Source organism: Dryobates pubescens, chromosome 4 (genome assembly GCF_014839835.1).
Source record: "Dryobates pubescens isolate bDryPub1 chromosome 4, bDryPub1.pri, whole genome shotgun sequence".
Taxonomy (NCBI): Eukaryota; Metazoa; Chordata; class Aves; order Piciformes; family Picidae; genus Dryobates; species Dryobates pubescens.
The window spans coordinates 7,279,445-7,521,518 of record NC_071615.1 but is presented as its reverse complement, the minus strand read 5'-3'; the positions used below and the strand labels follow the sequence as shown (position 1 = coordinate 7,521,518).

General features: G+C 40.8%; 14 protein-coding genes and 1 long non-coding RNA gene across 17 annotated transcripts; 7 read left to right on the top strand and 8 right to left on the bottom strand.

Moving 5' to 3' along the window:
• Positions 1–8,155: 8,155 nt before the first annotated feature.
• On the top strand, positions 8,156–20,785 carry KDELR2 (KDEL endoplasmic reticulum protein retention receptor 2). The gene is made up of 5 exons (XM_009899376.2): positions 8,156–8,356; positions 15,044–15,144; positions 17,927–18,085; positions 19,221–19,473; positions 20,287–20,785. The coding sequence occupies exons 1-5, from the start codon at positions 8,266–8,268 to the stop codon at positions 20,319–20,321; spliced, it is 639 nt and encodes a 212-aa protein (XP_009897678.2). The 5' UTR covers positions 8,156–8,265; the 3' UTR covers positions 20,322–20,785.
• Positions 20,786–22,352: 1,567 nt separating this feature from the next.
• On the top strand, positions 22,353–34,265 carry DAGLB (diacylglycerol lipase beta). The gene is made up of 15 exons (XM_054180401.1): positions 22,353–22,558; positions 23,196–23,347; positions 25,438–25,612; positions 26,249–26,510; positions 27,364–27,489; positions 28,319–28,446; positions 29,458–29,584; positions 29,853–29,936; positions 30,300–30,377; positions 30,768–30,848; positions 30,940–31,067; positions 31,524–31,592; positions 31,682–31,754; positions 31,963–32,216; positions 33,487–34,265. The coding sequence occupies exons 1-15, from the start codon at positions 22,464–22,466 to the stop codon at positions 33,677–33,679; spliced, it is 2,025 nt and encodes a 674-aa protein (XP_054036376.1). The 5' UTR covers positions 22,353–22,463; the 3' UTR covers positions 33,680–34,265.
• Positions 34,266–35,246: 981 nt separating this feature from the next.
• On the bottom strand, positions 35,247–50,486 carry RAC1 (Rac family small GTPase 1). The gene is made up of 6 exons (XM_054180400.1): positions 50,230–50,486; positions 43,348–43,419; positions 41,865–41,982; positions 37,905–37,967; positions 37,006–37,165; positions 35,247–36,855 (listed from the first exon to the last, which is right to left on the bottom strand). The coding sequence occupies exons 1-6, from the start codon at positions 50,262–50,264 to the stop codon at positions 36,725–36,727; spliced, it is 579 nt and encodes a 192-aa protein (XP_054036375.1). The 5' UTR covers positions 50,265–50,486; the 3' UTR covers positions 35,247–36,724.
• Positions 50,487–59,305: 8,819 nt separating this feature from the next.
• On the top strand, positions 59,306–63,204 carry LOC104299663 (small integral membrane protein 10-like protein 2A). Its single transcript, XM_009899847.2, has 2 exons — positions 59,306–59,578; positions 61,160–63,204. The coding sequence occupies exons 1-2, from the start codon at positions 59,393–59,395 to the stop codon at positions 61,178–61,180; spliced, it is 207 nt and encodes a 68-aa protein (XP_009898149.1). The 5' UTR covers positions 59,306–59,392; the 3' UTR covers positions 61,181–63,204.
• Positions 59,585–80,127, bottom strand: LOC128899980 (uncharacterized). The gene is made up of 3 exons (XR_008463191.1): positions 79,794–80,127; positions 68,901–69,024; positions 59,585–60,022 (listed from the first exon to the last, which is right to left on the bottom strand). It is a non-coding gene; the product is annotated as an uncharacterized LOC128899980 (long non-coding RNA).
• A 189-nt stretch (positions 80,128–80,316) lies between these two features.
• On the top strand, positions 80,317–128,088 carry CYTH3 (cytohesin 3). Its single transcript, XM_054180398.1, has 13 exons — positions 80,317–80,932; positions 106,850–106,932; positions 107,446–107,510; positions 107,931–107,997; positions 111,730–111,848; positions 114,361–114,441; positions 116,472–116,584; positions 116,775–116,923; positions 117,837–117,948; positions 125,864–125,940; positions 126,022–126,093; positions 126,232–126,386; positions 127,027–128,088. The coding sequence occupies exons 1-13, from the start codon at positions 80,902–80,904 to the stop codon at positions 127,097–127,099; spliced, it is 1,197 nt and encodes a 398-aa protein (XP_054036373.1). The 5' UTR covers positions 80,317–80,901; the 3' UTR covers positions 127,100–128,088.
• A 4,520-nt stretch (positions 128,089–132,608) lies between these two features.
• USP42 (ubiquitin specific peptidase 42) lies at positions 132,609–149,208 on the bottom strand. The gene is made up of 17 exons (XM_054180396.1): positions 149,118–149,208; positions 145,216–145,450; positions 144,296–144,496; positions 142,992–143,102; positions 142,729–142,831; positions 142,517–142,584; positions 142,294–142,364; positions 141,573–141,655; positions 141,207–141,318; positions 140,681–140,821; positions 140,375–140,475; positions 139,808–139,946; positions 138,344–139,084; positions 137,939–138,027; positions 135,793–137,259; positions 135,021–135,310; positions 132,609–133,187 (listed from the first exon to the last, which is right to left on the bottom strand). Exons 2-17 carry the CDS (start codon positions 145,439–145,441, stop codon positions 133,147–133,149), a joined length of 3,984 nt encoding a protein of 1,327 aa, XP_054036371.1. The 5' UTR covers positions 145,442–145,450; positions 149,118–149,208; the 3' UTR covers positions 132,609–133,146.
• Positions 149,121–162,062, top strand: EIF2AK1 (eukaryotic translation initiation factor 2 alpha kinase 1). The gene is given in 16 exon segments (XM_054180397.1): positions 149,121–149,458; positions 149,564–149,880; positions 150,348–150,506; positions 152,308–152,444; positions 153,168–153,199; positions 153,911–154,010; positions 154,793–154,873; positions 155,267–155,366; positions 156,901–156,955; positions 157,627–157,993; positions 158,807–158,918; positions 159,575–159,681; positions 160,557–160,677; positions 160,801–160,880; positions 161,255–161,488; positions 161,896–162,062. Coding segments are annotated over 16 exon segments (2,364 nt in total). The 5' UTR covers positions 149,121–149,219; the 3' UTR covers positions 162,019–162,062.
• A 184-nt stretch (positions 162,063–162,246) lies between these two features.
• AIMP2 (aminoacyl tRNA synthetase complex interacting multifunctional protein 2) lies at positions 162,247–165,148 on the bottom strand. The gene is made up of 4 exons (XM_054161320.1): positions 164,982–165,148; positions 163,700–163,906; positions 162,981–163,212; positions 162,247–162,877 (listed from the first exon to the last, which is right to left on the bottom strand). Exons 1-4 carry the CDS (start codon positions 165,111–165,113, stop codon positions 162,492–162,494), a joined length of 957 nt encoding a protein of 318 aa, XP_054017295.1. The 5' UTR covers positions 165,114–165,148; the 3' UTR covers positions 162,247–162,491.
• A 291-nt stretch (positions 165,149–165,439) lies between these two features.
• On the top strand, positions 165,440–176,813 carry PMS2 (PMS1 homolog 2, mismatch repair system component). The gene is given in 19 exon segments (XM_009899388.2): positions 165,440–165,513; positions 165,900–166,039; positions 166,591–166,677; positions 167,752–167,854; positions 168,545–168,733; positions 169,211–169,257; positions 169,260–169,378; positions 170,016–170,113; positions 170,863–170,962; positions 171,238–171,322; positions 171,798–171,950; positions 172,944–173,847; positions 174,535–174,557; positions 174,560–174,603; positions 174,605–174,702; positions 175,160–175,260; positions 175,404–175,573; positions 175,957–176,100; positions 176,710–176,813. Coding segments are annotated over 18 exon segments (2,625 nt in total). The 5' UTR covers positions 165,440–165,493; the 3' UTR covers positions 176,710–176,813.
• A 1,402-nt stretch (positions 176,814–178,215) lies between these two features.
• Positions 178,216–199,376, top strand: LOC104299714 (radial spoke head 10 homolog B). The gene is made up of 19 exons (XM_009899903.2): positions 178,216–178,499; positions 179,088–179,163; positions 179,395–179,463; positions 179,666–179,839; positions 180,898–180,983; positions 181,618–181,738; positions 182,562–182,738; positions 183,423–183,561; positions 184,040–184,161; positions 184,591–184,780; positions 185,198–185,309; positions 185,400–185,479; positions 185,584–185,732; positions 186,713–186,820; positions 187,902–188,057; positions 188,427–188,478; positions 191,225–191,417; positions 191,840–192,063; positions 199,335–199,376. Exons 1-18 carry the CDS (start codon positions 178,255–178,257, stop codon positions 192,030–192,032), a joined length of 2,442 nt encoding a protein of 813 aa, XP_009898205.2. The 5' UTR covers positions 178,216–178,254; the 3' UTR covers positions 192,033–192,063; positions 199,335–199,376.
• On the bottom strand, positions 192,317–207,244 carry CCZ1 (CCZ1 homolog, vacuolar protein trafficking and biogenesis associated). Its single transcript, XM_009899398.2, has 15 exons — positions 207,039–207,244; positions 205,139–205,236; positions 204,929–205,022; positions 204,757–204,831; positions 203,804–203,851; positions 203,100–203,183; positions 200,843–201,018; positions 200,147–200,228; positions 199,465–199,526; positions 198,509–198,620; positions 197,905–197,938; positions 197,447–197,564; positions 195,182–195,340; positions 194,002–194,129; positions 192,317–192,897 (listed from the first exon to the last, which is right to left on the bottom strand). Exons 1-15 carry the CDS (start codon positions 207,141–207,143, stop codon positions 192,842–192,844), a joined length of 1,431 nt encoding a protein of 476 aa, XP_009897700.1. The 5' UTR covers positions 207,144–207,244; the 3' UTR covers positions 192,317–192,841.
• A 5,550-nt stretch (positions 207,245–212,794) lies between these two features.
• On the bottom strand, positions 212,795–216,240 carry LOC104299255 (parvalbumin, thymic CPV3). Of its 3 annotated transcripts, none has more exons than XM_009899409.2 (5): positions 216,174–216,240; positions 215,435–215,502; positions 214,948–215,080; positions 214,417–214,526; positions 212,795–212,983 (listed from the first exon to the last, which is right to left on the bottom strand). In XM_009899409.2, exons 2-5 carry the CDS (start codon positions 215,493–215,495, stop codon positions 212,958–212,960), a joined length of 330 nt encoding a protein of 109 aa, XP_009897711.1. In that variant the 5' UTR covers positions 215,496–215,502; positions 216,174–216,240; the 3' UTR covers positions 212,795–212,957. The 3 variants fall into 3 exon arrangements, with proteins under 3 accessions (XP_009897711.1, XP_054017293.1, XP_054017294.1); XM_054161318.1 differs by having other exon boundaries at positions 216,117–216,226; XM_054161319.1 differs by lacking the exon at positions 216,174–216,240 and having other exon boundaries at positions 214,948–215,045.
• A 6,840-nt stretch (positions 216,241–223,080) lies between these two features.
• On the bottom strand, positions 223,081–225,271 carry LOC128897177 (parvalbumin beta-like). Its single transcript, XM_054161317.1, has 4 exons — positions 225,193–225,271; positions 224,410–224,542; positions 223,567–223,676; positions 223,081–223,106 (listed from the first exon to the last, which is right to left on the bottom strand). The coding sequence occupies exons 1-4, from the start codon at positions 225,251–225,253 to the stop codon at positions 223,081–223,083; spliced, it is 330 nt and encodes a 109-aa protein (XP_054017292.1). The 5' UTR covers positions 225,254–225,271.
• A 6,633-nt stretch (positions 225,272–231,904) lies between these two features.
• On the bottom strand, positions 231,905–237,549 carry LOC104299271 (parvalbumin, thymic). Its single transcript, XM_009899426.2, is given in 7 exon segments — positions 231,905–232,228; positions 234,091–234,200; positions 234,599–234,731; positions 235,506–235,573; positions 237,362–237,396; positions 237,398–237,443; positions 237,445–237,549. Coding segments are annotated over 7 exon segments (447 nt in total). The 5' UTR covers positions 237,474–237,549; the 3' UTR covers positions 231,905–232,202.
• Between the last annotated feature and the right edge of the window lie 4,525 nt (positions 237,550–242,074).

Here is a 242,074-nt window from a genome sequence, read left to right as displayed (position 1 = left end):
CAGTGGTTTACCATTTTACTTCCCCATATTGCAGTTTGTACTATGCATGTTACACTGGCAAATATATCAATGGACATTTTGCACATGGTCCAGCCAGCATTAAGAACTTATTTCTATCAGAGAGCAAATATTTTTGCTTCCATTGAGACCAGAGAGACATAAGATATTGAAGAAGTGAGAGGGATATTGAGATGCTAAATCAGGAGCAAGGGGAGCTAAATTGCTATGATGCCCTTTCTGGAATTAGAGCAGAACTTCCCAGAAGCCACCTGAGTGGTGCTCTCAGCCTAGCTCCCTCGTGGGTGTCACCTGTTCCCTCTGCAGATATGCCAGAGGAGGAGTTTCCTGGGTAAGGATCACCTGTGTTCTTCTTTTTCGTTGTTTCTGTCTCTGAGCACCACCCCTATGAAATGCTTCTTTTAAGAGCTGCATCTGTTAAACTGGAAATTACTATTCTGATGGGTGGCATCTTTTGAGCAGATGAATGTGATGATTCAAATGTTGGAATTTGCTGTGCTGCTTTGAGGTGGTGCAGGTAAGACCGTACTGAACCTGAACTGTATTGTGACACAAAGACATAATGGTTTCTGTTTTTCAGGTGTTCCTTGCTTGAGTGGCTTTGGCATCTGTTTGTGTACTGCCTTTATGCTGCACCTGCTTTTCTGAATCCATGATTGTTAAGATTGAGTAAGTTATAATTTCAGTATGCATTATAACAGAAGCATAGTTCACCTGTAACAGTGGTACCTTAGCAGGAGCAACACAAGGTGAAGAACTGTGACACCTTCTGCCTGTTTTGAATATAGAGATAATAATTTCTGAACAATTTTTCTGCATTACCAAGGTATATTGTGGCTCTGTTAGACTATCTCAGAATCTAACCAAAGGGAAAGCACTTTATCTTTACTGTAAAGCCAACCTTATCTAAAGTGTGTTTAAAATTCCATGTAACACCAGTCCATTGCTGCATTGTTATTTGGAACACATTGGTGTTAATCTGTATTTTGCCTATTCCAGTCTATTGATAAGATTTTATTCCACAACCACTTTGATAATCTCCACTTCAAAGAATTCCACTGACTGTTATTGGATGTTACCATCTTGACAGGCTAAAATTTAATGAGAGTGCTGGTGGGCTTAAGGTATAAATTCTAATTAAGCAAACTAAATGTTTAAGTTTAGGATTGCAAATCAAGGTATGTCAAAAGACTTCATCTCCTTCTTTGCTTTTTGATTTTCAGAGTCCTGGAGCTTGCAAAGGAGATGCTAAAGGCATATAACTCTGCTTGAATCAAGGCTCTGAGCTGCCTGAGCACAAAATGGTTAATTTCTTTAAAGGAACACCTCCATCTGCCATCATGATGTGAAGTATTCCCCTTCCCTACTTTTACCATTAACAACTAGCACAGGATCCCTCCAAATCCTTCAAACAAATGTTAAAAGTGGAAATGGCTTATCTGTCTCAAGAGAAAAATCACTGGAAGATATGCTTATATGTTAAGAGACCTAGGGGACAGGTGGCAGGTATTCAGAGGTTGCTGCATTGTCCCTAGTGCTTTTTACACTGGCTGATTGGGTCACACTGTTGTATCCATCTGGTGGCTTTTCTTCTTAAACTTTGAGTGTACATTCTTCTGGACAGGGGCTTTCCTTCTGTAGGAGGTAGTAGAAACCAGGCTAAAAGCTACTGCTGTTGCAATAAAATAACTTCACCTCTGGACTTCTAGTTTAAATCCTGCTCAGATAAGTAGTGACGTGTTTTTATAATTTAAGCAGCTGTACACAGTGCAGTTCCCCGTGGCTGTATGTATTCAACACAGAACTGTTGGCACTGGAAACCTGCTTATGTTCATCAAGAGATCACTTCACTTTGGACAGGGTTTAAGTGTACATCTGGGAATAGCAAGGGAAAACTGGTTACTGGGTCTACCTACTACTAGGACTGTCAATCCAGTACTTCCCACAAGCTCCATATGAATTATAAACCACAAATACTGTCATGTGTTCTATCAGTGCATGGCTTATGTGTCTCATGGTTTTCATGCCATACCTCAGGATTTTAAACAACACAAAAAAACCCCAGATATTAAAAATCTGCTGCATGTGAACTTACATTTTGATGTAATTCAACATGATTTTATGCTGTGAACACATGATACAGTTTTCCATGTTGCCACTGCAGAAGTCTTTAAAAAGGCAATGCCTTGGTTTAAAAGTTTAGCTTTTTCATTCAGGTCTGTATTCAGGTCTGTGGCAAGTGCCTTTCAAACTTTTATTTCTACTTCTTCCTGGTAAACATTGCATCTGGCTTCTCAGCACTGGAAGCACTGAAAATTTGTTGCGTGTGGGGAAGCAATAGGAGTGGGACTGAGAGGGAGAGCTGAAGGGAAGAGGCTTGCTGCTGGGGAAGGGTGAATGTTAGCTGTTGCTTCTGCTGGGAATAACAGCTCCCATCACAGTCTCATATAAACTGTGATTCCTGCAACAGCAGGAGCCAACCTGATTTTCAGGGCTTTGTTATTGGTAAAGTGAGCAATGAGAGCATAGCTATTCTTCACACCCTGCTGTTCCCTTTACCCCTTTAGCAATCTGCTGCTCAAGGAACTGCCTTTGCCTATAACTAACCTTGGCAAGTGTGACGTGATGTTACGGATAATCCTACATGCTTTACTTTTGCATTTTATGAGCAAAGAACTACTGCTGCAAACTGCCTTGCACCTTTCTCTCTCGTGCTAACAATAAGATACCTGGTCTTGCCTCTATTTCCTTCTCTGCATGCAAACAGTAGATTGCAACATTTATTTAAATAGAAATAGATGTGGTTTATGAATCCCAGCAAATAGATGCAAAAGCCCACTAAAGCAAGAAAAAAAAGCTCCAATGAGTCAAATACATCACCTGGTTTTTCACAGTAAAGTTTGTCTTTCATTTAGATGTGAAAGTACTAAAAGCTTATTTGACTTCTAGAAATTGCCTGACTTGAATATTATGTGCACTTCAGTGAAGATGAAGATGCAGGAGAGTATTTTCATAGTCAAGAAGACTGTTAGCATTTCCAGTTCATCTCTTCAAGTCAGATACGTGACTTAGCTATACTGAGCACTTCAAAAATCTGTATGAGCTGAAAATTATCTTCTGTCAAGGTACCTGGGAAGGATTCTGTCTGCAATTATGTGAGTCAGAGTGTAGCTTTTAATTGGAGCAGGAGCAAGCTCTTTGTTTTATGCCATCTGTGCTGTAATTTCTTTCAAGCACAAGTGCTTTTAAATAGCTAAACTCCTTGATTATTTATTTATTTTATTAAATTAATAATTATGTTAATAACTTTGGCATTGCATTTACATTTGGTCAAAGACAGCTGTATTTCTTACACAAATAGTGCAGGAAGGGTAAATGTGGAGCACCCACTTAGTGTTGTGCTTACTCCACAGTGAGATTACAAATCCTGTTTGGTTTGTAAGATGGTGTGAGCATCTTGGGTGGTGAGTGTTGTAGGAAAGCAATTTTACTCCTGCCAGTGTACCTTTTGTAAAGTTCACCAATGGATAAACCCATTCTACAAAAACTGTGATTCATGTGGGAAGAATAGATGGGAAGTAGAGGAAGAGATGGTGAGCATTAGTCTGCATGGTATATAATTCATGTATGTAATCTGCTGGCCATTCACAATCTCACATATTTCCGCTGCTAAGAGGAAATTACTCCTCCTTTTTCAGTCCTGTGAAACAAACCCCTTAACACAGGCATCCATGCCATAGGATACAGACGGTCATAGGGATCTCTCCTCTGTGCATATGCATATTACATCCAAAATTCACATGATCGCTTTCACTGGAATGCACTCATGGGACAAATGTCTCGCTGTCCCTCTCTTTTCATACCATCAGGATTTTGGGGAAGAATAAACCACAGAGAAAAGAGTTCTTTGATACTTAACAAACTGTTGATGTAGATGTGGGTAACATTTGTTTAAAACAAGCTTATTTTTTCCTGTATCCTTTCAATTCTAACACTTACATGTGAGAATGAAAAAAAAAATCAGATTAATGCATAAATCTGCTATTGAATATATATCATGACAATCATTTTCTTATCTGCATATTGTGAGAATTGCAGCTTTCCTCTCCACTTGTGAATACTCTGATGGTTGCTAGGCACTGGTGTACATACAGCAGGATACATGTTGGACTGTTGACAGCCTGGTGTAATTTGGTGTAGGCCTTGCTCTTCTGAGTGTTGTGAACCTTGTGGCAGGTGACCTTGTCCAGCTGTGTGCATGAGCAGGTATTTCATTTAATTCATTTGATTGGATGTAGGACTCTTAAGGGGCTAACAGATGGGAAGAAAGACTTTGTTGTTGGATTCTTATTTCAGTGCCTGAGACACCTTTATATTCAGAATTGTGTTTAGAAAAGAGAAAGGCACTACTGGTTCTGGATCACCAATAGAGAAGATAAACCTACACCTGGTACCGAGAAAATGCTATATTTGTGGTTCTTTAAATCTCTGAAGAAAACCACTACCCACCCCCAGTGTCTGAAAACTGTTAAAGCTGGCATTATGGTTGTTGTCAGGTTTTGTACAGTGCATGGAATGTTTGACTCCCAGCGATCTCAATCTGTCACATCACGGCTAACCAGCGCCTGTCAGTGTGAGGCTCTAAAGTCATACCTCTTTAATTCCAAGAAGCCCTTTATGCCTCTGTATAATCTGCTCAAATATTCCAGAGGCAATTATGTACTGCATTATGGTAGATTTACCTTATCACTTGAGTGCTGCACCTACCTTACAATGATCACCACCTGATTTATTTTCCCATAACACAGATTGCAGCCCCATTCATATTACATTAACACCTTATTAGAGTCCTATTGTCTGTCCATGTAGAAGCAGATGTAAGATATGCCTCCCAGGTGAGCCAGCCAAGCACCATGAACCTGAGGTTGTAGGAGAGGTCTAACTCAAATGACACTCACAAATAAGCAAGGGATCAAATAGTCACCTGGAATGTGTCACTTGAGCTGGTAATCCTGTATCATTTGCCATAGTGCACTTGCTGCTGTTCTAGCTCTTACTGTGTTGTGGTTATAGATACCTCATGCTGCTCCCAAGTGTGCACACAGCCAGTTAAAGCCGGCATTCCTATCAGTTGAGGAATGGTAACTCACTACATGGAGGTACCTCAGTCCCTTGTCATAGGCCATCTTACTTAGAAGCAGAAATCAGATTTCAAATAATCTCTTTTTCATTTTCCCATTAAAAAAAGGCTGATACTCTGTGTTGCTACACAACTTTAAGCAATGTGGTCTCTTTGTCTCAGTGAAAATTATGTGTGTGAGTTTTTTGAAAGGAAAATCTATAGATGCATGCACCTAAGGAGGGTTAAGAACCTTATTTTAGTTCCTTACAGTACTGATTTAAAATACTCTCTTCTGTGTCATATGACGTGGGACGGCCTTATGGACTGCTTACTCCACTGCTGTTGAGGTGAGGGATCAGACTTTCCTTTCCAGTAAGGCAGGAGGAAACTGGATAGAAAAGACAGATCTGCAAAGAGTAAACCCAAACTCCAATGTAAGTCAAATATTGGTACCCAGAACATCTGAAATTGATCCTCAGAAACAGTACTTTGTGCAATTATACAGCATACTTTTCAAAGGGCAGATAAATGTCAAACTTTTCAAGGGACAAAATAAATTTGTGTATCATCCAGGTATCCAGAACTTCCTATTTTAGTAGTGTCTGATGCATTATCAGACTCTTCTTTCCATATCTATCTACTCATTTCCTAAACAGAGAAATTGTGGGACTAGCTCATACACCCCACCTGACCTTGTCTGGTATCAGGACCTGTAGCAATTTTATGCCATAGGATATTTTTATCAAAAATCACGTAAGGTTCTTTAATTGTACCCAGAAATAGATAATCTAGCAATGCATTACATTTTTTCTGCAGTGAGTAGCAAGCATCCAACGTCCATCTGTCTCTTCCCGCCTCTTCAGCATCAGTCTGCTTTTCCAATCCGGATTAATGAGAGGATTTTCTTGCCCTCATGATGCAGGAACACAAGGCATGGTCAGAGCTTACAATCCAAGTGACTATACATTGGAATATTAAATGGAGGAACTGTGATTGCTGGATTTCTTGCTTCACTGACAACAGGGTAACATTTATCTTCTAACATTTTAGAAGATTATTAATTAGCCTTTAAAATATTTAACAGCTCACTTATCTGTGATCTTCTCTTTGGGGGACAAGGATTAAATGCCTAGAGGAGAAGTATGAAAATAGTGGAAAAAATACCAATCTGTCACAAACACAGCAGGGTAGTATTTTCTGGTATGCCTTTCCCCAGCAATTTGTAACCATTGTATAGAAAAGAATTGTATTGATTTATCAAAGAATAGCCGTTGCTTTAGTTAAAATCATGTGTTGGTTTGATGCATAAGCTAAAGTTGCCCTCAGTCATCCTTAACTGGGGGCTGACAAATGTCTATATTTAGTCTGATGTCAGAAAACAATTCAGATCACAAACAAGTTCTGAATACATCCAGTATGGACTGAGGAGGGGATTGAGAGAGGGGATGTCTGTTCTCTGCCTTTAATACATCAATTAAAATAGATTCCAGATAGGCATCTGTCAGTGTTTTTATTAGCTACTTCTGTTTCAGCATTCATCCTTTTAGGAGTGTTTACGTGTAACATAGTAAATGTACAAATCTAAGTCAAGCTTGTGTCAGCTAATCTGGCTAGTTCAGCTGGTGCTGAGACAGACACTGCAGTTGTTACACCTGTACACAGTGACAGAAGTGCCACAGCACAGCAGAGGCTGTATTTCTGTAGCAGCACTTTCTCCTGCACTGCTGTGGTCTACATCATAGACCTGGGGAGTTCTGTCAAACACTCTTCCAGACAAGTTCCCCACATACTGGACGTGTGTTCCTAACATGTGCCCTCAAGGAGGCAACTTACTGATAATAGCATCAAATATCATTTGATGCTGAAATTTATGAATATGTTTAGAATAATTAGTCTCTTAGAGTTAAAATCTGTTACACACTTAAACATTTAACCTCTTTTCATAGGGCATTACAAGTGTAGGGAAAGAGATAGCATGGAGCTTGTCAAGGACTTGTGTTGCTGTACTTGTAAACAGTGACTTAAGAGGACGGGCTTTGATTTCTAATCTCTGAAAATAAGTGAACTTCTTTCTGTCCCACTGTGGGTACATACTAAAAAAATAAGCTTGCTATCTTTTCTTTCAGGGAAGATGTAAGCCCTTTACAAGATTTTAATGTCATTGCTGTGTGGCTATGCCTGGTTTTGTGTGTCATTGATTGTTGGGGTTTTTTTACAGTGAACCTTGGAGAGTTATTAGAGAGTTACCTAAGAGGAAGTATCTCTTTGAACTGAGGGACTGATGGTGATGTCCTCCTTCAGGTTTAGGGATTCAGGGCTGCAGAGGCAACATGCTAACTCGTGAAGCCTTGTTTGTTGGAAGGAATAATTACTGTTTTATTCCTTGGAAGATCCGCATACACTCTTGCACTACTAAACACGAATCAAGTCAATTGTTCGCTTTCACAAAACATGACAATAGCTATTAAATATCAACCGCTGCACTTGCCAAACGCCTGATGGCTGAATTACACGGCAGCTTCTCGCTCCCGTTCATTCCGGGTACTCGTTCTGCTGACAGGCAGCCACTGGGCGCCTGGGGCCGGGAGGTGCTGCCGGAGCCGCTCGTGGCTGCACAGCTCCGCTGCTTTCTGCCAGATAACAAAGAATCTCCATTTTATTCACATGAAAGGGCTTCTGAAGAGTTCGGGTCAAAAAAAAGGGAGCGTGGCCTGCTCCGCTCTCAGTAACGGCCACCACCCTGGCGGGACCCCATCCTCCGACCTCGCTGCTCAGGGAGGGGTGGGACTGAGGCCCCACCGATACTGGGCCCACCCCTGCAGGGCCCGGGCCGGGCCGCTCCCCTCAGCGCCTCGGGTAGGAGGGCTGAGGGCGACCGGAGGATCATCGGTGCGAGTTCCCTACCCAGGCGGACGGGACGCAGCGCGCCCCGGCGTTAACGGCTCCGTCGCCCCGTCGGGCGGGGGCGCGGGCAGAGGGGCGGGGCCGCTCCCTCCGGTTTCCCAGGGTGCACCGGGCGCGGTGGCTGTCTGGCCACGTCCCCGGGCCACGTCGCTCGGTGCCCGCTGAGCTTGCGCCATCTTCGCTCCCCGGCTCCGGGCTGCGCTGCTGCCTCTGCCGCCGCCATGAACATCTTCCGTCTCACCGGGGACTTGTCCCACCTGGCGGCTATCATCATCTTGCTGCTCAAAATCTGGAAGAGCCGCTCCTGCGCGGGTGCGTGCGGAAGGCCGCTGGGCGGGAGAGGGGAGGGTGGCGGGACCAGCCGGGCAGCTTTGGGCCGCGGTGCTAGAAGGGAGCCTCGCTGGGGGCTGGGCGAGATCGCCGCATTCTCGCCGCGACGAGGGGGTGCTGCGGTCTCGTCTGCCGCCCTTTAGGGACTGCTCCGTGAGGAGAGCTCGACTGCGTCAGTGGGGGGGCACGGGGTAGTGCGGCGGGGTCTCGCCTGCCCCGCTTGGCCCAAGGGGCGGCCGTGGTGGAGAGAGATGGGGAAAGGGGGATTGTGCCCTCTGAAGCACCCTCTGAAGAGCCCCGGGGCGAGAAAGCAGAGCTCGTCCCGGGCAGGTGAAAAGGCACGATCGCTCGCTGTAGAGAAGAGGGGAGTCAGCTCTTGTCCTGACCGACCTCCCTCTTAAGTCGGCCTCCCCCAGAGCCAGGGTGTGGGGAAACGGGCGGGCAGCCGGGAGGAGGAAAGGGGAGCCGCATCCCTCTCACCGAGGCTGGGGGTGTAGTCGTGGGAGCCGCGATTCCATTAAAGGTTGCATTATTTGTACTTCGATCCCCGAGCACCGCCACCTCGGCTGTCCCCGGGAGGGTCGCCCCTTCCTTATGTAACTGCCCGGTGGCGAGCGAATGAATGGGGAGGCAGGTTTGGAGAAGGGGAGGAGGAAGGAATGCATCCCCCGCGGGGCGGGCAGCCTCCCTCCCTTCCCCGCGCCGGGCCGCTATCGGGAAAGGAGATGGAGCTTGTTTTCTCGCCTTCCCTGACAGCGCACAGCCTTCCGTCTGCCTGTTTGCATGGCAGCTTTAAGCGCCGTTTTGGTGCAGCGTTGGGAGTACTGACTTGCAGTTTGCAGATCCTGAAGTTTCCCTCGTTCCCTCCCTTTTCCCTCCGCGCACTGGTTTGCATTTGCGGCCGACTAAGTGGCCTGCTTCTTGCCTTTTGTTTTCTGCTTTCGCTGAGGTAAGAATTAAACTGTGGTTCATGCCGGTTTTGAGGTTTCAGTGCTGTTTTCCTCTTGGCATGACCAGCTGCAGTAGGAAGCTGTAGCAGAGCGATTCCAAGCCGGGGTGAATAGGCTTTCAGTCGAGATCCTGGCCTGGTCTGACGTGGCAGCGGGAGAGGTGTGGCGGGGTGGGAGCTGGGTCCCGGCCGCCCTCCAGGCTGAGCGCCGGGAGAAACCCCCCTCCTGCGGCTCCTCTGCCAGCTCGGGTGGGAAACGCTGCTGCTTCCTCCCATGTTCTGTGCGCGCTTGCTCGAATTCCGTGTGGTGTGGTTTGCCTTTTCTCTCCTAATATACGGTGTGGTGGTTGGAGGGAATTGCAAGCAGTTCTTATAACTGCAGCATGGCTGGTTTCTTTCATAAAACTAGGAGCTGCTGTAATTCAAAACCGGTGTGTCAGTGCTCTGGGTATGACCTCGATCCAGGGCATCTACACTGGAAATATAAATTTTTTTCTGTGGACTGGGGTTTGACTCTGAGTTTGGCTTTGCCTTCTCTCTAGTGATCTTCTTCATTAGTAGAAATCTGCTTCGTTAGCTGAAATCAGCTTGCCACGTGTTGACATGAACTTCATCATTCAAATACTGTGTTAATGCTGTTGATTAGGTGTATCTGTAAATTACTCAGTTAAGAGTGTGAAGAATTAGTTTTAAGCTGTGATCTGAAAGAACTGAGAAAGGGGAAACAAAAGAGATTTGCACTACAGGTAAGAGGAAGCACAGGTTTTGCATGTTTCACGTCTGGTTGCTTTTTGCTAATCACAAAATAAAGTAAATTAATAGTTTTGGGTTTAAGCACACATAAACTAAAAACTGTTCTTCACAAAAGAGTTCAAGCAAATGACTCCATGGTCTGAATGCAGTGGTAGCACAGAACTATTGTTTCTGAGGTCATGAAGCATAAGAACTCCTTCCTCATGAACCTTCCTGGCTCAAAGTCTAGTGCATCAAGAATTCTGTCTGGATCTGGGAGGAGAGCTATTCTGTAGAGTTCTGTCCTCTTGTCTTACTTGAGAAGTGCAGTCAAGATTACCAACAAAACAGAGTTTATGATCTAAAAACCAAGTATCTCATGCTGTCTGAAGAGAAAATGAGGAATTCTAGTACAAGGCTAAAATTCAAGTAGGATTTTAGACAAGAGATTCTTAAGTGACCTTTGGACATGTACAATGTAATCCAGTCCCATCTTTCTGCTTAAAAAGTGATCTGATGTTATTTTCCTCAAGTGAGGATCCCTGTTATTAGGGATTTATTCATAAGAAAGTATATCAGAATAGGGATTTATTAATAAGAAATTATACCAATAGTTGTCTTTGGTACTGCCTTCTCCAACACAGAAGGGTAAATGGGCCACTATTATCTAAGGCACTGAGCTCTTCTCTTCACCTAATTGGCCAGTGTCCCTGAGCACAAATATACACATTCATGGACTCTGTCAGTAGAAAATCTCTCTTTAATTTGCCAGAGGGGAAAAAACCCCCTGAAATAGGAATGTGTTTCTCTAAGATTGTTCTTCAGTGTCTTCCAGTGCTGCCTGAGTCCTTAGGAGTAAATACAGATCCATTTTACCTCTGTGAGATGGGTGTCTGAGACCTGACAAGTTTGTCTAGAATGAGAAGAGCATCTCAGAGCATGAAATTTTATTTCTGGGGCTCGATCCTCTTCCTTGTAGTGGTTTGTTGTCATTGGCTGTGGTTTCTCCTAATAAAACTTCATAAATACGTAGTGGCACAAAGTATGTTTGTAATGCCATACACAGTAATAACCACCCCATAAGAGTTACCAGTTGAGCAGCTGCTAAATGCCTGCCGTTGTTGGGCCTTCTGTGATTCCTCTATATTGGATGTTAGAGCAGTTAATATGTTAAACAAACACATGTACCTCATGCTTATTGGTGACTAAAGAAATGCGGGCAAGCCAGACAGCTGCTGCTCTTAACTGCACTTCTGAAGCAGTAGCTTAGAAAATAAATAAAGGCTTCTAACCGATTGCTGAGCTGTAGGCTGTGATCCATGACGAGCTGGCAAACCACATGGTGCCGACTCCTCTCTTCTGGTTGCATCTGTGTGTGTCTGAGGCCTTTGTTCCAAGAGGAGCTCAGAGGCCTGTAAAAACAGCTGAAAGGAGAGGGAGACAGCTTGTGTACCTCTGCTGCAACCTGCTGTTTTCTGAAGACACATCAGTCCCTGCTATTTTTTTTTCCTTAGGAAGTCACTCCTGTAACTGAGGAAAATAGGTGAGGCTAGGATAATCTGCATTATGAAGCACTCTGTGTTTTCAGTGTTTGACAAACTTCCCCCCCCTTTAATTTAGTCAATATGTTAAAAAGAGAACAAGGGGAAAGCAAATCAAGGCATGACTTCAGAGCTGGCAGGGAAGCAATTTTTTGCATGACTAGTTTGAGTTTCCAGAGTTTGGCAAAATGTTTGTCACTCCAAATAACAGCTCAAAAATAATTACTAGGAGCTGTGGAGAATATAGCAGGTAAGTCCATTATTGACTTTGTGTCATAATTAGGAAATTCATGAGACCTGAAGAATCTCGTGCTTTCCAACGCTGTCATGTTCAGACTGCATTTTCTAATGCATTCCAAGTCAAATTAGATTGTTCACACTGTGAATTACTGCCTGAAAATTGATTTGCTTTTCGTAATGTCATTTGTCAAGGGATAAAGGTGACCTGCAGTTGCAGGGCTGTCAAATTATACGCTTAATACTCTAAAAAAAAAAGTAGCATGGATAGTAAATATGTAATACTTTTGCTCAGGAACGTAGTTTGTCTCTTACAGTTTTGTTTATGTATCTGCTATGGACCTGATCATATGCTGTGTTGAAGACTTTAGGCCATACTTTGGCAGAGATTGTTGCCAATTTGTATTTCCTCAAAAAATGCTGCTTTAGGTAGCCTTGGAATTTCTTCTCTCACTCTTTGGAGGAGAATTTTGCCTTTCTCAGTTGATAAATAAAATCAGCCCAGCTCTAAACACAAACTTATTTATTTTTGGTTGTAAGTACAGAATTTGTATTGCTAGTACTTCAGTGGCAGAACTAAAGAAGTTGTGGGTCTCTGGCTGATGTGGACTTCATACTGTACAAAACTACTTTTTTTGAAGTCTATGAAGTTTCCATGACAAAGTATGGACTGATGTTTTTTTTCCTTTGGAAAACTTCTGTTTGTAGATGTTATGGTTAGGACATGCAGTTCACAGTAAGTAGTGCACATGCTTCACAGTCAGGCTAGCTGCTGCTGCCTATTGCTCTTCCCCTAGCTCTGAATAGCACAAGTAAGTTAGATGAGAAAGTATTATGATTTCAGCTCTGCTGACCTCCTTGGCTCTGAAAATCAGCTGAGCTTTTGAATTAACGTTTCATGCTCTTGCTTTTAACCAAGCTAAGTGCAGAAGTTGAAGGAGTCTTTCCATGAATAGGAATGAAACAAAAATGAGATATTTGACTCCTTGAAACTTGAACCCAGAGCCTGGGAAAAAGAAATAGAAAATGTGTTTATGCAGATCAAGAGCTAAGTAATGTTTGTGGGAGTAAAAGGAGAGGGAGAAGGATGAGAATGAGAGCAGTCTCGGTTTACTGCAGTTCCTAACCGCAAGGCGAGTGCTGTGGCAGTATTTATGCCTTTCCTAAAGTACTGAAATGTGTCACATTTACACAGCAGTGTTTACCTGGTTCCTGCCCCTGGTTTTGGTGTGGTATGGATCTTGCTTTCTCCTAGTTTTCCTGTTTCTCTGTAGGTCTTTGGATTAAATTTTGCTAATCTTAGCCTCCTTAATGTGAGCATTAGTTTAAACATGGCTTTAGGGTGCATTTCAAGAGCATTTGACTGTTCTGAAAATCAATAATTGGGTGTAAATGCTGAAAGTTGTAGTAAAAACTACAGCTTTTGAGTTGTGGAGGGAAGGTGAACCTGGCAATGGCTCAGAGGAATTTGTCAAGTATATTACTTGTATTTATGTGATGATACTCTCAGATCCAAATTCATAGCCATTACCAATAATTAGTGTTCACAGTTACTTCCTAAAACATAAGATAATGCTAAATAATTTAATGCAGTTATATCCTGTGGTGTGATGCTGGACTGTAATCTGTGCAGGTAGATTTCTTTGTCCTGTGGGTTCTGACCTTAGGACAGTGTTTCTTGCTGGGAGCTTTTATTGGCCTGAGAGAGGTGTAATGTCAGCAAGCACACCAGGGATGCAGCTGAGAGCTGCTGCTGCTGCACTTGCAATGTACTCCAAGAAGTGTCAAATAATGTTGTTTGGTTTTTTCCCCTAATCTTTGGGAAGTGTTTTGCTTTTGTTTTGGGGGGAGTGTGAGGTGTTGGTGGTGGCATGGCTTTTTTTTTAATACATGCAGGTTTTTAATACATGCAGTTTTACAGTCTGTATTACTGTAGGGTTTGAGGCATTTGCTATTTCCTGTACTGCAGGTGGGTTGTTCTGCAGGTGGTGCTTTAGACTCACCTTGTAGACATTTCACTCATGAAAGCTGCAAACAAAAACCCTTTTTTATTGTTTCAGCCATTCCTATACTGCCCCAGATGAAGGGACTTTATACATACTCAGTGTGTTTCTTAAGCCAGAGTGACAAGGCAGCTGGTAGCCATAGCAGATAGCCTTCCCTCTAATTGCTTTATGGCACTGTTAATAAAAGCCTTTCTCGGCAATATCTCTGTGTAAAGGGACAAGGATTTTCAGCCTTCCATCTTAACCCTGTCATAGATGAATCCCCCTCCTCCCCCCGCCCTGATTTTTGAACCTTATTTCCATGCTTAGCTGAACAGATTCAAATATTTTCACCCTGGATGACTGAAAACAAAAATAATTGGAATAACAAGAGAGAGGCACAGGCTAGGTTGTTTTGTCCCCCCACTGTGACACACCACCACATCAGTATTACAGAGCAATGTTTCACCTCAGTTTTCAGAAGCTTTTAGTCACTGATTGTGCAAAGCTTTTATGCTTCTAACTCTACTGTAGTGGCTGAAGTTAAATACAAATGTTTTGATGTTGGGACTTCAGCCTAAAATCAGAAGTTACTTTGAAAATGCAATGTAGCTGTCTGTCATTTTAGCTCGCTTCTCTCCTTTTGAATTTTGTTACAGTACATAGTAGTATCTGGTTTTGTCTGTTCAACATTTTTTTCTTTCCCCCACCATGATGTCAGTTAAGTTTCTGAATTGAATTGCCTTACATTTTGAAATCCATTTATTCCTCTAAAATCATGTTGTAGGTGCTGCATACTTTGTGGTTGTCACTGGATCTGTAGTATCTATTGCCCTTGTACCTTTCCAGCTGTTCAGCACCTAAAGAATGTAGTGAGGCATGTGACAGCACTCTTCAGAATTGAAAGCTAATGCAGCCTTGCTGCAGAGTGCCTAATGATAATGTAGAACATACAGTGTAATCTGCAAAAATACCACCACTAGCTATGTTCTATGAGTAATTCCTGAATCTTGTGTAGTGCTAACACTTGGCAATGCAGGGGTACTTCACTACTACTGAGATACATGGACTTACATGGACTCCTTGTACAGCTTGGATTTTTGTTCTGATTTTGTCATCAGCTTGCTTAGAAATTAAGGATATGGCCTTTCTCATCCTTAGCATCAAGTGTTTTGAAGCACATCATCACTTTTTGAATAATTAATTATTTCCTTTATCACTTTAGGTATTTCTGGGAAAAGCCAGCTTCTGTTTGCAGTGGTCTTCACTACCCGTTATCTGGACCTCTTCACTTCATTCATTTCATTGTATAACACATCTATGAAGGTAGAGTATGCTGCTGAGTTAGAAAAGCCAGTAATGTTGCATGCAGAGTGGGTAATCTAATTAATAAAAGCCTCTTTAAATGGCTCACTGCACAGTTATTGCAGAATAAATTCTAGACAGGTTTTGGATAAAGAGTGTGGAAAATGGACTTAAAGCCTTACCTTTTTTTCCTTACATTTTACATGCAGGGTTGAAAAACTGCTTGCATGGTGACACTGACATTTAGAACAAATGCCATTTTGGTTACTGAAAATAAAAGCTTTGGGGGAAAATGGTTGAAATACATTTTGTTTCTCAACTGAGACATTAGAGCTTAAGTAAATCTCTTTTTATCCACTACAAGGTAAATTAGTATTCAGAATGCTTTGCCAGAATGGCAGCTAGCGTCTGGTCAGAGGCTGATCGAAAGTTGACAGGAGAACACTTTCAGGAATGTAGATTCCATCAGATTATACCCCATTCACTGCCCACCCAATGTCAGCAAGCCCAAACTTGGTTTCCTTGTTTCTTAATCCTGCAATTTCTGGTGCTGAGTACAAGAAGATAAAGCAGTAGACTGGAAGAGTGCAGTATGTTTGTGGCACCAGTACGAATTAATGCACTTGTGGCACTGGAGCAGACACCTGTTTAATCCAGCTCTTTTTTTCTTGGATTTTCTTGATGCTCTTCAATTTTATTTTGAAGGGTAGTGGTATATCTTTGCCAAGAGGAAAGACCAGATAATCAACACTGCAAAACTTACTGAAGAAGAATACTGTCAAAATGGAATTGCAGCTCTTCAACCCACTCGCGCTATTGTCTTTTACCAAGTCAAACATGCATGTTTAATATATTAACAGTCTAGATAATCTGTGCATTAAGTAGCATATTCTTGAATCACAAGCTTCTTTTAGTTCTGAGAATATTGGCATTCTTGGTTGGATGCACTGAAGGAGCAGCTAGAGATTTTTGCAGTTTATTCATTGGTTGTGGTTCAAGGTCTGCTCTGCAGCCCTCCTACCCAAAGAAGGAATGAATATGGGAAATGACACTTGTGATCCTCAGTTACATACTAAACTGTCCCGTGTTGAAGGAGTGGTCCTCTGTTCAAATCCAGTATTTGCTTGCAAAATGGAAGCCTGTTATAAGGTTTAAAGGTTACTGCATAGAGAGACTGTTAGATATAGTTGTCTTATCAGTCCTGTATAATAACACAAATGATCTTACTGAGAGCATAGCTGCATAAACTTCCTAATCTGAGAAAAATGCTGTAATTGGTAGCAAAACCCTGTTAATTTCTTTAGAGTTAATATTTTCTTCTATATTTTTAAAGAAATACTAAATTGCAGTTGCCAACACTGTGTTTGGTGGTGATCATCAATTATTGGGAAAAATGAGTTTCTCCTGTGTTCCAGGAATATATACAGAAGGACACACACAGACACTGTCCACCTTTCTTAAAGAGCTGCAGACAGCAATTTTTGTGATTTGTAGCATTCTGTATCTTGGTTTCTTTTTCATGGTACCTGTATGTAAGTATTGGATGCATTTCTGCTCTGCAGTCATTTTTCTGCCATTGTTTTATTTTGGTATCTTTAAAAGTTAAAAGTTTTTGAGTGTCCAGAACCACACTGTAATTCTTTACTAAGGAGATGGAGCTTAGTCACACTTTCTTAGCATCTTCTATGACCATACCAGTTGGAATTTAGACTTGTAGTAGGATTTCCCTCTATGGGATATACCATCCTGTGGTGCTTTCTCCTGCTAGTGTAGTGGAGAGTCTTTGGTTTCTGAGCTCCTGAATATAGTATTTGCAGCATTATTTTATCTGTGAGCAGTACTTCTAATGATGAGTACCATCTGCAAACAGTGGGGTTTTAGTCTGTTACTTTTCAGTTGTAACGAAGCTACGTTTAGTGCTGTAAGTGGTTTGCAGTATTTAATCCTTATGATGAAACTGAGGCAGAAGCTGAACTATTTGTCTAGTCTCTACTGTACTGTGTTGTCTCCAGGACAATGTGAGCTCTGTCCTGATGATGGTGGACTGACCTTTACAAAGTCACGTTTTCTCTCCGATTCTGTTTTCTCATCTGCAAAATAAGGCTATTTGCCTATTCTAATTGTTAGGGCACAGTAGATTCCATACCTGTTCCCCATGGAAGTGATAATGTTAGAAATAAGGTGAAATAGAAACTGAGTTCTGGCTGAGTGCTTCTAGCAGTCTGCTAGTTCTGCAGTTTCTATGGTTGGAGGGGAACATTGGCCACTTGCCACTTCTCATATTTTAGAGATGTTTAAAGGTCGAAATCAGATTGGCTTATTTGTGGTATGTTAAATGACTGAGTCAGGATGGGGCTTATTGAATAGGGGTTTAATTGCTACATGAGCCATAACACTCCCAGGCTTTTTGAATGTTAGCAGACTCCTTCCATCACTATTGCATGTATGCACTTGCACATTTTTCAGGTAAATGATTTAGGCCAGTGCTTCCCCTGCAGTAGCAGAAGGGCTTAGTCCTTCTCCAGACTTTGGACAGTCACTTCAACCTGAGGCAAGGTGATGCTTTTAAAGTAACAAAACCAGTAGAGCCCAGAGTCACTGTTTTTGAATTACTACTCTTCTGAGAAGTTAAATACCACCATGTAGCCTGGAATTGCACAAGCATGTGAGCAAACAGTGCAAACAACTAAAAAAAGACAGTGCTTGTTCCCCTTAGCACTGTGTGGGAGTGTTTGTTTGGTGAGTTTGAGCTAATCCTGTAACCTCTGTCCTTTGTTTTGTGTTTTCATTCTTTGCTCTTTAGCTTATCTACATTGCTTGCTCGTATGCCACTGTGTACCTGATCTACATGAAATTTAAGGCCACCTATGATGGAAACCATGACACATTCAGAGTGGAGTTTCTGATAGTTCCTGTTGGTGGACTCTCATTTCTTGTCAATCATGACTTCTCTCCCCTGGAGGTGAGTTGATTGTGGACAGAAGGTTATATACTTCTTTCTCTGAAATATTTAGAACATGAAGATAAGCATTTAAGGCTGATTGAAGGATGCTTAAGATGTCTGTGTTTAGTAGGTTCAAGCTAATCCTGTTTGTGCATCTTTACAGGGTAGACTTCTATGCAAATTTAAGGCATTTCAGGAGACTAGCATTATTATCAGCATTGATTGTTTTATCAAGCAGAAGGCTGTCTCTTTCCCAGCATACCCTGATGGTTGTATTAATTCAGAAGTGTCCTTCCTTTTGTGCTTGTTAAAATGTCCCAGAATGCAATTTGTGAATAGCTGGTGCCACCTGGTGAAAACAAAAGGGAATGAAAATACTTCTTAAGTTTACAGAATGGCAGAGGACCTGTAGTGTGTTAGAAAGAATGGCATGGTAGTTGAAATGCAGCTTTGTGTTTTCCTATCAGAAGGAAAAATAATAACATTTAATTGTAGAGAGTTCAGCCAGGTAATTTTCCCACAAAATAAAGAATAACTTTAGATGCTTACTTGAAGTGTACTGAACTTTTTATACGGTTTTATAGTTCAGTTTTATATTTGGGTTTTAAAGTTTTTTTTTAATTAGAGTGGGAAAGAATTTTAATTGCAGCACTTTGAGGCATTATTCTAAATTTTGTTCTGCTTTAAGCCAAAAAGTTGGAGTAACATGGAAAGGAAGGATTTCATCTTACCTGCACCTTTTCACAGCACCATTTCTGCTAGGTGTATTTCATGCTGAAGGTGTATTCATCCTGAACTGATGGAGGCACATGAGATTACTCAGGAGTAAACATGCCAGCTCAGCAGATAGCTGGTTTGGAGAGCCTGTTCTCTGCCAAGAGTTCCCTCCTACCATCTTGTGGTTGATTATGAAGCTTACACTTAGTTTTTCCTGTCGGATGAGGCCTGGAGCAGCAGAGTCTAGTTGTGAGGCATCCCTGCCCTTGGCAGGGAGGTTGGAGGAGATGATCTCTAAGGTCCCTTCCAACCTAAGCCATTCTGTGATTCGTAATGTTTTAGAGTGAAAAGTCAAGGCAAATGCCTTATGTGCTTCTGTTACCAGTAAGACAGCTGAATATACCTGTGGGTTTTTTTGTCTGTTCTTTCCTTTCAGATACTGTGGACCTTCTCCATCTATCTTGAATCGGTTGCTATTCTCCCTCAACTTTTTATGATCAGCAAAACTGGGGAAGCAGAGACCATCACTACTCACTATCTTTTCTTTTTGGGTCTGTACCGTGCCTTGTACTTAGTCAACTGGATTTGGCGCTACTATTTTGAGGGATTTTTTGACCTCATAGCTGTCGTTGCTGGTGTGGTCCAGACTGTTCTTTACTGTGACTTCTTCTATTTGTATGTTACAAAAGGTAAGTAACATCGTAACTTCCAGCTTCATGTTGGGGAATGTAGCAGCTAATGCCTGTTACATTGATGTTACCAGGTGGTTAATTCGGTGTGCAGATTGTCACTGGAATCTGCTTGATAAATCCATGGAGTACACTTCCTGCTAGTGCAGGGCATTTCTGAGGGCTGGTTTTGAGCGTGGATAGCCTATAAGTGCATAAGTTACCTGATTAACTTAATTGACGTTTAAAATAAATATGGTAAATAGGTGTTGCTGTCGACTTCCATTGATGAGTATGATCCTAGTGCGTCTCCTGACAGCACACATGGTTTTGTGTGGATTCCATGCTTACAGACACCTTACTCAGTGTTTTAAATAGCTTAAAAGTCCAAAGGACTTTGGGCGCTGTGGTGGGTTGAAATTCCCCCTCTCAACATTAACTTTGCCAGACCATAGGTGTTTACATAGCTCATTGCTGATGAGTGCATTAGCAGTTCTGCCCTTACTCACATTGCAGCTTCCATCATGTAACTACAAGGGTCATTGCTCTGTAAGAAACTGTAGTCATAGGCTGGAATGATCTGTGGGGATGAAAAGTGAGAATTCAGGGTGCCACAAGAGGGCGGGATTGGAATGGTTGTCAAATCATGTCTGTTTTACCCAGGATGTGTGGAAGAGAGGGAGAGGGGCAAGCTTGAAAGGGTTGTCTGCAGGGCACCCGTTTTGTAACAAAGTGACTGCATGACAGATTTTGGTCCCTTTGAAGTATGAAGTCTGTGCTTTTAGCTCACATCTTTGTTTTGCTAACTGTTTTCTTTCCTCCTTTTCCTTACAGTACTCAAGGGAAAGAAGCTCAGTTTGCCAGCGTAAGTGCCAAAAAAAACCATCACCAGCATCTGTCCTTTGGGATGCTTGGACAGAACAATCCTTATCACAAGCAAAGGCGAAGATGCTTGAGACAGAAAGTCAGAAACACAGCTCTTTATAGCGCAGGTAGTCATCAGCGGCTCTGTAAGAACGGAGGAAAAACAACCAGCAGATTTCTGTTTGATGCATCTTGCCTTTATCTTTTTTATTACTATGTATAAAGATTTTTTACATGAAAGAAACTTATACTGTATTAATAAATTCAGTGTATGGTTTCAATTGGAATAGTTCCAAAAGTGAGATTTTTGTGAGATTGTTTATGACCAGGAACAAGTGCAAACTTTTTGGTTTTTTTATTTTATTTTCAAGAATTTCTTTGAAATGACTGATATTTTTTTTTTTTCCAAGTGCACAGATATGTGCATCCTTGATGGATGGTAGTCATCTGTTCTTTCCCTTTTTTTTTTTTTATTCAGTTTTCATTCCACTATATTTATTTTATTGTTTTTTTTCCAAAAGGTGAATATATGTCAACTCTAAATCTGAAACCACCGTTGTTTGATGTGTTGTGCTGGTACCCAGTCTTTGTGCCATCTGCTGACATGGAGTTCCTTATTTACAACATGTACGTTGGTGCCAGGAGGGGAACGGTCGCGTTCTGTGGTTGTTCCCCTTCTCAAACAGGCTGACAGCAAGCACACAGTAAGGAAATCTCTTGAGGCTGCAAGGATGGGCCCTTTCCTATTTTGGCATGGTGTTTGGGAAGGTTATCCCAATAACGAAAGCACTTGGCAGTGCAGGTCGTGAAGGGGAATGGGGACGCGTTTGTGGTGCTCCATGGTGAATGTTTGTGGCTGTATTATTTTTTTTTTCCTTCGGGAAAAGAAGGTTAAATATCTTGGATGTACAGCCCTGCTGCCCATTGCAGAAATGGGAAGCTTGCGAGTTGTTGATTACAGTAATCTGTAGGTGATCGTTTTAAACAATATTTACTTTTCCTTTTTAATGACTGCTTTATAAGCAACATCCATGTTCAGCTTCAAGTGGTTTTTGATGTCACTTTTGGACAATTAATTTTTTTTTTTTTTATAAACTTCTCAATCAACAGCACCAGTTACCATTCTTTATCCTTTAAATGATTCCCTTTTTTTACTGAGCTGTTGCATGATTTATCCTGTGTTACCATCCTCAATAAACACTTTATGAAATGGTGAAAATGTTGGGCTTTCCTTTTTTTCACGAATTAAAGCTTTCTGGTAGCCTGAGACCAGCTGCAAAGTTGTAGTAAGGATGAATTGCTTAGTGTCGTTGTTTGCTGTATTGAAATATGAAGTTTTTAAGGCTGTAAGGGGCATTTATCACCGAGTGAAGCAATGGTGACTTAGTTCTGCTTGTTTTCCAAGAGCTCAGCCTCCAGCCTAGTGCTGGTGCAGGTTTGGTGCTTTGTTAGTGGTTATAGCTCTTGGGGATCTGGGTAGGTTGTTTGCTTTCCTGTTGTCAGCTTTTTCTTCAGTACAGCTGCAAGGTGTCCCTATAGGCTGCGCTGTCCTGCTGCGTAGGAGCGCAGGGGCCTGTGGGAGAAGGCAGGAGGGCTGCCGTAGCGCCGCCCAGTTCCAGCGTGCTAACTGCCCATGTGTTGCCGCACCTATTAGCAGCTTTCTGGTACCCGCTGGTGACCTCTGAGGGCTGAAATGGTTGGTATCCCTCAGCATACCAAGAGCAGGCCGGATGGGGCGTTGGGACATGCAGGCGCTTTGAACTGGGTTTGTTCTTTACGCCTGAACCGCCTTCTGCTCACCGCTCCGCACTGGGAGCGCCACGGGGTCAGGGGAGGTGTGACGTCCGCTCTGCGCATGCGCCCCGGGCGGGGCGGGCTTCTCGTGCCGGGGTGATTAGCCCTGTCCCGCCGTCTGCGGGCGGGCGGGGAGGGGCGGGGCCACTCTGCGCGGGTGCGGCTCAGAGGAGTCGCGGAGGAAATGTCCGCGGGGCTCCGTGGGGCGCCGCGTTTACGTCATGACGCGCCGGCGCCGTGACGTGGCGCGGTGCGTGGCCGCAGGCGGGCGCTGTGGCCTGCGGCAGCGGAAGAGTGGCGCGCAGGTGCTCGGGCGCCCGTGACGGAGCGGCCGCAGCGGCGCGGCCCGCAGGATGCCGGGGCTGGTGGTGTTCGGCAGGCGCTGGGCTATCGGCAGCGACGACTTCGTCCTCCCGGGGGCTTTTGAGCTCTTCGTCAGGCTGGTGTGGTAAGGCGTCCCGGGGGGCCGAAACCTCCGCGTCTGTGGGGACGGGGCAGCCCGATGCTGCCGCTTGACTTGGGGGTCGTTTCCTGACACGGCTACGGCTGGCCGCCGGCTTCTGCGGCTGGCAGGTGAAATGTACGGTCCGCCGGCGGCCGGCTGGCATGCCTGGCGGCGGCATTCCCTTGGCTGGCAGCGCGGCGTTGCCGCTTTCGTCTGAGGCGTTGCATGGCTGGGGAGAAAAGCGGCAGGTTTGTAATTAGAACCCCTTGAGTTACATAATCACACGGCGGAATGTTCCTGCGCTGTCTCCTTTACGCACGGAACCATAATCACCTGCTTGTGTTTAATCGCTGGCTGATGGCTCCTTTGTTTAGATCAGCCAAGGTTCTTTGGGATCTGTGAATTGAGTAGCATCACAGAGGGAGTCCGTGGCTCGGTCTGCGAACGAGTTTACGCTGATTACTGCTGTGTCACTTCATTCTGACGGATTCTTTATGTGACAACTCCCTTTGTAGTAATCTTTGTGGGATACTTTCATTAAGATGAAAACTCAGCCACTCTGACAGGAATTTAGGTGATGACTTTGCATTATGCACTTTTCCCTTCCAACTATAACTTTTCTTATCTCGCTTTCCTGTAGGTGGATTGGAATTCTTGCCCTTTACACAGTTCACAAGGGGCAGTTTAACTGTCCTGGGGGAGGATTACTGCACAGCTACTTGCTTGTCCTCCTCATTCTCCTGGCTTCTATAATATGTGCGTTATCTGCTCTTGTATATGTCAGTATGCAAGGTAAATGCTGAATATGTTAATATTTTATATCTGTCTAGTAATATTTTAATGTGTGTGTTCATTTAATCTGGAGTTGACAGTAAAAAGAATGCAGAAAAATTCAAGTGCTTTACTGGTCGTCAAATCCAAGAAACTGTCAGCATTAACACATTTGCTTTAAGAGAATTACTTCAGTTAGCCAGGAATCTAAGATGATAAATGGGCACTGTAGCTTAATGCAGCTGATGGTGACATGCCAATTGCCATCAGAGCATCTTGAAAACTTCCTCCTGTGTTCAACATTCATACCTGACCTCGTGGAACTCCACTCAGCCACTCTGACAGGAATTTAGGGGAATTCATCCAAAATCAATTTCCCATCTAAAAAATCACAGAATTGTCAGGATTGGAAGGGACCTCAAAGATCATCCAGTTCCAACCCCTCTGCCATGGGCAGGGACACCTCACACTCGATCAGATTGCTCAGAGCCCCATACAGCCTGGCCTTGAAAACTTCCAGGCATGAGGCTTCCATCACCTCCCTGGGCAACCTGTTCCACCACCCTCATGGTGAAGAACTTTTTTCTAACATCCATTCTGAATCTACCCATATCTAGTTTTGCTCCATTCCCCCTAGTCCTATCACTACCCGACACCCTAAAAAGTCCCTCCACAGCTTTCTTGTAGGCCCCCATCAGAGACTGGAAGGCCACAATAAAGTCTCCTTTGAGCCATGTTAGCTTTGTTTTGCATAGGCAAATTTTGTCCTGTCTTTTTGGAAGTTCTTCAGCTGCAGTGGGTTGTTTGGGAAGAAACACACATAGGATCCATATAAATGTCATAGCAAAACTAATGCAGTAAGTACTGTTACACAGGGCAGGACTTGCAGCTTGTAGTGAATGGCTAAAGAGAAATAAGGACACCAACTCCTAATCACTTGTTGAAAGGGTTCACTTTGGATTAAAAATGCTAGGAAAGCTTTATTTCTGGTGAGGCATCTCTACTACCTGAAGGGTGGTTGTCGCCAGGAGGGGGTTGGTCTCTTCTCCCAGGCAACCAGCAACAGAACAAGAGGACACAGTCTCAAGCTGCACCAGGGGAAGTTTAGGCTCGAGATGAGGAGAAAGTTCTTCACAGAGAGAGTCATTAGCCATTGGAATGGGCTGCCCAGGGAGGTGGTGGAGTCACCATCCCAGTTGCCAGTGGTGAATCTCACTGAAGAACTCATACACTGGCTTGTGGTGCTGGAAGAGGAAAGGAGTTGTTCTCAGGAACCACAGTTCCACCTGGTTGTGTCTGTGCTAGCAGCCATGCTGCTGCAGTGTATGCTGGATCTTGGGAATGGGAGTAAGGGACCAGCAGATCAAGGGCTTTCTAAGGAGCTCTGTCACTGGGTGCAAACCATAGCTTTGTAGCTGGGGCAAAGCTTCCAAAGTTGTTTTTCCTTCTTCAGTGTCTTTACAAATCATCCTTGCTACGCATGAGCACACACACCTCACTACCTCATTGCACTGCCGTCAACAAACTGGCTTAAGGAGCCGAGCTGGCCAAACATTACTCCTCTTTATTGCCTCAGAGTGCTAAATGGAAGGGATTATTAGTGAGCTACAATACAGGAAATAGTCTGGGAAGTATTTGTCCTGGTGATGGTTGTTCTTTCTTTATCCTATATAAAAATGTGAATTAATTTATTATTTAGTGAGTCCATCCTTCATTGTAGCCCAGCAAAGTAGCATCTAAAAATGAAATACACAGCCACCTAAAAGCTAAAGAGAATGGTAATAAAAGCAGGCACCAAGAGTCATAGGGAACTGTAGGAGAGCCAGTGCTCAGGTATGCCAGTTTGGCTTGTGCTGGGCACAGCGCTTCTGCCTCCAGTTCACTGCCTCTGACTAAAGGATGATTTTGGGTATTAGGAGCGTAGAGTCTAAGACTGACAGCTATAAACCTATTGTGGTTTCAGTGATAGCTTTCTATGAAAATGCTTTATAGTTTCAATGTAGTTCTCTATTTTCTGTAAAGCTCAGAAGTTTGTGTATCCAGGTAGGATTTTGTGTACTTAAGATGCATTCATAAACAGTTCTTGGTTTAAATTTTCCCTGTAATTTCAGGAACAATTTCTAATCCAGGCCCAAGAAAATCACTTCCCAAGCTCCTTTATACTCGCCTACTTCTCTGTTTGCCTGAATTCATCTGGGCTGTGGTAGGAGCTGTGTGGGTGTCAGACAGCAGTGTGCACTGCGAGAAGGCTGTGGTAAATGCCATTACTGTGACTGTCATTGCAAGGTAAAGAAGCTTTCCCTCACATCTGCACTTGCTAGTGTACACGACATGGAAAGTACTGCTGACTGGCTTTGGTTTGATTATTGAAAGCTTTTCCAGCAGTTAGAGACTTTGATGCTTCTTAGAAACGACTGTGACTCCTCACAGAAGGGTTTGCATTGTGAAAGGATAGGAGTTTTTAATCTAGCTAGCTAGAATGAGTTGATAACCTTTCCTAAACAAGCCTTAGCTGTTGCCTTGAGACAGCTCATGCTGGAATGAGGGATGGGAAATGAACATCGGATGTGCCAGGAGGGATAGATGGGAATGTAGTCAATTTGATAAATGTGAAGAGGGTAGTAACTAGATTACTTCAGTGCTAGTGCAAAAGGGATCCTTCACACCTCTGGGTTGCTGTTTCAAAGCACAAGGGTTGGTGGTTTTGAGTTGGCCCTGTGTGAAATGAGCTGACAGCCTTGTTCATCTGCCTAGTGGGTTGAAAGCCCCGTAAGAAAACATGCACCCTTAAGACAGTGACAGATGGTGTTCATGTCTGACTTTGTTTTCTGTCTGTCAAGTTCTATAGTTGTGTTTTCTTGCATGCTTGTCAGAAGTATCTAGTCTCATGGCCTGTTTATCCCCCTTCCACCTGTTTTGCAGCTGGGTTATCATCATCTTTACCATCATTGGAGTTGTGATCGTCTTTGATCCACTTGGGGGGAAAAAGACCTTTTACTTCACCGATGGTGTAAATCGGAACCTGGAAAGCAGTCAGTCAGGGCAGTTGCTGTATAATGTGAAGAGCACTGCCACCAGAGTCTGGGAGAAAAGGATCAGGTTACTTTGTTGCTGTATTGTGCAAGACGATGACCATCGAGTGGCGTTCACAAGTATCGCGGAGCTTTTCCGCGCCTACTTTTCAGTAAGATGGAAAGATTTCCTTATCTTTTATTTTGTCTAGCTCTGAACTTGCAGATATTGCAGCACACATGCACAGCCAGAGGGCCCTGCCAGCCCATCCCTTGAAATCAGGTTTTAAATATGCCAATTTCAAAATTAAAGGTGATTCTCATGCAAGGTGTGCAACACTGATGTTCTATTCCCTTTAACAGAGATTTCTCTCCCTTCACAAGTGTGAAGGGCTGTGAGAAAGCAGTATTCTTAGGTGAGTGTCTGTTCAGGAGTACAAGGATGGGTTTCTTATCCTCACTATGTGAAGACAGAGGCATGTTTCCTCCTGAAGATGAGTAAGGAGTCACACCCATAGCAAAGACTCGGGCTTCTTTCTGACAATTAAAGAACCAGTCCCTGCAGTACATGAAGGCAGCCTGCCTGTTCTGAGCCACTCCTGAGCACGTGCCAGCCTGGAGCCTGCACAGGCAGGAAGCTGCTGTTTGGAAACAGTCAGTGTCTGCCACGTCAGAGTCTGTGTCACTTGCTGCTTGGGCAATCCTAGTTCAATGCTGACTTTGAAATCTGTTCAAGACTAGTTCTCATTTATCAAGTGTTACCTAGGTATGCTGACTTCCAGCTACAGCCTCCTCAGTGGTGTGTAGAGTAGAGGATGTCAGTCATGCAGAGAGCTGACTGCCCCAGATAATTCAGTAAAATCTTTTCATGCCTCTGCTGTGTAAAATCCCTTTTTGTTGCTCTCAATACAGAGGACTCTTTGCACAGAGCTTTTCACATAGTTGTGCAGAACAGTGATAAGATAGTCTTGCTATGGTGAGGTGTGGGATGGTTTTAAGTGGTTTTTGTTTCATTTCTTTGTACAGGACACTGATCTGGTGCCAAGTGACATAGCAGCTGGCTTGACTCTGCTCCATCAAGAGCAAGATAAAATGGAAAGTTGCCCAAAAGACCCTGAAGAAGTCTTGTGTCATTCTCCATCATCTGTTGTGGTAAGATAGGGTTGTTGCAGTCTCTGTTGCAGTTAGTCTAGGTAGTGCCAGATCCAACTGAAGTGCACAAAGGTTTTGGGGTTTGTTGTTTGGGGTTTTTTTTTAACAAGATTTAAATACTTACTTAAAGATTCACAACAGCTGAAATTATTAATGCATGCAGTGAAAAATGTCTTGGTGAGTTAAAACCTCTGTCTGCTTCTGCTTAAGTAAAACTATGAATGGGAAATTAAGTACAAAAAGGACCCATATAGGACATTTGATCATTATTGAAGACTTGGGAGAGAAAGAACAGAGAGAAAATGAGTATTTAGTACTATTTGCATAGAACTGAAAAGTTAGTCTTTGGTATTGTGGGCTGTTTAAATTGTCTACAGCAGATACCCAGGTGATAGTTTGCTGGTTGGTTTTTAGCAGTCCTCTGGTAAAATGTCTTTGTAAATGATTTTACCTTCTTTTGATCTGTGTTTTATGTAAGTATTTAGTTCTGTTTCAACCAATTTCTTCAAATTCCTTTGAATCCAGCCAACATGATGGGGAGAGACTCTAGCTATTCCTTTGGCAGCCTTAAGTAACATATTTGGACTGAATGTTGTTTTCAGCATTGAGCTTATCAGTGCATACATATTGGAAGAAACTAATGAGAGCTTTTCAAGATTCTTGAGCTGTGTAAGCTGAGCTCTTAAACCTTCAGGTTTTGGTTTTGAACAGAGCCTGTTTCATTGTGCCTTGGTTTTCACTAGTCTGTGTTCAGGTTTTATTTTGCCACTGCCTTACACACCTTCCTTCCTCTCACTCTTCATTCTTTTCTCTCCCTGTGTGCCTTCAGACAGATGATTTGGATATCGAACTGGAGAATGCTGCTCACTATATGCTGTTTGCTGCAGCTGCGTATGGCTGGCCCTACTACATATACACCAACCCCTTTACTGCACTCTGTAAGCTCAATGGTGACTGGTAGGTTGAATCAAGAGCTTAAAACCACATAGCTTCTTTTTATTTAACTAATGTTAGCAGAAATAAAATCCTTTCAGTAGCAGTATTTTTGCTGCATTAAATGATTTTGCTTTAGAGTGTACATGAGCTTGACTGGTAGAACTGTCTTTCACAAATTCAAATATCAAAACCAGCAGCAGAATTCCAACATTTCTTCCACCCTCAGGTTAGCTTTTCTTTCTTAAGAGAAGTTATTGATAGAAAGAAAGCTCATTTAGCAAAATGGCAAAGGAGGAATTGGAATTAAGGCAAACGTGTTTTAAAATGAGGCTCTTTTGGGCACATGTAGAACAGGAAATTATTTAACCTACTGCAATATGCATGACTTGGAAAACAGCCCAGACATGTAATACAATGGATAAACATGAGATCAGCCTGCTGTACAGAAGTTGAATTGCCTTTTTCACTTGTGTGTATTTTCTGTCATTGGCCTGTAGTCTTAAAAGTTCTTTCCTTCCTGCCTTGTTTGCTCTGCTGATACTCCTGTGGCAGTGGTGTAGCAGGCAGTCCCTGAACTGAAAGTGTATGGCACACTGGGCAGAGGGTAACAACATCTCATGTCATACTGCTGCTACTATTGGTTAAAAACAATAAACCAGAAAAAGAGGATTTGGTTCCTCTGCAAATGTAACTGAGGTAACAACATCTCATGTCAAACTGCTGCTACTATTGGTTGAAAACAATAAACCAGAAAAAGAGGATTTGGTTCCTTTGCAAATATAACTGAGGTAACAACATCTCATGTCAAACTGCTGCTACTAATGGTTAAAAACAATAAACCAGAAAAAGAGCATTTGGTTCCTTTGCAAATATAACTGAGGTAACAACATCTCACGTCAAACTGCTGCTACTAATGGTTGAAAACAATAAACCAGAAAAAGAGGATTTGGTTCCTCTGCAAATGTAACTGAGTTTGATTTGTTGAAAGGAAACCTGAAAAAATGTGAACATTTTTCTCCTCTTGTTTGTCAGTTGCAGAAGTAGGCCAACAGATTCTGATATAACTGGCAGTGACCGTCATAACTTTCACTTCGGCTCCATCCTAAGAATAACGGGACTGCAGTACAGAGACTTCATTCATATCAGTTTCCATAACAAGGTAAGCAATCAGCAAAAAAACATAGTGATGAATTCACTGAAGGCAAGGGGTGAAGTTTCCACTTTGCCTTCAGCATTTATCATGTGCAATAAGCAAACAGGCCCCGAAACATTCACTTTTGTCCCAGTATTGCAGTAAAGGCACTTAAAATAACTTGATAAGAAAATAATTCATTTTTTCCCCATAACATAATAAAGAGAGCCTGAGTAAGGGCTTTCAGGAGGTGAGAAAAGATGGTGGCTTCACTGATTACTTGTTTTTCTTGCAGATTTATGAGATTCCATTTTATGTTGCTTTGGATCACAAAAAAGAAGCTATTGTGGTGGCAGTGAGAGGAACCTTGTCTTTTGAGGTATCATTAGCTCTACAGAAATGGGTGAAGTCCTTGTATTTAGAGGAAATTGTGTTAGGTTGGCACACATCGCAAACAATGGCTGACAGGTATGGGTCTTACCAGGCCTAAGGCCTCCTGTCCTTGGATGGCCTCTGAAAGAGAGCAGAGGGTGGGCAGTGGTAATTCCTTTTCAATCTGAGTGCAGGTACATGCTGTGGTGTTTGTGATTGCACTTGGAAATAGTTGCTGAAAGCAGAGTCGATTGCTCTGTATATTTGCTTGGGTGGTGGTTTATGGTGGGTAGTGTTTGCTTGGAAGTCAGCTTGGTGATCTTGGTGATGGCCCTGCAGAGAGGCCTGACAAAAGCTGTCTTGTTTACAGGACATTCTCACTGACCTGTCAGCAGATTGTGAAGACTTGACACTGGAGGATGTTCTAGAGAATGGCTTTGTGCATAAGGTGTGTGCAGTCTGTAGCTGTTTGTCAGTCATCTCGGCAGTCAGAGAGTTACAGGTACCTGGGATCCTTTAGCTAAACAGAACAGTGCTGTGCTTGTGAGATGGGTAGTACAGTTATTTCAGTGACTGGGTTATTGCATCAAATACTGTCTCTGGACCTGCAAGGTAAAATTTGTAGCCCTCTTGTCAGAATTTATGTCCTTATTAAATACCAAAACACCCTTTTTCACCATTACATACAAGACCACTTGGTTACAACTAGACCAGGATGAGAATAGCAGCTTTGCAGAGAGAAAATTGTTCTGTGGTGGTGTTGTATTTAAGGTGTGCAGGTGTCACACTTCAGATTTAGATGCACCCTTCTCTTCTAACTTGAAATGCTGTCTTCCAGGGAATTACTCAAGCTGCAAATTACATCTATCGAAAGCTGATAAACGATGGCATTTTAAACCAGGCTTTCACAATTGCTCCAGTAAGTTGCCTTCCACATCACTCATTTTGCCAGGAAGATTACACAAAGCTGTTTCTGTGTCACTGTTTCAGTCTTCTCTTCCTGTCTGTAGGAATATAAACTTGTGATAGTTGGTCACAGTTTGGGTGGTGGAACAGCATCGATACTGGCAATCATGCTCAGGAACTCTTTCCCAACATTAAGGTGTTATGCCTTTTCTCCTCCAGGAGGACTGCTAAGGTGAGAGCCTTCTGCCTTTGTCTGAGATACAAAAATCTTCAATTAATGTTAGATGGTAACTCTGGGCTGTGTTGAGAGATGCTTTATGTATTTTCCACTATAATTAATTTGCTCCATCTCAAGTTGCACTCAAGTTCTTGGAGGAATGTTACAGAATGAATACATCTAGTCAGTTCTATCAGGTACTATTATTAGGGATTAAAATGTTTTGGGGAATAAAATGCTCACCTCTCCTGGTGCAGCTTGGCCTCTTCAATATCTGCACACACCACTACGGTCAGCATTGAAGTTGCTCCCTCACCTGGAGCAGATCTGAAAGTCTGCTGAAGAGCTGACTGCAAATACTGCTGCTGGTGCCACCTATTTGTGCTTTTATTGAAGGAGAACAATCATAAAACTGAAGCTGGGCATCTCTTTAGTGTATCTAAAGGGCGTCTCTTCTCTTTTTCTGTTAAGCAAATCACTTGCAGATTACACAAAGCACTTCATCGTTTCAGTCATTGTTGGGAAGGACCTTGTTGCAAGGTGAGATGAAATGGTTTTGAATTGTTCCTTCTGGGATGCATTAGACTTCAGAGATAGGAGACTGCACTTTGTCCTGTGTGTTTCAACAGGTTGAGTATGCCCAACATGGAGGATTTGAAGAGGAGAATAGTGAGAATTGTAGCAAACTGCAACCGACCCAAGGTAACTAACTGCAGTTCTTGGTTAAAAATCAGTGGAATCGGTACATGGGTTAAGCCCCAGCTTTGATGAGTGACAGCTGGTGCCTGTATTTCTGATCCTTACAACATTTCCTGCTTGTAGTTTCCAAGGATGTGCATGCAAGCATACAACTAGAATAAGTTCCTTGGAGATGCCGGGCCTCAGTTTGACTTTTTCTTTCTGAATTCAGTACCAGATTTTGCTGCGTGGGTGTTGGTATGAAGTATTTGGAGGAGATCCAGATAACTTCCCAACTGAGCTGGATGGTAGAAACCAAGATGCCCTCAGCCAGCCACTCCTAGCTGAGGAGAGTTTAATGGTGCATCGGTCACCTTCATACCATGCCCTTGAGGATGAATCTCACTTAAATTCACCACCTCAGTATCCTCGTCTGTATCTTCCTGGAAAGATCATCCACATTGTAGAAGAATCCAGCTCTAGGAGGTGAGTAGAATGGCAAATGCCACTGCCCTGTTTTCTTACAATCTGCTTCAAGCTGCTTCCCACTTTCAAAGCATGTTTCCAGCTCTGCATCTCCAGTACCCCTCTTGGGTTATTACACCATCAGCCAGCCCTTCAGTTTTTATTCCGAGCCTCCCTGCTTCTTTCTGTGAGCCCTAGAGATGCACTCTCTTGCTGCCTGCGTCCCCCATTCCACCCATGTGTGCTCAGGGGATGATTTCAATTTTAAAGCTGAGGTTTGGCAAGCTGTGGTTCCTGAGACTGCAGTCTTGCAGTCTTGTGTCCTGGTAGCAAAGAAGTGATAACCAAATACCCAGTTACTGAGTGGTCACACGAATAATGGTGATGAGAAGGAGGCAAAATACTGCCTGGAATACCAGCCCAGCCAGGCTGGAGGCCCAGTAGCCAGAGTGCCCCTGCAGCCTCTAGTGTCCTGTCCTTTGCTCGTTTTGTGGGCCCAGGGAAGTGAGACACAAAGACAAGAGAAACACTGAAACTGGAGGAGGGGTGAGGATTATAGCTTTGGGGGGGCAGAGTTGTTGTGTTTAGGGCATTTTTTGTTTTGTTTGTATTTTGTTGGTGTTGGATTATTTGTTTTGGGGACAAAAACACCTGAAACAAGCCACAAGCAGGGTAGTCCTTGATACCCTCTTCCATTCTGTAATATAAATAGGAGTACCTGTAAGGTGCACAAGACCCTCTTACAAAAGTAAAATCTATACCTTACAGAAGAGGAAAGAAAAGGGATGGAGAAGGAATGGACTTTTTTTCCCTCCCATGCAGTAGATTCCTATTTCATTTAAGCTTCACATTTTTAACAATTTTAATCCTGGCTTTACAAGTGAGCTGCTTTAAACACCTGTGACCTGGCAAGCTCTCTCCATGGCTACTCTTACTTTACTTTTGTTACTTCTTTTCCTTGATTTACTCCCCAGCACAGCAATTAATCGAGTTTTTTAATTAGCTGAACTAGCACGAGTCCCCTTCAGGTTCTATAAAAAAATGATCTTAAATACATCACAGTTGCTGATTTTTCTACTGGTAGCAGTGACTTATTCCCCAAGTTTGATGGGAATGGGCAATGCTAAACCCTGCCCCCCCCTGCTTTGCTCAGACTGTTCTGTGCATTATTTGACAGGTTGAGAAAGTTCCAGTTTCTCCCCAAGCAAGGGTTGAAGGCTGTTCCAGGCTCGGTGTCAAGCACCAGTGTTGACAGCCTAAGCCATTGTATTTGTGGTGTTTTCTTTCCTAGGTTGTGCTCTTCAGATATTAAATATTCGGCCCGCTGGTCAAACGAAACAACCTTCAGCAGCATTTTAATAAGTCCCAAGATGATAACAGACCACATGCCAGATGTTGTGCTCAAAGCTCTGAACAGTTTGTCTCAGGAACATGAATCATGTATTTCTTGTCAAACACGAGAATGTAACACCAACGTGGTGTAAGCAGTGCTGGGAGAGGAGCTGTGGGGGTTTTACTGCAGGTCTCAAGCATTCAGCACCCACTCTGCTTTCATGCCGAAGTGGGTTTCAGTACTTCATGCATTGTGTAAAATAAAGGGGGGCCTCAGTGCCCTTGCTCTGCAGCGACCCAAGTCACATTCTGCTGGTCAAAGCACAGATCCTGCGTTGCTGCTGAAGGCTGAGCTTTTGCACAATGAACAGTGTGACACCTTCTAGCTAAGCCTGTGGACACTGGCACACAGGAGCCGAGGTGTCAGCTGAGTACTTGACCAGAGTGGGGGTGCGTGTGAGGACAGTGTGGCCTACACCTTACAGCAGAGCTCTGTCAGACCTTACCAATGGAACATGAAGTCCAGTTCTGCTTCAGAGTCACTTCACGCAGTTGTCTTAATGCCCTTCGACCAACCCTTGCAGAGCCTGGGGAGCATCATAGGAATGGAAGGCTCCGAAAGCAACACCTTGCAGGGGTGAGTGGCTGAAGCGGGGTAAGTGAGCAGGGCTGCAGCAGTGCACTGGCAGCACTGCACGGGGCTGTCATGGGGTGGTTCTGAGCCACTGCACTATTACAGACTGGTAGTATCCTGGGGGTGTTGTGGTTAAATGCTGCTTGGGTACACATGTGCAATATTCTTTCCTGGACCTGTCTTTTCTAGTTGCCGATCCACATGACTACTTTTATTGATTTTAAGCTGAACTAATATTGTTAACTACTTCATGAGAGGAAAAAAAGAAATGCATTCATGCCCTCCCATCATCTGAATCACCAGCTCTAGCTCTGAGAGCACCAATCCAGTTCTATCAGAAGCGTACAACCAGTTGTGATGATTTTAAAAAGTGGGTTCCTTCTTTCCAGTGTGCAGCTGATTTTAACTTCTGGCTTTTCAAGGCTCAGCAGCATTTGTTAAGAAACAAAATTAGCAGACAAAGTTCTCTGATGTGTTTGAGAGTAACTGTTTGGATGTTGTTGCTGTGATAATATGGAGACAAAATAAAATGCACTCTCAAAACCTGCTGTCTTCTGTTCAGGTGTGCTGGGTGCAAGACAACAGTTACTGGCTGCTGGCTGTTCAGAGCTAGATGCTGTGCAGTGAGGAAAGTCAACACCAAAGGCATAACAGGTGCTTCCTCTTCAAGGAGGCAGCAAGGGTGAGACAGGAGCGCTGACAAGCATACAGCACAGCTGCAACATTAAAAGGTTAAAATCTGAGACATTTTAGCTCAAATAATACTGCACCAGAGCCATCATTTACCAACCATTAAAGCAGTAACAATTTTGTTTGCACAGAATGAAACAGGTATTGTTCTTTTCCTCCCTGGTTGGCAGTAGCAGGAGCTAGTAATGACTCAAATGATAATGTGAGGGCTCTGAAGAAATGTTGCCAAGTTCCCTATTGTGTGGTGGTTCTTAACATCAGGGCACCACTGAAAGGCTGTGGTCAGCACACACACACCCCCCTGCAGCAGACAAGTGCCCCATGCTGCTGTTGGCAGCAGCAGCAGAACACTTCATCCAGAGTGGTACCAGAAAGAGAACGCTTGCTCAGAAACTCAAAGATGACCACCACCCGTGTGATTCAAGGATTTATTAAGTCATACATGCAAAACATACTGCTAATTGCATTAGCAAAAGATCAATGTAAAAACTTCACAATTTTGCAACTTTTCTTTTTCAATTCTGCTGTAGTGGTTGGAAGGGTGTAGTCCAACATTGTATTCCTGCCAGTTTAGGTGTACAGAACATTAGCACTAATTTACAGAACCTCACAGACCCAAGTTACCATTACTCAATCTATGCTGCACATGTACATGTAGTGACATCGAGAACACTTGTCTGCATTAGTAATGTTACAGTGGTGGGGACATCTGGCAAAGAGTGACAGTTGAGAGGGTTCAGAGTTTATAGAGGTTTAAAATAGGAAAAAAAAACCCAACCCTAAAATGTGTAAAGCTGCTTCACATGATTTTTACACCTAGTTAATAGACTAAAAGCTCCTCAGAAAGCATATAACTTACTGGGTCAGAAGTAACAGGAAAATTAGGAGAATATGCTTGAACACGCTACTCTACAAAAGAAAAAAGCAAGTCTCTATCATCAGAAAGGTTTCAAAAATACAAGTTATATTGCTCAGGAAGAAGAGATCCTACACAAAAAGCATTTACTACACAACAGCTGTGGGAATGACTGCTTCGGAACTGTACCTAAATGAATGCCCTGCTCGAAAGTCAAAGGAATTCGCGGATGAACGCCAGCCTCTCCTCCACTACTGCACCTCGAGGAAAATGGTCCCTGATTTTAACCTGCAACAAGAGTCAATTCAGTTTCAGCTACTCTGGCAGTGTAGTGTAAGTCAGCTGTACAGTGTAAAAATACTGTCTGGCACTATCATTGATGCGAGTTTCAGTTACCCATCACGAGAGAATGCTGTCAAAAGGACTAGATACACTTCAGTAAGAACAGGTATTTATTGTGTTTAAATCACAGCAGCAAGAACTAGATTGCAACCAAGCCCTCACCAAGGATAAAGCATTTTACACTGTGACTCAAGGGTGTCAGTCATCGTCAAAGATTTAGGGTCATTACACAACACTATGCAAGGACTGTGGGTTGTAATCAAACACGCTGGAGTGCAGTGTCTTGCTAATTACACGGTAGTTACTGTGAAAAACTAGAAAGGTTTTGCATTTCCTACCAGAAATTAGAGTCGTCTTCAAGAAAAATCTTTAAAAAACGGTTTAGTGCTTAGTGTTGGTAGCACAACAATGCAACTTAGTTCAGCAGATAGTTTGGCAACACTTAATTGAGCAAGAACAGGATTTTAAAAATAAGGCTTTACATAGGTTTGTCTTTTCAGGAGTTTGAGAAGAATGCAAGGTAACTCTGAACAAATGAAACCATGAAATTGTTGACTGGTTCAAGAATTTATGGAAGAGAACTAATTTAAAACAGAGAAACTTGGCATTAAGTGTGAATGCTCCATTGTTCTGAGCAAAGCACAAGGTTGGGACTGGGCTGGGGGAGGGTAACATTTACAGCAGCAGACATTTTCTCTTCCTCTTCTTTACGGGAGGGGGGCACAGAACTGCTCGGATAGCTTCATCAAACACTGTCTTGAGGCCTCGCTGCGTAAGCGCGGAGCACTCGAGGTATTTCACTGCACCTGTGGAAGGCAAAGAGGCAATCACAAAGCAGTTCTCCTCAGTTCCAGCAGCACTGCTCCGAGCAACTCCGCAACAGAAGCCAGGCATTTATTTTAATTAAGATACAACATCTTCACAAATTTAGAACAATAACCCCACTGCCATCATACCAATCTCTTTTGCCATGGCAAGGCCCTGTGGGTAGGTGATAGGAGTCAGTTTCTTCTCCTTCAGCTTCTCAATAGTGTCCTTATCATCCCGGAGATCGAGTTTGGTACCCACTAAAATGATGGGGGTGTTGGGGCAATGGTGCCGCACCTCAGGATACCACTGCAAGAAACCAGCATAGGTTGTGTGGGGGCAGATTTCCACAGAGGCTCTCTAACATTAAGACTGAAAGGCTCAGAGTCCATGACACTTTCAAGAGTCAAAGAGTAAGGGGAGCTCATAAGACCCCATTAAGGCTGTATTAGAAAAGAACATACAACTGCAAGACATTTCCATTGAAGCCAGCTGGTATTTCTGTAGAACTTAAAAGTTCACCCCAATAAGGGATGTATTTTTCCCACAAGTGAGAAAAAAACCCTGACCTACACTTCCCCCACCCATGGAGACCACCTCTTATTTGTGAAGTCTCCACAAAGCCATCATACAGCTGAGATGTCCAAGGAGATGAAAGAGTGCAGCAGTAGCAAACCATGTACTAGAATGCTGGCTGATGCAAGAAACAAGTGCTATGAACCTAATTTTTACATACACTTGAGGTTTAATTTTTCCTTTGCCTTGCACTGAAAGGAAAACTCCTATTTGTGATCTTAGTACCTCACTGGTTGAAAACTCTTACATTTCTGTTACCCTATCAATTGAAAGGAACAATTCATACTTAAGTGTTCTATGAACACTAACTTTCGGTGACTGAAGTTAGGCAAATGGGTTTCTGCCTTTTCAAACCACATTTCACACTGCTTGCAAAAAAGAAAATAAACCCCACCTAATGCATTTCCAGCCACTGATGCAAGGGGAGGCCTATGCTGAACCCTTAGACAAAGTGCTACCAGCTTGTACTTACCTTAGCACGGACATTTTCAAAGGAAGCAGGACTGACAAGGGAAAAGCAGATTAAGAAGACATCCTACAAAACAAGTTGACAGATGTTAGCCCAGCAGAGCAACCACTGCAGAATCTCTCAACTCTGAACAGGCCAGTGTCACAGCACCTGTATCACACTTGCAAAAAGTAAGGGGGATAATACAGCTGCACATAACAATTAAAGGTACTCTTCCCAATGGGAAATCCATTCCTAGGCAGCTACAAGCAGCTACAAAGGGCAGGGGCAACCAACAACTAGATTGTAGTCAAATTGATATCGTCAGCTATTGCAGTAGCCAGCAACTAAAACCACTAAAGCCAGCAACTAAAACCACCACTACACTGCAAGCTTTTACTTCATAATGTCATTCCTTCTCCCTCACCAACAGGGGAAAAAAAAAAAGAAGAAAAAAAACCACACCAAAGCAAACCAACACTTCAGATCCTGGACAAACAGCAGCAAAGATGAATCATCAGACTGGCTTCTAAACCCAGGCTGGATGCTCCCTGCAGGCCTCTAAGTGATTCAAGCCTTGAAAGACACGTATCAGCACAGGATGCTGCAAAGTGTTAGCTGTTGGCACCAAATGTTAAGATATATTAACATACTGTTAATATAGTCCCCTCAATGAGTCTTACATTGCAAAGGCAAAGCACACAGTGTGCAACCAAAAAAAAAAGTAAAAAATCAAATCTGAACTTCTGCAAGATTCTCCTGATTGGGGCATAGAGGCAATAATTGTAGAACTGCCACTGCTATTGAATGCCAGTATAAAACATTTCAGAACTGCTTCCTTCTTCCCTTTCTAAATGATACATATCTCACTTGTCAATTGAAGGCAAAAGAAAGGTTGCAAGAGCAAGTAAAATCATTTTAGAGCACAGTACACTGCAGACCTTAAAGAGCAAGGAGCTTCACACCATAGTCTGTAAGTGTTCAGAATAACCACAATTGATGTTTCTTGACCTAAACCGGTGCAGACTGTAATCCTGCTGTGTGACCTACTACTGAAACAAGCCCAACTTTCCCCAACCTACCTCTGCATCCGCACTTACTCAGTGTCAACTGTGTTACAGAATCAGGCATTTCAGATTGTTAGTTGATTGTGCTGCATTTCACGGCATTTTGTTAGGTCAGCAGCTGACATCTGCACTGCTAAGCACTTGCAACCCAGTTGTTCATGCATCACCCCAACAAGTTTCCGTAGCAGCGTCCCAGAAGAAGAAAGAAACAACATCAAATAGTGTGATACTATGGCCACTACTTCTGTTCTCCAATTCTGCAGCTTTGTGGTGACTGAAGTGCTGCACATTAGGCAGACTCTTTCCTTTGCTAGCTCCAGAGAGCAGAAAAATTCAGTGTAACCATAAGGAATTGCATGGAGATTTCAGGTGTCTTGCACACTACCAATCTTAACAATTAGGAGGAAAAGCTACTGATTTGCAAGAGAACTTTCAGTCTTTGCAACTTGTATAGAGATTTGGTACCAGAGTTCTCAATTGGCTAGTTCCAAGAAAGCAGTTGTTTATAAAATAGGGGCCAATTTATCACTATGGTAAGCAAGACAAGATGGCAGAACTTGGAACTGGAGTTAACGTGTTACATACGGCAATAGGTTGATCTGTCAGACTGGAAGATTTACTCTTACCATTGGTTCCTCCAACCTAGTAACAGTAGGAGATAAAGTTACTCCTAAAATGGCTTTAAGGGAAAATGTCCTCTCGGTCAGATTTGTGCTCACAAATATACACAACGCGACTTTCCTTCTTAAGAGAGAGACGCCGCCCTGTAATTCCACACAACCAACTGCCTGCACCCAGAACAGACCCCCAGACTTCCCCAAAGCCTGTAAATGTCTGGCTGCATTGTCAGAAGAGAGTGGCAAGAGCAAACTTCTCGTGACAGGCATCCTCCTCACACAATTTTATTTTTGGATTGGTTGCCTGAGGAAACAATTTAACCACCTGCTCTGGGCCAACTTCTTCCTTCCCCAGACATTTCAAAATAAGGGTAGATTTCAAAGACATTCAACAGACCCTACCAAATTCCTGTACATTTCAATGAAAAAAACATAAGGGGCAAAGATACAAATTAATGCCTCAGCTACAGCAAAGTCCTTACTCTGAAGAGCTGCTGAACTGCTGGGTGGCGAATGGAGATACACTCAGTGGCCAAGCAATCAGCAGTACCTGCTGTCACCTTGCCCAAAAGCTCAGGTGCACACACTGGGAAACAGGGCCACAAGAACTTGCCAGGGGTGAGTTTTAAAGAGCACAGGGAAGGAAGCAGGATGCTGAATGCCGATACTTAAAAAGTCAGGCTTCATCAGCTCCATTTTCTCCTTCTCTGTGCTTTTTTGTTAGTTTTGTGGGTACCCTTAAGTGATGCTTCTTACATATTGCACAAGGCTAAAATCTGAAGACCACTTCCAGAAGAAGTTCAAGACTGACCACCCTGTTTGATTTTCTGCTGTACATAAAACCTTTATGTAAGAGATGTACAACAGAAGAGATTATTTTCCCCCAAAGTATGCTTAGATGGAATTCTTTTGCAGTCTGAAAGCCAAAGTTATTTTAGCAGGCTGAAGACATGCACATGCATTCTGTCCCTCTGCCATAGAAGAGGAATGATACACTCCCTTACAACTCTGCTTTCTCACACTATTAAGTGATCTTTCAACATACCTTTTTCTACCCTGGGTTACTTCATGAAATCTTAAGTTCTTAGTATCCCATAAATATTAGATAAAACCAGCTTTCCATTATCTCTCTCCCTAGAAAGGCAGATAGTGCTGGCATTGCTGCTGCATTTCTACTTGCAGTTGCCTGCAACTGGCAAGTTCACATCCATCTTGGGTATGGGAATCAATGGGAAAGCCTAATTGTATAAGTCAGTGAGTAGTGAATTAAAGAAAATTGTGAATTAAAAACAGTTTACTAAAAGGAGCACCAGAATTCATTAAATAAGATTTACATTATTCTGCTATGAATGGAAATAAGATTTACATTATTCTGCTATGAATGGCACCACTTTGCCTTTTACATTGTTAGCACTGAATTTGGCAGTTAACAACAATAGCAATCGACACCAAAAAGCCCTGCAAATGACCTCCATCCTTTACTTACAGCAGAGTTCCACCCGACAAAAGTAACTGCTCTAAAGAGACTAGAAAACCAGCCTCTACAGAGGTAACTGCAGCTGAAGTTGCACTGGAAAAAGCACAGCAGATTACTTCAGCATTTTCCTTGCACAAGGAAAGATGCAGCCTGCAAACAGGACTTAGGCGGTTGCAAGCACGGAAGACAGAAGCACATTTGTATTGACGTTACAGTACAAACTACAGCAAGTAATAAAATAGCCACAGCCTTAAGTACATTAGAAAGCTCCAAGGCAGCCTCTGTCAATACCAATAATATCTTCATTCAGAACTGCCTCTTGCATTTAGAACATCTTCACAGAGACTAAACAATTATCAAGTGCTTAGCAGTGACAGTTTCAGGTTGCAGCCAAACAGCACGCCTGGAAACAAAAACAAGCCCTGCTTTTGGCAAGCAGCTAACCTGAAAATCAATGGACCAGCTGAGGGGACTATTCACGAAGGGGTTTTTGGTTTTGTTTTGGGGTGGGTTTTGTTTGTGTTTTTTATCTTGTTTTAAATCAAGCATTCTAGTTGATTCCGAGGCTGCAGTTAAAGAAAAGGCAACAAGTATGGGTGCAGGCAAATACACCAGCATGAAAATGTTAACGTTTGTACAACAGCACGCACATCAAAGACCATACTATTACAGCTACAGCATGTAGGATGAAGGAAGGTGGCTTGCATGAATCACTGTTCCTAAGAGACACAGCTCCAAGTACGACATCAACCTTCTGTTCAAAAACTAAAAACCTTTGACAAAGCTGCACAGATTCTTTTTAGTTTTACACTGTAGTTCTTACTGTTTGTGGATAGGAGAGTGGACGTAGTCTGTCATAGTCCTCTTGACCAGCTGTGTCCCACAAGCCCAGGTTGACTGGTTTTCCATCAACCATTACATTAGCAGAGTAGTTGTCAAAACTAAAAAAAACAAAGGATGAATGAGCTTTGTAAGCTTGCACTAAAACAGAGAGCCCAAGGACTTGGCTAGAGTCCTCATTGGGAACACTATGAAAGGAAACATTTTTATTGCATCCTTCTGTCCCCCAGAAACGGTAACATTCTCCTTTAACTACTGAGCTCAGCCTCGGGTAATGGAAGGAGAAAAGCAACAAGCACAACAGACTTGGTCCAGTCTGAGCATTAGTAATCTTTTTCATGGCTCCTCCAAAGGAAGTATTAATCTCAGTAAGCACAGGAAAGCAGGTGACGTGCTTAGCAAGCACTTTCCAGTCTTAGTGGGATACTCAGCAAGCTAATCTGTCTTGTTTTGTAAGATTTAGAATAGAAGATACATAAGCAACAACCCAGGAATCCTTAATGGCAGCAGCAGGTTAGAAAAATACCCCACCACAACCTATTAGCCCTGCTAATGAAACACAAACTTTAAAAAATCCTCCAATGAAATATCAGAAGTTAATAACCAGGGGACAGTAGAGGCATAATTTTTATCTTATCACTACAGTATGCACAAAGGTTGTGATGACTTGTTAAGAGTAAACCACATTCACTGGAAACACAAGCACACTGGAATGCAAAAACCTGAATTTTAGACCAGAGAAAGAAATAGGAACAATTAAGACAACAAGGCCTTGAAAGTTTACTGAAGCCATCCATAAACACTGTTATCTGAGAAACTCACTAATACTTACAGAGAAGACATAAAAAGAGAAATATCTGAAAAGGGCAAAAAGCTGCTTGTGTCTAAGACACCTCCCTCCAACAGGCCCTCAAAAGGGAACTACACTAACACCGATACTGACAAATTCTTACATGCAAGAAAACAGGAAGCACCAAAATAAATGAGTCCCCACAGCCTTGTCTGAGGAGGTAGAGAGCTGTGGCTGGCTCAGAGGACAGGCTGCAGCACAAAATGTGGAAGGAACAAATGAAAAACAAAACCCTCTAGTTGCATAAACTGACTATTTCTGATTCAGATATGACATTTTACAAGCTCTTCAGCCTGCTTATGAATGACATTAAAGATAGAAATAATACATTATTTTAGAAGAGAACAGCACTGATAAAATGTTAGTAAATGGTAGTCCCTAATAAACTAGGCCTAGAGGGCAGGCAGAGGCTAAGCTGACAGAGCATGAACAAGCACAGGTACGACTGTGCCATGAAGTAAAAGCCCAAAATGCTTCTCCTTGCACACACCTAGATACTCAGTTAAACATTTAAGAGGAAACCAAGAGCTGCTTGCAGCTAATTCAAACAACTCCAACACGGAATCTGGAATGGCAACAAGCACAAATGAGTTTTGAGCATTTCAGAAGTACTTACACAGTGGGTATATATTCTCCAGGAAATGCATTGGTTGTGTAACTGATGAGTAGGCATGTTTTACCTACAGCACTGTAAAAAGAAAAAGTTCACATGTGAAACACATTCATCTTGAAAACTGGGAAAGAATATTTGTTCTAGGGAAGAAGATTGATTACCTCCAGTCATCTAAAGAACAATTGAGTGTCAGTAGTCACTGTTGTGTGAGAAAACAGCTAACACACTATAGCTTTACGATTACTGGTAATTAAAACACACCTAATACAACCACCCATTATGTGAAGTGTTAAATTAACATATTTTGTTAATCTTTAGACCCCCAGTCCGTCCCCTCCCCCCCCAAATCCACCAATATTAATAAGACTACTAACATCTGCTATGCTCACGACTGGATACTGATCGTGACAGCCTTACTCCAAATCCCTGAAGTTAAAAAACCTGAAAAGCATTTCCAGATACCCTCTACCCAACTCCAAAACTGTTCTCTCTTCCACAAAATGGTAAACTCCCACACAAGACTGAAAAGTGTATTCTCAGAACATTGTTACTTTGGAATATTTGAGGAACAAGTACAAATTATAATCCTCACAACATCTGTTGCCATTGCAAAATTACTCCCCACATGCCTTTGTCAACTATTCAAACATTTCATAAGCTGATTTATAGATAGACTACATTCCAATATTGGAGAACCTGAAACACTGAACCATTTCCCACCAATCTCATTCTGAACAGCTTCAAATGGGAGCAGGGCAAGGTTCTATTTCAGGTTTCTTTCAAAACTCTGGCAGTAAGCTCCTTCCCTCTCCACCCTCCTCCTCATACCTTATCTAGAGTCAAACACTAGATGAACAGCACCACTGAACTTTTGTTACTGTTTCAATTAAAGGGTTGGAAAACCTGAAATTGGAGCATATTTCTTTTTAAACAGAAGACACTGCAAAGAGTGTTTCTGGCACTGCAGGATTGGTTCCCATGCTGGTTTCTCACTTTAAGTGCATAATCCTTTAACAGTGTGAGAGATTCCAGAGGTGAGTGTGCAACTAGTTGATCAAAAGCAATAATGCCCAGACAGGCTTGCAATTCTTCCCCATCACTCTTCTCAGACAGATAAACTCCCATGCAAGGAAAACTGCATTGCCTTGCAGATGCTTTATCACTACAACCATCTGCACAAAGCACGTCCGCAGTAACTTTGAAACCTTACTGCACTGAAAGGTACAATCTTCCTTGCCATTACTATTAGGTTTGACTTAATGAGCCTTCTGAACTGAAGCTCTCTCCAGCTGAAGGGAATTACTAAAGTTTGAGTCTAGAACTGCAGTTAATATTAAAAAAAGAAAACCAAACCCACAAACAAACCCAACCCAAGAATCAAATGCTATGACTAAAAATATGCTATTGTCTGTTAGCTCCTGCAGAAAAAAACCACCAACCAACCTCACAGAAACAAGCTTTAGTGAAGGGCTTATTTAGCTCTCAAGCTGCAAATATTGTGAGGCATTCATATATGAATTTCACTTAACCTATGAAATTCACCTATGAATTTCACTTTATCTTTCACTTAACTGACTGCATTTCATCTCTCTGGCAGCATGTGTACTGTTCCCTAACTTATCAAAGGCCATCTTCCAAACATCATTTAAAATTACTTAATGCTCAACATTTACCAGCCAGCCTTACCTACTGACTCACAATTAAGGCAGGCTAAGTAAATCTGGAGCTTATTCACAATCATAAGTGACCGTTTTATGCTGTAGCTCAATCTGCAACAAGTCTCTCAATTAAACTTTAGGCAGTTCCACACTGCATTAGCCCATTATTTGATAGCAGCATGACATTACCTCAAACACTTGAGCTGTGAAAGAGTTGCTTCAGTGTACAAATGCACCTAGGATTTTATCCTACACACCCATTTTTTAATTGTAATGTTATGTTTCTGACCTGACACCCAGTATAACATCCCACCTGCTGTAACTCACTCTGACCATACCAGCAGTTTTCCACACTACTTTTCACACCTGCTTCTAAGGAAACAAGATGCCAGCTCCTTGCACAGTCAGGTTAATTTTTTTCCTTTCAGCATGCACTCTTTTACCAAGCTATAACAACAATAAACAGGGCACTTATTCTGTTCTTTAGAAGTATAAGTGCTGAACATTTTCCTGTAGTAACAAGCTTGAGATATACTTGTGCTGAAAAACAGGAGGGGGATTTAGCCTTCAGAAACTTCTGTGGGACAGAATCAGGGAGCAGTATGACAACACAGCTAGCTAATGTTAACAGCTGTCAGAAGAGCAGATCCCATCTTATCTCCTGCACTAGCATGCACTGCCTCTGTAACAAGCCAGAACAAGGAGTTAAGGGAAGCTATTACGCTGCTTCCCCCACTAGGACAACAATTTCAGCTCCCTGAGCTATCAGTTAGATCAGCTTCAATATACTGCTGAACTGCACTCACAGCACTACAAAGCAGGCTACACCGGTCCAGTTTAAAAAGGACAAATGTTAAAACCTTTAAAATACTAAGCCACTTTCTTTGGAAAACTTCCTGAAGTGCATGGGCTACGTGTTCTCATGCTTCTAGAACCTGTTTGGTCTAATTACACAGAATTTAAGCTTCTAACAAATTAAGGTTAAACTTAACATTTTCAGCAGTGGATAAAGAATTTTTTTCTGCAGCCAGGCTCCTTCACTTGCCTTGTACTGAAACTGGTGAGTCTGCTCTGGCTAATCAAAACAGCATAGGAAGGAGGTAGTGAGAGATTCATTCCAGGCCTAGAAGTGCCTGTAGAGTGTTTCTGCAGCACCAATCCGCCAGAGTCATTTTAACAAGAAAAAACACGTTCAACAACCCTGTTTCAGACTTGCTCCATCTAGGTTTCCTGCTCTCCTTGCCTTTTGGCTCACTGCCCTAAGAATCAGATCATTATGGTCACAAGTCTTAAAAACAAACACTAAAGCCTACCTTTATAGATAAGGCACAACCTTTATCAACTTACATTACCAGCTTTTTTAGACTTCTGTATTAAAGAACTCTCCTAAAGAGAATTCTGTTTGGCAACACATAAATCCTTGTACATAAAGGCTGAGACTAGGAAACTAAAGCTGAACCAAGATTAGTCAGAGCAAGATTTCTAGCAACGACTTAATCATAGCTCTGTCCACCCACTATTACATAAATGAAACTAGTAACATTTGACTGTCATTTAAAATATGGCCTACAGAAAGATGGTGTTTTAACCAGCAAGTGAAAGACTTGGAAAAGACAGCACTGGATCCCCTATTGCTTCCAGGTACCATCCAGGAATTGATGTATTTATATAACCACACAGGTATTAATTCCTGACAACAAAACACGCCATCTCTGTCCTGGACTTAGTTACATGTTTTATGAAGCTTCCCCATTGTGTTAGAGCTGCTTGGAGCCATCTTATGTGACATGCACTGGAAATGCTGTTGGAAGACCTGCACCATCTCTTCCATTTTAAAAGTGCCGGAGTTGTGTAGATGGCTGAGAGTTTTCTGTTTTGCTGCAACTAAAAACCATGGCTGAGAATTCCATTCCCATTTACAGCTATGGAGATAGAGGCCAGCTGAAGTACTTGCTGGGTTAAGGCCCGAAACACCCGTATCTGCAAACAGGTGGCAGCCTTCATGAAAAGCTTCGACTACCTCCTTTCTTTCTCTTATCCACATGAACTACTTCCCTAGTAGACATGATGCACAAGAGCCCAGGTTTTCCCTCAAGCATTAAAGAGCAGCTGAGATTTCTCTAGCATCATCCTCAAATCAAAAGTTCAGTACTTTTGCTATGGCTCTGACAGATAAGCTGCTTTTACTCGCTGTCACACACCCTCTCCCCGACACACTGCACGGTACCTACAATACTGCTGCATTTTGTAAACTTTAAGAGTTTGGTGACACAACTCACCACATTCTCTACAGATTGCATTGGAGGCACCCAAGGTGTTCAGTATCCTACACCAACACTGCACTACACAGTAAGATGCCAATTACCCTACAAACCCTCTCTCAATAAGCAATCAAATGAAATTTAGCATAGCTTTAGCAGATGTACAAATTAAGCAGAATTCCAGACAGAGACTCTTAATTCACTGCTCTTGTTCTTACAGTATTTCTACAATTAAAAAATGCCTACAAAAGAGCATGAAGTGTGACCATTTCTGCTGCATGTAAGTAATCATTTTTCCAATATGCAGAACTTCCCCTAACATTACACAACCTCACTGGAGATTTCATACCACTTAACAGCTGCCTTCTTAGAGTGCAAACAAAAGCTGCTAAAAATAACTCAGACCAATGCTTTTTCTCAAGTGTCAATCAACAGCAGTTCCTGCAGTTACTCAAGGGGAGTGCTCCTCATCTGTCCTGCACATTCCTACCGCTCTGTATCATCAAGAAGTCAAAGCAACAGTTGCCATTTCTCCCCACAGTGAATGAACAACAGGACAAAATACGGCAGCACAGCAAGCACAAATGCCGTATTTTCCAAGTCAAATTTACTTACATGAACAGACACTAGTCGAAGCACTAAGAACATGGGTTACATATGAGAAAGTCTACTCATTTACAGCTTAAAAAAATAATCACCACAGAGATACTTCTACACCTTTGCTTATTTGGTTCCTAGCAGATCTTTGTGGAGGGCACATGATACCTAAGTTTTATAATACAAAAGCAAATCTTTGGCTTGCGTTGTTTCATAGAAACAAAAAAGCTTTAGCCTTACCTAAAGCAAACATCACACATTTCCTAGAATACATCTAAAGCCTGAACTTTTGAAGCAGCAACAGCACAGAGGAACACCTTTAGTTAAATGTTTTTTAAAAACCATTAAATGGAGAATGATACAAACCTACCAAAAATGAGCAATTCTACCTCAACAGAACCTTAAGAGAGACTTGTTTCCGATTTGCTCTTCTTGGAAACCAAATTCACCTCCTGCATTTTGTTCACACGTTACGTACAACATTCAGGTAGAATTACACCACTTTCCAAGACAAGGCACAACAAACATGCTAGGAAGCAGAACAGTTTACAGAGCAACTGACAATAAAGAACTGCTTTGTTGAATCAATTACTCAACATGATAGTTTGTGCTGAGTTCTCAGATCTAATGGAGGAAGCAGACTGATCTTTTTTCCCCACCCAAACGTGATGCATCACATTTACAGCACTGTCACAGATAACAATTTAGGTGATTTAAGAAATTATAATAGAAAAACAAATCTGTTGGGTTTAAAATCAATTCAACTGAAAGTCCACAGTTATCCTAACAAAGAATCACATTGCTATGACAAGTCTTAATTTGTCAGAATACCACTTTCATTGAAGTTCATATTGCTCAAAATCTTGCACAGCAAGTCAAAAATCTATTTGTTACACAAAGTAAATTTATCTTTCAACCATACTCAGCTGCATTTTTAAAGATCCAACATCTTTACAAAACCCAAAAACCAACAAAACCACACAAATAACTTGAAGATTAAACCACCCCCTATGAAACTACAGACAGTAGTGTAACTACTTAGCTACACTTCACTCCTGTCATCTACACAAGTTTGCTGTGAAACCAATTATCATCAGCCTACACTGTGATTTTTCTTTCTCCTATGGAAAACCAAACCTTTCAAACTGCATAAGGTAAGTCTTGTTCTCCAGCCAGCCTGTGATGCTCCCCTGAGCTCTAACATTTAGCCAAAGAAAGAATGCCTCAGTATTGATGGGAATAGCATCATTGAGGATATTCTAAAGCAGCAAACACAAACTTCCCTCATCACAATTTCAGCATTTCTCACACTGAAATCCAACAGCTAACCTTAAAGAGTTAACCTAATTCTAAAAAGCATTCTCAAGTTGTTTCACTTATGACTAATACCATATTAGAATGCTGTAGGCGTAGCAGCTCTTTACCAACAACTGTATCATTAATGATTTTCATTTCGTGCTTTATCAGTCTCCTTTAGATAAGTACTTTTACAAGACTAGATGCACACATGCAGAAAAACTGTGTTCACAAGCATTCAGGATCTGTTTAGAGTTTTGTGTATTTCACTTAGTTTTACAGCAAGAATCAGACCTCAAAAATCAAGCTATAAACTGTAATAAGTTTGTTACTGCCACAACAGGTATTTCAAATCAACACTGAATTCCTCATATCATTAAAAGCATTGTTTGTGGGTTTGTTTTTTGGTTTTTTTAAATGCATTTTGAATACTTCGGTGTGCCTAGTGATACATGAAACACCAAAAACTAAGAGGCAGCTCCCCGGGTGAGCTGACAGAAGCGGCCCACCCCTGCCACAACAAACCCGAAGCGCACGCCCTCCTGTACCAAGGCAGGCAAAAGCCACTTCTGTCAGCACCCGTATGAATTATTCAGAAACCACTACAGCACCTATCCCAGTAGCACCTTCCCCAAGAGCGATCCAGGGCTCGGGGAGGAGGCCAGCGCTGGAGACACCCACCGCTTACTAACACCCCTGCAGAAATCTCGCTCTCCCGCTCCCGACGCAGCCACCATTTGCTCGCAGCATTCACAGCTTTGCCCCACGCTTCCCTCCCCTCCCCCGCCACCAGCAGGAAGCCGCGGCCACCACCCACCCCCTACCCACCCGCCGCCTCGCCACGGCCACCCTCGGCCACGGCCACCCCCGGCCACGGGCAGCCCCCGCACCCCCCAGAGGCGGCAAGGCCGCGCCCGGGCTCCGCGGCCAGAGCGCCCATAACTTGCGGCGGGGCCCGAGCGGCCCGCGCCCCTCCCCGCCCAAAGGGCGGACACCCTCCTCCCTCACCCCCACCCGAGGCCGGCAGCGCTCTCCAAGGCCAGGGCCCGACGGAGGGCTCCCCTCAGACTTACCCGTCACCCACCACCACACACTTGATGGCCTGCATTGGGGCTGCGCCTCGGCGGCGGGTCCTGCTGCTGAGCGGTGCGTGGAAGGCCGCGCGAGAAGGGAGTCGGCGACAGTCTCCGCACCAGGTCGCAGCCGCCTCCGCCCTGTGCCTGGAAGCCGGGACGAGGCAGCGGCCACCACCCAAGGCGGGGAGAGGGAGGACTGCGGGGAAACAGGAAGCGGCCGCTCCACTCACATCCGGCCGGGCTGCGCTCGGTCCCCGCGGCCCCGCCTTCGGGCCCGCTTCGGCGACACCCCGCCCTCACGGGGAGCCGAGTCGGCGCCGCCGCTTCGGGCCCCTTCGCCCAGGCGGCGCACAGCGCCGAGCGGGCTGCGAACCACTTCGTCAGAGTTCGGGTTTCTCCGTATTGCCGGGAGGGCTTCGGGTGCGATCGGCATCTGTCGGCACCGCCGAGCGGGAGCGGCCGCCATGCTTGTGCTACTAACCCAGTCAGGGAGCGAGACGGCCGCTGGACCGGGGAGGCCCCCAGGGTGATCTCGTTTTTGCCCTTTAATCATTCAGAGCCTTACTGAAATGTGATATCATTCACTGGCACTGCTGAGGCAAGCAGACAGCCTGGTGGTGCAAGCAAGGCTGGCAGCTATACGCAGACTGTGGGGAGGCTGCCTCGCCGTCTCCAGCCAGCATCCTATCATGGACACGAGTGGGGGTATCATCCCACACTCTCTCTGCCCACCACATCACTGGTGATGTACCGACCTGGCAGCCACGCCATAACAAACCCGTCAAAGCAAAAGCTGCCTTCTGACACCACTTTGGATCCTGTCTTTCATTCCTGACACAGACTAACACGATCCAGCACCTGTTCGCTATCAGGACTTCACGTACCAATCTAATTCGCATCTCATGAAGCATGCTAACGTGACGTCATGTTTACCCTACAGATGTACCGTGTGAATGTAACTTCAGTTACCAGACAACTTCAGACTTCCTGATGCAGATGTGGATAGATGCCTGTTTTCTCCTGACAGACCCCCTGACAGTCTTCCTCAGCATGCCGGCACAGTGCAGAGCCAGAACATTTCCCTTCATCAATGGATCGTCTCACCACTCTGAGTTCTCCTGATGTGCTATGGCATTAGTTAACTCTGCTGGCAAGTCTGTCTCCTATTTCTCTTCTGCTGAGCAAAGATACTTTTCAGATATTTCACATCAGTGAGGAAAATATCATAAATATCACTGTGAACTGGAAGGCTATTTTTGCAATACTTGTATGTCCATGTTCCCTCATACAAATGGAATCTGAAATGACTTGTCATTTAAGCTGAATATCCTTAAAGCCAAGACTCTGCTGCTGCCAATGACCTGGCAACTGTTCCCTACTCAGCAGCCAGGAGCTGCGGAAGAGAGGTGTGGGCAGTAATGCAGCGCTCCTGCTGTTCTTGGCTGCTGCAACAGACTTTGGGGACTCTGAGATAAGGCACAGAAATAGAGCAGACATGAAGACTGGAGAGACCCAGAACAGAGGAAGATGCAAGGAACATGTAAAACTGCTTCTGATTTTCCCACTCCCTACCTATTCCTCCACTGGTACTTATTATCTAGTGTTAAAATGGATGATTCGAGTTTTTCACATAAAAAAAAAAGGTACAACAGAATTTACAGTATATTTATAAAATAGCATACAAAGAAGGAATTGCTTTTATGATCCTGCCATAAGACAAGCAATATCTTTTAAAATACAACCTTTTCAGTGCTTCTCCATCCTATTATTTAGGGATCAATTGTTTTTCATTGTCAAAATAATACTCAAGGTAAAACACAGGCTATGCTTTGCATATGTCTACAAACTGACAATTTTATATCCAATTGGGGATATAATTGCCAGCACTAGAAAATACCATACAGTTTGAATAGGCTGTGACAATAACAGAACTATAATTTCCTCCCCCCCCCCCCCCCCCCCCCATTTTCTGATTTCCTGAAGTGCATTACAAAGAATCCTTTTGGAATTGTTCACAATTGTGTGTTGTAAATCATAGTTGCTATTTCTCTCAAGGTAACTTACTTTTTTTGTCTTGGAAGATAAATTGTAAATTGTGTGTACATTCCTTAGAATCCATTATGTGTTAATTATTCTATTATTAAACTTCACAATCTTTTAGCTGCATTTTACTCTATTCTTGCATCTTTCTTTGTTTAATTAGTATGTAGTGTATTAGCTTTTAAAGAGAAACAAGTAACATGGTGCTACAAATGGTTACCACTCTTTGCTGGCATGTGGTTTTTTTTCCCTGAGAGTGAGAGATGAGCACAGGAAACTTAAGAGAACAGTATGAAAGACGGGGCAATGAAGTGAGAAGTTAACAACAGCCATCACAGAAAAATTATCAGTTTGACAGATACAGCTGCAGTGCTGAGCTGTATATAAAATAGTTCCAAATGAGTTACACAGAGTATGTAAAAAGAAAATAATGAATGGCAGTAACAGTAACCAGTTATAACTCTTCCCATAATTCCGATCAGGTCATAAATCATAAAGTTGAGGTTTAGGTCAGTCCTATTCCACACACTATCACCTTATCTTCTCTCATCCGGTGCAATTGTTGTTGAAAGTCTTTTTCTTAGAAGTGAAGAGGAGATCATTATTTAAAATTAGTTTGGATACTGTCTGAATATGCACATTGTGTGTGTGCTGGCAGTGATGGAGAATTATTCTTTGTGGATGGGGAGTGGCAGGGTAATCATGCTGATGCAATACTGGAAAGTTCTGCTCACCCTGACACAGACCAGCAGCATTACAGAGACAATAATTATTTGCATCTTTATAGTATCTTTCATCCCAAACTATAACTGTGTTCTTTCACATATTAGTTCATTAATAGAGTCGCGAACAAATGCACAGAGAAATTAAGAACTATCAGTATACACACTACACATCCACTGAAACATTTCAGTGCAGCCAACAGAACACCTAAGAGTGACTCATAGGTGTATTCTTTTACTCCTAGATGACACTTCCTGCTGACACCAGTTCTGTTCATTTGAAAGGAAACAGCATTCTGCAATATATGGGTGAAAAGTAAAAGCCTGTCCAACGGTGTAAAATGTGTTTTAGGGCTGAAAAGCTGCCATTGTAATTCACACCCACTTCAAACTGGGGGTTGGACTGAAATGCAAGAGCCAATCTGACATGAAGAAAATGTGTTATCACCAAGTGTTAGAGGGCAGAATAAGGTTTTCAGCATATTGCACTCTACTCTCTTTAGATATTTGTATTAAAACCAGAAGGAAAAAGAGTTGGTGGTACAAGTCAGGTAATTAATGATGTAGTATTAGGGATATAGTAACTTGTAGAAAGAAATGCTTTCCTGGAGTCATTTTACCTGTGGTATCTGCCTTAGTGGCTCTTCCACTGACAAATCAAGACAGCAGCACTATTTAAGCTGTTTGGATAGCGGCAAAAGTCTTAAAGAGTAACACCTAGCGGTGCCTGAGATTCTGAAGGGTTTTGCTTAATGATCTTTGAATTCCTTAGTTATGTGCCTTTATCAAGCTAATAGAGCACACAGTTTTAATTAGGCAAGTGCCACTGTGGCTGTGAAGGAAATTCAGAGTATCTTTATGGAAGCTAGGGAGATACTGTGACATAAAATTAATCTTAGAATGAATATAATCCACAAGTAACAGTCTACAATTGCTAGCTACTTCAGACAGACATTTTTTGGCATGATTAGTGACTTGAATGTTGAAAAAACCCTGTACTAGCATGTGATATGTACACTTGTCAAATATAGTACTCAGTCTGCTCTGGAGGAACTCAAGCCAGCAATAAAAAAGGAATCACAACTTTCATATGTCAGCATTTGCTGCACCAGAGAGAACAGATTAAGGCAGCATTAAAAAAAAAAGTTAGTATATAAATCTCCACATTGATAATAAAGCATTTAAAATAAATGCATCACATTCATGTGATACCAGCACAGATGATTTAGCTGGTATATGTACAAGAGAAACGAGTCCTGTATTTTCTTTAGGTAGCTTATGATAAATATCTCTTCTGTCAAGAGTTTCAGTTATAAAAAACACATGAGGCTTTGCATTCACTTATGTCTGCCCTCAGGTTTAGCAAGCAGTAACGGACAGCGCTTACTACAGTGAGAACTGCTGTTGAAGGCAGTGGGTCTCTATACAGTAATCCCTGTATATGGCTGTAAGTTTTATGGAATAAAGACATCATTATACATTTATAAATAAGGACTTGAGATTTCTCTGTGCCTCCCTCAGCAGAAATACAGGAGTAAGCCTTTTTACAACTGTAAGCATCACATCAGTGAGGTGAGGCACTGCTGAAGTACGCAGATGTGCAAGCTGCAAGTTCCCCTCAACTGCTACCTATCCGGATGTCAAACATTTCACAGATATGAGCCTCAAAATATTAAGAAAAAGTATAAAGGCTCAACTTTAGCATAAGCCCTTTCAGTTTTTCTGCCTTCCACTGTCCAATCATTTTTCACATGAATAAATCCCAAAGGCTGCAAGTTTTGTCCTGGCCACTTGTTTTACTTTGAGAGCTTTAGTATTCATTTTGCTCCAGGCTTGCAGACATGCTTATGGACTTCAGCAGAGCTTAGTCCTAAAAGGACCAAGTGTTCTGTGGCCAGTTTACCTGAGGACAGATGAGGTGATAAGCTTATTTCCCTGTCATGGTGTACAGCTGTAACTCATATGTCAGATAACTTCTCCTGAAGTGGAAAGCCAGGCAATAACCAGACAGCTTCAAAAACCACATTAGATCAAAGCCAGCAACTCAAATCAGTGGTTCCTCATATAGCATGGTCAGCATTTGGGAACACAAAACAAAACAAAACAAGTACATTTATACAGAAATAAGACAACTGTCAAAAATTGATGGCATATTCTGCAATCTATTCCTCAATGCAACCATTTCTAGACATCCTGATGAATTTATAAGAGGAATAAATATCATAAATAAGTAAAATAACTTATCGTACCACAAATAGAATTGGACATTGTATTACACAGAATCACAGAATGGTTTAGGTTGGAAAGGACCTCAAAGATCATCTAGTTCCAACCTCCCTGCCACGGGCAGGGACACCTTCCACCAGACCAGGTTGCTCAAGGCCTCATCAGCCTGGCCTTTTTTTGTGGGATCATTCAGGATTAAAAATTAATTAATTATTTTCCACTGCCAGTGACTGCATACTGACAAGCTGCTGAGTAACATTTTCAGTGAAGAGGAAGACTTCCCAGAATAAGATGTTTAATTTCATAAACATAAAAATTACAAAAGTGTCCTGTTTGCAGGTCAATCAAAGTCTTTCTGGTTTACCAATAAATGCAGTTGAGTGACTGATACTTCTGCTTATTTCTGGCAGTTAGGTATTTTGATTTAATGTTAGATTGTGCCTTTATTAGACTGATGGAACATACCTGCTCCAGTAAGGTCTTGTCCTTTTTAATACTGCCTGTTTTGGAGTACCAATGCTTCTCAGTGCAAGTTGTGTACAACACTGTGTTATAACACAACAGCTTCCGCGGGAGCTGTTTATACTGCCAGTAGCCTTCTGTGTGTCAAACTGTAACTTGCCAACATAGTGCTGGCAGAATCCACAGTGTGTTGTACACTTAAGTTTCTGAAAGGTTTTGGAGGGAGTGGGCTCTGAACTCAACATCATCACAAACTAAAAGACTGGACTGAACGTTTTTGTCAGCAGGAAAAATAAACTCTCCGAGGGGCACCTGGGATTCCAAAGTGGCAGATAGTAGATAGATTCTGGGGAAGGAAACAAGGCATCAGCAGACAGGCTACCAGAGATGGTGACAAGTTTCCTTGCAGTCAAAAAACCCACTCACAAGAAGGGGTTTGTTAAGAACCATCTGGCTTTTTTAAAACTGAAATTTCAGTCAAAAGAAGGATGGAAGATGACAGGAACTACACAGAACAAAATGCTTTTTTGTTTAAAATACTTCACATTAACCTTTTCCAAGTTTCTGTTACGATCTTGGTCTTTTGCAATCATTTTACCAATCATTTAATGCAAAGGTGGTCTCTCCTAAGGACAGGGAAGTGAGTTAAACAGGAGAATGCAGTTAGATAATATTGGTCTCTGTAGTGTGCACATCAAGAGCCTAATTCTTTAATTTTTTGGAAATACAGTAACTTAAGAGCTTTGGGGGAGAATAATCCCTGCATAAATCTACAAGGAGCTACTTCTAAATATAATATGTTGAGAAAAGCATAAGAAAACATTTTGAAAATGTGAAAAGTCAGTAATGTTGACTAACAACATTTTTTTTTAATTTGAACAAAGGAATATTTGAATACCCGAGAAGAAATTTTAGGCAAAATCAAATAAAACATTCAAATACCTGAAAATACAGGAATGTGCTTGTGTGATGCAACAGAGAAACCAAGTTGGGGTTAGGAAGCAAAAAATGGCATGAAAGTGATGGAAAATGATCTCTGCAGCCATCAGCCACAAATTGCCCTTCTGCATATTAAAGTAATCAGAGTTCCAGATGAGTTGAAAATTCTTTTACCACCATGACAGAGCTGAAAACAGAGGAGGAAGTGTGGGATAGTTTTGAGGTTTGTTTTCACTGCCAAAATGATTAGCTAATTTCCAAATCTCTATGTGACAAAATCTGCTGAATCTCTTCAATTGGTTTTCAGCTGCATTATGCACTAATTTCTTTGTTGGAGAGCTAAAGAGTGTTTTATCAATCTCACTGTTTAATTAAAGAATTAGATCCAAATCGATACTGATACTAGCTTGTTATTGTGACCTAACTTACTAGTTACATTGCCTGTTTTAGTGTGAAAAGTAATTTACAGTTAATCAAGATTTTAAAATTGATACTGCATCACATCTGTTTTGATGTGCAACATGAGCCAGAACTAATGAGAATCTGGCAGATATTTATGGATAAATATAAAAGTTAATCAGCTTCCTGATTTAACCTTTGCGTATCACACTGCATTCCAGTTTAATCACGGAAAGCTCCTAAATGTCCTGTGGCAGCTAAATCATGGTCTCAGGATACATAATGGAGAAAGGAATGGAGACAATAGGGAATTTGAATGACCTTGGAATTCCAGTGTAGGGCCTGGACACATTTCAGTTCCTGTGCCTCCAGTGCCTCTTAAAGGGTTATTAAAAACTTCAGATGAGGAGGAAACAAGATACACCACTGTATTCACAAACCAGACATAGAAGGGAGGAGGATGGGGACACCACACACCACACCAAGGTAAAAGCACTGCTGTGTACATCACTTTCCTGCTTTCAGAAGCACAATACCTGGGGCTTTGGAAAACTGGCAGAGGTTAAGACACTGTGGAACTGGAAGCTGTTGCATTAACTTTATGGACAATGTGCATATCTTCTGGCTCCTGCCTTCTTTTTCTTGCATAGCTAGATGTAATAATAATAACCTGAGGGATACTTTTTGAATGAACTCATGGGGAGAGTGAGAGCTATTATTTCAGGTTCTTCAAAATGAAAACAGTGCAGATTAAGTCTTTTGAAATTTTAACTCTCTGGAATTGTATAGACAGGCTCAGGACCACCAAGCACATGGGAAATATAAGATCATAGACAGATCAATTCTGGCCTCAGAGGGGATCATTCATTTTTTATTAAAGCACTGACAGAAATATATGGCTAAAGAAGGATCTAAAGATCTTTGAATCTGCTAGGATGCCTTGTGCAAGATGGACAAGCTCCTGGAAAAGGATAATCTTAACTCTGAGACAACATTCCATTCCACAGCCCGGAATTCAGTCAAATCTACTTAGAAGACAGCAGTGATCTATGGCTGTATGAAGTTGGAGAATGGGGTATAGGTCAGGGATTTTCGTGCTAAGAAGGAGCTATCTAAAAGCCTGAGAATCCACAGGGGTTCCTTCAGGTCTGTTCAGAAGCTGGCTGGTGTTAAAATTGCGCTAAGGGCAGCTTCACTCCCTGGTTCTGCCATTTAAAATCATGCCCTACCACAGCAGCCACAGGCCAGGCTGGAGGGGCCTGCACAGTCCCATTCCTGAGAGCACAAGCCAGCGCCTGCGGTTCCCTTAATTGAGCTGTTTAGAAACATGGGAGTTTCTGCTCTATTATGCAATTAATGGATTACAGACAAAGGGATTGCAGATAAACCCGGGAAGATGTCAATTTTTGACGTGGAATTAGTCTTTCTCTGTACCCTGCAATGATTCTGTGGCAATAAAATAGTGCTTTAGAAGGAGTTTAGATCAATATATTGATTTTCCTGTTTCACTTTAGAGTTATTGGAAGTTGATTGAATGGAAACTGCACGGAGCAGTTCTGGTGGGGCAAAAAAGGGGCCACCTTCATAAAGTGTATTGGTTACCTGTTAATCTTTTGGGGCATTTTTCCCTTCCCACAAAGCAAATGTCATGATGATCGCTTATCTCAAAAAACCCTCCTAAGAAATGTGTGCAAAATGTTTGTCAGTCTTAGATGTAACTCATACTTGAGTGCTGTATTTCACATTCAATGTAAGAACGCAAGTATAGATTCTAAACCGGTAGCAACTCTTGCCGTGTGAAAACAGCTGGCTCGCAGAACTGATCCTCTGATTGCACAAAAACCCCACCCGCACCCAGAAATGATAATCAATATCGATGAATTGAGAAGGTTAATGTGCACGCCTGGGTGAAGCCTTCAAGCCTCTCCTTCCCAGCCAGAGGGGCTAGGCAAGCTGGAGACAGATCTTAGAAATCTCAACAACCCCCCGTGGACTCCCTGTATGCTTTCCACACCCGCGGGACCTACCGAGCAGCAGAGCAGAGGCGGTGAGGGCAGGCGGCCCCGCCTGGCGGCCCCGCTTCCCGCCCCTGCCGCCGCAGCCCTCGCCGCGGCCCGCGCGCCGCCCTCAGGCCAACCTTGCCCCGCGCTCCGCTTCTCCGTGAGCACGCGCAGTAGGAAGAGCCAGTGGCCTCGCGCATCGGCGCGCCGCAGCACGACCGCGGGCACCGTCCCGACGCGCGACGTCACCATTACGCACGTCCGCGCGTCGCCGGCGGACGGCTCCTCCCCGCTGGCGACACCCACCGCCGGGCGCGGGGAGGGGGCGGTTGCGGGGCCCGGGCGGCGCGGCACGGCCGCTGCAGCGGGTATATGGCGACGGTTCTGTCCGCCCTCGCTGCCAGGCTCTCCCAGTCAGCCGCGGCCAGGTCCTACGGGGTGTTCTGCAAGGGGCTGACTAGGACCCTGCTCATCTTCTTCGACCTGGCCTGGAAGCTTCGCATTAACTTCCCCTACCTCTACATTGTCGCCTCCATGATGCTTAACGTGCGGCTGCAGGTGGGCGGCGGCGGCGCGGACAGTGGGGGGTGCTATCTGGGCTCGAGGTGGGGTTCATGTCCTATGTTTTAGCCCGGTGCTGGGCAGAGGGGGCCGTTCGTTCCTAGAGGCAGCGGCTTCGTAGTCCTTGTCGTTTCACCCCGACTAGCCATAAAGTGCCGTTGGCCCTGTTCCTTGCCCTTAGCAGGGCCGCGGGGGGCATTGCACTCCCTTGTGTCAGCAACGGAAATGTCGCTTGGATTTTGCACGGATGTAGTCAGCTGCAGAGACCTGCTTTTGCCGGTGTTCAGGTGCAAGTACCCCATCATGCTGCTTGTTCTGGATGTTGGCAGCAAACGTGCTGCCTTCTCCTCTCAAGTTTGTCCATGTTACTAAGTCATAGTTCCCTTAAAGACAGACGATAGATGGCGAATATGTGCACTTCGGTAGTACGTTGCTGATAATCTGTAAAGAGATAAAATAATTTCTTTCAGGTGTCGTGGTTTATTTTTTGTTTTGCTTGTGGTTGGTGATTGTGGTTTTTTGTTTGTTGTTTATTCAAGAACGATCGCAGCGGGGAAGGAGGAGAGAGAATTTTAAATGATAATGTCATTGCATGAAAACGAGAGTTCACGTTCGAATTATTGTCCAAAAGTCCCTAAAAGAGGTTTGACCCAAAGAGGCGCTCCCACTCTTTGTAGAGTTCAAGTTTCATTGGTTTTCTGATGAAATGAAAACTGTGCTTTTAACTGGCAACAGAATCAAGCTGTGGACTATCGCAACAAACATCTGTCCTTCAGATACTTTTAGATGCTTTTTTATTACCTCATAAACATAGCTGTAATGAGAGATTTGACACCTGGCTAATAGCCAGGTGCTGACAGACAAGTCTGGTTGTAGCTTGTGTCCTGTGCAAGGTAAATTGAAGTGGGATCTCGTATTTTTATTTTTGGGACTACAGTTCCAAAGCTTGAAATTGAGCCATGCTGCCAGGAGTTGTACACATAGCTGACTAACCTTGGTGGCTAAAAATGCCTTGCCTTTGCCTGTTATCTCTGTTGGTACATGATAGTGCTCTTGTAACAACATCAGCTTGTCGTTTGACAACATTGTAGCTAATACCCTCTTAACCACACTGGTTTAGCCAGTCTGACCGGTTCCTTTTGGGAAGCTGTGTGTAGTAGATTTTTCATTTCCAGTGTTGCGTGTCTCATTTCAACATGTGCTTCTGTTTATATGAAGAGTAATATTTGCTTTTGGTATTAAGCTACTAATCAGTTACAATTTCTATTTCTAATGGTTAAGGAAAGTGGTAATTATGCAGGGAATCTCTAGCTGCTCATTTGCTGATAGACTTTGATGCTTGTTATCAAAAGAATTTGTAGCAGATTAAACTGAAACTACAGAAGAAAATTTATGTTTGGGTATATTTCCTTCCCCTTTGGATGTGTTAAGCAACCTGTAGGGAGACTTGTCTGCTGGGGCTAATGTTACACTTTGCAGTTGGGCTATTCTTTGGATTTTAGATTTTTTTTTTCTGTATACAGGGCACCAAAATACTGGCATTTTAATGCAATAACTTTCTGCATTCCTTCCTTTTAGGTCCATATTGAGATCCACTGACTTGTGACTTGGTGTGCTGCAACTAGAGTCGATCACAGTCTTCAAATTCAGCCTGCTGTGAAACAGCAAAACTATGCTTGTCTTCTCTAGGACTACAAAGAAACCAGGATGTGACTGTGGCCCAGATCATCACAAGGCAGCAGCTCACCTGACACACATGCATTCCGTGTTGAACAATTCTCAAAATCCTAGTAGCAGTTTACAAGAACTATTTTATTTTAACATCAGGAACTGTTCGCTCTTTAATACTATACCTCTGCCTTCTACTGGCAAGGAAATGCCTCTGAGTTTCAGTGAATCAGCAGGGAGGAACTCAAGTGCAGCTGCTCTGTGGAAGGATTCATTTCATCTGCACTTTTCTTTTGGTAAAGACAGTCTTGCAGCGATAAACCCTATCATTAGTAGCATTTCAGTAATGGGCTGGCTGGAGAAAGCTTGTAGTTTTGCTGGAGACTTTAGCTCATGCTGTCCAGGAGGTACCTTTGTATGTTTTGCACACTTCTGGCTGGGAAATTTGCAGGATAATAAAATCCTGCAGTTTCTGGAATTAGAAACGAGTGGTAGCAGAGAGACCAGATCACATATTACATTTCTTAAAGAGCTGGAGCTCGGTGGACTTCCTGATCTTGATTCTATTCTGATTGCCTCACTGAAAGAATACGCTCTGGGACCCTTGAACAACCAGACACCATGTTTTTTTCTTTGTTACTTAATCCTTGTATCTTCAGAGCAAACACTTGGATGCAAGCAAATGCATTCACATCTACAATATGTAACTAATAATTTTCACATCATACAGCTAGTAATTTCTGTGCTAGCTCTTGCACTAGCAGGTCTCTGGTATGCAGTAGTGAAGGTAAAAAGAATACTAAGATTTTAATAATTGCTATTTTTAACATTAATAGGAATGTACCTGAATAACAGACAAGGTTACAGTTCAGGTTTTAGGGAGAAGGAGACAGCTAAGTAAACGTATTTGTGTAATTGCTAGTAAAACTGGCTGTTGGAAGAATAGCAACTTTTTTTTTTTTGTCAAGGAGTATCTACATCTGAAAGAACTTCTTAATCTCAAAACTCTTTGTGACTTTTGCAGGTCTGCCATTAACACTAGACTGGAACCCAATTTGATTGTTTCGCACAGGTCCTCTGTTTTCTTTAGGGTTTCTATTAGCAGAGAGTTCTGGCTACTATTTACAACCATTGCAAATGAAATTGTTTCTTGCAGAATTGAATTCCTTCTCTGAATCCAACAGTAAGGAAAGTATCAGTCCTCAGAACACTTTGAACTGGAAAGCTGTTGGGAGAATGGTCTTCAATACAGCATAATTCTCAGCAGTGTTCCTTTTCAGGGGTGGTACTGCTCTAATCTCTACAGTATCTCATGAACTTTATTGTGCTACAATAGACACCACAAACAGTTTTCTAAAAGAATGTTGCCTTTCCTTGAGGAAAAGTGATTGTTATCACTGAAACCTGGTAATCACTTCTGGGCCTGTTGACTTTGGCTTTGTGACAGACTTTTGACAGCGAGGTTTGGCAAAGAATGGAGCAAGAATGTTGGAAGCAATAGAGCTGTTTGTGAATAAGAATTTGCAGGAATAGGCTCTCATGGGCACCTACATGGAGAAACTCATTGTGCAGTAGGTCAAAGTTTGAACTCTGCGTCCAAAATTCTCAGCAGGGAGTTGGTGTAGGTGGGATAAATGTGCTCTAGGGACTTGCCTAAAGAGTGAGGTATTGATACAGTCAGGTTGCATTCTCAGCTCACCCTTTACTCTCAGTTAAAAGTGAGGACTTAAAGCAGAGTTATGTCATGCCAGTGATTTGCACACGCAGTATCCTTTTTGCTAGCTATCTCACTTCAGTTTGGAAAGAGACTGAGTGGTGTTGCATTTAGTCTGAACTAAATTACTCTGGAAAGCCAGTGGAGTTTCTAATGTGTTTGTTGGGGTGTTAGCACACCTGTGTGAAGTCCTTGATTGTGAAGATGAGATACTGGTTATCAGTGTTACAGGGAGAATTGTTGTATTAATCTTTGAGTGCTGAAAGTAAGATATACTACTTTTTATGTTGAATGTTACAATATGTTTTTATTTTCTCCATTGGTTGGCTATTTCTTCAGGATGTTACTTTAATTTAGAAAATATTTTTCCCCTGATGTGTAGTTTTATTAAACTTCTAGACTTTTGACAACACGGATAACATGTCACAAAATTACCAAAGCCCCTCAAATTATTAATGGATTTTGTATTGTAAGTAATTGACAGCAAATTTCCTCTTAGTCCAGCCAGTCACACTACTCCTTCCCAGCTGCACTGCTGCAATTTATCACCCTTGCAGTGGTATTAACACAAGTGTTTGTGGATCAAGATGGCTACAGCAATGTGGACCTGAAACCCCAAAATGCCAGAAGTGAAGACACTTCTCCAGAAGTCTGTGGCTTATTTGAATTACGGTGTTAAGCTGTTGTCTGCGTACATCTTGACCCAAAAAACACTTGGCAGAGCTGAGGGTAGAGGAATGAAGGTGGGGAGGGAGTGGAGCCTGTTTAAGCTGGCTTGGGTGCTGAAGAAAATATTGTGCAACTAGATATTAAGGTGCAGAACTAGCTCTATAGGTGAAGAAATGCCCTTTTCCTGTAGGCTGAGTTGGTTGGTGGTGGTTTGGGGTGGGCTTTGGGGTTGGGTTTTTTTTTGGCTTTTTATTCCTTCTTTTTTTTTTTTTTTCCTTCTAAGTTGCATCCACAATTGAGTGCTTGAACTTCCTGTATCAAGAATTGATTGGCATATAGTTGTATCTGTACTTGCTGCTTGAGACCTTTTGTGTACAGCTTGAAGGGTTTGGCCTGGAAGATTCTCTACAACATAATTTAGGAACCACAGTCATATACAGCAACAATTTGGAGGTGATATTGTTAGGGTAATAGCAAGAGGAGTAGCTAAAGGCATAAAAAGCATTGATCTATTTTTTTTAACACACCTGTTCTTCATGGTCATTTTCATGTGGAGAGGTAGAAGGGGACACAAAAACATGAGAAATTGCCTGTAAATGAGAATTTAAATAGGTGTTCAGCAGGGTGCCCATGGGTTGGTTGTTTCTTGATGACAAGCCTCTGCAGGAGGGGATCTTGGAATGTTGAATCATATTGTGTATCACAGTCTAGCTAATACAGTCCTGTTTTAAGCAAAATTTGCTTTTGACTGAGTGGCCTTTAATCACCTTACTACAGAATCACTTTAAATACAGATACCATACAGTTAAGCAAAATTACTGATTTTTTTTTGGAGTGTATTATATGTATATAGAACATAAGATATACAGAATATGTCTTAATGGAGTGGATTTAATCCATTTTAAGATAGTTTATGTACTTTGCCTTGGATTTTACTGTTTAAAACCTAAAAGGTAACTTTCTAACTTGAACATTCCTTCTGAAATTCAAATAAAGGACAGTTTGGTATGTTAAAATCTCATGTTATGTACTGCACTTTAAGCTAGGAGGCCATAAATGGAAAGCGCTGTTCTTGCACTAATAGAATTGTTTGACTGGTGGCGACAACACTCAAATGGCTTTTACTGTCTGGGGGAGAATAGTGAACCAGAAGGACTGCAGTCCTTTGGAACTACAGAGGAACCAAACACTATGTGATTTAGGCCACTGTTCTCTTCCTCCAAATGTTTTTAGATTAATTCATCTCAAAAGATGGAAGGTGTGTCAGCTAAGAACCAGCTTGTATGGAGTTGTCTGGCTTCAGTAAGTCTGATTTGGAATGCTTTTTCTGAGTAAATGTGTTGTGAGGGCTGAGACTGTGTCTTGGATGATTATTATAGTACAGAAGAGTAACATTTTTAGTAGGGACAAGGGACCTTTATACTGAACCAGGAGTTGCCTTCTTATTTCCAGTTCCTCTCATCTTTCTCTTCTGTTGCTGAGGGAAAAAGGTATTTCGAAGCAAAATGTCAGGGTTCTACTAAAGAACTCATGTTTTCTAGAATTTCATTCACCAGTGTCCTGATCCTTCCTGCACTACATAGCAGAGTTCTATTTCTGCCATTAGAAAACAAATTAAGAAAATACTCAGTATTTAGAAAATTGCCTAGTAGTTTCCCATAAATGTACACTGGAGTGGAAATTTACTATATGGTGTACTGCTTTAAAAAAGAAACTGGACTTTTAAATGTGTGCACACAGAGCTCTGCATGTAGATGATAAGTGTTTTATCATGGTGTGATGTTGGAATGCTTGTGCAAATGCTTATTTACTTTCTGACATGACAATGCAAAATGCAGTAGAGATGGTGTTGTACTTCTCAGTGTGGTAGTAGCTAGTGCAATCTTGGAAATCGTGTGTGCATCATCATGCACCATGAGGCAGTTTTATCTCTAGACAGTTTTTAGCCTTTTGCCTTTTCAGTGTTGGGTTTTGTTTGTGGTTTTTTTGTTGTGGTTTTTTTTGTGTGTGTTTTTTTGTTTGTTGGTTTGGTTTTGGGTTGTTTTGCATTTTTCTTGTGTTTTCTAGGACTGTGAAGACTGCACTTTCTTAAACTTTACCAAAGTTTGCTTTCTTTCTCCTTTTCTCCTCACTTGCCCTTCTTTTTAAGTGTACACACTCAATTTTTGGAAGAAGCAAGCCTGTACATACTCTGCTAATATATCACATTATTGTCAAGTTGTTCTTATCGGTTTCCTTCTCTTCCTTCACCATCACGTGTCATCATAAGCATATGCTGATATTCCATTCCATTTCAGAAACACTCCTCTGTAGTTATATGTAACAAACTGACAGAAACCATGTAGAGATGTCAGCATCCATACTCTGTCATTAGGGTGTACCTGACAGAATAGGTTTTCAATGTAACACATTTCTGCTTTTCCCCCTAAAAACAGCTGCTTTGATTAAAATCTGGTATTTAATTTGAATTTGTAGTACCTCTGTCAGCTAAGAACTGCAGCTGGAATTTGGGGGGTATCAAATACACTGATGTCAAAACATAAGAAACAGGCTAGCTTAAATACTCTTTAGGTTTTTAAGTTATTAGTATAACTTTCTGAACAATTCAAGTGAATGTACTCCTAGTATTTTTGAAAACCTTTTTTTTTCCCCTCAGAGTGCATAGACTAAAATGTGTTCTGACACTTGTTTCTGTGATACACAGTCAATAACTGGGGTGGGGGGATGGACCTGAAGGATTAAAAAAATAATGAATCTCTTGGGTATCTCAGACAACAAACCCTCTAATCCTCAAGGAAGAGCTGGATTCCATAGAACTTTCAAATAACTTGCTGCTAATTGAAATACTAATTTAGGATCAGCTTGCATACTTAAATACAAGGACATTTAGGTATCAGTCTGCCAATGGTGTGAAGATGTGAATAATATGGAAGTGCTGGAATAATGCTATCCTTTACCACCCTGCACTAAGGAAGTCCTGTTGGTGTGTGCTTTGAGATTAATCCTGTATGACACTCCAAAATCTCAGTTATCTTAGTCTTCTTGCAGTTGGTGATAAAAGATGGCCTAGGAGACTTCTAGAAAGAAAACATGCCTTGAAAAGATTCGGTTTATTTCTGTGATCTCAATATATTTATAGTGTTTTTGCAAATCTCTTCTTTGTGGAAGGTCTGTAGAAACCTGGTAGCAAAAATGGCTAAAATGCAAACTTGTAAAGTATTTGTGTTCTTTTTCTGTTTGCAGTTAATGTTACCTATAAGCAAACACAAAAATACCTAGATGTAATTTCAGCTTTTGTTCTTAAAAGTAGGTAAATCTAATGCTTAGTGCCTGATTAATCACTTGGAAGTCTAGTGTTCCATGAACTTTCTTGAAAATGGACTCTGCTACATGCTGGTGACTAACTTTAAATGCTGACAGTACTTCCTGTAAACTGTGATGTTATCCACACAGAACAATCTTAGTCTTTGGCCCTAATGTTTTGGTTGGTTTATGTTTTTTTGGGTTTTCTAATTGCAATGTGGGAGACGGAGAAGGCTGGCACAAACCATTGCTGTTTGTCCCAGAGAAAGATGTTTACAACTTTGTATATATTTCAGAAATTCATTGTAACACTTTTTAACTTGAGAGGAGTTTCTGTAGTAAACTTGAAATCTGTTGTTTTTATGAGGTGAATACACTTTTGAATGAGAGCATTTAAGCTTCCAGAAGCTGTTGACCATGATGCTGCTCGCTTACACCACAGGAGGGAGTTAAACATCAGTCTTTTAAAAATTTCTAGTTAAGGCATCTTTTTTTTTTTTTTCCCCTTAGCACAGTACATTTCAGTTTATAAATATGCTGACTTTGAGTTGTACAAAATCAATACATGGTGGTGATGTATTGTAACTGTTTACAATTGAACTCTTCAGTATCAGTTGATGGGTTTTATCAAGCTATTTAAAAACAAATAAAAACCTTTTTAAAAACAGTCTTTTGTCTGTGTTCAACTGAAGAGCTGGTCTTAGTCTCATACCAATTTTTCACTGCAGAAATTGTACAGATGTACTTAGAAGGGGTCATGTTTCTGACAATGCAGTCAGATAGTGAATGGCGTTTTCAGAGACAAAGTTTGAGGTGTGTGGACTGAATACCAAACACATTTCAAAATCTTTGTGAGAATAAAAGGGCTTAAATGCCTTACACGTTTCCTTGGAAGCTTGCTATATGAGCTCTAGGCTAGCATAAGCATGTTAGCCACCAAAATGCATTTAGGGTTAAAATCACTGTAGTGTTAAAGACCTATGTTAGTCTTCCTGGTTTTGTTGAATACAATATTCACATTAAAGGAGTGAAATAAACATGTACCTTCTGCTTAATGGTGGTGGTTTAAAAAAATGAGAAAAACCCAAAACAACAGAAACCCCTCAGTTTTCAGATATCACTTTTGAGGGCTGCTATCAGCTGATTTTTTTGACTCCAGACTCAAAAGGCTTAACTGAGAGTTTTTGTTTGACTTCAGGGTCCCTCAATGCCACAAGTGATACATTTTGAGAGAGGATGTTACTATGTGCTGTATTTTTTCTGAAAAGAATGGGTGTTGACAACCCTAGGCATACTATTTATCTTTATTCTCATAATTTAAAAAAAAAAAACACCCAACCCTCAGCAACCCTTTAAAGTCACACACATTTTGATACTCTTTCAAGTGTTAAAATATCCCCAAGGACAAAGGACCGGAACCAGTACAGAAGTCACATGCTTACCTCTTGCTCCTTGAAAACACACACACATACACAAAAAGCCAGCAGCAATGACAAGCAGAGTTTTCAATGCCTTTTTTTTCCCCCCCTTCTCTAGTGACTCAAGCCTTTCATCATTTAGCTGGACATTTTTCACAAATAACCCTTCTGAACTCAGTAATCCTGTCTTGTTTTATCTAATAAAATATTTTCTACAGCAGGGAGTGCTAAATTGCCCTTTGGGACTTGGCCTTGCATTCCAAGTGTTGCACACTGACTGCATGCATGGATAACCTGCTCCAGAGTTAGAATAGTTACTGCTTTTCCAATTTCTGGTCTTTGTCCCTCTTCAATATAAAAGGACTTAAAATTAAAAAACAAAAGTATTTTTGTGATACTCTGTAGCACCTTTCTAAGGGCTTGCTTGTACACCTTCAGGTGTCTGTCATTTAAAGCCACAACTGTAGGTGACTCTTCTATCAGGCTGAAAATCAGAGACTAACACACAAATGAGATTTACTTGTCAAGACAGAATGAAAATGCAAACCTTTCTCAAAGCTGGGCAGCCTTTTATCTTCTGTTCCCTCTAGCTGCTTTCTGAATGAGAACCTCTGTACAGACTAAAGCAGGTTTCAAGTCCTTCACTTTGATAGATGGTATGTTCCAACAAGCTGTTGGTTTAGAAACAAAAAAAGAAAAGGCAGTGTATCTAGTCTCTGTTGTCACTGGCAAATATAGTTTTCAGATCTCTTCCTCACATTTTCTTAATGGTTTATAATAATTAATTTGCAGATGATAACTATCTTCTGTTTCCCTTCTGTTTAGCTAAACTACTTACTCACCAATGCCAACAAACTAGGAGTCTGCAGATTTTCATCACTGGATGTTTTGTTATGGTTCCTCAAGCTTCTTTGCTACTTGCTCAGTTTACAGTTAATTCTAATATATTAAGTATCCATAAAGCATTGTAGCTGTTCCTGAATGCATTATTTAGCTGTTTCTCTTCCCTCACATAGGAAGTGTTTCATCTGAAGGCCTCTATTGAAACAACATTGTCCAAAGGTTTGGTTCCATTTTGGATGCTGCTAGTGTTACTATAGTTGGTATAAAAGAATGCTTTTATCAGTGAAAATGCCTCTGGTAAATCTTTGTTACTCGCATGTGCTTGTTAAATCCAGCAACTGATGTGCCTGGGAGGGAACCATACTAGCAGATATTCTAGCTGTGATAGATAATGACATACACAGGATGGCTCTTGTCAACCTAACACACAAAACCAGAGGGATAACGAAGAAACTCAGCAGGAGTGTAGGGGGAGAAACCAACCATGAAAAAAATAGTGCTTTGAACATATTATTTGTTTAATTGTGGTAAGTCCTTTTGCCAGAAATACAGGATGAAAAGATGTGAATTACAACTTGAGACAAAGAGCAACACAGATATGATCTGATTTTCCTTTATAACAGGAACTCTGTCAAATAGTTCAGATTCCATAGAGGGGGTGGAGTTAAGTAAAGACTGGAAATGGGCTCAGAAGAAATAAAAAAACACACAAGTATTTTACATCTCCTTTACTGAAAATTACATTTTTACTGTTTTTCCCCAAGAGTTAGTTCTATTGTCCTTCCTGACCTACATACACCTTATGATAATGCAGAGCTAGAAGATGAAGTAGTCCATGAAAAAGACTGGAGAAAGCAAGCAAAGTTTGGAGATTGATGGAGGGTTTTTTGCATTTCAGAAAGTGTAATCAATAAGAAATCTGATAGTAGGATTTATCTGTCTAAGCAACTTAAAGTGGTTTTAGTAGGACAAATCACTGCTTCAATCCTGTAATCCAATCACACAGGATCAGTATTCATGTCTTGCCTTGCTGACTTAATGAGAGCTCTGTATGCATGAGGATCTCCCTATGTGAGCCAAACGACAAGGTCTGGACTTGTGTATTTTATGGGAATATCAATTTAAGCCAGGTTAAAAATCCAGGTATGCTGAAAGCCAATGTGAATCTTCCCAGCAGCTCAAAATGAGACAATACCATGTTCCTGAAGTGCTTTGAAATTCATTGCATACTTCCCAAGTATCATACTCCTCATGGAAAAACAAGCTAAACTATAGGTATATTATTGATCAACTGAAAACTACAAATATAAAACACACACTGTCCAAAGTTACACCTTTGCTTGTTTAGCTCAAGAATATATTTCTGGTCAAGTGCATTCCTAAATTATAAAAAGTCCAGCAGCAAAGAATAGAAACACATCCCTAAGTGCTACATTAAGCATAGTCAAAACATACCTTTCTTTTCTATTAGTCTAGAATTAATATAGATCTTCCAGAATCCCAGTGTGATAAAGATACTGCTTTACTCATTCCTATTGCCTATGGCTGGCATTCTGGAATAACATACTTAATTGAATAGCAATTTAGATTTCTGAGAAGATTGCTTTATCTGCATTTATCTGTCATTGCCTCCACTTTCATAATCTAGTAAGAACAGTAGTATCTCCTTTCTAATAGTTTCAAGACAGCTTTTAATTATTTTAGCTGAAGAATATGAACTCTTTTCTGTATAACTCACCTTTACTAAAACAGAATGAAATATAACATGCATAGAAAGGAGAGCTCTCTACAAATGATGCAGATGGTTCAGAGCATTTCAGGAAGGAACAGTTAGAAAAACACTGCCAGGCTACTCTTCTTCACAAAAAGTGCAACTGGAAGTTCCATACAAGTAATCAGGACACTGAAGATGCCACTATAAAAAAAGGTCTACAAAATACCTGCTGGAATGATTTAATCTATGAAGGAGATAACCATTCTCATCAACAGATCAAAAAAAGTCTTCACTGTGAGAGAACAAGACATTATTTAAGAACAGTGCTGAGATAACAGTCTATTTATCTTGCAAATGTGATGAAGATGTTGGAAAGAATGATGTTTGTTGTAGTTGGAGTTATCTACCATCTTGTTTTTCAGGTTTGGAGCCTTCCATGCATGCAGAGTTCTGGAAAAGCTTTCCAGACGGGCATAAAGAGCAAGGGCATAATTTTGTTAGTCTGCTCTTGTGTATCCCTCTTCTTCTGAAATGTTTTTTCTTCCAGCTTGAATACCAGAATGCGATAGGCCTTTACAGGCCAGAGAGGAGAAAACATCCTTGCAGTAGAGTGTATCTGTTTTCAGCTGGTACAACAGAAATAAACATCCTAGTTTTTGAGGTGTTCTCAGTCAACATCAGGTTTCAGACACTTCTGTGTAAGAAGTCTTTAAGGTATAAATCTGCTTTTAATTCCTAATGCTTTCATTTGTCTCCCACAAATATATAAGCAAATGGAGGAGATACCTGCTTTCAAAAAATAATTCTTTATCCAGTGTAAAAATGTTGAGCAGTGCATGTTTACCTGAGTAGCTCTGTGGATTAAAATTGTGCATCAGCTATTTTAAACATGTAAATGATTTTTTCTGTAAAACATGCTTTGTTTCATGTTGGCTATTTTGTGCATTTTCTACACCCTGCTGAATGGCACATCTGATGCACACATCCTCAGAGCTGAGAGCCTGCATCTGGACAACTGAGATTTCTCCTATCTGAAAACAGAATGAAGCTTTTAAAGATAACACATAAGAAAATGGGCAATTGAATTACTTTGTGGGACATTAATTTTTCAAATGTGTCTATTGTATTTTGTACACTAAGTGATTTCTTCTTTTCACATTACATCGCTTGTTTTATCTGAAGCAGGCAATTTGCCAACCTTAGCTTTTAGTGATAAATTCTGCTATACAAAGCAAAAATTTTTATATCTGAGGCCACTTCCTTCTGCTATTTTATCATCTTCCTGGTTTTGTCTGTTTTCAATAAAAGCCTTTGTATTTTCACATCTTTTATATGCATGTATACATAGATCCTTTCCTCCATATTAAAACTAATAGCTGCAAGTTGGTAAGGATGAAAAAGACAGACTGTTGACTTCAATTTCATTGAACTAATATACTATATGGTTGCTTTTATATTACAGTATATAAAAAAAATCTTAACATACTGATATTATTTCCTGATTTTTCTGTTTCATAACAAGGTTTTAAAATGGAAATCATCTCTGGGTACAGCTATATTTGAGTACTATACAGATTGACACACGGAGGCTGGGTTCTCGCTGTGAAAATGTGTTATTTTAAAGCATCTCAAATTTAAGCATGTTTTAATTTAAAATCTAAAAAAAATTATGAGGGAGGCCAAACATTTCTGCTTTATCTATCCTAAGAAGTTGAATATTTTGACCTGAGGAGAAAAATCTAGAAAATTCAGCATTAGAGAGAAGCCACAGAGATCCCTGCACCCATAGTGAAACCCAAAGAAACTCGAGGGGAAAGGAGAACTGAATTAGGGGTGGTCAGGGCAGAAGAATGAGACTGAAGGAAAAAAAAGTTGCAACGAAGCAAACTGGAGAAAAGCTTTTGGAACCCATGAGAAGCTGCCCCTGATGTCACTGCCCATTTTAGCACTCTGTCATGAATTCCTCTTTCCCACACAAAACTTGTTACTAAGGATGTAAGCTGCAAATCATCATGTACTAATCTTTTAATGAAGCTGGTTTTGTTGTTGCGCTGTAGACTTATTGTTCTTTTACAATTATATTAACAGACTGAAAATAACAAAGGCAGTTCCATCAGTTAAGAAACAATTTTGTTTCTTAAGAATGATTATTTTATACTGTGCTGGTTGAGATCACAGCAATCCTTTTCTGACCACAGAGGTATAAATTCATCCTTCATTTAACTGCACTAAGGTAAATGGAGTTACATAAGGAATTAATTTGACCTGTCTCCTCCATTTCCTTGGAAAAATTCTTTGTTTTAGTGCTTGCCAAGTTTTAACTTTGTCTCTCCCTTACTTAACATCTTCTTGTACTTAGAGACAGTTTTTCTTTCTTTAAGACTATAAAAAGAAATACAGCAGGGGAAAGATATTAATTTTTTCAAGTTGGAAGTACACTTCCATTGTGGTAAGAAAATACTAAACCCTTTTTGTTCTGGTATGGAAGTGTATGGGATTATTCTCACACCCATGAGAATATGAAAGGAATAAAATAGTAGTATGAATAGCCATGACAGGGAAAGGATTGAGGTGATGTTTTTTGCCTCAGTCCCCATGTGTTTGCTTCTAACTGCAGCAGCTGGAATAAACAGGGACCCTTCTTGGCCAGAGACAATAAGAATTTAAAATACTACATGCTACCTTTTAGAAAGAGTCATGTCCCTTGTTCATCTGGACTCAACAGGAGCTATCTATCAAAAAATAACTTACAAGAGAAGCTAAAGGCATACTCCATACTCCTGCCAGTATATAACTAATTTCACAATACAATAAATTCAGGTTTTGGATGGTGACAGGGCACAAAACTCTTTGTGCAAGTTCAACCCACCAGTACAAGGTTATTTAAAAACCACAACCCTTGCAGAACAAGATATGGAGAGTGGTTTTACTCCTGGTGATTTTACATTAGAGTTGGTATTCTCTATCTTCCTGCTGCTGAGCCAGGATAAAGCTTGGTCTAAACACTGTAATGTAACTCACATCTGGATAATCTTAACAAGAATGCAATTATGTGCTCATATTTAACCTTGATCAATTTATTACCATTAGATGATCTAGTACTGCACAGAACAGACATTAACAAGTCTGAGGCGCAGTCTGAGAAGGGCTAAGCATAAAGGATTGGAAAGTGAAACTGATGGAGATATTCTGTGGTTGAGAATAAGGTAAGAATTCTGCAGGGTTATTGTCCACAAAATAATTATCCAGCAGCTTGCCTTCTTTTCACCTGTGTGAATGCTGCAATTGTGCCAATGCAACTGTTCTGGGACCAGAGTGTGAACTTACCAATGGAATAATTCTGGTTAAAAATTATTAGTTTAGACAGCACTCTTAAAATCTGGATTGAGTGATCTGATTTACAGTGTGGCTTTAAAAACATTTGCATTAATAGCTGAGAGAGCACTAAAAGTCACAATCAGTAGTTGCCAGTTCCTGCTCCTGTCAAAATTTATGGTTCCATGTTTATTAAACCCAGATTTGCGCGCTGTGGACTAGCCAGCAGCAAACTTCGAGCCAGCTCACGTGGAGATATGCAATTGCATTTCAGATGCTCACTGATGAACCAACGAGAGCACCTGGTCTAATGCTCTAACACTGAATGTCGTGTGTGAGTCCAACTTGTAACTTGGCTGCCATATGTACCACGAGATGCCAGCCCTGTTACACTGTGGAGCTGTTTAAGACGGCTTCTGTGGCTGAGGAGGAGGAAGGAGCTGTGGGGGCCTCCACTGTTTCCAGCACTACTACAGTAAATCCCTCAACTGTTGCCATGTGCATGCAGCCAAAGCAGAACTCTTGTGGTCTGCACCCAGTGTAGGACAACACAGGAATTTTGAATTCCCAGGTGCTGGTGAGACTGAAGAGTGGTATGTGATGACACACTTAACCATTCTAAACTGGAGATAGCCAGGGGAGGTGAATTCACAGATATGGCTACTTCCCAGGGGGCAAACAGTCTGGCCTTAATCCTTTGACAATTACTTTATATCAAGCTCTATGTAATTTTCCTGAGATAGAAAAACCCTCTCAAGCTTCATGCAAAATTCCACTCATGATCTGTTTCAGCCCACATCCTTTGAATCCAGCTCCTCTTTTTCTGTTATTTTAGGCCCAGCTTTCATGCTAGAAAGCATCCCATTTGTGTATATGCATAATTAATACAGGTAGAACAAGTTCTAATGCAAAGTACATTTCAGATCATAACCATCACAGACTTGGTGGACCTCCACCACTTTCAATGCATTTAGTTTTCCTGACTGGGACATTCTGGTGTTCTTTACTCAATGACTCACCAGTAGTCCTATCAGTGTTACACAATGGAAATAAGCACTGACTTCCCAAACCAGTAACATTTGATGCTAAGAGTAGATTAAATTCAGTAGAAGGCTTTAAAAACAACCTCAAAAATACACCAAGAAGCTGCAAATAAAGTTCAGGCTATGATTTAAAAGACTCATGCAAAGTTCTTAAAGAGAGGCATCTTTTAACTTTAGGAGTTTTGGCTATTTTAACAGAGTGACCTTCCTATCCACACAGAAAAGCATTGATAAAAGATATTTGACTTGTTAAGCTTCAGCTTTGATGTTTCCCAAAGCAATATAAAATGCTTCCACGTCGTTTTCTTTTTGCACTAAATGAAAGGTGCAAGCACTTTTGAAACCGTTAGGACAACCAGCAAACAGGATTTTCTGTGAATGTGTTTTTCCAGCTGAGCCAAATATGATATGTATGACAGTATAAACATTTTAAGAAACAATACATGACTACAAACTGTCTGCCAGACAGAGGAAGTCAAAGAGTTTGCCTTAAGGGTTTAAGATTATTCAAGAACTGATAAATAATTGAAAAAAAAAAAAATAGGGAAAAGGAAGATATGATGATGGACTAAGACCTTCCTGCCTGGAAGCTGTTAGGCAGTGCTTCTTGAAAAACAAAATTTGCTTGATCGTTTAGATTAGAAACAAAAAATCCTCTTTACAAAGGCTGAGTATTGATGACAGTGATTCTATCAAGAAAGTATTGTCTTAGGAAGTGCAAAGCTTGCACCATTTTTCTAAAAATGTAAGCATCTAAGTGAGCAAGTGGCAAAAGCAATCAAATAATGGTAGTTTACAAACTGTTGCACAAAGTCTATATTCTTTAAGATGTATCTACACTCTTTTGAGACGTATGCCTTCTTTAAGAATGTGTTCTTAAAACTACAGATGTTCTTGTCTCTAAGATTAACTCTTCTCTTTAAGGGTAGCTACAGAATACTTCTTAGCAAATCTAACAAAAGTCACAAGCCAGACTTGCAAATTAGTGGCCTGAACACATGAAATGGGAAAGCCTGCATGCAGGATGACTACTCCCTTAAATACAATTCCAAAGAGTCTTTCTCCCTTCTAACAGCAAGACGACCTTCTGAGGTCCCTTCCAACCTAGACCATTCTATGATTCTGTGATCTCCCTGTGTGTGACACTGATGGCTAGTCTGATGGCACAACAGCACTTACTTTATTTCTGCACTGAGAAAATTCAGAATTGCCTTTGTCTTTGAATATAATATCACCACAGCTTGTGTTTTTGATTAGAAATACAAAGTTTACAAATCTATCATCATAAAGTGGAATTTTACATCATGGAAGCATTTACTTTTGTGAAAAAGAGAACTTAGCAAAGTAAGATTAAGCTTATTTCTTTGTAGAAGTAAAATGAAGACGAATACTGAAGACATTGTTTCAGAATGTCCACTAATCAATAAAAAGCAATCTAGAAAAAAGGGAACCCACTCTTGCTGAGGAAGGGTTCTGATAACCAGCAGGGTTTTCCTACACTTGAATTTTTCATTAAAAAAAAAAAAAAAGGTGGGGGGAGGGAGTGGGGGTAAAGAGTAACTTTAATTCGCTGCTGCTTGGAATCTGGTTCAAATTGAAGTGCACAGAAATGGCTTAATATTTAATCAGCCTTGTAGACCACAAAAATGTGATGCAAGGGATTCAGTTGTCTTCACTGACTCTCTGTGTAGGGACAAAGGTCATAACAGAGGTGCTCCTGACCCATCAAAATGGAAAACTACATGATGAATTACTACCTAGTGGAAACTGAATCAAAACAGATACTAAACTGTCCAAAGAGGGGAAAAAAAGATAAAATGTATTACCTGAAAATTCAGCAAATAACCATATTTATCATTAAGGAATCAACCCTGCCAAAAGCAGTTTCTGGAGAAAGCCCAATTTTCTCCTAAAAATAATTCCAACAGATCAGCTATTAGACTATTATTTACATGACTGACAGACTACGTAGTTCTTTCAACACAGAAGGTTAGACTTGTGGACATACAACTGGCAAAACATACTTGTGGTAAAAATAGAGTTCTGACTACAGAAGGGACTGCAAGAAAGGCAAAAAAAGATCTAGTAATCTTCAGAAAAATGTTGATTGAAACCCTTATTAATATGGTGTGGCAGTTTAGGCTGGGTGCCTCCTGTTGCTGCTACATAAGCTACACCTCCAGTATCCTGAGTGTCCAGCCCAGTAGGTGGGACACAGGAAATGGTGTATTTCATACCTATAATGTCCTGTGCCCTATAATTCTATCTGCAAAGTCTTTCACTTCCTCTTTCTTCCCTCTCTGCTCCCGTGAGAGATGCTCCCTATTGGGTAACAGTGGGGGGTTATCTCAGGGCCTCTTAGACCTGGCTAGGCCTAATGCCAGGAGAAGAGGGAGGGGCAGTCCCAGACCTTGGCCAGCCTGAGACTAGCCTAGCAAGAGGCTGGGGAAGAAAGAGCCCTGGGGGTCTTGGGTATACCCTCTGATGAGGAGAACAGAAATGTCGGGAGGCTTGTGGGTGTGCCATAAGGGACTCTGTATGTCTTGGGTTTCTTTTGTCACTATGCTTCTAGCTTCTGTACAACACTTACTGCTTTCCATTTAAACTTTCCATTACTTTGCAATCCATTTGTATGAGTGTCATTCTTTTGCCCCTTTCAAGGGCAAGAGAGGATCTGCCTGGCCTCAAACCAGGACATATGGGGAGAAAAAAATAAAATTCATATGTATTTAAAAATGTAAGAATGCTAAGCACCAGATAAGATCCAGAAAATAAAGTAGATGCAAGGAAATCATTCAGATGACTAGGAAATAGTTTACTGGAATGTGTCCTAAAATTTGCTGAGATTGTAACCTGCCTTGCTGCCTGACATCTATGTTGGTAAGGAAGCACCCAATATTCAATGACAGTGCTATTGTTACTGTTGAATTACCAAAAACTATATAGAGTAGTTCTGCTACAGTAGAACTACCATGGCTACAATGCAGAACTATGACTGTAAACCTTTAGTTGATTTTGTGTGCTTTCAAAATATCTATTCCTGACTTAGTTAGGTTTATAGCCAGACATGAGACTTATTTTATACACAGGAAAATGAGACAAAATAAAAGGCTTAATCTTAAAAGTTTCTATCACACATCTCACCTAAAGATCAAACAGCTTTGTCCAGTAAGTGCCTTGTACACAGAACGGTTTTAGAATACCTGTAGGAATGGGCCCACGAGAAAGTCTTTTAAAAATATACACAGGATGTATGAAAATGACATGTTTTAAGGAATAGCTGTCATTGTTTCAGAGACATACAGCCTTCAAGAAGCCACTATAATTTCAATAGTCTTTTGTACTATGTATCATTAATAAGTCAATCGACTAAAAAGGGACTGGAAAGAAGAGTTTCCTTGAGAGGGTGCTGAATGACATATATGTCAAAGTTTCCACAGAGTAAGGTAAAATAATGCAAAATACTAAAAATTTAGCTGTTTGCTCGAGTTAGTAATGAAGTTAGAATAAAGAACATTTTGCTTCTCTCCCAAGTTTGCAATTGTCAGATGTTACCATAAAGTTTATGTAAGTATCCCAATGGAGCACTTTTAGCTAGGACCGATGGACTTTCTTTTCATATTCTGTTTGCATCAGGAAATATTTATCTTTGCTCTTCATTTGGAGAATTTTAAAACCTAGTAGTGCTTCCATAAAGTCAACAGGAATTTTGCACTGAACTGGTAAACTGCTCTCCACAGCTCACTCTTCTCTGGTATTAGAATTAGCGACTCAGCGTGCTTTTGTTTTGCACTGGAATTTTCCTCATAACAAAAGGGAGGGAGGAATGAAGGTGACAAGAAGAACAAAAGTAAGGTTTAAAACAACACAAATAAAAGGAAAGCAAACAATCTGTGATCAATTAGAAAATTATAATTTTTCTCATAAGCCCTCTTATGTAAATTGTTTGCTCAGAGTGCAAAAATATTCAGAGCCCACTGCCACTTCATCTGCTTTCAAACCTATCTTAAAACCATCCTAATATTGCACTGCATTGACACACATTTCAAAATAAATCTCTTACCAAGGTAAAGCTTCTGGTTTATGTTATATTATATCCTTCTTATACACTAACTTACTAAATTATAACAATGTTTGATTTAAAATATGAAATACAGGGAAGTATTTTAAAGGTTTGTGATATTTATGCTTTGTAGATGAGGTAAAATGCTTTATTGTCAGAGCAGCTGTCAGAGGCAAACCTCAGCTCTCTGCAAAATATGCTGTAATAACCACCGATTAGCCGCGGTGTCTAGAGGTGAGCGCTCTCGACACAGCATCCTGGACTGTGTGCTGTCCCATGACAGCTGACAAGAGGAAAATGAAAAAAACGATATTTTCCTGTTGGCTGACCCTTTCCTCCCGCAGCTTCCTTTATAAATAAAATTTTGACACCAAAGGCTTTTGAAAAATAAAGAGGGGTGGTGCCAAGAAAGGAAGGAAGGAAGGAAGGAAAAGTGGTCTGTGCCAGCACACTTCTGCTTACCTTTACAGACTTTGGGGGATGCTGTATCTCGACTCCTGAGGTATCTCACTGAAGACCTTTACTGAGGAGTTAAGAAATCCCACAGATACATTGACTCCCAGGGCAGTAAGCAGGTGGATCCTTTCCGTTACCAATGCAGAGAAAATACACCAAAGCAAAAGCCACTGCTGCATAGAGGGTACAGTCCCATTTACATGCAAGGTTCTTTATGACCCCCGTGTCAGCGGAAGCACCCAGCACTCCTGCCCTGGACCGGACCCAAGGGCAAGGAGCAAGCAAGAATCAACAGAAAACACACTGAAACATCACATGCCTCAGGCTCCTTTTTGGAAACTTCAACCCACCTCATGCCCTTCTTCAGGAAGCTGCTTCAGAACAGCTCGGCCCTCGCCTTCCTGTCACCTCCCCCCCCTATTCTTCCTCCCCTCTTTAGACTCCTCGAAAAGAGTCACTGGTGCTGCACTTTCTGGCTACCCCAAGGGTCAACCCCAAATGACATAAACCCAAGTGATTCGATGGCTCCCCTCGACCCCTCTTACCACAGCCCTCAAGCTGCTCCCCATCGGGTGCCCTGCAAGCCAGGCTCTTCCCGCTCCCGATCGCTGCCCTCGACCCCGTCCCGCCATGTCCTCTGACAACCCACGGGAAAGTCAGTTTACGGCCCTCAACGCTGCCAGGCCGCGCCGCGCGGAACCTGCTGGGGCGGGAACACGGAAAAGGAGAGGCGGGAGGCTCCTCGCTTCGGCCTCTCTTCGCCGCAGGGCTGCCGCCCCCTGAGGGGCGGAGGCAGTGCGGCGGTGGCCGACGACCCTGTGGCGGCGGGGGTGGTGGCACAGGGCCGGCCGGGCCTGCCTTCCCCCTCCGCCCCTACACGGGTCACATGAGAGGGGCGGGCGGCTGGGCCGAGGCGGCGGCTGCTGCCGGGGCTGAGGCAGGGGTGGGCGGAGAGGGACTGGGCAGAGGAGCTCAGCGGCACAGCGCGGCGGAGGTGGAGGAGAAGGGGCCTCGAGGCGCGGGGCGCCGCGAAGGAGGCGCCGAACGAGTGGAGTGAGTCCGGGGCCTCTCTCAGCCGCGGCCGTCGCGGGAGCGTCCTGCCTGCGGCCCCAACATGGACGAAGAAGGCGGTGGAGGTGGCGGCGGTGAGTGCCGGGACTTGCGCGGGAGGGGACGCGGCCCTTACCTGGCCGCCGAGGGCGTGAGGAGGGCGCGCCTGCCGTCGGGGCGCCCTGCTCCCCGGCCTCTGAGGCCGTGACATTTGCTGGTGCTGCCGCCGCGGCCCCGCTGCGCCCTTCCTCTCGTCGCGGAGCTGCCCGCCGGTACTGTGCCCTCGTCCTGCTTGGCGTTCCCCCGAGAGCCGAGAGGCCAACCCGAGCAGACCGACTGTAGCAGCGAGTGCAGACCAGCTCCTGGGAGCGGGGAAGCGGCGCGGGCTGGCCCCTTAGCCGGCGGCCACAATGGGGCTCTGTGCCCCGCGGCGGCCGCCCCCGCTCCCGGGAAGGGTCAGGCGTGGGGCGGGGGGACACGGGTTTGAGCCGGCATGGCGAGTTCAGGCACAAAAGGGGATGGCAGGGCCTGGCAGGGCAGGCGAGTCTCCGTCCCTTCTCCGCGGTGACAGCCCCGCTACATTGCTGCGCTCCCTGCGTGCAGCTGCGCTTCTGATGGGAGAGGGGAAGGGGAGAAAAAGTATGTCTTGCAGTGAAGAGAATAATTACGCTTTGCGAGGGCTCTCTGTGTGTGATCTTAATGGAGGCTCGGTGATAATCACACGGGGTGGTTGATCCAGTTTAAACAAGGCGAATTGTTTCTCAAGGCAGCAGCGTTGATGTTGCCAGTTTCTACTTTTGGAGAATCCGGACTTGCGTCTTCGGAAGCTTTGAGTTTTAATTTTTATCTGTTGGAGGCCGGTTTGCTCACTGTCCCAGTTTAAGGCGCTGCAGACTTGCAACACGTTCCCCTCCTTTAATTTATAATGTGTTTTGTGAGTGCGTGTGTAAAGCTGCTGCCTGAAATAACCAGTTCTTGTGTATCATCAGCGATAATGGTGGCTGCGGAGTAGCTGCTGATTCTGCCTTGGGGCAGAGGGATCGACTGAATGGGCTGCCCTATATTCGCAGTGCCTGTGACTGTGTCGATGGTGCTGGTACAGATTGAAGTGATGATGACAGATCTTAAAGAAAAGGCTAAGCAGACTGCGTTTAAATGCACTGGCTGATTTCTAAATAGGTAAAGTAAGGGCTAAGCCTTGTATGATTAATAGTTGCACGGTGCTTGCTAATTCTAGATATAATTACCCAGAACTCGGAAATCAAGTGGGTGTGGTGTTTGTTTTGACAACTTGGGGAAAAAAATACTATGATGAATCAGAAAAATAATTCTTCAAGCAGTTGTCTGAAAATGTGGCCACTTCTCAGCAGGCATTTCTGCTCATTTTGTCAGTGATAGACTTAACTCTTAAAAAAAATTCTGAAGAAGGGACACAAAAGCCAGTTCTGAAAAGTTATTATTCAAAACAGCTGAACGCTGTAATTGTAAAGAACAGAAAGCTCATTCAACTCAAAATATGTTATTTTCACAGTATTATGGACTTGCATCTGTAGTTAAGGGAGATTAGCAGGCTTGTTATTGGCACTGACCCCGTGTAATATAGTACTTAATAACATTCAAGTTGTCAACTAGAAAGTGGATGTATTTCTGAATCAGTCTTTCATAAGGTGTTAAACATTTCAAAGCTGGATTTTCATGGGAGGAAAAATACTCAAGACCACTGAGGGAGACAGTCTGTGTTTAGCTAAAGACTGGTTCTATGGGTAAAGTCAGACTTTTACCTAGCATGCAAGTGGAACTGTTATTTATAGCTTCATATCACATTAATAACCATGTGGCTTTCTTTGGGTCGAATGAGAATATAATTTATGTTCCTATGTTCACTGTAAAAAAAAAAATAAAAATTGTAGACTAACAAGACTGGATTCCCCCCCCCCCATTAATGTCTTTGACATTTTACACAGGCTTTCTGTGAGTATTGCACTTCTTCCTTAAAGAGAGATCTATTATGGCTTTTTCTTAGGCACCACTTTCAATTTGGAACAGTAGGATTAGTTATGTCCTGTTCAGCTGGTGAATCATTATTTTGAACTGAAAGGGATTTTCTTTCCTTTTTTATAGTAGAAAACATCTAGAAAGTGTGGATTTGATAGCCAATTTTAAAATCCTTTCTTGCTGTTGAGTAGTAAGGCTCTTAAGGTACCAGGGGAGATTGACCAGGGCAGTCCAGTATTTTGAACCTCTGCAGAACATGTGCAATCCTGAAAAAGTTTACCTTATTGAGTGGGAAACTCATAGAGATAAGCATATCACTGTGCACAAGTACTTTAGGAAGTATGCAAAATTATTTGAGGACTGCACACAATCACCCTAATTAGAGACTTGAACTAGATAATCATCTAAATATCTAGGACATTAAACTGTGATTCAGAAGGTAAGCTGCTATTCCCAGTTCACTTCTGCCTGCTGCCCTGCTCTTCAGTTTAATTTGCATCCTATGCTTCAGTTCCTTTCTTTGTCAAATGGGGTCAGTTGTTTTACTGTCTTTGAAAAAAAAAACAAAACAAAACTGTGAATGAAATCAGAACTGTTTAAAGTTAGGATTAATTTTTTTAGAAGCATTTGATGGTAGAGAAATGTTAATTAAGGGAATTGTTCTTAGCACTGCTTTCTCTTTTGTATGTGGAGCTCTAAATAGGGGCATGCGTTTATATTATACAATCCACTTACACACAAGCCTCTCATTGATTTCAGCAGAGGCTCTGTGCATGGATTATTGATGTGATATGATCCGAGTCAGTTGGTGTTTGTCTCAACCTTCTTTTGTGTTCTGATTAAAATATCTCTGTGGTTCACTTAATCCAGGAAATCTCTCCTCCTCCTTCTCCTCACTTGGTTTAAAACCACATCTTTTGCGATATGACTGAGGCTTTTCTTAAGTGCTTACTGTTATGTGGTGGTGGTGGTAGCAGTGAACTGAGCTCCTCACATTGTTGGCAGCAGGTGGTATGGTTGAGTACTGCTAAACAGTAAGTGATCTTCTGTGTAATGTTGAAAGTAAAACAGTCAGTGCTGGAGGCTCAGAATAGTGCTTTATTTTTCTGAATTTGAGTCCAGTTATGCAGCAGCTTTGTTATCCCCAAAATTCAACTCAGTGCTCTTGGAAAAGACTGCAAGACTGGGTACTTGCTAACTATGTATTTATGTTTGTTTTAAGCTGCCTTTTGAAGGACTCTAAACAGACGTGCCAAGAGGTTAAAATCCTGCTTCTGCTTGACAAGTAGATCAGATTAATAGCACTAATTACAGCATTTAGGTTTCCATACTGTTTTATTTCCGAATTTTGAAGCTTTTTTTGGGGAGAGAGCAGTTCAGTTGCCAAGCTCTGTTAGTTGTTGGCTGTAGCTGCCAGTGATGGTGCCAGGTAGCAAGCTGATTGTGTTATGTAGACAGCCGTTGACAAGGAACTAGACCAAGAGACAAGGTCATCTCAGAGAGGACTCAAAAGAATGGATTTGCTGCCAAACCAGATTTAGCAAGATGACTTCTGTTCATCTAGAGGGCAAAGCAGTTACCCATTTATAGGTAAAAGCTGTTAAACATAACGAAACCCTCAGATTTTTCTTAGGGAAAAAAATGTTTCAAATTTTCCTGAGTGCGTATCCTCCTCTCACTTTGAGACACGAGCAGCCTAATTGCTTCCGTTCTTTTCACATTGTGGTGCCTTTCAAAGTTAGACATTAAAGATAGAAGAGTCCATGTGGCCTCCTTATGGTTATAGACGTTTGCTCTGCATTTAAGACTAAATCTGTGTGTTTTGTTTATAATAAAAGAGGCTTGTAAAATGGTATGTATATTTTAATGCAGAAGAACATTAATCGTGTTTCACTCCCTACTTGTCAAGGTGGGTAACTTGTGCCAATAGTTTTAAAACATTGTCCCAAAAGTCCTTCAAAGGGGGTGTTTGTAGTTTTAAATGGCACTGTAGGGAAATGCCAATATAAAACTGTACCTGAGTGGTAGACTGACCACACAATTCGATTCTAGGGAGAGAAAAAAAGCAGATAGAGACAGAGCACAAAAAATCTCAATGACGTAAATAGGACTTTTGTCAGCCAGTGGAGCTTCATGCACTCTCTTTATGCTAGATAAATATTTCTGCAAGCTAAACTAATCTCATATTTGTGCAGATTACCTGTCAGATCAGTAATGTTTTAATTCTTAGCCCCAAACCCATTTAATCTGTTACCACTCTAATAAAAGCTGCTGTAATAAAATATTAATAATTAGGTTGTAAATATTAGTTGCTTGTGATGTCAGAGGATGGGCTTGTTAATTGCAGTAACATTAAGCTTTTTCTTAGCCTAATGTTCAATATTTTTAGCTGTGACTTGGAAGAACACACATTTGGGGTTTTTTTTTATACGATTCCTAGAGGTTGCCAAACTTACTCTATTATATAATGACATTTAGTGACTTGTGCTCAGCAATGTAAGCAGGCCATGGATTTAGGAGAACATTATGCCTATAGCGTAGCATCTCTGTGTGCTGTTAACAGCTAGAAATGAAAGCTGTAGGATTTACTTAGTGGAACAGAGTGTACACTGCAAAAGGATGTCTGGGAATCCCAGGAATAGCTACCTGACAGTGGGCTCCTCATGTACTGTTGCTGAGTGGATATTGCATATCTTTTATTTTTTTAGCTCTAAGTAGCTGAGGGAATGTGGATCTTAAGGCAGAACAGTTTTCCAAGATACATTCTGCAATTCACATTGAATTTCTCAATCTCATCATATTTATTCCCTCCCCTTCTTTCTTTGTAGAGTTTTGAATGCTTTTTTAACAGGGAAACAAATGAAACGCACTGTGGGTTTGGGGTTTTTTTGGGGTTTATTTTGCTTGCTGTCTTTCTATCCTGCAAGTCTTTCCTAGTACAACAGAAAGGTTTTAAAAGCTTTAAATTGTTTTCCTGCTATCTTCTGCTCCCTTCCTTTCCCTCCCAATGTGAACAGGTTTTATTCTATTTCTTTTTACAATCCATCTTTGGCCCCATTTACATTTTGAACTACTGCTCCATTTCCTTTTAATGTTGAAAGTCATTGGATGAGCTGTTGGCTGTCACTGCCTGAAGCGTATCTCCTCCAGGTTCGTCCTAGGTCCTATCCACACTTGTCCTGACCCCTTGTACTCAGTACATTCCCTTCCTTCTCTTTGTCCTGCCAGCTGCCTCTAGTACTGTTTACTATACTTTTTGAAATCTTGCTCTTTTTTGACTATTCTTGTTCTTCTATCTTGTTAATTGCATTTTCATGTGGAAGATGATCGTTCTGCTTCCAGCGTTTTTGTGAAGATTTGCAGGACCCTGCACTTGGTTTAATGCTCTCTTCCTCTCTACATCTTGTTTCAGGAGAATCAGATTTGCAAATATAATGGAACTATCGTATTTAAACTGATGACTCACAGCATGTATTGTGTGCTCTGGATCTAGTACCATCTGTCCCCACTAATGTCGGCTTGTTTGACATCTTAAGGTTGTGTAATTGTCATCTTAAGCTTAATGAGTCTAAACAAGAGCTCTTATTTCCACCCACCTCTTTTTTTGTTGTTGTTTTTGTTTTTCTATATAGTGGTGGAGGCACACTGACCTCCCAATTGGTTATTGATAAGTAAATAGTGAGATGTTATAATTTGTTTTTAAAATGGTCTGTAGAAAAGTTGTAATAAAAAGGGCAATGCAAAAGTATTGGAACACTTTTGCAATCTCAAAGTTATGAAACAAGTTATGTTCTCCTGTGCAATATTAATTTTCCTGCACAAGTAGATTTAATCTGGGTATGGGATCATAAGCTTCTGCATGGAACTAGCCAGCATGTGGGATAGTGTTTTGTAATGATTTAATGAACTTACATGATTATTTTCCCCCCTCCCCCATCTCTTTGAAGTAAAGTGTTAGTTAATGATGTCTGCTTTACTTTGTGTCCTGTAGTTCATGAGTACTTAAGCACATATGGAAGGATTGCACTTGTTTTAGTGAAGAGTTTGGACACATGGACCATATTCTTCATTCACAGAGAATAAAAAGACAAGAGTACTTAACAGCTGTTTTGTTAGTAAAACCTGACAACTTACAGAAGTGTAAGGCAGGAATCCCATGGAGATGAAGAACATGTGAGTTTTACTTTCAGATTTACAGAAGCAAAGGAAAGGCTGTGTGAACAGACCTAATGCTGGCCTTTCTGACTTCACTGTGCGTTCTTTTAGAGCAGTATGGTGAAGGTATTTGACTTGGGTAGTAAAAGTGCACTTAATGATGCCATTTGTGTAATTTTGACATCTAGCAAATTGGTTTTAATTGCATACGACTTCCTTCTTCTAATTCCAACAATTTCATGGGAAAACTTAGTATTGCAGATTTTTTTGGACAGCAGCATTTCCTCTTGGTGGGATAGACACACAAAATCCACTAGAAAACCATGTGTTTTGTGGTCCTCTGAGACTTGCCTGAAGAAGGAAATGGCTTGACCTATTTGGTTGCTATGAACTAAAAACATTTTTTTTAAGGGTTTTTTTTTTGGTTTTGTGAACATCTGTGTCACATTTATTTCATGACTTTCTGAGGTTCTTTAAACCCATTATTTGGCAATATTAAGTTTTACTCAAAAAATAAACTGATGCGTAAATGCCTCCACGATTTCATTGAAGTTAGGATATTTTCTTCTACGTATTTAGTATATAATTGAGTAGGTTTTCCCATAAAAGTTGACAGGTTAAAAGGCAAACACAAGTATTATGTAGTGTTTCCTAGCAAAAAAAGTGAAAAATTCAGTAGGATTTCACGGAGTTAACAGGGAATGTTGCATGCTGGAAGCTTGTGAAATCGAAATCAGAATCTCATCTAGGATACGGAGTACTGAAGAACTTTGATCTAATTTTTCAACAGGTTGGACTTCTTGGTGTGGTTTTACTAATTACCCTTCATTTTCCAGATGTTGTGTTTATTATAAAAAGAAATAGTTACCTTATGCCAGGTATGTGGAAGAAATGTGATTTAGCCATCCCATGGAAATGGTACCAACAAGGACAGATCTTACTGCAAGAATATTAGCTAATAATTCTTCTGAATTCCATAAGAAAATTCTTCAACGAGAACTGAAGATCAATTCATTTGTGAAAGCTGAATTTGAATTCAGATCTGGCTTTCACTATCATGTCCAAGGACTCAGTTTGATTTTGAGGAGCTGCTGCTGTGCTTTGCAGATGTGGGTCCTTAATACAAAAGGAGAAACTGTTTTTAGGATAAAATGCTCTGAGTTTCTTAACAGAGAAGCTGTGTGAAAACAATGAAACACAAGTCTGCTGATTCTCAGGGTATGGAAGAGACTGAACAGTAACTGTGGGAATTAATTTTAGTGTCTCTTCTACTCAGCTACCAGTTCTCACGCAGCTTGAAGGAATATCTACTCCTCAGTCAAATCAGATTGAAATTGAGTGCTATGCTAGTTCTTCTTTGGCAGAAGGAGTTGGTGGGTAAGAAATGTGTCTAGTCTGTTGTGCTCACTTGTTCTCACATGTGTGCACACATGAGAAAAGGCTGAGAAAATTGGCATGTGCAAGTAAGGGGATTGCCTCTTGCAGTTTTATCTAAGAGGCACTGTGAGATGTTATAATTTAATGAGTCACCTCTACATTTTTATACAGCTGCCTCACTGTAATACTTGGAGTTACTCCTAGCATGGAGAGGTGTATTTTTTTTATTTTTCCAATCCAATTCATGTTGCAAAATGTCATTCAGGTTGTTTTCTTGCTTAATTCCAAGCATTCAAGAGTCTTTATTTGCTGTTACATTTTTGCTTTCATGTGCTGTAGATAACCATGTTCCTTAATAAGATCCTTGTTTAACTCAGAAGCAGTGTTGCCTGTAAGGTCACATAAACAGACCCTATTGCTTTACTACAAGAGAGAGGGGATTGTGAAAAGGGACATTTCTAATTGCATTGATATTATAAAATAGGGAATTATATTCAGTAGTCAGATTCCAAGTAAGTTTTTTTTCTTTCTTGCTCATCTAAGTTTGGACTAATGAACTTCCTGCCTAGTCATTCTAATACACTGAGGAGGAATTTTCCCACCAGTCTGTGTTCTCTGTCTGAGTACAGCTTTGACCACTTGCAAATGCAATTTTTGAATTTGTAAAGCTGCTGCATGTTTTTGTTTCAGTATTTTCCCAGGAAGTGGAGGTTAAATGAAGTGGTTGTGAGAAGTGATGGTGGTTCTGTTATGGAGAAACTCCATTCCTTGGGAAGGACCTTGCAAGTTGCATGCATTCTTTGATCTTGAATCTCTTAATGTACACTGGACAGGGACTTGGTTCTCCATAGGACTGTTTTGAGTCCTTCTTGAGAAGAGCAAATGGACCTGTCCCCTTCATTGTACATGTAAAGTGCTCAGCTGTTTCTGATTGCTCACACGGGAGCTACTGTGTACAAACTGTGCAGGCTGATGATCCATTATGATAGATCTATGGACTTTGTTGCACGGGGTAGGTGAGTGTGGGTCTGTATTTTGTGGTTCTTTTGTTGTTGTTGTGCTTTTTTTCTCTCATTTTTTGGTTCTTTGGTGTTTGTTTCTCCCCGACCCCCTTGTAAATGAAAAAGGTTCTGCTTGGGACTCACCCACAACAAACACTATTTCAGGAGTATGTCTCCAAGAGTCTCTATCAGAGTGAAGAAGTCATTGATTTATCTTGCATTTTGTAACCCTAGTATGTAGTAATTGGAGAAAACTAATTCTGTGTGTGGCATCTGTCACGTAGCTGCCTAAGTGGTAGTCTGTATTATGGAAATATATCTTTATGGTCTTGAAAGTAACTTTTTTATTTTATAGAACTTTATTATTATTTAACTTGCTCTTCTACAAGTCACTTTTGATCTCATGTACTACTCTTTTTGTTATGAAAATTGCCATATCACATACTTGCAACATTTTAAAGCAGCATCTAATATTCGTCTAGGGACAAGAATATCTGTGCTTGTTTTCCCACCATCCCTTATCATTGGTGCTGCTATTCCTGAATTGCAGTTTGTATAGAAACTGTGTCCTAAGCAGAAACTGATAGCCAAGGTCTGTCAGGGGCAAAGTTTAGAGAAATGGCTGTTGCCTGTGAAAACATTTGGAGTGACAGAATGGAGAGAATAAAAGGTTTCACGTTTGTGACTAGTTTGTTCTTCATGTAGGTGTTGCTGGTTACTTCTGTTGCTTGGGCATCTCAGACTGGGTCTTAAACCAAGTTTCTATGTATTACATGAGGTCAACCTTTGTAGGCAGCTTGTGACATTTCAGTTTGCTGTAGATATTTTAGCAGGGACAGATAAATGAAGCATATGGAGCTGATTATTTTTTTTGGCTATAGGATGTGGATTTTTGTGCATTAAATATAGTAACGTTTTAAATATCTGAGAGGAAGCTTCCCCTCCTGTGATTCTTTTTTTTTTAAGTCAAAATACATGTAACACTCCTCACTCTCATTTTGTGCAATAGAAGTGGGAAAGACTGCAATATTTAGTCTTGGTCTTGTACCAATAAATGATGTAGTATCACATGAATGTTTTAAAAGATTAGGTGATATTTTCTAAGAGAAGACCAGCTATTTCATAAAAAAGAAGACCAGTTTAAGTCCTCCTGCTATGAATTTACTGGTATCCAAAGTAAAAAAGATTACACAGTATGTTATTGTTTTTATTTGGCTGAGAACTTGCTTTCCTTTTGTATATTCTACCTGTATTGTAAGCCTGCAAAAGCAATGTGTTATGAAGGGGAAAGGTTGGGTGAAATTGGTAATCCAAATGAAATACAAATAATACTCTACGGTTTATGGAGCCTGTGGGTGGGTGGACTTGGCAGATAGACCCATTGTGGTATGTTAGACTTGAAAGACCATATGGAGATGATTATTTTCTGGCATTTTGTAGTAAAGGTTTTTCAACAAGGAATTTTATTTTTTTTTTTTTATGAAAGGGATGGAAAAAAAAAAAAAGGATAACTTCAGTTTGCATTGCGCAGTAAAGTAGTTTGTTGTAGTAGCATATGGGAAACCAATATATTCAAAGGTAAACTGCTAAAAGAAGTTTTCCTACTGTTTTCCTATTGGCTCTCTTGTTTTCTGAAGGCAGCCCAAGATCCTGTGCAGCTGGGACTAATACAGGATCCAGCTGTAACTTTTTTATTGTTGTTCAGATGTCCGGTGATGGTCAAATCTAAGTTATTGTGTGGAAATTCAGCAAAGGAAAAGGGTAGGGTGGGAAAAAAGTGACTCTCTATAAAAATATTCCAGTAAAAGCAACAGGAACTAGGAGTATCCATTTCAGAATTCTGCCATAAATCCCATCCTGAAATACTTAAACGCCTTCAGATTTTGCTGTAGACTTGAAGTCATCTAAGAGTTCTTGGTTTATTTTTTAAACAGAAATGAAGTTAGCTGGTTGGAGTGTGAAGGTGGCTGTTCCTCTAGATCACTTGTGGAAGAAGATAGCAGTTTCTCGTTCATAATACAAGGTTTCGGTTAAAATTCTTCACTCTCTTTAAAGTGTTGGTACAATACGTAATGCTACAACATGAAGTATATCAAACAGTTCTGATTTTGTACTGTGTATTGCTAGTCTTTGGTTTAGAGACCTTAAGTATGTAGGGAGAGGAGAAGCCTAGTATCTTCCTGCAGTTTGGTTCACCCTGGTTACATTTGGTGCTTTCATTCCAAGGCATCATCAGAGTTTGGATTAAACAAAAAGGGTGAACCAAACAGGTATATGGAACAGTGAGAATGCTTGATGATGATCAACATAATACATCATTTTTTCTTTCAAAACTTTTGCTATATTTGCTTTTGGGATTTGTTTGTTTGATTTGGTTTTCTTTGGGGTGTGTAGGGTTTTTTTTTGGTCTCTTCTTGTTTAAAAAGATCATATTTTGCAAGTTTCTTTATAATTGTAGCCAGTTATCCTGTTTGTTAGTTGTTTGAGGCTGTTGATGCCAGTATTGAAATGCACTGTCTTTCAGGTTTCTGCTTCTTTCCCAAATCTTCCTTCCAAACTTAACTTGCCTATGGAGTCCATCAAATGGCTACCTGGATTTCAGAATTCTTCTGTTCCAAGTGTTGTTACTCGGTCAGTTTGTAATTATGCTAGTCTAATTTAATAAGTTTAGTAACAATAGTATACAATTGTAAGTCCTAAATGCCTGGAAGAGCTAGCTTGAAATACTGCAAGTTGTTTCCATTACCAGTGACAGTGAAAGGAATTGGAAAACAACTCCTATCTCAAGCATAATTGTGGACAGTATTCATGCATGCCTTTCCATGTGCCTTAATTGGTTGGTGATACTAATTTTTGTGTAGGGGAGGGAGGAGGTGGGGGGAGGGGGGGAAAAGGACAAGCTGAGAAAGATTGGTGGTTGGTCTGTTGCCTACTGGACAGCCTGGCGTTTTGCCCCACAGTACTAGAACATAACAGCAACAACAATTTTATTTTCCTTCCTGAGCTAGTAGGAGCTCATCTGTGACTTCAAAGTGGAAGAGAAATGTGGACAACAAACTGCTTTGCAGGCAGAACTCTTCTTACACAAATCAGCTGCAATGCAGAAATACCTATGGTGTCCATACAGCAAGGTCAAATGTAATAATTTTGGGAATTCTTGAATGTGCTCACCAGTACCAGCTGTAAAAATTCAGAGGTTTTGTTTCGGTGGCGGGACTGCTGCAGTCTATGCACGAGTGACAAAACCAGTCAATGCTATTTGTCTGGTGACTGAATTAATTCACTGTCAATGTGTTCTGTAAACCTGCAACCAAATCTGTTTAGTTTGGTTGTTTTTTTAATTGATGAGCATTTCTTCTTCTGTTTAATTAAGCACATAGTGATGCTTCTGTTGCTCTACTACTGCATTGAGTGATGTATCCTGTGTACTTCTGTTTGGGCTTTGGTCACATTGTTTCCTCTCCCAAACACTTTTGTATTTTATCTTTTATTTCCTTTTTAATAGAATTATATAAATTAATACAAGACAAATAATTTGCTCTCACTCTCCCTCCCCCCAGTAGTGGCTAAATAAGCAGTGCTAATTTTGTTTTATAAAGTGTTGAGAAAATGGTAGTCAAAATTATTTTCTCCAAGTTTTTTTAAAGCTATGATCTTTATTTGAATCGTGATAAGCCTGAAAGAATCTCTCACTTCAATGATTTTCTTGAAGTGCAGGTCAGCTTACAGTACATCTTGAAAATGGGTTGTGTGTAGACTCTGCCCATGTCACAGACCATTAAAATACAGCAACTAGAATAAGAAAGTTTGTTTCCAACATGCTCTCTGTATCCATCATATATTTCAAGGACAATTCAGAAAAAGTTTGTGGCTGAAGAGTAAAGTCTGCCAGCTAAATTGAAGAAAGTAGCATGATCATGTCTTTCATCCTGGAGACTGTAACTGCATTGTATTTAGAGCTCAGATGGATTTAGGAGATTATTTTCTGATGTGACAAGAGAACATCAAAAGGTCCTTTTCGGGGTTGAGAAACAGTAGTATGACAATTTAGCAAAGTCTTAGCTTTTCACTACCTCATTTTACATTTTGAAGAAAAGGTTTCCTGCTGAACAAACACATGTTAGCCTGATAGCATTTCCTGTGTTTGAATTGTGAACAGTCAAATGACTCAAAAAAATTTATGTTATAGTAGATACAGGGTTTCAACATGGAATATGTGCATACAATAAATCTATTCAACTAATCAGTCTGCTTCCTTTCCCTCCCACTCCCTTGCAGCTGGAAGTTCATCAGCTTCTGCTACTATATCTAGCTTCCTCTTGAGACTTTCTGGGATAGAGTTAACACTGGTGGCAGGCATTGATGAACAATATCATGATTATATTCTGTGTGTCAGTATATGTTGTCATTTTCCATTGCTACTATTTCTTATAGAAGCTATGTCATCCATTTAGTACAAGCATATCATGTATGCCACGCAGCGTTGCGTGCTGCAGTATTTAGTGAAAGCATGTACATCATCATTAAATCAGTAGAAAATATTTCCAGTGACCAACCTGACATTTAAGATGGAAAACTTTTATTTTCATAAGGTTGTTAGCTAGGATGATGTAAGATGATTTGACTTCCATTCGTAGTTTGTAATTAATGATGCTTTGAGGTTCTTTGGCATACGATAAGACTATTTTTTTAATGGTACATCTGTGGAAGAATTCAGGAAAGAGAAAGAATAGATGCTTCCATTTGTCTTAGCAGTTGTAAGCTTTCATGATAATATCCTTGCTGTCAGGTCTAATGAAATCTAACAGCCTGATTAAAAACCCAATTTGTATAACTCGATTTTTGGTGACCTTTTTTATTTAAAGGATCAAAACATTATCTTTCACAACTAGCTTCTGGACATTTAGAGGCACTGGCTGAACATCTGCAGCTTCAGTGCAGGTGTTCTCATTGTGTTTCAAATACTTCAACAATGTTTTAAGGTCTAATTTATTAACACATTGAAAAGATGATAGGACAAATCTTGTAATTGAGTAATCTTTTAGAGCTGGTTTTTGTATAATTTTGACATGGGCTGTAGACTGCTGCCTGTCTAGATGTATGCTGTCAGGATTAGATGATTGACAAAAAAAATCTATGCTTAAGCACTTTTATTACCAACCAGTGATCAAAAAATACAGCAGTAAAGAGCTTATCTGTGAGTGGTATTCTCCAGATGTTTTGTATTCACTGCTGTATCATCTGTGTTGGTGGAATAGGAACTGCATTAACAAGTTTTCTCACTGCATGTACCAGAAGTTACAGCTTGGTATTTCTGGTTGCCCTAAGGCAAATTTAGAAGGATTGCAAGTGTACTAATGTGAGTCAGATCTTTTTCAGCTTTATACAAAGTTTGCCTTTGTATAGTGAAAGCTTATGCCAGGGAAGAGCACTGCTCCAAAGAGTAGACCTCCTCTCTGGAAATGTGCTTAGCTGAAGCTCCATATAATCACACAGTCTATGAAGCTGGTGTCTCCAGGTAAAAGATTCGTAATTTGCTGTAGGTTTTACTCATGTAGGAAGTGGTATCTCTTCTTTTTACCTTTTCTATCATGTTAAGGGCTAGCAAACTAAAGCATTTGGTCCCACTCAATTGTTTCCCAGTGAACAAAACTGTTTCCTATTTGAGCATGGCAGAATGAAGTGGAAATCTGAGAAAGAATGTTTATTAATAGGAGCAGCAGGAGCTGGTGGCTTTAAAAAGCGGTTGAGTGTTGTAATGCCTGTTACTTGCTTCAAGTTTTTAAATCTTTATTAATTTTCAGGGAAAAAGCTGAATTTTGTATGCTGTAAATCAGAGACATTGAGAGTAATAAAGCTAAATTGCTTAGAGCTTTGAAGTTGAAAGGATTTTTTTTTTTTAAGTACTTAGCTGAGAAAAAGTTATTATTTGAAAACAAAGTACAAAAGATTTTATGTTCAGATTATTTTTCACTGATCTCTGGAAGGAATGTCATGATTTTGCCAGTATCAGGCAGAGAAAACAGATTAGAAAGGGCAATGTAGTATTTTAGCAGATCTGGCTGAAACTGAGGAAGAGTTTAAATAGGAGAAATGTGGTTTTTTTTCAAATGAGTTTTTGATCAGAATGCTAGAAGGTCTGCTTGGAGTATGAAAAAAGTCTTTCTTTTTGTAACATAGGACTCATACTTGCACTTACAAGGATTCAGACATATGCTGAATGTGCTCTGTTTTGGAAGCACAGTGAGCCAGATGTGGTATGAACTGCTGAGATTTTCAGCCAAGCAAAGAATGGGAGACCAGGGGTTTGACCTTATGGTAAGAGGATCCATCCAGCAAACTTATCAGTGGACTGTATGAAAAACTCTTTTATATCTGGATTAGTGACCTGTCAAACTAATTGTTTCATGGTGTGATGGCAACCAACAATTCACAATGGCTAAATATACTCTTTTCTGTGGAATCTGAAAATGCTTTATAGTCTTAAACTAAGCCTTACTATTCCTTCACTAATAAATCTATGAATAAATTCCTGACCTCTCTTTGTGTCCTCTTGGGCTGCAGAGCATGTGACCAATGGGTCTGTTGATGCAGTAGCAAAAACGTGGAGCAATTCAAGTTAAGATGGCCAAGAAACAAAACCCTATTACCTGTAGGGTGTTTCTTTGCAAGTACTACAGCTCAGTGTTTTCTATAGCAGGTATCTGGCTTAATTTTTTTGGAGGAGACTGCAGGAATTTCTAAGGCTTACACAGCATCAGGCATTTGTCTTATTTGGGAGAAGGGTAAATGCTGCTTGAGCAGTTATTTGATAGGGGAGCAGTCCTGCGTGTCACTATGGAGCTGCCTTTTGGAGGCTTTCTTCAGTGAATGGAGATTGTTTTTAAATCTGGCAGTTGGTTCACCTCCTCCAGTGTGCAACTGATCTTGGAAAATGAATACATAGAAAGCTTCTGCAATAAATACTGCGTCTGAAATCTAATTCCAGAGCTGTATCAAGTAGGGATGGGGGAAGGGGAAAGATGAACTTTGCCTTGCTTTCTGAAAATTGGATTTCTGTGCCTTAGAGACATCTAAGTAACTGGCTAATGCAGTCTGCCTAATGAGTGAAGTACAGTGAGCACCTTTCTTATTGCCAAGAGTAGATGTTACTGGAAATTTGTGACAAAGACTGTCTGAGCCCCAAATGTCTTGTTGGAAACATGGTAGGTCTGATGAGCTGTGCCTGGATCTTGAGCAGGATTCAAGGATATTGCGGGCGGGCAGACGCAGGGCCTGGGCTCCAGGACCCCCCTGCAGCTGCTCAGCGACATTCCTGTCAATTTTCCATGCTGCTACTCGAAATGGATCTGACAGGAATGTCTGCTCCTACTCTGATGTGTTTGCTTTTTGCCTTTTTTTTTTTTTCCAGGGTCTATCCTAGGAAAAAATGTAGGTACATGGCAGCCAACCATTTCCTCTTCCCAGGCACTGAAGGTGCTGTGGGTAGCACTGGTTGTGTAAGGGCACAGCTGAAACACATTGCTACGATTATGTATTTTGTTTTTTTTTCTTTTCTCTTTCCTTCTCATAACATTTCAAAAGCTGAAAGGTTCAGTGTGTTCTTGTTTGCCTCTTCTTCACCCAAGAGATGATGAAGTAATCTCTGCTTTCAGAAGGAGTTGTCCCACTCTTGGATCCTGGAGCCGAAAGCAATCTAGATTGGCAGCAGGACATTTGTGGTTAGTCCAGGTTTTCACAGTGACTACTGGGAACTGTGTGCCAGTGGGAGGTGAAATAGCCCTGCTTTCCTTTTCATCCATACATACATCTTGGGACTGCTGGGAGAGAAAAAAAGTGTCTTGTCCTGACTGACAAGGAAAAGGAGGGGAGGATTTGCTCTCCTGTCAGTAGCTTAAACTTTGCCTAAAACTCCCCAGAGTTTCTAGGAATCACCCCAAACCCTCACAAGCAAAGACAGAACCAAATCTTGGTCAATGGCAGCAGTTCAGGCTATGCCACTTTCCAGCCTATATGGGCTTCCACATCTTCAAACTGTTTTCCATTAACAGTCAGTGCTGATCACTCTGCCCTGCTGGCCAGCTGAAGAGTGTGTCCATGGCCACCTTCACTCCCTTAGAGGAGAGCAACTTTAGTGATGGTTGATGTGCTGGAGGTAGTCCAGTGCTAAGCATGTTCCATTTCACATGATGAGGTAGATTATCTTTGCCAGCTTTCTGATCTGGATTTAAACTAGATCGTCTCTTCAGATTGTACATCATGATGTCAACGTGCTGCAGGCTTTGTGGAAATTTCTTGTAGCTTCCTTACCTGAAAACTTGTCATCTTAGAATTGTTTGAAACTGAAATTTTTTTAATTACTGGCAACATGGCCTGTATGCTGGGCTCAGTCTGACATGAACTGCACTGGGCTGTGAAGTCTTGGACTGTCCACTCCCTTTCCGTCTCATTCTGTGTATAATTCTGTATAGTAATGCACTATTTTTCTGTTGGGCAAAATCATAAATGCCCCAAGTTAAGAGATACATGCTGCTTCTATTCTATGGATTAAAAGGTGTGGCCAATACATCTATGCTTCTTAATTTCAGAATTCTTTCCTTTCTCTGGCAGGCATGCAAAATCCACTGCTCTTCTACTGCCCTTTCTTTGCACAGTACTGAAGGAAGGATTTCAATTAAATGCATGATATCTATAATGTGTCACTCAGCTATGCTGTGCATACTTGGCATGGTGATCTGTTCCTTTCACCTCCAAGATAATGCTTAGAGGGAACCCTGATTTCCTTCCCAAGCCTCCCACTTAAAAGATACCTTTGCTGTCAGCTGTTACCCATGGTTTCCCTCAGCATTATTGCTGGATCATTCTCACTCTGAGGTACTAAAGTTACCTGTGACTTGGGTCTTGCTATGAAAGTGAACAAAGGAAATCCAGAATTTAAAGGCCTTTACTCTTTATAGAGTAAATTTTGTGTAAGCACAGGCTCTAAAATGCAAGCATCAGATGTATTAAGTAACCTACCTGTTTGTTTCTCCAGCTCTGTATATATGAGTGCTCCATAAGGAGAAAATTAGTACTGAGTTCTCCCAAAATTATTTAGCTGTGAGACTCTGCCTTGCAGGATACATTTTGTAGTCCAGGGGCAAAATAATTTGATTTGTTTGACAGTGTTTTGTTGATCTCTAACTCAGTGCAAAGAAAAGGCTTGAGACTTCTTATTTTTGGAAAGGCAATATCTTTATTATACTGGTAGTGCTACTGCACAAAGCTGATTCTGATCACCCCATTATTTACTGGAGGGAAAAGAAATTGGATGCAGTCATTTTGTTCAAAAGCTGAAAGCTGAGTAAGAAAATCTTAAGGTAACATAAATGCACCACTGTTCCTAAAACAGCAAGACAGTGCAGGACTGAGCATTTCTTACTCACGGTGCTCGGCACCGTATTGCATTTGTCCCACATTATTTTGATGTCACTGTTTTCCCTGTGGAAGGAGGACTGTAGTGTTAAGATGATGGTGTGACAGTGTATAGCTGTGCCACTGTAAGCAGAGTGGCAATTCACCAGATTCCTTGAACAGTAATGGGTAACTGATGCTAATGAAGGCATGTGTTATCTTGGGTGGCATTTCCTGTATCTGTGCTAATCTGTTCATAGCCCTCCCCAAAACACAAACCATTATGGTGTGGGCACCCTCTCCCCTTAGAATTTCCACATTAGTGAGCATCAGTTTTTTTCTGTGCTCCTTAAATATGCTGGCCATGCATATTTTAACACTTTATATTATTAATGCAAGTATTAATGTGTTTGTGTGAAATCCAGCTTTCTTTTCATATTCAGTTATTTGTATTTACATATTTTAGAAAGAAGAGTTGACCTAGAAGCATCTTCTGATCTTGAAGCAAGAGTAGAGCGACTTCAAAAGAAAAAGTGCTCCTAAAAGGAAATCCACACTTATCCATTTTTAATATCAGGTTGAACTACTTTTAGGATTTTGAGAATACAGCCTGTAAGGATAGGGGTTTGGGGCTGAGATTAGCTGATTTTTGGGCTGGCTGATGTCAAGGGGGTTGCTGTCCCCTGCACCTCTCTTGCTGCCAGGGCTTTCTGCTGTGCCTGTTGTGTTGCCATGTGCAAATCTGTGGTCTCTCAGTGGAACCATTTGGCCTGCTGAACTGGCAAAAGACAAACGCAGAAGAAGCAGGATCATATATCTGGGAGCAGCAGCTGGCAGAGTAATGCAGGAACATAGGGGAGCCAGTACCAACTTGCTACGTGTGAAATTTCACTCGAGCTGGTGCCTGTGTGGTTTTTCTTCTTTCTCCCCAAGTGATGCTCCTTGGTGCATAGAAGTGGTTCTTCTATGTTGTTGCAAAGCACTTGGCTTCCTAATGGCAATAGATCAAAATGCTGACATAATATACATTATTGAGTATAAGCTGTAAAGGAGGTAAACAGAAAATAATTGTGGCCTTCACTGCTGCCTGTTCATGTTCATAAAAATAACATCGTGGACTGAAAAAGGAAATACTCATTAACTTAAACACATACTGCTTTCAGATGGCAAATACCTGTGTCAGTGGTATAATTAGGAACTCAAAAGCAAGGTAGGTGTCTCTCCAGTTCTTTCAATGGGTATTTTTATACAGCAAGGTGAAGATCTGAGAGCTGTTGTAAAGTACCTGTTTGTGCTTAGTGCCATTAAGAAGGGCAACTGATAGCAGATCATGTGAGCTATGAAAAGCCTTCATAGTCTTTTCTTCCACTTGGCAGCTGTTGTTATCTACACACACACAGTTTGTAAAGATACACATACTGCAGTGTTTCCTGCAAACTCCTGTTCCATCAAGTTCAAGAAACACATTTACTGTGGTTTACACAGTATAGGCAGAAGCATATTTGCCGATACTGTGGTGAGGCAATGTTCTTTCTGTGTGTGACAGCTGAAAGCAGATGTTTTTGGGGTGGCAGGTAAAATGTATGGGTTGGATTAAAACATAACACACCTTTTTTTCTCCCTTTCCAAATCCGTGTTGTCTGGACCCCATTCTGCAGCACTTTGGAACTGTCTACTTTCTGCTTGACTGGGGACGTTGATGCTACTTAAAATCTACATGGATATTTCTGACCAGGACAAAAACATGATCTTGTCTTTTTGGAAGTAATTCTTACAGATTATAATAAACAATGTTTATTCTGTGCAAGAAATCACCTCACACTTGGCAGTGCAGTTACTCAGCTGGATCTTTCTGTATAGAATAAAAATGTATTTCATACTTCTGATTTGTCATGCTTTTGTTTGTTCTTAAAAAAAAGTAATTGTGACTCACTGGTGTAATTAAACCTACCTTGCAGTGGAAGTAAAAAAACAAAAAAAGATGTTAGAGATTTAGTGGGTCATATTGGAAGGAAACTCTCTACATTCCTGAAAGTATATTTTTATGTAGGAGTAAGATTAATATCTCTACACTACCCCCCACCCCGGCCATATTATGAGCCCAATTACAACTTGCCTGTAAAGTATTTCTTTATTCTACAGGGAAACATTTTTTTCAGGAACATCTTGTAATGGTGTGATTTCCAGCAGCTAAACAATGAGGATGATGGATGTGAGTTTGAGGTTCTTCTCTGGGTTTGGACACTAATGTGCTTTCTGGCCACAGTGTCCCTCATGACTGAAAACTCTCAAAATAACTCTGTAAGCCATGGACTCGATCCTAAATTCTTCATACCACTGGCTGGTAATTGGTTTTTTGTATGTGAAAAGATAGTGTGTACAGGGTTGTTTCCCCTCTTAGTGGTGGCTTCTGTGCTAGAACATACTCAGAACTGACTAAATAGGAAAGATTAATACATTAAGATAGTTAAAAGAAGGAAGCAACCAAATCCATCTAGTTTTACTGATTGACTTTAATGCAGATATAGTTTGGTTTTGCACTGTGAAGTAAGTGTGTTCAGGAAGATGTCCTCCTAGAAAAGCTTCTGTGGAATTTTTAATAGCCACAAGTGGTCACAGCTTTGTTTATACATCTTGTTTGAAAGCTGGAATATGTTCCTATAATTAAGTTTAGAAAAAGGGAGCATGTAGGGGGAAAGGGAAGAGAAAATAGCCTGAGAATATCCGTTGAGGCAAATGTCCTGAGACAATCAGATTTGTTCTCAGAGATGAATGTGTATTATTTTAAAGGACAGAAGAAACATGTCTACCCGTTCTGTGCACCAGTGAGGATAGGTTTGTTTATAGCCTTGCATTGTGTAAATATCTTTACACTTGCAAGATGTTTCTGTAGTTGCAGAATTGAATTCCATCCAATTGTGCTTTGCTTGGAATGGAAATACTTAAGACCACCAAATGGGGCTGACATGGAAGAAGAAAAATATTTGTCTGTGTGAAACCAAAAAGTTAGTTGAACACTAAGTGAGGGAGTTGTGTTGCTTCCTAAGTGAGGTTTCAGGATTAGCATTTCATCTGTTGTTAGATGTTTGCTTTCTGCTGTCTGTTCATTATTTTACTGTGTCCCCTTGAGACAGAACTCTGAAATGAGATGGAAGTGGTGGGCTGAGATCGTTTGACACCTTAACTGGTGACTGCTGATCAAAAGGCTGGTAAACTGTTCAAAAAAAGGTAAAACTCAGGGGTTTTGGTTCATATAATACCATTTGAGAGCTGGAAATAATTTAATTTTTGCTACTGAAAACCAGGATTACAAAATACTTCTGGGCTGGAAGGAACCTTTAAAGGTTAGCTAGGCCAACCCTTTGACAGTGAGCAGAGATGTCTTTAGATGAGGTTGTTCAAAGTCCAACCTGACCTGGAATGTTTCCAAAAGGCATCAGAGGTGTGGATTTACAAAGATTAGATTTCTGTCTTTATTATGGGATTTGCTCCTAGCTGTCACTAGCTTGTGGCACTTTCTTTGCAAGCCAATCTGATGCGATTCTTTCTTAATGTGGAAAAGACCTTTCTTCGGTGCCTTCTTGCTCAAAAGTACTTATATTTCATAAAAGAGTTCTGGACTAATGCTTTTGTTTGTGTACTGAACTTGGGTTTTCAGTAGTAGAGAATTATTTAACAAAGTGCCATCACAACTGGATGGACAAGACAGGACACTGGTTTCTGTAGCAAACCTACAGAGTTTGCCACAGAAGTTAAACACTGTTTGGTTTTTGTTTGGGTTTTGTGTTTGGTTCTTCCTCTAAAGTAGAGTAGGCAAACCTGTATTAAAAGTGTGTATTCCAGTAAGTGTGTGTTTCCAGGAAATTCAGGTCAGTGCATTTAAACCAGTTACAGTAGGAAGGCAAAGTTGGAATATATGAATTTTCTTTCGTTATTCTTAGTTGTTTGTTTCCTGTTGGTGCTTTGTTTTCATCTGGCTACTTGGCCAAGAGTAGAATTTGTACTTTCAACGGTTTTGTTGCTCTTAAACATCAGTAGGTGTATTGACTTTTCATTCTGTAATAGCTGAAAGTCTGAAGTTTTAGAAGGAGGAAGCTCTCTGTGTAAGCTTTAAGGTTTTCACACATTACTTACACTAGATTAGAAGCCAGCATGAAAGCATGCTGCAGCTGTGGTTTGTTCACTACACTGAAATGCTTTTGTTCTGTTTCGGTATTTAAGTGTTCATGCTAACTCCTCCCATCCTGTCTGCTTTGTGTTTAGATTGGTGAAAGACAAAAATCTTGGAAATGACTCAGAGAGGTCGGCTAGAAAATTTGTCTTCAGAACAAATATGTAATACGTGCTCGATGAGCTCTTGAGCACTGAGGGAGGCTTATGTGAACACAAGGTTAGAAAAACCAGAAGTGTTCTAGCTGCTGAAGTAAAAAAGATGGATTATGGAAGGGGTCTTGCCAGGGCAAATCATCACTTGTCATTTATCTGCAGTATTTGCTTAGGACTGTGAAGATGTTTTAATGCCCTCCTGTTAATCGGCCAGTTTTGATCCCCTGCTTGCTTGCCAGGAGTCTAATGCCATCCTTGACACCAAACATTGCAACTGTGGTTTTCATGGGTTTTTAATAAAAATATTTCCAAAGTGGAAATAGTCAAATTACTTTCTAGGAACACCTGGGCACAACAGCTTTACAGGTTTGCTTTCTGAAGAGAATTATTTTCAGGCTCTCACTGTGGTCCCTGCATTGCAGGTTGCATAAGGCACATTGTGCTTGAGCTAGAAGGACTAATTGCCATTTAAGCCTGCCACTGAGGAGACATTTTATCTATTTAGAAGTAGGATGTAGGGTTTTTAATATTTTCTAGATGTTTTTGAATCATTAGGGATCAATAGCAAGCAGAGGATAATTGATACAAAAACTGAGTAGATCATTACTTATTTGTGAGGAACAAGTCTGTCTAATAGTGGGTGCCCTTTTGTGTAAGTGGGGATTTTGTTTGTTTGTTTTTAGTTGCAGGTGAGTTTCTTCTACTCTTTCTTTCCTTTCAGGTACAGCCTCCAGTATTAATATTCCAAAAGCTTTCACTGAAATACAGAAACAGTGTTTTGTTTTCAGACAAAATGGAAACAACAGAGACAGTAGATACAAAGTCAGATAGCCTCCTAGAGCGGACACCTTCAGCCTCCGAAGTTGCAGGCAGTAAGGTCACTTAAGAACCTTTATTTTGGTGAGTTTTCACAATGATAGAACAGCAACACTGGAGAAGTGAGATAGTGATTATATACATCTAATAGAAGGATGAGAATAAGGCAAACATCTGCAACACCTTGCACACATGCCAGTGTATGGGGACAATAGGACTTAGGAGTCATGCAGACAAATCAATATATGTGCTGGTAGTTTGGAAGTAAAATATTGACTATACCAATACTTTCTAGAATCTGAGCAGTACTGTAACTCTTTCTTATCAAAAGATACTGGAATCTTTTGGCTCTGATATTAGTACCATTTTTTAAAGATGTTGCATTAATGTGCTGTGTTCACTTAAGTGGTGTCTTCTAAGTGCTCTCCAAATGCAGAATCTTCTTTTCTGGCAGGCTTTTTTCTTGTCTTGCATCTGGCAGATAGATACTGGATATTATTTCCTAATGGAGAAGGCAGTCTGACTCCATTTTGTTTATTTCCTTTCTGTCTAACAGCCTCATTAATTATATTGTGAGGGTTGTCTCTCTGCTGTAGCTGTGATCAGAGGAAAGGAAAAAACACAGCCATCAGTCTTTGGGTGTTGTAGGAAGAGGATTGAGGTGTTTAATGTCTTTTCTTTGCTGGATTGCTTGCACAGAGAAAACTGTCACAATTTCTGTTGATTCCAAATAGCAATTTCACTGGTTCTAGGCATTCCAGAAATGTCCCAAGGAACTTTTACTGCATGGTAATGTAAGGAGGAAGAAACTGCACTCATCAAACTTTCATGGAAGAGTTTGTGTTAGCATGCAGTCCGGAGATTTTGTAACTCACCTTGAAAAACAAACTAGGCACCATCTATGGAGTCCATATATTTAATGCTTAAAGAGTATTTTCTGTTGGGGTTCTGATTTAGTATTTCCAGTGGTCAGCAAAGGTGGGAGTTACCAAAATGCTTGCTGTGGCAAAAAGGTGAAAAATGAAGAACTCTTACAAATACTGGTACTGCAAAATTTTAATGTAATTTCATCTACCAATGTAATAACTGCAAAAATCCTTTAAGGATCCTTGAACACCCTAGCTAAAAAAGTGATTGATTATACACAGTTTACCAGCATTGAGTAACAGTCTTCTTTTGTTTAATTGTCAGTCCTTAGTTAACTAATTGGAATGTTTGTGGTATGTGTATGTACAGAGTGTTTGTATAACCATCAAATCCCCAGAGTTTTGGTGGTTTAAGATCTTAGAGTGCAGATGTGAGACAAAGATAAGATGTAGGCACGTGTATTTATAAGATGTGATGTGGAAAGTATCTTACTGGTATTTGCATGCAAGGAATTTTTAGGAGTGTGTGGGTTTCTGATGAGATGAAGGGAAAAAGCAGGTTCAATGTAGGGAAGCCTGGTATTTGTTCAAGAGAAGACTGTCATTTCCTAAACTGGAAGTAATTTAATCATGTTTGTATCTGGAGTAGTTAAATGAGATCATTTGCCATAATTACTTCATGTCTAACAAGGTCTGCTGCCATTTGGGTTTTATGTTCAATTTTATGTTATGATTAGAATCTGCAAAGAGAGGAGCTTAACCAGGGGATGTTCAAAATAATATATTGCTTTATTAAGATTTGAACAGGGTGCTTCAAATGTGTCTTTAAAAATCTCTTGAGCTGAAGCTTTGCTGATGATCCTGTTGCTTACAGCATATTGCATGTGCATGTTACATAAAGCAACAGCTTTGGCCATCTCAAATGCCTGTGTTGGTGTCGTGTGTTGCTTTTGGGACAGAACCATTTAAATCTCTTGATAATGGTTTTTATTGTTCATTTTGCTAAGCTAGAAGGAAAAGCTGTTCTACAATTAAGGAACTATTTCCAAGAAAGTGGGTAGCATTAAAACTGTTATTACAGGAACTTTGCAGAGGAAGTGAATATTTGTGGTTGATGTCTAGTGATGTACAAGTGAGAGTAATCTCTGTCCAAAGAAGTTTCTTGCTAGAAAAAAATGTAGTTGCTCAAGAAAAGCAGAAGTTTGTGTGAACAAGTTCTCACGTTTGCTGGCTTGCTTGTCAGGCAGAGACTACAGGGTGAGGGGCTGCTGCTAGAAGGTGTGACAGCCATAGCCATTTCTGTGTACATTTCTGTACACAGAAATGTGTTCAGGAACACATTTCTATCTTCAGTAGCAGCTGATTTTTATCAACAGAGTAATTGTTAAGGGGAGACCTAAAGCTGACTTAAATACTCCAGACTAAATTAAATAATACTACACAAAACCTTAAGTTTGTAATACAGTGTTAAAAGAACTGATTTTGACTGGGTGTTTATTTGTATATCTTACTGAGGGAAATGATGTGCTGTTAAGGGTGATGCTGTTAAGGGTATTGTGGTTACCTGCTTCTCTGCTCTACAAACCAGATGAAGGAGTGGTACGAAGATTGTGATGTATTGTCTGAAATCAACACTGGGATACACATTTTGTTAATGACTTGTATATAGCTTTGGCTTTGTTCCCTGGAAGATAGTCATGTCTTCTGAACCATAATTCATTTACATGGAGGATTTTAGTCTGTAGCTGAAGTAATTTGAATGATATCAGACTTCAAGTCAGCAATTAAGCTGCAGAGCCAAATCTTACCACATACATGCTAACAAGTTCCCTTTGAATGTCTAGCTGTCTTTTGATAGCCATTTATTTGATTACCTTACTTAAGATATTACAAAATAGAATTCCAATAGATAAGGTTGGGACTTCAGTTTGGTTTCAGTTTTTTTTCCCCCTGGAAATGTTCCTAGCTAAAAAAAAATAACCCAAACCCTGATGTTTCCTGTAAACTTACTTTTAAAAATCAGTTTTATGTTCTCTGTGAGATATTTTTACAAATGCTAAAAGACTACTTTGCTCTATTCTAGTGCCTGATGACCTCTCCATAGAAGAAAGAGAAGAGCTTTTAAATATTCGTCGCAGAAAAAAAGAGCTGATTGATGATATCGAGGTAATTGATTTAGCTGTAGAAATCCTTAGAAGACTACTTCAATGGATTAAGTTACAGTAAACTGCATGTCTAACTATGAATTCCAGGTAATTGTTTTGAAAGCATATAAATTAAAGTGAGGTTTGGCTAATAATAAGTAGGATTTATGTTTCATTCATGTCCCTCAAAAACGACTAACTTCTCTATTTATGTAATGCAGTAAGTGCGTGTGTACACATTTCATTTGTGTAATCAAGAACTCATTAAAAAGCAGATTTGCATATAGAATAGGAGTGAGTGAGAAATCTAGGTAAGGAAACCTTCTGAAGTGGCAGTTAGGGGTTGATACACAAACTGGGAGTTCAGTATGTTTAGCAGTCATTCAGTTACGGTAAAGTCTTTATCTAAGAAAGCCAATATAATACAGGTGACTAGGAAACACTAGAAAATAAAATCTAATTGCTAATATATGATAGATGATGTCAAAAATTGTTCTAATGCAGGTTAACATATTGTCCTTCCTTCTTTTGGCAGAGATTAAAATTTGAAATTGCTGAAGTTATGACAGAAATTAATAATCTGACAAGTGTAGAAGACAGGTAAGCATTGCTAACATATGGACATGATTCAGTAAGAGCTTGGAATGGGTCTCCCAGGAGTAAGAAACAAAAATAGCTTCATCATGTTAAATAAACTTTGCATCGCCTTTATTCAGTCTGTTATAAAGTCACTAAAGTGTGACTTTATCCTGTTCAGATGTGTCATTCACTGGGACAAAGGATATGTTGGACAGAATGTAATATTTTAGGCTGTCCAGTTGATAGAAGTCTCTGAAGCTTCAATCACTTGGAAGAACTGAAAATGGTAATGTAATTGTTCTTCTTTGTAAAAAGTGAATGGCTTGTTTTTGTAATAGAAAACACAAAGTAGCCAAAATATAAATAAGCTCATCCAGAAGTTGTTTTTGTAAGAGAGCAACTGATAACTGCTTGTTGTTTTGTCTTTTCCTACATGTGTAGCAAAACTACACAGAGAAATAAGCAAATAGCCATGGGAAGGAAGAAATTCAACATGGACCCTAAGAAGGTACAAGTTGTTTTGTTGTTGTTGTTCCATTTGTCAGGAATGGAGTTCCTGCTTGTAATATGATCCATAGATCAACAAATATAGTCTGATAATAGCAAGTCCCCAGGTCTTGTATATCCTGTAACAAGCTGAGCTAGAAGCAGTCACCTAGTCATTTGCTGGTCAGGTGTGCTTTTTTCACTTAAGCAAACCTTTTTTTGATAATGGAGGTTATTTATCAACAATCAAATATGCCAACTACTGATTGATCTGGCCTACAGAAAGATTATTTGCTTTTGCTGGAGGTAATCTTTGTTGGTATATCAAATACAATTCGAAAATTGTTCTTGTATTTGGTTATTGGTGAGGCCATACTTTCAAAAAATGCCTTCCTGTTTTGGTTTCTTCTAAAATGCCTTTAACATGTTTTAATTTGTTCTCATATGGACTTTTCTGTTTGCATAAAAGGCTTTTATGAGCATTCATAGGTTTGTATACATCTATATGTGTACTTACATGACTTGTACAAACACCTGCAGGTAGAAACCTGGCCACCAATGTTGAGATGTCTACCATGCATTTAGCCAAGAGTAAAGTAGTTAATATCCTGGAAGTGCCTCTACTTTTTGTACATAATTGTTGATTTTCTGGAAAATTCAGGGACCTGCACATGCTCTTACAGACCTTCCCAAATGTATTTAAAGACCTCCTTTGACATAGTTCACCTTTAACCTTTATGTTACATTTTATGTCTTCCTTGCCTTTTTTTAGTCTTCTGTCGTTTGTACTAGAGACTCCATTTTGAATTTCTAAAGAGTCTTCTTTAAGCTCTTTTTGGAAGGTGCTTAGCCCTTTTGTTGTTGTTTAGTGTTACTTCTTGGTGTGTTTCTTTCCAGTTGCATTGAATTCAGTTATGGTTTGGTGGAGTTTCTGTAATGTTCTAAGTACAGTGATGGCTGCTATTCTTCAGGCTGTTTTCAGTTGGGGGTATGGAATCCTTCTTAAGCTGCTGACCAGCAGTTATGGGGTTTTTTAAGTTTTATTTTCCACTTTGGTGACTGTCTAATGAGTTCCATTGAGGACAGAATACTCCCCAAATATCCTGAGAGTTTGCCGTTGTCCTCCAGCTCTTTCATGTCCTGGAAGTTTCTGGCAGAGACACAGGATGATGTCAGATGCTTTCATTCCAGTGTTAACCATTTTTTGTTACTGTTCTTGTTGGGTGAAACTACTTCTAAAAATAGGTGCTGTGGACACATTGCTACCGTAACATAATTTAAATGTGGTAAACAGACTTAAGTAGTAATTTCTTAATAATGCCTGTGAATCAGTGTTAGTCTGCAGTAGCTGGCTGCTCTAGATCTAGATCATCTTGTTTGCAGCTGCTGCTTTGAATTACAGGCAGCTAAAATATATATCCTTCTGATGTTGAGAGAATTAACTTGGGGTCATTGCAAAAAGGATGTTTTTTCACTCATGAATGGGAGGGAAGGTGGTCTTTGGAGTGAGAAATAGGAAAGAACTGGGGTGATAATAGATGCACCAAATCCCCCAAGTTTTCATCTTTAAAACCAGGTAAGAGAATTTTAATATTTTCCTATTAGGAGCACAGTTGAGTAACTTGCTCCTTTTTATATGAAAACCTTTATGTTTTCCAGCGTGTAACCTACGTGTGGAGCGATTCTCCAACCCCCATCTAGAAAATTCTCATTCAAAATAGCTGTGTTTAAGGCAGTTAATGTGATGTAATGTCACATACCACGCTGTTTGGATTTGGTTAGCTAGTGTGGGAAGGGCTACAGTAGTAAAGTTTGTAAAACACTTAAAAGAGTCCCTGTGCAGCAGGCATAAAGTTGTGTTTCAGAGTCTCAGCACAGAAGTCAGTGCTGCCTGTGTTGGGGCCAGAAAATTCATTCTCTGTGATAGAGCCTGGGGTTTAAATAACTGCAAGATTTGTAATTAAGGTACTGTGGAAGCTGTGACATTCAAAGGAGATTTCATTGCACTGATTTTAAAAAAAAAAAAAAAAGACAGAAAATTGATGAAATATTTGTAGTGAATGTGGAGTATTCCTGGAGCTATGGATTTTGTGTGTGGAGGTTAAACTAGTACAGCTGTCTTCCATCTTCTATCAGTCTACAGAAAGAAAATTTGCATCAAGACAAAAGATAGTGTAGGAGTTGATGGGGATTTGGCTGACCTATTTTACTGTTCATTCCAGACACTGGAGTTGTTGTCCCAGACAAATTCCTTTTCCTGTCTATTTGACTTTGTGCTGTTTAACATCTTATGAATAGTAAAAAAAAAAAAAAAAGGCAGGGGGGATCCAGAAAAAGGAAAATTAAATTCAGTTCTTTAGTATCTTAAAGTAGCTGCTTCTGTGCACAGAAATTTTGTTTTCCATGCTTACAGTCTCTCTGCATTATCTTAGTCGCTCTACATTATCCCTTTTCAGGTGTTTATTTTTTTTTGCAGTCTTTCTACATTATCTCTTTGCAGGTTAGGAAATAGATTGATTTTTGTTTTTTGGTCAGGCAGGTAATAACTTTATCATAAAACCCCAGAACCAACCAGCCAGAAGGATAATTACTTTTTTGAATGTCATTCCTATGCTATATCAAAATTATAATGGGAGATTTCCCAGTTGTAATGCAATAAAGGTACCACGTTTGCAGAAGTTGAAAAGCAGTATTTCTGAACTCGTGAAATACTCCAGGAGGAAAGATTGGGCAAAATTTATTATTCCATATCTGTATGTATTGGTAATTCAAGACTTTAGGGTCACAGCTGCCATTCCTACTTTTCACTAGTGTGCTGTTAACAGTTTATGAAATCAGCAGGAGTAGCAACATCTTTATTGGGGTGTGTGATGGGGGGAGGGGAAAGAGCTCTATGTCTTCATGACTGCTGAGTGCAGGAATGACATCCCTTCCATCTTATGTGTCATTTTTATATAACTCTTAGTCTCCTTTCTTTACCACTTTACAGAAAGCTCTCTGAGCATCCCTAGAGTGTGCCAGTTATAGGGCCAGTAATTTATGGAGGCATTAGGAATCCAGGGGCTTGGTCAAGTACCTGCTGAGGGACAGGGTAAGATTTTCCACCTGGCTTTGATAGAAGCTCCATGGTAGAAGCTTCACCGGTTCATGAACAGTTCTTTGTGAATAGTCTAGATCAAGTCCTTTGTGAATAGTTTAGTTCCAGCACGATCAGAAGTCACTGATAATCCCAGTGTCAGCATAAACTCTTTTAAGCTGGTTTCGGTATCTTCTTCAGCTGCTACTTCTACTGCAAGTAGTGGCTTGATGTATTGGGTTGCAGTTTGTAGATTATAACAGATGCTTTATTTTACCTTGTGATGGTGATTAAGTTATTCCTCTTCATTATATGATTTTACAGATTATGTCTCTTCAGACATTTATGCAATATTATGAACTGGCCAACTCATACATTAAAGAGCAGTGTGGAATCAATACTCAGTATTTGATATTTCTATTGTTGAGAGATTCAAACTGCCACCTAGTACTTCTAGCCTTAGAAATGTGTTCTCATTTTATCTTTAAACCAATACTAAATATTGCTTATCTAACTGAAAAACATTTGTTTACCATTTCATTAAAACCTCCACAACTGTAGGCTAATGTAATGTGTCTGTGTCAGGACATTAATGCCAAATGTGTGAGCAATATTTACATGAATACCTGTGGGAGGAAATCTATAACCTTCCTTTTCACCTGCAATTGTTCTGCCTAGGGAATACAGTTTCTGATAGAAAATGACCTCCTGCAGAACACAGCAGAAGACATTGCACAGTTCCTTTATAAAGGAGAAGGATTAAATAAAACAGTAATTGGAGATTACCTCGGTGAAAGGTAAGATGGAACTACTGAAATTTTGGGTTTTGTCCTTGAGTTTACAAAGCATACTGATGGGTTTGGGTGGTTACCTTACCTTTCAAAGGCTGCTTGAGAGAGCTAGTCTGAGATGTGTAAATGCTCCAGGAGGAAGTATAACTACTGCAGTATTGTATAGGGCTTTTTCCTGTTAAGTTGTTTTACCTTTAAATTTAACTGCAGTGCTAAATTTAATACCATAAGCTTTTGGAATGTGTGAGAGTTGTATTGCAACAGTTCCAGCAACCCTTGATACTGTGCCCAGTCAAGGACTGATTTACAATCACCAATAATTGGATAGTAGAGAAATTACTTACTAAAATAGATAGTTATGGGACAACAATTATAAGCAGCTTTTACTGTTGTCATCTTCCCTTCACCTGGCTTTCCCATTAAGAAACAGAAGTTTCAGGGGCCAGCTGCACCACATCTTTATCAGTCCTAGGACAATAAACATGCAAAGTGTATTGATACATACTACTGCAAAACACAACCAAAACACAGGTTACTTCCAGTGCTGTGCAACCCAGGAGTTGATTTTGAAAAAGGCAGAAGGAGACAAGTGAAGAGTGGGTTGGAGTGCATGTATCCACATGCTTGCACATGTTCCAGTTCAGGTGCTAGTTACAGAGGTTTAAAAGCTGACTCATTTAGGATATACTCCTGTAGTGATATGTTCTGGCAGATCCCTTTCAGGCACTCATAATCTGTTTACATCATCAACAGCTTAGTTTGTGCTCAGCAATTTCCCCCTGACTTTAATAGGTTTAATGAAAGTTTTTACTGTAATATGTCTGTGTTGAAAATCTTCACTGTGAAGTTTCTGTACAATATATGCAGAAATTTCAACGGCTGTTATACAACAGGATGAAGTTGTTTCTGTTGAGTATTTCTGTATTAAAAAATCTCTTATGTTAATGCCCATCCTTTCAAAGCTGTAACAAAGCAAGTATAAAGCAGTGTGTGCCCATTTTGAGAGCTCTATTCTCCTGTGCTAAATAGTCTTCTTAAGCTGCTAGTTTTGCTTTTTTGACTACCTCAGAAGCAAGCTATTAACTGATTTGTGGCATGCAAATGACAGTGCATATTATAAATGAGCTTTTGCTGAGTTGTCTACTATCTTGTATCAAGGCATTTGGAGTCTGAGGACACTCTCTTTTACTTTGCTACTCCCTCTTGGGGGCCCATTATTCTAGCTAAATATAGCGGGGGACGAGACCAGGATAGTCCACAGAAGGGAAATATTTGTACAGTATCCTGCCATAAAGAGTTGTATTTTGAATTATTGACTTCTGTAGTGTTAGTTAATAAACTAAAAAAAAATATAATGAAGTGAATGGTAAAATGGAGCAAGATAATACCTAAAAATGTACATAAAATGCAGGATAAATTATATTCTACAAAGGATTTAAGGTTTCTTTCTATGTAGGTAAGTGGCTTCCTAGACCTTTCATGGTATATGGCTTGTGTCTTTGGAGCTGTACTCAGCAGAAATATAAAATACATTAAAATCCAGAAGGCAAAAAAATTAGGGTATAAGAGTAATATTTGTTCTGACTTACTGCAGCTTTACATACATACAAGCAAAAGCAATTATTTGGCTTAGAGTAACAAAGTACCCCTATTGAGTCCTCTCTTTTGTTACACTGTTACACCACTTTTATTTTACTGCGCTGAAGGGCAGTCATGCAGTTGAATTGTGCATTGCTGAATTTCATGAGAACTGCTTTGTTTGCTTGACAGAGCTGATGTGGTTTTTCTGTAAACAATGTAGGGACATCTTGATGAATGGTTTGTTTTAAGGTGTTTGCTGGTGAGTGTTACAGGTTAGTCTGACCATGCAGTTAGTAATGCAACAGGTAATTCCTGGTGGATGCACACCTTTCTATTTTTGGGTGGAGGCTGATATGCAACATTCTGTCTTGGTGATGTATTTCAAGCACACCCTGAGGACTGTAAGCCGTGACACTTCTGGCATATGAACTCAGTGTAGACCAAATTCTGCCTGCATCCAAAAAGTTTTGTGTTCATTAATGTTTAAATATTGGGTTTGCATTTAAACCCCTTTGTATGAAACAAAGCATAGTTTGGCTCATGGGTTACATAGCGATACAAAAGGTGAGAGGAATCCTGTTCAAAACCTATTCTGATTCAGTAAACTTTCATTGTAATGCTTTTTGGCAGTGAAGTACAAACATAGTACATAGTAAATAGCTCTTAAAAAAAAAAAAAGCTGCTGTTTTTCTTAGCCAAAAAAAAAAATCTTGCTCAAATCAGTTCAAGTGTACTAGCTCTTGCTAACCTCCCAACAAAAATGGGCCAAATGCTAGTATTAAATATTAAAATACCCCTCAAATGAATGTGTAAACTAGTCCTGATGACTTGATTTGATTGGTGTAATCCTTTGTTGCCTTGCTTATTCTCAAAAGCAACGCCAGCAGGTCTTTATAGTTCAGTGGTAATTGCCTGTTTCCATTTTTGTCTTTCATAGAGATGAATTTAATATTAAAGTTCTTCAGGCTTTTGTTGAACTCCATGAGTTCGCTGATCTCAATCTTGTACAAGCTTTAAGGTGAGTAAATTCTTTCTTTCTTGACCTGAGGTTCCTTTGTCAAATTGCACATTCTCATGAGTGACTGTGTTGATGTATTTGTTGGAAAGCTGATCTACAGCTCAGCACCATTATCTGCGTTACTGTGCAAGTTAGCAGAGACAGCTCTGTTTAACCCTTCCAATTGCTTCTGCGTGTGCTGCCTTTTGAAGGTGAAAACTTAATCATTTCAGAGAAATACAACTAGCACATAGCTGTAACTCTTTAGTGTGCCTGCCATATGTGGACATTTGAAGATCTGTTTTATATCTTAGCACAGAGACCGGTAAAAAACCCAAACAACCCCTAACCTACGCAAATAAGTGATTTTCTTTGGTGCCATCTTCTTTCTCCTTTCTTTCTGCCTCAACTTGTTCATCTGAGCAGGGAGGGGAGGAATCCAACTGACCATAATCAGTGATAATGTTCAGTTACAAAGAGGTAAACTTTGAATCAAGTGTTTATTTTTTTTTCTCCTTTCCTCAGAGTTTCCCACTTGTCATGTGAACGAAAGTGTGATATCTTAGTATGCTTTTTTCTCTTGCTGAGTGAACAGTTTATGAGATTTCTCTGGGATACCAGCATACAGTGACCTCATGAAGTCCCTTCCAGTCTTGGTGGAAATCCATAATAAATCTAGCAAATTAAGTTGATTCAGATAGTTCTGCCAGTTTTATTGCCACAGGTGACTCCCTCCTGACACCAGATAAATGGAAATGTCTGTGTGATCTTTGTCTCTCGTGCAGTGCCTTGTGATGTGAAATCAGAACAGCTTTGCTATGGTTGAGTGATGTGGGAGTGATAACTTGAGCTGCCTGAGGCTTGAGCTAAGGAAAATTTTTTTTTCTGGCTGCTGAAGCTTGTCTGGGAGGCTTCATATTCCTATCTCTTTAACCTGATTTAACATTAGGTTTGACTTTATCTTCCTTAGCAGCTGCTACTATTAAATGTTTGTATTTTGGTAGCTTACAAAATTGGTGATCTGGGTTGGAACCTTGCACGAGGTGAGTATAAGATAGTATGTAGAGCTGGCAAATTAAAGATGGCCTGTGACACCTTAATAGAAGGTCCTAAAATGAAAACTGATAAAGAGAGGAATATTGGCACCCAGTGTACAGGGAATACTGAGAACTTGTTTTGCATGGCAGAGCATGTAAGTTTGCTGGTTTAGGTCCTCTTATAATTGAGAGAATTCTTGTGCTAAGAAAGAAAAGAATAAGCAATTAAATTCATTGGAGCTTTTAAGCATCAGTGTGCCACAAGTAAATTTGTGAAGACTTCTGTCCTGTATGCATTCCAGTGTACCTGTATGTAGAGAAACAGTCGATTATGAAAGTAAAAACTATAGTCCAGTTCATGCTGCTAAACAGGAGCACAGATCTCTTGCATGCATTGAAAATTACCTAGATGGTACCATGAGCCTTTCCTTTTGAGATCTAGGTATGATTCTTGTAGGATGAACTTAAACTAGGCAGGCAGCACCTCTCTGAGCACTGGGGGTTTTCTTGTTGTTGTTGCTATCTGTAAAATGTTTTGATGAGTTCAGGTAAAGGTGTTTAAGTGTTTTGTATTCTTTGCTTCTCTCCCCTACCAGACATATTTTATCTTACTGTGTGTTTTCACATTGTAAGAAGTCTAGCTGAGTGTTTATTGTTTTTAGTAGCCAGGAAACAGAGGGAGGATTGAGTTAATAGTTTCCCTGTAGCATTCTCATGGCAAAAATGGGATGCATACAGGAATTTGTTTACTAGTCTGGAAGAAAGAGAGCATCTCAGAATATGACCTGCTGTATTATCTTGCCTGATAGCATGCAGTGTTGCTGGCTGAATTACTGGGCTAGCCATCTGTGCATGTTGCTTTATAATAGCTCCTGACTTGTGTGTTGAGAGATTGAGAACATATTTCCAGGACATTTTATATAGATGTTGCTGACTTTGTTTCTGATTATTAGTAATACATGCTTAATATATGAATATTAGAATCAGTCTAACAACTATTCTTCCCTTCTGTAGGCAGTTTCTGTGGAGCTTCAGACTCCCAGGAGAAGCTCAAAAAATCGATCGTATGATGGAAGCTTTTGCTTCACGCTATTGCCTTTGTAACCCAGGAGTCTTCCAGTCTACAGGTTAGTCACAGGAAACAGTAGGAGCTCTTACTTACACCTACTCGTTTTTTGGATCATATATGGTTTGTCTACAAGAGACAATTGCCAGTTTGGAAGTTCAGGGTAAAATAATAAGTGAAATGAGAAACCTGTATACTAATTGTAGAGGTTTGTGGCACAACACAAATACTTTTTCAATGCTTTCTTTCAGATACGTGCTACGTGCTTTCCTTTGCGATCATCATGTTAAACACCAGCCTGCACAACCACAACGTAAGAGATAAACCAACAGTAGAGAGATTTATTTCCATGAATCGTGGAATTAATGAAGGTGGAGACCTTCCAGAAGAATTATTGCGGGTAAGTTAGATTGGATGAGCCAAGACACTGCCTTCTGTTTGTAATAGGAGACTTAGAAGCATGTGCCACATTTCTCAGGCAAATTTGTTGAGGGGAAGTAAGAAAAACATTTTCTAGCATGCATAATAACTGAGTTGCTGAAAGAAGCATTTTATGACACAGCTTTTTTCAAGCTAGCTCTCCCTGTATTCATCCCTTTGAGGAGAGGAAGTTCCAGAGAAAACACTTCCTGTATCTCTCAGTCAGAGAAAGAAAGAAAAAGTAAAAAGTAAAAATCACTGCTTTGTTACTGCCCCTTATTTCTCCCCATTTGTCTTGTGGAGCTCCCTCTTGTCCCTTGAGATACCAGTAAAAATACTTACTCATCTGAGACAGAGTGATAGTCTTAAACCATTTTCTGCAAACCCAGATTCATTGGCAGACCTTGTACTAAATTTGACCTGAAGAAACCTTTGGAATAAAAAAAGAAAAAAGTCTTTGCTAGGGTTGTTTATAAAATCTGTAAAGTCACACAGTCTCACAGTATCACCAAGGTTGGAAGAGACCTCAAAGATCATCGAGTCCAACCTGTCACCGCAGACCTCGTGATTAGACCATGGCACCAAGTGCCACGTCCAATCCCCTCTCGAGCACCTCCAGGGACGGTGACTCCACCACCTCCCTGGGCAGCACATTCCAATGACGAACGACTCCCAGTGAAGAACTTTCTCCTCACCTCCAGCCTAAACTTCAAACTCGGTCAAAGCAGGAAGCAAAGATTGAGGAGGGGTAGTTCAGTATATTATAGACCATGTTGCCTATGCTTTTTATACAAATAGTCTGAGCAGCAGTAAGATGTCCTGGTTGCATTTTCTGTTGGTCATTTTATTAATAATGTCTTTTTCCTCTTCTTTTTTTTTCTTTATTCTTCTAGAATTTATATGAAAGTATTAAGAATGAGCCGTTTAAGATTCCAGAGGATGATGGAAATGATCTAACACATACATTTTTTAACCCAGATAGAGAAGGTTGGCTGCTGAAATTAGGTTAGTTCTAAAGGCAGTTTTGCTGGCCTGTGTTTGTTCATTGTTGGCATGTTTGCGCCTTCCGTGTCTCTGCTTTCTTGTGAAGGGTAATAGAATTGATTTTGTAATTGGTGTTTAAAAATGTTTGAGCCAAAGCAAGTAACTCCTTTAGATCAGAAGGTTGTTGCTTCTCTCTCTCTCTTTTGTGGTTTGTTGTTTTTTTTTTTTTCCCCTTTTCTTTCTTTTTTTTCATATCCAAATTACCAATCTTGTTTCAGGCTTGGGAGTTTTATTTCTGCCTATCTGAGAAATAAAACCTCAGCGACAAAAAGGAAGTGTCGTATGTTATTTACCACGTGCTGTGACTGATAAATAACAACTAAGCCTCCATAAGGTCATTTCAGAAAACTCTGTGAGATTTCAACTCAGTTTTCTGTGTACAAAAAAAAGCCCCCCTTCCCCCCCCAAAAAAAAAAAAAGGATTTTTCTCGTCAAAGAGTTATTTTTGTATGTCTTTATTTTTCCATATTATTTGTGAGTTTCTCTTGGTTTGGTTTTGGCTATGATTTTTTAATGAGTGGTTTAAATGTGCCTTCTTGTTTTCCTTATGGCCTATGACCTATCACCTTTCTGTTCTGTGACTGGCTGTCTCTGCTTATTCTGCATTAGGAGGTACGTATCTGATTGCTTTCCAGTCCCCTCTTCTTCAGTTGCTCATTCTTTTATTTTCTTCCTCCTTCTTCCTGTTTTGTTTTGGTTTCTGTTTTCTTTTGGTTTTGTTTTTTGTTTTTAGACTCAAAATTTATTGTAGCATTTTTCTTTTTCACTCAGTGTCACTAACAGTATCATCAGTGGTACTCTGAAAGACTGGCATGTCAGTGTCTAGCTCACATGCAAGTGTGTCCTGCAAAAGAAGAGTGGTTACATGTAAAGCAGAAAAATAAAGATGACTATTCAAGATACTTTTCTTGTTCATTGAACAACATAACCAGAGAAAGAAGGCATGTTGCTAATGAGAGAAAACAACATGTCTTACAGTGAAGTTCCAGAGTGATTTTTGTTACTTGTGTATCAATTACATTAATTATTGGAAGATCAATTACATGTGAACTATGCATTTCTAGGAACTGTTCTTTTTCCTGCTTTGTTTTCTTTGTAAATAATATATTTAGCTTACTTAACAGAATCTTAAATGAGCACCAAATTTAGGGTTGTGGAAACATCTGGTTATCTCCTGGCACTGCAAGGTGATGTCCTTGTTTTATGGATCTTTTGAAAGTTAATAGGATTCAGTTTTTGACTTGGGTTTAGGGATTTCCCCCCCCCCCACTGTATGCAGAAGACTGGAATTTTATTTTAGCATTTGTTTTAAATACAGGAGGCCTACTTCTCTGAAAAACAGTACACACTCCATTAGGTCCAGGTGGTAGCCACTTTACTGTATAACTGCTTGTGAAAGTAGAAGGAACTTTGCCATTGGGGAATGGTGACTGAAGGCTGAAAAGGAATATGTGCTGGAGGGTGCACATAGGGGTGAGTGTGAACCAAGAGGCTGGTTTGGTCCCACTCTACTGATTGCACCTGGAAATTAGTGGTCATGCAAGTGCTGGAAGGAAATAGATGTGAAAAGGAAGCGTTTGGAATTCATTCACATGCTCTCCAAATTCTTATTTTGACCTCTAAGCTACAGATGCTATAGAGCTCTTTGTCTTTCTGAATACAGAAAACGAAAGCTCTTGCTTTTTGATGTGTGTTGGCTTGGATGGCATAATTTCAAAGATGACTTTGCAGCTTTTCTCCATTTTGTAGCATGAGGTGATAGCTATCTCAATAGAACAGGCTTTTAAGGTGATGTAGATAAAATGTGCTTTCTGGAGAAGGGGTTGGGTATAAGTTGATGCTCTGCATATTCCTCTGTTGCCAGTGTGCTCCTGTGTACTAACACACATACTGAGAGTGCACGCAAGAGTGTGTGTGTGTGTAGAGGAGTGACAGTATGGAGTCACAGAATGCACTGGGTTGCAAGGGACCTCTAGAGGTCACCTAGTCCAGTAAGCAGGGACATCTTTAAAGAGATCAAGTTACCCAGCATTCCATCAAGCCTGACCTTGAGTGTCTCCAGCAATGTGGCCTCCACCACCTCCCTGGGCAACCTCTTCCAGTGTTCCTCCACCCTCACAGTAAAGAACCTCTTCCTAATGTACAAGCTATATCTTCCCTTTTTTAGTTTAAAACCATTGCCTCTCGTCCTGCTCCTACAAGCCCTTGTAAATAGTCCTTCCTTAGCTTTCTTGTGGGTCCCCTTCAGGTACTAGGAGGCTGCCATCTCTTCTCCAAGCTGAACAACCCCAACTCTCCCAGCCTGTCTTCGTAGGAGAGGTGCTCCAGCCCTCGGATCATTTTTGTGGGTCTCCTTTGAACCCTCTCCATCAGGTCCATGTCCTTCCCATGTTTAAGTCCCCAGAACTGGACACAGTACTCCAGGTGAGATAACACCAGAGCAAACCAAAACAAAACAGCAGAACCACTTCTCTGAACCTGCTGGCCACGCTTCCTTTGCTGAAGCCCAGGATGCGATTTGCCTTCTGGACACTATCCTCTGGATGAAACCATCCAGCCAATTCCTTATCCACCCATTGAAGCACCCTTGTGAAGAAACTGTCAGTGAAAAACATACAAGAGAACTAATAAAAAATAGAGGAAAAAAGATACTGAAGAAGTGACTGAAAGTCAGTGAGAGCTGCCAGGTACTTCTGCACAACCCATCTCTGGCCCTGGCAAGAAGTCAGTAAAACCAACTTTTCATTGTGTATGATGCAGATGAGAGTGCAGAGCAATCCCAGCAGAAAAGCCCCGTGTGCAGCGGAAGGGTGTTCCACGGAGCACTCCCACAGCCTGATGTCACTTGGATGAAGAAATGAAACGTGTCCAGAAGCCTCTGGTGAATCAGCCTGGAAATGCCTGAAGCTGGGCTTCTGTGAGGGACTGCAGGGCTTTCAACAGGCATGGGCTGGTACAGACAAATGCATTGTGGCAGTTTAGATGCCTTGACCAGAAATAAACCTGGACGTCTTTTTTGTGCCTTTCTGTCTCTTCTCTCCCTTGAGTTTCCTATTCGCTAGGAGACTTCAACAGTCTTTTGAGAGTGCTGTCTCAGTCAACATGGTTTGCATTTTTACAGTCCTCTGTGTTGGGAAACAGTTCTTGTGAAATGGGTAGGGCTTCCTCCAGTTCTGGAAGATACTGGCTTTAAAAGCTTGGATGTTGTTGAAATGCCAAGAAGACTTTTCCTGCGTGAGAGTTAAGGGCTCAGTTCTGACAGTTGAAATAGAAAATTGTATATAAAACTGCAAATATGACTAAAACAACTTGCAAACCCTGAGTGCATCAGGACAGTCATTTGTCATCTGATATTTCTTAAAGTCATTTCTTCTCAGTTAGCTGCTTCTGCCCCTCTTTTTAGTATTTCAGCTCAGCCTGTTGTTTATTGTCTGGGCAGGAGATGGGTATCCTGAAACTTTGATATATTGTAAAAATTCATCTGTCCTAAAGACCACTCTACCTCCTTAGCCTGGTGTTGGGTTTTAGAAGCTGGGATGGTGCAACGTGCTTTTGGCTAGTTTGCTGCTCTGAATTGTTCAGAGGTGACTTTGTGTTAATTCTGAGTGCCAAACTTGGCAGCCAGATAGCAATTCTGGTTTTATCTATCTAGTCTCAGGTGGTGCCTTTATGTAGGCATCTTTATCTTTGGTAGGCTTAAATTATCACTCAGTTCTAGGTCATTTGAAGCCATAATGAAAAGCCATCATTGCCCCATAATGAAAATGATACAAGTGAAAAACTGAAAGCTGCTGAGTGTTAATGAATCCTCACCTAGAGCAGCTTGAGACATTACAAGCTTTTAGATTTTTCTGCTTCATAATTGTTAATGATGTTGGTACCATGACATTTTCTGCCATCCACTTGAAGGTATTTTGACATTGCTGCCTGTGCTCTCTGCCCTAATGTCCATGTTACAGTTGCTTTGCCCAGGGAGGCATTTCTTGGCCTAAAGGAGCTTCTCTTGGCAAATAGCTTGGTTTGAGTAATGTTTTCTTGGAGTTAGAGGGAAACTCTGATGTTTCCTCTCCACTATGGTGAAATTATGATTCAAACCACAGACATGATTGGATTAGTGTTTTCCTTGCCAGTCAGGCTGTTACTGAGAGCTTGGAGATTGTCCAACAGCTTTGTAGCCAGGCCTATCCCACCAGTGGCACTTTCTACAGCACATCTGTCCTTGAGAGGATGATGTTTCTCCTCCTTAACCTGGGATGAGAGAGTAGCAGTGGTTGATCAGGAAGCTGGTGGCTTCCTGTACCTGTCTGTCTTTCGTGGTATCTGAAGATCTTCTAGGCTGTAGCAGTTAATGTTGTGGTCGAGGGAAGCCTGTTCCAAGCAACTGAAACTTCAATCCAATCATCTGTATAACTGTAAAATTCCTGAGTCCGCTCTGTTGGGTGGTGTCTGAATGAACTGAGAAAAAGCCACCACATTCTTGATGTCTGCATCTCTCTGCTCTAAAACGATACAGAAATGTGCTGAAGATGTGGGTAGAATTTTCTAACTTTAGTTACATTCCTGCCTTTAGTCTTAAGGCTTTTTTTTTTTTAATGTTTAAATTGGTGTTTCCCAAGTCATTCCCTGTTGGTTTTCCCTTTAGTACAAGGTGGTTTGTTTTACCTTGTTGGCTACTTCTTTGTGCTTTGCCCAGAGCTGAAAGAAACAATCTTATGTTTGGTGACGTAGGTGAAGAGGGTTTCTGTTGCTCTTCCTTTACATTTTGCCTTGTTGTGGCCTTTTCTTGTAGTTCCCTTAGATTTCCACCTACAAGATATTGTGCTGCTTTATTTTCTTGTTTGTGAAGTCTTTGCATCGTAATCAGCTAGATCTTTCAGAAGTACATCATTACTGTAAATGGTTATGGATTCAGACTTTAATTTTCTTCTGTTAACTGAATTTCTTCCAGTTTTAGTCTTTGAAAGGCTGGGAGCTGGAATGATACAAAGTATGGTACTAACCCCTTTGTTGTTGTTTTGTGAGCCTACAGCAGTTTTGGTGGAGGAAAAGAAGGTTTTGTTCTCATGAGTTTTTACCCATTAATCTTGCATGCCGTGTTTACCAGCCACAAAGCCTTATCAACCAGCTTCTTGGGTCTTAGCCCACGGTAAAGGCAAACCAAATGCATGTTAGACAGTGACCCCTGCAAACTTGATGAGTACAGATAAGAATGCCTTTCAAAGCCTTATTAGAGTTTGTGCTGTTGTCAGCTGTGATTAAGTAATGGGGTGGGGAGACAGAGACTTAAATGCTAGAATAGTTGCTCATCTTCAAAAAAAAAATTCAGCCTTGTTGCCTTTGTTTTTTTTTCTGGAAGAGGACAGTAACTCATGCCTTGGTGGAGCAGGAGCTTAGGGTCTATTTCTGTGGCTCCTATGAGTGGTATAATGTGGTCTGCTACTGGCTGTGTTAGGGAGATGGGAGCAGTAATAGGAATGTTATTAGAAAAACTTCATTTTCTTCCTGGCTTCAGCATCAGTTTTGTCCTGGGGCTGGGAAATGTTTCCTGACAAAAGCTTCATCAAACCTGCAGCTTGATGCCAGGTCTCTGGTTTAAGAAATCTGGCTTTCTGAAGAGGGAGGGGATGTCAGAAAAATCTTCAGCAAACTCGACTGCCTTTATTAATTGGCACTTCGTGTTAATTGTAGGTGGTGTGCGTTTTAAGTCTATTTCTGCCCGAACTCATGAGCAGGCCTTCTTTTAACTGTATATAGTTATTGCCTGATGATTTTAAATTGCGTTTTGACACGATATCACAGTTCAAGAAGCACCTTTAGTCACTTTAAGCTGCCTCTCTGACAGTAACCTCTTTGCCCATTTATTTCATCCTCTCTCCGGCCGAATAGTTTTTCTACTCAATTCAGCAAGCAGTGACATTTGACGCTAGCTGATGTTACCTGTTAGCCTGAAAAACATGGTGATGTTTTTGTGCTGTTAAAATGTCAAATGATGTTAACCTTAGCAAGCAGAATGTGACCCTAAAGTCACACCAATCAACATGAGGTTTTAGGAAAAAACGCCACGTTATGGGGATAGCAAGGACTGCCCTGGCAGTCATCCTGACTTGCTGATGCTTATTCATTGATCTGGAAGTGAGTCATGCTGAAGTTAGTCAGCTTTACATTCCTAGCCCAAACACTTCCTGATACTTGAACCAGCTCTCAGTCAAGGTGATGGGAATTTTTCTAGTGACTTACGTGCCAGTTTGAATGTTTCTGCAATGCTTTATTTAAGGATCTGTCGCAGTGGTTACACTAAAATGCCACCAGTTCTACCCTCACTGTCTCCACTCAACCATTCATTGTGTCATGGCTTCTGCATCTTGCACTGTTTTGCCTTCTCTTATTTCACCACACCTGCTTGCAAATTAAATTGTTCTTAAGATACGTGTGTTTGTGTGTGTAGCAGAAACAAAGTTTACTGAACATCAGAGTGTGTTAGCACTGGGTTACTGTATAGGTCGTGGAACCAAGCAAAAGGAAGAAGCAACGTACTTGGTCTGCAGTGCAAACACATAGTAGGCTGCTATGGAGAAATTCCATGATATTGCTGGAATTGTTCATGAGTGTGATTGGGATTTCTTTATTAAACAAAACCCCAGCTATCTCAAGCAGAACTAAAAGATTACAAAAAGTAGGCTTGTGTCTTGCATTTAGGTGTATTACTGGATGAAATTTGGCATCTTGTGTGTTATCAGTGCTGCTATTTATGCGTGGGGGTTCGAGAGGAAGATCGACTGCTTGGAAATGTTGGGCTAATGAGATTAAATCACTGCTGAATGGATGATGCACAGGTGGTGACAGAATCCTGAAATCAGATAACTATGGTGGAACTAAGCCTGTATATTAATACCAAGTGAATGCTTTATCTACAGTTTCCCTTTCCTGGAAATTAGTTTTTTAAATCATGCAACTGTGGAATGATAGATGGGTTCTGAAATAGCCAGGAGGAGAAAACCAGCTGAAAGGGCTGAGACAATAATGTATGTTCCTAAGAGGAACTGCTCCCTACAGTGTGACATGAGCAGGTGTAAGCAAGCTCTGTGGTTGCTGTTGTCTAAACTATTAATGCAGGGAAAATTGGCATTTTGGGAGCAGTAGCTATTTCTTCTGGCAGGTGTACTTGATGTATTAACCCATGAAGGGAACACACTTAAAAATACTAAATATCAGGAAGCAACCTGGTCCATTTTAGCATATGACTTACTCCTTGCTGATGACACATCCTACTTGATCTGCTAATAATGTTTATAAGCATCATACGCACTTGACGTTAAATCTGAAAGTAGAGAGGGATTCTTGATCGCATGTATGCTCACAAGTGGAGTGAAAGCAAGGTGATAAAATGCCCTTGATTTTATTGACAAGACCATTTTCTTGTACAAGACAGGCTGTGGGGAAGGTTGGCCCTGTCGCTGTAACCCATTTACAAGTTTTGCTGGTGGTTGGCCTCCCTTTGCTTTAGCAAGACTGCATTTCTGAGGGCTGTATTGTATTTGTAATTTTGATGCAATAAATAGGTGTGATGGACTGGACAGAGGAAGCAGGTCTGATTGCTAAGACACTGCGTTCATCCTCTGTAAGAGAGGACCCATTTGCGGCTTCAGGGGTTTTGTGGCTGGTCAGCGACACCATAGTTAATGCTGTCTCAGGAGTCTGATCTTAGTACAAGAGTGACAGTAACGTGTTCCTTTACCCTCAGCTCATCTGTGCCTGATCCATTTACAATCAAACAAGTCACATTTTGAAAAACAAGCAAAACCAAGTCACTGTCTTACCTACTGTTGAAGCCTTGACAGCAGCACACATTTAATTCAGCCATGCCTTTTGATTGTAGGGGGAAGAGTAAAAACGTGGAAGCGGAGATGGTTTATCCTGACTGATAATTGCCTGTATTACTTTGAATACACAACAGTGAGTATATTTTACAGTGAGCTTTGTTTGTAATCAAGCTATTTAAGTGGCTAACAATGTGGCATTTTCCTAACCTTTTAGGACAAAGAACCTAGAGGAATTATTCCATTAGAAAATCTTAGCATAAGAGAAGTTGAAGATCCCAGGAAACCGGTAAGATGTTTTCAGAATACTTTGTTTTTTCACGTGAAGATAAATAAACCATCTAGAACTTAGATGTAGTGTTAAATGAAGATGCTTGTCAGTTTGGGTTTGTATTTTCACATTTCTTTCTTTGTTTCTACCCTTCAGAACTGCTTTGAACTCTATAATCCCAGTCATAAAGGTCAAGTAATTAAAGCGTGTAAAACTGAGGCTGATGGTAGAGTGGTGGAAGGCAACCATGTAGTGTACAGAATATCTGCTCCCACCCCAGAGGAAAAGGAAGAGTGGATTAAATCTATCAAGTGAGTTTGAAGTCTTCAATGTCTTTCAGAAATGAAATGTAAGATTTTCTTGAAGTAAGGTACTCGGAAAAATTTTATTGTAACTTGTTCGAAGAATTCTGATACGGCAAAGTCCTCTAGGATTAATGACAAGCTACATGATGCTAAGAGATCAAGATCAAATCTCCTGTTACTGCCTGGTGCTGAGGAAATAGTGCTTCTACCTCAGATGAGGAAAATGTGGACTTTTTTTTTTTTGTATTGTCTTTTTTCAGAGCAAATGTAAAGCTGTGTCTGAGTTGTCTGTAACTCGTTTAATTAGATTCTTACTTCACCCAGTGATTAACTTCAGTGACATGTATTTTAAGAATATTTACAGTGCAGCCTTAAGGTTTCACAGTTTTACTTAATCTTGGAAGTTTTATAAAGCAGAGCCATACTTAAAGAAATGAAGAATGATCAAGGTAAAGGTATGAACTCTTCTTAGCAAATCTCAGCTGAATAACATCTTTCTCTAAAGAAGCATCAGTGATGCCTAGAAGTCAACCCTCCATTATTTTAACAGTGTGAGGTCTTCCACAAAGAAGAGAGAACAGAATAGTTAGAGTTTCCAAATCAGCTGTTTGTTAACCAAACTGATGATTCCTTTTGTCTTTTCTAGAGCAAGCATCAGCAGGGATCCCTTTTATGACATGCTGGCAACGAGGAAACGAAGAATTGCAAATAAGAAATAGAACCTGATCAGCAACTTGCATACCTGCATCAGCCTATAAATGAGCATAGAGTTGAGTGATAATGTAAAAATTGGACAAACTGAATGGAGACAATAACTGTAAATTTTTATATATATATATATATATACACACACACACACTTTGATAAAAAAAAACAGGCAAGACCTTTCAGGGTAAGTAGGTATTGGCATATAATTTGAAGCATCAAATCCCAGAGATTATTCTATTGGAACTTAATTACACTGAAAACATGGAAGCCTTGTTTTTACTTCATTAGTTACAATTCCAGTTTACTTGGGTTGGGAGGGAAGGAATTCAAGGCTAATAGTAAAATGTCCTATACCTGTTATTTGAGTGCATTTGCCCCAAAAGGAGGATTGATTATAAAACCTTCATCTCTCACTGAAATGCAGCACCAGAAGTGGAGCACAGCGTGATCTAGCACTTAACTTTTCCATAGAAAGAAAAGCCACCATCTCAATGTCAGCTTTCAAGTCAAGTGTGTTTCACAGTACACAAACAGCTGAGTGCAGCTTTTAGTTTGGATTTGTTCCCCCACCTTTATGGGAAATAGCTTTTATTCTTCTTCAGAAAAGCAACTCAGTTGTAGCAGACTGGCACCTGCATAGTTAAATAGTAGTGCCAAAGAGTTTGGTTGGTAAGTGTTGAAATGTATTTGCAGGTGCCAAGAGCAAAGGTTTGAGTCTGATATGACGCTCTAAGTACAGATGTGGTTTGATGTTTGCCAGTAAGCTAAAACTCATTGCTGCCTACTCATACTCTCAGAATAAGCAGTAAGACTGAATGAATGGTTAATCTGCTGCTTCTTACATAGTAACATCTTTCTTAAGTTTCAGATATGTTGTAGTTTAATTAACACTAAGTTACTAATAAAGGGTTAAGAAGATGGGGCTTGCATGAGTTGAGGCTTTGCATGTGAAAACGTCCCTCAATAGTTACAGATGCATTTGACCTTTCTGGGGGGGGAAAAAACCCCAGCAAGGTGGAATCTTTCTGTAAGATGCAGCCCTAGGTAATTAAGCAAGCAGGGTTTGTTGTTTTGCTTGGTAACAAACTTTGGACATACAGTATTTGTATCCAATATTTTATTGCATTCTTCAAAGGCAATTTTTTAGATCTCTGCTTCAGCAGTTACAAAAATGAATTTTTACTTAAAAGCTCAGATCTTGCACGTCAGTTACTTAGTGCAACTAAACTCACCTACAAGAACATGTCTCTTTGGTTTGGGTTTCCTATAATTCATGGCAGGTCTTTCTGAGGTCTTTTGCAACGAGCAAACCGTTATTGCAGGTTTTTCTTACAAGGCTTTTCTATTGACAATGCACAGACCATTCTTAAGGCAAAGCCCCTAATTCCACAATGGGGACAAGAAGTGGTTTGTCTGGACCCTGCTGTTTCTGTTAGTACTCATTTTTTTCCACAAACTTGTTGAATCTGAGCCGTGCTGGCTGTGCCAGTGAAGACCCAGTTGGAGACCCAATACTTTGTCAAAGCAGTTTTGCTTGCTGGAGTTACAGAAGCATCTCTGGAAGCGTGCTGCACTGGCAAAACTACAAACTTAGTGAGTTGATCTGTTTCAAATCTTGTAACTGTAAGGGAGAGTCTGTTTCATTGTTGCTGTCTTGCTCACTTGCCTTGTTTTGCATGGAGTGTCAGACTGCCGATGTTTTGATTTATTGCATGTTTGCAAAAAAAGATGAGAGGAAGAGAAAAGAAGGAAACTTTTTTACACCTTAGATTTTCACCAGAGTGCATTAAATTGCAGTCTGCTTGGATGAATGTTCAAATCCAAGTACTTTCAAGGGAGTAAATCTCAACCAAAGGAAGTAGAATCCTTGACTAAGTATCAGTGTGGGAACTTAATGGAACACATTTAAACTCTTTATAGAAACAAATTAAATTGTATGTCCTATGTTGGCAAAGCAGCAGGATTACAGAGCTGCTAACATCACTTGCTTTGAGGCTTCTGTTCCGCAGCTTTAAGTGTTTTCAAACGATGCCTACATCAGGTTTAGCTTTGGATGAGCTGTAATGGAAATAGCGCTAAGCCAGAACCAGTGGTACTAAAGAGGGTAAAGGGGAAGAGCAGCAAATCAAATGTGTCTGGAGAAATGTGAGGTTACTGAAGCATTAATAAGCCATAAAGCACTTTTGTATCAAATGTTCTGAAAGATCACCTTCAAGAAAACCTATTTATTTAACCAGGTGAGGCTGTCAGCCTATAAGCATGAAGGAAATGCCTTGAGAATTCATTTGCTGTATTTAGTTTGAAGTTCTTGTATCCAGCAGGAGTAACTATTTAGAGTAACATGTAACTAAGGATATGATAGCAGGAAATATATTATTTCTTAGCATTAAAATGCAACATCTTAAAACAGCTCTTTGTGGTGCTCAATCTATTTAATTTACCAAAGCTAATGGAATAGCATTCTTGTGTGTGATAATAATTGGTTTCAGACGTGCTTTGTAACAGTATTAGCAGGGAGTGAAACCGGCCCAAAATTTCCACTGGCCACAAGGCCAGTACAACAAAGTGGCTTGTGAAAATTTTGGCCAAATCAGGTACTATCCATGAGGGTGAAGAAAAATCTCTCAGCCTTTCCCTTTTTTATTGGACTTTGAGTCCCGCGGCAGCTACTAACACCAGCTGCTCGGTGGCCTAAAGCAGTATCTGTTAAGGTTTGGCCATGCTGAGGAAAAGTCCTCTGGGGACAACAGGCTTTTCCCTTCCTGTTGCACTGAAACTCGCTCAGTTCTTCGTCCTTCACAACTGCAGGGGCCAGCAGGAGCTGCTGCTGCCGCCGTGCGCATGGCTTCACTCGGCATCTAAATCGTTTGGTCCCTAACAGCAGCCCACGTTACCAGTGCCAGCTGGGCAGAGAACTGCACGTAAAGCTTAAGCTCAGCTGGACTGACTTAAATTTTACAATACTCTAACAAAATAAGCTCTGCATCACTTAACATTTTGAACTGTTTTAAACTGGTACAAACCTGATCCTTTTTAAACTGAGCAGCATTTATAATGCTTCATATATAAAAACAATGCGTATTTTTAAGATTTATTACATATCTATGTAGATATGCTTGCTGGAAAAGCTGGGTCTGTTGTAGCCACCTGCTACAAAGTAGGACTTGTGGCTGACCAGTTTCATTTCTCTATTTTCTTGGAAAATGTTTCTAGCTAGAGTTTAAATATAAAGTGTAAATACTGTACAGCTCTGTATCGATAGAAGTATTCCCTGATGTACACAAGTGATTTGCATGACAAATACTCTGTATCAATCATTGTTAAAAATGTGATGTTCTGTGTAAATCCACTGCAATATTAATGTTTTCATTTACTGTTAAGATCTGTTGCTTAAAGTTGGAGAATTTTTTTTTTTTTCCAAAAATAAAGTGTGGAACTATTACCACTGTACAGCTCCTCAGTACTCACGGGGGTTCCACCGAAGCCCCTCTCTCACTCCCCTTCTTAGATGGACAGGGGAGAGGGAAACTATAACCAAAGGCCTGTGAGTCAAGACAGAAGTGATTTCATGGGATGAAGAGCAAAAGCCAAGGCCGTGCATGGAAGCAAGAGCAAAGAAAGATGTTATTCTCTGCTTCCCATCAAGCAGACTCCTGGGAAGCAGGGCTCCGATCTGCGCAGCAGCTGCTATGGAGGACAGACATCATCAATGAAGGTCCCTACACTGCCTTCTTTAACTTAGCTTTTGTGTCTGAGCTGCCAGCAGATGCCATGGAATACCCCTTTGGTCAGTTCAGGTCAACTGGCCTGGCCGTGTCCCCTCCCAAGATCTTGCCCATCCCTCGGCCTGCTGTTGGGGGGGGAAATGTTGGAAAAGCACAGCCTTGGTGCTTGGCTCAGCAGTAGCCAAAACACCAGTGTGGTATCAACACCCAGCTACAGCCCTACAAAACGCAGCACTAGAAAGATGCTCTGGGGAGCATTAACTCCAGCTCAGCCAAACCCAAGACAGGGGTAATTGCTGATTCTTCTGGCTTGTTTTCAATGAGATCACAGTTCAGTTTCGCAGCCTGTGTTGCAGCTGCTCTTGTAAGTAAAAGGCCTCTTTTCCTTGCCTTTGGGCCCACTGATTTAAATTACCAGGTTTAAATTTTCAGAGAGAAACCTTCAACTGCAAAATAGATGGTTTCAGCAGATAGGCTCTTCCACAAAGAGCTGGTCTCCTTTGAGATCCAACCTAAATTAAGGAAGTAGTTAGTCTGTTTCCTTCCATCAGCTTTAATCAAATGTAAGGGACATGCGAGGGGTGGGGAAATCAGATCTCTGCTCAAGTATATCAATTAGACCTCCCCCAGTCAGCAACAGCTCATGCTGCTGCTGGTGGCCAGCCTGCTTCTCCATGAGCTGCCCTCCCTCCCTTTAACTGTTTATTAGCTAATTCAGGTACTTGTTGCTTCCAGAGCTCAACATTGACACTCTCTTTATCCACTTACACCAGAATTATTTACCAGACAACAGCAAAATCTTGGAGCTGCAGGACAAAAGAGGAAAAAAACAGGCAGATACAGGACAGGTATGTGTTTTCTTTGTCATGTTACTTTATGTAACTTCACATAACTGTTGCCATAGGAACATATGCAGGGTACACTTCTGGTTTGGCTTTATGGTGTTCTCCATGTACCAAAATATTATTTAGTAGAACAATGACCTTGCTCCTTTTCATTTTTTTTTTTTCCCCTTAGTGTCACACATGATTAAAAACTACTGTTGAGCTTCCAACCTGCTGCCTGGTTTTGGAAGCTTTTAACTTGAAAGGAGAAGGCCTTCTGCATTCTTGTCTAGGCAGGCAGCTGAAGTCCCAAGTTACTTCTCTGGGTCACAGCGACAGCATCTTCTCACCTACCACTGAAAGGAAGAGCTGCTTCCAGGAGTAACAAACGCACGGCAAGCTGTCCATTCACATGACATATTGCATGGTAAAGAACTCAAGTAAAACTCCAGTAAAAATCCATTTTAACTTTGCTGTATTTATATACTATATAAATTGTACATGCTATATATTTACAGTGGGGCAAGTGCTTTTTTATCTTTAAAAAAACAAAGATCAAACTTTAGACATCTCTGAACAACACAGCTTGTATAAACCAGACAGATTATTCAGATGAACTGTATTTAATACAGGTTCCCCACTCATCTCCTGATGCAGGACCAGTGAATAATAAGTGCATCACAGTTTGATAGCATTTAATAATAAAAATAAAAATCACAGTATGAATTTGTCTGTAACTAGACACTTTAAAGAGACAAAACAGACAACTGAGACTTAAGACAAGTGACAGTATATTAAGAAAATGTAATAAAAACATATGGAAGAGTATACAAATAGTCTTGAGATACATTCAGAACTGCATATTCCTTGTTTCACAATGCTGAAAATCGGAAGATTTTCTTCAGATCTTGAATACAGTTCAACTGTGAAGTTTCTAGTGTCAGACATCACAGGAAAAAAAAAACAAACCAACAAAACAATAAAATGAAGCTCTTGCAAAACTCTATCATAGTTAGTTGAGAGCCTGTGAAATTTTAAATAAGTCTTTAAATTAAATATACAGACTGTCAGTTGCAATTTCTGTAATTCCTGGTCGCTCTTGCACCAGATGTCTAACTTGGAGTAACATTACATGAATAACACAAAGTCAACCTGAGTCTGTAATTAAGCAGCATTTGAGATGGTCTATTCCAGGGCATTATCTCACATCTGTGAGAGACTGATGTGGTCATTTACAATGTTCAGCAGTTGTAAAAAGTTTCCACCCTTTTGGATTAAAAGTCTATTTTAAAAAAGAAAGTCTCGAGTTCAAAACTTAAAAAAAAGTTCTCTCATGGTAAAATTCTGTACAGAAATGTTAAGCACCACTTATGACTGGATTTTGTATGGATGGTAATTCCTTTGATAATAAATGTTAAGTTTTGATGGCCAATATTGGTCAGGTTGGGTTTGATAGTAAAAAGTTGTTGGGTTTGATGGTTAAAAGTAGTTTTGAGTTTGATGGTAGGTTTAGCTGGAGTAGTGAAGGCTTCCATCAGTAAGCTCTGCATCTGAAAGATAAAAGGAAGCGAGGTCACTCCCTGTCCTGACAATTCAACATAAAAGCTGTGTCTCGGTGGTTTGATCTCTGAAAGAGAAGTCACAGAATTGTCAGGGTTGGAAGGGACCTCAAGGATCATCTAGTGCCAACCCCCCCTTGCCATGGGAAGGGACACTTTCCACTAGATCAGGTTGCCCAGAGCCACATCAAGCCTGGCCTTAAAAATCTCCAGGGATGAGGCTTCCACCACCTCCTTGGGCAACCTCTTCCAGTGTCTCACCACCCTCACGGTGAAGAACTTCCTAATGTCTAACCTAAATCTAACCTCCTTTAGCATGGATCCATTCCCCCAGTCCTCTCACTTCCTGACACGCTGAAAAGTCCCTCCCCAGCTTTCTTGTAGGCCCCCTTCAGATACTGGAAGGCCACAATTGGGTCTTCTCAGAGCCTTCTCTTTTCCAAACTGAACAGCCCCAACTCTCTCAGGCCATCCTGATAGGAGAGGTTGCTCCAGCCCTGTGATCATTCTTGTGGCCCTTTTCTGGACATGTTCCAGCAAGTCACTATCTTTCTTGTAGTGGGGGCTTCAGAACTGGACACGGTGTCCAGGTGGGGTCTCACCAGAGTAGTATAGAGGGGGAGAATCACCTCTCAATGTGCTGGCCACACTTCTCTTAACCTACCCAGGGTATGATTTGCTTTCTGGTCTGCAAGTGTACACTGGTGAGTCACGTTGAGCTTCTCATCCACCCTCTGGAGACCCATTCATTGTATGTATCAGTGAACGTCTCTTTGAACTGGAGCCCCTGACTTGTGTCATGAGATGGAAGCCGCTTCTTTCTGGCTGGTCTTTGGGCTGCTGTAGGGAAACGTGAGTCTGCCACCTGCTGGCCAGAGAATTCACTACAGCCTAACAAGTAGTGCAGCAGATGCATTTGGTTTCTCTTTTGTGCCTGATTGATCAGCTGGAACAGAGACGCCTTCAGTGCAAGAATAACTATTTTGACATTAGTGTCATTTAAAAGTTGATTATTTTTTTTTTACAGCAATAGTATTTGAAAGACCTCAATTCAGTCCTTCTTAAATTTTCTTGGTTGAAGGGATAAATATCATCTTCAATTGTACAAGAAGAATGCAGTGAACAATCAGCTTTCTCTCCATACTTTTGTTTTCAGAATAAAACTTTTGGTTGTCTGTGCCCAGAAAGACAGTCCTTGTTTTTCCACACGTGCTCTTCCTCTTTGCCTTAAGCAAAGAAATAGCTGAATACAGTCCTTTCTTTAAATCACTGACTCTGGCAGCCTTTGTTAGGAAGATGGTCTTTCATTCCAGTATTACTAGCCTGGAAGCCTCCTGTCCTCTCTTTCATCTTGACTACTGAACCCCCTCTCCACCTGATAGATTCTTTTCCAACAGAGCCGCCCAAGGCTGGTTTTCCTAGTTAGTTAAACTGAATTTAATGAGGCATCTTGCACCTCTCCCACTTGTTTGCTGCTTATAGAATCATAGAATGTCTTAAGTTAGAAGAGAACTCAGAGATCATCTACTCCAACCTTCCCACCATGGTCAGGGAGGCCTCTCAACTTGTCTTAACCATTACATCAAATTAAGATTACTTGCCCTTCAACCCCTTTGCACTTTTAGTTCAGACTTCCCTTCCTAACAGTCATTTAGAAATGGAGGGGAGAAAAAGCCTACCAACTCTTTTTGGCATGAATGCAGGCAGTTCAGAAGCCATGGGATAGAGCTGAGATGTCACCACACACATTTGAAGGTTGTTTGAAAGAACAGTGTCAGTGTGAATGAAAAGGAGCCCTGCAAACCTCCTCTGGCCTCTGCTTACCTTTACCATACTCATTGGATGGGATGAAGCTGTGTTTCTTGCTTTCACCTGCAGCAGAAGACTTCCCTTCCTTGGAGGGCTGGTTACTGCCCTGGTTTCTGTATTGCTCACAAAAATAGCCACCCGGAGGACAGGATTCTTCCCTCTCCCACCTTTTCTTCTGAAAATGAGGATCTAAGTGTTCCAAGAAGTCTTTTGGTTTCCTGATGTGTTTCTTCTTTTTCTTCTTTTTCTTATGTTTGCGACTGTCATTGTCAAAGCGGAGCACAGAGTCATCCAAATCATAATGTCTGAAGAAAACAGGCAAGTTAAAAATAGAAAAACAGATGTGGCACTTGATGCATACATGAAAGGTTATTTCTTTCACCCCAGCCGATGACTTGCAGCGTGTCAGCTCTTTGGTGGTAACTGCTGCACGTCTAAGTTACCTTAGATGCAGCAAACTTAAGCCCTCAAGAGTGAAGGACAGTAGGTCCCGGTTTGTACACAAATCATTCACAGGGGCTACTTGTGGAATAGGTGGAATTAAGAATAATGAAATTGTCATAACCGACTCAAGAAGGCAGAGGTGACTAACTACGTGGTCAGATCTAGTGTTCCACCACCATTCAGCAATAGCCTTCCCGTCTTCCCTTGACCGGCCTAATGCCATGAGCCCCAGCCAGCTGATGCTACACAAATAACTTAGGAACAATGGAAGAAAGGCAGACATGAGAAACACCTGGAACAGAATTAGGAAAAAACTGCTTATCATGCCAGAATCCTTGCTTACTTGTAATCCTTCTCTCGATGTTTATCTTTGGACTTCTTTTTCTTCTTCTTATATTTTTTCATTCTTTGGTCATCTATTTTCCGGCATTTCCTTTCTATTTCGCTTCCGCTGCTTTCTGAGGGGCTGGATTTTCTTTTGCCATTTCTTAGTTTTTCGTTTTCCCAGGAAGAGTCCTCAAAGTTGGAGTGAGCTGACAGAGGTGGAAATGCATGCCTTTCACGAGGATATTTTTCAGATTGCTGCTGAGGTACCGAACAATGATAGATGTTTGCTCTGTGGCTGCTAAAGTGATGTCCATCAGTGAAGGTGTTGTGAGGCCACCTGCTTCTGCAATGATAATCCTTCTGTGACCTGTTGTAAGCTTGACTCACTTTGTCAAAGTCTTTATCGCAGTAAGAAGACTTTCTCTCTCTACCATCTCTTGCTCCATAAGAGGAATAATAATCATTGTAGTACCTGCATTTATCCCATCTCCGTGGCTCATCTTGATAGTATCTTTCTCTGCTCCAAGTTCTCTCCCCTTTGGAATGATAATACCTATTCCTGTCTTGTTCTGTTCTTTCTCTGCTTCGGGATCTATACCGAGAATATTTTCCTGAGCTTTTGCCCTTGTCTGGGCTCTTTCTGTCACCATGGGAAGCTCTGTACTTGCTTTCACTGCAGTACTCCTGCTTAGGACGATTTTGCTTATTTGTTTCCACGCTGCGAGAGCACCTCCTCCTGTGGGAATGGTCATCTGCTTTGCTCCTGGTTTGCTTCTCCTTCTCTTCGGTGTCTGAGCTTTCTCTCTTCTTTCGGTAGTGCTCTTTGTCAGTTCTTTTGGAGTCATACAGAGTTTTCTTGTATTTTTTCCTATGTTTGTCCTCTTCACATTTTTTATTACTCAGTCCCTCATTTTCTCTAGAAAATTGACTCTCCAAAACCTTATCCAGCTTTGTAATGGAAGAGTCATTAACAGGTGGTACTTCTACGTAGTTATTAGAGATGTCCTTTGTATCCTGGCATTTGTCTGCAGTATCTAACGATGCAAGTTTTTTAGAACTACATTCAATGTCAGACTTCAAAGAGGAAGTTGGTCCTAATTTCTCTTCACTCTCAGGAGACCCTTTGATGTACAAAGGATTTTCTTTTGAAATGAGTTCAGGTTCTTTTGACCTTCTTGGTTTGTCTTTGTCTCTGCCATCTTCAGACTCACATTGCCCAAGGAATTCATCTTCATTATCCAAGGATTTTTTCCTAACCTTGTGCTGACTGTTGATATTAGGATGTACATTATCAGCTTGTTTTATACTTTCAGCTACTTCTTTGGTAGAAATGGTTTCAGAATCTGATTGAGAAAAAAGATTCTCAACCTCACAGCTAAAGTTGGAAGGAACCTTCTTCGATTCCTCATAGGCAAAGAGTGCTTCCATCACTACAGTTTCCATAAGAGCTTCATTCTCAGAAGACTTCTGTGGTCCAGGGACACTGCACAAAATGAGAACGTGTTTTTTACTTGAAAAAGTCCATCTAAAAAAATTAATGATAGGAGTAAAATCCCCTCAATTCAAAAGATTGGTGGCTACTGAAAAACTCTTCTAGAAGACTTTCTCCTTAGAAACGCATTTCTGCACCTCTCTCAACTCCCAGAAAAGAATGTTTTCCTTCTCTTGATTCTGCAAGTACTGCATTACAAATCCTCTCCCAACAGGCCTGTCTCCCTCCACCTGCTGCCCTGAATCCCAGCAATAGCCAAAACCACTATACTTGCTCTGCCTCCAACCAGAAGAAAACACATGGATTTTCCTCTCCACAAATGGGAGACCAGATGGCAGGAATTTACATTCACACATCTGAGGATGGAAAAAAGGGAAAGAGGCATAGAAAAAAATATTCCAGAAAATGGGGGGGGGGAAACCCCAAAACAAACTACCAAAACAAAACAAAAAAACCCACACCCAACATTCTAAGAAGAAACAAAAATTTTCCAAAAGGTATCCAACTGTATTTAATAGAGAATAACTTATGCTCAGTGCTGATGTTCGCAGCACTAAATAGTGTGGAATTCTCTGTACTAATTTAAAGCTTTTTCTTAGGCAGAACTAGTAGGTAAACCACTGATAAACTTGTATGAAATCTTGGTTTAATGACAGGGGACTCATTTTACCTTATTTCCTCTGACAAGCTGTTCAGCTGGCTGTACGTGAGAGACTCTAAGAGGATTTCTTGAGGAACCGGCGACAAAGTTATAGGCATCTGCGATTAAAATGTAGCCATTAACAGACAGAAATACATCAGATGCTAGAGAAGATCACTTGGATTTATGTTCACTGTCACCCCACTCCCCTCTCCCCCTTCATAATTTACAAAGTTATGAAGTACTCTCTCAGCTGAGCTTATCTTAAGTTGATGTGTTCTGATATGTGAGCTCAGCTCTGCAAATTGAAAGGGGCTAAGAGCACTAAGAGTTATGATGAAATTCGTGCTCTGTGTATCAGATTACTTAGGAACATGAGAATGCTCCCAAATACATCCCAGGTGAGAGATTCTAGGGGGAACAATCGCAACTCACCGTTTCAAGCAATCCATTTGTTTTAGAAAAGAAAATCTCAGAAGGTTTAACAGGTTGGACTTGGCAAGTGGAATCATCAAGTTTCAGTCCATTTTCTTTAGATTCATTATCTAAACTAATAGCACCATTTAGTGAATCATTTTTTGGCAGCTCGTGCTGGGATCTCTCCTCTTCAGCGTTCTGACAGGAAGAATGGGAATTCTGCAAGGTACGGACCACCTTTCCAATCAAAATTCCATTGGAAGATACTATGTTGCAATTCCTTTTAAACAAGCCCTTGGACTCCTCAGATTTTCCTGAAGATTCTGAACTGTAAGGGACTACATTATCAGAGCTGAGTTTAGAGTTTCCATTTCCATTCACTGCTGGCTCAACAAAAATCTCATCGGGAACTTCCTGTTTGGAAATGTTAGTAGCAACTGACACTGTAGATGCATTTGAGGTAGACTCTGCTGCAGAAGAATTTGTAATGGTAGATGAAGCAACAGGCTTGCTTAGGTCCTCATCCTCTGCAGCACCGCTAGGACAGTCAGGTTGTGACACAGTTTGACGTGCAGGCAATTTGTTATGAATACTGATAGTGATCTTCTGGGGTTTTGATGGATCTGGAATTGAAGGCCTGGCAATTGCCCAGTTTTGAACACAAGCTGTTGGTGGAGCTGAAGATGGCCTTTTTAGGGTAACACCAATGGTACTGGGATCCTCTTTTAGGGGTCCGTTTCCATTTAAACGGCTCGAATTCTGTATTTAAGAAGAGATTGCAAGATGGATATGTGCAATCACACAGTATTTAAAGGTTTTAAATATGAATTCTTCTATTAACTAGTTCTACAAATTGTCTCAACACCTAGGACAACAAAACACCCCCCTCCAAATATAAATGTGTAAGTCCAAAATTCTGTTTAATTCCTGCCTATGGTTTACTAAATAAAGGTATCAAATGCATAATTACTTTTGAATTACTACGTAATAGTATCACATGCACATTACTTGTGAAACACACCCAAACAACTTAACCCTGACTAAAGCTCTTCCAAAATATATTTATTTTCCCCTTTAAACATTCCCTAAAAAACACTAGAGTAATCATTCTGGTACTAGAAAACAAGACACTACATTTTCAATATATCAACTGAAGTGACAGTGAGGGGTGTGGGGGGGGAAATCTTTACTTTTGACTATCTAAGCCTTAATAGATGACTTAAATTGTGTCAAGAGTGCCAGTCTCAGTGCTTTAGAAAGCAGAGCTGGAAATACAAAGCAGTGAAGTAACACGGCTGCATAGTTTAGGATCAGCCACAGTTTGATTAATTCTGGCTGCAGCATGAGACATGTGAAGAAAAACAGAGAGAAGGAAAATACAACTCAGATGCTAACAAACAGTAACAAACCCCAGACACACCAGAAAAAAAAACCACCATAAATTTAGTGCCATTATCTGCTCCTCCTGCCCCCCCAAATTACCTTAATCATGTGAGGAGGAAGTCGTGGTCCCATAAAGCCAGCCTGCTTACTATTAGCCCCCCGCTGACCGAGGAAGGAGCGGGGATAAGACGGTGCCGGCAGGTAAAAAGCACGTTCTCCGAGCGTCAAATCATAGCGCCTTGGGAAAAGAGCAGAGAGCTTAGCTTAAGAGTTTTTCTTTCAGCCTCTTCCTGGGTTAAATCCCATCCTGTAATTTTGTAGGAACAGTTTCTGTGACACAGAAGGTGTACACAGAAGACTTAACCAAGATAACAAACTGACAATTGGATAATGGTCTTCCTGCAGGGACTGTCCTTTGCAGAGCAAGAACTCATCCTTGCACCATCCATGGCCTTAATTTCTTCCCTTTTCTACAGAGCACAGAGCTGGAGCAATGTACACAGCACAGCAGTGTAAGGCCAGGAAATGAGAGGTAATAAATGACAGAACTGAATTAGATAAAGAGTAATCTTTTCATAAGACAGGAAGAAAAACAACTGAAAGCCAGAAAAATACCAGTAACAGGAGAAGAAATCTATTCTGGAGACAGTCAGTATTTGTTATTACCTGATATAGAAAAGCACATAAGCTTGCTGGTTGAGCACTGTCTTGATATCAGAGAGCTCTACTGAAGCATCATTCATTCGATACCAGAGTCCATTCCCAGCCTGCAAAGGAAGGCAATGAGATCTGTGCATGAATTGCAAGTTTTCCAAATGACACCACAGACAGAACACTACGGAACAAAACATACCAGAACAAGTCAAACAAGACAGCAACGTAACCTTTTCCCCTAAAAAGGGGTTACCAGGAACTGTTTTATTTCTTTGTCAGCACAGATTTTGCCCTGTTCAAAATCAAGCTGGCACCTACCTTGATGAAGCAGAGATAGTGTCCTGCATTACAGTTGAAACCACTATGTACAAGAACTGCATATAAAGCGTAGATGAGAGGTTCTCCTATTGATTGGGACATATATGCTCGGAGATCCAAATATTCAGGGTATTTTACATCCTAAACACAGAAGAAGATTCAGAAGTTATCCTGAAATACTTCCTGTAATAGCCCAACAAAAATACTTCTAAAAATACAGGCAAGGATTACACCAACAGATTTTTGATTCCTTAAAAGCCACCTATTCTCAGAGACAACACCTCATAACTAAAGTTGCAGTGGACTGTTGGCTACAACACGAGCATACCTTGCAGAGCAAGGTATGTTCTTATGGTCATGCAGGAGCTTGATCACAAAAGAAAGAAGCTGCAGTTGTTCCATTAACACTTTTTGGACTATAGCTAGTTGCTGCCTGCAGATATTAACAGCTTCTTCATCAGTATTGAATCCTTCAGAAATCTCCTATTCCAAGAAAATAAAAGTTGCATGACAGCTGCAAATATACCTTATTGATCTTTCCACCAGTAAAATTTGCAAACCTCTTCAGTGATATTGTGAGAACGTTGGAAGCACGGTGTATCGTGTATCTCTTTGAGGCAGGAACCATCTTTTTACACCTTAAAGACAAGCACAGACAAATGATGAGCTGCATATTCTCTTCCCAAAAGCCAGACAAGGTTTCATCTCATGCCAGAAACACAACAATTGCTCCCTTAGGAACCAATGTGTTGTTTTCCATGGTTGGAACTATTTCAGTGTACAAGTTCTAGACACAAAAGTAAGTGAAAGAACAATAGAGAGCTTTGCTTTAACTCACACCACACATTACATGTGCATCTTGTACTAAGATGTCATTAGTAAGAAAGCTTACTTGCTGCACTTGTAGCTGTTTTCACCATCCAGTTGTTCTGGTTTCACAAACTGTTCTAGAGCCCTGGTGACAGATGTAACTGCCTGGAGAAGTAAGAAAGGAGAGCACTAAGTCACAGAAATCCAAAATTTCCAACACTTACTAGCAGTTTGAGAGAACCTCTCTAGATCCTGCTTAAGTGACCCACTGTGAACCAGCAAACACCATGAGGGAGGAGGCAAGGAGTACACCAAGCATTTAGAAAGATCCTACTTGGAAATAACTAAATGTTGCAATGCAGTAACAATAATAGATGTGTATTGAAGCAGGGTAATTGCAAAACATGACAATATCCTTGATTGGGTCGGTGCAATTGTTATTTTTCCAGATTAAATCCATTGCAAACATGGAGACCATTTCAATGGCTTCCACAGAAGAACAAAGGCCACTTGACTCCCATCCACCACCAAGCTCTTTGGGGTTAACAGTGTGTGTTTAAAAGTGAAATGACTTGATTTGAGAAAGCTCTACAAGTCTTAGATCCTTGCCTTGCAGATCATCAAGTCTAACCATCATCTAACTGCCAAGTCTGGTCTCTCAGCACCACATCTGTTAATCTTTTAAACACCTCCAGGGATGAGGATTCAACCACCTCCCTGGGGAGCCCATTTCAGTATTGAATAACCATTTCAGTGAAGAAATTTCTTCCTGCATCTCAACAAAGATTCACAAAACATCTTACCTTTATATCCAAAGTAATATCGAGGAATGGCTCATAGGTATCTGAAACTGCTTTGCAGTTTAAGCACTTCACTGGAATCAAAACAAAAATGCTTATCAATATGTGAAGGAGACAAACTGTGCATATTTTAATTGTGAATACATATTACTGGAGTCAAACCACAGGCAGACAAAAAAAAAAACACAGACCAGATGCAAGGATGGTAAGATTCTTAAAACAGTACCTCGAGATCTTAGATAGCCTCCAAATATTTGATAGATAAGGGTGGTGGCTTGGGAAGATCTGTCCAATCTGCAAAGAAATGATAATTAGGCCTCAGGAAACTTAAGGCACAGAGTTAACTCTTTAAACAGGTTTTCTTTTTATGAAAACCACAGTAAAGAAATGAGTAAGAAGGGGTTGGGAACATTGCAAAGTTCATTTCTTTATGCTTACTTGGTGCTTCCATTCAAGCAAGCTTTCTGCAAAGCATCGACGGTGAAGCATAAGAATTCATGGGCATCTTCCTGACTGCCAAAATGGAAATGTTTTCCTATTCCTAAGAAAGAAGAAGGTTATGATGTTTATCTCCCATGAAGCAAAAGAAACCCTGCATTTCTAAAATACCTCTTATTAAAAGTATCAAAATAATGTCTATGCATTTTTCTTTGAAACATTAAAAAACTCCCACCCCTCCCCTGCCCCCTGAGCTGACATACTTTTAAGGCCATTGATAACAGATGTGGGTTTGATGGCATTATTGGAGCAACACAGGACTTGGTTTATGTGAGTTTCCATAGTGCACATCATACAGAATCCTTCTTCGTGACCTGAAGAGTAAAAGAAGAAAGCAGCTCAGTCTAGTCAAATATGCCCTATAAACCCCTCCAAATCTTTACATTCCAGATACAATGTCCACCCTGCAGCCTACATTCTCTCCAAGTGTCCACATCCCAACAGTCTGGTGACATTTTATTTCACAGGACAGTAAAGAATACAAATGTCAATTCAAGTCTACCTTCGAGTGCATTTTCTGACGAGAAAGAACTACATACTTATACAACTGTAAGTAACTATTGCAATATCACTTTTTTTTCTGCAGGCTCACAGGGATGTGAGCTCCCCAGGCTGCAGAACATAAGAAGAAACAATATTGACACCGATGATTCAGCACGAAGAGCAAATGTGTATTATCTTCAGCACACTGCTGTTAGGTGAGCTACACGACAGAGCTAAAACTCCTCTGGGAGGAGTGGAAGAGTCAAGTAATGTACTTATCATTATGTCTGCCCTCCTTTTTTCAACAGGATTCTTAACTGAAATCCTTTCTATATATGGTAGGAAAATACAGCTGCATTTCTAGACTAGAAAGCATGCAGGTGCTCTTGTGAAAACAGACATCTATGGCTATGAAGAGAGGCTCTCAGGCGTCAAAAACCCAAAGTGTGACAATTAAATTCAAAGAACGTAAATCCAAGGGTTTAAAAAAAATACAAACTGTTATCCAACTGCCTTTCCCCCCCCCCCTATTTTTTTCTCACTTTTCCATTGGAGTACCCTGCAGTGCTTTCTAGGGTGATTGCCTTTTTTTAAATGGGTCAACAGTGAACATACTGTTTCTTGCAGTGTTAGTGCATTATAGTACCCAAGCAGTAAAGATTGATATTTCACAGCACCATCATCCTCCATTTTGCCACTCTTCTACCAGCAGTAGACCCAAATGCAAAATGTTCATCAAATGCCTTACTTTACAATGCATGTCATGAATGCATTGGAAGGAATGATCTTGTTCTGAACTTTCACCATGGTGCATTAAGTGAACAAATACACTCCATATGCTATTCTGACCCTCCTGTTAATATAATCATAAAATCATCGAGGTCAGAAAAGACCTTTAAGGTCATATTTGAAGCCAGTTTCTACAGATAAACCAGGACAACTAAGTTTTCCTAACAGTTTTGCTGTTATTCCTCCACCTTCACAGCTGTCCAACAGATTGATAAGGATGTTGGAAAGTACTCACATGACTGGGTGTGTTCAAGAGAAAGCATGTAATTGGCAAGCGGAGGTGTATAGGTCAAACACTGAAGAGTAGAATTAAGGAAGCAGGTGTTGCCCAGGTTTTGCAGTCCAACTCCCACACTTTGTGTTTGCTGCCAGTCCATACAAATTTTCTCAGGTGGAAACAGAATCCTTTGTGGTGGGGCAATTCCATCATTGACAACTGCAAGACAATGGTATTTTTAAAGAGATGTATTGGTTTTGTTTGAACAGGGATAGTTAAACACTAGTATGCAGAACCAGGGATGCTCCAAAACACAAAACCAGATGATGCACAGCTTTAATGCTGGTCAACACAATGCTTTGGACAACAGTTTAATCATCTGGTCTACTCCTCCTGATACAAGACAAGCTACCACTCCCACTTTTGCCAAGCTTCTTTCCATCTATAGTCTGATCGTTATTTAATTTTGTTGCTTGGGTTTTTTCCTCCTTACTGTAACTGACACCACACGCTTGTAATTAGATGGCAGTAAATATAGCAACCAGCACAAGAAAATCAGCAAATAACTAGCACAAAAAGTAGCCTTAGAGACATCAGATCTCTTCCTGAGCACTCTTATCATTCAAAGATTTGTGAATAATGGAAGGCACGACTAGCAGTGGCATAATGTACTTTTTTCTGCACAATAGAAAAGACCTAGGCAAGTGTAATATAAACCCTCTCCACAGCTGCCAGTCAGTAGATAAAAACTGTTACGAAGATTGTAAGTTTTGCAACACCAGTCCCTTCATCTGCCTTAGGAGAGTCACAAAACAGAAGTATGCCACCAAAGTCTTTATGTGTTGCAGCCCGGTTTTATAGCAGCGCAACGAAGAATAACAACTGCATTTTCTACTGCCGTTTCATTTTGAAGCAGAAAGTGGAGAGGAGACACTTACCTAGATCTCTTTGGGCAAAAGGCTTAGATTTTTGAGATGACCTACAATAAATATGACCTGCAGGTCCTTTGTCCACTGAGCCATTTGGGTCTTCCGCAGGTGGTACCCGTCCCAGATTTGCAGTGCGTGATGTCATTTTCTTCGTACGGGGTTTCTGGGATTTGTCAGACCGCCTCGATGATGATTTTTTAGAGTTTGAAGATTTTGGCTTGTTAACTATGGTCATTGTTCATATCTGTAACAGAGGCAAAAGCCCTGGTTGACATAAGAAGACCGAGAAGCGTTCCAGAAATAAAAGGAGAAATCTTGTCACTTGGTCTCAAAGAAATAACTGAAGGAACTAAATAGCTGATAAGAATGATTAACAAACAATAAATAAAACCCAACCAAACCAAAAGCTAAACACTCAAAGCAGCATTTTCCAGCAAACCTGGATCAATATTGCTTACAACACCTCTACAGATGGTGACTGATGGCTTTTCTGGGATTCAAAACACTTTCATAGGATTTTAATGCACTACAGTTATGAAGAGCTTTCTGGAAAGCTGGGAGCATCGGTGTGTTCAAGTGGTGGCCTGGTGAGATAGAGGAGGAGCTCTGTGGCCCATCTTTCTGTTCCTGGGAACCACACGCCTCTGAGACAAAGAAGATGGGATTACAGCTCTGAGAAATCTTTGGAAAAGAGAGCAAGAAACCACTAAAACACTTGCAAATTGATGTCTACCTGGCTTTCTTCTGCCCCTCCCAGAAAGATTCATTTGGATGCAGTTTTGGCAGAAGTACTTGCGGTGTTTTGCACCTATCGCATTTCCAACTCTTACTGACAATCAAAAATGACCCCAAAAGCATCTTTCCCGCTTCTGCATAGGCAAAGCAAAACTTTCTTAGGCAAAACAACAGGGGGATGTAAGATATAAAAAGGAAGCACAAAAAAGAAAGCAAAACAAGCCCTGGCCCTCAAGGGCAAAGGCAATAACTGATATTAAGTCCTCTTAAAAATGATGATTGGGTTTCAAGATGACACCTCTATTGAGATATCGAATTGTGTGAGCATAGAAAGCTGCACACAAGCAATCATCAAGTTTTAGATGTCAGTGTTTGCTACTATGTTGGGGACTGTGGTAAGTTTAGGGAAACTAGAAATTTAACTGAGAGTTTCAAGCATAAGCCACTTTCATTACACTGAAATAACTGAGAGAACAAAGCATGAAGTAGTTTCAGATTTATGGCACAACTGGATTGCTATTAATAATAAAGGCAGATTGAAGAAAACACAGTAAATGAGAGAACTTCTGGTCCTACAAAAGATAAATGGTGTGCAAAGCCTTTCCTCATATCTCTTCCCCTTTACATTTCCCATTTAAAAGCTACTCTCTACACAGTTGCCATTTTGGAGTGGAAAATTCCCACTTGTTTCACTCAGAGATGAAGAAGTCATCCTTGGTTATTTTGGAGACTAAGAGGACAATTCTCAGGCTCATTGATTCACAAGGAAGATCCAGGCTGCAAGCTGCAGATACCTGGGGCATGTCCTCTTGCCAGTTGAAAGGGGAAGTGTTTCAACAACAGATTTAAACCAGATTTGCAGGACAGAACTCAGGGAAAGGCAAACAGAAGAAGACTATTGCCAAAAAGCATGAGTGTTTCATTGACCAACAAAGGAAACCTTAAGCAGTTTCAAAGTTATTTGTCTTGGACAACCTTGTAGCAATAGCTGACCAAAGAGCAAGCACTGTACCAGAGCAAATGTCAAGACCTGTAGGAATCAATCAGATCCACCACTTATCCAAATTATAGCAACAGAATTCTTAAGCTGGACATAACACCCCTGTGACAAAGCAGCAGAGAAATCAGAAACGCTGAGAGCTTTCCCTCTCCCGTTGTTCACTATACATACAGATTGAATTCCTACAGCACCACTGAACAGATACCTACACTGCCGTGTGTGTGGTGTCTTATTTCCCTGGGGGGGAAGTCCTAAAGGACGTTTTGCAGATAGTGGGATTTTTTTCAGCACCCTCTGCACAATGCACATCAGTTACAATTCAGATCTAAACCTTTGCATCTGGTCTCCAGTCTCCACACACTAAATCACAACTCAGCAAGATTTTGTACAAGATCCCACTGACAAAGCTGCCTTTCACCAGGGAGCAGAGATTGTAATGAAAAGCACACTACCACCACTCCCACAAATACCTGGGTAGCAATGAGGCGCAACAGAAAACTATTATAGCAGAGACGAGATGAAGAGCAGGCACATTTAGGTCTCCAAATGACAAGCGACACTTCCACAACCCCATGCTACTATAAGCAAAACAAATCCCGGAGATGAAGAAACACTACAAGCAACCCACCACACGCAGACTTCATAAAGAAACTGTCGTTCGGAAAGAGCCCAGCCAACAAGCCGGGAAACGCGAAACTCCTCCTCACTTCCTCACTCAGAAGCCAGTGAAGTACTGGAAATACAGAGCAGCTTGGGATGCTCCTTGCCCCGGTGTGCCAGGGCCAGCAGACGGTTTCTCGGCGCCGACGCTTCTCGGGGCGACAGAGAGTACGGAGACCGCGGGCGCCCGAGAGCCGGAGTATCCAGGGCAACCCCGGAGCCCACCTCAGCTTCTCATCCAGGGCCATGGCTTGTTCAGGCGGGCTCCGAGGCACCGCTGCGTCGGTGACCGCCATAGAGCTCCGGCTCAAATCAAGCCGTTCGCCTCCAACGCCCGCGCACTGCCCGTACTGAGCCCGAAGTCCCGACTCGCTACCCGCTGTTCTGCTTTTCGGAGGGGCGGTGACTTCTGGAAGCGCTCGGACACAAGAGCAAAGGCTGCTCCCAGGGCCGGGCATAGCCCGCCCGCCCGCTCCACGAACGCCCTCGGGAGCGGCGAGAGCTCCAACAGAGCCCAAGAAAAGCCCCCTCAACAAGCAGCCGAGGGGGACCGGGGAACGGCTCTGAAGGAGCTTCCTTCTCGCTCCACCCTTCTCCCTCCAGCTCCCCCATCACCCCAACGGGCCCCGGGCCCCGTGCCCCTCATCCCCGCGGCTCCCCGCCCAGCTGGGGGCAGGCCCAGCGCCGTGCCGCACCGCCTCAGCGCCCGCCCTCTCCGCACCGCCTTCACCTTTCCAGGCCCGAGCCAGCGCCTTTACCGATCGTCCGGAGGCAGGACCGCGGCAGAGGCTCGCCCAACGGCGACTCCGTGCCCATGGCAACGCGGCGGGGGGGCGGGGGCAACCAGCGCCGAGGCGGGGGGAAGCGGGAAGGGGAGACAAATCGAACCCGGACCCTCCGAGCAGCAGGCGGCAGGCCCCGCAGGGTGCCGCCGCCTCGCCCCAGGACTCGGCGCAAGGGGATGCCGGCCGCCTTCCCTCCCTCCCGCCCGCCCGCAGCGAGACGCGGGGAAACAGCGCCCAGAGCCCGCTCTGGCAGGAGGAAGAGAAAGAAGAAGGCGGCGGGCGGGCAAGCAAGCAAGCAAACAAACGCCGGCGGGACCCCGGCGCCTAAAGGAGTTGGGCGCGGAGCGGAGGCATCGCGCCGAGTACCGCCACCCCACGCCGGGAGGGGGCCGTCCTGCCGGCCCAGGGGGTGGCGGCGGCGGCTGGGCTGGGTCCTTTAGCCGCGTGCTGGGGACGGCGCCCCGCCCCGCCCGGGGGTCCCTCCCCCTCCGGCTGCCCGCCAGCCGGGAGGGCAGCGGCCGAGTGCCCGGCTGGCGCCCCGGCGGGGTGGGCCGGGCCGTGCAGGGTTGGGTTGGGCTGAGCCGGCGGCTCCCACCGGTCTCTTTCCCTTCCTTTTCCCGGGCCAGCCCCTCCCCCCCAGCCCATTGATTTCCAGGCAGGGAGACGCACGCGGCGCTGCTGGGATGTGCCAGGCCGCTGCCGGGCCCAGCTCTCCTCCCCAGCCCCATTACCTGGCTCGGCCCCGCTTGACTCGGCGCTGCCGGGTCTCCCTCGCCGCAGCCCCCGCCTCAGCCCGGCCCGCTCCGCCTACTGTTACAGCCCGTCGGGGAACAATGACGTCCCTCCGCCGGCCTCTTGCATCCGGGGCCCGGCGCCGGCCCGGCAAGCGGGCGGGGGGAGGAAAGGAGGCGGTGGCGGCGGCGGGGGGGAGAAGCGAGCTCCTCCGGGTCACACGGGGACCAGCACCGCCCCTGTGCCGCTGCCGGGAGCCGCTAGAGGGGGCTCGGCGACCCCCTGCCAAGGCGAGTGGTCGAGGGCGCCGCGGCAAGTAGGTTCCCGCGGGGCTGCGCGGGCTTGGGAGTCCCCCAGGGCCCTCTGTGGGCGGTGCGTGGAGCCGCAGCCCCGCGCGGGATGTAAGGGGTCTTCGCCAGCCCTGCTGCCTGAGGGGACGCTTTAGCTCCCCACCGCTAAGCTTCAGTCCGAGCTCCTTTCTCGGCCGTAGCCTTCCTGTCTGTCTCTGCCTTCCGGGCCCTATTTACCTTGCTGCGATTTATTCCTCCAGTTAATGTTTTATTACTCTACGCTCAAAGAGCGCCTTTAAGCGCTGGCCCGGCTCCCAGGGCCGCCCACAGGAAGGCTGGCAGGCCCCACCGGCCGGAGCGAAGGCCGGCACCCCAGCACCCGGCATGTGGCGGGGCGTGTGGCCGGCGGCCCCTCGCCCGGTGCTGCCCGCCATCGAGTTTCCTGAGGAGAGCCCGGAGCCGCGCTTTGATGGTAAGCGGGGCCTGCAGAACAACCCGGTCCTCTGCGGGAGGTGTGGGGAGCAAGGAGGTATCCCCGACCCCGCGAGTGACGGCGGGGCGCCCCCGTTGGCGGGGTAGGAAGGAGGTAGAACCGCCGCTTTCTTCTCCCTCCCCCATCGCCTTGAGGAAGCGGCAGCAGCGGAGGGTGATGCAAGAGCGGGCAGGCTCTTGGCAGCGCACCCTGCCCTGCGGCCGCGGCGGGAGCTCCCCCTCCGTCGGGGAGAGCCTCGTTCTTTCCGGTTAGCTTCTTAATTGTGTGCGCTAATAAAAAGCAACCCGATCTGTTAATTAGTGTCTTGAGCTCGCGCGGTGGCAGCTCGTGTGGTGCTTTTTTGTGAGCCAGGACCGTGTTGAAGCTATATGGGTTGGGAGGTGGTATTGATGTTTTGGTAAATGGGCATCTACTGAGACCTAAATTCATTCTTCTGACTTTTCCAGAATCGGATGTGCCGGCGGAGCTGCGAATTGCAAATGGATCCCAAAAGTTTGTCAATTTCACTTCGACCATCCAAAACCAGCTGCTGCTCGTGTCACTTTTGGAGCATCTATGCCATATGTACACACGCAACCCCGTTCGTTCACGGTGTTTGTTCCGAAGTTAGTAAGAGTAGTTCTTTCCTGCCCCTTAAACTGCCTTACCCCAATACATTCCAGGTTCTTCTGTGCACTATTGCAGTGTAATATCAATACAAAGCTGTAGGTCTTACAACTTACAACAGAACAAGTAGTTCTGAGAAGAGGGTGAGTATCCTCATCAGCTGAATTGGAAAGGAGGGCCCATCTTACTTTTGGGAACAGTAACACAATATTGTTGCATTGTTGTAAATGCAAAGATCAGACAGTTCTGTTCCAGCTCAGTCATCTGAGTTGCATCATGGGAAAGGTAGCAGGGTTAATTACCTAGCTGTTAAATCTCATCTAAACCACAGATACACATTTATGAAATATTTATTAAGAAACAGCTGTAGCTTAGCCTTCACTAAATATTTTTAAATTATGGTCTGAAAATCAGAGTAAATACCTTTTAAAATCCTTTATTTCCTTGGAAAATCTTTTTATACATGTCAGGGAGCTTGCATTTTTAGCTGCAAAGTGTTTAGTTTGAAATCTATTGTTTTGATATGATACTTAGCTTAAGTATTTTGTAAGCACATCCATAATGGAGTTGAGAAACCGTCATCAAGGTTTTACTTCTTACTACACTTGATTGTTGAAAATAAAATCCAGTATATTGCTCATACTTCATACCAAAGACATTTATAGCATCCAGTAACAACAGTGCAGACAACTCATTTTGTCATTCATAGTCTGATGTAGAAATTTGGCCCCAGGTCTTCCTCTTATCCCTGTTGAACCCAGAAATAGAGGTGGAAAAGAAATCCAAACAAATTTCCTCCTTTTAGGAAAGAAACGAAAGAACCCCAAAACCCAATCTGGGCATCTTCCAAAGATGTAGCTGCTTGGCTTCCTGGTGCACTTCTATGGAAAATGCTGGCCCTCTATTGGTGTAGCTTAAACCAGTCTCAGAATTGGAATAGGCTTGGTGAATAAAAGAAATAAGCATTGCAGTAATTGCATCTGGTTTTTGGTTTTGTCTGGTGTATTGATGTTGGCAAAGGCAGGTTTTGCCTGCTTTTCTAGTGTGTGTGACTGTCCCCCTGAGGTTTCTGTAGCAAAATTCCTGAGTTCTTAAAGGTTTACTTTCAATAAACTTTATTTCCTTTAAAAGATAAAGCAATAGGCTGGTTTGTTTTTTAAAATACTGATACCAAAGAGGCATTTTCAAAACCTTATGAGCAGGTTTGTTTTAAGTCTGAGAACTCTTTAAACTGAAGTACATTTTCGTAGCATCTTCACAGTTGCACCCATCTCTAGTGTTTGTTAGGGTTTTGTCTGCCACACCATTGTTCTGCTCCAGCTGAAAAAGCTGTGCAGCTCAGGAGGTGAAAGGAAGTGGCTTCATTCTTTGCAGTGAACATGTGCACAAATGTTGAAGTTTGTGTAGCACTTGCTATGAGCGTGTGCTCCTAATGGTGAACATGCCTAGAATTTCCTTTTTCACTGATGAAAATTAGTCCAAGGATATAAAGCAAGTGAATGGGTGGATGCTTGTATGATTCATCTGCTAAGATAAGGAAGAAGAGATGTAGTTGTGACCATGAAGGGCGTGGTGAATAACTGTATTGCACAAAGGGATTCCCACAGAGTAACTCTGGTTGGATTTAATTGGGTTTTATTGCTAAGAGTATGGGAAACAACATTAGAGTAGGAGCGACTGTTTAGTTTCTCTGATGTGCTATCTTTATTTAAATAAAGTTTCTCATTTTAAAAACAACCATTTAGATGATCTCACTGCCAGGCTTTATTTAATGTGACCTTTCTCTGTTCCATTGCACAGTACTCCGTGAGGCTTTCACGAGAACAGGGTTGCTCTCCCCTTTTGCCTTCTGTGATGAATTTAGTACTGTAAGACTGCAGCATAATAGAGCCATTACTGAACTAATGAAAGCAGCTGATCGACAAATACTGAACGGGGTAAGCTTTGTTAAATTTCTTTAGCAACCTCTGCATTAAGGAATGAACATACTGCTGCATCCAAAGAAGCTTTTGTTCAGGGCTTCTTTTAAGATTGGATTGGGTGTTTTTAATAATGATATTAAATGGTACTCCCCTTCTAGCTTAGCCATTTGGGATGGTTCTGGTTCTATAGGTGCAAACCAGGAATGTATTGTTACTTACTAAATAACAGTAAGTTTTAAATTGTAATAAAATACAGGCAAGGTGTTTTAAGTAGTGTTACAGCTTTTTTGGCAGTGGACAGACATGCATTTTCAACTTGTAACTGTTACAGTTGATTATGTTAACACCCTCATATTTATATTAGTAGAGGGCATAATTTGTATGCTGCATAATGTGCTTCAGGCTGAGTCAGAGTGGTTAGCTTATCTTGCTGCTTGAACTAAGCTAGTTAATTTTGTCTTAAGCACATTTTAGAGCCCTTATTTTATCCTGTTTGCTAGCAGAATTCCAAAAGGGCAGTAATCTCTCCCGCTGAGAGCTGTTAGCAGATTACTAGTGGGGTAATACTTCAATTTGGTGAAGCAGCTGCAGAATGAATAGAAATGGCTCTCAGTAAACATTTTTTCTTCTAAGAACATAGTTGTAGTTTCTAATTTGATCAAGCTGTCTGTGCTGATGGCATGGTAGACCTGTTACTCTGTGGGGCGTGTTTTTATGTTGGTTTTTGTTGTTTCACAGGAACTTGATAATGGAGATTATCATGCAATTGGGTATGTATTCAAAGCATTAAGAAATAGTAAATTTAACTCCCTCCCTAAAGTTCTGTGTGCTGCTCTGAATGACTGGATGGGGTGCTTGGTGCCATGGTTTAGTTGATTAGATAGTGTTGGATGATAGGTTGGACTTGATCTCGAAGGTCTTTTCCAACTTGGTCTATTCTATTCTATTCTATTCTAACTAACACTTCATATTTTGGCTCTGAAACATAGTATCATAGTATCAGTCAGGGTTGGAAGGGACCACAAGGATCATCTAGTTCCAACCCCCCTGCCATGGGCAGGGACACCCCACACTAGATCAGGCTGGCCAGAGCCTCATCCAGCCTGGTCTTCAACACCTCCAGGGATGGGGCCTCAACCACCTCCCTGGACAACCCATTCCAGGGCTTCACCACTCTCACAGTGAAGAACTTCCTCCTCACGTCCAGCCTGAATCTCCCCACCTCCAGCTTCATTCCATTCCCCCTAGTCCTATCACTACCTGAGATCCTGAGAAGTCCCTCCCCAGCCTTCTTGTAGGCCCTTTTATTTCTTGTAGAAATAAAAGTGAAAATTTCTCTAAACCCTTCAAAGGAATTGTGCATGTATTTTCTTCTTTTCATTATGTCAATAGTATTTCTAGATTGTGTATACCCATATCTTATATGATACCTTACTTAGAAGTTGTGATTCAGGTTAATGCAGCCTGACTTTTTTGATCAGGGAGAGAGAAGTACTCTTTGAAGGACAGACTTCACGATACTTGAATGAATTTGATGAAATAGCCAGACTAGGAAAAGGAGGATATGGTAAAGTATACAAGGTATTCTTTACCTTCCATTTATAACTGATCACTTTATATCTAATTATCCTTTGATACTTACAATTGCTGTTTTGTTTTTTATTTTTCTACTTTGTTTTTTCAATAGAACAGGTGCAAACCCACACATTGGAAGATGTTGGCATTTCAAAAAATGCTGAGCTGTAGGTTTTTCTGTTTGTCAGAAGCAGGATGTCTTTTACTTTGTACATTTTGACCTTTTTAATGTGAATGGAAACTCCTTATTTCTTGTGTAAAGTGTTGTGATTGGCTTAAAATAGCCGCAGGAACTATCAGTCTGCACACCCCAATGTTCCAGTTGTGTCTGCTTGAAAAAAAAGGCAGCTTTCATGTGGAAGTAAACTGTCCAACCTAGTGCTGAATTGTATTAAATGCTTGTAGCATATGGCCAGCCTAGGGTTCCCCACATGGTATTGTCCACATGTAAATTACAGTTGTGGTCTCACAAATTTACTCAGAACTTGTTTAAGCAATTACTAGGACCTGATCTTACAGGACCTATCAGCATTTGTTTATTGATGGAAAGATAGTTGTAAAGCTGTGTATTTCACAAAGACTGGACCACAACCCTGAAAGTTGGCACGAGTAGAGTACCCTTATCTTAGACAGGTGGGGCCTAATCCCATTTCCATTCTCTGATAGAGGTGAAAGGTGGTGAATGGAGTGCAGAAATTAATTTTTAGAAAGTAGTGGGTTCTAAAGGACTTACTCTTTAATACAAACTCATTAATAACCTCTTTTTGTCTTATTACAACGGTTTTCAGGTCAGAAACAAGTTAGATGGTCAGTTCTATGCTATAAAAAAAATTAACATTAAGAAGGCTACAAGAAGAGATTGCATGAAGGTAATCTTTCCTGTGTTTCATCCATTTTAAATCCCTGTCTGCTGTAGCTGAATCTGATTACATTTAATGATGCAGTTAATATTTCCCAAAACATCAAAAATGTTAGTAACACTTTTGATGCTTTCTGAGTTTCTAAAGATTTGACCTTCTCAATACCTAGCAGAAAAAAGAAGAGAGTTAAATGAAGCATATTATTAGCTTGAATTTGATCATCTCTGCAAACTGTGAAAATCATCATTTGTTTTAAAGCTTTCCAAATTTTCCCTCTCCTGCAATAATTTTGTCTGTTCTTTGTGAGAAACTGGGTTTTGTTTTGTTGTTTTTTAATCTTTTGGGTTCACTAAGCACTCAGAACAAAGAGCAGTCATACTGTTTTCTTTTTGGTCTTCTTAGGTGCTACGAGAAGTTAAAGTGTTGGCTGGGCTGCAGCATCCTAACATTGTAGGCTATCACACTGCTTGGATGGAACAAGTTCAAACACTACGTCCAAAAGGAAAGTACAGCAGATTGTGTAATTCTTGCTTATAACCTCTGTACTATCCTTTGCAGGGCAGTATTTCCTGACAGTATAAATTAAAAAACCCCAAACATTTAAAAAAGTAAACTCCAGGAAACCACCAGGTCTTGCATGTCCCACTGTGCGCTTCAGTCTGCTGCCTGATAATTTATCTGTTGCTTGATGAATTTGGAACTTGGGCAGTATTAGCTTCACTTCTGGTAATACTTGAGGAAGATTCTAAAGTTGTGTGAAGCTGAGTAGAATGCAATGACAGCCTTTTAGCACAAAAAGTAACGAGTGGACTAGGAGAAGAATAAATACTGGGGAATGAACCACTTCAGATTTTGGGGGGAAAGTGATGAAAAAAAAAAGGAAAAATTCTACTAATCTGCTACCACATTTTGCAGTCTGAGAGTTGTCAGAATAAATCTTCCACAATGCTTCTCTTCCTAGTGGGAAAAGAGTTTAGAGAAACCAAAAGAGCCTGGAACTAAATACTTCAGTGGCAAAAATAAATAAATATTCCTTCTTATTTTGCTTTCCACAAGAGTTCTTAAATTTGAGAAGTTGTTTTTAATAGTTCTTCATCGACACGGCAATCTGGCTTCCTGTCTGCAATCACTGAGAATTTATCTATTTTTATGTTGATTTCACACCTTTTCTGCCCTTTTTCCTCTCTCTTCTGTTTCTCTTTTCGCAGTGCTTCCCACACTTTTCCTTTTGGTCCATTTGCAACCCTAATTCTTTGGACCCTTTCTTTCTTGTCCTTTTTGGAATGCCTTTAACAGTTAAATCCTTTGATCCTGTCTCAGTGGGAGGTTTTCTTATGATCTATATGACTTTATTGCTTTCCAAATTGGTGACTTGACACCCAGTCAGCTATAAGGACAGAAGTGCATGGGAAGCTGGTAGTATAGCAAGACAGACAAAACTTTTTAAGTGATGATACTGCGAATCTCAGAGGATGCAACTTTTTAGTACCTTGAGTACTTTACAGGTATTTAATAGCCATAATATGAGTGCACAAGTAGATGTATAGATCATACTTAATGGTTTTCCTTGGCTTACAAAATTGGTATTTTGTATTTGCCTCTATGTGCTAAAACGTTTTTTGGGTGTTTTTTTCACATAAATATACAAATTTAATTAATTGTTTCCAAAATAGCAAATGTGATGCAAAGGATGGTGCCGTGTGGAGTTGCTTCTTTAACTGTATTATATTCATTAGGGGTCCTAATTTTGAACAGGCTGAATTCTTAAAGGTGAAATCCAGGTAAATAGCTACGAGAGCCCAGTATGGCCCTTTCAGTGAAATGACACAACATGTATTTTCTTTTCATTTAAAAGTAAAACCATATTAGGGTTGCCTCTTAGACTAACAAGCACCTTTTGCAGCAGCAAAAATAGAGAAAAGATATCTACAGGCAACGAAGTTAAACTCCATAAGATGCTGTAGCTTACATGCTGATTTATAGTAAATATGTGCATGCTTTGTTTTGTAAAATACCATCTTTACCTTTTCTTCCAATAGGTAAAACAATAATGGAGTTGCAGCCATTACATCTGGAGCAAGTGAGCAACGAGTGAGTATTGTAAACCTCAATGATAGTATTTATTTGGCTTTAACATGGATCTTTTAGAAAGTAACTTTAAGGGTGCAGTTGCACAAGTGCTTTCTGCTTCCATATTATAGCAAAAAAAGGTTGTAAATTATCCTTGTCATTGTTTCTGTTGTTCCATAAGCAACTGAATAGTTCTGCCTTCTTTAGATCTCTCAGTTTCTGAGTGCCTTAATGAAGGACTGGGCTTCAAGTTTACTTCAGAAGTTTTGTGCCAGCCAGCAAGTCTTGCTTCAGACAGAGGGAGGGTCTCACCAGTCTAGTAAGACTCAACCATACTGGTGAGGCCCTCCCTCTGTCTGAAGTGTTGATTAGTCCTTTCAGTTAGGAGATGGAGTCCTATGAGAAATCCTTTCTCACTTTAAGGGACTGGAGATGTACTTCTATGCAGTGAGTGCTGCGACCTAGGGCTGTACTGCATGAGCTGGCTGGGTCAGCTATCAGAAATCCCTCCTGGGTGGAGGTACTAAAAAGGCTGAAGCCCATACTACCTACTTTCTGCATTGGGAAGCAGCTGAAGTCTTACTCCATAACGCAGTTTGCAACTGGGGAAAAAAAAAGTGTTCAGAATGCTGTCTCACAGATGATATAAAACTCTGTACATGTCTTGATTTCTCTCTCTTTATTATTTTCAGCGATCACTGTCACATTCAGAGTGCAGAAAGTGGTAGTTCAATTATCTTTGCTGACGTTACTTCACAGGAAAAGAAGTCCTATGACACTACCAGTCTTAGAAATGGTAGTGAATCAGTGAAGAATATGGATATAAGGAATGATTTTACAAACAGCAGCAGTAAAGAATGTATTAAACCAAATAAATGTGAACTATCCATAGTATTAAAAGAAGACTCTCCAAGTAGTGTTAGCAGTAGATCAGCTGATGTGAAAAGTCATTCAGCACATGGACCTCATTCTAATCTGGATCAAGATGACATCACTGAAAGTAGTTCCTGCACTGAAGAATGCTCCAAGAATGATGTAGCTCTCTGTGAGGAGTTTGAGGTAAATGTAGTTCTCTCTGTCTAATTAAATATATTTGTAAAGTGGAGTTGACCATGGGAACTGGCAACACTTAGCACACAAGAAAATTTCCATGTCTTAGTTGTCTTGGATCCTTTCTAAGTATTTACCTGAACAAAAAGCACTGCCCCTGCAGTAAAAACTTGACAGTCCTCAGCATTCGGTAACAAAGGCTGATTCAGATATTACTGATGAAAAGTGCCTGGGTGTGTCATGTGGTGCCTGTACAGTGTAGGACTACATATGAAATAGAGAGAAACAGATCTGGGCAGGGAATTGCCACTCTGCCAATGCTTCTTAACCTTTGCTGGTGTTCATACCACTGAAATGTTTTGTATAACACAAGCAGATCTGAAAGGTTACAAGCTTTTGGTATCATCTGGAGTTCCCTCTTGCAAGAAATCTGAGATTTTAAAGTGTTTGAGTTGTCCAGGTTATCAACTGAACATTATCAGAAATTGGGTGTGAAGTTACATACTCATGCTAATAAAGCATAACATTCCATATGAATAGTTGGGTTTTTTTCTCTTTTATATTAATATACATTGTTTTCTTAAGCCAGAATGAACCTGTTTAGTATGTCTAGAAGCTTTTAAACTCTTAATTGGAATATTAAGGTAGATGGTTGGCTGTTAGCTTTTATCATAACAATTGTTAAAATATGAGGAACAAACAAAAAGAAAACCACCCAGACTAGATGCTTGAATGCAGTAGATTAGTGATGCTATATCTGATATCAAGGAATGAGTGTCGATATTGCAGTGGCAAAATCACAGACTGTTACTTCTCTGCCAGGTGGAATATCGTTTGATGCTTTACATACAAATGCAGCTGTGTGAAATATCCTTGTGGGATTGGATCGCTGACCGCAATAAAAGATGCAGTGAGACAACAGAGGAAGCTTCCAGTAAGATAACATCACTGTCTTAAAAACTTACTTAAGTTCATGAGTTTTAGACAGCTCTTCAGAAAAGAATGAGTGTATGCCTGAGGCATAGTTGTTACCTGGAGAGATCTCTGCCCAGGCAACTGTACTTAGTTGGAATATAGTTTTTTATTGACAGAATCTGCTTTTTCCTCAGTAAGCTGTTTAAATAATTGACATTTTGCTTTAGTAGTAGTCTTGCTGCTAACAAAGTAGAGTTTTTCACAGGCTGACTTGTCTGCTGTAAAAATCATACATATGCCTTTGGTTCCAGACAAGTTACAACATACTTCATAGAATCTTAGAATCCCAGGTTGGAAGGCACCTCAGGGATCATGTGGCCCACCTCTTTTTTTTTTTTTTTGGGAAAAACACAACCTAGATAAGAATGGCCCAGTACCACCTTTGGAGGCAGACACATATTCATGTCCCCTGAACTGTCAAGGTTAGGGGCTTTTGCTATTTCAAAACCAGTATCTTAAGAGAAGCATGGAAAATTCCGTATTTAAACTGTGCTCATTCTGCTGAAAATGTATTCCACATCATAGATAAACAGAACTCAACAAGATGTATTATTATAAATTCAAATAGCTCAATAAAATGAGTTGAAATAGTTGAGATTTTAAATTTGGTTTCAGGTCCATATCACCTTGTGGATGTCCACTGGACAATGAACATTTTTCAAGAGCTGGTAGAAGGAGTCTGCTATATCCACAGCATGGGAGTGATGCATCGAGACATTAAAGTAAGTTCATCGAGTTAGTACTTGAGGTTGAAGAAAACAATGATAACTGACATTATGGGAGAATAAAAGCAGCTTCATAGTTAAATTTGAGATGACTTGGGCTCTTAAGAATTTAGCTATGTTATATATGAAAAAAACCATTGTCTCCTCTATACCAGTATCATACTTCATACTTTCTTCATGATAAGCATAGTACTCAGTTACATTGACTTTAAAGTAAATTACACTTAAATTGGAAGTGTTTTCTCCTTTCTGAAGTGATTTTCTTGCTCTGAACAGGGATGGTCATATTGGTTTTGTTTTGTCTTGGTCTTTCTGTTACCAGGGTGGGACCCTAAATTATGTTTTCTAGGCTGAAACACACACACACCCCCTCTCCAGTTCTTACAGCCTTTCTTCATATGAGAGGTGTGCCAGCCCTCTGATCATTTTTGTGGCCCTCCTCTGGACCTGCTGCAACAGATCCCTGTCTGTCTTACATAGGGAACCCCAGGGCTGGATGCAGTACTCCAAGGGGGGGGTTTGTGAGAGTGGATTACAGGGGGGAGAATCCCCTCCCTCAACCTTCTGGCCACACTTTTCGTGCAGCTAGGAATGCCACTGGCTTTCTGGGCTGTGAGTGCTCATACCCACTTTTTCATCCACTAGCATTCCTAAGTCCTCCTCTTGCAGGGCTCTTCACAGCATAAGATGCTTACTGAGCAAAGGTTAGTGGTGTGTGTCTGAGGCAAGAGATAACGTGGGGTTTTTTTGTTGATGTTGAATAAGACAAAAGTCATGTTCAGAATTATCCATAGATATTATATACTTGGAAATGGCTGAAATTTTGTATTTCTTTATATAGATACATTTTAGATTTTATGCTTATTTTGTAGCCCAGAAACATCTTTCTATATGGATCAGATCATCATGTGAAAATAGGAGACTTTGGATTAGCCTGCAAAGACCTCCTTTGGCATGATGCAGACCAGTGGTTTAAGACAGAAAGGGTAAATGGTAAGAGAAAAAAGCTGAATGGGTTCAGTGTTTAAGTCTCTATGATAAGAACGTCATGGTTTAAATAAGTGAAATGGTAACAATGCAACAATAGCTGAGCAGGTATGAATTGCCTTTTTGAAGGACTGACACATACTTCAGGAGTGGGGACTTGCCTCTATGCCTCACCAGAACAATTGCAGGGATCTCACTATGATTTCAAGGTAAGGGGTACTTTTTTTTTTCCTATTAACACATGCTGGATAACAGGAATAAAACAAGCCTTTCAGAAAATAAATGCAGAACATTTGGTAGACAAATAAATAATCCTTCTACTGTTACTCCTAATGGTTTTGTTGAAATGTGGATTTCAACTTTTTTTTGTGGCTTGCTACTACTACAAACATTTCTAAGATCACCTTGAGGAATGTGAGGAATTTGAGTGTGTTTCTGCAGTAGTGTCATACTTTCCATATCAGTATGAAACTTGTCATTAAACTTTTTCACATAGTGAAGTTTTTAATGAGAAAAAGAAATCCAGTAAATAGTTAAAAACCAGGAGTCACTCTAGAACTTTTTCCCTTCACTCTCTTACCAGTCAGACATGTACAGCATGGGTGTTATCCTGCTAGAACTCTTCCAGCCATTTGGGACAGAGATGGAAAGGACAGAAGTTCTTACACATTTAAGGAATGGCCAAATTCCTCACACTTTCTACAAAAAATGGCCTGTTCAGGCCAAGTATGTTAAACTTCTCACCAGCCCCAGCTCCACAGAGAGACCAACTGCTGCTCAGCTTCGGGACAGTGAACTATTTCATACCACAGAACACGTAAGTTACACTAGCAGCCACAACTGTTACAGCTTAAAGAAAAGGCTTTGTTTCTCTGCCTGTAATCTTTGTTCTGAATCTCTGCAATTGAGACTGACTTCAGTGTTAGAGCCACTGTATTAATGTTTCCAGTGTCTTTGTATGTTCATCAAGTATAAGTACCTTTATGAAGACAGTACAGTTGACTTGCATACAGCTTGAGGCATTATTATAGGTCAGAAAAGCTTTTGAAGCTTTTCATCAGCTCCCCAGACTCTTTTTCCTTGCCCCACTTACTTGTGGATTAAGTTCCATCACATGGAGAATAGCTATGGTGCTGCAGTTTGTCTGTAGTGGATTGCAAACACTTCAGATAGGTTAATGAGGTGTTATCCTTGCCTATGAAGTAAACTGACTCTCATTTTCAGGTTATTTCCAGCCTCCAACAAAAGGTGAGGGAGCAGGAAGAAGAAATAGAGAAACTGCGAGAGAGGATAAGATTGCTTTCTGAAGAACGAGATGAACATGTGAGACTAGGTTCTTCTGTTTAAGTACTGGAAGATCTAACCCCTGTTGTATACCAAGTTGTATAAAATGATTCCTTCTTTTTTACATAAAAATATTTAAATGCATTTTGATTTCTCCTGTCAGTTCTTCAGAGGTATTCATCTTATTTTAGGTCACAAGGCACCAGCCCCCATAGGAGTCATGTTGTGCTTAGCTGCAGTACAGTTTGACTTGGGTAAGTAAGTTTTTGGGTTATATGGAAAAATAGGAAGTAAAAGTGTAGCTTGTATTTATGTAGGACTACTTTAGAGACTTCATAACCATTGAACAAACACGTATGTTATGCATCAGTTACAAAACACAAAAAGGTGACACCCAAAAGGCAGCTCTCATGTTTTATTAATTTTAAAACTCTGTCCAACTGTAGTACTTGAACACAGAAAGGACTCAAACCACTACAGCAGGTAGGCAGAAGGTGGAGTAGGATGAAGAGGGCACCACGATGAAGAGCACAGGCTTACTTTAGTAGCTTCATAACAGAGCTAAAAGGTGCCAAGTTCTCACATGACTTCATCCATTTCTGCACATTGGCTGGGGCAGCATTTGCACTCCCTGTCTGCTGAAGCGCACACCATGCAACAATGTCTGCTACGGTGAGTTCATTCCCCACCAACCACGATGTCTTGCCCAGGGCAGCATTCATGGAGCGCAGGACTGCTCCTTTTTCCTTACTGCTACCTTCTTTTAGCTGGAAGATGGCTGTATCGACCCAGCTGTCAATCAGAGTTGAAGTAACTGCGTTGTACTTCTGGCCAAAGAGGGAAAAGAGAAATCTAGCAATGTTCCCCTCTCCTTCAATAGGGCACATTGTTTGAATGCTAAACTTCATCTGTGGTTTTGGAACTGGAATTAAGAAAAGAAAGGGGAAAAAAAAGTGAGTACCATGTGGTAGAGAAGTTAAATGTAGTAGTTCTATGAGGTGTTTTATGTGCAACTTCATTCTTACCGTCCTTCCAAATAAGAGTGAAGCCCAACTGATATTCATGACGTGGCTGCTTTTTAGTCTGCTCTCCAAAGCATTTCAAGAGGTTTTCTGGCACACTTTTCACTGATGAATGTGTGTGAACAGCTGATAGTATTTTGTAGCGTTCACAAAGCAGACTGTGTAGTACTAATAATGACAGTGGAGGCAGAGAGGGATTTGCATTGATGACAATATCTTTCAGGGCACCATAATCCTGAATGGAAAATAAAACATTCAGCAGGTAAGACACATTCCAGGTGAAACTTTGAAGTAGTGGAGTTTTCATCTGACACCAAAATGTTCATAGCCACACCTGTATACCGGCAATGCTCAGGATATTCAAGTAATTCAAGTTTGGACATTTAGAACTTGTTTAAGCATTGAAAGCATTTAACTTGATAACACAACTGAGGTAAATTCTAGTTCAATCCAAAGCCAAAGTTAAAATTTTCAGTTAGTAACAGACAGGAAACCAACTGTCCTCATCTCAGCATTAGCCATTCTAGTTTGGAATTAGATCCAAATGAGAAGAGAAAGGATTTAGTATTTACAAACGTATCTGTAATCCAGCTGCCCAACATGAGAGGATAGCTGTAGGTTATTTGTAATGAGAGGACTTGAATATCAAGTTCTGACTGTCCCAGGTTTTAATGCCACCCTTCCAACCTTGAAAATCCACCTACATGCTCAACTAAACTTACCTTTCCAAGCATCAAATCTAAGTCTGCACCATTTGTTGTCAAACAGGAAGATTCATCAGTTTGAATTACATTAGTTACATCAAAGTCAGCATCTGGAGTTTGTATCATCTTTGAGAGACCATCGACAGCACTCTTCAGTTCATACAAGCGCTTCAGAATCTCTTCCTGGCGGGATTCAAGTGCTTGAAGCGATGGATCAGCCTCTTCCTAGAGGAAAGAACAGAAAGTCACATAAGTGTTCACTTAGCTGTATGAAAATACTCCACAGTTCACTTGGCAGTAAGTTTTGAAAGACTTTAAACACATTCAAGAAACTAACATCATGGTACGTCATGGTCTTATCGACCCAAGTTCCTTCTTTTGGTCCAATGGATAAAAAGATGCCAAGCAAGGTACCAGAGTGAAATCCTAGCAGCCACTTTACACAATGTTCTCAAAAGACAAGATCCAGAAACATCTCCTAAATGATCATTATTCAGCTAATGCATGATTTCATAGAATAAACATTCCTCTCAGAGGTTAGTGGTAGTTAATACTTCATTGTCGCAACAGGAGGGCATCTTAGTAAACATTCCTGTGAAGTTCTGCCCCAATTCTACTACTCAGTTCCTCCCATAAGCAACCTGGGTGAGGGCACAGCAAATACTCAGTGAAAGGATACGATGGTATCAATCTGAAAATGGCCACAAGCAGCCTGGAGCAATTCAAAGCGTTTCCTGACGCTGGAGAGAGGCTGAAGTATGGTAGTATTTTGCATTTTTGCCTTATTTAAGAAATAAGTAACTGAGACTGGAAACAGGGTCTGTGCAGCAAAACGAATCACACTGGAGCCAACAGTGACACAAGGCCTCCAAGGCCTCTGCTCGGCCGCTTAAACATAGAAACGGAGAAAGAAACACACTCGAAATCCCAGGAAATCCATGTGGAGAATTACCGACGGCTCTGAAATTGCTGCTAAAAACCCTCCGAAAAAGGTGAGCTTATTCGACCCTCGAACGAGTCATTGACAGACGAGGAGGAGCCAGGTGCCAGCGCTACCGCGCTCCTCCTCTGGACATACGTGGTGGATCGTGGGGACATCACCCCCGCTTCATGTCTTCGGCGCCAGAACTTCTCGTAGCCCCCGAAGGCAGACCCCACCTGGAGAAGTGCCGCCCCTGCGCGGCTGGTGACTCGCCCGCTGGGCTCCCCGACAGCGTGGCCCTAGACGCCGGCCCACAGCCGAGGCCACGGGGCTCGCCAGTGTAGGCCGCGGGCCCACCCGCTGTTCCCTCGTTCCTACCTGCGGTGGAGGCGACTCGGCGGACGAGGGGGAGCGATGGAGGTTGGGCAGGCGGTACATGCAGGAGGGCAAGTGCTCCGCCAACACCTCCCCGCCGGCCTTGTGGAAAGACCTCACTTTGTACATGGGCATGGCGGCACCCACCCACGCAGCACGCCTGGTTCCGGCCCGCCGGCAGGCCCGCCCCGCTCTGCATCCATTGGGCCAAATAGGACCACGGCGCTTTACTGACTCACCCGCGAGCCAGTGTGCGCTGGCGGCCGCCGCACAGCCTCCTTGCCTTCTTTCTATTGGCTAGCGTGAGACGGTGATTTCGTTAAGCGAATCCCCATAGGGCAAAAGGTGCAACTGCCAGTTTGATTTGGTATCCTCATTGACCAATTGGCATCAAGGGAATTGAGACTTTGTTTAGGACTGGCGAATTGTGTTCTCCAGTGGCCAATGACTGAGCTAGGGCGGAGCCTGCGGGAAGGGGGTTCTGAGGCGCATACAGCGCGTCGCGCTGGGTCCCGATGGAAGCGGCTGCACCTTGGTGAGCGCTTTCTCTAGAGTGGGTCTCAGCCTGCAGCAGTGGGGTTTGCGCTCGCTCGCACTCTCCTGCTGCTCCCTGCTCTGGCTGCCTCTCACGGGAGGCTCGGGGCCTCGCTGCTCCGCAGCGGGCAGTGCCCTAGTCGGTGGTGTGGGTGCGGCCTCCTCGTCAGTCACTGGGTTCTTAGGTCCCGCCTCCCCTCCCGACTTGATCGGGGAAGTGTGTCCGCCTTCTTGGGCGCTCCGTATTTGAATGTGGCTACGCGGTGTTTTACCTCCTGCCTCGCTCTCGGATGCCAGTTGCCCTTGTTTAGGAGGGATGGGCGGGCACGGCGCGCCTTTACCGCCTGCTACACCGTGTTTTTTTCCTCCTCCCTCTTCTCTGTCAAGCCTGCAGCCTGCGAAAGCCATCAAGCCCATAGACCGTAAGTCCGTTCATCGGATCTGTTCGGGACAGGTTGTGCTGAATCTTGGCACTGCGGTGAAAGAGTTGGTGGAGAACAGTCTGGATGCTGGAGCTACCAACATTGGTAACCTTCTCTTCATTGCGCTTTCTTAACATTACCTAGAGTTCTAAAGTAGACTTTTCTTCAAGGCACAATGCCTATTAACAGGGCTGTCAAGATAATTTCTCTTTGCAGTGATTTTAAGCCTTGAAAAAATAAAACATTTTGGTTTTCAGGCTCCATCTCGGCTCCTAAAGGATGTGATTTTTTTTGCTCTGTTGTAAGCCTTTTGGCCACCAAATAAGGTATTCAGCCTGTACAGCAGTGGTGCTAAGGCTCCGCTAGCCAGTGGCCTCAAGCTAGCAGATAGTTAAGGCAGGGTTGCAGCTTCCAGAGCTGCCAGGATAATAGCTGTTATAATTGGAAAAACTTCTGCTCAGGCAGAAGTGTAATGAGGCTGAACTGTCTGCAAGTGCAGACTCGTTTGTATTCGTGCCCTGACTTTTGACTGCTGTGGGCCTTGTGTTGTTCAAACTTGAGCTACTGTTATGTGGTAAAGTTACATCAAGTACAAAATTGATAGTGAATACTTTATATGAACATACAGAATGAAAAGACTTCACTCAATTTTGTAGATGTAAAACTTAAAGATTATGGAGCAGAGGTCATAGAGGTTTCAGATAATGGAATTGGAGTGGAAGAGGAAAACTTCGAAGGCTTGAGTAAGTTGAACATTTTTCTTCATTTATATTTGGATGTCTCTATTCAGTGAGAAAACAGCTTTAGGGTTTTTTTTTTTTTTTGTTTTTGTTGTCTTTTTTTAAAAGACATTTCCTACATTTAATAAGATTTCTAGCAAATACTCATCTTTTATATAACATATGCACAGCCTGCAAGACTTGAGAAAAACTAGACTGAACTTCTGTAGTGTTATTGTGGTTAAAGTTCTTGTAGCTTAGTCTTTGGTTTGATTGCTTATTTAAGTGTAATAGAGAACAGAAATAATTATAGATGAGAAGGTCCTGTAAATGTTCCTTTAGGTTCATTCACGTCGAGTCATCAGTCGTTGTGAAAGAGTCAAACTTTGTGAAAGTGACTGCTTTTTGCTGAAAGGGAACTGACACTGCTTGTCTGACTGTCAAATCTTCCCTTTGATAGTTCTAAATGGCACAAAATGGGAGCAGAAGCAATACTGTATGATAACTGTAACAAACCATTGCAACAGAAATATTTGCATTTCTTTTTTTCATAGAATGATTTTTATCATAGGAACTTCATGTGTTCACAATATGTGAGAACTATCCAAGACACTGCAATTTCTGGGGTGCTGCTACTAATTCAATTTGTAATCTAGTGACTAATGGTGTCCTGATTGTGTAGATTGAGTTCTCCTCAGCTGTGTTCACGGTGGATTAAGTTTATTCCTGTCCACTGTATACCACAAACAGCACTGCAGTTGTTTTCTTGTGGGGGATGAGGGATGGGGGGTGGGAAATCTGTGACCGGTACATCAGCAGCAGAGATGGGCACTGTGCACTGCTCTGAGGCATCTTGTAATGCATACATCAGTAATGCTATATGAATTTGGGGATGTAGTGTGGACTAACACATGTATCTGAGGATTTTAAAAGATCCTGTTTATAGAAAGAAGAAAAAGGAACCATTAAGCATTTAGTTATTGTCCTTCTAATATTATCTAAAATAAAATGAATATAGAAGGTATTTTGCATCCTGATAGGCACATACCAGTGTCAATTTGAAGTGAAATATGTATTTTAAATATTTTTTTTTTCCAGCTCTGAAACATTATACATCAAAGATACAAGATTTTTCTGATCTAATACATGTTGAAACATTTGGATTTCGAGGTGAAGCTCTGAGTTCACTGTGTGCATTGAGGTATTAATCTTCTTATTAGCAGAACATTACTGTATGCACAAAAATAACTGAAGCCAGCTTTTCAGTTTATCATTATTGATAAATGAAGCTTTGGAAACTTCCAGTTGCTTAATGTTAGGTCAGTTCTGAGCAGTAAGGTGCATGTTATCCTGAGTCCTTTCCAGCTAAAATTATTCTATGATTCTAAGCTTCTGAAATGATTATATGATTCTGAGCACTTGATAATTCTTTTATGTACTAAAATCTTTGCAGGATGGGACTCTCTACTTGTGAAAGTGTTTGATTCTCTGATGTAAAGTAGTGCTGTGTTTTCTAGGCTGTAACTTGTTAAAACTGTGTTTAAACTTCTCCTAGACAATCTATACATTGGAAACAGCTTTTGTGTACACAGTTCTGTGCATCAAGAATATTCTGCTGTTAGTTATGTATTAGTATGAGGCATGTGGTATCCAACAAAAGCAGACTTTATAGTCTGGAGAAGAATGAAAGTGATGAAACTAAAAATGTTTGTGTTGTAGCTAGGCAAATGTTACTTTGCTCTTTGGGTGTGTTTTTACTTGTTTGTGGTGAAGACTTGGTTTAAATGAATGAATGAATTGATGCAGATTCTGTGCCCGATCAGGTCATGAGGAATGGGTAAGAAAACACAGTGCTCAGTGAGTAATGCTGTTGCCTCTTACTGTCCTTTAGTGATGTTACCATTTCTACCTGTCACAAGTCTGCAAAGGTTGGGACTCGTTTGGTGTTTGATCACAATGGTAAAATTACTCAGCAAACTCCTGTTCCACGACCGCAAGGAACAACTGTTAACATACAGCAGTTATTTTACACTTTGCCAGTGCGGCATAAGGAATTTCAAAGAAACATTAAAAAGGTAGGGTTAGATCATCAATTTTTAATTCAGAGGAAATGCATTCCCTGCTGAATGATGCTCAGTTCTCTGTAGAATCCATTGATTATGTCAGACTGTTTCATGCTTGTCTTATAGCTTCATCACATAAGAGAGCAAGCTTCCTGTGTTCTTTCCTACTCTGTTTCCCAGTGATTGTTTTTAAAGGGGCATTCTCAAATGTTCAGGTATTGGAAAGTGTCATGTTCACTTTTGTGTGCTTTGAAATCGAGGGCTGCTGTGTTAGAGCTAAATACCCATCTTCTAAATGTGCTGTTTATTTCTAATGGCATTATTTTTCATGTATGTATATATATATTTCATTTCTAAACATTTACAAAAGAGATACTAAATTTAGCCACTCCCTTTTGGTGTTACTTGCAAATATTGACTGTTTTGTTCATTCATTTTTGTTTTAAAAAGAGAAAGTTTGTATAGATGTGAACTCTTTCTTTTTTCTTTGATAGGAATACGCAAAAATGGTCCAGGTACTGCAGGCATACTGTATTGTTTCAAAAGGAGTGCGGATTAACTGCACTAATCAAGTTGGCCAAGGGAAAAAAAGCGCTGTGGTATCAACTACTGGAAGTTCTAGTTTAAAGGAAAACATTGGAGCAGTATTTGGGCAAAAACAGGTATTACTTTTATTATTGAGAGATACTATAGTTAGGTCGACAGGTTTTTAGTATCTATTAAATAGAGGAGATGTAGGAAACCTTTAAAAATTCTAAGAGGACAGAGCAAGTGTTGACTTCTAGCACACCCTACAGGTGGAAAAAGGAAAAATAGTGCAACCTCCCCATATTCCCTTGGAGTTTCTGAGTCTGCTTAGAGATGTTCTGATGAAAAAGGCTTAAGAAATAGGGCTACTGCTTAATATCTCTCTGAAGCCACTTGTATGTGTTGTGCCAGCAAGCCTCTGAAGGTTTGTGCTTTTGGAAAATAGTATGGGAAAGTACATTCTTGCATGTCACAAGAACAAGCAATTTTAAAAATCCTAAAAATGATGTGAGTCTTAATTGGGGAACAGAAAACAGGAGGTGTTTCTAGCTTTTTCAGCCTCTTCCTGTGAAACAGGAACAGTCATTCATTAAGGCATTGTTCCTGTTTCTTGGTAGGCAGTGCTTTGAGTAATTTAAATGTTTGACTTGGTCAGCCAACTTGAAAAAAACCCACCATTTTATCAAATAGATTTTAAGGCTAATAAATAACAATGGAAGAAAAAAAAATTCTTAAGTTTAATGGTTCTTTTTTTTTCTTTCCCCCCCCCAGTTGCAAAGTCTCATTCCCTTTGTTCAACTACCTCCTAGCGAAGCTGTTTGTGAAGAGTATGGACTCAACGCTACTGGCATGCCCCAGACTCTTTATAGGTAGCTAGAGAAGTACAGACCACTGCTACCAAAATGAAAATAAAAAAGAAAACAAGGAGTTTGATGGTGGTGAATAGTATCAAAAGTAGCTGAGAACTGCATAGTAGATATAAGTATATGGTTTGGGAAAGCCCATTACTTGCTTGAAAAAGTTCATTTGGGCCTAAGATGTTGCTAGTCAGATGAACGGGAAGAGCAAAACTACTATTCCTTGTGTCCTAGTTAGTTATATATTAGTGTAGTATTCTGCTGAATGTCACCTTTGGTGCTCTTGAGTAATTGTGTGGATTTGCTGTATCAATTGTTTATACCTCTATTTTTTTCAGTAGTATTACTGAGAAATGGTAGGAGATGAATGTGAATCAGTTTACCCAAATTATCCTTTACTTTCTTAAAACGTGTACCTTTTAAAATCTCTACACACGAGATTGCCAAATAAATGCATTAATATCTGACCAGTGACAGTTCATAACTGACCCTTCTCCTGCTTTCAGAGCAGGGAAATTACAAATGCTACTTCTTTTGAAATTGGAGCCACCTACTTGTGCAATTGCCTGATTCCTTTTTGGAGCTGAACATCCAGCCTTTTGTCAGTTCAGCAACTGGGAGAGGAAATACATATGCCCATTTACTGATTCTGTATAGTAGTGCTTCTTTTAGCCCCTTATACTCTTCCATGTTTAGTCAGGAAAATGAGTTTGCTTTGCTCCTTCATTTTTCCTTATTGTTGCATTGTCATCACACAACAGAATTGCAGGCTTCATTTCTCGTTGTGATCATGGTGTTGGAAGGAGCGCAACAGACAGACAGTTCTTCTTTATCAACCAACGTCCATGTGATCCAGCAAAGGTGAGGGGTTTATTTTTCTGACATCACTAGTGCTAACTTGTTTGCTATTCTCTGAAAGCCACTGTATAAGTAGCTGATAGGTAAGTTTTTGGATTTATGCTGCAAGTTCTTGTGTCTCAAGTTTGCCTTCATTGTATCTGTGTGTGAGCAAAAGCTCAATCATACAAGATACGATTTAGTACTTCAATTGTTTTGAAGGGAGTCAAATAGCATATACTGATGGGAAGTAGAAGATAATAGTACTGACATTTATTGTTTCTTCATTCTCTCTGAAGGTTGTCAAGCTTGTGAATGAAGTTTATCATTCATACAATAAACACCAGTATCCATTTGTTGCCCTTAACATTTGTGTAGATTCCGGTAAGTCCTGAATAATTGTCAGGAACTTCAGTAAAGGCTGTAACTTCACTGAAGAATAAATTCTGTTTATTTAGAGAATACTGTAACTTCTATCTGTGACTTCCTGCAGTGGGTGATATTTTTATTTATTTTTTTAATCTACATAGAGTCTAGCTGTGGTTCCACTTTTCCCCCTTCCACTTTAACTTAAGTAATGAGAAAAAGGCAATCTTGTGGTTAGCTTACAGACAAGAAAACGTTTACCGTGTTACTGGACCAAATTAGCTTGTGTTTTGTTTGCTGAAATGTTGAGGAAGTTAAAAACTTCAATTTGCAGACATAACTGTGAATGGTAACTGTGGCTTTGGTTTTAATCATGTGAAATAACAATAGAGGGTGAAAAGGCAGAAAACATAGATCCAAGGGTGGATTTTATGTTGGGTTGGGTTTTTTTTTTTTTCATTTATAGTGCAGCTGATTTTATTTTTTTCTTCAGAGTGTATTGACATCAATGTAACTCCAGACAAAAGGCAAATCTTACTTCAAGAGGAAAAGCTATTATTAGCTATTTTAAAAACTTCTTTGATGGAGATGTTTGGTAGTGATGTTAACAAACTCAATGTCAATCAGCAGCTTCTGGATGTTGCAGGTAGGACACAATATGTGAATTTTTTTGGTATGACATATGGAAGAGAATGAAAATGGGAAAATATATGTTTTTTACAAACCCAACAATGACTGTTAATTGGTAAATGTTTCAGGGTAGATTCTTCAGGTGTTGCTTACATCAAATAATAAAGGAGGACCTTAAGTGAAGTGATTGTTACAGAAATGGCACACTCCAGCACGACGTGATTTACAGGCAGTGGTGGAAAAACTAACACAGAAATAACTGATAATGCTTGGAAAAGGTTTCTCTTAAAATACTGGAAGCAATCTGTGTCTATTTAACCATTCTTTCTCAAGGACACTTAAAATCTTGTAATTAAAATTTGAACTTTGAGTATAGTTTTGAACTTTGATTCTTTTACAGTAGCTGCAGAAATTTCTGATTCTCTTGTGAGCATATAATCATTCAGAATTGTTTTTCTCTGTTAGCACCACCTCGTTCTCCTTATTTCTGTCAACAGAACTCTAATTTCCTTTTAGCTGACACAGAATCAGTTATGGATTGAGTCTAAATATTAATTTAAAATAACTGAGTAAAATACATGTTGGACTGACAGATTTTAAGATTGAAGCCCTCTAATTATCTGCAAATCACCTATACTAAAAGTATCTATTTTGCCAATGGATTTTTATAGTGACCATTGAAGTGTAAAAGCAATTCACTTTTCATTGTCACTCACTCATTAAACTCTTTTGATAATATGCATGAATGTGCCAGTTGGACTGATTGCTGTTCCAGCTTAAAAAGAAATGACAAATTCACACAAGTACCATTAAGTTTCTTAAAGATGTAGCAGCTTGTCTGTTGGAAATTAATGCAGTTCAGCCCCATACTTAGTCATTGTCTGAGGATTAAGGGATCCTTTGAGTAGGTTGTTGTTATTTTTTTAACCTCTTTTCATTCCCTTTACATTTCATTCATGTTTCCAGGTACCTCAGAATATTGAAATACTCTTTATTCTGGTCTTATTAGGAAATTTGAAGAAGACGCTTGCTGAAGAGACAGAAAAGCCTCAGGTACAAATGCTGCCTGACTCTGAGACTGAAAAGCCAAGTTGTGAAGGAAAAAAAATAATGACTCTTGCCAGATTAAGAGAGTCGTTCTCTCTGCATCAAACACCAGAGAGTCATTTCCAAAGCCCTAAAAAGGTAAAACGGCAGCACAGCTCCTCTAGACAAGCATCACTTGATACCATTTTGAGTCCTGTAAGGACTCAAAAGGCTATCTCGACAGAGGAGTCTGAGAATTGTCATAAGATGGACTCAAAGATGTCAGTTCCAAGCAGGTGCTTGAGAAAATTAGAAGACAGTGGAGATTCTGGATTCTGTAGCACAAGTGAGTCAGATGCCGGATGCAGTACACCAGAAACTGGGAGCTGTGTCAACAGTGAAAGTGTAATTAATCCTGAAGAAGAATTCTGGAGTTCAGAACCACCACCTCAAAATGAGTGTCTGAAAACTGGATGTGGTGAGAAATCACTGGAATGTGATGTTCCAGTCTTGGGTGCTGACCCTAAGTTAAATCAAGTGAATGACTGGACTAATCCAAATACGTTATCTCGAGAAGCCAAGAGTAAAGCCAAGAGTTCTCCCCCAAGAGTAAAATGTTTTAAAAGCAAGATCTTGAAAAGTGAAGCAGGTAAATGTCCCGAAGTGAAGAATACTAGGAACTGTGTGCCCAATGTTGATGTACTAGTGGAAGTTAAAAAGAAAACTGTGCCACTTGAATTCTCCATGAAGGTTTTAGCAGAAAAAGTAAAAAAAGTAATACAGCAACAACGGAAAAGTACAGAAACACAAAATTACAGAAGATTCAAAGCAAAAATTAGTCCTGGAGAAAACAAAGTAGCAGAAGATGAATTAAGAAAAGAGATCAGGTATTTTCACCTTCTTAATATGTTGGATTCATCAATTAATAAAAATAGTTAAGTAAAAACATCATACTTTTCTTATGGAGTGGGCAGGAGGCTCACATCTACCTGTCAGTTTGGGATATACCTTTTGTTTCACTTACGAGCAGTGCTTGAACTAAGGGCAAAAGGAAAGTGGAAAATGACACTAAAAGGGGCACAAACATCATAGATTTGGCTTGATTCAGAATTGTAATTTGCAGTGTAGTCAGAGTAACAGTAAATTTCATCACAGATAAAGGGGAAATATGAGTCATAGAGTCTTCTATGTGAAGCTGAAATTCAGTGAGAGATGGCTGTGAAAATAAGTCACATTCTGCCCATTTCTAATTTTATCACCAGTGGCTGTATTTGGGGGAATTCTGAACCAATCCTGTCTTAATGATGGATTGTGTGCTGGGACACAACAGCCTCATCAGTTAGTGGCAGATTCCAGATAACTGTACTTTTTCATTGATATCCTGCTTAAATGAAATTGGGTTTGGGGTTTTTTGGTTTGGTTTGAGTTTGTGTGTGTTCTTTGCCTTTTTTTCCCCTTTCTTTTTTTGCCCTTTTTTCTCATGTGAAGTGTGTTCAGGGGGGAATAAAAGTTTTAGTCTGACACGATAAATGATGAGGTGTAATTCATAATCTGTGTTTGTTTTCTATATACAGTAAAGAAATGTTTGCAAAAATGGAAATCATTGGCCAATTCAATTTAGGGTTTATAATAGCAAAGTTGAATTCTGATCTTTTCATAATTGACCAGCATGCTACAGATGAGAAGTACAACTTCGAGATGTTACAACAACACACCGTTCTTCAAGGTCAGAAGCTGATAGCGTAAGTATTTTCACTGTTTTGACATTAATGATTTATTTGTTGTCTTCTATTCAATGTTTCAGAAGGATACCTATGGTTATGCTTACAAAAAAATTCACACTTTGAAAACAGTTAGGACAAAAGCTGGGTTTATGTGTTTCAGGAAGGAAATGTTCATGTGAAAAAAATTCCACTGCTGCAGCCATAGCTATGCAGCAAGTCAGTGACCAGATTTCAGAGTTTGGGAAGAGTGGTCATGCAAGCAGGATATTGGCAACTGCTGCTGCAACAATGAGTGCTGCCCAACCAACTTAACTCTGCAGAGTAACACTTGGAAGGGATCTGTTCAGGAGTGAGGTTTTCCTAGCAAAGCAGAGGTTTTAGTAGAACTCAGTATTGGTATCTCTGGATTGCTTATGAAACTTAAGTGGGCTGCACTGCATACATATGCAATACCGTATTTTTCTGTCTCTTCCAGGCCTCAAAATCTCAATTTAACAGCTGTAAATGAAACTGTATTGATTGAGAACCTGGAAATATTCAGAAAAAATGGGTTTGATTTTGTCATAAACGAAAATGGTAAGTTTGGGCCAGAACTACTGGACAGAAACCTTTGCATAAATGCAAGTCGTGTCATATTAATGTATCGGAGCAGTTTCTCTCAAGAAGAGGTAGTTTCCTGTAACGCACAAGTTTTTTATTGTTTCTTGCAAATCTTTCAGCTCCTGTAACTCAGAGAGTTAAATTAATATCATTGCCAACAAGCAAAAACTGGACTTTTGGTCCACAAGACATAGATGAGCTGATCTTCATGTTAAGTGACTGCCCTGGAGTCATGTGTAGGCCCTCCCGGGTCAGACAGATGTTTGCTTCTCGAGCTTGCAGAAAATCTGTAAGTACATCATTCAGTGCTTGATTTCAAACAGATCCCATATTTTCTATTGTGTTACAGGTGACTGTGTCTATATATATTGCAGGGGAAGTTTACTACTGAGTGTCAGCAGCTAGTATCTTTAATTTTGCTTGTTGTGGTTTTGTCTGATGTAACTTGGGAAAAAATTCTGGTGGTTTTTAATTTTGTTTCATACTAGTGCACTTATAAACACACTTAGCTGCATTTTGTCTTCTGTTCATCTTGTAGATCTTTCTGCTTTTAGTGCCTGGCACAGCATTTATATATTTGCTTGGGTAGTGGAAGTATTGCTCTGATCTGTGTCACTTGTCAAGATGTAGAAAGAAAAATAATCACTGGGGGATTTTTGCCTTTTCTTGCAGGTGATGATTGGAACTGCACTGAATATGCAGGAAATGAGAAAACTGATCACCCATATGGGTGAGATTGAACATCCCTGGAACTGTCCCCATGGAAGGCCTACTATGAGACACATAGTCAGTTTAGACTTGATTTCACCAGAATAAGTCAGTTTATTAACATTTTTAATTTTAATTCCTGGTAATATTCTGAGCTTTTATCATGACTCTTATTTTGAGTAAAAGATGTTTTAGCTTGTCTTCAGCTTTGAAGACAATAAAGGCAGCTCAGCAGGGTTTCATTGTTATTCCTATCACTTCAACAATATTGATGTACTGCAACTGACATGTAAATAACATTTCTTTTATTGCCATTTACTCTATTACTCACTTTTGAACCAACACTTTAAAAGAAATAAATATAAATGTTTACATATAAAGAGTAGTTGAACATAATTCATATCAAATACATTGTGCTGGGTTAACACAGCTAGCTCTTGCATGCCCCTCAACTCAACCCATGACACTACACTGATGAAGTGGAATGTGAATTTAAGTAATGTCATAAAACAAACATTAACTTTTATGTTTAAAACTACCCTACACAGGATGTATAAAGAAAATGTAAATGATACACAAGGGAATGTTTTTCTTCTTATGCTAAAGCTGCTTTTCATTAGATAATTACTTGAAGCATTAATGTTATGTTTAACTAACTGCTCTCTGTGTTTAAAGCTGAAATAGAATAATTCATCTGCTGTATTTACTTTTAATTAGCATTGTTCCCATCCGTACTCCAAACGTTTTTGTTCAGCTGATGGGGAATGGGAAAAAGCTGTCTCACCAGATGCTGCTCACTCAGGTCAGTCCAAATTCTGAGCAGAAGCAAAGTAATTACAAATATTTATATTTTAAAAAAATAATCAGAAATCTATTAAAATAAGTAGCTATGCCTTTCCACTTCTCTAGGACCAAGGTGTGTGCTTTTTGATGCCTGTTCCCTAGCAGCTCCATTTTCAGCATGTGTAGTGTGGCTGGGGAGCTGCTCTTCAGGCGCAAAGCAGCACTCGCCACTCCCCTCGGCTGTCCGGCTGCTGTGGCGGGATGGGGCAGAAGCCGCCTGCTCCTTGGCTGTGCCCGCACGGCCGCGGCTGTCAAGGGGACGGGTCCCGTGAATACATTGTACTCTGATGCAGCAGTTCCCCTCCTGACTTGAAGCCATCCGCGGGCAACAGGAAGGTCGCTTCGCAGCGTGGGGCGACCCAGGCAGGGTAGAGGGGCCTGTGGTGGGATTTACCCTCGGTAGAGCCGTGCCTCCCCCGCCTGCGGGGACCGGCCGGGTGCGGCCCCGTTGGTAAGGTTACGGCAGCCGCCGTCGCACTGCGGCTGCGCGGCGCGGGCACCGCGGCGGCGGTTGTGAGGCGAGGGGCGACGGCCCGGGGCGGCGGCGGGCCTCGGGGGGGCCCGGAGCCTGGGAGCATTGGCCTGCGGACAGGAAGGGCTGCCAGCGCCAGGTGGCCCTCGCCCTCGCCCGTTCATCTCCCACTCGGGCCCTCGGCACAACTGATCCGATACTGTAACTGCCCGAGTGGAAGGAAGCGCTGGGTGGAGCCAGGCAGGGGTGAGAGCATGGCGGTTGCTTGAGGCTGTCCCTGTCAACGCTCGCCCCTGCGGCACGCAGGTTTGATCGTTGTTGTATCACAAACCAGTGGTGGTAAAACGAGCGGGAATTGCGGCTGCAGCTGTTCAAGCAGTCCTGTAACTCTTAACTGGAAAAATAACTTTCTAAACCGTAGCGGTTACTCTAGGTGTGTTTCAATCCGCATCTTGGTACTTGGGCAGCGATCTGAACCCCTGATACAAGTGCCACTGTGACTTCCCAGAAACTCACCAAACCCGTATCTTTGGGAAATGGTTTTAACTTTTCCATATCACTAAATCTGGAGTCCTAAAAATCTCCTAGTAAAGATAGAGATCTCTGTCTAGCAAAATTAAGTTTATTGAGGGCACTTGGTTGTAGTGGTTTGGATGGGCCTCTTGGATGTCATAGTTCAGAGGCATTGCTTCTTGTTAGCCCTGAGATCTGCCGACCACAAGCTGAAACCATTGCATTAAGGAATTATTATAACACACTTAGATTAAAACACATGCATGTGTAATAAGTAAAGACTAATTTATATATATATATAGAGAGAAAGCTGTTTGGCTCTGCTTTGTTTTTGTTTTCTGTTTAACCAAATGGATTGTAAGGGAAAAATCTTTTATGTGTGACAGTAGCTGTGAAGAAGGAAAGAAAATACATGTTGAGACAATTCAGTAGTTATGGCAAAGGATAAAAAGAAAGAGGGAAAGAAGGTCGACAAACCTGTACGTTCTCCAGTTCCTGCACAAGATATCAAAGATGAGAGCAGTTCAACAAAGCTGACAGATCTGCAAACTCTAGTCAATGAAGTGGAAGAAACACAGGCAAATCCAGTGGATGAAGAACCAGAGGAGGTACAGGAACCTCCAGACGAAGGTGTTCCTCAATACGAGGAGCCTACTCTTTCTCTTCTTATTGTAAAAAGGTATGATTTTTACAGCAGTGAAGTCCAGAATTCTCATTTAATTATCTCTGGTGTACCTAGTGCCATATAAACATGGATTTTATTCTCAATTTGAGGCAATGAATCAGGTTATTCAGATCTAGTAGCTGTGACAATTTACAACACTGATGCATATGGAGTCCTGCTGTCTTGTTGCATCCCAGTGTGTTGCTGGTGCTCTCTGCCTGCCAGAAGATGCATTCCTTTAGCTTATTTACCAGTGGTGAAGTTTTGTCTTAGTATACAGACATTTAGTGAAGAAAAGGTAACTATCATTTAATATTAAGTTGTTGCAGCCTTTTGAAGCTTAGGGCTGCTCCTACACTCAACAAACAGTTGACTGGAAGTGTTTAACCATATCATTTTTCCGCACAAGGTGCAACAACTAACCTGTGTTTAGACCATGGTAAATCAAAGGTCATAGTTCAGAGGTCGTGGTAGTTGGGTTACAATTGGGCTTGATGATCTTAAAGGTAATTTCCAACCTTTATGATTTATTATATATCATTTGTGATTCAGGTCTACTGGCAGTGACTTGAAACCTTCATCTTTAGTTTGTTCCCTTTGTAGATATGAAGGTGAAAAAGTCTGTGGATTGTATGAGGGTGAAGGATTTGCGTATTTTGATGGGGGAAATACATATAAGGTGAGTGAATAAATTAAGAATTAGTGGTTCTTTAGAACAGACAAGCTATTTTAAAGTAGATGGAGCTTGAGCAGTCAATGTGTAAGCATTGAAAGCTCTGTTGGTATCTGACATTAAAACTTCATTTGAAACTAATAGCTGGGGTGGAATGAATATGTCATTATTTTGAAACATTAAAGCTTCAGTTGTAAGAATAAATTTGCAACTGATGCTGTTCTCTTCATTTCAAAGGGCATGTTTTCTGAAGGGCTTATGCATGGACAAGGGACTTACACGTGGGCTGATGGAGTGACCTATGAGGTAAAGTCCAATTGAATTTGCAACTAAACACAATTGCAGCCAATTAGATGTGCAAATTCAAGGAAAGAAAGTTGCAGTAATTGGTATAGTGTAGGTGGCAACCATGGAACTGTGACAGTGATTTCAATCACAAGCCTGACTTATCCCAGACAGTTGGGGAACAGTGAGTCAGTTTTTTAGATGCTCTAATTTAATCTTTTAGGGAACATTTGTTAAGAATGTGCAGATGCTTAATGGCCGTTATACATGGAATGATGGCAGTGTTTATGAAGGATCCATCAAGAATGGAGTTAGGCATGGATTTGGACTTTTCAGAAGTGGTACTCGTCCTGTTTCTTACATTGGCTATTGGTGTAAAGGCAAAAGACATGGCAAGGTAAGTAAGAGCACCGTGTGAGAGCATGGTCTTGGGTCCCTTCTAGAAGAGTGAGCACTCTTACGCAAAGGTTTTGCAGACCTGTTTTGTGCCATTGCACGATCTCACACTATGTACAAATTAGTTTATCCCAGGGATCTTCTCTAAGCCATAGATGCTAATTAAAACAATTAGAATGGGATCTTGCTTGTACTAAAAGGGATTAACAGTATCCTAAAAAGAGTTACTGACCTGTTAACCTGGTTTGTCCCATATGCTGCTCCAAGCAGATGCCGACAAAGTGAAAACTGATGACTGCATCAGTAGCCACATAACAATGACAAAACAATTAGCTTCCCACTAATGACAAAGTAATCCCACCTCCCAAATGTATTAAGCAGACTAAGTATGATAGTTAAAATTAAGATTGCCTTATTTAGTGTAAGTAACATGTAGTTCCAGCTTTTAAAGGCAAGAGCTTTTGTCTTAGTTTTGTGCATCCAGATTAAGACACTTCCCTGAGTATGACATTTTGAAGATCAGTGTTCAGCATATGAGGAACATCCACTGTAATCACATGGATTTTTTTGTTCTGTGTCACTATTGATACATTAAAAACCCATGGGCTGCTATGGATGGCCACCAGTGCAGTGATCTGAACAGTTTATTCTGAGTTGAAGCTATCAGATAGAGAAAGACAGAATAACTAATGCTGTAGCCCCCACTGTTGGAAGTTGATTTCTGAATGACTCAGAAAACTGATCTCAGAGTGACTACTGTGATGAAGTTGCTAAACTGAGCTCTCAGAAAGTATTTCCAAGCAGTCTGAAAAACATTTAGACATTGATGTCATGTGATACAGTTTTATTTTGTCGTTGACACTTGGCCTTTTTCAAGGTCTTAACATTCATCAAAAAAAAAGTTGCTTTTAATTTTATCACTTTGGTTGCTTTCAGTAGAGTGTCTCAACGTGGCTGTAAGTAAGCATAATTACATCTATCTTACATAAATTGTATACAATGTTTTATTAATGTGAATTAATGTTTAGGTAATTAAATTGACTATCTTGTTTGTTTTAGGGTACCATTTATTATGATCAGGAGCATACCTCTTGGTATTCGGGTGACTGGGTAAATAATGTCAAAGAAGGATGGGGAATGAGATGGTAAACACAATAGCACTTGTTCTTGCCTTCATATTTTTTCTTTTATTTATATATCACACAGTTTCTCCTGTTGTTTAAAATGGACATAAATGCTGCCATTTCATAGTAGTATGCACTTTCTGCAGTGGAATAAATAAGTGTCCAAAGTGCTTTATAATAATAAAATAGACCTTCTCTATCATTTATGGTTTTATATTTCTAGTAATCATTCCCCAAAAACAGTGTCTAAAGACAGAATCCAAACTCAGCTTTGGTAAACCACAAATCTTCATTTAAAAATGGGTAATCTCGATTGACTTGAACAGATGGAGCTGCTTTCATGAATAGATGAATTATTTGTGGAACTATATGTAGAAGAATATTTTGATTACCTATGGCAAAGGCTCTTTGGATGAAAACTCATCAATATTTTTACAGTGATTTGTGATTGCAAAATTGGAGATAAACAGTGGATACAATCAAACCTCTTCAGCCATGTCATAGTGACTCAACTTTCAGTGCAGTGCTAATATTTAACATTAATAAATGCTACATTTATTAGCAATGAAGTTTTGCATAAATAAAGCTTGCTTTCATAAGATCCACTCTGAATTTAGTATGAATGAGTCATGAACTTTTATTGTTGTTTTTGCAGCTACAGGTCTGGAAATATCTATGAAGGCCAGTGGGAGAAAAATGTTCGTCATGGAAAAGGAAAAATGAGATGGTTGACAGCTAATCAAGAGTACATGGGACAGTGGGTGTATGGCATACAGGTATTAATTTGTTCCTCAGCAGCCTCTTCAATTCAGCATCTGCCTAATACTCTAGTAAAGCTAGATAGGGAGTTTTGTGCAGTGTTAAAGGAGCTTTGATGCTTTTTGCCAGTTGACAGCAGAAATGTGCTGTTCGTTTATGTTGATTTTCATGCTAGCAATATTCAAACTATTGAAAGGCTTATTTGACTTAGTCTTACAAAGTAATCATTTAATTCTCCAATGAAAAATATAAACCTTTTTCATTAAAAAAAAAAGGAGTTAAAAAAGTTACATGGGTTTGACAACACTTAGCTCAAGATGTGACTTCAGCAGTGAATATGTGTGTCAGTGTACTTCCATGTAACCTGTAAAATATTAGACCATTTTGTTGCCTCTTGTAAAAGTTTTATGATGGACAGAGATTTCTGACATTTTCTATTCCTTCATGAGCTACTTCCTCTGTCTTTTTGCATTGTGCAAAATTGTCCAGGGTCAGCTTTTGGAACATAGTGCCTCTCAGTGTCACTTTGTCTGACATGATTTTCCTCACTTGTCAAAAAGATTCAGGCAGGAAGGATGCCTTTAGTAGTCCTGTTGGTAGAGATTGCTCAAGTGTGCGTTGATTTGGTGTATCCTCTGAGTGCTTCTCCCATGCACCTTTGTAGAATATAGTTGTCTGGATGGTTTGAAGTGTTGCAGCTGCCAGTTGGGTGCTTTTATCTGAGAAGTTTGCCAATAACTCTTAAAGATGCTTATGGTGATATTCCTTCTCAGAAGCTGGGACCTGTAGCAATGGTATCTGGCCTGGATACAGTTTTTTTAACACTCTTGCTTTTTTTAGCATGGTTATGGCACCCACATATGGTTTGTGAAGAGAATGCCTGTGTCTCAGTATCCTTTGAGGAATGAATACATGGGTGATTTTGTAAATGGTGAACGACATGGACATGGAAAGTTCATATATGCCAGTGGAGCAGTGTATGATGGTGAATGGGTTGGCAATAAGAAGCATGGCAAGGTGAGTACTGACAAGCACTAAGACAAAACTGCAGACAACAGCAGAGGAGTCTGCTTTGCTCTCTATAGTGCATCTCTAGATTTCTGTAGAAATCCCAACATAAAGGGCAGAGTCCACTGAAAGCAGTAGGAGTCCTAACCAGGCCTTTGTTGGGCCACAGGCTGGATTCTGTGGTGTATGTGTGTTGTGTTTATATAAAGTAGTACATTTTACAATGGGAATGTTCAGTGCAGTAGGTGCACTGAAAGTGTGCTTTTTTTGGTGGTTGGTCAGCATTCCACTCTCACACTGTGAGCTAAGGGATTTCAAGCTGCTCTCACACAGCTGTTCTCACATTAACACACTTAAAAAAACCTGAGTGGAGTGCAACATATGCAAGCTAAGGATTGCAAACAAGCCTTTCTAGATGGAGAAGAAGAAATGTGCTTTCCTTAAAATTCTTTTCAGAAATAAACAGAAGATTCTTCATAGCAGTGTACTTTAATTAACAGATAACAAAGTAGTTTATAAAAGAGAGAGCAAAAAATATTTTGCTTTATTTTATCTCATATATTGCATTTTAGCAAAGATTCTTAAAAGGAAATTTGATGGAGAGCATTAATAGTTTTTTTGGGGTTTTGTTGTTTGTTTGTTTTTTTCACTGATTTGTATTGAAATAAATTAATTTAATTGATCTGTCTACAGGGCAGGTTTGTCTTCCAGAATGGTCATGTTTATGAGGGAGAGTTCAGAGATGATCATATAGCAGAGTATCCTTCTTATCTGGATGCAATGAAAGCAAAAGAGCTGAATGCCGTCTGCACAGGAAGTCATTTTGCCAGTGGTAAGCTGCTTGACAAAACAAATTGTACTGAGATCACATTTTGTTGTTCCTTTTTACTATAATGTGGAGCTGTTTGTACTTAGTCGAGAGCCAGACACATTTCTGCAAAGAACTTTGATAAAGATGGGAGGAGGTATCTTAGTCATGAATGACCTTTGCTCCCATGCTCGTTTCCTGCATGTGACACTTTGAGTTGAGTGACACATCCATACTGCATCTTGCAATGCTTTTGGAACACTGTTGTTTGAAAGTTTCATAACTTATGTAATATCTGCATTTCCTCTTGGCTGAAGCATGGATTTGACAAAATTACTCTTCAGTTGTTATGTTCTTGATGATGAAATCTCTCCTTTATATTCAGAAGTAGTCTATTCTCAGTTTGAAGTCAGCAAGATAAGGAGGAATAATGTATGTTTTATTTTCCCTGTGTGCATGGATATGTATATTTAAACTTCATTTTGTTTTATTTGCATGATAGAAAATATTGCAGTCATTAATGGCTCAGAAAATACTTCTGTTCTGGGATTGATTGCTGAGTTGGATATAACCTCACTGCTTGGTTTGTTGCCAAGGGAAGAGAGACATGAAGAACTGGAACAAGTAAGTCTGCTGTTTGATATTTTCAGTTTCATCTCACAGTGTATTTTGTATTATTGTATTTCTTCTTTATTTGTATTTAAATCACTCTTTCTATTAAAGAATTATTTGGAAATCTGAAGGCCATGAAACAGAAAAGCAAAAAGAATGAATAGACAGTGTTGCCTCCTCTGAGCTTCCACCAAAAGACAATAAAAGACACACTGACATCTCTCAAAGGGCATTCAGCACTTGTCTGTAACTACTGTGAGGTTTGTGTGCTCTCAGAGATTAGTTTATCAGGCTCCAAAAAAAATAAGTAGTATTACTACATTTGAGTAATGCTTTCATGGATGCTTAACCAGGGATATGCTCTGTCCAGTTACAGGATCAATACAAGCTGATCCTTACTTGTTGTGAGACCATGCTGAAAACATGTCCTGCCTTATTTAGGTAGAATTTGCTGTGTTGAGGCATATCACAGAACTGAGAAGAGTTTACACCTTCTACAGCAGCTTAGGCTGTGATCAATCTCTTGACAACGTGTTCCTCATGACTAAGCTCCAGTTTTGGAGATTTCTGAAGGATTGTCATTTTCATCACTCCAGCTTTACTCTTGCTGAGATGGATCGGATATTGAGCGGTTCGTATTTCTGTTGACTGGGCTCTAGAATTTTCCCAGTGCTCGCTTTGGTTCACATGTAGTATGTTTTGGGGGTTTAATGCTATAGAGTCAATCAATCAGTTCCATTTAGACCTGCAGAGGGATGCACTGCAGTGTCCCTAGTATGTGAATGATTTAACTCCAGCTTCACTTCACTTGTCATTTCTATATACTGAATGAATGCATTTCTAGAAGGAGAATTTTTATACAATTCAGATGTAGGTGGTGGTTCTCCCTTGACCTGCTTGTTTGGAGTTGGTGGTGTGTCTGGTCTGGTTCTTCCAGGACTGTGTTAGATAGAGATGGTGTGGATAAGAAAGGCTGATGAGTCAGTATAGCTATAAGCATTTTCATGTACATGATAGCAATAGAGATTTATTTTTCCAAATGTTTTAGGTGATAAAACTCCAGCTGAGAAGGTGCATTGTCCACATGAGACTTTACTGTTCAGAACATTTTTATCTTACCTTGTTCATCTAGCATTTCATATCTATCATGAAGAGCACAAGTAAGTTAATCTTTTAGTGAAATTTATTTCAGTGTAATCAGTTTGAATCTTCCCAGACAAGAGTGGTTATGTTTTGGTTTTCAACTGCAGAGAAAAAGGCCCATGCCTGAATAAATGTTTCTTAGATATGATGTCCAGGAATGTTATTCCCACTGCCTGTCATACCCAAAGTAAGTAGCGGTATCTCTTCTGTGCTGTGCAGAATTCATCAATTAGTACCACATCTGCCACAGGTTTATTGTGATGGTTGTTTTTTCCCAACTAATTTTTAAAGGTATCTTATTTTCTGAAGAGCTGCGTGCAGTTTTTGTCATGGGCTACCTTGACAAGTGCTGGGAAATATACAGAGATTTTTGTAGAACAAGTACCAGACCTCCATTTGAACCCACCATGAAAATGAGGCACTTCCTTTGGATGTTGAAGGTAATAATACTTAGGTTTTTTTAATCTCTTGTGATTAGAGGCACCTTATTTGTTCAGTTTATTTGAGCATTTAAATATATTTCGTGTGGCTTCTGCATGGTTTCAAAGGTAGGAGTGATGTTATGTGTACAAACTGTCCAACAAACATTCAAGGGACACTTGTTCCACAGAAATTATTCATGTACTTCTGCAGGATTGAAATCTGGTTTCATACTTGATCATTGGAGGTGTTCAGGAGGAGACTTGATAGGGTGCTTGGTTGCATGGTTTAGTTGATTAGGTGGTGTTGGATGATGGGTTGGATGTGATGGTCATGAAGGTCTCTTCCAACCTATTCTATTCCATTCTATTCCATTCCATTCTATTCCAAATAATCAAATCTTAGACAAATGTGCTTTAAGGGAATATAAGTATTTCTGCTGGTTGCTTTCCTCTTTGTAAAATGATTACATAAAACCATCTTATTGGTAGAACTCAATAGCTGGCAGGTTTTGAAATAACTCAGTAAACCATTTTAACCATGTATTAATTTAATATGCTTCAAGATGAACATGAGATTTTTACATTAAAATTCAGTGATTCAGAAATAGATGAAGATCACACTGAAACTAAGGAACAATTCCCATTGATGTGCCTGAGTCACTGTTTAAATCCAGGACTTAAAAAAAAAAAAAAAAGAAAGCCAAAAAAACCAACTAATATTTTAAAAAATCATTAAAAAGACCTAATATAAATATTGGCTGATAAACTAGTAATTTTTCTATATTTTAATGTGTGGTCTTTCCCTGTTTGTACAGTTCAGGGAGAATTCCCATTCACTTCAGTAGGGCCAGAATTTCGTGCTGTTACATAATTTATGTACATGGACATATCGTTTGAAACCACTAGAAAGCTTGACACAGGCTTGAAAAGGGAGTTGGGTTAGGGCCTTGTGGGAGTGCCATGAGTGACTTTAACAGGTAACATTTACTCTCACCCAGGATTTTAAACTTCTCAGCAAACAATTAACTGCCTCAAGAGTTGTGGAAATACTTGTCAAAGATGGCCCCTCTGTGCATGATAGCAGCAACCCCAACCTGGAGCCAGAGGTGTGTATAGAGGAAGACATACCACAGTTCAGTGTTGGAGGATCAAATTAAACTACTTTTAAAAAATGCTGTAAATGATGCCTTATCTGCTAGAACAGGAAGAATATTGATTTATTTTCAAAAATTAAGGCACAAATTTGAGCTTCTGTTTGTGTTATCTTTGTTCTGCCTACGTCCTCTAGTTTAGCTCAGGTACTTCCCTCTTTCTCTTATTATCTTATCCTTAATACAGTCTCATTAAGCCTGACCATGAGGTAACTCCTTAAGAGTGCTGTAACCCAGAGGGTGAAATGCCTGAAGCTGCCACACCAGGAGATTGCTGCTGGTAGTGGTTCTGTCTGCAGGGCAGTTGCCTGCCAATATGTGCATACAGTGATTACACAGAAATGAATCGCAGCACTTCCAGCTGCCAAGGCATGTACTAGAAATGTTAAGGTGGGTCAGTATTTAAGATGTGAACCCACTGACCATGAAAATCTGATGATCCAAGAGACCTGGTTAGTGATGTGTAAAGTGCTGCTTTCACTTAGTGAGGCTGAGCAGTGACTGTAGAACTAGACTCTTATGCTACCTGACAGCTGACCTGCTATGGAGAGCCTTCTGCCTTAAAGAATTGGCTCTTACTCAGCGACCATCTATTGTAAATTACATAACTGAATGTATTGTTTTTAACAGTATCTAGTAAACTGAGCACACTGTGTAAGCCTTACTAAGGGATTCATTATACTTCCATTCTTGAGGTTTCTGGAAGTATTGTATGCAATTAAGTGTTTTGGGTAATAGCAATAGTTGTGTGTTACTTGTTAGAGAAATTCCTCATAGCTCCAGCAAAAATCTGTGCAGTATTTTAGTTCAGTATGACTTGTATAAGGCATAACACAGTATATCACCTCCTGAATGTTTTGAGCTTTGGCTGTGTTCAGTTTTTCTTCAGAAGAGATGTTTAACGAGATAAATGAGGCCAGCGAGGCTTCACAATTGCTTTTCAGTTCTTTTGCATAGGCACATACATCCATTAATGAAGGGATTTTGCAAACATGAATTAATCACTGAGTGTTTTTTGTTGTTGTTTTAACTCTAGTTGGTTTTTCTCGAGTTTGTTGAAGCTCTCCTTGGTTGTGCATTGGTGTATGTTACCAGTGATGTACTTAAGGAGCAAGTAGCTCATGATAATCAGAAAAGAAGCTTTAGAGCCAAGAGTGTCTCCGAGGGAACCACAAAGTATTTTCTGTCCCAGGTAAAGTTGATGCAAGGCTGTTAAATATTACTGGATGCCCACTTAGAGGGTGAAGTCAGGCCTTGCAAATGTCCTATGTTTCCTGAACATAGAACCATTTCCTTTTCTGGCTTAAACAGTTATTAGATTGGGTCCCTCTGCTTTTTCTGTTTGTTGCTAACTTAGATTGCAAGATCAGTATAAACAGGTTTAAGGCATTTGCCTGTTTTCCTAGAAAACACTATTGAAATGTAAATGTCATTAACCAGGCATAATTGCAGAATGTTTTGGAGACAGGAATTTGCATGACTCAAGTGGATGTGTGATTGCACTTTTTTATTTGAACACAAGTCCAGGCAGTGAGTAACTGAATTTAAAACTTCTTGGCAGCCACTGAGATCTTATGAAGACAGAGAGCATTCTCTTGAAGAATTTCTACTGGGTGAGTACTGTAGGTACCATAAGCACCTATAAGCAGTGGTGCTAGAGGAGATTCACTCTTGCTGTATCTTTGACTAACACAAACAAAATCCCTTGTAGCTCTTGACTTATGAAATGTTAATTACCTACGCAGATTTCAGCTTGTCACAAGAGGGCAGTAAATGAACGTTAATTCTGAGGGAGACTTTTTTGAAGAACTTAGTAATTAGAGACGTTTAAGTACATGCTTACATAGTTTCCCCTATTTTAAAATGCTACATTTTATATCATAGTATCAGTCAGGGTTGGAAGGGACCACAAGGATCATCTAGTTCCAACCCCCCTGCCATGGGCAGGGACACCCCACACTAGATCAGGCTGGCCAGAGCCTCATCCAGCCTGGTCTTAAACACCTCCAGGGACGGTGCCCCAACCACCTCCCTGGACAACCCATTCCAGGGCTTCACCACTCTCATGGTGAAGAACCTCCTCCTGACCTCCAGCTTCATTCCATTCCCCCTCGTCCTATCACTACCTGAGATCCTGAGAAGTCCCTCCCCAGCCTTCTTGTTGGCCCCCTTCAGATACTGGAAGGCCACAATTAGGTCACCTCGGAGCCTTCTCTTCTCCAGACTGAACAGCCCCAACTCTCTGTCTGTCCTCATAGGAGAGGTGCTCCAGCCCTCTGATCATGCTCATGGCCCTTCTCTGGACACGTTCCAGCACGCCCATATCCCTCTTGTAATAGGGGCTCCAGAACTGGATGCAGTTCTCCAGGTGGGGTCTCACCAGAGCTGAGTAGAGGGGGAGAATCACCTCCCTTGCCCTGCTGGCCACACTTCACAGTATCACAGTATCACAGTATCACAGTAACTAAGGTTGGAAGAGACCCCAAGGATCATCAAGTCCAACCTGTTCCAACAGACCTCACAACTAGATCATAGCACCAAGCGCCACGTCCAATCTCCCCTTGAACACCTCCAGGGACGGCGACTCCACCACCTCCCTGGGCAGCCCATTCCAATGACGAATGACTCGCTCAGTGAAGAACTTTTTCCTCACCTCGAGTCTAAACCTCCCCTGACACAACTTGAGACTGTGTCCCCTTGTTCTGGTGCTGGTTGCCTGGGAGAAGAGACCAACCCCCACCTGGCTACAACCACCCTTCAGGTAGTTGTAGAGGGCAATGAGGTCGCCTCTGATCCTTCTCTTCTCCAGGCTAAACAATCCCAGCTCCCTCAGCCTCTCCTCATAGGGCTTGTGCTCAAGGCCTCTCACCAGCCTTGTTGCCCTTCTCTGGACACGTTCAAGTGTCTCGATGTCCTTCCTAAACTGAGGGGCCCAGAACTGGACACAGTACTCAAGGTGTGGCCTAACCAATGCAGAGTACAGGGGCACAATGACCTCCCTGCTCCTGCTGGCCACACTATTCCTAATACAGGCCAGGATGCCATTGGCCTTCTTGGCCACCTGGGCACACTGCTGGCTCATGTTTAGGCGGGTGTCAATCAGCACCCCCAGGTCCCTCTCCGTTTGGCAGCTCTCCAGCCACTCTGACCCCAGCCTGTAGCTCTGCATGGGGTTGCCGTGGCCAAAGTGCAGCACCCGGCACTTAGACTTATTAAATGCCATCCCATTGGACTCTGCCCATCTGTCCAGTCGGTCAAGGTCCCTCTGCAGAGCCTTTCTGCCCTCTAACTGACTAACATCTGTTCCCAACTTGGTGTCATCTGCAAACTTGCTGATGACTGACTCAACCCCCTCATCCAGATCATCAATGAAGATGTTAAAGAGGATGGGGCCCAGCACTGATCCCTGGGGGACGCCACTGGTGACTGGCCGCCAGCCGGATGTGGCACCATTCACCACCACTCTCTGGGCTCGGCCCTCCAGCCAGTTCCTAACCCAGCACAGAGTGTTGTGGTCCAAACCACGAGCTGACAGCTTAGCCAGCAGTTTACTGTGGGGGACGGTGTCAAAGGCCTTGCTGAAGTCCAGATAGACTACATCCACAGGCCTCCCCACATCCACCAGACGGGTCACCTGATCATAGAAGGAGATCAGGTTGGAGAGGCAGGACCTGCCCTTCCTAAATCCATGTTGGCTGGACCTGAGCCCTTGGCCATCCTTCAGGTGCGCCATCTATAAGCTGTAGTTTGTGTTTATGAGAAGGGTTTCCTCTTTTTTATTTTTTAAAGATATTACTACTGTGTCTTGGGGTTTTACTTCATAGAAGAATTATTAGTAATTGTGTGTCACCATTAGCTGGAATAAGATGTCTTATGACAGGCCAACATTAATGCAGAAGAAAAATCAATATGAGCATTTTTGTATGTTGAGGTCAGTAACCCTTAATGGCTGATGAGATCTCATCTGGCTTGGGCTTTGTGGTTAAGTGCTTTCAACAGATAAAGAATCCTAATAAATAGACAAGGATCTTTGCACAGTGACCAGCTCTTTCACTGCATGCTAGTGACTGAAAAGTTACTGACCTGAGGAACATTGTTTCTTCAAGAACCAGCAGATAGGCCCTAGCCTATTTTTTGACAGTCACAATTGAATGCTTGTTTTTGATTCCATTTCAAGGGATGAATCCCTCTGACAAGCCACAAAAGGGCCATCAGTTCAACATTGCTCAGTTGTCATCTTCTGTACCATGCAGAAGCCCAGCGTCCCTGTGGCAGAGGATCAGATTTGAAACAGCACAGTCCAAAACACTGGAAATAGAAATGCCCTGCTAAATAGTCTGTTTAATTTGCATGTTGCAGATGAACAAAAAGAAGCCAGAACTGAGCCAGATGAGGTTGGTCTGTGGATGTGTCAGGTGCAGATCTTTTTTACAACTAAGTTATTTCCTGCCTACCAGCATGAAAAAGTGCTGAGGGAAAAAATAAAAGAGAATCGAATACGGGATGCTGAATTTGCTGAGCTGAGAAAGATCAAGGATGAGGAGCTGGCAAAGTGAGTGTTGTATCTTGTCTTGAAGTACTGTTGTCTCTTCTACTAACAAAATGATAGAAAAGCATGCTTTAATAACTACTTCATACTATAACTGGGAAAATCAGCTCTGCCAGGTATAAGCAACATGCACAATGTAACTTGTGACTTCTGTTACTGCACGTACAGACTGCTTTCAAGTTATACAATGCTTATTTCCTGGCCTTTGAGCCCTGCTCTGTGTAAAGGTAGTGAAGATGTTAGCTCATAGGGTTTGGGGTTTTTTTATGTTCTGTTTTTTTCACATGCTAGAATTCAGACTTGGAAGTGGCAACTAGACAGATTTTCCATTTCTCTGCTGGTTTATACTGCTGCTACTGTGACTCTACCAATAATGGCTTAACTCCCTCTTGAAGTACAGAAATGTAAACTTTTTTTCCACTCAGACTTATTGCTGAAAAAGAAGCAGAAGAGGCAAAAAGGCAAGAAGAAGCTGCAGCAAAAATATCTGACTCCAAGAGTACAGGTTTTCAGGAGGCAGAGAAGCCTGTCACACTCCCTCCAAAGGCAGAGGCACCCATTGTAGCAGCCCCAGTTGCTACCAAGGTGCCTGCTGGCAAAAAGAAAAAGAAGAAATAGATCTTCTGAGAACTGCTGAAGATTCCATTGAGTAAGTACTCTTTGAATGAGAAAAAAAACCAGCAGGAGAACTATGCTTGCAGAAAGGTCTAAAATATAAGTTATGATTAAACTGTATGCACAAGACTTACCAGCTTCAGAGGGAAGCTGCTCTTGCAAGGGTCTAGGACAAGAGAATAAAGCCATTTACACAAGCATAACCCTTTGAACAGAACTATTCCAGTATTTGACTTGTAGGTAAAACCTCTGTGTTGACACAAGAAGTGCTACCTTGTCATGATCCTGTGTCTCCATGAAACAGGTTTTGCTGAAAACACAGGTTATTTGACTGAAGTACTGCATATGAGCAAGTATTTAGGAGTTTGGCAAAGAGTGTAAAGCAGGAGCTACAAAGAACAGGTTAACTGAGAAGGGTCTCTGTTCAGGAGTCTTTTGTAACCAATCATTGCCCACTGTAGAAAGCAGCAGAAAGTCACACAACGACGCAAATGAACACAAGAAAACAAAAGGATGCCCTTAAAAGTGTAACAATTATTAGTTTTATTTTTCCAGTAAAATATTCACATAACAGTATCAGAATGGAATGGTACAGATGAGTTCAGACTGGTTTAATTAGCTTGCACATAAACATTTTTAAAATCTAAAAATTTTTATGATCAGAGTTTACAGATTTTAGTAGAAATTTTGATTCTTACAAAGCAAGTATTGCTTTACTATTGTCATTATTCCAGTCAATAATATGACTAATAACTTTTCATGTTGAACAACTGTCTGACATTGACATCTTCAATAAATCAGCCCTTTGCAGATCAATCCAAGAAGAAAATATTGTTAAACTGTGTTGCACAAAGTTTCTTCACTTCTTCTGTAAAAAAACCAAAACAACATATTTCAGCATGATTATGTTACAGGCTCCTCCACAAGAGAAACCCTGGGGGCTCATGGAGGAGAATACAACTTAATTCAAACAGAAAAAAACCCTAGGAGTTTCTAATGTAAAAATACACTTCATGTTATTCTCTCTTCAGACTTGACTCAATCTTTTGCTGACATTTCACACTGAAAAATGCTTTTGTGTTCTAAGTGGCTGAAGTGTCGGTGACGGGTTGAGTTTGCTGCTGGGCCATTCACCTTGTCAAATACTTCGCTTCAGAAAGGGAAGTAAATTGTAACCCCTTTTCAGGAGAAGGAAAGGTTACAGTAGTCTGTTACAGTAACTCTAGTCTGCACAACTTTTACTTTGTGCTGTTTAGCAGACACCGCTTCCTAAGTTTATCAGGCACAGAAACACTCACTGTAGGGCAGGTTTGACTCTGAAATACAATTAGAATTCACTTAGAAATCACTGTTAAGTCATATCCTTTCTAAAATGTAGGTTTGCTAGGCTTTGCTCTTGGAGAAGTATCAGTTCTTTCCCACCATTCAAGTAATCACATTGCCTCCTCTTAACACAGAGCCCAAATTGCTGCACTTGAGACTCCAAGTGCCATTTCTTGTAAAGACGCAGTAAGCTTTTAAATAGACTTTGTTAACTTGCACTCTTAGGCATAGTGAATTGTGTTCAAAACAACATTAGAAACGAGACAACAATGGAATGAGGATCACTGACAGGGTAGACATTATGTGTAAGTAACATACCCATGACTCACTGACAAATAAAACCTAATTCAGATGTAAATATGTTCATCTCTCATCCATAACACACTTCATTAATTACTCCTAAACTGAGCTCTCCTCTATTATTTGGAGGGGGAATAATGGCTGATTAATAATTGAGAACACCTACTGAATATTTATGCTGTTCTTTCACAGCTGGTACAAGGCAGACTAAAACCTTATGCAGACTTACCTGGTGTATCATAGCTCAATCCCTCTCTAGATTTCTTGTGAGATGGATTTTATTACTTCTCCAGGGACATACATTTTAGTAGTAACTGTATTTAAAGGTAATAAAAAAACCAATCCTTACCATTAACTTCAATCAGATTTGCATTTTTTTGATTCAAAATAACATACAGTTCTCGCTGGTCAGACTTTTTCCCAACTACCCAGTAATCACTCATTGCCTTCACAATAATTTCCTCATCTTCATCAACTCTGAAAGAAGTTGTAGAAAGTAAAGAAGGTGGCAGCAAGTTCATCTTCAACAACTTGATTTCTAATCACCTTAATGGCATAAATTGTGCAGCATCAAAGAGCAATTGCTAGTACTAACTCAGGTGTAGTTCAGCAATCCAAGATGAAAGCTTCATAAATGGCTGCTTAGGACAATTACATCCCCAGAGCAGTAAATCATTAAAGTGTCCAGCAACCCACCCCTCCAGTGCTCTGAAGAAAGCAGCTATCCTCCACACAAAGGACACACTTTGAGTTATGATTTGCTACACAGTGACTAACTAAAGCAAGCTGGAGATGGCATGGTGATACAGCGTTCACACAAGCAGTAGTTAACCTCGAACTGAACCATGCTCAACAACAATTATATAAAGCTGTTGCTGATGAAACAGTCTTACTTCTTTTATACAAAAATTAAAACCTTGTGCTTAAGCAGAATAGGGAAATTGCCAGTCATTAATAAAGAGATATAAGACACCACAGTCATTCAGCCTTTTCCTGTCATTATTAATTTTTATAGTGAAGATGGGCTCTCCCACCTTGGAGCACAATACCCACTAACAAGAAGCCAGTTATCTTCTCTATCAGCAGTACTGCAATAACTGCAAGGTTTGCATTTCATCTGTTGTCTGGTCCCCACAAGTAGACAGCTGTTTCAGAGGAGGCTGTAAACAGCCAGAAGCAGGATTCCCTGTCCTTTATATCACTTACACAGCGAGTAGACAGTCCAAAAGCACAAGGCTTGATTCCCCTTTTACTTTGTAATAGCTATTCTGAAACTTCTTTGGATATAGGCCCTGGCCCTTCCTAAAATTATTTTTAAAAGGACAATAGAAGTTTTGTTCAAGACTGCTAAACCTACACAAAATACCAAATATGATCCATGTAACACCACTTACCTCACAGAGCTCTGAATAGCCCAGCATCAACAAAATGACATGAAAGATTCACTCATTTGAAAAAAAATAATTAAAAACTTAAAAATCTACTTTTAGACAGGAAGAGTTACAGACTATTTAATAGTTAAGCATTACCTGGAGAAGTCACTGTTGATGTCACCGAGAATCTTCATGAGGTCAGGGTGAACAGATGCAAGTGATACACTGGGTGTTTTCCTCATGTGAATGGTACTTTTCTCTGCCAGGTTCATGTGATTGAAATAGATAAACTTAAACTGAGGCTCCTTCTCAGCCCTAAGAAGATCGTTAAAAGCACAAACACACAAACAGCCTGTGAACACTGACACATTCTATAGGCACAGGCTTCACAGAGAACAGTAACGAGCCAGTGCAAAGCTTGCTCAGACATCCTGAAGCTATCCTCACATTGCAGAGGCTCAAGTATGTTAAGACTTGTAACGTGGTCAAACTTGATTTCAATGCACTTTTTTTTTCCATTTTGGTTTGTGGGTTTTTTGGTTTCTTTTTAAGAAAAGGCAAGCCTGCAAACCCAACCACTTTTTCCCCCTCTGTTGTTTGGGCTGCTAGTAAATAGACACTTGGAATCTAAAGGCTTTGTCCCACATCCCTGTAGTAGTTTGCTTGCATTTTTCTAATGAGCTGTTTTTAATCTGTGCTGATTTTGTTTCCTTGCTGCTGTCCCCTATGTCAGTCCAATCTGATGCTAGGTCTTTAGTTTGATTAGTAAGCAGTCTTCCACTCATGTCTTTGTTTTTAGTAACACTCAAAAGAAAGAATTTCTTGATTCAGGCAGTTAAGACTTCCTCCCATCTTTTGTGTGAGTCAAGCAAGATATTAACTTCAAACTCCTGCCTTGGAAGTCTTCCGCCTTTTTCTCTTTTATTAATACCAAATCTATCACTTAGAGCTGTAGTTTTGGTAGATGTCACAACAAATTCAGACTGGCAAAAACTGGCTATGGCAATTGGTACTTGAGTCTATCTATTATTTAGAATCGGGGAGATACTGTGATGACACCACTCACCTTAGCAAACAACCAGATACCCCCTTCCTCTCTGTCACCCAGATGCATTAGTGTCAAGAAACTGTATCATGTTTTTGAGACACCATGGCATTAAACTTTCAAAAGAGTTAAAGCTGCCAAAGCCAGTCCCAGGTGACATTTAAAAACCCCAAGTTTAATGATTTAGTAGATTGGCACAATTTCAAGCACATCCTATTCTATACCCTGCAATTTTGCTGATCTGGCACACTACCACTGAATGAGTTCAGTCGCACACCTATCTTTAGTTTAATTCCGCTTCTGTCAGATCCAGTGCTCTTCTTGCTTCCCCAACTAACACATCTATCTAAAAGTAAATAGAATTTTATGGATAGTCAGCTATGGTTCTAAGGGAAGTACATTTAAAGCATTAACATCCTTTTTCACTTGACTTTCCTTTCTTTGCCCCTCAAGTATTTATCTTAGTCCTGCAAAGCAGAAGAAAAGAAGACAGCTTTTTTCCTCACCTACTACACATTCCAATGCTTCAAGAAGCAGTAATTCTGGGAAAAAAAAGTACTCAGCTCTAAAGCCTGCATTGTAATCAAATAATCCACTCACTAAAACCTCCATTTCAAACTGGTAAAAATTGTTCCAGTATCTCCAGTTCCATTTTCCTTTTTAGACTTGAAACAGAGTTAAGAGTTACATATACTCAGCCCAAGCTCTAAAGTACTTGTGTCTAAGGCAACACTCAGAGTGGTGTCAGCATCCACTTGAGGTGGAAAATGCAGGTCTTTCAACATCATAAAAAGCAGCAAACTGGGAAGGCAGAAGCCACAGGAAATAAGCATAAAGATGGTTGTGGGCACCAAGATAGTGACAGTTCTTAATTTAAAACAACAACAAAGCAAACCAGCCACCAAACAACGCCCCCCAAAAAAGCCCTCCATAAAACCAACCAAGATTCTGTTTCCCTCAAGAAAAGATAGAAAGCATAAACTGAAGATTTTGCAGGAGCTGATACTTCTCTACTTCAACATGAGGGACAGTGACAGCAGACCACCACTCCAGCTGTCATTTTGGCCATCCTGTATGCATTTCTGCCAGCATGTTTTCTACAACAGTTAATGCCCGTACGGGAAAAAGGTTTCAGTTACACAATGAGCGTTCATCCCTAAATTAATAACATGAGTGTTGTTACTTCAGGAAGACCTAATTAAGCAAGAACAGGTACTTTACAAATGCTTAAGATGCAGAAAGGTTGATAAACATCATTTAAGTACACAGATAACTTAATACGTTATTTGGCCTCGTGTTACCATTATTTAAGCAGTTCATTAAACCTAATTTATAGCCAACTAAGGAGGGACTGCAACAGGAAAAGTGGTACAAACCCTGATATTCTCTTGTTGATGTTGTATTGTTCACATATATCTGATGCTAACACGGTGAGTTGAGGCCCAACAATGCTGTCCAGTTTACGGCAAAACTCCAGCGTAGGTGGAATTGAAGCTAGGTGGTGGGTAACAAAAAAGGGAGAGGTGAGATTCTCTTCTCACAGCTGAAGGTGCCCACTTCCTCTAAACATCAGTGACAGTCCTGGGACATAACCATTTCATTATAACCTTAGGGATGATTTTGAGGGTGCCTGGCTAACTAAACCAGTATGTAGTCATTTTATTGTGTAAATGGAGTTACTTATACCACTGGAGCCAAATTCAAAAGACTGATAAAAGCAACCAGGAAGAAGAGACTCAAGTAACAGCATATTCTTCATAAGTAAAGCAAGTTGCATGTGAAATAGCATTTTGTACCATGTCTTGCCAAGTAAGTGATGCTAATTGGTACTTACCATCAATCATAAAGCAGACAGCTGCACTCATGGCCTGGAACAAAAAAAGCAGAAAACCATTTACAGTAGGTTACCTCAACTACCTCAAATAAATGACAATATTTCACTGAGTTTACAAACAAGTAAACCACTTAAATTACAACCAAAAAAACCTTTACTTTAGAGGTAATGCTTCTGTAGGATAATCCCTTTGTAATCTTGCGCAACACAGGATAGTTGTGATTCTAAAATTCAGCCCAGTTAACCATTTTTAAGTTGTAGGGGAAGGGGAACATTTTCTGAAAATGCATTTTATGCAAGGATGTATGTCTGCAAGAAACTTGCATTTACTGAGTAATGCTGCACAAAGCCAGGTATGAGACTACTTAAAGTAACTAAGACTGGCCTTCTGTTTAAATAAAGCAACTGTTTATTTTGAGGAGGTGGCAGGAGAGGGGAAAAGAGGATTCAAGCTTTAAAGCTTGTTGCTAGAAACACCAGGGAGCTTTCTGTCTCTTTGCTTTAACCTAGGCATATCAATGCATCTTTCTGTACAATTCCTAAGTACTTCACATCACTGTCTTCACCTAACTCTGTGGAATGATTGCAGAGAAAACTGTAATACCTTATAAACGATTAAATGAAGCTCTTCGTAACTGTCATCAGTGTTAACAAATATTTTAGGGAAACGGCATTTTGCTTCTGGATCATTAAGATTTAAAGGTCCAGTCAGAAACCTAGAATATAATTTAACAGGTCAGATGCAATGAATTCATGCTTTTCAGTTCTTCCTATTTAACAGATGTTCTTGAAACCAGCAATTACTTGCATGTATGAATCTGTTTGAATACAATGATGAGATCTCAGCTATGCAGACAGGCACAGAGCCCTTAATATATTATATCAGCACTTATATTTTCAAAGTAGTACTTGAATTTATGCCCTAGAGAGTTAGAGAAACAGGATCAGAAAGCCAGAATAATACTAAAGAAAATAAACTGCACAGATCAAAGTTAAAACAAGACTCTTTTTGCTGGGAAGGTACTTATTTTTCTTTCAAACAATACGTTCTAATTGGTGTCAGGAGCACCTTAAACTTAGGGCAGTGGGGAGGGTGGAACAGGGAGTATGTGCCAGTGCCTTGATCCCAAAAGAAAACAATAAATCAGGTAGGAGGAATTTTCGTGATTGAAGAAAGATGTCCAAACCCACAATTATCCAAAATAGTGTTGCACAGCTGCTTAGGTACAGAATTCCCCACTCTGACATGCTAAGCGTGGGGGGGGGGGAATTAAAAATAGATACAATCTACACCTTTGTCTGAAGTGCATCACTGAAAAGAAGTGACCAAAGGAGTTCCAAACCTTTTGATGTAGTGCATTAAGAGCAATGGGGAATCAAAAGAAATCTGCAGTAATATTAATGAAGCCTTTTCCCTTTTCTCCCCAAAGGTCAAGTTTCACATTGCACCAACTGCTGTGCAACCCTCTGGAATGAGCTGTGCGTGGAATATGTACTCAAAATACAAACTTTTGCCCTTGAGGGAAGTAGCAGCAGCTGGTGACAGTAAACAAGAGCTACCTTCCATAGTGTTGTAGATTTCCTGGCATTTCAGCACGTATTGGAGAATCTCTACCTGCTAACTGAAGTGAAAAAGAACAGATAAGAAAACACAGCTTAGAGGTACTTTGCTACATTTTGTGCACTGTCTTTAAATCAAATTCAAAGCAAACCATTTGCAGGAATTGCCACTCATGAAGGTATATGCTCTCTGTAAAAAGAAGTAAGTAAAGCTAAAGTGTAAAAGATGCTTGATAAAACAGGGAATTTAATTTTGCATTTACTGATTGTGAAGTTTAGCTTATGGAGCTTTTGGCTGGAGGGAAAGATAATAACTCCATGTGGTCTTATGGCCTTCCATGCTGCATTTAGCCATCAAGCTGAAGGGATTCATTTGCAGTACTGAGCAGTCAGCAGGTATCAACATTAAGTAAACTCCCTATCACTTCCCCATATTCAAGTTACCAGCACTATTCATACTGTGTTAGGTGCAAATACTACTGACTGCAGTGAAAACAACACACCTCTGAATTCCTAAACTAAAACTTAAAGAGGGAGGAGAGAGATAATCCTCTTTGGTATTTTAGCCCTTAGTGGTACCAGATAAACAGAAATGAAAGGAGGAAAAATAACCCAAACCAAAGCTAGGAACTAACAACCACCTCCACCCCTGCCTCCCCAAAACAAATCCTAATTGCCACACCTCAGGCTCCATGTGCCTTGGAAACAGAGATGTTGTGAGATACTTGTACAAAATTCTCATGTCATCTTGTTCCAGTCCACTCCTAGATCAGGGAGAAACACAAGTGATATCTGTGCTGCAGTCCAGATCACACATTTTCTGCTAACTAAAATTCAGGCAAAGCACATGGCAAAGCAGGGTACATTTCAGTGTCTCAGCAGATTAAATCCCAGAACATGAATTTTTAATAAGATGTTAGTTTATTTGCTAAATACAAAACATGCAGAATACCTATAAACCATCAGAAAAACACAAACAACATTTAAATAAAGATGAAGTCTGCCGTACCTAAGTCCATTTTTAAGCAGAACTCTTCACAAGCAGTGCAACTTGCTGGTTCAGAATTATATAAAGGATAATCCTTTAATTAACCTATACTAGAAGTCCTACTAGAGGAACTTGTGTACATGCAGAGTCTCTTGTGATGGAAATGACAAAGACACTTCTCTAGCTACTCCTCAAACCAGCTTCAAAGTAATCATTTGGTACAGGTTAGAGATTTTTAAAGCTGAAGACCAATACCTTTCTTATGTATCACTCATCCTACCATTCCTCATGTTCATGCAACTCTCTCACTGAGTCAGAAGCTTTGCTATTATGACACTTATTTATAGGATGAGAATTGAAGACACACAAAAGGATTATTTCAGTACCTACCAGATAAGCTGGTCGTTGTAGAGAAATGCAGTATACTTGACTATGTTCAGGCTCTCTTCCATCCTATTAATAAATGACTGAATTTTCAAGTAAGTCATTTTATCCAGTGGAAAGAAGCTGATTCCACAAAACACATCCAGCAGATCACAAGACTGTAAATGCAGTGTCTGCAAGTACTAGAGAATAATGACAGTCGATTTTTAGAATGCAGAAAACTTCCAGTGTCTAGATTTAAATTACAAATTTGAGTCTGTTCCCTGGTAATCTACACTAACAGTACCAAACCCCCCCCAAAAAAACCCAAACCAAATAAACCACCAACCCTTCCAGTTCTCCTTCATATGGGGATACACTTTCCAGTAGAGCCTGTAGCAACACAAGAGGTGATGGTCTACTAAGAGTAGATTCAGACTAGATATAAGGAAGAAGTCTTTTATGCTGAGGGTGGTGATACACTGACACAAGTTGCCCAGAGAGGGGAGAGATGCTCCATCCCTGGAAACATTCAAAGTCAAGTTGGATGGGGCTCTGAGCAACCTGAAATAGTAGATTTCCCTGCTCACTGCAGGGAGGGGTGCACTGAATGAGCTTTAAAGGTCCCTTCAAACCCAAACCAGTTTATGAGTCTATGTGTGAGAGTGTGTTAATGTGATTCCAAGTGTCATAGCAACAACAGTATTGAAGCCTATTAAGTATTTAAGAGCAAACACAGCCTATCTTACTAACATTTCTATGGAGTTCTGAAATTAAATCTTACCAGATAAATCCATTAGCCTTCATTGTGCAAAGATAGTGTCTATGATTCTCTTTTCTCCTTACCAAAAGATTTCATATGCACTATCAGATGCTCTGCTCTGTGAAAGATGAGTTATCCAGTGGCTCCCTCTACAGTCATTTCACACTACCAAAAAACCCAAGTAAATACAAATAGTATGACAGATCTCTGTCACAGTTTACAATCCAACACTCATTTCCTTGCAGAGTTTCAATGTGATTTAAGCCTGCCAGTAACACGTAGCCAATTTATTCAACAGGGCTATAACTGAACAACTTTTCCTTGGATTCCTTTCTGGTATACAAATCTATTATTATTTTAACTTCAGTAGGAACTTCAAAAGAAAACAGCAGTTTTAAAGATAAAAATCTATTGCTTCCCTTTTTGCCACGCTCTGCTTTTTTCATTTAGTCAAAAATATACAGTCAGCTAATGAAACAAATACTGTTTATGCCAGCAGTGTTCATTCTAGTCTACCAGAGTCTTAAAAAACACAAGCAAAAGTCCTCCCCAAGTCCACAAGCAAAGGCTGTCCTAAAAATCAAGCTGTATTGTACTTCTGTTTCCACTGTCACGACATTGTGTTCTTCTAAAAACTCAAGAGAACAAAACTGTAAACACCAGTATCTGCACTCCACCATGAGCAAAGATATCAATATTAAAATCTTTACCACAAGAGAATTAACTGCTGACAGCAGTCCCCTGTTTCCTTTCATGCAAACAACAGAAATGGGGTTGCCATATTTTAAAGCTAGCTTGATGAAACTTTGCATGTAGGAGCCTGAAATTCTGCCAGACATAAACTACTCACTTAGATGAAAAATACCTGAAAAATATTTGATTGATTATAAAGACTGAAGTTAAATTCTGAAGGGCAGTGATAACAAGGAAGTATTTCCTGAAACCTTATCAGGCACTATTACTAATTCCATGTGGGTGGTGGAGGACAAAAAATGACATTACTTCACAGTACTATGGGACTTTTGAGTCTGTGCACACAGGTTGTGGAATCTCCATCCCTGGATGTTTTCAAGACTCCAACAAGTCATAAGCCCTTTGCAGCCCAATTTGATTTCAGTGTTATCCTACTTTAAGCAGGGGGTTGAACTGGATGGCTTCTCAGATTGCTCCCAACCTGAATGATTCTGCAACAGTTATTCAAACAGGACTGCACAGACTGTTATCATGCTAACCAATTCAAACATTAAAACAGAATTTCCAAAGAAAGAACATGATTCCTCTGGGGAAAAGATATCCAGCAGCTAAGCTGTCCCTCTTGTGGTTCAGCTCCACTTAAAGAATCTACAAGTTGGTAAGAAGCAGGAAATAATTCAGAAAAACAAGGAACCAGACCTTGTGTTGCCAGTACACCTTTCCCACTACCTATTATTTAGAGTCACACTGCAGCCACTTTGAGAAGATCTTTGCTTTTGACTTCCAACACAGAATCACACTGTATGTGCCTGAACAAGAAGGTCTTACCCGGTGGAAGAATTTCTCTAGTCTCTCCTTTAGAACTTTTACACCTCCATCTTCCATGGCTTTCAGGAATGTGCCATTGAAAAGCTAATAGTTAAAAGGAAAAAATAAAATCAGTCAGGTAATCATTTGGTAAAGTCAGATAAGGGTTGGACTCTACGATCTTAAAGGTCTTTTCCAACCAAAATGATTCTCTGATTTACAGTAATTTCCTACAACTCAGCCATCAATACAGCTAAATTCCAAGCCAGCTCCTGTTTCTCAGTACTTGGTCTCCACACAAATCCAGATGTACCCCTCCTTGTCCCTCAGACTTGCAGAGTCCAGGCATATGAGGAACAGAGGCAGAATTAGAGAAGGAAACGTATCTTACGCTCTTGTTTTGAAATGACAGATTGATGGCCTTTATCCAGTATTGTTTCTCCAACAGATAATAGCTAACACCATGAAAATCAAACCTTTAGTAATGTAACTACCCAGGAAAAAAAGAAATCTGGATTTCACAGAAACTAGAAAGCTCTTATTGTTACCAGCACAGCTAACTGCACAAGCTTTATTTGTCTCTTCCATCAACACCATTACAGCTTCAGGAAGAGAACAGACAATAGTAATGAGACCAGAATGTCAAAGCTGTGATGAGCTTACACATCCAAATGGTATAATGAGGTACCTCTGCCCAGAGGAGGACCCTCTAATATTAACTCTACCTTGTACATGCTGTAGCACTGCTGTAGGACCGAACTATAAACCTTGTCCTGCAGAAAAAAGGGCAGGATATTAATATATACAGAAGCAGAATTTCAAGCATTTTGGCCAAGTCACACGCTTCCAAAGAGCCAGCAAAAACACAAATCAAGAGAAATTGATCTCTGAAACATTAAGTAGCATTTTCAGTCAGCATCAGGACATTTCTTTGTACTTAAGATAACAGTAACAGATAGTGCCCTTCCCTAAGGCCACTGGTGAGTGAAAATGAACTTCTCACTAGTTTTCTTTTTATCAAAGGCTAAAGGAGATGGGACACCTTAACAGGCTTTTATTGGGCTAGGATCTTAACCCAGATGAAAAGAAGACTATTTTATTGTTTGTCTGGCAAAATAGAGTGCCTGCAACACCAGTCCTTTTCGTAGAACATAGTGAGGAGCAGAGGCAGCATAAGCAACCAGCATTTTATTATCCCACCCTTCCAAATACCCTTCCTGTACACAGTTAAACTGACATAATGGTACTGCAGTTTGGACAAGAAATCCATGAAAGTTATGAGCTGTCTGTGTTTCCAGATTATTAGTGAAGATTGCTTGTAATCTTAAAGTAATAATGGCTGTTTATTTTTATTAGGTTTAAGTCATTTAAAATCTTGGAAGAACTTTATTAGAGCCTAAGAAATGCTCACTTACTCCAAGCTAAAGATCTCACAGCTGTGTATTTCACTGATGTTTACTGGGTGAGCTTGAAATGCTATCTAGATAATTCTCTTGCTCTTTTCTCTACATGTGATTGAAAAGTACTTCCCCCTCCCACCTTTTTCAGTTTATGGAGATATATATATATACACACAAAAATAATTTTGGCAGCAGTTCAAGAAGACTCAAACTAAGGTATTTCTGGAGGTACTCTTAAAATACAATATAGCCCAACCTCCCCAAACATTAAGCCCTACCAGTAATTCTTCTTCCTGATATTCATAGACCGGCTTTCCATCTTTGTGTTTTTCTATGATGGGATTCCGTACAACCTAGAAAGTGGAACAGGCTGGCATTAGACAATGCAGAATGCATTGAGAACAGTGCAATATGATGGTTTAGAAATATGGATATCACATGCATAAATACCATGACCATCCAGAAGTTTTCTTCAGGTTCATGGAAAAATTGTCTGTTCTTTTGCGTGTGTAGGGATTTTGCAGGTTTTGTTGGACTGAAGGTCCTGGAAAGAAGGCATGTATGTAGATAACAGGCATGTATAGACACAAAATGAACACATATGAATGGGAAATACAGTGCTTGTGCTAATACACTGAGCCATGCAGTCAGACTTCATACCTTGTGAATTGTATTATAGCTTCACATAGTCCCACGTTTCTGATTTTTTCATTCTTTTCTACTTCATTTGGGTGATAGAAGAGAATCTTCTTTTCTTCCTAAAATGTGATAAGAGTCAAAGCAAATCCATTTTAATAGAATCAGGAGTTCACTGGGTTCATGGTTTGTTTGTTTGAAATTGTAATCCCTTCATTTCCTAGGCAGAATTTTATCTTGTACCTAAGTGGGCTTCTGTAATAATGCATAAAGAGCATTGTTAAGCGCACTTAAGCAGTCAGTCATCCCAAGATATCTCAAAATGCTTTATAAATTGAAGACCATTGAAATCATAGGGCCTAGTCACTTCACAGCTCATTCAAAGCAAGATTAGCTTCAAAGCCAGATCAAAGCATGGCTAGCTTCAAAGCCAGCTTAGATTGCTCAAGGCATTGTCCAGTTAAGTTTCGAAGCTCTGTGAAGATGGAGATTCCACAGCCTTTTGGGGTCCTTCTCTGCTGGTTGGCTACTTCACTGTGACAAAATTTTTCTTCTCTCTCATCAGAACTTGCCTTGCTCAGACTTCTTCCATTACCTCTCATCTTCTCACTTCAAGAGCCTGACTCCATCCTCTACAGGTACTCCTTAGACAGAGGAAGAAAGCCATTGCACCCCCTTCCACATCACCTCTTAAGGCCACACAAATCCAGTTATCTAAGGCTCTCTTGGTACGTCACAAAATTCAGCCCCCTGACCAACTATGGGGCCCTCCACTGGGCTTGCTCCAGTCTGTCAGTATTTGTCTTGCTCTGGGAAGCCCCAGAGGAACACAGTGTCCACCAGCAGTCTCACAAGTGTTGAAGAGAGGGGAAGCAATCACTTCACTTGACCTGCTCACTCACTCACACAGCCTGGCATGCTGGCAGATTTCACTGCCACAAGGGCACCCTGCTGATTCACATACAACCTGTTAGTCACTAGGACCTCCTGGTCCTGTTCTGCAAAATCGCTTTCTAACCAGTCAGCCCCTGGTCTGTCATGGTGCATGACGTTACTTTATCCCACAGCCAGGACGTTGCATTTGCCTTCACTGAACCTCAGGAGGTTTTGGCTTGCCCATTTCCCCAGCTCACTGTGGGTCCCTCTGAACAGCAGCCCTGCCCTCTAGTGTATCAGCAGCCTTCCTTGACCTGGAGTCACCCACGGACTTGTTGAGAGTGCACTCAGCCTCACTGCCTGGTCATTAATAAGGCTGTAAGTACACTGCCCTGCTCAAAACCTGTTAAAACTAAAGGTTATCATGTGAAGCGTACAATAAGCTGCTATCTAAAAATAGTCTATAGCTTCTTGAATTTACTTATTAAAGATCACAATGGCAAGAAAATACTAGCAATAACCTGAACGTAACCAAGTTCAACACTAGGCTTTCTACCATGCTGTAGCTACCTGGATAAACTATTTGTGTAAGTTAATGCATTAGTGAAACATAGTTACTAACAGACCAGCTCTCCATCTACAGTATTTTACGTGCTACTGCTCATAACACCCTCGGTTACTGTTCCTTTTTAGTCTGAATCAGAGGCAGATCTAAATGTCGGTGGCACTTGTCCCTGGCCTCGCTGAAGACAGCTAATACACAAGCCCCAGGTGTTCACCAGGTGGCCACGGGCAGGCAAAGCTGCGGGTCCCACACCCCCAGCCAAGCATCGCTGCTTGCCGAGCCGCCTTTGTCTGGCGATGCTCCGCTGGGGGAAGAGTTAATCCCGCGGGCACATGCTACGGCCCAGGCATTAGGAAGGAATGACAGCACGGCTAAGACAGCCGCCCCGGGGCCCGCTGCGGCAACCGAACCCGGGACAGAGCTGGGCCGAGAGGGTGCCCTCCTCTTCCCACAGCCCCGGGACGCGACGCCCCGCGCCGGTACCTCTCCCTCTTTGGGCCCCAGCTTGGGGTTATAGATGAAGAAACTGAGCAGGGTCGGAGCGATCTGTTTCTCCTGGCCGGCTCCCCCTGCCGCCGCCGTCGCCATGCTGAGCCTGAAGTGAGAGCGCCTGGGGCCGGCAGCCGCCACACACCATCAGGGAGCAACCCAGAGCCCGGCGCCGGCCCCGCAACACTTCCGTCTTCTCCCTCCCCACCCCGGAAGAGCACGGCGCGGGCCGGGAAGTGCTCCCGGGGCCCGGCCAGGGCCGGTGCTCCGCCGCGCCCCCGCCGGCGGAGAGAGGAATGGCAGTTGGCGGGCAGGAGCGCGGGGTCCCGCGCGCGCTGTTCACGGCCCGCAGCTGTGGGGACTCGCAGGGCACTTGTGGCGCCCCGGGGATCCAGAACGCCCTCACTGAGACGTTGTGGCTGGTCAGCGAGCCGTGAGCCCTGCACTGCAGGCCAGAGGAAAGTTAATATCTCTGCACTGTTCTCTGAAACATGGAAGCATTGCTGGTGTTGATAGTCACGTTAATTAATTTCTTGAGTTAAACCAGAGGATGGCCAAGAAAATGATCAGAGGCCTGGAACAGCTGTCCTCGGAAGCCAGGCTGAGGGAGCTGGGTTTGTTCAGCCTGGAGAGGACTCCAGGGAGCCCTAATAGTGGCCTGCCAGTACCTGAAGGGGCCAATGAGAAGGCTGCAGGAGGACTGACTACAAAGTCCTGTAGTGATAGGATGAGACACAATAGTTTTACATTAGAGAAGAGTAGGTTGTGCATTAGGATGGAGTTCTTTACCGTGAGAGGTGTGGAACACTGGAACAAGTTGCTCAGGGAGATAGCTGAGGCCTGATGCTTGAAGATACTCCAGGTCAGGATGGACAAGGTTCTGGGAGATCTGATCTGATGGAGACTGTCCATGCTGACTGCAGGGGGGGTTGGACTAGATGATCTTTGGTGGTTCCTTCCAATCCAAACCACTCTGTGAGTCTGTCACTTAACACAATGGACATTCTGGTCTGTGACAAGGTCTGTTTACTGCTGTAACAGAAATACTGTTGCAGGGAATGTATTGGGGAGGCAAGTGTGGTTGGGCAGTGGATACTTACTGGTGATTGCTAGGGAGGGTATTTCTGTGCCAAACGTTCCCTAGGAAGGAGATTGATGTGATGCATATGTAGAGATTGCTAAAATATAATTCTGCTCGGTGCAGCCTCATCTGTAAATTGCCACTGCTGTTGGTGGAAGTATTTGTGAGAATCTACAGAGAGTGATAACAGATTCAATTAAATTATTACATTTCTGGTGTACAGATTAACAGGGCAGGAAGAAACTTCGATTGTGGTTCCAATTTCATCCCATCTTCTTAATTGTATGTGCAGTAACACCACACCTTGACATTTGCAAAGTGGCATCAGATCGCCCTGAGTTTGAAATGTGATTCCTAGCCCATGATTATGTAAAATTAAACTGCTGCATAAGTACATTGGGAATTTGACAGGACAACCCCTGCATTAGGAGACAAATAATTAACAACCTGATGAGTGCTTTCTAGTTTATTAAAAATACGTAGGAGTAAGAAGGATTATTGTGTAGTCATACATTTTGGTTTGTGGAGCCTATTTCTAGGTACTGTTTTGAGTATCTCCGTCAGCTGCATGGTAACAGACTTAACAAAAAGATATACTATAAATCACTCTGGGTGTTAGAGCTGACAGCTGTAAATAAATACAGCTGACAGCTCAAATAGCTGTTCCATTGACAGTATGTGGTCTAAATGTGTTAACAAATGTGTAGACTCAGCAGTTTGGAAGTCGTTTAGCAAATAAATGACAAAATAGTGCTGTGATCCAGCAAAAAGCACAATGCCTCTGTATCCCTGGTCTACACACTTTGTTAGTGCTGGAACAGGCCTTGGGAGCTCTGTGTGAGCACACAGCGCTGCAGCTAAATTCAGGGGTCCTGCTAAGGCTATCGGTCATCTCCCTGATTTCTTCTCGGTGTGATGTCAAGAAACGTGAGCAACTATCTGAGTGTCATGGTGAGTAGAGATGGTTTAATAATAGATGTATTTGCTTTGCAGAATCAGAGATTTCATAAAGGAAGGGGTAGTAACTTTACACTGGCTTGGATTATGAGTAAGCATAAAAAGTCACTGAATAGCAGTCAAAACGAATGCAAAACTTCAGGTATTTAAACGCTTTGATTCATTTAGTGTATTTAACAGGAATATCTAGGCTGTAGTTAGTAGCCCAGATCTGTAGTACATGTAAAAGAAAAACTGGGAAAAGAGCTTGAGGAATGGGCTAGACAGTTTAAAAGATGTTAGCTTTGAAGATGATTTGTAGTAATATATTAATAATTTCCCTGCTGATCACAGCAAGAAATGAGACAGAGAATTACATGAAGAATTATGCCATTGTCTGACATAGTTAAGGCATGGTATTTCTTGTGCTTAGAGGTTGAATGAAGCCACTGTTTGTTTTATATTTTAACTATTCAGAGACAGGGTAACATGGCACAAGATATTATGGGGTAACTGAAATGGAACTCTGGAGCCATGTCTTTTACTGGAATCAGAAACACTATTTCCTAATAATGTGTTTTTATTGTTGTTGTGCCTAGTGAATAATTTGAGTACATAATGTACAAGTGGTAATTCTGGTAACTAGTGAGAACTTACATTGCAGTTGGTGAGTGACAATAGTAGCTGATTTTTGAATGCTGCCTCTCACATCAAATCTTTTCATTAAATGTAGTTCTAGAAAGTGGCTGCTCATTCCCTTCAGTAAGCCTCCATATCCATGTGTTAAATGGCAGTTAAATAAGGTAAATGTCCTTAGTTATTTTACCTTCCTTGTAGGTCAATAAAGCCCTACCCAGGAGTTTTCTCGAATACAAGTGCTTACTTGACACTGGAATTCTGTGTAATGTGTTTCCAGAAGGAAGCCTGTCAATGGCATTTTGGTTTAGGCCATGGAGCAGACAGGTATCTTTGCCAGTCAATAAATCCAGTTTGATTATCACTGTCACATGCTTTATGAGTCCGTTCAAAACTTTGAGCTGGCATTTCAAGGATTCCAGGGAATGGATAAGTTGTTTGAACTTTAAAATTTGGTTTCTTTCACTTCAGAAATCCTGAAAGCCAACAGGTTTTCCTTCATTTCAGACTTCTCCCATAGAGAACAACAGTCTGCTGGAGTAACCCTAACTGTTAGGGTTTTTAAAGGTACTTTTATCCTGAAGGAAAAAGATGGAAAGATTCCTTTAACTGCAATACTTTGGCTGTTGGAGAGAGCTCAGAATATGTCAAGTAGAGTAAATGGGTTGTATTTTTTTCTGCTTGGTGCTTTAGTGCACAACTTGTACATAGTAATATTCTATAAACAAACAATTGAGACACGTTTTGAACAAGAGTTTTCTGAAGCCTTTACATACAAACTAATTAAAAGCATCTGTGTCAGGCCAAGAAGTGCTGCCCTAGTCTTTTTGTCCCTTGACTCTTGACTGGGCCTTAGTACCTTTTGTAGGTCAGGTGTTTTAGAGGAGCTTTTTACACAGAGCAGACAGCTGTGGTATATGCTTCCTGGGAAATGAACAAAGTTCTACTTTCAGCCATTCAGATTTGTTGTGGGACAGGGCACTGCACAAATCTTCTGTCCACCTCTCTCCAGTGACCTGCTCCAGCAATGTGTTGCATCTTAGTGGAGAACAGCAGAATTTGTACTTTGCCTGGGTCCGTACTGCAAAGGCTGAAGCTTTGATGGGAGCTAGAGTTCAGTGTGCAAGAGCAGCTGGAAAGCTCTGTATTTTACATGCATTTGCCTGCCTGGTGTCAAGGTCAGGACACTTAATTGTCAGTGAAATGGAGAGCTATTTGTTTGTTATTTACATATGAACTACTGCACGACTCTTCTGTCATCAGACTATTTTCATTGCCAAGAACACACTTTCTTTCTTGTGAATATCCTATGACATCCATCTTACACAATCAGAATCTCCATGGGGCAGATGCTCAGCATGTGTAAATCTGAGTAGTTCTGTTTAAGTCACAGATACTCTAGGGATTTGCTCCAGGTGAGCATATTTTAAAATGTTAAGAAATATTACAATAAGACAATGGTGTGTGTGTGTGTGTGTGTGTGTGTGTGTGTTTTGTTTTCCTAGTCAGTTTGTATTATTTCTGCACAATAGTAGGGGGAAAAATGATGACAATATTAAATTCTCACATGTGCTGAGTGTACCAGTTTATGAGCAACTTGGATGCCAGATTAAGCTGCTTGAAAACATTTTGAAATGGGACAAAAATTCTGTTTTCAATCACCAAGTGTGAGGCATTGTGGATTAATGTAAAAGGCAGTAGATATTTCTTGTCTGGCTCTCCAGCACTTGGCTCCCAGAAGAGCAGATAGTTGCAGAGAAGACACAGAGATGAGTATTCAGGAGTGAATCGCTCTAGAATTTGCTTTGGTGCAGCAGACATTAGGGTGAATGGCACTCCGTTAACTCTTCTTCACACTGAGTAATGGAGGATTTTTATGTATTTAACTGCTTTTGATTTGATAATAAATATGTTTGAGGCCAACAGGAAATTTTCAATTGCTGTTTTATTAGATTTGAAAAATACAGGCTGGGAGAGAGAAAAGCACCAAGGTTATCAAAGCATTAGCTGTCTGGGTTCTATGACTTTGTTGCTCTGGAAGGCAGATAGCCCTTCTCACAAGTGCATTCAGATTCTTTAGGCTTCTTCCCTAGCAGTAAGTGATTATCTCATAAACAATTCAGCTCCCATTTTGGTGGGTTTCTGCAGTTACCAGTGTACATGGAGACTTTTGAAAAGAAAAACAAAATACCAGTTAATCTGGAGTGTAGTCATTTGCAGCCCAGGAATAAATACATTGAAACTGCAGTGACTGAACCTTTGCTGAAAAGGCTTCTCTTGCGTTTGAGTGACTTCCTACAAGCTGCCTGTGTGTGAACTGCAGGATACAGCACTTGTTAATGTTGAGAAAACAAGTAGATATAGAAATACTCCAGCAGACCACCAGACTCTCTTTTCTAATGACTGAATTGTTTGTTCACAAAAAGACATTTCTTCAGCACCCCCAGATGTGGGTGCTTTTGTGAAGGACATTTCTAATACGACAGATACAGCCTAGAAGTACCAGGTAGAGTACATTAGATCGTTCTCAACATGCATTTCTACAAATTCTTCCACCACTTAGTCCTCCCTATTGAGAAAAGTAGAAATACTACCAAGAAGATACTTTCGTTGTTGTTTCCCCTCTGCTTTTTAAGGCCTCACAGCTATTGGAAACCTCAAGTCCACATAGGCTTTCCTTTTAATTCTTTCTGCACCAAAGCACGTGGGGTTTATGTTCTTCTTCTTGTAACTGGCTAATTTAAAAAGAGCAGTTGGAAACTGGAGCAATCTCGTGCAGAAACCACTTCAGCAAAATTACATGACTGCTTTTCACTTGGTGGTCACTGAGGGATTTTATCCTCACCTACTTCACAACCACATCTGAGCTTTGACTAAGACCTGAGTGTTTTAAGAACTTCAAGCTTAAGCCAGACAGCCTTTTGTAAATGAAACTCACACTGCTTTCAAAAGCTGTTCATATATGAAGGCCTGATAAGATCAAGATCTTGAAGGGATTAACAGTTGCAGTTTAGGAGTCAGAAAACCAGACACAAGCTACAGTATCTGAATCATTTTTATTGGATATTTTTAAGGGAAGTGTCTGCTAAAATAGAACATAGTAAATGGTCCACACAATGGAAAAAAAAATCACCAATCACTGTTTCATTATGTTGCTAAGGCAATGAACAAATAGCAGACACTGTCAAGATAATTTCAAGGTTTTGGAGTGTCTCATGCAGATTCATCCCACTTCTGTCTTGCTTGGTCCTTTTGAACCTCTAAGACTGCACCAGTTCTTGGAATTCTGTGCAAGAGAAGAAAATATTTATGGCAGAAACATTGAAGGATTAGAAGCAAAAGATGTGTGGTTTATTAGAAATGTTGTCTAAACTTCCCCCCTTTAAACTACAGGCAGAAAGACAATGATTCACTGACATTTAGAAGGAATAGGAGAATGTTCAGGGCGTTTGGATCCTTCTCTCTGGGTAATACTCATCTTAGATAAAAATAATGGAATGGCTAAGATGAAATTCAAGTGAGCAGTTAAGAACTTACAGAATTAAAATTGACTCCATATGTCCTATTAGCTGTTTGTAGTAGTGTGGATTGCACAAAAGCCAAAACCATTATGCAGTTCCACGTGGTGTGTTAGTGAAGCACTGTGTTGTACAACAAGATACTGTCATTTGGAAGATCTGGTAAATGTTTGGCTCCTGTGAGTTCAGAGTATCTGATCCATCCTGTCTCTGAACAACTATATTAGTATAGAGATTGCTTCATAAATCATGTGTGTTTATTCTGGCACATTTCCTAAGGAACTGGCTTTAATTCCTTCCAAAGAAAAAAAAGCCAGAAGAGTTCTGTCCTCCTAGCACAGTGAGCTGGGGAATCTGCACACCAGCACATTCCCTGCGTGCTATTCCCTAAGCCCCTTTCATGCTCATCTAGGCAGCTTGCTTCTCTCATGGGACAAGTTGCCATTGGCTGCAGCCTTTTGTGTGTGTGCTGCCCGTTCAAAATGGGACACAGAAGTATGGAATGATGAGATCGGGAGGTTTCTGCGCTGAGCAGCTATTAAATCACAACGACATTTCCACGGGGTGAGTGCAATATGCTGCTTCCTAAAGCAGCTGCTTCTTCCTGTCTGGTCCCTAACCTGCCACTGAAGACAAATAGCGCAGAGCCTGTTGTGGGATCTCCTGTGGGGGTAGTGGCACTTGATCATTCTGTTCTGTTTATTGTGCAAAGCAAATATTGAACTATAATGTTAGCTCTTGCACAGGATGAATGATTTCACTGACTGGCAGAATTTCTGTTGAGACATGACTGCTGTTGAGAGCCACTGTATGTGCTATTCATTCTCCTGTGGAGAGCCGATTCTTTTGTCCTTGATTTTACAGTTGTTTGTTACAAGTGATGCTAGTGCTTACATCTGTGGAAGGAGAAATAAGGGGCAGTTCCTTTCAAAATAACTGGAAATCTGTGAGTGAATGGCATTGAGAAAGTCCCTTAGGGCAGCCTAGGTGGGGTTATTGACTTTCATGTGCAGAAGGAATTGCAGGAAGGAACCTGTAAGATCAGGGACTGTTCCTGCCCATAAGTAGATTGTCACTGCAAGGGTGTCAGTAAAATTGCTGAGTAGGCATTAATGTACCATCAACATAAAAGAGAATCACACATCATCACAAGGAGTGATGAGGAGTCTTATTCTTTATATAAATATAAATAAGTTTATACCTTCAGCCCCAATTTTACCATCCCCATCATGATCTGCAGCTGCCAGGAAGGTCTTGGTTTCTGAGGTGGTTAACACTCTGGCTCCACACTCAAACCTCTGAAGGAAATACCTAGGAAGAAAACAACTGTGATTATGATTTTCACAGATCATTTTTCTTTTATGCTGATAGCTATCCACAAACAAATAATTACCACAATGGCCAAGTCCTCGAAACACTGCTTCATTTGACATGCTAAATCTTAGTCACACACATTTCTGCTTTTTAAGTTCAGCCCCGATCCAACTGGTTCTGTCCACTACTGAAATCCAGCCCCAGGGAGTTATTTGTTCCATACTAAGCATTAAAGGCAGGCATTTACTAAATGTGTTTTTCTCTGTAGGGATTATCTGCTTAAATGCACCTTTCACTGTCTGCTGAAAGCTTTTATTAGTGTTTAGCATAACTTGTGCTCACATTTACAGAACAGTACTGGAAAGGAAAAAAAATGCTGGTGTTTGGACAGCCTCTAAATAGTTAACAAAGTCCTTACTTGAGCTCATCTTCCTCAATAAAGCCACTCTGATCATTGTCGAGAATCCGGAAGATCTCCTTGATCTGGCTGCTACTCTTTTTAGACATCCCACTGATCTGAAAGAATTTTTTGGGACTAAAGGAATCTGGAGCTGAAAATAAATTAATAAATAAATTAACCCCAGACCACTGCTTTCACTGTTGCTAAATGGTCTGAGGACGTTGCTTTGTTACATTTTAATTGTTCTAAACATGAATGATAGATAAAGCCTGTCAGAGATACTGCACCGTGTGTACCCTCCTAAACATACAAAAAGATAATCATATGGGGATAAGTTACAAACTGACAGTATAAACCAGTCATGAACAAATGTACTGTGACAGCTAAGTAAAGAGATTACAGAAATCTGTTCACAGTATGTGCTTGTTCAGTATTCCTTTGGAAGGGAGTTAAAGTTGCCACGTGTTACACAAAACAATTTTGAGAGTTTTAATTGTTTTCTCACCTTGGCAGTCCCTCAGAGCAGCAGCAATATCAGAAGGGCTTAGAATGTCTGTAAGGCTCATTTTATACCTGTGCAAAATAGCATATTGCAAAGAGATTTGTGAAATGCAAATGCATCTTACAACAGATTGATTTTGCAGTGTTCTGAAGCACGCTATATGGTAACAAAGACTTCTGAGGGTAGATGAACCTAATTGATCAAACCAACATCACTGCTATTCCTGAACTAATTAGAAGATTTAGTACATCACTTCCTTAAAATCAGCAGTGCTGAAATAATAGTTCTTAGTGAGACAGATTACATAAATCATATTGTGAGTTCATGATCATTTTTTTAAATCATTTACCTGCATAGTATTTAAGTACAGCACATTTTAAAACTTTATGTAACTCTTAATCTAATAACTCTATGTAAACTGTTAATCTAATAACTCTATGTAAAATCTTAATCTAATAACTCTATGTTACTGTTAATCTAATAATTAGTCTTACTGGAATGCATGGCCTCTGGCAATACAAATAACAGTATATGCAGTGGAAAAAAGGTCAAGAAGGTTTGCTGCTGTTTTCTCCCCCGACAGTTCTGAAGAATAAAAAGAAAGCTGATACTTATCTATAGAAGGTCCATCCACATGTAATTCCAGCAATTAAAAAAACCTTAGAACAATGGTTATTGTACTTACTATGGGTGCAGCTCTGCACAGTAAATTCATTTAATTAATCTCAAGTCAGCTGCTCACCTTTATAGTTTTCTGAGCTAGATAAAGGAAAAATAGCTGAGGAGACAGCAGGCAAAATAGTAATGTTGGCTCTGGCTTGCCACTCTGGCTTATAAAGGATTCAAAAGGTGACAATAACCACTACTTAGGTTACTGTTTCATGGATCAGATGTTTGATTTGAGACCTAGCTCAAATTTCTTCCTTAACTAATTAAACTTTTCTTTCTATTTATATCCTAAGATAATATAGACAAGAAGAACAGGGTTTTTTAATAAATCCACTTGTGCTTAATTTAAGTACAACTCTGCCATCAAAATGCAGCTTTTCAATCCCCAAGTATGTTAAAGGTTTTCAGTTGCATCTTTTAAGTTGCTCACTGGAAGATGACTCCAGCAGACAAATCCTGGTCAAAAGAAACTAGTTGGTTTCCCCGAGTCTGTTGATCCTTTGGAATGTATAACGGAAGGTGGAGATGAAAGATCAGAGGTGACAATGTGTCATTCTGACAAAGACAGCTTGTCACTAGGATCGAGGCAGGCATGCTATAATTTGGGGTGATCTTTCTACAGTAAGCTTCATTTCATATTTCCTGACCATTTTCTAAATTACTGTTCTATCCCTTATCAGGAGTAGAACAGAAGCCAATGCCTTGAGTGACAGCAAAACTCTGACAGTGGGTGAATCTGAGTAAACTAATTTTGTCTGCATTTCTTGGAAGATTATGGACAATCAGATGGCCTACTTAATAATCTGCTCTGAAAACTCTAAATCACATTAAATCTGTAATAGACTTGAAATTGTACGAATCAGAGTTTGTTAGTGTAGAGACAGATTTACAACACACTCTACAACACACTCTTACAGTCAGTTTCCTTAATAAGAACTTAAAATAAGCTATAAAAGGTGGGACTTTATTATATATTTCAAGAGCATTGATTTTGGGAAGAAAAAAACTTAAGGAAATTGGGAACAACAGATAACAAAGTTTTCCTTCTCAGACACATTTTTTTTTCCCTTTAAGGATCTGTGTAGATGAAATTGCAGCATGGAAACAAGTAAAGCATGCATGTATTTTGGAGTTTATTGTGGAACAGTCTATTATGGTATTAAAAGTAATGTTCTCCTCATTGTTTGAGTTTTTAATGGGTGGCAATAGCATGGCATGCTGAACAAGTACCATGTTTTATAGTAGCAAAAGTTACAAATGATGCTGTGGAGTGGAGTACAGTAGTAATGTGTCTAAGCCTTGGTGTAAGTTAATGGACTACAGTGGGTTTACTGCTGATTGGTTTAATGACAGTGAGAAAAGTATCAAGCATAGCAGTTGTTCCATAGCACCTTTGTCTGAACTGGGGTAGAGAAAGCAAGGTTTAAGTAGCACAAAAACACAGACATCATTTAGTGACACTTCAGCCTATTATGCTGTTTCGTTTGTATGCAAAAGAAAGTGACATAAATCACAAATAATCAGACTTGCTTTTAATCCCCAGTATCAGATGTCTAGTAGTGAAAGTATGCTCCCTTCTGTTTCTTTCAGTAGGAAAACTGTTTAGTCATCTGGAAAAAAACATTTTCTATTATGCCTAAGCACCATGGGCTGTTGTAAATTAGTGTTGTCTGACTAAAACAACTTGAGCTATGCTGATGTGTAGAAGTGAAGGTGTGATCTCAGGTCTTTCGGTGTTTCAGGGTTGTTTTTTCTTCTTAGTTCAGTACTGTATGTACATGTTGATTTCTGTCTGAGATTTGTGTGATATTTTGATCCACCAGACAGTGGCTGTGGGAGTGAAGAGCATGCTGTGCTTTCTGCAGGATCATTTTGAAATAATGTTCATCCTTCTTGCACTCTGTTGTGAATTTTTGTCCTTTATGATCATCTCAAGTTGAACTTGATGTTTTTACTGCCAAGGTGTTTCTAGTTTGGTTTTTTTTTTTTAACCTCTCTGATCATGCCATAAGATGTTTACAGTAGGCTTCCTTTATTTCTGCTTGCACTGCACACTGCTCATTGAGCTGCTTGTTTTGTTCAGATTTTTGACTTGTCATACAACAGTAATTATTAAAACTAATGAGAATGAGGAAATGGAAATAGAGGAACACAACGAGAAAAAGATGAACCTATAATAATCAAGCTCAAAATATGTCTGCAACTAATTCAGGGATTATGTTAAAATATTAGCAATCAATGCTCAAAGAATGGCATCTGGTTACCTCATGCACTCTGCCACGGTGCACAGGATGCTGAACTGTTTTTAAATGTATTCAACAGTAGTAAAAGAGCCAGAATTAATATTGTATCAAAATATCATCTCAAATAAAAGTGAGATAACTGCTGCAATAAGTTCACTATTACTGCTTACAAAGGGATCTTTAAATGTTTGAAATTCAACCCTGACAACAAAAGTGATGCTAATCTTGGCAGAAGGATGGTTGACAAAAGCCTAAAAGAGCTGAATTTCAGAATCTAGTTGATGTCACTGTATATTGATACAGGTGGGAATCTAGGGTTACTGGGTTTTTATTTATTTATTAATGACACTTCATCTGAAGTACAGGTTTCTCTCCACTACAATTAGAATGACATAATCAGGGATGTGTATATGATATAAAGGAATGCTTAAATTAAAGAATCTATTTTTACAGCTAAATTATCTGCCTGTTTTCATTACTTCTAGGGTATGCTTTAGCTTGGGTGATTGTAATCACTGTAGGGGTTCAAAAACTGAGATCTATAAAATAAATCTTCTAAAAGATGTTACACAAGAAATGTAATGCTATAAAGAAAATACCTAATAATTCAACCAAAACAACAGCTGCTAGATAATGGGCAGCTAATAACAGTGCAAAATCTGGTACAGAATCTGAGTATTATTGCACAGCTTCCAGGAATGTTTAGCTCTTATTCCTATGAAATACCAATAAAAAAACCCATTTTTGTTTGTTTGTTTATTTGGTTTGGGGTTTTTTTTGGCTCTACTGGGGATGCCTGGAATTGTTATTGGGTTGTTCATCTAAAGATATAAGTACTTGTATAACTTCTCAGGTTTTTCTCCAAGATGTCTTTATGTGCAGTATATACAGGAATGTTAAATACTTTTTTTCATTGGTTGGTTGGGGTTTTTTTGTTTTGTTTTGTTCTGTTTTAGACCTCCAGGTGTAGTTCTGAGAAATGCAGAACATTCACATTGATAATTGATTCTTTCTAGGAATCTAACCATATGAAGCAACTGTTTCCAAATAAGTACTGTTCACTTCTCTAATAAGCAGAGGAAGGTTGTGTTCTGCTAAATCATCGACAGGTTGTGGACTAGCCTTTCATTCTTTGTGGTCTGTTTGTTCTGCAGTACAGAGTTAATTAGCAGTGGCAATCAGCTAAAGACATGTCTTTAAGCAGATGCAGAAGAAACATCAGCAGCTGTCTCAGGTGCGATCAGAGGAGAGGTGTTAACCTGAGACCAGCTACAATAAAGAGATGCTGTAGCAGCTGTTTGGAAACCCACACAACTGCCTCATTCAGCCCTCGGTTGCATGAGGGCCAGAACAATTGTGTCATGATCCTGGATAACAGATTCTGTCTTTGTAATGAGTTTGGAAGTAACTAAAATATAGAATCATAGAATGGTTTGGCTTGGAAGGGATCTCTAAAGGTCATCCAGTCCAACTATCGAAATAGATACTTACTAACTCTGTGGTTGATCGTTAATGTTGATGTCTCAGTGGTGATAGCAGGGAATCTTAGTGTGAATATAGCTATACCACTGAAAAGGGTCTTTACAACAAAATGAATTATATCCTGCCACTGCAAGTTGCCTCTTAAGGAACATTCTTCAACCATATAGAAATAATTACAGAATCCAAGCTGAATGGCTGCTGGGACCACAGTCTTTTACCATAGTTAACCGAGAAGTTTAAGAACATGGTTTACTTTTAGACATTTTGCATTATTGCAATGAAGGATGAAATCCAGGCCTTGAAAGCCTCTGTGACAAAGCTTTCTTTCCATGCAGAAAGTGGAGGATGCTACCTAGAGCACTGAGCTGCAGAATCAAAAGTTCAAGATACATCCTGCAGCACTGTGGGTCTGGAACTAAAGGAAGACAGGTATGTCTCTCACATTAGGAGAAACATCTTTTGTGCTTCCCCCCATTTAAATGATGTCCTTACCATTCTGTGTTAATGAGATTGATCTCTATTTGAAAATGATAGCAGAATAGACTAACATAACTGATACATAGTGTAAGTAATTTATAGAGATTGGTCTGATCAGAACATTGTTGTCCACTTAAAAAGCTGTCCTGGAAGACGTCTACTAGCAGTTGGTATGCTGTGTGTTTGTCTTTAAATGCACCTGAAAGTGCTCAGTAACACGATTTTCTCTCTCTGACCCTAAATGCAATTGTCTTAAGGTGTTTCTGTCGGGTCTCAGCATTAGAGGCAGTGTCAGATGGAGTGTTCTTTGAAAGTCAAATCGTTCAGGTTTTCTGTGTGTTTGAGGAATAACTGCACCCCAAGATTGGAGGCTGTGAAATGGGCACTGCCTTTTGTGGGATGTAAAAGATATGTACAGTGATGCTACACAGTTACCAAAGGCTTTTTGCACATGGCTGTATTTCACTGGGTAAGAAGCCATGGTAAAATAAAGCACTTAGCACTGAAGTGGTTCCAACTATTTCTGTATTTGCTGCCTGTCTCATTGATGTCAGTGGGATTTCTGCCATTCATTTCAGCAGTAGGAGGATGTATAAACCTCAGCAAAGTATAAATACCCTATATTTAGACTTAACCTTATAAGTAAACATCAAAACTCACTTATTTAAACAGAAATGGCCTTCTAAGTGAAGGAGGAGCAGATGTCTAGATTCAGAGAAGTGCTTAAAACATACATAAAGCATGTGACAAAATTCTGTTAATGAAAGGCAGCCACAAAATTAGGGACTCTGGTGGAGAGGGTTGGATAGAATAATTTGCAGAATAATGCCATGATTTCAGACCTCTAGATTTATGATTCCAGAAGAGTTATTTTTCACTTTAAGGGAGCTGTGTGGGAACATATGATTATGGTCATGCAGCAGCCTTTCCAGCTGTGGCCCTTAGAGGCACAATTTTAAGAGCTTTCTTAATGCACATTACAAGCAATCACAGAATTTTCACAATACCTGACAGCCTGTGTGAGTGAGAGAGAGGAAAAGGAGGAGAGTGTGTTCTTACAACAGAAAACAGCATTTTCTGCACCAATATGTTTAATGGCAATACTGAATGAAGGAAAGGTCTAAAAGCGTCTGTAGTCACAGGCTCTTAACTTTCTGGAGTGATCACTGAAGCTGATACCAGACTTACCTTGTCATTAATTTTTTACCATTCTTAATGGAATGGTAAGTGGTGAAATTGTCTTAGATTTGTAGACCTAGCAGGCTAATCGGTGTGGAAGTAAGTGTGGTTAAATAAAGGAGCTGCCTGCTAACTCAAAAGTTATCTGAGCTGTCTGTGCCTTTCTCTCTCATTATCCATTAATATTGGTATGATGCTTGAGGATCTTCACGTGACCCATATTACATGGTGATACAAAACATAGTATCAGCCAAGATATACTGCATTTTATGGCAGTCATGAGAGCTTTCAGCCCTGCAGTCAGACTGCAGGTACAAATGCCTCAGAATTGTGGTTGTTGCTCTCCTGAAATGACATCAAATTCGTAAAGGTGAAATTGTTTGATGAATAATTAGTTTATCATTGTTGAGAAAAATTCTTCAATATTAGGGCCTCATTTATTCAACAGAGTCAATGGAAAGATATTTTTGGCAAATAGGACATCCATGCAAAACAACCTGCAGTTGTGCTAACAATTAATGCTCCAGACATTTACCTTGCAAGAACTCATTTTAGCATAAATGATGTTGATTAAAGGGTACCAAATCTCTGTTCTGACTCTCAAGTCTCACACTGACAGGGGAAATCTTGGCTCCTGACTCCTACCCTTGTGCAGGTAGACCCATGTCTTGCTCCTTTCTGTCTCTGTGCCATGGTATGCAACAGCTGGTGTGCTGGATATTTAATGCCTGATGGATGGCACTAAAGGGCATCCAGTGTGTGAGGTGAATCCAACAAAAGTATTTATTCCCCTGCTGCAAACAAGCATCACAGACATTTTCTGAGACCTCCATCCTGTTCCCAAGATTTGAGGCATAGGGTCCCCTCCTTTGGAAAACAAAATGTTAGCATTCTGTGTGCAGAGATTATTTAATGTGGCAAAACTGAGTCGTCAGCAGAAGTGGACAGATGGGTGGGTTACTAGAAGTGTTCTGACTTGAATTAGCTCCAGCAGCTAGAAGAGTTTAACTTCGTGTAAGTGGAACGCTAGTGCCATCAGGTGGGCAGGAAGCTGCGTGAGCCCTTGGAGAGTTTTGAATGTGTTAGTAGTAATCCAGATTCATCTTGGATACACTGGATCTTATTAGTGCTAGGTCCAGCCAATTCATTAGTGTCTGAAACATAATCAGCTGCATCAAAACGTATGGAACATTAAATACAACTTTTGATTAAATACCACTGCTACCAGTTACCATAAACAGGTTTTACCCCTGCACATTTTATTAATCCTGGTTTTTTACACAGGTGCTCTCTGTTTATGCAAATATTGAAAATAAATGGCCCAGAGACATGCTTTGAATTTTCCCTTAATATTTTTATTAGTGACTTAAATGCCCAAAATTCAGATGAGCAGAGTGGGTTCCAATTCAGTCTCCCAGTGATATAGACCTTCTGCTTAAAACACTGGGGAACATGAGTGAAGTATTACTGCACTACTTCAAATGTTTTCCAGCAATAGGAAATGAATTGACAGCAATTGACCTTGCAGGGTACAAAATGAGTAAGTGAATAGTAAGCTGTCTATGGCACAGATATCTTCGTCTTTATCTTGACAGCTTGTTAAGATTTGACCAGAGCCTGAAACTCTGAAAAAGAAATAAGAGGATAATAAAATGGGACCACATTTTGTAAGTGCACAGTCAAAAAAAGTAATTCATTTTTAGAGTTAAAATGGGAAACTAATGATACTTCCTCTGATTATCGTTCCTTAAATCTAGCACACTGTATGGATGCAAAGGAATTGTTGCATTTGCCACATTGTACCACGGTTCAATAGTAAAAAGCAGTGAAATGATATACTGAGGTTTTATAAATATGTCAATTTAGATTCCAGTCCTGAAAAAAAATCTCTGTAGAGAAATAAAAGGACTGACCACCTATAGCTGAGGGCAGAATATAGTCTGTCTCCTTTGTTAGAGCCTCTCTATAATACAAAGCAGATCTGAGCACCTCAGAATCAGATCCGTAATATGCAGTGTATGAAGCAGGGCACCTGCCTGGAGTCTCAAAGGCAGCTATTCCTCTGTTTAATAAAAGCAGTCTTACCTTCCACTCCAATTTTACCATCTCCATCACTATCACCTGCTTCCAGGAATGCCTTGGTCTCAGTGTCAGTCAAAACTCTGGCACTGGCTGAGAAATTCTGCAGGAAATATCTGTTAAAGGTGAGAAGACAAAGGAGTGAGACACTCAGTACTGAAAGCATTCAGAGTTTGTTACTGGTAATAGCTGCAAAATTCTGAGCTTGATGCGATTCTTGAGACTATTTCAAAAGCTCTTTGTGTAAGAATAAGAGTAAGAAAGTAAGAGGATGTTACATCACAACATTAAAAATTCCTTGATGCTATTTTGGTCTCATTGGATTAAAAAGGCAAAATTAAAACTGACTCCATAGTGGCAGGATTTGTCTTCCCTCCTCTTTTATCATCTTTCTTTTCTCCCAACATGTAGACTTAAGCATGGCAAGAATTTTTCTAACCTTACTTTTTTACTTCAAAGTCAGATGAATATGATCTGGAAGATAAAATTCGTGTGACAGAAGGAAAGATGAGAGCAAAGCAGCCCTTTGAATTCAGTCTAGTAAAAAAATCTTGCAATAATAAAAAGCAAACTCTAGCAGAAGTTCTATTTCTGTCTTCACAGTCTGTCAGTTACCCCTAGATGAAACAAGTGCTATCAGAGTGTTCTCTTGTTGTGATCCAATATTCCCTTCATTATATGTCTTGCAGCTCCTTCAGCACAAGCATAGGCATGCACATGTGCACACACACACACACAATTGTCTCTCATCCAAAGAGAGAGCTGGAAATGGAGGAATTCTGATCTTATCCTGCATGTTCAAACAGTAAAACACAAGCCTGTGGGTAACTCACTTTTTTATTTACTTACTTCAGTTCTTCTTCCTCAATAAAGCCACTCTTGTCTTGGTCAAGAATTTCAAACACTTTAGCGAGCTGGTCTTTGGACTTGGAGTTGAGACCCACTTTGATGAAAAAGGTTTTGTAATCGAATGAGTCAGCAGCTGAAATATGCAGAAGAGATGAAGAAAAGTAGGTCAAGATCTGGACCACCCCACCCCCCCAAAAAAAACCCCCCAAAAAAGCTATTTGGTCAAAAAGCTGCAAACTATTCTGTAGTATGGTGAAGGTTAATGCAAACCCTAATCAAGAAGCTTGTATTTTTGGGAACTTATTTCAGCTTAATGGGATTTTTTCATCAGTGATCTCTCAGATCTAGGAAGATAAATATTGACTGTGGTGTTCATCATGCAAGAACAGATACTTGTAAATAGATGCTTCACTGAAACAAATTAATGGAGTTTGAGGATAAGACCCAGGATTTCAGCCTCTGGAATTTATCATACTTAAATTTGGTACAATGTGGAAGTGATAATGGGTGTTTGTGCCTTGTCTGGCAGAGATCTTGCATTTGTTCCTTTACTTTGCATTCTTTTTTTCCCCTTTCTTTTTGGTAAAGCAATTAAAGCTGGAATTGTAAAACAAACGTAACAAGAACATCTTACCATGTATCCTGGAGAGGGAATCAACATTGTGCTGCCTAGTTCATCCATTCAGCCTTTTTTTGTTTCCGTTGGAATTGGAATGTTGGGGTAGTCAGGACAAAAGAATTTGATAGATAAACAAAAAGCTACATTTAAAACATGAATGTTACCTTGGCAGCTCTGTAGGCCGGCAGCAACTTCAGCCTCCGTCAGGATGCCAGAAAGAGCCATGTCAAAGCTACTGTGAAATAGAAAATAATACTGAGGATGGTTCATAATGATCTTGCTCTGTCAGCCTTTGCTGCTGCCCCAAGAGGACAACCAAGTTTGATAAGTGGGGCAGTTGCAATCTAGGTATTAGGGCAAACCAGGGTAGTGGCCCTGCAGGAATAGAATAGAATAGAATAGAATAGAATAGAATAGACCAGGTTGGAAGAGACCTTCAAGATCATCGCATCCAACTCATCAACCAATCTAGCCCACCTAAACAACTAACCCATGGCACCAAGCACCCCATCAAGTCTCCTCCTGAACACCTCCAATGAACTAACTGTTCTGTCCATTAGTTCACACACATGTAGTGCATCTGGCTTGCTGTTATGCCTAGTTAAGTCTTCAGGTGCACAAGTTGAGGACAAACCCAAACATATTTGTAGAACTGCACAGCATTTGGGTTCTGTGGTTATTTCCATGCTGTGTTTGTGTCGATTATCAGGATGTCTTCAAAAGCTCCAGAGGAAAGATTGAACTCACCTTGCCACTTAGTTTTCCCCAAGCCAAGAAATGTAAGGTGAAAGGTCTGCAGAGTCCTCTTGACTGAATTCTTCTTCACATGGCAGAGATAATGACTTATATAGACCTTAGTAAAGTCCTCTCAACCTTTTACAGAAGTCCTAGAGCCATGTGATGACTCAAATACCCTAGGGGATAAGTTACTGTGGCTGACAAGACCTGCTAGCTAATCAGATTGATATTTATATCCCAAAGGAATATGCATGGTAGTTTAGTCAATATATGAGCTCTAGTGCCATGCAAAGCAGATCCTCTCAACTTTCTCTCAGTTTTTAGTCTAGTGAATGGTTTTTGATCTGTGAACGAAAAAAATAACACATTACCTTTTATTGCTTAATCATAGCAACAAATGGACATTTTTCATGGCAGACTTTGACTTTTAAGGGCCCAGTCCTGATAGGAATTACCCCTGAAATATTAATCCTGCAGTTAGGCTAACAGTCTTCAAATAATGCTAATACTGATATATGTTTATAATAGATGTGTCTGACCTCACAGATAAAACTCCTCCTTTGAAATCAGCTCAAAGTCTTTTTGATAAACTGGTATATAAACTTGGGTTACCCAGTTACTGAAATATCTATTTTAGTCTAATATTGAAGACATTTGTTCTGTATTAATTGCATGGTGAACATTTTAAATTATCATAATAAGTGTATCCACTTATAGATTGAAGGTTGTCAGTGGTTCAGCAGCACAGACGAGTATGCATTAATTAATGGTAGTAAGGAGTGAAGCTGAGCAGTGACATCTGTGATACTTGGTTCTTTATTTCTGTACTGACAAAATAAACTCCTGTATGAATTCAAACAGTAACCAAGCTCAAGCTGCACTCCTCCACTTGGCTGTCTTGTGAAATCCATTGAATATTAGCAGCCTCAAGAATGGGTGAAATTAGCCAATGGTGTAAAATGCCATTGGGAGAGCATTTGACAGCCATACATACAGAAACATGCAGGGACTGTCAGTGTAGATTTAAATAATACTTGAGAAACAGCATTACATTTAAAAGAAAGCCTAACACTTGCTCAGTGTAACATAAAGCTGCTGTCTTTTCCTTCAGAAATGATAGCCAGGAAGCCACAGACAAACCTTGTCTTGTACATCTTAGCTTCTCTTGTTTATTTCTTCAAGTGAAGAACGCTTAGGAGAAGCATTAACTACATTATTCTAAACCCATGCTGTGCAGTAAATTGAACACTGTGAAAGCAGAGCTTTCTGGGCTATAGAAGATCAAGTTATTTTTGAAGGCATTTTGTCCTGAACTGGTGAATATATGAACTAAATGAGCTACACTTTGCTCTTGGGAATCTTGCCTTTGTTTCAGATCCCTAGAAAATAATTGAGAGTATGGCCTCGTGTCAGAAAGACTCTGATAACTGTGTCAGAATTACTGAACATTCAAGAAACAATCCTTGTTAGAAGACCACATTTTGCTTACAGGCATTTATCGATTAAAGTGTTTTGAGTTTTTAAGGCAAACGAGAGCTTGCCTCTAGATGGCACCAAAGTTAGTCAAGTCCAGCCATGAAATCTCTCTGGGACTACTGGGGATGAGAATACCACAAAAACAAGGAAATGAGGACAAGAACAGGTTGACAGGTGGGTGCTAAGGTAAAGAAAGAGGAAGGAACAGATATTTATGAGAAAAAATGTCAGGTCTATCAAATCACTCAAAAGACTGGAGTATATGCACACTAAACTGAAAAGTCTTGCATAATTCCAGAGGACTTTCCTTTAGTAGTGATTTGAAAGAACAGCTTATGTTGTCTGTCCAAAACCCATCAGGCTTTACTGTGTTTATATTTATGCTGGCTAAAATGTTCAACCTATTGGGGAGTGTCGTGGAAGCATCCCCAAAACAGAGAACAACTGCCACCCAAAAATGGGGATTTATTGTAAGCAAGACTACTCAGCACTCCTTCCAACACAATCAAATTACAGTTTCAGAGGGCACATGGGGATATACTCCTACACCAGCAATTCAGCTTTAGCATTGAGTGTTATGCAATATTCTTTCCACTAATATGACCCAAAGTGTACATGCACTCACTTACAAAGGGGAAACCTCTCACTCCAGGGTACCTGAAGTATACATTCACCAAATTGGGATTGAAGACTCAACCCGTGGAAGTGTTCTTAGGTGGCATCTCAGTCTAAGAGTAGAGGATCTGACTGCCAGGCCACATGCTGTATGGGTATGAACTCAAAATGTCTGTGTAGCAGGACTCCAGTTATATCCAAGGCCAAAGGTGCAGAGGGGCCAGTTCTAGTTAGTTGGAGGGTTGAGCCCACAGATCCACCCAAAACCAGGGTAAGATCCTGGGCCCAGAGGCACTGGTTAAAGTCCAAGAGACAGCAAGCTGGTCTTTATCAGTCTATAGCAAGCCTCATCCCTTTGTCAGGTGCCTGTGACAGTATTTTGTTTCTGTTCAGGCAGCTGTACCTGCTGCAGGGAGATCATTGCAAACATGAGATCAGTTTGTTCTGGAAGCCTGGGAGTTAGAGCAGAAAGTTAGTTATCTGGGAAATAGCAGTTTATTAATATCTAGTGATGAAACTGATGTGATTCCATTTGAGTCAAGCATTTGCATATTCTGCTCTGACATAAGTACCCCTCTGAACTTAGGGTCTAGAATAGCTTTATACCTGCAAGGAAAGGCATTGTCTAGGAATACCTGATGGATAGGGGTAACTGATGTTGTGAACTGATTTTCTGTTCTGGAGCCTGATATAAAAACCTTCTGATATTCCTGTTATCATGAGTGTAGGACATGCTGATAAGCAAGTCAAAAGTTAAGGATCAGCCATATCCCAGGTGCTAGATGGTGTACTCTATAGGCTGATGTCATGGCAGCTTTCTGTACTTGCAAACAAAAGTAATGTGGAAATTGTATCATAAAATGTGAACACTTTAAATTAGTTCATATTCCACAACATCCACTTATTGAAATGTGTTTAAATGTATGAACAATCAAGCATGAAAATGTTAGGAATATGTCTACTCAGGGATTTAATCAAGATGTATCTATTTCAGTAACACATTCCAGGAAATGAATCCAGCCTTGGCCCCCTCTGCCCACACTGTTTATGTGAAGAGATCCAGGCACCTCTGATGATGCTGCATCAAAGATTTTCCACATGGGCTGGCTGTTAACTCCGAGAAGAAACTTTACCAGTCTGTGTGTGCAATGAATGTTCTGACATCCCCTTGCCCTTTCTGTCCTCTCTCACTTGTTAGAAGATGACTCTGAGATTTCAAACAGTTGGGGAGCTGAAATTGAATCTGAATGGCTCTAGGTTGTGATTTAAGAGGGGATTGGACATTGCACTTGGTGCCGTGGTTTAGTCACAAGGTCTGTGGTGACGTGTTGGACTTGATGATCTCTGAGGTCTCTTCCAACCTTGGTGATTCTGTGATTCTGTGTGACTCCAAAGGAACATGAAGTTAGGAGGCATCCAGGTTGCACTAAATATCAGGAGATTTTCTCTTATGCACAATTCTGCTTCTTTATTAGGAGAGCCCAAAATTTCAGGTTAAGAGAGATAATGGATTCGGAGGCTAAAGCAGTAGGGTGGATATGGATATTGGGTTCAATACCCTGGACCTTTATATCCCTTATGTAAGAGCTTACGTAGGACAATCAATTTCTTTGTGATTAGTTCCCACTTAAAGAAATCGTTGTAGAATGTCTTTATTTCACAAAAAGTACTGGGAGGATTAGAGATTTAACTGCTCATACAGGTTAATGAGGGGACTGAGGTATGTCTGAGAACTCACAGTCTTTGGGCTCAGCAGGATTCAGATCTGCCACACACATTTTGGGAGGAGACATCCACAACCTCCCTGGGCAACCTACTCCAGAGTCTCACCCCCCTCATACTGAAGAACTTCTTCCTAAGATCCAGTCTAACACTACTCTCCCTCAGCTTAAAACCATTCCTTCTTGTCCTGTTGCTAGATACCCTTATGAAAAGCCCCTCTCCAGCCTTCCTGTAGAACCCCTACAGATATTGGAAGACAGCTATCAGGTGTCTCTGGAGTCTTCTCTTCTCTAGGCTGAACAACCCCAGCTCCCTCAGCCTGTCCTCATAGTGGAGGTGTTCCAGTCCTTGGATCATCTTTGCGGCCCTCCTCTGGACTTGCTCTCTGTCCTTCTTATGATGGGAACACCAGCACTGGATGCAGTATTTGAGGTGGATTTTAGTGGCAGCAGAAGACAGAACAGCCTATGGGCTTTCCCTGAAACCGGGGACTTTTTTTAAGTTTTATTGTAATTGTTTCTAATTAAATGTCTGTATGGCTTTAATGATATTTAAAACATCTTCTTGCAAGGAGTTACTGTTCGAGAACACACTTTCTCATAAACCACATTCTCTGAAGTTTTACAGAAGCTTGTAACATGCATAAGAACTGCCTGGTGCTCAGAAGTGCTTAATTCTCCCTTTGGCAGCAGAAGTGCAGTTGTGAACAGTGATGCGTAGCTGCTTAGCATCTCTGAAATACTATCTAGGCCACTATGTAGCCCTGCATTTCTTGCATTCCACATGAGACTTTCAGATGTGTGAGAATGCAATATCAGGTCTGCCATGGTATAGTGTGTGCCATTTGCTTTTGAACTAGTGACATATTGTAGTGATGAGCAGTGTGAAGAGTTAATGTGTGTATTACACCTTTATATTGTTGCCCTCTGGGGTTCTTTCTTCAGCAGATAAAAGAATGAATAAGGTAAAAGGAACCAACAGAGTCTCATCAGCATGCAAAATATTTCAGTGGCACAATTAACAGCAGCTAGAATTTAAGTCCAGATTTGACATCAAAGGTGGTGGGGATAGCATTAGGGTTTATATTCATTAGAATGTTGCCACAGTTCAGTGACTCTTAACTGCTAGAATTCCTCTTTTACATTAGCTGCCTGAAATCTGCTGAACAGCTCTCCTGCATGCCTGGCTATGAGCGAGCCGTACTTGCCTCACATAATCATCTTGCAATTCATGGAAATAGCAATGTTGAACATTACATAAAAGTTCCAGAAGGCTTTGCTTCTGCTCTTCTTTGAAACAGCTGCCAAATAATGTTATAATTAACATCCAGTCTCAGCAAAGAGTATTAAAATGACAGTCTACTTGTGAGCTGGAACCACGTCATAGTAGACGGGAAAGGAGGCAACTAAATGTTGGTGGGGAAAGTTCCAACCCACTCAGCCAGAAATTCACAACATCTACTCAGTCTGGTGAGCTCTGAACTATGAACATTGTTTACTTTGTCCATTAATGAAGTCAGTGCTATAATTAGCTCTAAATCCTGTAAGTCACTTACCAAAGGAAAGACTCAGTAATTTTCAGACTAAAGAAAAAATTCTCATATTATGGGTTATATAGATGATTGTTTATATAATAAATGAAAGAATTGAGTAATGGCCATTAGTTAGCAGTGTAACAGAGTTTTAAGGCAATTGAATAGCCGGACTGGCTGTTGTTTGATCTGTGGGAAACACAGAAAATGACAAACACAGCCAAGCGTTACTCGTTTGTACGCATCGAGAAATAACAAGCAGGGCACTCATGGATGCACAGAAAAACCTCCAGGTCTGTGGCACATACTGTCACAGGACTGTGAATTGTGACTTGTGATTAGACCCTTCTCCTTTATCTCACAGCTGCCTTAGATTTCATGGAAGATAAATCTTCTTGAGGGAGAGTTACATCTTAGGCCATAAACACTTTCTGATGATACATGCTGTAGCCTGGTACTTCATTTTGTAAAATTACCCACAAACGTATGCCAGGCTCTGAGCTATGTGTCAAATCCTCTGACATTTTTTTTCTCATAGTCTCAGGGCTGGGATGCAATATAAATCATGTTTAGCTATCTTGTTAGCATTACTTTTCCTCAAGGATCAGACCATTAAGCAGAAATAAAATTCAGTGAAATCGGTACAATTGAACCTTAAAAGACATCATTGTTTATGATCATCAGAGTTGTGTCTGGTGAGTCAGCATGGTCAAGTATGAGGGTGGAAACCTAAGAAAAAATTAAAAAGGAGCTTTTTTCCCCCCAGGTTGTTTGTTGTTGGTTGGTTGGTTGGTTGGATATTTTTGTTTCTTTAATCTTTTTTTCTCCCCTCTTCCAGCCACAATTTCACCATTATGAGTGGTTGAAAATCACAAAGTGCCTTCTTTACAATGGAAATGTAACAATACCAAGTGACCAAAATGTCTGTGCATTGCAAGATTTCTCAGCAATCTGCTGTGTGAACTTGATGTCTGGGGAACTGTTAATGCCTGAAACAATATCAAAAGGTACAAACACATGCTGAGTGCGGAGTGCTTGCTGGACGAGGTAATTGGAAGAGTCAGTCCAAGGTTGCCTTTGGTCTAGTGCCGTTTATGCCTTCACCAGAGACTGGAATTCTGTCAGGGAAGAAAAGGAGAAAGGCAGGGAATGAAGCTAGATGAAAGTGAGTTTTAATATCTTTAGCAAAGATAAAAATTACTTAAATTCTTAGCCATGGAGGGCTCCCAAAGTTATTATAACACTGCACAAGCTACTGCTAAACTGAGATTCTGGGGGCGTTAGCAGATTTTTCGCTCCTTAAAAAGAGTGAGTGCAGAGAGGAGGAGTGTGTCTGTAAATTCGTATCTGTGGGGAATCCTAAGATAAAAGTTAAACTATCTTTAACCCATCACAAACTGTGAGAGTAGCCAAGGAAGCAGAGAATGTGAATCTAGGTTGAGCCTGTAGCTTTCAATATGAGGCATTTTAAGGTTTGGTAGGGAAAAGAAGAGAATATCAGCTGTGATGTAATTTTAGAATGGGAGATTCAATAGTTAAGGGCTAAGATCTGCATAATATAATGCCCTATTTGGGGCTCCTAAACAGAAGCTGCAAAAGCTGCTGCTAAAGCAAATTCCTCCAACAGTGTATCTCTCTCTCCTCCCAAACTCTGGCTAAGATTAGCACGTGTGTCGGTTAGAGTTATTGCCACCTGTCCTAGTTCAGCTGAGACAGCCTTGTTTTCAGTGACTTCATCTCTAATACATGATGCATAATGTCCTATTTTTCTTTACTGCAATTTCTAAAAGCACAATTCTACCCAGTTCACATCATCCCTGTGAGATTTTCTTGAGAAATTTGACTTAGGTTCTCACAGAAGGGCAGCTCAGTGAAATTTGCATTTAGCAGATAATTCTCCAGCACAAAATTCTGTGCTGCACTTCAGCAGTTCTAGCTTCGAAAAACAATACCAGTCTTAATTTACCTCACTGAGTTAACTACTCACTTGTATTGGCCAGTGTTTGATAGTGGTAGATGAAGAAACAAATGAAAGTGTGGTGTGGCCAGAAGCACAGAGCATCCACCATCAAAATGCAAATTCAGGGAATGCATAGGGGCTCAGGAAGTTCCACCTCAACATAAGGAAGAACTTGTTTGCTGTAGAGGTCACCGAGCACTGGAACAAGCTCCCCAGAGAGGTTGTTGAGTCTCCTCTGGAGACTTTTAAGACCCATCTGGATGCATTCTGGTGTGATCTATGCTACCTGATCAACTACCTGAAGGGAGGTTGTAGCCAGGTGGGAGTTGGTCTCTTCTCCCAGGCAACCAGCACCAGAACAAGAGGATGCAGTCTCAAGCTGTGCCAGAGGAGGTTTAGGCTGGATGTTAGAAAGAAATTCTTCACAGAAGGAGTGACTGGCCACTGGAATGGACTGCCCAGGGAGGTGGAGTCACCATTACTGGAGGTGTTTAGGAGGAGACTGGATGGTGCACTTAGTACCATGGTTTAGTTGATTAGATGGTCTTGGGTGATAGGTTGGACGCTATGATCTTGAAGGTATTCTACTTCTATTCTATTCTATTCTATTCTATTCTATTCTATTCTATTCTATTTGGTCCTGCTCTGGCAGGGAGTTTGGACCTGAAGATCTCCAAAAGTCCCTTCCAACCCCTAACATCCTGTGATCCTGTGATCCTGTGATGTTCCAAAGTTCTGGCTCACTGAGTCTATGGATCAGACATAAGACAAAACCCAAACCCAAAGCTGCTAATATTGATTGGAAGAACAGGATCTGTATTGGGCACAAATATCTAATTGCTGCAACAAAGTTCAAATGGGAATAAAGCTATGAAAAGAAAAGTACTCACTAGAAGAAAAATTGTAGCAGGAAGTACCAGGCTAAAGTACTTGGATGTATTCTTCATGCCACAGTTTAAATGTAGCCCTAAATGCATGCGTTTGTAAATGCAAATCTTATGATGTTTCCACAAGTCTTACCTTCCACTCCAATTTTGCCATCACCATCAGAATCACCTGCAGCCATAAAAGCCTTGGTCTCTGTGGAGGTGAGAACTCTGGCATTTGAAGAGAAATTCTTCAGAAACAGCCTGAAATAGAACAGGGTATAGGGTACTGTGCTTGAGTTTTATGCTCTGAAGTTACCTTGGCATATTGGTACTTCTGTTTTTCTTAAATCCATGCCAAACCCCCATAAGGTAATGTCTGTTACAGTATCACTGTATCACAGTACCACTAAGGTTGGAAGAGACCGCAAAGATCACTGAGTCCAACCTGTCACCACAGACCTCATGACTAGACCATGGCACCAAGTGCCACGTCCAATCCCCTCTTGAATATTGTTATTATCTGAGGAAATCCACGCAGATTCAAGGAAAGCCAAGTAACTGTGTTTTATTTTTAAAGTAGCAGCAAGTTTCTTCTAGCACACTAAACAGTTGAAAGGTTTACATTGTTTAAAGAAATCCAGCAGCTGAGCAGTACTTACTGGAGCTCTTCTTCTTCAATGAAACCACTCTTGTCCCGATCAAGAATTCCAAAAACTTTCTTTATCTGATCAGGAGTTTTGCTGGATAAACCAACCATGGAGAAGAAAGACTTGCAGTTGAAGGAATCATCAGCTGGAAGAAACAGAACTTGTTTAAATATTTTCCCTTGAAGCTGCTACTACTTTTTATATTCCTTACGATTATGTATGTCTTGTCTTAAGCATCAGCCTGCTCCTTTTTCTCTTCTTCCCTGGTGTAGTGAAAAAAAGAAGACACAGTGGATCTTTTCCCTTTTGAATCACTCTCTGCCTGTGGACATTTATCCTACCAGCCAGTTTGAAGTTTTCTGCTACAATGCACATCCTGTTAAATCAGGATTTATGCAACCTGTCACATGCAATTAATAATTATTTAGAGGGTGGCTTACAGACCAACTCCTATAATTCATACTTCTTTTTCACTTACTCCTTACTTTGCTGAAGAATTTGGTAGAAAGCAGCCAAACTAGCTCTTTGAGCATTTGGAAAGTTGGCTTGATCTTGCTGAGGAACTCTTAAGATGACTGAGACTGGTAATTGCTTCACAAGTGACACTGTGCAACTTGAAGCTTTTTTGCCATTTCGAAGGAAAAGGCTAACTATTTGCATGCAAGTCTTGAATAGGTTTTAAAACTCTCAGAGTTAAGCCAGCCCTAACCGAAACTTGGGGCCCTTTAATTGGTACTCTGTCTTTTGGGGAATGTTATCCACCAAATAAGCACTTGTGAGGCTTTCTGAATTCAAGGGGCTATACTGTAATGTAGTAGAGATCTCAGAGGGAAGGAATCTAAAGGGAAAATGATAGGCATGTCATCTTAAGACATAAAAATGATATGCATCTTCTGGCTGCAGAGAGACCATTCCTTACCCTGGCAGCTGGAGAGAGCAGATTCGATATCTTTAGCAGAAAGGATGTCAGTGATGGCCATTGTTGAACTGTAAAATAAATTAAATGTGAGCTACTTAGTCATTAAAATGACTTCTCTACCTCTTTCATGGCTCTATTTGAAGTCACTGCTGTGACAGTATATGACAGGGGAGACATTATTCATCTAATTGTAAGCGGCGCACTCTGTAACAGATGTCTGCAGCAGGTGCTTCCACTTAAAGCTGGGTAATGAGGGAGGAATTCTGCATGTGGGGAGTGTGGGGCTTCAGGAAGATATGATGCTTGTACTGCAACTGGGAGATCCAGTCAAAGTTGTCTAGCACCACAAAACTTCATGGCTTCTGTGTGGGTTTCCCTGGAGGTAGATTATTACGCAGTTCAAATTGGCATGTGTTCCCAGCATACAGAAAAGATAAGGTCCCCTACGGCCCCTGGAACTAGATTTGGAATAAGTGTAAGTGAAATACACCACCACCACCCCAGTATTATCAATAAATGCAGAAATCTTAAAATAATGAAAATAATAGTGCAGAATAAGTAATGATTTTGCTCTTTTCAAGCAAATCTAGATTTGGAAAGTAAGTCTTGAATGGTCATAGAACTGTAAATGTTAACGACACTACACATTTGGCTTGCTGGGCTGCTGCATCATTACATACTGCAGTTCATGATAGCTTTACAACAAAAATAATTTTTTATTTATGTTGTGGGTTTTGGGTGTTTTTTTTAAGATTCCATGCAGGTTATAATAAACCAGGCTGTGTTCTAGATGTTGGCATCTCAGTATATTCATCTGCTGAAAACAGAGATATTGAGACTTAATTTTAATTCCTAGGAGGGTGGAGGAGACATTTTCTTTCTAACAGCAGCATTTGACAAAATACACATTGTCCCATTCAGTCACAAACAGCTGCAATGGTTTGCCAATGTAATATATATCTATAGCTTAAGAAAATACAACAAGGCCTGAGTTTCTAGTCAATTTCTTAGTGTGGACACAGCATCAATGCATTTATAGGTTGGTAAACTGCATACACCAGTGCAGGCTGGTTACAACTTAAAACTTGCAATATTACTGTGAAGTAACTTGATCTTAATGAAGGAAGGGCAACTAAGGCATTGAAAAGTTTGGTTTTTTAACACAATAGAACAGAAATATCTTTTCATAAATCCCTAACAGATCTTCCAACAGCATCATTCTTCCTATCTAAGCATGGAAAGGAACATTCATGAGAAGGAAACCTATGCTGGTAACCATTTACAGTTTGTGCACTAGTTTGACATCTACACACAGCTTTAACCTTTGCCTACAATATGAAGTGGCTGCCACTTGTGCCTGTTGGGTTGCAGCACAAGAAATTGTCAGTCATTTCAGTCTCTTTCTGAGTATCTCAGAAGGTGTAAGAAGACAATGGGACTAAATCACGCTGATGGCAATGGGTATTTCTTCAGCTAAGGCAGGTAAGGTACTTCTGTTTTGCTAGCAATTATTTTGTCCCGGTGTATTCTTGTGCAAAACACTTCCCCCTCTTAGCATTAGGCAAGATAATTTGGAGCTCTGCCATTCACCTAATTGTCACTGCTAACAGGATTGAAACTGGAGAAGTGTTAAAGGAAAAACCAAAACATTACAGCATTTTTTACAAGGGGCATCCTTCCCATCTTACTCCATCCTGTGAGCTGGATGCTGATTCTACTCTGTTAGCTTGTAAAGATATGACATATTGGAAGCTGATATAAGAATAGGTATTTTAATTGCATAGGCACTTTCCATTTATGGAGCCTTCTGCTTTTGTGTTTCTTCTTCCTGAAAGCAGAGGATCTAATCAGCTTACCTTTGTGGTCTTCTTGCCTGGACGTGGAAGCAATCTGGTTAGGAGGAACGTACTTGCTGTGTGTCTCCAGCAGAGCTGAGCTTGCATATATATACTTTAAGTTGTATACCATATACAGATTTTAGATTTCAGCGTCACGAAGAGGGAATGGTGTCAAATGAACTTGCCTAACTAATCATCTTGCACTATTTTTATCTCAAGAGAATACATATGATATTTGCAAACGAAACAAGATAAGTGTCCAGATAGGTGAAAAGGACAGAGTCAAATTTCTTCTGATTTAAGCAGAAAAGACCAACTTCCCAATTTGATGTAGAGGAGGAAAAAAAACCAACCCACTATCTGATATGCTTGATCCGAGGAGTCAGATGAAATGAAGCGCTACTAACTTCTGAAGAGGTGCCTTAAATGAGTGTTTAAATGTGATAGCTTGTTACCTTATCTGTAGATGCTACATGAGAGAGAGTTTAATCATCAGAGCACAAAACAACACCCAAAAACATTATCCTGTTCAGACACTGTTTGCATAGCAAACCCTTTAGGGAAAATAATAGTGGTGTTGTCTCCTAGAATATCTGCTCTCTTGTTTTGAAAAAAAAACCTTCCCAGTGAATTTGTTGCCACAGAAGGTAAAATAATATTATGTCAGTCCATGGGAACAGTTGGCTGGGGGAGGGTATTTCATCTGGTATGTTTCCAGAGAAAATCATGCAATTCTGCAAGGTTCTGACATCCTCTTTAGTCTCGTATTTACGAAGCAAAGAGGTTGTGATCTACCCAGCTGTCTCGGAGACAAAAGCCCCTGAGCCCTACATGAAAGATCTTTGCTTTCAGAATAGAGAGAAACATTTTGATAGCAGCATCACTGCACAGAACAACATGTGAAGAGTGTCTTTGCACTTGTCAGTGATCTTATGATCACTTATGATCCCTGATAAGTGATTATTTGTTAACATTTTTTGGCCAGCACTTTCTCCAAGCCTTCCTTTGCCTAGTTACTTGCTCTCTCTCTCTCTTTAAAAAAAAATAATTTTTTTTTAGTGTAGAAACAATTTGATCTTTCCAACTTTCTTTCATGAACAATGCAGCTTCACTGGGTGAGGAGCCTGCCAGCTTGGATCTCACTGAGGGATAGAGGCAGCCAAACAGCGAAAGACAAGTGATACGGATTTCACACAAGATAATATTATGGCCAGGGATCAAGGGATGACAGTGCAATTGGCATCACAGCTTGAGGTGGTGGCACAGTAAGAAGTGGCAGTGCAGAGACTGCCTTAATTTCAGAGAGAGTATCAGGGCACCTTTTTCCCAAAGCATTTTCCTCTAAGATGGAGGACAAACCTAGCCGAGCACTGAGGCCAACCACTAACGAATCATAGTGTGAGGCGCAAAAAGTGGCAAATGGGGTACCTATGAGACCTTAGTGCATCCAACATTGATAACAGCTGATGAAAAAGAAGCAAAAGACGATTGCAAGAGACACTGGGTGTGGAGGGGGGCTTTATTCCACTTGCTGTGTGTAAATGTAAGAAAAATAATTCTACAAGGTGTTTCTTTCTGGTTTTTTTTTTTACAAATTCTGCATTTCTCCCCTCCCTAAAAAAGTTTCAGACCCAGATAATTTTTGTGAGGAGGAGAAGCACTGGTTAAGAATGGCTGTGGAAGATTTCAGCTTTCCCAGTTTTCTGAATGGGTTGTTGACCAGCTGACGCTGAAAAATGTCACGAAGAATGTGATGGATAGATATTTAATACTAGCTCTTGTTGCCACTGGTGACATCTGGTAGAAGGGATACAAATATCACTTTACCCCCTCAAACTCTGCTAAGAAACTACTTTTATTTTACATGAGGGGAAAAAAAAGCAAGCCTCTCTCCTGTGCACACACCACCCCCTTCTCCCCCTCCAATTCGGAAAATTGCCTACATAGTGCCAACAACTGATGTGAAGTAAGTAGGGCGTCCAACATAAAAACTGATGGCATGATATGACCTAATGAAGCTAAGTTAAGAGGAAGGCCAAATTCTGCTGAAACTCTTGGACTGCAGGAGTCTGCATGGGAATTTGGTCTCTGGTGTCTGTTTCAGAGAATGCATTTGATTTTAGATGCAATGGCTTCTCATTTTGCCCAGAGCTAATTCCACATATGTTAACCCCTCGCCCCCACTCTTCCCTTTAAAAATAGCATTGATTGCTGTTATTTCCCTTAATGCCTGTGGACTGTTGCCATAGTTTGAACTTTTGTGTGTGAATAACATAAGGATGCAGTCTTTAAAAATGTGATTTGTTTTCTAAGAGGCTTTCATAAGCTGATTCCTTTTGTTCTCTGAAATTTTAAGGATAAAGCACAGATGCCAAATGATTTATGGCTCTGGTCTGTTGAGCTGCTTTCAGACTCCAGCAAGTTTTGGAATCACTTTTGCAGTGAGATTGGAGGCAGCAGAGATCCAGAACACATGCACTGGATGAAATGTGCAAGGATCATGTAACTCTATTTACAACCAGCCTCCAACAACCATTTTATTTTCAAGCTCTACATTAGAGATTGCAAAAACATCTGTCTGGTCAGTTTTACTTTCTTAAATACTGTTAGTAACTTTCCAGATGCCATCCAGCTTGGCAAGGAGAGGAACTGGAGAAGTATTTAAAAGTAAGAAGATACCCCTTTCAGATTGTCAGGTACAGGTATGTTTGACATGAACTCAGATGGTTTTGAGCCTATCTGTAGATTCCTGTATAGTCCTTATCACACCTTTTAAGCACTGGATCCCACTGTAAACAGAAACAATCCTTGCAGTTATGAATTTGCAGAGCATGGAATAAGAGTTGGGCCATTATTAGTGAGTGTACCAATCTGGTACTGAAATTGCTGCATAAAGCAGCGCCTTCCATTTTGCTGTCAGAGTCTCTTGTCAGGGATCTCTGTATATTTCAAGCATATATGTGTTTCAAATCTCCCAAATGCTAACAGGTATAAAACTGACGCTTAGAGATGTTTTTCCTGTGCACAAAGCCCATACCAATCTGATTTATAGCTGCTCCATGAGGTGTGACATAAGTCCCTGCTCCTCCATTTGCTGAGATCAGGAAAAGGTCAAAACCTGTCACTGCTCCAGTCCAACCTGTGTGCTTGGGCTTCTTTTCTGTAGAAACCAGTGCATGATAAGGGGTGTTTGGGTGTTGTCCAAATATGGAGTTCATATCTCCTGGGCACACACTTGGACTCAGGAACTCAAAAGCATTCCTTCATTTGCCATCAGACATTGCCAACAACACTGACGACAATTAGAATGAAGACTGTAGAAAAGTAAACTGAATTAATATGGACATTGCTACTAGAGGCATAATAGCATCAGATATGAAAGCATTAAAGTCTTTACAAACAAGAATTCATTCAGCATTTGAGAGCTAAGCCTGGTTTAATCAAATTGTACATCAATAAAGTGATTCCGCTGGTCAAATATTTAAAGGATCAGTGGGATGAAAAGACAGAAGCAGGCATTGTTCTTCCCATAGAGTGCTGCATTTGTGCTGTAGCTCCTGAGCAATACCAGTGTCCAGATAGCCCGGTGATTTCAAGTTGTATTGTGTAGTATCGAACAACACAGGCAGGACATCATAGAATGTGGGTTCTTATTAATTTATGGGCAAGCTACATTGTATTCACTATGGGTCCTATTAGCAAATTGCTGCAGTCAAGTAAATCACTTCAAATCTGTTGCTCTAAATGAAAAAAAAAAAAAAAAAAGTATTCTAGTGATAAATTCATGTAACAACTTCCCTTCAGCCATGAGGGCCTTCATCTGAACTGAATTATAGCACCGATTGCACGTTGCTAGAAGGGCACATTTAAAAAGGAATTTTACTAAACTAGAAACTTCATGAATAAAAAAGGCTAGGGCAGCAGGCTTGTCTCCTTAATAGAACTCCAAGCCTGGCTGTGACAGGTTAGCTGCTGTAGCAGAAGGTGTCTGTGAAGTGTTCAGAAATCAAGCATGAGCTCTCTCTTGCACAAGAGGAGGCCTGCCTTTGGTAAATGGGGAGATGCTTGACTGCATCTCTTACTCTCCGAGACAACTTGCAGAACTGCATTGTAATGCATAGGCAGCAAATATCTGAGCAAAATTCTTGAGATTCTTGAACCAATTTTACAATCTTTGAAGGATTTGACTAATTTCATTTAAATGATTACAAGTACAGCAACCTCTGGATTTGCAAACCCTGAAGGTGAGAACAGAAAGTATCTTGCTGATTCCTGAATTCTCCATATTGGCTTGTCCTTTTCTGAGTAGAGGTGGATGGAAGCAGGTGTTGTGCAGTGTGTGGTTTAGTGCTTTGCTGAATTCAAAAAGTATGACCATTTTACAAATGTATTCTATGCCCTACAGAGTGCTGAGCTGAGCTGTACAAGCAGTGGTTCTGGGAAAAATTTGGCACATAAAATTTTTGCTGGAATTACTTCTGTGCACAATGTGATGTTACTGAAATTTGATTATCATATGAAATGTGCAGCTCCAGAGCTCTTATCTCAGAATACCACAGGAAGGTGATTTCAGAGTACCAAATCCCAGCTATTTCCTGAAAGTTACAGCTATATAAAACTTTACTTAACAGCCGTGTTGAAAAATGCATGCTAATCAGTGCAGAAGCCCTTCCCCATCACATCACCTTGTAATTGATGGTGCCATCAACAGCAGAGACAGTAATTTGAATT

Bases quoted from the DNA above. Each gene is read 5' to 3' on its own strand.
- CYTH3 (XM_054180398.1), top strand. From the start codon at position 80,902: ATGGACGAAGAAGGCGGTGGAGGTGGCGGCG. The intron at 114,442-116,471 runs GTGAGTAAATTC...TCCCTTCTGTAG, and splicing joins AATCTTGTACAAGCTTTAAG to GCAGTTTCTGTGGAGCTTCA. The intron at 126,387-127,026 runs GTGAGTTTGAAG...TGTCTTTTCTAG, and splicing joins GAGTGGATTAAATCTATCAA to AGCAAGCATCAGCAGGGATC.
- LOC104299714 (XM_009899903.2), top strand. From the start codon at position 178,255: ATGGCAAAGGATAAAAAGAAAGAGGGAAAGAAGGTCGACAAACCTGTA. The intron at 179,464-179,665 runs GTAAAGTCCAAT...TTAATCTTTTAG, and splicing joins CTGATGGAGTGACCTATGAG to GGAACATTTGTTAAGAATGT. The intron at 179,840-180,897 runs GTAAGTAAGAGC...TGTTTGTTTTAG, and splicing joins AAGGCAAAAGACATGGCAAG to GGTACCATTTATTATGATCA.
- KDELR2 (XM_009899376.2), top strand. From the start codon at position 8,266: ATGAACATCTTCCGTCTCACCGGGGACTTGTCCCACCTGGCGGCTATC. The intron at 8,357-15,043 runs GTGCGTGCGGAA...TTATCACTTTAG, and splicing joins GAAGAGCCGCTCCTGCGCGG to GTATTTCTGGGAAAAGCCAG. The intron at 15,145-17,926 runs GTAGAGTATGCT...TTTGCTCTTTAG, and splicing joins TGTATAACACATCTATGAAG to CTTATCTACATTGCTTGCTC.
- USP42 (XM_054180396.1), bottom strand. From the start codon at position 145,441: ATGACCATAGTTAACAAGCCAAAATCTTCAAACTCTAAAAAATCATCA. The intron at 144,497-145,215 runs GTAAGTGTCTCC...ATTGTCTTGCAG, and splicing joins TTTTGCCCAAAGAGATCTAG to TTGTCAATGATGGAATTGCC. The intron at 139,947-140,374 runs GTAATAACAAAT...TCTTTTCCCAAG, and splicing joins TATGTGCTTTTCTATATCAG to GCGCTATGATTTGACGCTCG.
- LOC104299255 (XM_009899409.2), bottom strand. From the start codon at position 215,495: ATGAGCCTTACAGACATTCTAAGCCCTTCTGATATTGCTGCTGCTCTG. The intron at 214,527-214,947 runs GTAAGGACTTTG...TTTTCTTCCTAG, and splicing joins ATTGAGGAAGATGAGCTCAA to GTATTTCCTTCAGAGGTTTG. The intron at 212,984-214,416 runs GTATAAACTTAT...TCTCTTGCACAG, and splicing joins TGGTAAAATTGGGGCTGAAG to AATTCCAAGAACTGGTGCAG.
- RAC1 (XM_054180400.1), bottom strand. From the start codon at position 50,264: ATGCAGGCCATCAAGTGTGTGGTGGTGGGTGACGG. The intron at 43,420-50,229 runs GTAAGTCTGAGG...TTCTTTTTACAG, and splicing joins TGTGTGGTGGTGGGTGACGG to TGCTGTAGGTAAAACATGCC. The intron at 37,968-41,864 runs GTAAGAACTACA...CTTGTTTTGTAG, and splicing joins CACTCTCCTATCCACAAACA to GATGTCTTCTTAATCTGCTT.
- DAGLB (XM_054180401.1), top strand. From the start codon at position 22,464: ATGCCGGGGCTGGTGGTGTTCGGCAGGCGCTGGGCTATCGGCAGCGAC. The intron at 23,348-25,437 runs GTAAATGCTGAA...CTGTAATTTCAG, and splicing joins TGTATATGTCAGTATGCAAG to GAACAATTTCTAATCCAGGC. The intron at 30,849-30,939 runs GTAAGTTGCCTT...TCCTGTCTGTAG, and splicing joins AGGCTTTCACAATTGCTCCA to GAATATAAACTTGTGATAGT.
- LOC104299663 (XM_009899847.2), top strand. From the start codon at position 59,393: ATGGCGACGGTTCTGTCCGCCCTCGCTGCCAGGCTCTCCCAGTCAGCC. The intron at 59,579-61,159 runs GTGGGCGGCGGC...CCTTCCTTTTAG, and splicing joins TGCTTAACGTGCGGCTGCAG to GTCCATATTGAGATCCACTG.
- LOC128897177 (XM_054161317.1), bottom strand. From the start codon at position 225,253: ATGGCTCTTTCTGGCATCCTGACGGAGGCTGAAGTTGCTGCCGGCCTA. The intron at 224,543-225,192 runs GTAACATTCATG...TGCATATTTCAG, and splicing joins CGGCCTACAGAGCTGCCAAG to CTGCTGACTCATTCGATTAC. The intron at 223,677-224,409 runs GTAAGTAAATAA...CACCTTTAACAG, and splicing joins ATTGAGGAAGAAGAACTGAA to ATATTTCCTGCAGAATTTCT.
- CCZ1 (XM_009899398.2), bottom strand. From the start codon at position 207,143: ATGGCGACGGCGGCGGCAGGGGGAGCCGGCCAGGAGAAACAGATCGCT. The intron at 200,229-200,842 runs GTAGGTACTGAA...TCCCTGATCTAG, and splicing joins TACAACGACCAGCTTATCTG to GAGTGGACTGGAACAAGATG. The intron at 197,565-197,904 runs GTAAGTACCAAT...CCCACCACCTAG, and splicing joins TGTCTGCTTTATGATTGATG to CTTCAATTCCACCTACGCTG.
- AIMP2 (XM_054161320.1), bottom strand. From the start codon at position 165,113: ATGCCCATGTACAAAGTGAGGTCTTTCCACAAGGCCGGCGGGGAGGTG. The intron at 163,907-164,981 runs GTAGGAACGAGG...TCTTTCCTCTAG, and splicing joins CCGAGTCGCCTCCACCGCAG to GAAGAGGCTGATCCATCGCT. The intron at 162,878-162,980 runs GTAAGAATGAAG...TCTTAATTCCAG, and splicing joins CACTCTTATTTGGAAGGACG to TTCCAAAACCACAGATGAAG.